Source organism: Oncorhynchus masou, chromosome 18, assembly GCF_036934945.1.
Source record: "Oncorhynchus masou masou isolate Uvic2021 chromosome 18, UVic_Omas_1.1, whole genome shotgun sequence".
In the NCBI taxonomy this organism is placed as follows: domain Eukaryota; kingdom Metazoa; phylum Chordata; class Actinopteri; order Salmoniformes; family Salmonidae; genus Oncorhynchus; species Oncorhynchus masou.
This window is the reverse complement of record NC_088229.1, coordinates 52,480,148-52,768,505: the sequence shown is the minus strand read 5'-3', so window position 1 is coordinate 52,768,505 and position 288,358 is coordinate 52,480,148. Positions and strand designations below refer to the sequence as shown.

At 42.9% G+C, this 288,358-nt stretch overlaps 5 protein-coding genes across 8 annotated transcripts in view; 3 read left to right on the top strand and 2 right to left on the bottom strand.

Annotated features, from left to right (window-relative positions):
- acbd4 (acyl-CoA binding domain containing 4) overlaps positions 1–2,962 on the bottom strand; it is a 13,218-nt gene extending 10,256 nt beyond the window's left edge. Inside the window, exons 1-7 of one of the 3 annotated variants that reach the window (XM_064923662.1) lie at positions 2,833–2,962; positions 2,451–2,571; positions 1,891–1,975; positions 964–1,084; positions 549–809; positions 153–310; positions 1–18 (exon numbers count right to left, since the gene is read on the bottom strand). The exon at positions 1–18 is cut by the window's left edge and continues 190 nt beyond it. In XM_064923662.1, the coding sequence (XP_064779734.1) occupies positions 1–18; positions 153–310; positions 549–809; positions 964–1,084; positions 1,891–1,975; positions 2,451–2,571; positions 2,833–2,962 (894 nt within the window). The remainder of the gene's footprint in view (positions 19–152; positions 311–548; positions 810–963; positions 1,085–1,890; positions 1,976–2,450; positions 2,572–2,832) is intronic. The other 2 variants (XM_064923663.1, XM_064923664.1) reach the window with 2 other exon arrangements.
- A 41-nt stretch (positions 2,963–3,003) lies between these two features.
- plcd3b (phospholipase C, delta 3b) lies at positions 3,004–56,546 on the top strand. Of its 2 annotated transcripts, none has more exons than XM_064923661.1 (15): positions 3,004–3,087; positions 21,457–21,624; positions 33,844–34,072; positions 36,856–36,985; positions 37,478–37,703; positions 38,144–38,345; positions 38,572–38,716; positions 39,126–39,278; positions 41,305–41,445; positions 41,704–41,857; positions 43,893–44,009; positions 44,979–45,157; positions 45,400–45,535; positions 52,992–53,141; positions 53,235–56,546. In XM_064923661.1, exons 2-15 carry the CDS (start codon positions 21,486–21,488, stop codon positions 53,471–53,473), a joined length of 2,340 nt encoding a protein of 779 aa, XP_064779733.1. In that variant the 5' UTR covers positions 3,004–3,087; positions 21,457–21,485; the 3' UTR covers positions 53,474–56,546. The 2 variants fall into 2 exon arrangements, with proteins under 2 accessions (XP_064779733.1, XP_064779731.1); XM_064923659.1 differs by lacking the exon at positions 3,004–3,087 and adding an exon at positions 4,796–5,201.
- Positions 56,547–63,241: 6,695 nt separating this feature from the next.
- Positions 63,242–69,067, top strand: nmt1b (N-myristoyltransferase 1b). Its single transcript, XM_064921865.1, has 12 exons — positions 63,242–63,309; positions 63,576–63,687; positions 64,058–64,202; positions 64,391–64,512; positions 64,823–64,914; positions 65,065–65,181; positions 65,462–65,632; positions 65,811–65,925; positions 66,093–66,263; positions 67,527–67,694; positions 68,233–68,370; positions 68,670–69,067. Exons 1-12 carry the CDS (start codon positions 63,290–63,292, stop codon positions 68,688–68,690), a joined length of 1,392 nt encoding a protein of 463 aa, XP_064777937.1. The 5' UTR covers positions 63,242–63,289; the 3' UTR covers positions 68,691–69,067.
- Positions 69,068–69,163: 96 nt separating this feature from the next.
- Positions 69,164–72,662, bottom strand: LOC135559384 (sperm axonemal maintenance protein CFAP97D1-like). Its single transcript, XM_064993544.1, has 6 exons — positions 72,542–72,662; positions 72,227–72,297; positions 71,874–71,995; positions 71,281–71,404; positions 69,417–69,485; positions 69,164–69,181 (listed from the first exon to the last, which is right to left on the bottom strand). The coding sequence occupies exons 1-6, from the start codon at positions 72,660–72,662 to the stop codon at positions 69,164–69,166; spliced, it is 525 nt and encodes a 174-aa protein (XP_064849616.1).
- Positions 72,663–88,657: 15,995 nt separating this feature from the next.
- svild (supervillin d) lies at positions 88,658–204,153 on the top strand. Its single transcript, XM_064923657.1, is given in 31 exon segments — positions 88,658–89,057; positions 119,693–120,234; positions 129,447–129,481; positions 136,717–136,781; positions 138,474–138,595; positions 150,481–150,595; positions 153,788–153,974; positions 153,977–154,104; positions 154,569–154,816; positions 155,142–155,271; positions 165,270–165,417; positions 166,573–166,656; positions 167,109–167,195; positions 167,640–167,823; positions 172,398–172,570; positions 173,947–174,102; positions 174,456–174,592; positions 178,149–178,296; positions 178,673–178,818; positions 178,900–179,075; positions 179,691–179,820; positions 180,356–180,668; positions 187,901–188,055; positions 188,253–188,358; positions 193,544–193,748; positions 193,932–194,065; positions 196,054–196,209; positions 196,363–196,506; positions 196,799–196,911; positions 197,292–197,447; positions 198,577–204,153. Coding segments are annotated over 30 exon segments (4,533 nt in total). The 5' UTR covers positions 88,658–89,057; positions 119,693–119,869; the 3' UTR covers positions 198,664–204,153.
- The last annotated feature ends 84,205 nt before the right edge of the window (positions 204,154–288,358 follow it).

The following is a 288,358-nucleotide window of genomic DNA, read 5'->3' as shown; positions in this document are numbered from 1 at the left end:
GTTTGACTTGGGGACAACCTGTGTATAAACAAACAAACACACATACAGAATATGGTCCTTTATTTGGATACACTTATAAAGGACCCAGAGAACAACAACTTAGATTAAACTCACATTATTGTAAAGTCCCATTATTTCAGGCCCTACGGTACCTTGATATTGTCCAGCTTTTCCACAGAATCCACAGAGTCAACGAAGATCTCACTCTCTGAGTCGCTGGTCAACAACAACACCTCAGACGACCCCATGGCCTCAGACAGACCAACCTCAGGAACAGGCTCTGGAAAGAGGAAGCCTTGTACATTTGGCCATGTGTAACCATTGTGAGACATATCAACAGTATAGTTAGGAGAAAGTCAGTTGTGTTGAATAGAAAATGCATCAAGTTAGCTACAAGTGGGTAAATATCCATTTGCCTATCCATCCATCTGGTATGGGTTCTATGGAGTGACAGTATTTTCTTGTCTGGGTGTGCACATACTGTAGCTACCCTCCAGCCTGGCAGGATTTAGTTTCTTGAAACAGAGAGAGGTGAGCATGACTCTTACCCTGAGGTTCACTGGTGAAGGTGACTGGTTGTTGTTGTGTCGGACTGGGCACCTCTTCTGGGACAGGCACCTTCTCTACGAGGGCCACCTCTCCCAGAGTAGGTACCTCCTCTTTGACGGGTTCTTCTCTTGGGACAGGCACCTTCTCCAGGGCAGGCTCTTCATCTAATGCAGAGTCCTTATCTGGGACACGTTCGTCTTGGGTCTCCCTCTCATGTTCAACCTCCATTGGACTGGCTGCCTTGTCAATGCCCTTTAAGTCTACGCAAGCACGCGCACACACACACACAGTAATTCAAAGTCCATTTGAGCATATTGTGACCTTATATCACTGAGGCTCAGATAACATGCAGGGAATGTTTTCTTTCAACACCAACAATTCAGATCGTGGTCTAAAGTCCAGTAGTCCACTGACCTTCTCTCAGGTGCAGCAGCTTGTCTGGTGGCCGGGGCATGTCGTGGATGACCATGTAAAGGGGCTCAAAGTGGTGGAACAGTGATGCAGTCTTCTCATTGATGGGCATTGTGTCAATCACCTACACAGGAGACATTTTTTCTCTCAGTTGGGGCTCTTTATGTAATTGCATGTATATGCTATAAGATAACAATTCATTGTTATATGATGTACAGTATGCAGGAGGAATTGGTTAACTAAACAGGGGCAGTATTCATATCTCAGATCAGGCAGGACTGCTCAACTACAATACATGTTCTCTTTTCGATAGATCATAATGAATATGATTACATTGACGTGGGGGGGGGACATGATCCTAGAGATCAACAGTCATACTTTGAGATGTTTTGTGATTATGGGCCCCTAGGCTTTTATTCCCCTCCCCAAAAGAAGATACAGGGTTGTTGTGGTGTGCATGTTTATATTCAAAAGTAGACTCGGCGATGCACGCGGTAAACAGCAATATCGTGTCGATTTCTGCAACAACTTAAGAGTGTTGAAGCGCGGGGCTAAACTTCTTTGCAGTTTTGGTCCCGTAGCTACTACGTTGTAGCAGCGTGAAGCGCACCCACGCACATGCGCAGAGACTCTGTGCGACCATGTGAGGTCACAGTCTTGCATTGATCATCTCAATATCTGGGGTGATGCTCGTGGCAACGTCAAAACGCTGTCTACCTTCAGTCTAAACACATACAATATGATGGCCCACGGACCAACACTGGCCCCTGGTATGTTGCTGACTAGTCCCTCTGACGGTTAGCCGGCACTGATTTAGACGGTTCTAGAGTGCTAGCTTTAATGTTAGCTGTTCCTGGTATATAAAAAAAGGTAGAGAAGCACATATGTTTATTTGGATGTGCATGAAGGAGTAGGACTTCTCAGCTGTACCTCTTGTGCCACTTTCTTCATCTCATCCACATATGCCGCCATGGCACTCTCACTGCTCATCTCCCCTAATCGGCTCCAGGCATCCCTATGGACACAAAACGACACCAAAACAGTATTCTCTAGCGAACATCTCTCTGTATCATCTTCGTACCACCGTTAGTATATCATTTGAAAAAGAGTACCACCCAATGGACTACGAGTGAGGTGTTAGTTTTGTAAGGAACAATCACCGTTAGAGGGGGAATAACTCCATGCTGTACAACAGCAGCACACGTGCACTTGAGAAGTAACAATGAATAGTAGGGGATTGTGACAGGTGTCAGCATTTGCCGTGCCAGTTCAAACGTTAATGAGCCAAAACCACGCCTGGTGTGGAGGCGCCTGCCAACTGAAACACTCTTACCTGGCTCAACTAGTTTGGCTCAAGGTAGAAGTTGTCCCTAACCACAGATCTTGGATCAGATTACACTCCTACATTGTCACCTACTAAATATGTACATTCACCCACGCAGACACACATATACAGCCTCTCATATCCACTTGTGCAGACACACACTCACCATTTATAGCGACCTACTGGGTCCCAGAAGCCTGGTCGAGACACTGTGCAGGGTCCACACACCGCCTGCTTGTACAGGCAGTAGAACCGCAGCATCACTTCATAGGGGGGCCGGTAGGCACCTGCAAGAGTTACTCAGTTGTTATACAGTGTCTATTACACTTTGGTTGACCTACATGTAGGTAAACCTTGTGTAAAAAAGTAGCAGTAGCTGATCAATAAAATCACTGGTTGGGCCTAATGAGCTTTCAGCTAAGCACTCAATTGAGCTTTGTTTACAAAACACAACAACTAATTACATGCCTATACACTGCCAATTCTGCTATATGATATCACAGGTATTAAATAGATATAGGTTATGTCCCTGTATACTAGTCGCCCACCACTTTTGGGAAGGTTTTGAATGACGTCGACAGCGGCCTGGAAGCGTTTCTGGTGGTCCACCGACTCTGCCATAACCGGAACTGGCATTGCAAACTGCCGTCTCTCTATGAGGGCACAGTCCTGTGGCATCCAACCGGGGCAACGACAAGGGACTGCTACGATGTCCTTCGCCAACTCAACTCAAACAACGACGAATCAATAGGACTGAAACGAGCTGGAAAGGCACATAATTCGATGACATAACGACTGATATGGTAAGTTAGCAAGCCTGCTGCTGGGTTCAAACACAATAACAAACAACATTGATAAGTATTGAGTCGCCAACAAGATTGAGTACCGACCGGTTAGTCCACTTGCCTTTTCTAGTTTGTGCCTCCGAATCTCTGCTCAAATCACAGCAGCACCGAACACGCTTGTAAAAACGTTGTTGACAGATATGAGATGGCAGGTTTTCAAGAACATTCAAAACGCCCAAATTACAGATATGCAAAGCTAATGTTGCAGATGATAAGTGTATTATTTGAGTTAAACGAATTAATAAAGTTGTTTGTCGAGACCTTCAATATCCTTTACTTCTTACAGTTGCAGAGTGGTCTTCCGTGTTGGGTCACATGACAACATGTGGCCACGCCCTCTCAAATGATTTGCGCGATGTGCATGTCGGTGTAAAATAATAAATACATTTCTTGATTGGTTCAGTGTTAATAATTTTTCATGCACAGTGCACACTATATAAGCAAATACAATAATACGTTGCAGCACCATTTTTTGGGTCAATTTTAGAAAGCTATTATTATTTTACAGTATTTAGAAGGGCTATTGTCATATACATGTATTTGCCAGAAAACTGTAAATGAAGGTAGCCATATATTATATATATATATATATATATATATATATATATATTATATATATATATATATATATATATATATATATATATATATATATATATATATATATATATATAATATATATATAATATATATATATATATATATATATATATATATATATATATATATATATATATAATATATATATATATATATATAATATATATATATATATATATATATATATATATATATATATATATATATATATATATATATAAGCATGTACAGGTCAGTGGCACAAACGAGTGCCTCTATTGCCAAAAAATCACATGCTCTAAAAAAAAGTATTTATTAATGTGTTTACAACTGCAATTTCTATCTAGCCAGGGCTAGGGGGCAATATTTTTCCAGGATTACGCCTATCCATTCTAACTCATTCTGATTAGCTGGGCCTGGCTTCCCAGTGGGTGGGCCCATGCGCTCCCAGGACCACCCATGGCAATGCCCCTGCCCAGTCATGTGAAAACCACTGATTAGGACCTAGTGAATTTATATCAATTGACTGGTTTCTTTATATGAACTGTAACTCAGTAAAATCATTGAAATTGTTACATTTTTCGTTTGTATTTTTGTTCAGTATATGAACAAGCCCTCCACTGTGCATGTCACAGGGTGTGGTTTGAAAAGCCAAAGTAAAAAGGTTAATGTTTTGACACAGTTCTTCAAGATTTTCTGACTGTGACAATCTAACCCATGCGTACTAAAAAACATATTTTTTCCAGGAGGTATTCAAGCACAACGGCAACAGAGCCTATAATTTCAATAGTTTCCTTATTACAGATAAATATTACTGTTAAATATTGTGTTTTCTTTGTCGTTTATTTCAATAAATGTGAATTCAAGGTGCAATTGGCATAGTTAGCATCTGATCTCAGGATATAATAATCAGATAACGTTCTCGTGCGCTTGTTCAGGTGCCTATTCATTACGCCAAATCTGTTGCAAAACGTTTCTTAAACGGAAGCAAACGGAACGAAACGGGGAGGGACATACCTGAATGTTTCCAATAGAACCCCTCGTTTGGCGTTGCAAGACGTTGCAACGGTTTAGACTAATGATTACACCCCAGTTTGCCTCCAATCCGTGGCATGACATAATCAAAGATGGGCTGGCTGTTCAGTCTCGCTTTTGCTCCAAAGGAATAAAATCATGAGGCGCTGCAGTCTTGGAGAAAGCTAGCTAGCTCAGTTACGAACTAGCCTACATGTTCTAGCAAGAACTTGATGCAGTCTAAAATCAAAAACAGTAAACTGTCTATAATCTCTCGGCGGCCTTGAAAAGCTGATCTCGTTAAACAATAGGCGTATATAGCTAGCTAACTAACTAACGTTAGCTAGCTAGGGATAACCAGAAAGAGGGAGAGCTCAAAGCGGCAGCGTCTTTGATCATGCTAGGCAACGGCAAGAAGCCCGTGAAGAATGGAGCCGGGACGTCCGAATCAAAGACTATAGACCCTCTTAAAATTTTAGGTAAGCATTTGGCGAATTAACGTTAGATATCTCAATGTGAAAGACATGTATATCTGGTAAACCAGTTCATAGCCCAGGTCTTTTCATGTAGTAGGCTGGCAGGACCGTTATGTCTGTATGCTCACAAACAACATAGCTTGCTGCCGTTATCTCTATCCCATCCCTGCCTCCCATACATGCTTGGAGCCACGCGTTTTTGGGGGTTGTGTTGTAACGTTAGTTCAATCATTTCTTTAGCTGGCTAACCATTAATAACTGGCACACACATTTCTACGGTGTCCACAAGTCGTGCATACTATTTCACAAATAACAATATAGTAGGCTACAGAACAGGTCATATTATATTCCTGAAATTACAGAAGGGAGAAGACGTTGATTAAAAAAATGGATCTGCAATATACACTGTTCTGAGATTAACGTTACATTGATGGGCTTCCAGTGGGCTATGTATTCTCAACGCACCCGAAAATGAGGAAAAATCAGTAATCAAACCAATAATAATTGATCAGTGTAACATTTATGATTAGAACGTTATCGGCATTTATTACATGGTAATTGACCTCTTGTGGTCCACTCGCGTAATTTACACATTAGGGCTATAATTCAGGGGTTCTTGAAAGACGTTCTGTATTTTTCTGTATTTGTGTAAATAAGGGTGTTACTCAAAACAGAAATATATTTCAAATATACAAAATTATTGTTTTGAAGATCCCCAATAAAAACATAACCATTCGATTAGAACGTTCAGCACTCTGACAGAGTTGATTTTAGACACAAATCCGATGGAGTTAATGTTTTACGGAGTTAAAAAAAACTAACATCTTCATTCAATTGTTATACACAGTAGCAATTTTGTTTTCTCCTCAGTTGCTTTATGATTGTAAAACCTAATTAAATGTAACATATTTGAGCAAAAATTCATTTTCTGTCTTAATCTGTCACCCAGATAGAGTTGACAGTTTATGGTTGTGACAATAGAATAAGGAATTAGAATACTAGAATGGACATTCACCTAATTATGATGGGATGAAGGGCAGCCATTTTGGTCAGGAAGTTGGTCAAACGTAAAATTATGAATTTTAAGAATTTATCTGCACTGTATGTTTGTTAGCTAGCCAGACAGTTTTAGAGGAATGATTAAATCATTAATTTGTCAAATTAACTGTATGCCAACATTCCATTCAAACAATGCAGTCAATCCTCCGCCATACACTAGCTGAAATCAGTTGATAGGACTTAGACAAGTTCTAAATGCAACCAGTACTAATATTGTATCATATAATAGCACACTGCTTTACAAGAAAACACAATTTAAGACATTCTGTTTACCTATATTTTAGAGGCTATTTATACAGGAAATTGGTATAAAACTGATATAAACTGTATTTATAATATGACCATATTTTAGGTTGACAATAATTATATTACATAATTGCTGGTATAACACATGCCTTACTTTTATTTTCCTGCATAAGTAAAATCAGGATTAGGCCTCACCTGCCATTCCAATGTCTCCCTGACCAAAAGGAATCAGTGGAAAACAGACGCTGCATTGACCAGATTGGCGCACATTCAACAAATCTTATCTAACAAAGTGGATATTTGTCAAATCCGTTATGATTTATGTAATTTAACAGGCCCACAATATGTTTAATTAAGTCCTATTTGGATATATTTGGCTGTTTTTGTTGCAATATATGTAGAAGTTGTCTCTTTTCAGGGTTAGAAGAGACTGCTAATGTTAACTCCTGTTTGTAGAAGCTGGTTAGCATAGCTAGCATACAGAAATCGGTGGTGGTCGTCAGTCTTTTTTTGAACTGTTATGCAGTTGTTTGGTAACAATGACATGAACATGTGTTGTTGGGGTTGAAATCCATACAAGCTTTATACTCATTACTACATTATATTTAAAGCCAAAGAGGGCTATTGCAAGATCACAACATAATATCCTTTTTTAGTTAACCCTTTAATGGTGATAACTCTCTTGTACCCAGAATTCCATTCATTATGAGATGCAAATAAACAAAGCCAAAGATGGCTGCGCCCATTGCCTGAAAAATATGAACTTAGTTTAGCCACTTTTCAGCATATTACAAATCTTCGATGTACTTGTTACAATGTATACAAGTCATTTACCTTTTTTTCACAAAGCAAATAAAATTAACTCACACCAAATACAAGCCTACTGCCAAGCCTAACTGTAGCGTGAAAGCTAAACAGGGATAAAACTATTTTAGGGGGGTTAATTTCATTATTGGGGGGTTTTAATTCCAAGGGTTGTAGAAATGGGGAAAGGTATCGTGGGGGGATATGATGCAGGAAATATTACTATGATGGGGGATTTATCAATAAATGGGGGCAAACACAGGAGAAGTTTATACGCTAAATAAAAATAAAACCCCTGGAAAGGGGGCTCTGAGCTGGCAACCCTGAGGTAGGGAAAGGGGGATACCTAGTCAGTTGGTACAACTGAATGCCTTCAAGTGAAATGTGTCTTCCGCATTTAACCCAACCCCTCTGAATCTAAGAGGTGCGGGGGGCTGCCTTAATCAACATCCACGGCGCCCGGGGAACAGTGGTTTAACTGCCTTGCTCAGGGGCAGAATGACAGATTTTCACCTTGTCAGCTCGGGGATTCGATCCAGCAACCTTTCGGTTACTGTCCCAACCTGCCGCCCCAGGTACCAACGTTACAATCTGATGCCGTGTTCAAAACAATTGGGAACTTGGAAATCTCCGACTTCAGTGCATTCAAGACAACTGGAAACTCGGGAGAAAAAACAAGCTCCGAATGGGATTTTTTTTTTTTTTTTTCGTCATCCAGCTCGGAATTCCAACTCGGGAACTCAGACCTCTTTCTAGAGATCTGACTTTCCTACCTTTAGATCACTGACGTCATAGTTTGACCAAGTCTTTTTCAGAGTTCCCAGTTGTCTTGAAAGCACCATAAGTCAGTCGAGGAAACTATCTCTTGTTATAACGTCTTTGGTTTGACAGACGCTTACATGACAACCAGAATGCATTGTATAATGTCAACAAATATGGCGCCACACATAGCCAGCAAATAGCTTAGCATTACCTAAGGGTAACCTAGTGGCTAGAGCGTTGGACTAGTAACCGAAAGGTTGCAAGTTCAAGTCCCCGAGCTGACAGGGTACAAATCTGTCGTTCTGCCGCTCAAGAGGTATGCTTAGATAACCTATACAGAAAAATATATATATATATATTTTTTTTACATAGAATTAGGCATAATAATTATGGCTCTAGGCAGCATGAAAAAGCTGTTTCAGGTGTTGGAAAAAATTCTTAAACCACCCCCATCCATCCTCATGTACTTCGTTCCCCCTCTAAAATAATGGGTTCATGATGCCCCTGCTTGTGGGTGCATCCTTTCACAAAACTGTCACATTTGTATTAAAGTAAATAACCGACGTTATCTTGAAATCATTAGGCAAATTGCAAACATCTGCACTTGTACTTGTAATGACTTAACATTGCTTTCAGGGATCTCTCAGTTTTCAACCCCATACTTCATGTCAGAAAATAATCATGCAGTTCATGTGGCAGATTTGCAAGTAGGTTAACATTTGTGGCGTCGGCATAATGTGGGATACAGGCTATTTATAATGGTTGGTCCTCCGGCAGTTCTCCTAACGCAACTCTATATCTATGGTACTACTGTATTCCCTGGGTAGCCAGGAACAGAGTGGGAGGTCTGTCTGCCATGGTCAACCCCACCCTATAGGTGCCCAAAACCACACCCTGGGTGCCTTGGTTCAGATGGGCATGAATGGAAATTCTCTTCCTGTGCCCTGTAAAGGCAGTGCCAACTAGCCCACCATTGTCAAACAATGGTGGTTGTGGGCAAGGGTTACATTTAGATCAAATTTGTAGGTGGTGGAACTGTTCCCCAAATTAGCCAAGTTACTTTTCCGTGGTCATTTCTAACAGAAATCTATTCAGTTCCTTCCTAATGTATAAGCCTGGGCGGCAGGTAGCCTAGCAGTCAAGAGCGTTGGGCCAGTAATCGAAAGGTTGATGGTTTGAATCCCCGAGCCAACAAGGTGAAAAATCAGTCGATGTGCCCTTGAGCAAGGCACGTAACACTAATTGCTCCTGTAAGTTACTCTGGATAAGAGTGTCTGCTAAAGTGGAAAAAATGTCATTCAACAATGTTGCTGATTTGGCAAGTTAACAATAAATAAGTTGATGCAGATGCTGTACTACTATACTGTCCAGTGTCCACAATCCTGTTGAGCCCTGGGTCATGTTCATTAGGACACACAATTAAAAATGTTTTAAATTGCTTTGCTGATTTGAAAGATGAGCATTTCTTATTGGACAACTCTAGGGAGTCCCTCTCCCGGTTTCAGTCTGTTTTCTGACATTTGTTGCCTAATGAATTTAAATTGAACCTTTATTTAACTAGGCAAGTCAGTTAAGAACAAACTATTTTTTACAATAACGGCCTACCCCGGGCCAAACCCAGACAACGCTGGGCCAATTGTGCGCCACCCTATGGGACTCCCAATCACGGCCAGATGTGATGCAGCCTGGATGAACACAACCCTGGTTGTGTGGGTGCTTACCATTGGCAGTAAAGGTACTTACCAACGTAGGGTATTGCACATGGCTCCAGGGCTACATCAGCCTTTTTTGAAGGTAAAACTTCCACCATCCTGCCTACCCCAGATAACTACTGATGCTACGATATGCCTGTCTCTCCCTGTCTACATTCTGGTTCCTTTCAAGGTCTCCACCAGTAGGATTTGGTTTGACTTCATCAAATTATTTTATTTGACTATGTGAAATATCATGTCAAAGCAGGTGGATTGTCATCATGTCAAAGCAGGTGGATTGTCCAATGCTATATCAGCCTTTCTGTAATTAATTGGCTGCCTGGCATAATCCATAATTGACTGCCAGGCATAATCCAGGCAGTCAATTAATTACAGAAAGGCTGATATAGCATTGGATTTGTCCTTTCACTATTCTGGTGAAGTATTGGACTCATACAGGGCCCCGTAGGGGCTTGAGTGAAAGGGGGTTTACGCTATTTGATGTGTGTCTGGTGTGTGTGTGTCTGCGTGCATGTGTCCGTGTGCTGTATGTACGTGTGAGTGTTCATTCATTCATTCAAGCTTGTGTCTGCGTGTGTATGTGCATATGCATGTGTGTGTGTGCTCGTGGAGGGGGCCCCCACAAGTCTTCAAAGCTGACCCCATTTGAAATGATAATCTCCTCCCTTCCCTGCCTACCAGAGGACATGCACTAATAAGAGACTGGGAACAAGTAGGAACCAGCGGGACGTTTAGGACATAGAGAGGGGAACACTGCAGGATGCTTTTCAGGGAGAGAGCTTCTGCTGGAAAGAGGAAGTCAGAACACATCTATCTCTGGCTAAGGAAACTGTAGCTTTACTAGTTCACACTGACCCAAGGTCATGGTGGTACAACTGTACATCGAGCAATTTACTGCCGTGAGTCTTACAGTTGTATCATTGCTGAAAGGGTGTAATTCTTACCCGTGTGTGTGTCTATCTGTCTGTCTGTCTATGCGTCTGCATGCGTGATCGTGTGTGTGTCTTTTTTTAAACGGTTAAGCAGGGTTTAAGGTGCCTAGAATTGTTCTGTGGGAGAGACACGGAGTGACGGCAACATACAGTCTAGTCTGTCTGTCTAATTATCCTGAGGTCGCATGCAGTAGCTATGTTGATCTTCTTCTCAGCAATCATAGATTCATTCAAATGCAATTTTGCTTATGTATGCAATTTCTATATTGCACACTACATTATAAATATCCTGGTGGTATAAGTATAATTGTAAGCTAACGATTGTAAGAATGGCAAGGTTTCATGTCAGTGAGCATGTACATGGGTGGGCATGTGCATATGCACTGAGTGTAAAAAACATTACGAACATTTGCCCTCAGAACAGCCTTAATTCGTCGGGGCTTGGACTACAAGGTGTTGAAAGCGTTCCACAGGGATGCTGGCCCATGTTGACTCCAATGCTTTCCACAGTTGTGTCAAGTTGGCTGGATGTCCTTTGGGTGGTGGACCATTCTCGAAACACACAGGAAACTGTTAGGCGTGGAAAACCCAGCAGTGTTGCAGTTCTTGACACAAACTGGTGCGCTTGGAACCTACTACCATACCCCGTTCAAAGGTACTTAAATCTTTTGTCTTGCCCATTCAGCATGTCACACAAATCCATGTCTCAATTGTCTCAAGGCTTAAAAATCCTTTTTTAACCTGTCTCCTCCCCTTCATCTACACTGATTGCGACTTCCGGGATACTGGCCTTCCAGACAGAGTTAAAAATAAAAGATTACGATGGGCAAAAGAACACAGACACTGGACAGAGGAACTCTGCCTAGAAGGCCAGCATCCCGGAGTCGCCTTCCCGGAGTCGCCTCTTCACTGTTGACGTTGAAACTGGTGTTTTGCGGGTACTATTTAATGAAGCTGTCAGTTGAGGACTTGTGAGGAGTCAGTTTCTCAAACTAGACACTTTAATGTGCTTGTCCTCTTGCTCAGCTGTGCACCGGGCCTCCCACTCCTCTTTCTATTCTGGTTAGAGCCAGTTTGCGCTGTTCTGTGAAGGGAGTAGCGTTGTATGAGATCTTCAGTTTCTTGACAATTTCTCGCATGCAATAGCCTTCAGTTCTCAGAACAAGAATAGACTGATGAGTTTCAGAAGAAAGTGCTTTGTTTCTGGCCATTTTGAGCCTCTAATCGAACCCACAGATGCTGATGTTCTAGATACTAAACTAGTCTAAAGAAGGCCAGTTGTATTGCTTCTTTAATCAGCACAACAGTTTTCAGCTGTACTAACAGAATTGCAAAAGTGTTTTCTAATGATCAATTAGCCTTTTAAAATGATAAACTTGGGTTAGCTAACACAAAGTGCCATTGGAACACAGGAGTGATGGTGGCTGATAATGGGCCTCTGTACGCCTAGGTAGGTATTCCACTAAACAATCTTCAGTTTCCAGCTACAATAGTCATTTACAACATTAACAATGTCTACACTGTATTTATGATCACTTTGATGTTATTTTAATGGACAAAAAAATGTGCTTTTCTTTCAAAAACAAGGACGTTTCTAAATGACCCCAAACGTTTGAACGGTAGTGTAGGTATTACAGACTCAGGGAGAGGTTGAAAATGTCAGTGAAGACACTTGCCAGTTGGTCCGCGCATGCTTTGAGTACATGCCAGAAATAGGCCTAATCTACAGTTTGTCAGTCAACGGCGAAAATGATCTGATTTCACTATTTCTGTGAGAATGTTGTAGACCAATCGGTGAGCAATATCCAAATGCTCCATGTCCCCCATATAAAAAATGACATCTTAACACCCCAGTAGAATTTGCTTCAATGTAATTCTCATTGCCTTGCTTAATCCTCCATAGCGTGGAAGGAAGCCAGTCTGTTTGGGTGTTGTGTGTGGTGAAGGAGTACCAAGACTGCTTTGTTAGTCTATGGACCAGTCCCTGGTCTAGTATGTACAGTGCACTCCTGTTTTAGCTGTTGATTCTGGCCATGTGGGATAGCCTGTGATGACTCTGTAGCAGGAGCAGTGGACATTGCAAAGACGGATGTCTGTTTCTCAAAGTGCATGCTACCGTGCTCCCAGCATGCAAATTGGAGCACGAGAGGGTCAGAGTATGAGTCTTTTCTGGTGTTTTGATGGTGGAAAACTGAGCGTGTCTAGCATAACATGTCAACCCTGTTACCCATAGAAAGACAGTCAAAAAATGTTTTAACAATTTCATTTTTTTGTGAAGCTTGCATTCAATTGCTACTCCCTTCTGCACACCACAAGATTCCATTCCCCCTGTCACAAGGGAATTGATGGCTGATTTAAGAAGTTGTCAACCCTGTTAGGGTCAACCCTGTTACGGTCAACCGTGTTACTTTATTTGGCACTTAATAGGCACTTACAATAGTCATTTTTTAATTAACCTCTTGAGATTGGAAAACATGTTTTTTATGAAGTTGAACATGTGCTCTTTACGACAGAATGTTAAAATTAGGTGAAATCAAAAGTTGTTTTATTTACAAAGTTACTCTTCTCTAAAGCCACCAAATTGGTGAAATGACCCATGTACAACATTCCTCATTCCAGACTTGTCCTCTGATAGTAGCATAAAACATACCTACAGTGCATTCCGAATGTATTCAGACCCCTTGTTACGTTACAGCCTTATTCTAAAATCGATCAAATAAATGTTTTCCCTCATCAATTTACAGACAATACCCCATAATGACAAAGTAAAAACAGGTTTTTAGAACTTTTGCAAATGTATATTAAAAAAAACAGACATACTTTATTTACGTAAGTATTCAGACCCTTTGCTATGAGACTCGAAATTGAGTTTAGGTGCCTCCTATTTCCATTGATCATCCTTGAGCTGTTTCGACAACTTGGAGTCCACCTGTGGTAAATTCAATTGATTGGACATTATTTGGAAAGGCACACACCTGTCTATAGAAGGTCCGACAGTTTACAGTGCATGTCAGAGCAAAAACCAAACTATGAGGTCGAAGGACTTGTCCATAGAGCTCCGAGACAGGATTGTGTCAAGGCCCAGATCTGGGAAAGAAGGGTACTAAAACATTTCTGCAGCATTGAAGGTCCCCAAGAACACAGTGGCCTCCATCATTCTTAAATGGACGAAGTTTGGAACCACCAAGACTCTTCCTAGATCTTGCCGCCCAGCCAAACTGAGAAGGGCCGCAGTCAGGGAGGTGACCAAGAACCCGATGGTCAGTCTGACAGAGCCCCAGAGTTCCTTTGTGGAGATGGGAGAACCTTCCAGAAGGACAAACATCTCTGCAGAACTCCACCAATCAGGCCTTTATGGTAGAGTGGCCAGAGAGAAGCCACTCCTCAGTAAAAGGCACATGACAGCCCGCTTGGAGTTTGCACCTAAAGAACTCAGACCATGAGAAACAAGATTCTCTGGTCTGATGAAACCAAGATTGAACTCTTTGGCCTGAATGCCAAGCGTCACGTCTGGAGGAAATCAGGCACCGCTCATCACCTGGCCAATACAATTCCTATGGTGAAGCCTGGTGGTGGGTGGCAGCATCATGCTGTGTTAGGGACCGGGAGTCTAGTCAGGATAGAGGGAAAGATGAACAGAGCAAAGTACAGAGAGATCCTTGATGAAAACCTGCTCCAGAGCGCTCGGGACCTCAAAGGTTCACATTCCAACAGGACAACGACCCTAAGCACACAGCGAGGACAATGCAGGAGTGGCTTTGGGACAAGTCTCTGAATGTCCTTGAGCCCGGACATGAACCCGATCTAACATCTCTGGAGAGACCTGAAAATAGCTGTGCCGCTACGCTCCCCATCCAACCTGACAGAACTTGAGAGGATCTACATTGAAGAATGGGAGAAACTCCCAAAATACTGGTGTGTTGAGCTTGTACCCAATAATACCCAAGAAGACTCAAGGCAGTAATCACTGCCCAATGTGCTTCAACAAAGTACTGAGTAGAGCTTCTAAATACTTATTTAAACATCCTATTTCATTTTTTAAATAAAAAAATACATATGCAAAATGTTTCTAAAAAACTGTTTTTTATTTGTCATTATGGGTTATTGTTTGTAGATTGATGAGGGAAAAAAACAATGTAATCTATTTTAGAATAAGGCTGTAACGTAACAAAATGTGGAAAAAAGTGAAGGGGTCTGAATACTTCCCGAATGCACTGTATACAGGTGAGCTAGGTATGTTTTTTTTGTAAGGGGGCTAGGTATGTACACAGTGCAGATACATTCCATCAATAAGATAGTGGACAAAATAGCTTGTTTTGAAATGTGACTCACCACCTGGATTCGGTCTTGCGTAGCTAAAAAAATTATTATTATTTTTTTATACATTGGATAAATGTAGAGACTCAGAGCTACAAAATGGTATGTCATACGCAGCATTTTTGAGGAACAATAGGAAAGTAATTATGCTTTGAAAGTTGATACACTTGTAAACTCACTTTTGAGAAAAGGGCCTTGAATGTTTTGGTAGCTACTGGAGAGCTCTCCTTTGTCTACACCCATTCAGCATTGTTCACACCCTCTTAAGCTAGCTCCACCCATCTCTTTAAGGATTCACATGAGGTCATGTGCTAAACAGTGAGTAGTGCAGTAAAGATTCAGACTAAAAGTAGCTTACAATAAGACAAAATTCCAAAATTCCAGGTAAACAGAAACTGTCCAGATAAATATTAGATGACGCTTACCCAGACACACTTGTCTAAATTGATGGGTCATGTGAAAGAAATTCTAGAACCCCCAGCCACATCCAATGGTGGAAAAAGTACTGAATTGTCATAGTATAAATCATTTCAAATTCCTTATATTAAACCAAACGGCACAAATATTTTCTACTTTTTTTTATTGACGGATAGCCAGGGGCACACTCCAAAACTCAGACATAATTTACAAACACTGTTTAGTGAGTCTGCCAGATCAGATGCATTGGGGATGTTCTCTTGATAAGTTTGTAAATTGGACAATTTTCCTGTGAAAATGTAACGAGTACTTTTGGGTGTCAGGGAAAATGTATGGAGTAAAAAGTACATTATTTTATTTCGGAATGTAGGGAAGTAAAAGTAAGTAAGTTGCCAAAAATATAAATAGTAAAGTAATGTACAGATACCCCCATCCAACATCTGATGGCTAGCTAACAGCAAGCTTTAACTAGCAATACAAACCAATTGTCATAGCTACCTAAAGTTAACCAAATAGGTTCAATGTTAGCTAGCTAACATTAGGCTATAACTAGCAATGCGAAATGGCATTCTGAGAAAACATCACTAACGTTAAACACAATTCATACGCGTAAATTAATGTTCGCTAGCAAGCCAGCCATCTAACCTCAGCTAACGTTAGTTAGCTAACAGCAAGCTTTAACTTGGGGTCTTTTGTTTAGACATGTCACGTTAATGTTAGCTAGCTAAAAGAAATGACTATAATCCCAATCCATAGAGTAACGTCGCTAGCAATACAAACTTTTGTCATAGCTAAAGTTTACCAAATAAGATAGGTTCAATGTTAACGATAGCTAGCAAGCCAGGCATCAAACTCCAGCTGGCTAGCTAACAGCAAGCTTTAACTTGCAATGAAAACAACTTTCTAACAAAATTAGAAACATATAATATCTAAAACTGTAGCTAGATTCTTACCCATATACATGGATGAAAGCTTCACAGCAGACTGCAATCCCTTTCACTAAAGTTTGCACAGCCTGTTTGGCCCGTTGTGTTCCACTGATTTCAAAACTCGGTCAACTTCTTCCGTTTCATCCCCATCACCGTCGTCAGAAGACTCTACAATGCCTTTATTTCTCTCACCTAAATCAGGGATTTCCTCATCTAATTCATTTTCAGAGTCAGAGAGAATCAGCATGGCACGATCGTCCTCAAGAAAGTAGTCCATCACAACTTTTTCCCACTGACCTTTGTCGATAGCACCTGATAAATTCAGGGCAGCAATGTTATTGAAAGCAGTAGCAACATATTTGCAGTTCTGATGTTTGTCTGACTTATATCTTTTGAAAAACGTTACATCTTTCGAAAAAACTGCAGTAGTAAGGATTATCTACGCATAATGAGCAGCTCATTTTATTGACAAGATGCTACACTGCAGACCAATCTGAAACTCATCTCTCGGCATGTCCAGCCCAATCATTAACTCAGCCAATCATGGCTAGCGGGAAGGTTCCTTACTTTTTCATTGGCTAAAACCAACTAGGCTCGTAATTTAACAACTTTATTCGTATTGACAGATGGCATAAAAGTTTGTTATGAAGGCACTTGAAAGTTCACATGTTCGAGAAGGCATTTCTGCCAAAAAAAATATATTTTGATCCCAATTTTTTTTTTTTTATCGGGTCACAAATATCTCAGCTGTGACTGTTGGCTGTTAGTGTGTGTGAGCCTGTGTGTGTGTGTGTGCGTGCTGTAAAAGGAGAGGATGCATATAGCTTAGTAGCCTAAGGCATTCATGAAAAAAGCCTACATTTGTGTACAGCATTATGGTGTAAGCAATATGATCTGTTGATGACTCATTGTGTTCATTGTGACACATTACATAACATAAACTAGTCTAGATGAATGACTCAGAGACAGTACATGTAGGCTAAGCCTAACCTAGCTGTGGTTACTCTAAAAAGCTACACAGACTGACTGAACTTTGAACTAAAACATGAACTGTAAGTGTACGGAGAGAAGGTTTTAGATCATTTTCTCTTTTTAGGCAGTTTGCTTTATTTCCTTGTGGATCAGTCAAGTCAGACAAGCATCAGATCTTAGGTCAGGATTGGAATATTGAGTAGAATCCAATTAATTTGGTCGTAGGCAGATGTACAGTGTCTAGTGAAATTCTTCACACCCCTGCACAATTTTCACATTCTGCAGCCTTAAATTAATCTCAAATGAACAACGATGAAACGAAACAACAAATGAAATTAGAATTTTCCCCTACTGGTCTAAATAACATAATACACTCTTTCAAAGTGAAAGAAAAATTATATAAATGTTCTAACATTTATAAAAAATAAAACGCAAAGATTTATTGATTGAAGTAGTTCGTCATACTCTTTGCTCTGGCACATCTAAATACATTCAGGAGCAAATATTTTCATGAAAAATCACACAATTAGCCTAGTTGAATTGGGGCCATCTGTGTGCAAAAGTAATAGTTCTCAGAATTAAAAAAAAACTTCCTCTGTATATGTAAGGTTCCTCAGCTGGTTAGTGAATTTCAAACAAAGATTTGACATGTCAGGTTCCAATACAGTGAATATCCCTTTGTTTATGGTCAGGTATGATGTTATGCTGCGGAGGGTGTATAATATTACCATGGCACTGTAAGAATCTGGTCATCCTTCCTAACTGAGCTGCGGGAGAGACTGGAAACTGCTCAGGGATATCACTGTGGGGCCAAAGGTGATTTAAAACTGCCACGTAGTTCATTGCATGACCTGAGAGAAAAACTATGAATGGATCAGCAACATTGCATTAACTACACATTACTGGCCTGTATGACAAAGAGGAAAGAAGGAAGCCTGTGATATCCCAAACCATCCTTCTTGTTTGCAACAGGACCATTCAGCAATACTGTTAGAGAACTATGGCAAACAAATAAACTTTTTGGCATAAATGCAAAACTTTAGGTTTGGGTACAAAATCTAGCACAAAATGTCAGAGTGAACTGTCATCAACGTATGCTTCTGTTCCTCTCCTTGTTCGGGCGGCGTTCGGCGGTCGACGTCACCGGTCTTCTATCCATCGCCGATCTACCTTCCATTTTGTTTTGTCTTGTTTTCCCACACACCGGGTTTTACATTCCCTATTTACTTGTCGTGTATATAACCCTCTGTTCCCCCCATGTCTGTGTGTGAAATTGTTTGTTGTAAAGTGTTTGTGCACTCTGACTGGTTTGCAACGGGTTATTTTGTACCCATATTTTGTTGTTCTGGGTGCCGTTGGTTTTGCACATTAAACTGCTCAGGTTATTACCCAGTTCTGCTCTCCTGCGCCTGACTTCCTTGCAGCCAGTCACGCACCACTTACAGTTTCAAACTGCAGTAGGATGGTGAATAGCATTTGGTTAATTTCTCTGGTAGCGGAGACACATGGAGAGCTGAATAGATCACAGGTGACAAAAGTGACAGACAAGAATGAATTTTAAAAATCATCATAGCAAAGGATTGTAGTTTGTGAGCTAGAAACGAACATCCTGGCAGTCTTAATAATGCCAACATAAGGAAGCTACTAGGATAGAGGCAGAGTTCTCTGTAATCATCCTACTCCAACTGCTGCCATGGATAATGTGGCATTTCTTATGTGTCAGTATTTAAATTAATGGGTCCTGCCTTGATGACAGTACTGTGTTAGCTTTACACGACTTGTCCGAGCGGCGTTCGGCGGTTGACACCTACCACTGTTGTGTCATCGGCAAACTTAATGATGGTGTTGGAGTCGGGCTTGGCCGTGCAGTCATGATTGAACAGGGAGTACAGGATGGGACTGAGCACGCACCCCTGAGGGGGCCCTGTGTTTAGGATCAGCGTGGCGGATGTGTTGTTACCTACCCTTACCACCTGGGGGCGGCCCGTCAGGAAGTCCAGTATCCAGTTGCAGAGGGAGGTGTTTAGTCCCAGGGTCCTTAGCTTGGTGATGAGCTTTTAGGGCACAATGGTGTTGAACACTGAGCTGTAGTCAATGAATAGAATTCTCACATAGGTGTTCCTGTGGATCTGTTGGGACGGTATGCAAATGGGAGTGGGTCTAGGGTTTTTGGGATAATGGTGTTGATGTGAGCCATGACCAGCCTTTCAAAGCACTTCATGGCTACAGATGTGAGTGCTACAGTTCGGTAGTCATTTAGGCAGGTTACCTTAGTGTTCTTGGGCACAGTCACTATGGTGGTCTGCTTGAAACATGTTGGTATTACAGACTCGGACATGTCAGTGAAGACACTTGCAAGTTGGTCAGCGCATGCTCGCAGTACACATCCTGGTAATCCATCTGGCACTACGGCCTTGTGAATTTTGACCTGTTTAAAGGTCTTACTCACATCGGCTGCAGAGAGCGTGATCACAAAGTCTTCCGGAACAGCTGGTGTTCTCATGCATATTTCAGTGTTTTTTCCCTCGAAGCAAGCATAGAAGTAGTTTAGCTTGTCTGGTAGGCTCTTGTCACTCACTGGGCAGCTCTCGGCTGTGCTTCCCTTTGTAGTCTATAATGGTTTGCAAGCCCTGCCACATCCGACTAGCGTCAGAGCCGGTGTAGTACGATTCGATCTTAGTACTATATTGACGCTTTGCCCTTTTGATGGTTCGTCGGAGGGCATAGCGGGATTTCTTATAAGCTTCCGGTTTAGAGTCCCGCTCCTTGAAATTGGCAGCTCTACCCTTTAGCTCAGTGCGGATGTTGCCTGTAATCCATGGCTTCTAGTTGGGGTATGTACTGTGGGGACGACATCATCGATGCACCTATTGATGAAGACAATGACTGATGTGGTGTACTCCTCAATGGCATTGAGGAATCCCGGAAGATATTCCAGTCTGTGCTAGCAAAAGAGTCCTGTAGCTTAGCATCTGCTTCATCTGACCACTTTTTTTGTTGACATAGTCACTGGTGTTTCCTGTTTACATTTTTGCTTGTAAGCAGGAATCAGGAGGATAGAATTATGGTCAGATTTGCCATATGATTTGCCAAGGGAGAGCTTTGTATGTGTCTCTGTGTGTGGAGTAAAGGTGGTCCAGAGTTTTTTTGGTTGCACATTTAATGGTTGCACATTTAAAATGTATTGGTTGTATCGCGTTTCTATAACTAAAATAGTCTAAAAAGACTTTACCTTATAGCGGTTTGTTGGAAGGAGATCGCTCTCGAGCTGTCGCCAGCTGTGTTTACTCCCTTAGCTACGGAGAACGTGATTGGCAGAAGTGATTAGAAGAGATGGTACACAGATTCCGATTGGTTTACTGTTTAGTCCTGGGCAGCGTTGGCCTGTCCAGCTAGCAAGTTTAAAATTAAGATTATTTTTATTTTTTAAATACAAGAATTGACAATGCCAACAAACAGAAATGTGTTCAGAATAAATAAATAAACCCAAAATGTGAAATCTAGCTCCTTCTTCACAAAAACTAAAGCAGATACAGTGCTTCGGCCCAACTCCGAGAGGATGATTTTGATAGCCTAGCAGTCCTTGGTCCAACTGACTCGACTGCCCCCTCACGGAGAGAAAGAGAACTGCAGGTTTCCAGTGAATTTATGTAAATCACAATGCTCATTTGAATTTCCTGCAGTGCAGGAAAATTCTCTGCGACAACAGAGTGGTCAAATTAAGATCCCACATCTGTATGTGCAACCATAAAGCGGCCGGTATAGATTTCAAATGGCTATTAACTTGAAGCACTTAACTGGTAACATTGCTTCTCGTTATCCTGCGCTGTCTCTTTCTGTTTCTATCTTTCTCTCTTTCCCTTGTTATGCCCCTCTTCCTGTCGCACCATTTTTATTTTGCTCCCCATTCTCACCATCCCTTTCCTTCACCTTCATCTCTACCTCTCTCTTTTGCTCTTCCCCTCTCTCCCTCCACTCCTCTCCATCTCTCTACCCCTTTCCCTCTTCCTTCCCATGCCCCATCTCTGTCTGTCTCACTTATTGTATTTCTCTCTCTCTTCTCTCTGTCTCTCCCTGTCTCTCTAAATCTCTCTGTCTCCGTGTCCAGGTGTAGAGGAAGATGAGGACGTGAAGGTAATGCTGAAAGGCTCCAGCATGGTGAAGGTACGCTCCCCACGCTGGCAGAGGAGACGTACGCTGAAGCTGCTGGACGATGGAGTCACCGTGTGGTGCGAGTCCGACAAGTTCTCCAGCCGCTCCAAGGCCCAGCAGTCCTGTGAGTGTGTGTGTCTGTGTTTATGTGCATCCCCAATCCATTCCCCAAAAACAGAGCATCAATATCATTGAATGTAAGCCTACTCTATAACATAATGTACTTACTAGATTGTTATCAGGTTATTACATAACTTAGCTTTTTCCACTTTTAATAATATAAGTATAAGACATGTAGGCCTAATTCCAGACCTTGTATTGGAAATTGTAAGGCAGAAGAACTAGATATTTCAGGGAGACAGTTCGTGCTTTTTATGAGCACTGATTGGAGGGCCTTTGGTTGAGTTGCAGTTAATCACAGACTTGGCATATGGGCTTGTAAGGTGAAACACATGTAAACAAAACCCCTTATATGGGCTGTGTTAACGCCCTGCTTTGGGATGCGGGGTTAACTGTATGTACTCATACAGGCAGACAGGCGCACACACACACACACACACACACAAACACCAGTCATTATAGTAGTGATGTATTTTCAACCTATCCTTGTTTAAGTTGAAACACGTCAAATTAAAGGATATGATATGGTGGTAGGAGTTTCCCTCGACTGTGGTTTGTCCCATATAGTTACCATACAACACAATCATGGGGTACCACGCTCAACTTAGAAACATGCCCTTCAATTGCTGTAATAGTAGATTTGGTTTGTGATGTGGCCAAACGTGTGTGTGTGTGTGTGTGTGTGTGTGTGTGCATCATTTTTGTCAATTATACCTTTAAACTTAATCCTGCGCCTCATTTCAGTGTAGATGAGCTTACTGTAGGAGCAATTGTAAAATATATAAAATACAAATAAATAGATATAGCAGTTACTAATGCATTTTGTAAATAAAGAAAGACAGTTTGTACGTCATCATTCTTACAGAAATCATTCAGCTTCAATCTTAGCACATAAATAGCTACAAAGCAGTTTAAGTGTTTGAAATCTTCAAATGACAATATTTTGACAGTGCAATAACAATGTGAGGACTATACTTAGATATATAGTTTTGATTAACACAGTATTATATATCATTTTTTTTAGATTTAACTAGTCAAGCCAGTTAAGAACAAATTCTTATTTATAATGAGGCCCCCCAGGGAACAGTGGGTTAACTGCCTTGTTCAGGGGCAGAATGACAGATTTTTACTTTGTCTGCTCAGGGATTTGATCCAGCAACCTTTCAGTTACTGGCCCAACGCTCTAACCACTAGGCTACCTGACACATTAAATCAATGCAATCTGATTCTGTAGCTTTTCACACTTTAAAATAAAGGAATAGAAGACATGTTCATCAAGAAAAGTATACAAAAACAGATTGATACTGTATATCTCACATGAACAAAAACAGAACAATATAGTTGCATTCTTAAAAAGATGAGAAGAACGTTGACATGAGTATATGGTGAACACTTCATTACAACCTCTACATTTCATCTTCTTGATTTAATGGAGTAAAGTTGTTACGTAACAAAAAAGTTAAATCAAACAAAGGCTGAACAAATACTATACTCTACCCATGCTTTTGTCCTTCTTATCATATGTTTGATTATCAGCAGGTGTAGACCTTACAGTGAAATACTTACTCGAAAGCCCTAACAACAATGAGGTTTAAAAAAAGGAAAACATTTAAAAGAATTAGTTACAAATAATTAAAGAGCAGCATGAAAATAACAATAGCGAGGCTATATAAAGGGGGAATACCGAGGGGGAATAGGTTTTGTCGTGCTCTCTTCACAACTGTTTTGGTGTGCTTGGACCATGTTAGTTTGTTGGTGATGTGGACACCAAGGAACTTGAAGCTCTTAACCTGCTTCACTACAGCCCCGTCGATGAGAATGGGGATGTGCTCAGTCCTCCTTTTCCTGTAGTCCACAATCATCTCCTTTGTCTTGATCACGTTGAGGGAGAGGTTGTTGTCCTGGCACCACATGGCCAGTTCTCTGACCTCCTCCCTATAGGCTGTCTCGTTGTTTTTCGGTGATCAGGCCTACCACTGTTGTGTCATCGGCAAACTTAATGATGGTGTTGGTGTCGTGCCTGGCCGTGCAGTCACGATTAAACAGGGAGTACAGGAGGGGACTGAGCACGCACACCTGAGGGGACCCTGTGTTGAGGATCAGCTTGGCGGATGTGTTGTTACCTACCCTTACCACCTGGGGGTGGCCCGTCAGGAAGTCCAGGATCCAGTTGCAGAGGGAGGAGTTTAGTCCCAGGGTCCTTAGCTTAGTGATGAGCTTTGAGGGCACAATGGTGTTGAACGCTGAGCTGTAGTCAACGAATAGCATTCTCACATAGGTGTTCCTTTTGTCCAGGTGGGAAAGGGCAGTGTGGACTGCAATAGAGATCATATTTGTATCTGTTAGGGCGGTATGCAAATTCACGTGTGCTCCCTCTCCGGCCTCTAGGTCACCAGGCTGCTCGTAATGGCGCACTCCTGTCACCATCGTTATGCACAACAGCTCATTATGCCACTAACCTGGACTCCATCACCTCTTTGATTACCTGCCCTTTATATGACATTCCCTTTGGTTTCTTCCCCAGTCGTCATTGTTCCTGTTTCATGTCAATGCACTGTTTGTGTTTCTTATTTTGTTAATTTATTTATTAAATGTATACACTCCCTGAACTTGCTTCCCGACTCTCAGCATACATCGTTACAGAATTACGACTCACCAAAGGGAAGCATCAGGGAGTGGTTTTTTGTTTGTTTTGGAGGTGATTTCGGGTCCGGGTGTCAACCTACCTGGGAGGCCTCAGACGGTTTGTCGGATTCCCATGCCTCGGTGGGTTCGATGGGTTCCCCTGCCTCAGCTGGCTCGACAGGCTGCCATGCCTCAGCGGGCTCGATAGGCTCCCAGGCCTCCGTGAACAGGTTCCCGTGTCTCGACCGAGGCAACTGGGTAGGTCTCAGCCAGCTCATCAGGCTCTCACGCCTCAGCCGGTTTGTCAGGTTTCTGCGCCTCAGCAGAGGAGACCGGTCCGCTCCTGATCCCCGGATCGTCCCTGTGGTTGGCGTCCTTTCAGCTGTAGCCGAACGCGCCGGGGAGGGGGTACTGTCACGTATGCTCTCTCCGGCGCTCTAGGTTGCCATGCTCCTGGGCCTCAGCTGGATCGACGGGTTTCCCACACCTCAGCAGAGGAGACCGGTCCGCTCCTGATCCCCGGGATCGTCCCTGTGGTTGGCGTCCTTTCAGCTGTAGCCGAACGCGCCGGGGAGGGGGTACTGTCACGTATGCTCTCTCCGGCGCTCTAGGTCGCCATGCTCCTGCGCCTCAGCTGGATCGACGGGTTTCCCACACCTCAGCAGAGGTGACTAGTCCGATCCTGATCCCCGGGATCGTAATTTTGGACGGCATCTTGTGGCTGGAGCCATGCGTTGGGGAGGGGGTACTGTCACGTGTTCTCTCCTTCCTCTACGTCACCAGGCTGCTCGTTATGGCGCACACCTGTCACTGTCGTTACGCGCAACAGCGCATTATGACACTCACCTGGAATCCATCACCTCCTTAATTACCTGCCCTTTATATGTCACTCCTTTTGGTTTCTTCCCCAGTCATCATTGTTCCTGTTTCATGTCGGTGCTCTGTTTGTGTTTCTTGTTTTGTTCATTTATGAATTAAATGTATTCACTCCCTGAACTTGCTTCCCGACTCTCAGCGTACATCGTTACAATTACACAGCATGTAAAACCCCCAATAAATACCCTGCAACTTACTTTTCGATGCACGCACAACATTCAGACATTCGCAACATGCGTCTTCTCTCATGACGATGACAACACTCTGACCTGAGTGGGTGGGTGCAGTGTCCAGATGCGCCTTCTCAAGCGCTCTGATTGGTTGGGAATGGCAGGGCTATGATGGGTGATTGATAACTAAGGTAGGCTAAGCAGCCAAAATAATTGTACTTAAGGGAAACTGAAGGGACTGTGAGGGGAAGTTAGTTAGAGGGGGGAGGAGCAGGATGGCCTTTTTTACAGCTACCCCAAAATTTCTTATGGAAATATTAACATCCACGAAAAGGCCTCTAACCTAAATGGTAAAGTTTCTAATGGGGGCCACAGTATTTAAAGGGCCAAAGAGTCTGAAAAGCCACAGTCCTCGAGTGGAAGCTTATTCCTGGTGGGCCTAATCCTTCCCGGCAGGATAGGCAGGGCTTAGGGACCGCCCCGCGAGGGAGGTACACAGATACGCAGAGACAGTCCTGGGCCACCCCGTGGGGGAGGGCCCTCTAAATCAGCTGCTGCCGGGAAGCTGGGCCCCATTCTTAGATGCTGAGCGCAATGCCAGAGGCTGGCCACGGCTGAAGCCTACTGCGGCGGAGAAATGTGGCATGACAGCCACAACTGTTGTTGGCAGCTCACTGGCTGCAGTTGAGGCTGATGACTCTTTCACACTGCTGAAAGCGATGACTCCCATGGTGGAGCATATGGGGATCCCTGGGAGAGGATCATCAGGGATCTGGAGGCAGGGGCTGGCTGGGTCCCAGAGACAAGGTCAGGTGGCCTCCCACATGGGAAGGGTTGAGGTTCATCCAAGGCAGGGGGCGGGTGGCCCCCCAGAACTAGAGACAGCAGGCCCCCCGGGTCATGGAACGGTGGTTCACCCAGGTCAGGGAGCTGAGGGCCTAGCAGGGCAGGGGACTTGGAACAAATAGCTCAAATCTGAGGACTGCAAGCCAGGCATGGTGGGAGGCTGCAAACCTAGCCAAGCAGGGAACATATAGTCTAGCGCTAAATAGGCGACTGGGTGCAGGCTGAGGGCTGCAAACAGTCTAATTTCACACCTAGAGAAGCAGATAACTCCAGGTCTAGCGGGACGGGAGACCCAGGGCCTAGGACCAGGGCAGGTGGTTGGGCATGTAGCACTGACCGAGCTGACTGCTTGCCAACTGAGGCTGGGTGCTTAGTGCTGAAAACTTTAGTCTTGACAGGGAGAATGTCTCTGTACCTGACAGGGAAACCAACTCTGGACCTGACAGGGAAACCGACTCTACCTGACAGGAAAATTAACTCTGGACCTGACAGGGAAACCTACTCTGGACCTGACAGAGAGACAGACTCTGAACCTGACAGAGAGACCGACTCTGAACCTGACAGAGAGAACAGACTCTGAACCTGACAGAGAGAACGACTCTGAACCTGATAGGGAGAACGACTCTGGTTCTGACAGGGAGAATGACTCTGGACCAGCCAGCAAAACTGATGCTGGACTTGGAGAATAGTAGAGCTCTGAGACTACTAGAGAAACTGGTACCTTTTGAGCCTAGCAGGGCAGGAGCCTGATGACCCACCTGGGCTAGGGGCTTGACAAATGCTGGAGACAACAGACCTAGTGCAGCTGGAGATCAATGACCTAGTGCTAGGGACTAGGGCAGACGAGGGCTGAGGACTGAAAACCTAGCACAGGTAACTTGTGGCTTAGCAGGGCAGAAGGTTCTAAGCCTGGTGGGTTAAGGAGCTGTGGGCTGACTATGTCTGGAGACTGCGAGCATTGTACAAAGAACTTGGGACCTAGTAAGGCAGGAGGCTCTAAACCTGGTGGGATAGGCAACTGCCTACCAACTAAGGTAGGGGAGAGCGATCTGAGCAGGGCAGGATACAATAGACCGACTTGAGGGTCAGCACATACTTGGCCTACTGGGAAGGCAGGGAACTCTAAACCTGACCCTACCAGGAAGAAAGCTAACTGTAACCCTACCAACAAGGAAGGGAACTCTACACCTACCATAGAGGCAGGCTCCACTGGACCTACTTGAGGGGCAGGACACTCAAAGCCTGGACACTTTACACCTGCCAGGTAGCCCCGAAACTTTAACTATAACCCTACCGGGTGGGCAGGGAAGTCTAACTCTACCGCAAAGGAAGGGATCTCGGGTCAGAGATCCCTTCCTTCACTGGACAACTAGGTCAGGGGAGACATCAGGGTTGACTTCTGGTGGGTCACCCGGGGTAATGTCTGGCAGGTCCCCTGAGGTGAGGTCTGGAGGTAGCAGGAACTATCACGCTGGTAGCAGGTGGGCCAGCAGGGACTCCAGGCCTGGGACTGTCAAGTTCCACCAGGCTGTGACTGGAGAGGCCCCAACATCTGGTCTGTACTTCTTCAGTAGCTGCAGGCTGTGGCTCCATCCAAGGAGTGGGTGAAGAATCCAGCGCCAGGAGCAGTGAGGGGCTCTTGGGGGAGAGCAGGTGGAGTCTTTGTGGCTAAAAGTTCCAGAGTACCAGACATTCGGACCTCGAGCACCGGAGCGTCTGCCTCGACTAGCAGGGGATCCCCACTGTGAGGAGAGTACGACTCCGCAATGGCAACCAGAACAGGCCCCATGGCAGCGACTGGCTGTGACTGGAGCTGGAGTCTCCTTAACTGTGGCTAGTTGAGGAGCTGGCTAAGGGTGCAGACCTTGGTGTTGTGGACTGTGCATTCTGGAGTTGTCTTCATCTGCTGGGGTGCTAGGCCACTCTGGGGAGCAGAAGCAAACCCGAGGGGCCTAGAAAGATACGACAAAGGCTCCAGCCCGGGGGGCCTGGAGCGATAAAGATTTGTAGCTAGGCCACCTTGGGATGTAGTAGCGGTCCCAATGGTCCCATGGAGGTGGCGAACACTCAGGCCTGGAGTTGTGTCTCTCAGTGGAGTAGGAGTGATGGTGCTCCCATGGTGGTGATGATGGCTCTAGGCAGGGAGGCCTAGAGCAGTGGTGGTCAGGAGAGTAGCGGCGATACTGGTGCTCCTGCGGCGGTGACTCAGGTCGGGGGGGGGACTATCCTCCTGATCTCTTGCTGCTCATGACGCAGGTACTCGTATTCCCTCATCAGATCCCAACTGGTGAGGGTGGGGTCATTCCCTGACCATTGAGGAGGCCTGGAGCAGGGCTGGTAGTCTCTTAGATGAAAGAGGTGTGTAGGGCCTCGCAACTCATCTTCCTCAGATGCATGGCGGCTTCGTGTGGCGGTGTGGACTGAGGTGGGTGATGACAGCATCCTCATACGTCTTGGGGATGCAGGATAATTCGTCTGCATCCTGGGGCGCGGAAACAACTTCTCTTCTGGGTACTTCAACATCTGAAACTATAGCCGATCAGAATCCGGCTCGAAGGACCATGTAAAAACTATTGGTTGCTAAATCCTGAGAAATGACGGACCGTGTAAAAAACTGTTGGTCACTAAATCCGGCTCAAAGGACAATTTTTTTAAATATAAACATATATATATATATATTGGTGAGGGATAACTAAGGAATGCTGAGCAGCCAAATTAACGGGACTTAATGGAAACTGAAGGGATGATGAGGGGAATTATTGTGTGCCCAGTGGGAGTGTCCTACCACTGGGCACACACTGGTTGAATCAACGTTGTTTGAACCAATGTGGAATGGACGTTGAATTGATGTCTGTGCCCAGTGGGTCCCAATTGAAGGCAACATTTTTTTTACACCATCTGTGTTTACACAAAGGGAAGGGATTCTTAAGGCCACACTCTGCAAATATTTCAGTGATTTCAAATAATTACGTATTATTACCAAAAAACATTACCATAGTTACCAAAGTTAGAATTTCTAAAGGAATGGTATATCAAATCATATATTTGTTTCATGAATCAAATAGAAAAATGAAATGAAAATAGTCAAACAAAAGGATGTGATGCCTTTGCAGCCTTTGCAAATAGTTTAATATTTAATGGATAATGATTCATCAGTGCTTATTCATATAGGCTTATAAAACATATGTTCCGCCCTCTCAAAGTCCAAGCTCAGACAAAGATAAAGGCATGAGGTAGCAGCTGATTGACAGATTAGATTGGCAGTTGTGCTGTTTGATAACAAACCAGGACCAGACCTGTGCTTCATTGGTCAAACATGCATAATGCACAAACAAGATGGATGAATCTCAGCCCTATTTCATTAACCAGTAGGGTTGGTTAAAAAGTTTTAAAGGCCCAGTGCAGTCAAAAACTTGATTTTCTGTGTTTTCCACACTTTGAGGTGAGGTTGGAATAATACTGTAAAATTGTGAAAATCATGATGCCCTTTAGTTAGTGTGAGATCTATTTGAAAAGACCGCCTTATATTTCAGCCTGTTTTGGTGGGATGGCGTTTTGGCCTGCCTGGTGACATCACCAGGTGGGAAATGAGTTACTGTACCAATAGGAAAGAGTTCCAAACCTCTGCCAATAACAGCTAGTTTTCAGTTTTTCCCTCCCCACTTAGACCACTCCCAGACAATCCTAGCAAAATTCTTGCTTGAGAAATTGTTCTTTGCTAAGAAGTTATTTTTGTTTCTTTTTGACCATTTTAATTGAAAACAATCACAGTAAGGTACTTAACTGTTACCCAGAAATGATTTGATTTTGAGATAAAACTGACTGCATTGGACATTTAAAGAAATTGTGTCAACAATATTGGACATCATACCTGCTGTATTTCAAAATAGCCCATTAAACGGTATTATCGTATACCGCCCCAACCCAAGCTGCGTGTGTGGGCATGAATATGGGAATCTGTGTGCTTATCTACATGTGTGTAGTAGGGTCCTCTCCTTTAACCACCAATAGCAGGGTGTGTGCCCGCCCATCTCGAGCTCTGAAGAAGCCTAAAAGGCCTATCATTAAAACCAACATTTCTCTTTACTCACCATCAAAGACTCGACATGTTTACTCTGTAATAGCTATGGGCAGAACCTAGTTTGAGAATTCAGTTCAGCACAAATAACTTGGACTTTTACAGGAATCATGCATGTCAATGTGAGAATTTCATGAAAATGTGAGTTCCCCACACCAATCTAATGTTAGGATTCTTCTCTAGTGTCTCAGTCAATTAATGAAGCATACATATCCCTCTGCAGTTCTGTAGAACACAAAATAAATACACCCTGTTATATGCTCCAAAAGTGTAATTTATTAGGATAACGTTGCGACCCTCAACCTTGGTCTTTGCCAGGACAATGTTTTCACTAAAACGTTGTCCTACTAAATTACACTTTGGGAGCATAATACCAGTGTGCAGATGTCTTTTTTTCTACATTGTCCTCTCTAATCCAGCACCTGGGACAAGTGTTTTTATGGATGTGAGCATACCACCCTACTGCTTTCCTATTCAGTTCTTGCTTGCTCTCCACCAGAGCCCTGCACTCCCGTGGTAGAGAGCGCAGATAATGTGTGCTTATTTATAGAGTCTCTACCAAGGCCCGACACTTATTTTGAAAGTGGTTGCCAAGCTGGGTAACCAAGTTGGTTACTAAATCACTTATTTGGTCCATTTTGGTAGCCCTGGCAACTGGGCAGTGGGCAACCATTAATGTCTCCAATGTTTTCAGTGAGAAGTAGAGATAGACAAATAATATTAGCTAGCCTCACAGATGAATGGGAAATATGAATATGGCTTATTTTAGACAGTTTATTTCACTGTGTGTGATTACCTAAGGAAACACACTTTCACACACACACACTATCCATTTGCGGAAAAGAGGTGGTCAAGCAAACATGTTGAAATACAGTAGTGTCTGCAAACACCTCTGTCCTATTTTTAGGCCTCCCTGTTTGCGTTTGTGTGTGTGTGTGTGTGTGTGTGTGTGTGTGTGTGTGTGTGTGTGTGTGTGTGTGTGTGTGTGTGTGTGTGTGTGTGTGTGTGTGTGTGTGTGTGTGTGTGTGTGTGTGTGTGTGTGTGTGTGTGTGTGTGTGTACACCCACATTATTGCCCATCCAGAAGCCAAACCTACCTTCACCAAAATGACAGCTCACCGACAAAGACAAACAAAGTCAAATAATTGTAGCTTGTATTTAGCTGGTAAAATCCCAATATTTGTTGCATAACTTCCACTCCACGAAACAGTAGAGACTTACAGGCTACAATGGATAGAGCAGTGAATGGACATGAATGAGCTACAACCATGTAATGGCATAGAACTACAAAAGCACAATATGTACGATTCTATATGATAATATACTGCAACAATAAACAGTAGGCTATGACACAGCAATACTCGATAACATTGACTGTATCTAATAAGCATATATTACATAGTGGAGTAGGCCAATGACTAGCATGTTTGCTAACAAGTGGTGAGTGATGAACATGAATTTCTCCAGGCCCTATGTTGCAGTCAAGGCGTAAGTGGCGCTATGCTCTCAAATCCTCCCACATATTTCTAGTTTTACCTGCTGTTTTCAGCAAATGGTATTTTAGAATTTGGTTGTCAGATCGGAATGTTTGCTAGCAAGAAACTATTTAGCTAGCTTCTAACCTAGTTTTTGATATGCAATGCGATCTCCTTGTAATGAACAGTGACGAGTGTCCTGACGAGAAAGGTAACTTTTCTCGCTATGCCAGGCAAAATCGGGCATCATCAGCTCATTGTTATGGATGTATCCAAATAAATGTCAACAGATAACAGCTTAAACCAACACAGAGGTAGCTACATTTCTGTTATTCTGGCTGCAGAGGTCCTGACTGTGTTAGCCATAGCTAGTTGGCTAACTAGCAAGCAAGGGACAAGAACGTTGCCGGAACATATAGAACGAACAGCTGGGTCGCGTCCATAAATATCGAACTAATCAAACAAACTGATCGAACGAACGACTAACAACCAAAATGATGAGAAAGTATGAATTCTCTTACAAAAATATAAAAATCAACTAAGTGTTTTTTCTACCTGTAAATGTGTCCTTTCGAATTGTTTTCTTTGGCAACTGTGGTATAAGCAGGATAAACTCCACAAAGGGACGAGGCGGCGTCGTCCATTATTTCCAAGGTAATGTACAGAACGGAGGTGTTTATCCCTTACATAACAGCAGCTGTGTAAGAAAGGACTGTATTTACATCACGTAAGTTACCTAAAGCAGAGCTACAGGTGGAGACAGCATTTTTATTTTTTATTTTTTTATGTACCTTTATTTAACTAGGCAAGTCAGTTACGAACAAATTCTTATTTTACAATGACGGCCTACCCTGGCTAAACCCTCCCCTTAACCCGTACGACACTGGGCCAATAGTGCGCCGCCGTATGGGATACATACATGATATAATAATTGTTATATTATGACTACTTATAGACGCATACAAAGCCAAGTTAAGCAACAACTTACTTTGTGTTCACGCATCACATGCACTTAACTCCACCCACGATAACACTGTTAGGCTCAATCCAATATTTATACTCTTGCGGGGAACATGCAACGGACCTGTCTAACCAGTGCAGGGCTAGCTATGAGCATCTGACCAATCAGATAATGCATGATCAGTGCATAGACAGATGCGTGTGGAGTGCATGGAGAGAGCATGGTTGGCTGAAGCCACGACCTGGGGGTGATCGATGTCTCTCAGGTGAGGGGAAGCTAGACTAAATGGCACCAGACAAAAACACAAACGCAAGACATTAGTCCCACAACGCCCTCGGCAGGGGGGTTCTGTAACACATAAATAAAACATTTACGCACACATGACACAAGTCACTTTGGATAAAATTGCCTGCTAAATGGCATATTTTATTATTATTATTATTATTATTATATTATTCTTGGCATAGGTGCTTTAGTGGTGTCTGTCTTTGGAGAGTTGTTTGTTTGGTAACCTTGACTGACCACTGTAGATACAGTAGAAAATAGATATCCCATGATCCCGTCAATAATGTCCCCTTGTCACACCGTCATAGGAAGTAGGGGTGCTGAGGGTGCCACCCCCCTGGAAAATGTATTAGCACCCCCACCCCAGAACATCTTCCCTCGTCAATGCATACCCTAAGACTAAAGTGATAATTGGAGGTATACAAACAGTGCTATTCAAATAAATCTCCTTGAACCGATTTGTTGAATTGGAGATTTGTATGAAGACCTTTGTGAAGAAGAGAGGGGCTCAGTAGTGTGTGCCAGTGTGTACCAAAAGTCTATAGTGTGCTTGGAAGCTGTCCAGCTACTGCTCTCAGAACGATGCCACCTAATCACACACACTAAGAGAAAAGATAGCAGTGCCCTGAAGACCTGTCAGGAGATTCACACCTATAGAACTCTACTGTGTGTGATTACTAATTGCTTGTTTGCTAATTCAGTTATTTGCCTAATATGCTTTCTTCATTTAGCAGACTCTCTTAACCAGAGCGACTTACAGTCAGTAGTGAGTGCATACATTTTCATACTGGTCCCCCTTGGGAATTGAACCCACAACCCTGGCATTGCAAGCCCCATGCTCTACCAAATGAGCCACACAGGTGTCATTTCATTTGTTCTTCCCTTTCTCTCCCCCCTCCCTCCCTCAGTCTCGGTCACGGACGTGGAGTGTGTACGCGAGGGCTTGCAGTCAGAGACCCTGCGACAGCTGACGGGCTCAATTCCCGAGGGCCAGTGTCTCACTGTGGTGTTCAAGGGGGCCAGGAAGAGTCTGGACCTGCGGTGCCACACTGACGAGGAGGCCCAGCGCTGGGCAAGGGGCATCAGGACCCTCCAGGAGAGGGTGGAGAACATGACCCAGAAGGAAAAACTGGACAAATATCCTTTATGGTTGATGGTGACGGTGAAAATGGTGATGATGATGACAAGGTTTTTTCTGGATCAAAATGAGGTTTAGGTGGTGGGTGTGGTCATGGGCCTCAACTGGCAGCTTCATTAAATAGTACCCACAAAACACCAGTCTCAACGTCAACAGCGAAGAGGCGACTCCGGGATGCTGGCCTTCTAGGCAGAGTTGCAAAGAAAAAGCCATATCTCAGACTGGCCAATAAAAAGAAAAGATTAAGATGGGCAAAAGAACACAGATACTGGACAGAGCAACTTTGCCTAAAAGGCCAGCATCCCGGAGTCGTCTCTTCAATGTTGACGTTGAGACTGGTATTTTGCTGGTACTATTTAATGACGCTGCCAGTTGAGGACTTGTGAGGTGTTTGTTTCTCAAACTAGACACTCTAATGTACTTGTCCTCTTGCTCAGTTGTGCACCGGGGCCTCCCACTCCTTTTTCTATTCTGGTTTGAGCCAGTTTGCACTGTTCTGTGAAAGGAGTAGTACACAGCGTTGTACGAGATCTTCAGTTTTTTGGCAATTTCTCGCATGGAATAGCCTTAATTTCTCAGAACAAGAATAGACTGACGAGTTTCAGAAGAAAGTTCTTTGTTTCTAGCCATTTTGAGCCTGTAATCGAACCCACAAATGCCGATGCTCCAGATACTCAACTAGTCTAAAGAAGGCCAGTTTGGTTGCTTCTTTAATCAGGACAACAGTTTTCAGCTGTGCTAACATAATTGCAAAAGTGTGTTCTAATGATCAATTAGCCTTTTAAAATGATAAACTTGGATTAGCTAACGCAACGTGCCATTGGAACACAGGAGTGATGGTGGCTGATAATGGGCCTCTGTACGCCTATGTAGATATTCCATAAAAAAATCTGCCGTTTCTAGCTACAATAGTCATTTACAACATGAATAATGTCGACATTGTATTTGTGATCAATTTGATGTTATTTTAATGGACAAAGAATGTGCTTTCTTTCAAAAACAAGGACATTTCTAAGTGACCCCAAACTTTTGAACGTTCTTGTGTGTATCAATATATTTATGTAAACTCAGCAAAACAGGTAACATCCTCTCACTGTCAACTGCGTTTATTTTCAGCAAACTTGACATGTGTAAATATTTGTATGAACATAACAAGATTCAACAACTGAGACATAAATTGAACAAGTTCCACAGTCATGTAATTAACAGAAATGGAATAATGTGACCCTAAACAAAGGGGGGGTCAAAATCAAAAGTAACAGTCAGTATCTGGTTTGGCCACCAGCTGCATTAAGTACTGCAGTGCATCTCCTCATGGACTGCACCATCTTGCCGTGAGATGTTACCCCATTCTTCCACCAAGGCACCTGCAAGACATTTCTGGGGGCCCTAGCCCCAACAGGTCGGAGGGTGACCCAACAGGTCGGACGTGCTCAATGGGATTGAGATCCGGGCTCTTCGCTGACCATGGCAGAACACTGACATTCCTGTCTTGCAGGAAATCATGCACAGAACAAGCAGTATGGCTGGTGGCATTGTCATGCTGGAGGGTCATGTCAGGATGAGCCTGCAGGAAGGGTACCACATGAGGGAGGAGGATGTCTTCCCTGTAACGCACAGCATTGAGATTGCCTGCAATGACAACAAGCTCAGGCTGATGATGCTGTGACACACCGCCCCAGACCATTGCGGACCCACCAACTACAAATCGATCCCGCTCCAGAGTACAGGCCTCGGTGTAACGCTCATTCCTTTGACGATAAACGCGAATCCGACCATCATCCCTGGTGAGACAAAACCGCGACTCGTCAGTGAAGAGCACTTTTTCCCAGTCCTGTCTGGTCCAGCGACGGTGGGTTTGTGCCCATATGCAACATTGTTGCCGGTGATGTCTGGTGAGGACCTGCCTTACAACAGGCCTACAAGTCCTCAGTCCAGCCTCTCTCAGCCTATTGCGGACAGTCTGAGCACTGATGGAGGGATTGTTTGTTCCTGGTGTAACTCAGGCAGTTGTTGGTGCCATCCTGTACCTGTCCCGCAGGTGTGATGTTCGGATGTACCGATCCTGTGTTGTTATATGTGGTCTGTTACTGCGAGGATGATCAGCTGTTCGTCCCATCTCCCTGTAGCGTTGTCTTAGGAGTCTCACAGTACAAACATTACAATTTATTGCCCTGGCCACATCTGCAGTCCCCATGCCTCCTTGCAGCATGCCTAAGGCACGTTCACGCAGATGAGCAGGGACCCTGGGCATCTTTCTTTTGGTGTTTTTCAGAGTCAGTAGAAAGGAAACTTTAGTGTCCTAAGTTTTCATAACTGTGACCTTAATTACTTGTTAGTGTCTTAACGACCATTCTACAGGCGCATGTTCATTACTTGTTTATGGTTCATTGAACAATAATGGGAAACAGTGTTTAAACCCTCTACAATGAAGATCTGTGAAGTTATTTGGATTTTTACGAATTAACCTTGAAAGACAGGGTCCTGAAAAGGGGACTTTTTTTTGCTGAGTTTATATATATATATATATATATATATATAGAGAGAGAGAGAGAGAGAGAGAGAACCTAGATGATGATGATAATGGTAACGACGTGGATATACAGTATGTTTTCAGAGGCGTCATGTTCATTATTGCGTAATAAAGCATTTGACATATAGGTCTGAACTCCCTCCATTCACCACCCACCGATGTGCAGTACATCCTTGGATGTTGACTGTCATGTGGAGAGGGTGCTATAGTTTAATCTGTCCACTGTTGTCCTTGACTGCGTGTGGTCACCTGGATCCGTGGCTATCTGAAACGGGCCGACCTGAACCATGACGAGAAGCTGAGCTACGAGGAGGTCCAGGGGCTGCTCACCATGATCAACATCGACCTAAATGAAGAGTATGCGCGCAACCTCTTTAAGGTGAGCAGACCATAGACATTATTTCCCCTCGATTCATTTCCAGCCCTATAGCAACACCCAAGCTCACTGGTACCAAAATTGCCAAAGATGCCAAACTCTTTTAGAAAGGGGGGAGCCCGACCTAGCCTATGGTAGGGGAAACATTGGATATAGATTAGCATCACACTGCATTGTCCTTACTTCTCAAATGATACTATATGTCTGCAACTGATACATCATACTCAGAGGGCAAGACTTTGAAAAAGTTAATCTATGGTTGGAGTCAGTGGCATTTCAGTAACATTTCAGCTGTAGTTCCAAATTCAATCCCATGGCTTGTTTGATCTTTTTTTATTAAATTCATGTAGGTCCAATTCACTCATTAAAATGACATTGAAAATGATGACTGTGACCAGGGGACTATTTTATTAGCTTGCCTTGAAACAATAACTTCGATCATGTTCATCCATTGACTTGATCCCTTTGGAAATATTCCCGCCCTCCTCCCATCAGAAGTGTGACCGGTCGTGTGACGGTCGTCTGGACCACGGGGAAATCGAGGTGTTCTGTAGGGAGCTGTTGCGGCGGCCAGACTTGGACGCCGTTTTTAGCCGCTACTCGGCTAACGGCTGTGTGCTCTCCACCGTGGACCTGAAGGACTTCCTGAAAGACCAGGGAGAGGACTCCTCGCTGATCCACGCTCAGAGTCTGATCCTCAACTACGAGCTCAATGAGTGGGGTACGCTTACATGCTAATGGTTGTGCTAAGCAACACTCAGTGCTACTTAGTTAGCATTAAGTGAAGCTAAAATGTTATTTTAGCTATGCTAAGTGCTACACTACTCTAAGTTCTAAGCTACGCTAGTGCTACACTATGCTAATTGCTACACTATGCTAAGTGCTACACTACGCTAATTGCTAAGCTACGTGCTAAGGTACACTAAGTCCTAAGCTACCTGTATGGCCAAGGGAGTTAGGGTCTTTTTAGATTGGAATATAGCCCTTTTCTCACTTCCTCCATACTATTTCTACCTTCAGCTCACCTTATTGTCCCCAAAATGTATCCAAATTAAATAATTGTTGTACCTACTGTACATTAACACAAGCAAATCAATGTATATTTTGGTATGTTTTTTTTCTATCACTCCCATACCAACCATGTGCCTATACCCTGCACAGCCCAGAAGAATGGGTACATGACGCCCAATGGTTTCACCATGTACATGCTGTCCAAGGAGAACAATGTGTTTGACCCGGACCACGCCCGGGTGTACCAGGACATGACCAGATCTCTGGCCCACTACTTCATCTCCTCCTCACACAACACCTACCTCACCAGTGACCAGGTTACTGGCTACAGCAGCACGGAGGCTTATATCAGGTGAACACACACATGTATGGAAATGTATGCGTGCATGCACTCACGCATTCAGAGGCATAGACGTACACACATAAACACACAAACACCACATCACCTTATATTGAGCACCACAAAACACACTCTATACATGTGTTTTAAGTCTGTGTGTGTATACTGTGGGTGTTTGTGTTAACATCGCATGTATGGTAACGTGTGTGTGCGTTAACGTGCGTTTCCTCTGTCCCAGGGCTCTGAACCAAGGCTGTCGCTGTGTGGAGTTAGACTGTTGGGATGGGGACAAAGGGGAGCCGGTCATCTACCACGGTCACACACTCACCTCCAAAGTGCCCTTCACAGAAGTCATTGAGACCATCGCCGAGTACGCCTTCAAAGTAAACTCCAATACTCCATTAGCAGTCCAATGCCATTCATTTTAATGACTGTGTATTGTATTTTGTCATTTTTAACCCCCCACATTAGACTAGTTTGGAAGATGGTATATGGGTATATGTTTAGGTATAGACAGAAACAAATATTACATTTGTCTCTGGGTGTACCTTTTTTTTCTCTCTCTCTCTCTCTCTATATATGTATATAGAGGGTTAGGTTAGACAGGTAGGAGAGTGGCCCAGACAGAATTCGATCCACGCCAAGGGTGATGCGTGGTTGAGAGTCGGCAACACTACCACTAGACCAAACTCTGGAACCAAAAAGATCTGTTCCGAATTACGGTGTAATAACTTTCGACCCTCTTTCCCTCCCCTCCACCTTCTTCTCTTCCGTTGCCGTCTCATCTTCCAGGCGTCTCCGTACCCTCTAATCCTGTCCCTTGAGAACCACTGCAGTGTGGAGCAGCAGGCGGTCATGGCCCGACACCTGCGCTCCATCCTTGGGGACAAGCTGCTCACCAAGCCCCTCAATGAACAGCAGCTCCAGAGCCTGCCCTCACCAGAGGTGGGGACTACTACTATGCTACTACTATACATTCCTATTCTACACTACACCACACTGCTACTATTCTATAATGCAGTGGTTCTCAAACTTTTTGACTCGCAATCTCTCAAAAAAGGATGGGTTCAAAGCTCGAGACCCAATCGCTGTCATTACAGCCATAAACAGTGATGTGTTTTCTTCCGCACAAATATCGTAATAAATTTGCCAGAATATCTCTTAATCTCTCTCTCTCTCTCTTAGTCACTGTCTCTCCTCCTTCCAGCCAAGAACATACACACACACTCCTCTCTGCTCTGCTCCTTAGAAAGAGTGCTTTGAATGGAATTTCATTATTCATTCTTAAAATAGCTGCTCACTCATTGGCTCTTAGTCACTAGTGAGGATTAACTTGAAGTACATTTCAGATTCAAATTCTTCACCACTTCCTGTTTTTGAGATTTAGCAAATGTTGTCCACAATTGAAAAGCTAGTGTTTGTAAACAATGGCTTATTGAATAATAACAATATTGAACTCTGCTATGGCTTGGGTGGGCCCATCTGCCATTCCTTTCTTACAACATCAGGAGTGTGTGTGTGTCAGGTTTTCCGTTAGGAAAATGTGGCGCAAGACATTTTACTGGCAACATTTCAATTTACCGGGCATTTGAGAAGATTGCCCTTGAATACTTTGGTACACCTACTGGAGAGCTCTTCTTTGTTTACACCCATTCAGCATCGTTCACACCCTTTTAAGCCTTGGCCCCGCCCATCTCTTTAAGGAGTCACATGTGAGGCCATGTGCTAAACAGAGTGAGTACGGTAGTGTACTAAACAAACAAAGATTTCAAGACTAAAGGTTGGTTTATAGTAAGTCTGTCAACATATCTATAAACAGTTGTCGCAGTGACATCATGAACATTCTATTGGGCTGTTGATGTCTTGCAGCCTGTCGTTTTTTGTGTTTATACTTTCTCATAACGACAACGACAAGTTCGATGTCAGACGACAATAGAATGTTCATGATGTCACTGCGACAACTGTTTATAGACATGTCGATAGACTTAGTATAAACCAGCCTTTAGTGGTCCAAAATAGCATAACTGGTGTATTTTCACGCCAATAAACCCATCCGTTTAGAAATTTTCTAAACAAAGTTTTGGTTAGTTTGAAGCTCGTTAGCTAGGGAGCTAACGTTAAGTTAGCTGGCTAGCCAGTTCAAATAATACCCATATCATATACAGTTCCTGTCCAAAGTTTGGACACACCTACTGATTCCAGGGTTTTTATTTGTTTTTACTATTTTCTACATTGTAGAAAATACCTGACAGCCAGTAAAGTGAGACAGGTAGTCTCACCAACAGCACACATCCATAAACATTATTGTGTAAGAGGAAGCTGGTTTGATGTACATGATGATGTGTTTTCCTGTGTGCCAAATACGCCAGATGTTATTGTTGTGGGGGGAGGGCAGAGGGAGGTGCCCATTTTGGAAGTGGATTGCTCATTTGACGGCTACGTGGAGCAGGCCTTTGGCGACAAAGCTTCTTAAATAACAGCCCCACGTGGCACGCTTGGACAGCCTTGGGTGTAGGTGCAAGCTGGTGGCGCTGATATTTGGTAGTCTCGGCCACGTACACTGGCTTGCAGTGCTAGGCCTCCAGATTGTGGGTCTGACACAAACTAGGGCAAATGAGTTGGCTAGCTACTGCTCTGTTTCAGCTGTCGTGGGCAGCCTAGCTGAATGAATGAGGTGCTTTCTGTACCCTTCAGTGCCATGCATACAGGGACCTTTTTTCATGTAAATTTGATTGGTGGATTCAAATAAAGTATTTCAAATGTGTGTGCGCGTGTGTGTGTGTGTGTGTGTGTGTGTGTGTGTGTGTGTGTGTGTGTGTGTGTGTGTGTGTGTGTGTGTGTGTGTGTGTGTGTGTGTGTGTGTGTGTGTGTGTGTGTGTGTGTGCACTTGTACCTGCCTATACGTATGTGCGTTCATGGATAGCCAAAGTGTGTGCGTTTTATCCATCTGTTTTTACATGTGTGTTTGTAGGCGCTGAAAGGGAAGATCCTGGTGAAGGGGAAGAAGGAGAGAGTGGTGGAGCTGGAGAGCTCCTCCAGTTCTTCAGACCTCAGCTCCTCGGAGGAGTGTGAGTGTAGCCATGCAGAGAGCAAAAAGAAGGAGGAGAAGAAGGTGTGTGTGTGTGTCTTTTATCTGTCTTTCTTGCTGAATCCGCTTATTTGCTGATTGTGCATAGTATCAGCATTCTTGATCTCATGTAGTACTAGTAACTTTGCCTTTCCTTTTCTCTGCTTCCTACTCTCTCTTCCCCACCCTGTGTGTGTGTGTGTGTGTGTGTGTGTGTGTGTGTGTGTGTGTGTGTGTGTGTGTGTGTGTGTGTGTGTGTGTGTGTGTGTGTGTGTGTGTGTGTGTGTGTGTAAACCTCCTTAGCCGGGTGTCTCTAAGCTGAGTCCAGAGCTGTCAGACCTGGTGGTGTACACACGCAGTGTTCCCTTTAAAGGCTTTGACCAGGCAGCAAAGAAACCCCCTACAGAGATGTCCTCCTTCTCCGAGAGCGAAGCCCTCAAACACGTCAAAGAATCAGGTATGTAGAGTGTGTCTGTGTGGGGGGGGGGCTTTTTGTGTGTGTGTGTTTGCTTACGTGTGTGTGTTTACATACAATGTTAATTAACAGAGTAACTTAATAGCTCCCAAAAGATAATTGTTCAGTAAAAGCTCAAGTGTACAATTAGTCTACTCTACACACTTAGCCAATTACATCAACAGGCTACTCTGTTAGTTAGCATTGTATGTAAACACATACACACGCACACTCATGCGCACACACCCACGCGCGCCACTGCTGGCTTGCCTCTGAAGCCTAGAGGGTCGGTCCTGGTCAGTCCCTGGATAGGAGACCAGATGCTGCTGAAAGTGGTGTTGGAGAGCCAGTAGGGGGCACTCTTCCCTCTGGTATAAGGAGATCCCAATTTTTTTATTTTTTTTGTTTCACCTTTATTTAACCAGGTAGGCTAGTTGAGAACACGTTCTCATTTACAACTGCGACCTGGCCAAGATAAAGCATAGCAGTGTGAACAGACAACAACACAAAGTTACACATGGAGTAAACAATAAACAAGTCAATAACACAGTAGAAAAAAGAAAAAAAGAGTCTATATACATTGTGTGCAAAGGCATGAGGAGGTAGGCAAATAATTACAATTTAGCAGATTAACACTGGAGTGATAAATGATTAAATGGTCATGTGCAGGTAGAGATACTGGTGTGCAAAAGACCAGAAAAGTAAATAAATAAAAACAGTATGGGGATGAGGTAGGTAAATTTGGTGGGCTATTTACCGATGGACTATGTGCAGCTGCAGCGATCGGTTAGCTGCTCAGATAGCAGATGTTTAAAGTTGGTGAGGGAGATAAAAGTCTCCAACTTCAGCTGTTTTTGCAATTCGTTCCAGTCACAGGCAGCAGAGAACTGGAAGGAAAGGTGGCCAAATGAGGTGTTGGCTTTAGGGATGGTCAGTGAGATACACCTGCTGGAGCGCCTGCTACGGGTGGGTGTTGCCATCGTGACCAGTGAACTGAGATAAGGCGGAGCTTTACCTAGCATGGACTTGTAGATGACCTGGAGCCAGTGGGTCTGGCGACGAATATGTAGCGAGGTCCAGCCGACTAGAGCATACAGGTCGCAGTGGTGGGTGGTATAAGGTGCTTTCGTAACAAAACGGATGGCACTGTGATAAACTGCATCCAGTTTGCTGAGTAGAGTATTGGAAGCTATTTTGTCGATGACACGCCGAAGTCGAGGATCGGTAGGATAGTCAGTTTTACTAAGAGAGCAGTTGGAGGCCACGGAAGGAGTGTTGTATGGCATTGAAGCTCGTTTGGAGGTTAGATAGCACAGTGTCCAAGGAAGGGTCAGATGTATACAGAATGGTGTCGTCTGCGTAGAGGTGGATCAGGGAATCGCCTGCAGCAAGAGCAACATCATTGATATATACAGACATGCCCCAGGGCAGTGGGGCATCTCAGGGCAGTGGTGGGGACATTGCCTTGAGAAGTTTGGCATCTTTCGGATGGGACATTAAATGGGTGTCCTGACTCTCTGTGGTTATTAAAAATGGCATGGTACTTATTGTAAGGTGTTAACCCTGGTGACCTGGCTAATTGCCCAACCCGGCCACCTAATTATCCTCCTCATTCCTAATTGGCATATATCACTCCTCACCTCTCCACCTGATAGTTGATGTGTGGTCTGGTGCAAATTGGTTGCCATGCATCACCCAAGTGGGTGCTAAACATTGGTGGTGGATGAGATGAGCTTCCCCCTTACAATTTAAAGCCCTTTGGGTCCAATCAAGTCCAATAAATAATAATAATCATAATTAATATGTACACTAGGCTATTTTTCTGCAGGCCCTGTTGATTCCCTATTGGGAAGACAAGACACCTGGGCTGTGTTCATTAGGCAACAAATGGAAGAAAACAGATTGAAACATGAAGGGTCTACCTGGACCCTTCCTGCCCTAATGAACACAACCTTGTTCACCACATAGGCTTCTCTGTTTTTCCCTTTTGCCAGTGTTTTAACTACCCTTGCCCTCCTTCTTTCTCCCCCTCCTGCAGGGAAGCATTTTGTCCGTCACAACAGCCATCAGTTGAGCAGAATATATCCCTCAGGACAACGCCTGCAGTCCTCCAACTACGACCCCCAGGATATGTGGAACGGCGGTTGCCAGATTGGTCAGAACATTGTCACCACTCTCTGAAGTTGCCAGATTATGTTCCCTACAGTACGCTATGAAAGTAGAACGCCACAAACAGCAAAATGTAACATATCTACTTTCATAGCGTGATTTCAGGAAATATGGTTTGTATGGCCCGTCTTAGAACTGTGAAACAGTGTTTACCAGGTACCCTGTTCCTCAGTCGGAGGCCAATGTTGGTTGCCAGATTTGATAGTATTTGTGAATTCCAGATTGTGTTGGAGAGTGTGTGTTGCGACACTGGTCAGTGCCATACACTCCATTACAGTGTGTTGGAATCGGCTAAACATTGATCATTGAGATAGGAAATGAATGACAGGAAATGAAAGAGACTGGGTTTTATGTCTCTGTAGAAGGACAGATAGCTGTGGAAAGTGTTGGAATGTGTTGGGGGATGGGAGCAGAGCACCGTGTTGATACAGGAAAGACAGATGGACATCTGTGGATTAGATGAAGGAGGGGTTGAGGTCAGGAGGTGAGGACAGGTCACCTGAAGGGAGTAATAAGGGTTTGGGATCTTGTTACTCTTTTCCTGTTAAGCCATAAGAAGAGGGAGTGTCTTAAGTAGGATGTATATAACCAATGGAGAGAAATGTTTTGCTGTCTGATTACAGCTGTACAGAACCTTTGGGAAGAATTCAACTTGGTTAAAGCTTCTCTAGTATCCGTGAGTTATTTACTCTGAAAAATAAGATCCCAACAAGAGCAATATTCCAGCATTCTATTACACTCTAATGGATAACATAAATTCTCTCATTACTTAGACAGATAAATAAAGCACAATACACTGTAACTCTAAACCACAGTGATTATCCAGTAATGACCTACAGTATGTCCTGTAATGCGCTAAAACACTCCTTGTGGCAGGCAGATGATCTGGCTAATGTCTAGGCTTTAAATCAACACACTAATTCACAGTTAGTAACTGAAATATTTGTTTCTCCAGTGGCGCTGAACTTCCAGACGGCAGGGGAAGAGATGGACTTGAACCGGGGGCGCTTTTTACCCAACGGCCTTTGTGGATACGTCCTCAAGCCCTCCTTTCTGACCCGCCCTGACTGCAACTTCAACCCCGAGAACACGGGGGGAGGACCCGGACACGACCCCACCCTCCTCACCATACGGGTAAGTGGGCGTTCCTGGATGCCCCGACAGCCCCCCAAATCAATCCAATTTAACTCAGTTCTATACGACTTTGTCAATCCGCCAAGAGGCCATTGAGAAGGTAACAAGTTCAGACTCGCAAAAAATAAATGCAATGTATAGAATTAAAATCAATGCCTCACTTTTCTCTAATGCTATTTCTCACATTCCCGTTTGTCCCATTCCTGTTTTTCCCCAATCCCATTATAACCAATCCCATGCAGGTGATTTCGGCCCAGCAGCTTCCCAAGCCAGAGTGGGATAAACCCAGCTCCATCGTGGACCCTCAGGTGTGGGTGGAGATCCATGGCGTTCCCATCGACAACAACAAGAAGATGTCCCCCCGCGTTGACAACAATGGTAAATATACAGTGCATTTGGAAAGTATTCAGACCCCTCGACTTTTTCTGCATTTTTTCAGTGGTGGAAAAAGTACTCAATTGTCATACTTGAGTAATAGTAAAGATATCTTCATAGAAAATTACTCAAGTAAAAGTAAAAATCACCCAATAAAATACTACTTGAGTATAAGTCTAAAAGTATTTGGTTTTAAATGTACTTTAGTATCAAAAGTAAAAGTATAAATAATTTTAAATTCCTTATATTAAACAAACCAGGTACACTCCAACACTCAGATAACATTTACAAACTAAGCATTTGTGTTTAATGAATCTGCCAGATCAGAGGCATTAGGGAGGACCAGAGATGTTGTGTGTGAGTTGGACCATTTTCCTGTCAAAATGTAACGAGTACTTTTGGGTGTCAGGAAAATGTATGGAGGAAAAATTAATAATATTCTTTAGGATAGTAGTGAAGTAAAAGTTGGTAAAAAATATGAATAGTAAAGCAATGTACATATACCCCCCAAAACTACTTAAGTAGTACTTCAAAGTAGTCTTAAGTACTTTACACCACGGAATTTTGTTACGTTACAGCCTTATTCTAAAATGGATCAATCTACACACAATACCCCCTACTGACAAAGCAACAACGGGGTTTTAGAAAAAAAATTCAAATGTATTAAAAATAAAATGGAAATATCACATTTACACAAGTATTCAGACCCCTTTACTCAGTACTTTGCTGAAGCACCTTTGGCAGTGATTACAGCCTCGAGTCTTCTTGGGTATGACTCTACAACGTTGGCACCCCTGTATTTGGGGAGTTTCTCCCATTCTTCTCTGCAGATCCTCTGAAGTTCTGTCAGGAAGGGTGGAAGGAGCAGGAAAGAGGAAGCTTCAGATGTTCTCTTCAGAGATGTTCGATTAGGTTCATGTCCGGGATTTGGCAGGGCCGCTCAAGGACATTCAGAGACTTGTCCTGGGGCCACTCCTGCGTTGTCTTGGCTGTGTGCTTAGGGTCATTGTCCTGTTGGAAGGTGAACCTTTGCCCCAGTCTGACGTCCTGAGCGCTCTGGAGCAGGTTTTCATCAAGGATCTCTCTGTACTTTGCCTAGAAGGCCAGTGTCCCGGAATCGCCTCTTCACTGTTGATGTTGAGACTGGTGTTTTGTGGGTACTATTTAATGAAGTCCAGTTGAGGACTTATGAGGTGTCTGTTTCTCAAACTAGACACTCTAATGTACTTGTCTTCTTTCTCAGTTGTGCACCGGGGCCTCCCACTCTTTCTATTCTGGTTAGAGCCAGTTTGCACTGTTCTGTGAAGGGAGTAGTACACAACGTTGTACGAATTTTCAGTTTCTCGCATGAAATAGCCTTAATTTCTCAGAACAAAAATAGACTGACGAGTTTCAGAAGAAAGTTTTGTTTCTGGTCATTTTGAGCCTATAATCGAACCCACAAATGCTGATGCTTCAGGTACTCAGCTAGTCTACAGAAGGACAGTTTTATTTCTTCTTTAATGAGAACAACAGTTTTCAGCTGTGCTAACATAATTGCAAAAGGGTTTTCTAATGATCAATTAGCCTTTTAAAATTATCAACTTGGATTAGCTAACACAACGTGCAATTGGAACACAGGAGTGATGGTTGCTGATAATGGGCCTCTGTATGCCTAGGTAGATATTCCATTAAAAAATGTACCGTTTCCAGCTACAATAGTCATTTACGACATTAACAATGTCTACACTGTATTTCTGATCACTTTGATGTTATTTAATGGTAAAAAAAAATGTGATTTTCTTTCAAAAACAAGGACATTTCTAAGTGACCCCAAACTTTTGAACAGTAGTGTAGGTCTATGGCTAGGCTACATGAGGTGTGCGACTATGATTTGAAAAAGGCATTTCGGTTTCTTGCCTTAAGCTGGGCATCATTCACAAGTGATAATATATAATTCACAAGTGATAGGATAATATTGTCATCAGTCTATTCTTGATTTAATCTTGTCTTTCCATATATGAAATAATATACAGTGGGGAGAACAAGTATTTGATACACTGCCGATTTTGCAGGTTTTCCCACTTACAAAGCATGTAGAGGTCTGTAATTTTTATCATAGGTACACTGTGAGAGACGGAAACTAAAACAAAAATCCAGAAAATCACATTTTATGATTTTTAAGTAATTAATTTGCATTTTATTGCATGACATAAGTATTTGATACATCAGAAAAGCAGAACTTAATATTTGGTACAGAAACCTTTGTTTGCAATTACAGAGATCATACATTTCCTGTAGTTCTTGACCAGGTTTGCACACACTGCAGCAGGGATTTTGGCCCACTTCTCCATACAGAACCTCCAGATCCTTAAGGTTTCGGGGCAGTCGCTGGGCAATACGGACTTTCAGCTCCCTCCAAAGATTTTCTATTGGGTTCAGGTCTGGAGACTGGCTAGGCCACTCCAGGAACTTGAGATGCTTCTTACGGAGCCACTCCTTAGTTGCCCTGGCTGTTTTGGGTTGTTATCATGCTGGAAGACCCAGCCACGACCCATCTTCAATGCTCTTACTGAGGGAAGGAGGTTGTTGGCCAAGATCTCACGATATATGGCCCCATCCATCCTCCCCTCAATATGGTGCAGTTGTCCTGTCCCCTTTGCAGAAAAGCATCCCCAAAGATGTTTCCACCTCCATGCTTCATGGTTGGGATGGTGTTCTTGGGGTTGTACTCATCCTTCTTCTTCCTCCAAACACGGCGAGTGGAGTTTAGACCAAAAAGCTGTATTTTTGTCTCATCAGACCACATGACCTTCTCCCATTCCTCCTCTGGATCATCCAGATGGTAATTGGCAAACTTCAGATGGGCCTGGCATGCACTGGCTTCAGCAGGGGGACCTTGCGTGCGCTGCAGGATTTGAATCCATGACGGCGTAGTGTGTTACTAATGGTTTTCTTTGAGACTGTGGTCCCAGCTCTCTTCAGGTCATTGACCAGGTCCTGCCGTGTAGTTCTGGGCTGATCCCTCACCTTCCTCATGATCATTGATGCCCCATGAGGTGAGATCTTGCATGGAGCCCCAGACCGAGGGTGATTGACCGTCATCTTGAACTTCTTCCATTTTCTAATAATTGCGCCAACAGTTGTTGCCTTCTCACCAAGCTGCTTGCCTATTGTCCTGTAGCCCATCCCAGCCTTGTGCAGGTCTACAATTTAACCCTGATGTCCTTACACAGCTCTCTAGTATTGGCCATTGTGGAGAGGTTGGAGTCTGTTTGATTGAGTGTGTGGACAGGTGTCTTATATACAGGTAACGAGTTCAAACAGGTGCAGTTAATACAGGTAATGAGTGGAGAACAGGGGGAATTTTGGCTCATTCCTCCTGACAGAGCTGGTGTAACTGAGTCAGGTTTGTAGGCCTCCTTGCTCGCACACGCTTTTTCAGTTCTGCCCACAAATGTTCTATAGGATTGAGGTCAGGGCTTCATGCCGTCATCATTGCTTTGCACAAAAAGTGCTCCACAGGCAAGGATATTGCTGCCAGTAAGATTGCACCTAAAATCAACCATTTATCGGATAATCAAGAACTTCAAGGAGAGTGGTTCAATTGTTGTGAAGAAAGCTTCAGGGCGCCCAAGAAAGTCCAGCAAGCGCCAGGACCGTCTCCTAAAGTTGATTCAGCTGCGGGATCGGGGCACCACCAGTACAGAGCTTGCTCAGGAATGGCAGCAGGCAGGTGTGAGTGTATCTGCACACACTATGAGGCGAAGACTTTTGGAGGATGGCCTGGTGTCAAGAAGGGCAGCAAAGAAGCCACTTATCTCCAGGAAAAACATCAGGGACAGACTGATATTCTGCAAAAGGTACAGGGATTGGACTGCTGAGAACTGGGGTAAAGTCATTTTCTCTGATGAATCCCCTTTCCGATTGTTTGGGGCATCCGGAAAAAAGCTTGTCCGGAGAAGACAAGGTGTGCGCTACCATCAGTCCTGTGTCATGCCAACAGTAAAGCATCCTGTGTGGAGTTGCTTCTCAGCCAAAGGAATGGGCTCACTCACAATTTTGCCTAAGAACACAGCCATGAATTAAGAATGATAAGAGGCGGGTGGACAAACAAAAACCCACAAATTCTGACTAACTCCAAGCATTGATTATGCAAGAATGGGCTGCCATCAGTCAGGATGTGGCCCAGAAGTTAATTGACTATGCTAGGGCGGATTGCAGAGGTCTTGAAAAAGAAGGGTCAACACTGCAAATATTGACTCTTTGCATCAACTTCATGTAATTGTCCATAAAAGCCTTTGACTCTTATGAAATGCTTGTAATTATACTTCAGTATTCCATAGTAACATCTGACAAAAATATCTAAAGACACTGAAGCAGCAAACTTTGTGGAAATTAATATTTGTGTCATTCTCAAAACTTTTGGCCACAACTGTAGATAATTTTGTACCTGTTTTCTCCAGCACAAGGTCCTTTGCTGTTATTCTGGGATTAATTTGCACCTTTCGCAATTGTTGGAAAAATTACTTGTGTCATGCACAAAGTAGATGTTCTGTCCGACTTGCCAAAACTATAGTTTGTTAACAAGAAATTTGGAGTGGTTGCAAAACGTGTTTTAATGACTCCAACCTAAGTGTATGTAAACTTCTGACTTCACCTGTATTAGGAAAGTTGATAAATAAATATTGTAGGCCTAGCCTATAAAAAGCTGATTAGATCCTCCTCTTTTTAATAGAAGCCATCACTGTTTTCTCACGCAATTGCATAGCCTATAGAAATGTTGCGCAACATGAGCTCATGAGCTCTCATGAAGTGTCTGATTTTTGATTTACATTGATGTCAGCGTGATTAGAGGGACAATAGAGTGCTGAGTACCAGCCAGTTAGCAAGTTTGGTAGGCTACTAATGACCATCAGCAGCATCAGAGCTTAAAGAAGCCTAATTACCGTGACTAAATGGTCTCGTGGAATTTGACTGCCATCATGGCTTGTGACCGCCGGTGTGGCGGTAATACGTTCATCGTAACAGCCCTAGGTCCTGCTCCATTTCTCTTTACTTGCCCCGACACCACCTGTAGAACAGCATCGTTTTCATTTAGCAAATTTTATTAATAAATGTATTTGTTTGTCCTAACAAAAAAACAACAGAAAAATCTAATTATTTTGATCATTTCTGGGAGTAAGGAGTTCCTATGAACTGTAAGAGAACATGGGCAAGTTTGACATATAAATACATCCCAAGATTTATGCCCCCAAGATTTATGCCCATTGGTTGAGAGAGAGAAGGTGATAATTGCAAGAGTGTGCCCATAGGTTAAACAGCAAGCGTGAGGAATGTGCAAATATTGTTCCGTGCTCATATGCTATAAGGTAAATAGTTCAATGACATTCTGCACGTGGCTAATAGAAAAGAGGAGAAATGACATGCTGATGAGGAGAGGAGAGTAGAGACTATGCCGATGATAATAGTGTTTGTAAACACTAACTATTTTCATGACATAGACTGCTATGATTCCTTATCAGTGTAGATGAAGGGGAGGGGGCATGTTAAAGAAGGATTTTTAAGCCTTAATTAAGATAATTGAGACATGGATTGTGTATGTGTGCCATTCAGAGGGTGAATGGGCAAGACAAAAGATTTAAGTGCCTTTGAACGGGGTATGGTAGTAGGTTCCAGGCACACCGGTTTGAGTGTCAGGAACTGCATAGATGCTGGGTTTTTAACCTCTAGCGTCGAGCAATCCCGTATCCGGGAGCGTAATCAATGCCTCAAGCTCAGTAGCATAACGCAACGTTAACTATTCAGGAAAATCACAAATGAAATGAAAGAAATATATTCACTCACAAGCTTAGCCTTTTGTTAACAACACTGTCATCTCAGATTTTCAAAATATGCTTTTCAACCATCGCTACACAAGCATTTGTGTAAGAGGTATTGATAGCTAGCATAGCATTAGCCTAGCATTCAGCAGGCAACATTTTCACAAAAACAAGAAAAGCATTCAAATAAAATAATTTACCTTTGAAGAACTTCGGATGTTTTCAATGAGGAGACTCTCAGTTAGATAGCAAATGTTCAGTTTTTCCCAAAAGATTATTTGTGTAGGAGAAATCGCTCCGTTTTGTTCATCACGTTTGGCTAAGAAAAAAAAACGAAAATTCAGTCATTACAACGCCAAACTTTTTTCTAAATGGCAAACATTGTTTAGAATCAATCCTCAAGGTGTTTTTCACATATCTATTCGATGATAAATATTTCGTGGCAGTTGCACGCAGCTGGAGATTGCGCAATAATTTCGACGGAGGACACCAAGCGGACACCTGGTAAATGTAGTCTCTTATGGTCAATTTTCCAATGATATGCCTACAAATACGTCACAATGCTGCAGACACCTTTGGGAAACGACAGAAAGTGTAGGCTCATTCCTGGCGCATTCATAGCCATATAAGGCGACATTGGAACACAGCACATTCAAAATCTGGGGCACTTCCTGTATGAAATTTCATCTTGGTTTCGCCTGTAGCATTAGTTCTGTGGCACTCACAGACAATATCTTTGCAGTTTTGGAAACATCAGAGTGTTTTCTTTCCAAAGCTGTCAAATATATGCTTAGTCGAGCATCTTTTTGTGACAAAATATCTTGTCTAAAACGGGAAAAAAAAATTATCCCAAAATTAAAAGAGCGCCCCCTATATCGAAGAAGTTAATGCTCAACAGTTTCCCATGTGCATCAAGAATGGTGCACCACCCAAAGGATATCCAGCCAACTTGACACAACTGTGGGAAGCAATTAAAATCCCATCATGCTTAGGGTAATTTATAAAATGCTAGGTAGGGCATTATTTTGGACATTACTTTGGTTACCATGGCTATGCCCCGATAGGATGACAATGCCCCCATCCACAGGGTACGAGTGGTCACTGAATGGTTTGATGAGCATGAAAGAAATGTACACCATATGCCATGGCCGTCTCAGCCACCAGATCTCAACTCAATTAAACACTTATGTGAGATTCTAGAGCGGCGCCTGAGACAGTGATTTCCACCACCATCAACAAAACGCCAAATTATGGAATTTATCATGGAAGAATGGTGTTGCATCTCTCCAATAGAGTTCCAGGCACTTGTAGAACCTATGCCAAGGTGCATTGAAGCTGTTCTGGCTCGTGGAGGCCCAATGCCCTATTTTGGTGTTTCCTTTATTTTGTCAGTTACATGGACATTCCCGCTATGCACATGCAGTAGAAGAGGAAGCAGTGTGAATTGTATTGTGCTTACTGAAAGAAGTAGAGTGAGCTATCCATTCAGGCCAGCCTTACTGGTTGAACCTACGTTATCAACTACATTTCAATTGACTGAATAAACTGAAATTCCAATTGAAATAGAATTGAGCCCAAACCTGAAGTATGAATAGAAGATACATGAAAAAAATTCTGCGTTGAACCCTTCAATCTCCCCCTTTCCTATGGTTTGTCAGGGTTTAACCCTCGGTGGGACTGTACCTTCAACTTCACTCTGCATGTCCCTGAGCTGGCTCTGGTGCGCTTCATGGTGGAGGACCACGACTTCACCTCCAGAAACGACTTCCTGGGACAGTTCACCCTGCCCTTCACCAGCCTCCGCACAGGTGTGTGTGTGTCAAAATAACATATCTTACTGTTTAGACTAGAGCCAATAAATCAGTTTTTCTGACCTTTCACCTCTGCCTTCTCACCCCCAGGTTACCGTCATGTCCACCTGCTGAAGGTCGATGGTTCCAGCCTGTCACCCACTTCTCTGTTCATTCATGTTAAGGTCACCCCCTGCCACAGTAGCCCCTCCAAGGCCTCAGCCAAATCTCCGTCCTCAACCAAGATCGTAGCCATATCACCAGCCATATCTCCAAGTACGTCCCAAGCCAAATCGCCAGCCATATCTCCAAACACGTCCCAAGCCAAATCGCCAGCCAAGAAGCATTAAGTCTCTCCCCAGGCTCCACCAAGTAACCCAGGATTAAGATGAAACTCATTCTGTCCTCTACTCTTATTTTTTATGGTGTAGTAAACATGGTTGTAGTCCATTCCCATTTGAATTTTGTTAATTCTGCCTCTGCTTCACTCACAGTATTATTTTTTAAAGAGAACATGACAACTAACCACTGTTCTTGGTTCCTCCCAACTTGAGTGATTTAAGTAGTGGGCCCAAGTGGAGACGGTCTATATCATCAACAGTGTGGCTGTCCTACTGTATACCATTCATTATCTAACAGCATATCTATAGTAATGAAAGTAATGAACTTCGATCTCCAGTATTCTGTGAGACAACTGGACCAGGATCTCTGGCTGGCTCTTTTGTGTGATGATTGGACCAAACACAAAAAGAGTTACCAACCAATAGCCAGCCAGGGTATTGGGTCGATGGGACATCCATCGACAACCATTGTTGAGCAGGTAAACCGTCCAAACAGATCTTTGAATATTTTAAGCATATTAAAAGGACTGTTTTAAGAAATGATTATTCACCAGTATTTTTAAAGAATCACATTCTTACCGGGTGTAACGTATTTGTTCCTTACAGAGAAGGTCACTCTATACCGTCCTGGATTAAATTCTGGCCTGATTTATGGCTAAAGTTCATCAAAGTTCATCAGTTTTCCGAGCCGAGGCATCTTTAGAGATGTAACCATATAGAAGTTCGATTTTATATTTATCATTTTCATATTATACTTTAGTTATCTAGTTGTTGTAGATAGATATAGTTATCGTAGCAATACTAGAATATGCACTATAGTAGATCTTGTTGCCTTTTTGTAGCACGTTTTGAAGATATGAAATATATTTACAATATGTTTGGGGCATTTCAGATTGGTCTAAGAAAAAAATGTATAACAAGTAACCAGGTCCATGATGTTTTCAAGTTTTTGTTTTATGATATCACTGTTCAAGTGATGTTCAAGTTCAATAGGCTGTGTCTCAATAGTTGGATGTAGTTTCTTATCCTGTGTCCTTATGTCCATGATGGCCGTTCAGGCTTGACATGTCAAATGAAGTGTACCTTTCCTGAAAGCCTTGTAGCTAATGTGGAACTTTAGAATTTTTCTGACGTGGCACTTGATGAACAGCAAAGTGCATCGTTTGACAAATCTAATTTGTTCAAGCACAGAAGATTGTTTTTAGAATTGTTACTCTCTGGCAGCTGTGCGTCTGGGTTGTAGAGAGAAATAGCATGCCTCGTTAGCTAAGGAAAGTTGGAAAACTCACACGAGTGCCATTGATTTGAGTCCATCCGCCTATCAGTGATTAAGGAAAGGAGATGAAGGAAAAGGGTAAAGGAAAGGAGAAAAGTAAGTCATTTTAGAGTATTGAGACAGCCAGGTATACTGTAGAAAGATGTTATTGAAACTAAAGATGACAATCTTCAACTTAGGACAAGAAGTGGGGTTAGTTTGAGACTCTAGCCTTTTAAAATGTTTTAAAGTGATTTCAATGATTTTAAATACATTATCTATTGTCCATAATGTATATCATGTCATCTTTGAAAGAAGGGTTTTAACATCAATATTCTTGTTTATTACCCAGATTAGTTTTGTTGTAGAATGATTTGATAGACAATTTTTATACATATTTGCTGTAATGTCAACCAATAACATCCATTTTAGAATGCTTTTTAAGGAATATGTTTTTGTAATAGTTTACATTGTGTCTCAGAGTAGGAATGCTGATCTATGATCAGTCTTGTCTTTTAGATCCTAATGAATACGATGTTATGGACAGGGGGGACCTGGTCCTAGGATCAGCACTCTGAGATGCTTTATACATACATGCCCTGGTCGACTCCTCAATGGTATTGTATGGATTCAAAGAGAGATGTGATGTTTGTGTAAAAGTTGTGAAAATGTCCTTCTGTGGCAAAGATAAGGAGAAAAATGCATATTCTAATTGTTGTGCAAAATACAAACATCCATGTCACGCTATTATATATGGTATTTATTGCACATATTTTGGCTATAGCTTATTTATTTTGTACAGTGATTTTCCAGGGCAATGAAAAGTATTGTTTTAACTCAAGGACACTTTTAGGTTTCGAATACCAGACATATTGTATCAACAACATGGACCTAAGTGTTCAAACAAAATGTGATTTAAAACAAAAAATAATAATGTTACTGGAGGAGATGGAGTAGATATTGGATGATGATGATAATGAGGAGGAGGGGGAGGGGGGTAACAGGGTTCAATTCACAAAACTGACTGGGAAATGACAGTACAAATGTGTTACGTATGTTAGGTTTATCCTTTAGTTCTATTGTATTTTTTGCTCTATTCAGTGCTATTATATGACATGTTACTGTCCAAAGTACACTTCTAACTGCCATTTCTCTCTCATTCTTCTGTATTGTATGGCACATCTTTTTAAAACCTGTCATCCATCTTCCATTATCAGCGTGTCTGCATGTAATACAGGTCTGTTATGTAGGATTATTAAAGGCCCAGTGCACGACTTTTGCGCCCCAAAAAATCAGGGGGTGCTGCAGCACCCTCAGCACCCCTACTTCCTGCTGCAATGTGTATGTTTATTGTAGGTTGTTCTTTTTAATGATCTCTTTCATAGTGTTTTTTACTCTTGTACATTTCAGAACTTTCATTTCTTAACTTTAACGCTTGCGGTTATTGAATTCTGCTTATTTAAGGTTTCCTATCATAGAAGATTTATTTACGTCATGTGACTCGACTGGTACACTGACCAGGATGTTGGATGGTGGAGTCCGGGTGACCCAGATGCTCTTGTGTCAGTTTTGCATTTCCCTCACTAATGGTTAAGATTAGGATTGGGGGAGAGGAAGCAGATCCTAGATCTGTACCAAGGGAAAACTTCTCCCCGGGGGCATGTTGGATTCACAACACTGTCAGAATCTGGTACTATGCAACAACAACTAAAATATACTGATAAAAAAGTTTGAGTTAAAAGAATTTGCGTTAATGCAATGTTTACAGTATTTATATCTGGCTGTAATATCTGAATCAATTAAAAACAAAAATAAAATAAACGAAAAGTGGTGTAATGTATCCTACAAAGTGTGGACATACTTGCCAATGGTATTTTATTAGGATCCCCATTAGCTGTTGCAATAGCAGCAGCTACTCTTCCTGGGGTCCACAAAAGACATGAAACATTAAATAATACAGAACATTAATAGACAAAAACAGCTCAAAGGACAGAACTACATCAATGTAAAACATTTCAAATGCGGCCTACATATGTATCAGTACATACACACAATACCTAGGCCAAATAGGGGAGAGGAGTTGTGAGGCGTTGCTTTATCTGTTTTTTGAGCAATCTTTGATGGAAGGGAGTTCCATGCAATAATGGCTCTATATAATACTATACGTTTTATTGAATTTGTTCTCGATTTGGGAACTCTTAAAAAAAAACCTGGTGACATGTCTGGTGGGGTAAGTGTGTGTGTCAGTGCTGTGTATAAGTTGACTATGCAAAGAATTTTCAACACATTGTTTCGTATAAAAACGAAGTTCATATTGCACATTTTAAAGATTTGATAATAGCGTATTAGATACAGGATCTTATTCCTCATACACCGGTATGCATTACCATTTAAAATGAACAACAGCGGCATTTTGTAGTGATGCTGTAAAAGGCATTGTAGGTTACTGCAGATGTTCTTGAAAAGCAGATGCTGCTATACTAGTGTACTCAGTGCCACCTCTGCTTATACACAGACTATGCGCTGTGCGAAGGGCCTCACGGCTGCTAGGTGGCCCCAGAGCTCCAAAAAGGAACTCAGTCAGCATCTCAACTCAACTGTTGAGAGCAGAGGAGGCTGCTGGCTGGAACAGGGTAAATGAAATGGCATCAACACATGGAAACCGTATGTGTTCGATGTATGTGATACCATTCCACTGATTCCCCTCCAGCCAGAGCCACGGCCCGTCCTCTCCAGTTAAGGTGACACATATGGCACAAAAGTGGAATACACAAGGTGCAATTTAGAAATGTGTTTGTGCATCAGCAGTTTTCCACTTGTTACGTCAGTCACTGACAGTCACTCATTTAGCTCATGTCAGCAGTGCTCTGGGGTCCCTGATATGTCCCCCCCCCCCCCCCCCGATATGCAGAAGGAGCCTTTTTGGGGCCTATACCTAATCTTGCTTTGGCCCCTACACGGGCTAGAGACGTCACTGAGTGTACTGCATGTGCTACTCTTGTCTCTACCCAACAGGTTATGCTGTAAAGTCACACTGCTGATAAGCTGACCGTGGCTGCCTCATTCAAATCAAATCACATTTTATTGGTCACATACACATGGTTAGCAGATGTTATTGTGAGTGTAGTGAAATGCTTATGCCTCTAGATCTGACAGTGCAGCAGTATCTAACAGGTAATATCTAACAATTCCACAACGAAACCTATTTTCTAACAAATTCCACAACAAAACCTAATACACACAATCTAGTAAAGGAATGGGATAAGAATATATAAATATAAAATATATGGATGAGGAGTGACAGCGGCTAAGATGCAATAGATAGTGTAGAATAGATAGTGTAGGACACAGTATATACAGTTGAAGCCAGAAGTTTACATATACATAGGCTGGAGTCATTAAAACTTGTTTTTCAACCACTCCACAAATGTCTTTTTAACAAACTATAGTTTTGGCAAGTCGGTTAGGACATCTACTTTGTGCATGACACAAGTCATTTTTCCAACAATTGTTTACAGACTGATTATTTCACTTATAATTCACTAATTTGACTGTGCCTATAACAGCTTGGAAAATTCCAGAAAATTATGTAATGGATTTAGAAGCTGCTGATAGGCTGATTGACATCATTTGAGTCAATTGGAGGTATACCTGTAAATGTATTTCAAGGCCTACCTTCAAACTCAGTGCCTCTTTGCTTGACATCATGGGAAAATCAAAAGAAATCAGCCAAGACCTCAGAAAAGTCTGGTTCATCCTTGGCAGCAATTTCCAAACGCCTGAAGGTACCATGTTCATTTTTACAAACAATAGTACGCAAGTATAAATCCCATGGGACCACACAGCCGTCATACCGCTCAGAAAGGAGACGCATTCTATCTCCTAGAGATGAACGTACTTTGGTGCGAAAAGTGCAAATCAATCCCAGAACAACAGCAAAGGACCTTGTGAAGATGCTGGAGGAAACAGGTGCAAAAGTATCTAGATCCACAGTAAAACAAGTCCTATATCGACATAAAGGCCGCTCAGCAAGGAAGAAGCCACTGCTCCTAAACCGCCATAACAAAGACAGACTACGGTTTGCAACTGCACATGGGGACAAAGATTGTACTTTTTGGAGAAATGTCTTGGTCTGATGAAACAAAAATAGAACTGTTTGGCCATAATGACTCTCGTTATGTTTGGAGGAAAAAGGGGACGGGCTTGATTGCCGAAGAACACCAGCCCAACCGTGAAACATGGGGGTGGCAGCATCATGTTGTGGGGGTGCTTTGCTGCAGGAGAGACTGGTGCATTTCACAAAATAGCATACTTAGCATACTTCCAAAATAGCATACTTCCAAAGTTGTGGCAAAATGGCTTAAGGACAACAAAGTCGAGGTATTGGAGTAGCCATCAAAAAGCCAAACCAATACCTTGAGATTATTTTGACATTTCACATTCTTAAAATAAAGTGGTGATCCTAACTGACCTAAAACAGGGAATCTTTACTTGGATTAAATGTCAGGAATTGTGAAAAACTGAGTTTAAATATATTTGGCTAAGTTGTATGTAAACTTCTGTCTTCAACTGTGGACATGAGATAAGTAATGCAAGATACAGTGCCTTGCAAAAGTATTCACCCTCCTTGGTGTCATTTAAATAGTTTTTTATTTGGATTTTATATAATGGACATACACAAAATAGTCCAAATTGGTGAAGTGAAATGGAAAAAATGACTTGTTTCAAAAGATAGAAAAAATAAAATACTGAAAAGTGGTGCGTGCATATGTATTCCCACCCTTTGCTATGAAGCCCCTAAATAAGTTCTGGTGCAACCAATTACCTTCAGAAGTCACATAATTATTTAAAAAAGTCCACCTGTGTGCAATCTAAGTGTCACCTGTTCTGAAAGGCCCCAGAGTCTGCAACACCACTAAGCAAGCGGCACCATGAAGGCCAAGGGGCTCTCCAAACAGGTCAGGGACAAAGTTGTGGAGAAGAACAGATCAGGTTTGGGTTATAAAAAAATATTGGAAACTTGGAACATCCCACGGAGCACCATTAAATCCTTTATTAAAAAATGGAAAGAATATGGCACCAAAACAAATCTGCCAAGAAAAGGCCGCCCACCAAAACTCACGGACCAGGCAAGGATGGCATTAATCAGAGAGGCAACAAAGACCAAAGAGCTTCAAAGCTCCACAGTGAAGATTGGAGTATTTGTGCATATGACCACTTTAAGTACACTCCACAGAGCTAGGCTTTAAGGAAGAGTGGCCAGAAAAAAGCCAATGCTTAAAGAAAAAAATAAGCAAATACGTTTGGTGTTCGCCAAAAGGCATGTGGGAGACTCCCCAAACATATGGAAGAAGTTACTCTGGTCTGATGAGACTAAAATGGAGCTTTTTGGCCATCAAGGAAAACGCCATGTCTGTCTGGCGCAAACCCAACACCTCTCATCACCCAGAGAACACCATCCCCACAGTGAAGCATGGTGGTGGCAGCATGCTGTGGGGATGTTTTTCATCGGCAGGGACTGGGAAACTGGTCAGAATTGAAGGAATGATGGATGGCACTAAATACAGGGACATTCTTGAGGGAAACCTGTTTCAGTCTTCCAGACATTTGAGACTGGGACAGAATTTCACCTTCCAGCAGGACAATGACCCTAAGCTTACTGCTAAAGCAACACTCAAGTGGTTGTTTTAAGGGGAAATATTTTAATGTCTTGGAATGGTCTAGTCAAAGGCCAGACCTCAATCCAATTGAGAATCTGTGATATGACTTAAATATTGCTGGAACCCATCCAACTTGAAGGAGCTGGAACAGTTTTGCCTTGAAGAATAGGCAAAAATCCCAGTGGCCAGAGACTTGCAGCTGTAATTGCTGCAAAAGGTGGCTCTACAAAGTGTTGACTTTGGGGGGGGGGGGGGGGGGGGTACTGACTCCGACAACATGTCCCATGCTAGCCATGTTTCCGTGAAACAGAATATGTTACAATCCTGGATATCTCTTTGGATAGCAACTTTTGCCCTGATTTTGTCGACTTTGTTAACTAGGGACTGGACATTAGCGAGTAACATATTCGGAAGCAGTGGGTGGTGTGCGCGCATCCGAAGCCTCACTAGAAGACCGCTCCGGCACCCTCTGCTGCGGCAGCGTTGTTTTGGGTCGGCCTCTGGAATCAGTTCAAAAGCCCTGGGAGGTGCAGACAAAGGATCCGCATTGGGAAAGTTGTATTTCTGGTCATAGTGCTGGCTGTGCTGTTAAGTTGATGTTTCCCTGATATCCAATAGTTCTTCCCAGCTGTATGTAATAACACTTAAGGTTTTCTGGGCTAACAATGTAAGAAATAAAACATTTTAAAAAAACAAAATACTGCACAGTTTCCTAAAGACTAGAAGCAAAACTGCCATCTCTTTCGGCTCCATCTTAGTTCATTCATGTCATTCAGATTGCTCTATATTGTTCATATGTAGGCCGAGGTATGAACTTCATACACGACAAGTGAAATTCCCTCAGGGAAAATAATGTTCTAGCTAAATCTATACTTGTTCATGTAGAAATGTGAGGGAAGACAAAATACGAAAGAGGAGTCAATCAAGGTCATTCGGTTTCAAACTAAGTTTCAGAATGTTGCTTGGTAATTACACTGAACAAAAATATAAACGCAACATGTAAAGTGTTGGTCCCATATATCATGAGCTGAAATAAAAGGTCCCAGAAACCTGAGGTCGGCGTCGTAGCCTTCAACTGAAGGCAGAAGGCAGACCGTGTGTATGGCATCGTGTGGGCAATGTTTGCTGATGTCAATGTTGTTAACAGAGTGCCCCATGGTGTTGGTGGGGTTATGGTATGGGCATGCATAAGCTATGGACAATGAACAGAATTGCAATTTTATTGACGGCAATTTGAATGCACAGAGATATCGTGACGAGATCCTGAGGCCCATTGACGTGCCATTCATCCGCCGGCCTCACTTAATGTTTCAGCATGATCACGCACAGCCCCATGTCGCAAGGATGTGTACACAATTCCCGAAAGGTGAAAATGTCACAGTTCTTTCATGGCCTGCATACTTACCAGACATTTAACCCATTGAGTATGCTTGGGATGCTCTGGATCAGATTCAGATCAAATTTATTATTCCACCAGGGGGCAATTCATTTGGTAATGTGTTTAAAAAGACATAAAACATGAAAACACAGAAACTAATTGAAAGTGATGGAGCCTACTCATTAACAGGAACAGTGCAATATCCTGTATACTCAAGGGACAAACAGATTATCCACTGTACAGCCTAATGGCTGTTGGAATAAAAGTCCCCATATCTATCTGTTTTGATCTTCCTTTGAATAAGTCTCTTTCCCCTTGTCTGGTTGCTGCTGTGGCTGAGTTTTAAGTGAAGGGGATGAGTACTGTCCTGTAAAATGCTTTCAAGTTTTTGGTGGATGAGTTTGTGAACAGGTTGGTGGCTGATTCTTGATCGAAGCTTGACTTGGTTTTGCATGTTTCCAAACATGAGTAACTTTCTATTAATTAAGGTATCTATATTTTTACTCAAGTATGACAATTGGTTACTTTTTCCACCACTGATTGAGAGTTAGGTCGACAGCTTGTTTGGTACGTTTCACCAAAAAAACGGATTAAAACTAACAGCCAAAGTACTGCTATTTGCCTCATTATTAGCTATCTGATGTAATACCACTAAAAACTTGGTTGATTGAGGTGGATTGCAACTTTAAAACACTTTAAACAAAAAAACGAACACGGAAGGGACACGTACGACAGCGTGTTCTAGTTCCCGCTAATATCCAGTAACTTGGCACAGCCATTGAAGAGGAGTGGACAACATTGGGGAGGCAGGATAGCCTAGTGGTTAGAGCATTGGACTAGTAACCAAAAGGTTTTAAGTTCACATCCCTGAGCTGACAAGGTACAAATCTGTTGTTCTGCTCCTAAACAGGCAATTAACCCACTGTTCCTAGGCCATCATTGAAAATAAGAATTTGTTCTTAATTGAATTGCCTAGTTAAATAAAGGTAAAATAAAATTTCACAGGCCACAATCAACAGCCTGATCAACTCTATGCAAATGAGATGTGTCGCTCTATAGGAGGTAAATGGTGGTCACACCAGATACTGACAGTTTTTTTTAAATCCACGCCCCTACCTTTTTTTAAGGTATCTGTGACCAACAGATACATACCTGTATTCCCAGTCACGTGAAATCCAGAGATTAGGGCCTAAATAATTTATTTCAATGGACTGATTTCCTTATATGAACTGTAACTCAGTAAAGTCTACATTTTTGCATGTTGCGTTTATATGTTTGTTCAGTGTAATTACCACTGACAAACAAATAGCCCCGTTCAGCCACTTCTAGCCACATCTACTGTAGCCCCAGGCATGTTATTGGAGTCCAAACATTGTTTTAAGTAAGATATGTATGGGGCAGCCTGGGCGGGGTAGAGATGGGGGTGGGGGACTAAGGCGGTCACTGTCCTCCCCTAACTGTCTCTAAAGATAAGAGACAAAACCACAAGTGCCACACATATTCCGTATTGTGGTCTCTTTCTCCGCTCTACAATGACTGATTCAAACCTTCCGTAAGTTAATCAAGTAACCTATTTTACGTTTGATGTACTTTTGAAATTTCCCTGTGACATTAATCCCAAAAGGACATGATTTTGCATGTGTTGTTGGGTGTTACTACTATTAACAGTAAAATAGTATGGTTACTATTACAGTAGGCAATACTGATAGAGAAAAGCATGACGGTGCAATACATCTGACTTCAAAGTGTCAATGTTTAAATTGTGTCCCTGCATGTAAATTAATCACTAGTATCCTATTTTTATCATTTTTATTTTAGTGACAAGAACCTGGGGGAAGAAAATAGTGGCAGTCTGAAAAAAAGGAATAAGCAGAAGAAGAGCAAGGAGGGTGCCTGGAAACTTGATGGACCCAAAGACCCGTTTGCTATGGTACGAGTGTGTGTGTGTGTGTGTGTGTGTGTGTGTGTGTGTGTGTGTGTGTGTGTGTGTGTGTGTGTGTGTGTGTGTGTGTGTGTGTGTGTGTGTGTGTGTGTGTGTGTGTGTGTGTGTGTGTGTGTGTGTGTGTGTGTGTGTGTGTGTGTGTGTGCGAATATCTATTAACTGTGTAAGTTGTGATCCTTAAATATGAGAAAGAGAGTACTCTGAAAAACAGCAAGTTGAGGCCTCCCACAAATGCTCTCATAAAATCGGATCTACAATCAGATCACTCTACCACTATTCTAACCATAGCCATTTGGACAAAAATAACATCTGACCCTGTATCAGTGCCTAGAGTGATCAACACTGTGTTTCTCCCCAGCTGGATGCTCTCCCGGAGGAAAAGCAGCAGGAGATCCAGAGGGCCCTGCACCTCTTCTCCCTGGGCAAGGGCCTCCCGAGGACCCTGGAGGAGGCCAGCAGACGCCCCTACCCCTTCTGGGACACCCAGCCTGTCCCCAAACTAGGTATGGTACTTGTATGGTACCCAAACTTGTTGTAGGGTACATAGTTGATTCAAGACAGAGTAAAAGCTAAGAGATAAAAATAACAAGCCAATGTAAACCAGCAATGCTATCCAGAACCCTTTATTTATCCCTTTATCCGTCTCTCTCTCTCGTTCTCATATTCTCTCTCTCTCTCTGTCACACTCCAGGTGACGACAATGCCACGACCCATGGTCCTATTGAGGTGGATAAGGTCAGTGTTCGTGAGGAGCCTTACAGTCTACCACAGGGGTTCAGCTGGGCCCCCCTGGATCTGAGGGACCCTGCTGTGGTGAGTGACACTTCTCCCCTTCCTTCCTTACTGAGGCCTTAGCTGTTGTTGGATGATGTCACTCTTTTGTTTGTGAGTGTGTTTGCATGTTATGGCTCTCTCTCTCTCCAATTCATATTTCAATTAAAACTCTATTGGCACGAATGTAAAGATACAACAATATTCCCAAAGCTAATTGAAGTCAAAGTCAAAGGAAAGCTAACCGTATGTTAATAATAAACATTGGATTTGATTCAATTCGATTCAATCGATTAATCAAACGAAAACACTCTCCCACTCTGGCTACCCTTCTCTCCCGTCCCCCCCCCAGCTGAGGGAGCTGTGTGCTCTGCTGAATGAGAACTATATGGAAGAGGATGACAACACCTCCAGGTTTGACTTCTCCCCTGAGTATCTGCTGTGGTGAGTGAAGTTTACAGCATCTGAATGTATCTTTGTTTTGGTCTGTAGATCATCCAACTAACTATCTAACTATCCACTGCAACTCCAGTAGGTGGGTAGTTAATTGTGTTGAAAAAAATGTATTTCTCTCTCTCTCTCTCTCTCCTCCAGGGCCCTGTGCCCCCCAGGTTGGTTGCCCCAGTGGCATTGTGGGGTAAAGGTGAACGGCAATCAGAAACTAGTGGGCTTCATCGCTGCTTTGCCCACTAACATCCGCATATATGACACGTGAGTCAAAAGAAGCCATCCATATGGATGGCCATCCGTTTTTGACTGATACAAAATCGCTGTGTGGTGCAACTATTGAGTGAAACAATGTAGTAGCACTGTTGAATACAGAAACAGTCTGGCACCCAGACTATAAAATGTTAATTATTGCATACAGTATAATAATATCGTAGAAAACAATGCATTATATCGTAAGATTCTTGCTAGAAGCCCAAGTAAACATGGGTATAGCCTGGGTGTCGTGACCAAATGTGTTCCTCACAATGAATGGGTTCCCTAGGGAGAAGAGGATGGCGCAGGTCCACTTCCTGTGCGTCCACAAGAAGCTGCGCTCCAAACGAATGACCCCGGTGCTCATCAGAGAGGTCACCAGACGGGTCAACCTGCAGGGAGTCTACCAGGCCGTCTACACTGTCAGCGGGGTACTGCCCAAACCTGTAGCTACCTGCAGGTGGGTTCTACACACACATACACAACTGTAGACACACACTCAGACACACACACAATATATAGACAGTATATAGACAGACTTCACTCTAGACAGAATTTCTGAACACACAAGTTAGTTATCTATTTATTTCTCTTCTCCTGTTTACGCCCATTTCCATCCTGTGTGTACATGTTGGCAGGTACTGGCACCGCTCTCTGAACCCACGCAAGCTGATCGAGGTGAATTTCCCCATCTCCAGCCTGAGGGGCAACATGACCGTTCAACGAGCGCTCAAGCTCAACCGCCTGCTTGAAGTTAGTATGTGGCTGGTGCCCCCCCTGTGGCCAACACAATGCAATTACTACCAGACCCACTTAAATACACTGCAATCACAATCTCAACCTGTGTGTACAGTGGCTTGATACTGAAAACTGGAATTGACCCCAATCCTGCCCTTTCTCTCTCTTTCCCGTTCTGTCAGGCTCCCAAAACAGCAGGTTTGCGGCCCATGACAAGGGGTGATGTGAAAGGGGTACACATGCTCCTTCAGGGGTACCTCAAGAAGTACCACCTGGCCCCCGTCCTCTCTCAGGAGGAAGTGGAGCACTGGTTGTTGCCACGGGAGAATGTGATTGACACCTACGTGGTGGAGGTTGGTGTCCTTCCAATACCTTAGTCAGTTAGGCAAATTATTATTGTTCTCCGGGCTTCGGCAGTCCCTTAAAGCTGAAAACCACAATAGGCCAAACAGTGCCAATGGCCGACCCAGGCACATTTGTTCATGTTTTTGTTTTGGGAAAAATCCAGCATTGTGGTAAATGAAAATATATTTGTTGTTCTGCCGCATGTTGAAATGATGTGAAATTATGTCGGGGGGGGTTGTTGTTTGAAATAACCCTTTTGCTGCTGTAATATCGCAAAGCAACGTGGCAATTTCACCGCTATGGATCACAGCTTTAAAGGTGACTGAACGCACCGATTCTGCGTGCGTTTCTCTGTGGCTCATTAAGAAAAACAAGATATCAGTCTTGGGGGTGTGGTTCGATGGGGCAGTTACTGATGTTTGTCCCCCATGAGACACCATGGGAACAAAGCCAGTATTACTTCGTCAAAATAGCCCTAATGAATCTAAGATAACTCAAGAAATCTGTAATTAATTTAATTTTTTTTGCCAAGGAGGAGGTTTTCGTAGCCCAATTTTATATCTGGTGTTTGGTGCAGTATTTCTCAAGTAAATAAATGTTGTCTTATGTAAACAAAGTCAGATCCGCTGCACTGATGGGCAAGTCAGTGTCACTGTCTGTGTGTTCTGTGGTAGGAATGGATAGAGGCAATCACCACAGCTGTGTATCATGCGTTAGTGGGCAAGTGAGCATTGTCGAAATCAAAACCTAACCGTCCATGACTCACGTAAGTCATGATGAACTAACTTACAGAATGTAGTTTTCGATGAGACTTAACTTATGAACTAAATGATTTACACTTTGTAGTCAATTTGACACGAGAATACATTCTTCTGACTAAATTCGATACCACATATGCCATATCAGAAATGTTGTTTATTGCCTTCAGTTGAGCTTAAAATCCTACTACCCACAGAGTTTACTAAAAGGCCCAGTGCAGTCAAAAACGTGATTTACCTGTGTTTTATACATATTTCCACACTATGACGTTGGAATAATAGAACATTATGATAATGCCCTTCTAGTATAAGAGATGTTTGAAAAGACAAAAAAAGTGTTGGCCTGCCAGGTGGTAAATTAACTAATAGACCAATAAGAAAAAGAGCTCCCAAACTATCTGCCAATTACAGCCAGTTTTCAGTTTTCCCTCATTCTTATTAAGTGCAGGTAGTCCTTCCATGTTTCAGTCCCTTTTCTTCTCCAATGAACACCACCCTGTTTCCCGGGCACAGAGCTCTGCTGGTGTGCTGACAGACTTTGTGAGTTTCTACACCATGGTGTCCAGGGTGTTGAACCATCCAGTACACAAGGGGCTGAAGGCAGCCCATTCCTTCTACTGTGTCTCCTCCTCCACTCCACTGCCTGACCTCATGGAGGATACTCTGTTCCTGGCCAAATCTGTGAGTGTGTGTGTCTGGGGGCCAACATTTATGTGTGTGTGTAAACCTGTGAGTGTGTGTGTGTGTGTGTGTGTGTGTGTGTGTGTGTGTGTGTGTGTGTGTGTGTGTGTGTGTGTGTGTATGTGTGTGTGTGCGTCAAAGCTATAGCTATGACTGTGTGAGGGCCACATCTGAGTGTGTAGGGGCCACAAATCAAATCGCGTGTGTGTGTGTGTGTGTGTGTGTGTGTGTGTGTGTGTGTGTGTGTGTGTGTGTGTGTGTGTGTGTGTGTGTGTGTGTGTGTGTGTGTGTGTGTGTGTGTGTGTGTGTGTGTGTGGGGCGTCAAAGCTATAGCTATGACTGTGTGAGGGCCACATCTGAGTGTGTAGGGGCCACAAATCAAATCGCGTGTGTGTGTGTGTGTGTGTGTGTGTGTGTGTGTGTGTGTGTGTGTGTGTGTGTGTGTGTGTGACGAGTTAATGAGTTTATTCATACTGTATCAATCCCCTTGGCTAAATACTCTTTCTCTTTCTGTCAACTCTCTTTCTCTGTGATACAGAAAGGCTTTGACGTCTTCACTGTTCTGGATCTGATGGAGAACACTTCTTTCCTGGAGAAGCTCAAGTTTGGCATCGGGGACAAGAGCCTACACTACTACCTGTACAATTGGAGATGTCCCACTATAGGCCTGAAAATGGTAACTATCACTGCAGTATCTGTTATGAACCTACCCCTTATGCTGACTCTTAAAATCCTTACTTCTAGAGGTCATTTGGAAAGTCTTACCTTACCATAACTCACTTGCTACATATACATTGTGTATAAATGGATTGTAATTATGTTGATGACAATGATGATGGTACGTACCGGCAATCCCAACTGGAAAGAAAATTGTGTTTACAAAAAATATTTTAAAAGCTATATGGATTGAGGTGTAATCCATAGAGTTTGTACTGTGCAAAATAAATGAGCAATAATTATTTATTATTTTGACAGGTTGGCTTGGTGTTGCTGTGATGTCCATGACCACTGATAGGTGAAGACGGTGGACCAATCCAGGGTTTCCCAAACTCGGTCCTGGGGCCCCCCCTGGGTGCACATTTAGTTTTTCCCCTAGCCCTACACAGCTGATTAAAATAATCAAAGCTTGATGATGAGTTAGTTATTTGAATCAGCTGTGTAGTGCTGGGGGAAACACTGGACCAATCAACCAGCAAAAACATCTGAGCCGTCTATTTAAGTTTGAACTTTGACCTGCTCTACTATTTGTTCTGAGGCCTTAGCTGATGGCTCGGGCACAGATAAGAGGGCCATGATACTAACCAACCCAGATGAATACAGCAGGCAATGACAAACAATGTTATCTCAAACACACAATAAACACAAATGATGGAAGTGACACAAAAATGAATAAAGTTTACATGAGTTAAATGTATTGAAGTCTTACAAGTATGTGGCAAAATGACTGCATTTTGATTGTGGTTGTGATTCTAGACCAAGTTCAGCATCTGAGGGTGGGGGAGCATGTAAAAACTTAGGAAACAGAAATGTCTAAGACTTCCCACTTCCCAATGGGCAAAGCTGGTTGTGATAATGTCCTTTCAACCAGCTTTGCAGGCTAGTTTCTATCTTGCTCTTATGGAACATTCCATGGCTAAACAGGATATCAATGAGAAACAACTCTCTCTTGAACGTCTAAGGTATCCATTTGCTGCTATGGAAAGTAGTAAGAGTGCTACTAACCTTGTGCTGCTTTGGCGGTATGGGCTGTTCAGGGTACTTCAACAGTCTGTTCACATAACCTCTTGTGACCTAGGAAAGATCACTGAGATGAGGGTTTTATTGTCATTTGGGACTAAGCTGTGGTGGCAAGTTGGCAACTCCATACACTACCGGTCAAACGTTTTAGAACACTGACTCATTCAAGGGTTATTCTTTATTTTTACTATTTTCTACATTGTAGCATAATAATGAAGACATCACAACTATGAAATAACACATATGGAATCATGTTGTAACCAAAAAAGTGTTAAACAAATCAAAATATATTTTATATTTGAGATTCTTCAAATAGTCACCATTTGCCTTGATGACAGCTTTGCACACTCTTGGCATTCTCTCAACCAGCTTCATGAGGTAGTCACCTGGAATGCATTTCAATTAACAGGTGTGTCTTGTTAAAAGTTCATTTGTGGAATTTCTTTTCTTCTTAATGCGTTTCAGCCAATCAGTTGTGTGGTGACAAGGTAGGGGGTATACAGAAGACAGCCCTATTTGGTAAAAGACCAAGTCCCTATTATGGCAAGAACAGCTCAAATAAGCAAAGAGAAATGACAGACCATCATCACTTTAAGACATGAAGGTCAGTCAATACAGAAAACTTCAAGAACTTTGAAAGTTTCTTCAAATGCAGTCACAAAAACCATCAAGCGCTATGATGAAACTGGCTCTCTTGAGGACCGCCACAGGAATGGAAGACCCAGAGTTACCTCTGCTGCAGAGGATAAGTTCATTAGAGTTACCAGCCTCAGAAATTGCAGCCCAAATAAATGCTTCACATAGTTCAAGTAACAAACACATCTCAACATCAACTTTTCAGAGGAGACTGTGTCAGTCATGCCTTCATGGTCGAAATGTTACAAAGAAACCACTACTAAAGGACACCAATAATAAGAAGAGACTTGCTTGGGCCAAGAAACACGAGACATGGACATTAGACCAGTGGAAATGTGTCCTTTGGTCTGGAGTCCAAATTTGAGATTTTTGGTTCCAACCGCCGTGTCTTTGTGAGACGCGCTGTGGGTGAACGGATGATCTCTGCATGTGTATTTCCCACAGTAAAGCATGGAGGAGGAGGTGTTATGGTGTGGGGGTGCTTTGCTGGTGACACTGTCTGTGATTTATTTTGAATTCAAGGCACACTTAACCAGCATGGTTACCACAGCATTCTGCAGCGATACACCATGCCATCTGGTTTGGGCTTAGTGGGACTATCATTTGTTTTTCAACAGGTCAATGACCCAACACACCTCCAGGCTGTGTAAGGGCTATAAGAAGGAGAGTGATAGAGTGCTACATCAGATGACCTGGCCTCCACAATCCCCTGACTTCAACCAAATTGACATGGTTTGGGATGAGTCGGACCGCAGAGTGAAGGAAAAGCAGCCAACAAGTGCTCAGCATATGTGGGAACTCCTTCAAGACTGTTGGAAAAGCATTCCAGGTGAAGCTGGTTGAGAGAATGCCAAGAGTGTGCAAAGCTGCCATCAAGGCAAAGGTTGGCTATTTGAAGAATTTCCAATATAACTTATATTTTGATTTATTTAACACTTTTTTGATTACTACATAATTCCATATGTGTTATTTCATAGTTGTGATGTCTTCACTATTATTCTACAATGTAGAAAATAGTAAAAATAAAGAAAAACCCTTCAATGAGTCAGTGTTCTAAAACTTTTGACCGGTAGCGTACATTCACACAAACACTACCAATATTGTGAGATATATGTTGTACTGCAGTCTCTCTATCTCATTCTCTCTCTCTCCCTCTGTCACACATACACACACACACACACACACACACACACACACACATATATATATATACTTTGAAGTCGTCCAGCCATGTCCTGTGGTCGTAGACTGACTTAGTCATGTTGATCTTCTTTAGAATGGCCTGGTTCTCCAGAGAAATCTTCACCAGCTCCCTGTTCCTTAGGTCTGCGCTCACACTGGACACACAATGGGGAAACGTACATGAGATTACATTGTCTCTGTAACCATAGAATACAACGTGTAAGAGGGTTTATAATCCTGTACTAAACGTTTATTAAGTATGAAAACACTGGAAACAAATGGGAAGTTTACATGAGAATACACTGTCTTGAATAGGTGTTACCTTGAATAGGTGTTATCTAACATCTAATACAGTTTTTAACCCTTTACAGTATACTATCTTTTAACTTTATATTAACTGTTTCACAGAACACAATTTGAGAAAGGGGCATTCTCATGCCAACCACGTATGAAAAAAGTGGTTGGCATGAAAAAGCTAAGTATCTAATCAATCACTATCAAGAAGGCAATCCATTTGAATAACTTTCATGATGGAAATCCCTCGTTTCATAACATTCAACAATATTCATGTCATGACGTCAGTGAATATTCTTGCATAAGTAGCCTAATATGACGTGTTCCCACCTGGGTTTGGGCTGGTACTTGTTCCAGTTGTCCAGGCCTCCTTTGGTGCCCATGGTGCGGGCGATCCTGGACACCAGCAAGCGGTTGTCCCTCTCCAGCTCCATCAGACGCTCCTGCTCCATCTGACAGGGACATTCAGTGTTTCCTCTACCATCATTATACTATATTATAAGTTTCCAAAAAAAAAAAAGATCTTTAGCTTTAAGATCAATGTTCGTCAATTGCTTACCATGATCTTAGCGCTAAAGAGGATCTTTATGTTTTTGGGGAAACCGACCCTAGAACACAATAGTATAGAATCACATTGAATAGAACATAGTAGACTGGTTCTAAAGGTACCAGTGCCACCCTACCTGAATCTTTTTCATCTTTAGATGACAATGCAGATATGTGCTGGGGGCTTTGTTGTCAACCATTTGTTTAGCTGTAAGACATTGAAATATGTTAGTAACAATATTGAATGAAAATAAATTCACGTGACAGATTTTGAAAAATATGGTGATATTGGTTTTCTTGAAATAAAAATGTTTTTATATGACACTACTACAGGTGTGATATTGGCTGCCTAAATCACAATGCACTCAACTGCTTATGTTTAAAACGCATTTGAGGTTAAAACACATTTGTCATAAAGATGTGTCCTAGCATATTAATCAAATTAGCCTTACTTTTCTGCATTCTGTCCATGTGGTATTTGTAGTGTTGGCCATCCCACATTTTTCTCAAGTTATTGTATTGTCCAGTGGTCCCAACAATGGCTGGGAAAGCCAAATAATCTGCTCTGTTCATTGCGATATTTAGATAGCACCAGTCCACTCGAAAATAAACAATCGTCAGCTTAAACAGCATCAACATTGATATTCAAATGTATCAGAATGTTCATTTGGAACCCGTTGACCAAACATTCCACTTTTGCGTTATTATGACACACTACATTGCGACCACAGGCGCGCGCAAAGGCTTCATATTTTTGCGCTGAAATTCCGATTGGAAAGAGAGAAGGTGATACCTAGTCAACTGAATGCCTTCAACTGAAATGTGTCTTTCGCACTTAACCCAACCCCTCTAAATCACAAATGCGTGAGGGGCTGCCTTCATTGGTTTGCGTACAAGTTGTTTTACTTCTGGTAGACAAATATTTGGAGTTGTTCTCCAATTGTTCATCAGCCTAATACCTTTACGCACAACCCAAATAAACACGCGCATACATCGAAATAGGGTGTCGCTTTCAGACGGGTAATGTGATAAAATTACATCGTGGAACAGCCTTATAGGGCAAATACATATGAATTCAATCACTTTTTCATAAATGTTTGCTCATGTTTCATGGAAGAAGTGGTCAGAAAGTGACTTTTTGGACCTGAATGCCAAAACATTCAGGAGATAGAGGTGCTCAAAGTTCATCTATTTTGCATACCACACCATCAGCTCTGACTAAGGCCTTGAGGTTGATATGTAAAGCTTATTAAACCTCTTAAAGGTTTGGCCCCTTTTTTTCAATTTCCGCCTAAAATGACATACCCAATTCTAACTGCCTGTAGCTCAGGCCCTGAAGCAGGGATATGCATTTTCTTGGGACCATTTGAAATGAAACACTTTATAGTTTGTGGAAATGTTAAAGGAATGCAGGAGAATATAACACATTAGATCTGATAAAAGATAATACAAAGAAAAAAACAACCGTTTTGGGGGTATTTATTTGTACCAACATCTTTGAAATGCAAGAGAAAGGTCGTAATGTATTATTCCAGCTCATGTGCAATTCAGATATTGGCATCAGTGTATGTGCAAAGTTTTAGACTGATCTAATGAGCCATTGCATTTCTGTTCAAAATTTTGTGTCAAAACTGCCCAAATGTCCCTAATTTGTTTATTAAATAACTTTTCATATTCAAAACTGTGCACACTCCTCAAACAATAGCATGGTATTCTTTCACTGTAATAGCTACTGTAATTTGGACAGTGCAGTTAGATTAACAAGAATTTAAGCTTTCTGCCAATATCAGATATGTCAATGTCCTGGGAAATGTTCTTGTTACTTATTTACAACCTCATGCTAACCGCATTAGCCTACATTAGCTCAACCATCCTGCAGGGGTTAAAGTGCAGAGATCCCATCAAGAGCAGTGTGCGCGTTTCTTAGTTTTTCTCATATTTTTTTCACATACCAAACCATGCCATGACACATCCATGTCTTCATCAGTGGAAAATAAAAACAGTTGAGTTTTATATAATTTAAAAGCTCACAAACAAGGTTGTCAAACTATTTATAATTTCTTGAAAAACATGTTTTCGAATAAAAACAGATATTTTTTTGTTTTGCCTTCAACATTACTTACAGTGGCAAGAACAAGTATGTGAATCCTTTGGAAATACCTGGATTTCTGCATACATTGGTCATAAAATTTGATCTGATCATCTAGGTCACAACAATCAGTGGCGGAACTCGAGTTTTATACATGGGGTGACCAAGGCTACTTCAGGGGGTCCATAGACTATGACAGAAAATGTGTGTGTAATCCTAACCTGGCATCTAAGGAGCATGAATGAATCCTACGATTGCTGATTAGAGGTAGAAGTGATAATTCACTTAACCCGGAGTTCTTCAATGTGGCAGATTGTGTGGTCCAAGGGTTACTTCACTAGAATTCTTTAACATACTATGAATAGTCAGTGTCTCGACCTCAGAACTGCAGCTCGCTCTCTCTCTCTCTCTCCATCTCTCTGTACTGTACTCACATACTGGGTAGACTTGGGTCACTCTGTTTTCATGAATATATAATCTGGGTTGAACATCCAAAATATTTTCAGAAAATAAAGCTCAAGCACCAAGGAGATGACATAAATCGCATAGTTTATTTACAACAACAAAAACACTGCAATTTGACATACCAGGTATCAAGCAGAAATGGACTTGAAAAATATAAATAGTTTTGATGCCCATCAATATTACAAATGTACAGTATCATATTTATGCTCATATATATCATGTTAAGTAATAGCAACGGAAGGTTTTGGAATTGGCCAAATCAAGACCAAATTAAATCTGTGTGACCTGATACTGTAACGACTTTCTTCTGTTGGAGGAGGAGCGGACCAAAATGCAGCGTGATGGTTACTCATGTTTATTGAATGAAAGTAGTCTAGACGTGAAATAACTGAACATGAACAAAAACAACAGACGGAAACGTGAAAAAACTATACAGCCTGTCTGGTGAAACTAAACACAGAGACAGGAACAATCACCCACGACACACTCAAAGAATATGGCTGCCTAAATATGGTTCCCAATCAGAGACAACTATAATCACCTGACTCTGATTGAGAACCGCCTCAGGCAGCCATAGACTATACTATACGCCCCACACAACCTCAAGACGAAACACACCACAAATAAACCCATGTCACACCCTGGCCTGACCCAATAAATGAAGATAAACATAATAAATATAGACCAGGGCGTGACAGAACCCCCCCCCCCCCAAGGTGCGGACTCCCGGACACACATAAAAACAATAGGGAGGGTCCGGGTGGGCGTCTGTCCATGGTGGCGGCTCCGGCTCCGGCGCGGGACGTGGAACCCACTCTATAAGTGTCTTAGTCCCCCCTCCTCGCGTCCTAGGATAGTCCACCTTTGCCGCCGACCATGGCCTAGTAGTCCTCACCCAGAACCCCACTGGACTGAGGGTCAGCTCGGGACTGAGGGTCAGCTCGGGACTGAGGGGCAGCTCGGGACTGAGGGGCAGCTCGGGACTGAGGGGAAGCTCAGCACGTTGAGGAAGCTCGGGACTGAGAGGAAGCCCAGCACTGAGAGGAAGCCCAGCACTGAGAGGAAGCTCAGCCAGGTAGTTGGATCCGGCAGATCATGGCTGGCTGGTGGTTCTGGCAGATCCTGGCTGGCTGGTGGTTCTGGCAGATCCTGGCTGACTGGCGGATCTGGAAGAGTCTGGCTGACTGGTGGATCTGGAAGAGTCTGGCTGACTGGCGGATCTGGAAGAGTCTGGCTGACTGGTGGATCTGGAAGAGTCTGGCTGACTGGCGGATCTGGAAGACTCTGGCTGACTGGCGGATCTGGAAGAGTCTGGCTGACTGACAGCTCTGGCTGCTCCATGCAGACTGGCAGCTCCTTGCAGACTGGCAGCTCCTTGCAGACTGGCAGCTCCATGCAGACTGGCAGCTCCATGCAGACTGGCAGCTCCATGCAGACTGACAGCTCTGGCTGTTCCATGAAGACTGACAGCTCTGGCTGCTCCATGTAGACTGACAGCTCTGGCTGCTCCATGTAGACTGACAGCTCTGGCTGCTCTATGTAGACTGACAGCTCTGGCTGCTCCATGTAGACTGACAGCTCTGGCTGCTCCATGCAGACTGACAGCTCTGGCTGCTCCATGCAGACTGACAGCTCGGGCTGCTCTGGCTAAACAGGCGGGAGACTCAAGCAGCACAGGAGAGGAGGAAGGCTCTGGCTGCGCTAAACAGGCGGGAGACTCCAGCAGCGCAGGAGAGGAGAAAGGCTCCGGCAGCGCTGAACAGGCGGGAGACTCCGGCAGCGCAGGAGAGGAGAAAGGCTCCGGTAGCGCTGGAGAGGCGAGAGGCTCCGGCAGCGCAGGAGAGGAGAAAGGCTCCGGTAGCGCTGGAGAGGCGATGCGCACTGTAGGCCTGATGCGTGGTGCTGGCACTGGTGGTACTGGGCCGAGGACACGCACAGGAAGCCTGGTGCGGGGAGCTGCCACCGGAGGACTGGTGTGTGGAGGTGGCACAGGATGGGCTAGACCGTGAAGGCGTACTGGAGATCTTGAGAGCAGTGTTGGCACAGGACGTGTAAGGCTAGGGATGTGCACAGGAGGCCTGGTGCGTGAGGCTGGCACCAACTTCACCAGCCGACTAACACGCACCTCAGGACGAGTATGGAGCGCTGACCCAGGTGCCATCAAATCCCTGACACGTTCCGTCGGGCAAATTCCATGCAAAAAGCACCAACACAGCAACTCCATCATTTCTCTCTCCTCCAATTTCCCCATTAACTCCTTCACAGTCTCTGCTTCGCTCACCTCCAACACTGGCTCTGGTTCTGGTCTCCTCCTTGGCTCCTCACGATAAACAGGGAGAGTGGGCTCAGGTCTGACTCCTGACTCTGCCACACTCTCCCTGAGCCCCCCCCCAAGACATTTTTGGGGCTGACTCTCGGGCTTCCATCCGCGTCGCCGCGCTGCATCCTCATACCTGCGCCTCTCAGCTCTCGTCGCCTCCAGTTCTTCTTTGGGGCGGCGATATTCTCCAGGCTGATCCCAGTGTCCTTCTCCGAACAATTCGTCCTCCCATGTCCATTCCTCCTTTCGCTGCACCTGCTGCCTGTTACCACGCCGCTTGGTCCTGTTGTGGTGGGTGATTCTGTAACGGCTTTCTTCTGTTGAAGGAGGAGCGGACCAAAATGCAGCGTGGTATTTTTGAGACATGTTTAACCTCTTACACTTATGGTGGCGCTATTTCATTTTTGGAAGAAAAACGTTCCCGTTTTAAACAAGATATTTTGTCACAAAAAGATGCTCGACTATGCATATAATTGCTACTGTTCGAAAGAAAACACTCTGACGTGTCCAGAAATACAAATATCTTCTCTGTGCGTGCCCTTTAACGTGAGCTTCAGGCAAAACCAAGATGACTTGGCATCCAGGAAATGACATTGATTTTGAGGCTCTGTCTTTCATGATCTCCTTATATGGCTGTGAACGCAAGAGGAATGAGTCTGCCCTTTCTGTCATTTCCCCAAGGTGTCTGCAGCATTGTGACGTATTTGTAGGCAGATCGTTGGAAGATTGACCATAAGAGACCACATTTACCACGTGTCCGCCCGGTGTCCTGCGCCGAAATTGGTGCGCAAAAGTCACCTGCCAGTATTTTTCCATGGGGCACAGAGAGAGAAGCAAGCTTCCATGAACTGCATGTCAATGAAGAGATATGTGAAAAAACACCTTGAGGATTGATTCCAAACAACGTTTGCCATGTTTCGTCGATATTATGTAGTTAATCCGGAAAAAGTTTCACGTTGTAGGTGACTGCATTTTCGGTTCGTTTCGGTAGCCAGGCGCAATGTAGAAAACGGAACGATTTCTCCTACACACAGACGCTTTCAGGAAACACTGCGCATTTGGTATGTGGCTGGGAGTCTCCTCATTGAAAACATCAGAAGCTCTTCAAAGGTAAATGATTTTATTTATTTGGTTATCTGGCTTTTGTGAAAATGTTGCGTGCTACATGCTACACAAAATGCTATGCTAGCTTTGCATACTCTTACACAAATTAGTCAATTTCTATGGTTCAAAAGCATATTTTGAAAATCTGAGATGACAGTGTTGTTAAGAAAAGGCTAAGCTTGAGAGCAAACGCATTATTTTAATTTTATTTGCGATTTTCAGAAATCGTTAACGTTGCGTTATGCTAATGAGCCTGAGGCTTAGTCACAATCCCGGATCCGGGATGGGGAGTTTCAAGAGGTTAATGAAGAACGAAAAAACACGAACAATACAAAAACAACAAACGGAACTTGAAAACCTAAACAGTCCTATCTGGTGAAGACACAGAGACAGGAACAATCACCCACGACACACTCAAAGAATATGGCTGCCTAAATATGGTTCCCAATCAGAGACAACTATAATCACCTGACTCTGATTGAGAACTGCCTCAGGCAGCCATAGACTATACTATACGCCCCACACAACCCCAAGATGAAACATTCCACAAATAAACCCATGTCACACCCTGGCCTGACCCAATAAATGAAGATAAACATAATAAATATAGACCAGGGCGTGACAGATACCCTTTGGATTTATCATTTTAGAATGTCAGAGTACTAGCTAGTACACAGTGCAGGTTTTAATCATGACCAAAGGGACGGCCTAAGTGCCAAATTATCCTAGGTCGATTTAAAACAGCATAATTCTGCGGTTCTGGTGAGAACTGGCAAAATGTTTCACAAACTCATCCATGTTGAAGGAGAGTGCCCTCCTTGGCGCAACACTGAGAATTCCGAGGTGACTTAATTAACCTGTCATCAACCATTGTTGTCCAAAGGGGGGTTTTAATCCATTTTAAAGCTGAGAAGCTTCTCTCGCAAGAAGCTCTGCTGACTGGTGTAACAACAGAAATTGAACAAAGTCGAAATAGCTCATGGAAGACCTCTTTCCTCATCACCATATTTTTTTGTTTGTTGCTACTTTGCACCCCAGTATCTCTACTTGCACATTCATCTTCTGCACATCTATCACTCCAGTGTTTGATTGCTAAATTGTAATTATTTCGCCACTGTGGCCTATTTATTGACTTACCTCCCTAATCTTACAACATTTGCACACTGTAATATAGACTTTGTTTATCCCATGTGTAACTCTGTGTTGTTTGTTTCGCACTGCTTTGCTCTATCTTGGCCAGGTCATAGTTGTAAATGAGAACTTGCTGTCATAACTTGCCTACCTTGTTAAATAAAGGTGATAAAAGATAGCTCTTTGGAAACTCACCATCACTTTGGTCACTATTTCTATGTACTATAGTGCTCATTATCAATGAGTCGTGAAATATTAAGCTTGTTTTAGGCTGTCTTTTACACACTGTTTGTACACTTATTTTGCAGTGCTCTGCCATCTCTTCAACCTCCTTCCATAGTTCTCCAAAGTAACCCTCACTTCTGTAGTCCTGTAATGTGTCTGTAAGGGCACCTACTAGATCCACAGCCCTTGCTAGGTCAAGAGAGCTTGATTGGAGCATGTCAGAAAGACATTTGGCATCACCAAGCACAAAATGTAACCAAAAGTCCTATGAAATGTAAATCTATCAGAGAAAGAAGGCCTGCTGGAAGCCTGTCCCTCAGATTACAGCATGCCATGTACAGTGCCTTGCGAAAGTATTCGGCCCCCTTGAACTTTGCGACCTTTAGCCACATTTCAGGCTTCAAACATAAAGATATAAAACTGTATTTTTTGTGAAAAATCAACAACAAGTGGGACACAATCATGAAGTGGAACGACATTTATTGGATATTTCAAACTTTTACAACAAATCAAAAACTGAAAAATTGGGCGTGCAAAAAAAAGTCAACCAGACTCTTCCAGATCCGCTAGTCAACCAGACTCTTCCAGATCCGCTAGTCAACCAGACTCTTCCAGATCCGCCAGTCAGCCAGGATCTGCCGGATTCAACTGCCTGGCTGGGCTTCATCTCAGTACTGGGCTTCCTCTCAGTGCTGGGCTTTCTCTCAGTCCCGAGCTGCCCCTCAGTCCCGAGCTGCCCCTCAGTCCCGAGCTTCCCCTCAGTCCCTAGCTGCCTCGGTCCCGAGCTGCCCCTCAGTCACGAGCTGCTCCTCAGTTCAGTGGGGTTCTGGGTGAGGACTATTAGGCCATGGTCGGCGGCGAGGGTGGATCATCCCAGGACGCGAAGGGGAGGAACTATGACATTTATGGAGTGGGGTCCACGTCCCGAGCCGGAACCGCCACCATGGACAGACGCCCACCCGGACCCTCCCTATGGTTTTGAGGTGCGTCCGGGTGTCCGCACCTTAGGGGGGCGGTTCTGTCACGCCTTGGTCTTAGTATTTTTTGTTTTCGTTAATTAGTTGGTCAGGCATGGGTGTGTGTGACATGGATTTATGTTGTTGTATTTCGTAGTGGGGTTTTTTAGTTATTGGGATTGCGGCTGAGTAGGGGTGTTGCATAGGTTTGGCTGCCTGAGGCGGTTCTCAATCAGAGTCAGGTGATTCTCGTTGTCTCTGATTGGGAACCGTATTTAGGTAGCCTGGGTTTCACTTTGTATTTCGTGGGTGATTGTTCCTGTCTCTGTGTAGTTTCACCAGATAGGCTGTATTTAGGTTTCACGTTCCGTTTTGTTGTTTTGTATTTGTCTCAGTATTTTCATGTAATTGTCATTTGTTTTCATTAAAAAACATGAGTAACCAACACGCTGCATTTCGGTCCGACTTTCTTGCGACAAACGAAGAACGCCGTTACAAAAGCATAGACTTTCCCACCCGATTCACACCCTGACCAAACAAACATAGAGAATAAACGGATCTCTACGGTCAGGGCGTGACACTCACAACTAAAGACATTTGTTATTTTTTTCTTTAAATCTTTGGTTTCATCTGCAATTACACTAAAAACTTCATTTTCTTTTACTTCTGTTATGATTTCCCTTTGTACCATCTCAGCTAAACCCTCAAGAACTTTGTTCTGGATTTGGTGGCTTGTGTACTTAGCATTGCCACACGCATGCATCCTTTTCTCTATGAGAGGGTCATGCTTTGCTATTTCTTCTAAGATTGTTAAAAAAGGACCCTTGTTGTGAGAGTCATCAGACTCTCGATGACCTCTCTGCTCTATATTTTGAGTGACATTGAATAGGAGCACATCTGCAATTGTTTTAATGTAAGTACAGTTTTCCCCCACTTTCTTTTTCCGGTCCTCATTTATGACATCTAACATTGATGAGTTGCTGTCAATAGCCCTTTTATGCTGATTCCAAGCATACATAGCATTGATATGATGCTCTGCCTTCGAATGGAGCTTAAACCCAGAATCTTTAAACAGCACCTTTTTCCAGTTACAAAAACCTGACTGTGATGTGAAGGTAGATTCAGGTGTATTGGGCAGAGAAAAATGCCTACAGGCGAAACAATAAGTTGAATATTGATTTACAGATTATTCAAGCCATGAATTATCCTCCTACCTGGAGCTGTTGAAAGTCCTGGGAAATGTTTTCAAACACGGCTGTACAGGACCCTCTTCTCTGGATCTTGAAATGTCTTAAATACACGTTAAATAACGTGTCATATCTCTACACATGTCCTTTTGGGTGCTTGATACCAGTTGGGAGGGGCTCGATGACATCTCCTGGCAGCTCTGGCTCACTGTGGTGCTCAGAGCCAGAGGTCTCTGTGTCATCCCTTGATACATATACTACATTAAAATAACACAAGAACCATTAGTGCATAATCACAATAAAAAATGCCACAGCCATCAAAACAAGAACACACATGAATCAACAACCAACATTTTAAAGTGAGCCTTAATCTGACAAAATAATCTATTACAAACTGAAGCTAAATGCTAATTCTTAACTGGTAGATGCTCTGACCTGGTGGTGGTAGACTGGGTCCTTGTGAAGTCTGACCACACTGACTCTGACTAGTCTCAGGTAGGGAGCTGCTCTGGGGTCCAGCGGTGATGCAAGGCCTGGGGTCTGTTTGCACCTGATCTGCCCGTTTGTGCTTCTTCAAAAAGAAGTCTGATATCTCTCCCTTTCTTTTCATGCTTAATTGACCCTATGCAAAAATAAGACAGTACATGGTCCAATTACCCACATTTTAGTCCAATCTCAATATTAACTACAAATCCCCATTATCATAACTGTACCTTAAAATCAACTACCAGCCTGAGTTACTCGTTAGATGATGGCTAGCCCTACTCTGCAGTAAGTAACTTAGCTAGCTATAATTCCGTACACCTTTACGATAGCAAACAGGCTATCTGCAAATTGTGGTAATATTTTGAGTAACGTTAACAGATTGATAATAATAATTGTTTGTTTTTAGTTCAAGTACGAGTATCTAACTGAGTTAACATTAATGGATTCCCAATAGCTGAATACTGACAGCTGTAGTCTACAAGTTACCCCACATTAGCTAAACATTCGTATACTGTAACATACGACACTGCACATTATATGTGTGTGTCACGTTCTGACCATCGTTCATGTGTGTTTTACTTGTTTTAGTGTTGGTCAGTACGTGAGCTGGGTGGGCATTCCATGTTGTGTGTCTGGTTTGTCTATTTCTATGTTTGGCCTGATATGGTGCTCAATCAGAGGCAGGTGTTAGTCATTGTCTCTGATTGGGAACCATATTTAGGTAGCCTGTTTTGTGTTGGGTTTTGTGGGTGATTGTTCCAGTCTTTGTGTTTGTGGCACCAGATAGGACTGGTTTGGTTTTTTCACATTTCTTGTTTTGTAGATTGTTGTATTTTCATCTTTATTAAAGATGGACAAAACTAACCACGCTGCATTTTGGTCTGCCTCTCTTTCCCCAGAAGAAAACCGTTACAGAATCACCCACCAACCAAGGACCAAGCGGCGTGGTAAACAGAGGCAGCAGCAGCAGGAGAAGCGACAGGTGCAGCAGGAGCAACAGCAGCAGCAGTTAAGGCAGCAACAGAGGCAGCAGCAGCAGCAGCAGTGGGAGAGGCTGCACTATTTGGAGAAATGGACTTGGGAGGAGATCCTTGACGGAAATGGACCCTGGGCAGAGCCAGGGGAATATTGCCGCCCCAAAGCCGAGCTGGAAGCAGCGAAAGCAGAGAGGCTGCATTATGAGGAGCTAGCACGGCAGAGCGGCTGGAAGCCCGAGAGGCACCCCCAAAAATTTATTGGGGGAGGCACAGGGAGAGTGTGGCAGAGTCAGGAGCCAGACCTGAGCAAACTCCCCCTGTTTACCGTAAGGAGCCATGGATGTTATCGGAGCTATCGGCGAAGCTGAGGGCTGAGTCTGAGAGGGTCGAGGAGTTATTGGACAGAATGGAGGAGAGTGAACGGATGGGAGATGAGGAGACACTTGAGGAGGTGTTAATAGAATTGGGGGAGTGTGAAGAGAGAGATCAGTTGATTTGGCATAGTATGCAAGGCATTTGCCCTGAGGTGTGTGTCCCCAGCCCGGTACCACCAGTGCCGGCACCCCGCACCAGGCTGTCTCTCCGTCCCATCAACACAGGTGCTCCCGCCTGTCTGGCGCTACCAGAGTTTCCGCCCCTCAGTCCAGAGGCGCCAGAGCCCCTCAGTCCAGAGGCGCCAGAGCCCTGTCCAGCGCTCCAGAGTCCGACGCCCAGAGCCCCCCCTCAGTCCAGAGGCGCCCAGAGCCCCTCTGTCCAGAGGCGCCCCTCTGTCCAGAGGCACTAGAGCTTCTCTGTCCAGCGCTGCCAGAGTTTCCCGCCTGTCCGACGCTGCCAGAGCTCCCGCCCCTCAGTCCAGAGGCGCCAGAGCCCCTCAGTCCAGAGGCACCAGAGCCCCTCAGTCCAGAGGCGCCAGAGCTTCTCTGTCCAGCGCGGCCGGAGCCTTCCTCCTCTCCAGCGCAGCCGGAGTCTCCCGCCTGTCCGGCGCTGCCAGAGCTCCCGCCCCTCATTCCAGAGGCGCCAGAGCCCCTCATTCCAGAGGCGCCAGAGCTCCTCGGTCCAGCACTGCCAGAGCCTTCCTCTCCAGCGCCGCCTGAGCCGCCAGTCTGCCCAGCGCCGCCTGAGCCACCCGTCTGCCCAGCGCCGCCTGAGCCACCCGTCTGCCCAGCGCCGCCTGAGCCACCCGTCTGCCCAGCGCCGCCAGTGCCGCCAGTCTGCCCAGCGCCGCCAGTCTGCCCAGCGCCGCCAGTGCCGCCAATCTGCCCAGCGCCGCCAGTCTGCCAGCGCCGCCAGTGCCGCCAGTCTGCCAGGAGCCGCCGAGCCGCCAGTCTGCCAGGAGCCGCCAGTGCCGCCAGTCTGCCAGGAGCCGCCAGTGCCGCCAGTCTGCCAGGAGCCGCCAGTGCCGCCAGTCTGCCAGGAGCCGCCAGTGCCGCCAGTCTGCCAGGAGCCGCCAGTGCCGCCAGTCTGCCAGGAGCCGCCAGTGCCGCCAGGAGGAGCCGCCAGTGCCGCCAGTCTGCCAGGAGCCGCCAGTGCCGCCAGTCTGCCAGGAGCCACCAGTGCCGCCAGTCTGCCAGGAGCCGCCAGTGCCGCCGCCAGTCTGCCCGCCAGGAGCCGCCAGTCTGCCAGGAGCCGCCAGTCTGCCAGGAGCCGCCAGTGCCGCCAGTCTGCCAGGAGCCGCCAGTGCCGCCAGTCTGCCAGGAGCCGCCAGTGCCGCCAGTCTGCCAGGAGCCGCCAGTGCCGCCAGTCTGCCAGGAGCCGCCAGTCTGCCAGGAGCCGCCAGTGCCGCCAGTCAGCCAGGATCCACCAGAGCCGCCAGTCTGCCAGGATCAGTTAGATCTGCCATTCAGCCAGGATCCGCCAGTCAGCCAGGAACTGCCAGTCAGCCAGGATCTGCCATGATCCGCCAGTCTGCCATGATCCGCCAGAACTGCCAGGATCCGCCAGAACTGCCAGGATCCGCCATTCAGCCAGGACCCGCCATTCAGCCAGGACCCGCCAGTCAGCCAGGTTTTGCCAGAGCTGCCAGTCAGCCAGGATCTGCCGGGACCACCAGTCAGCCAGGATCCGCCAGTGCCGCCAGTCAGCCAGGAGCCGCCAGTGCCGCCAGTCAGCCAGGAGCCGCCAGTGCCGCCAGTCAGCCAGGATCCGCCAGTCTGCCAGGATCAGTTAGATCCGCCATTCAGCCAGGATCCGCCAATCAGCCAGGAACTGCCAGAACTGCCAGAACTGCCAGTCAGCCAGGATCTGCCAGTCAGCCAGGATCTGCCAGGATCCGCCAGAACTGCCAGGATCCGCCAGAACTGCCAGGATCCGCCAGTCAGCCAGGATCCGCCAGTCAGCCAGGCTCCGCCAGACTGCCAGGATCCGCCAGTCAGCCAGGATCTTCCAGATCCGCCATTCAGCCAGGACCCGCCATTCAGCAAGGACCCACCATTCAGCCAGGTTCTGCCAGAGCTGCCAGTCAGCCAGTATCTGCCGGGACCACCAGTCAGCCAGGATCTGCCGGGACCACCAGTCAGCCAGGATCTGCTGGGACCACCAGTCAGCCAGGATCTGCTAGATTCATCAACCTGCCTGAGCTTCCCCTCAGTCCCGAGCTTCCCCTCAGTCCCGAGCTTCCCCTCAGTCCGGAGCTGCCCCTCAGTCCAGTGGGGCCCGTTGTTAGGGTTCCTAGGCCAATGTTTAGCGGCGAGGGTCGCCACTCAAGGGACGCTAAGGAGGTGGACTAAGACAATAATGGAGTGGGGTCCACGTCCAGCGCCAGAGCCGCCACCGCGGACAGATGCCCACCCAGACCCTCCCCTATAGGTTTAGGTTGTGCGTTCGGAGTCCGCACCTTGGGGGAGAGGGGGGGGTACTACTGTCACGTTCTGACCATCGTTCGTGTGTGTTTTCCTTGTTTTAGTGTTGGTCAGGACGTGAGCTGGGTGGGCATTCCATGTTGTGTGTCTGGTTTGTCTATTTCTATGTTTGGCCTGATATGGTTCTCAATCAGAGGCAGGTGTTAGTCATTGTCTCTGATTGGGAACCATATTTAGGTAGCCTGTTTTGTGTTGGGTTTTGTGGGTGATTGTTCCTGTGTTTGTGGCACCAGATAGGGCTGTTTTGTTTTTTTCACATTTCTTGTTTTGTAGATTGTTGTATTTTCATCTTTATTAAAGATGGACAAAACTAACCACACTGCATTTTGGTCTGCCTCTCTTTCCCCAGAAGAAAACCGTTACAGCGTGTATTACTAGCACAGATGTAAACATAATGTTAGGCTATCTGATTAACTGTCTGTTAACAGAGCAAAAGGTCTAACGTTAACTTACACAGCGACTCAACTTCCGTAAAAGTTGTTCAGGAAACCTAAACCGATGCTAAACCTTAAAACTTCCTTAAAATATGATGCTTTCGCCAATCGCGAAAAGAGCTTGTGGAACTGTGGAAATATTCTTCTTCTGCATGTTCTTCTTATTCTTCTGTATCTCGCAACCAACATTAATGTTCTCCAGTCCTCATCCTCAATTTGGATAAATCTGCTGCCGAATGTCAAAATAAACGCTTATTTCAACAAGAGGTGAAAAGAGCTGTCAATCAGCATTAAACTGCCAGTAGGGAATTCAATTTTGGCGTGGCACCTGGAGTGGCCAATCAGATATCAGGGATGTCCAGTGCATCCCCAGGCACCCCTCTGATTCCACCCCTGACAACATTAGACAAACAGTCTGCTTAAACTAGTAACACACGAACAATTATACGTTTTCATGTCTTTATTGAACACACTGTGTAAACATTCACAGTGCAGGGTGGGAAAAGTATGTGAACCCTTGTATTTAATAACTGTTTGACCCTCCTTTGACAGCAATAACCTCAACCAAACGTGTTCTGTAGTTGCGGATCAGACCTGCACAACGGTCAGGAGGAATTTTGGACCATTTTCTTTACAAAACTGTTTCAGTTCAGGATAATTCTTGGGATGTCTGGTGTGAACTGCTCTCTTGAGGTCATGCCACAGGATCTCAATCGGGTTGAGGTCAGGACTCTGACTGGGCCACTCCAGAAGGCATATTTTCTTCTGTTGAAGCCATTTTGTTGTTGATCTACTTCTGTGTTTTGGGTCGTTGTATCACCCAACTTCTGTCGAGCTTCAATTGGCGGACACATAGCCTAACATTCTCCTGTAAAACGTCTTGATAAACTTGGGAATTCATTTTTCTGTTGATGATAGCAAGCTGTCCAAGCCCTGAGGCAGCAAAGCAGCTCCAAACCATGATGCTCCCCTCCACCATACTTTCCAGTTGGGACGAGGTTTTGATGTTGGTGTGCTGTGCCTTTTTTTCTCCACACATAGTGATGTGTGTTCCTTCCAAACAACTCAACTGTAGTTTAATCTGTCCACAGAATATAAAGGGAGAGAGTATATAGGTTGAAAAAAGACAGGGCGGGTGCATCATGTTACACAAAATCACATATGCATACTTGATAGGCTAGCAAGCCCTCTTTGATGCAATATTCTGACTTGATTGGCCTCTTTCAACTGACTCAACTTGAAGTTGCATCATAGAGAATTTCCATGGCAGAAGTGGATGCTGAGTTCGAATCAAGCAGCGCGTCGAGCAAAGTTGGTGAAGACGAATGTTCTGAATGGACAACAGTAGTTGCAAAAAAAAGGAAAATGTCTAACGTTGGAGTGGAGGATGCGTGTATGAATGATAATGAATCTCTTACTGTTGAGATGTGTTTGTTGAGTAAGGATGCATATGTGGGAAACCTGTTTGAGGTGTTGAAAATGATGAAGTATGCACTGGGAAAAGTGGAGTCTCTCAGAGTGACCAGGAGTGGTCTTATTAGGATTAATTGTATTTCTGAAGAACAAAGGAAGATTGCAGTGAGCTTCAAAAGAATCCGAACAACAGAAGTTTTGTGTTTTGAACTTGGGAGTAGAGCACCCGCCAAAGGAGTCATCTCAGGAGTGACGACGGATGTTCATGTTGAATACCTGAAGAAAATTCCTGGTGTAGTTAGTGCCCTGCGTCTGACCCATTGGGTGAATGGAGAAAAATAAGAAGTTCTGTTGTTTTTTGATAAAGAGCAAATACCTACGCATGTAAAGCTTGGTTATGTAAGATATTCTGTAAGAGCTTTCGTCCCCAAACCATTGCAGTTTAAGAATTGTAAAGGATTTAGCCAAGTTTCAAGTGTGTGTAGACGGACAGAGTATATTGACGAACGGTGTGTAGAAGGATGCCAGTATTGCAATTGTGGTGGGAATCATGATCCTGAGCTCCTGGAGTGCCCTGTCAGGGTGAAGGACATTGAGGTGGCAATAGTTAGAGGGATCAATTGAAAATTGATCTCCTATGCGGAGGCAATTGAAATAATTGATAAAACAAGTGATGCTAATGAAGATATGGTAGTGGAGGTTCCCTCCCAGGTTCGTTTATTTATTTATAGTTTTGGTCGTTTTTTTGTGTGCATTTTGTTCCATTTTTGGGATTCCTGTTTCCATCCCGCACAGTAGGTGGCAGGATGCACATACAATTGTGCGATCGCCAATATACCATAGAAGAAGAAGTAGAAGATGGAGTGTCTTGTCCGCGAACAGCAGGAGTGGGCGGGCTTTCAAGTTTTGAAGCTATTGGAAAGTAAAATACACACCACACTTCAAAATCGTAGTGCACTGGGTAGGCTTTTAGCACCCGATGTGGTTGTGTATTTGGAGTTTCTATTCGCCACTTGCAAGTTACCGTGGGAAAGTCACTAACTACAGTATCCTAACTGTAGGATATATCGTAGTAGGATTTATTTAACAACAGTTGAAGTCTGTTGCCTCCCGCTGTTGGACAAAACGGCATTTTCATTCATTTTCATTCGCTCAAGCTACAGTTTCAGTGGACTTGGAAGTTTAAATCATTTCGTGAATTAAAATCGAAAGAAAACCCACCTGGCCGTCTGGTAACTGGTTCAACAAACTGCAGCAGAAGGGGAATGTGGTTTGTTGACGATAGCCAATCCTTCCGTTGGCTGTTCTCCATTTGAAAAACAGGTATGTAGCCTAGATATTATGTAGCAATTGATCTGTTTTGAAGTTACGCGCGCGTTTCATGAATGAATATATACACATTTCACGCCATACATTCATTGAGTTAGTCATTTTCCTTAGTTTGTAAACCATTTTTCTATAATTACATTTGCCATTTTCCTATCAAAAACACACGTCACCAAATTACATCACCGCAAACACTACACTGTAATTGAGTGTTTCTTAATGTTGCCAGTTATGTTCCAGTAACTGTTCTGTGATATTGAAAGATGTCATTCAATTGCCTGAAAGACAACTTGTCTGCATAGATTTTGTTGGAGAAGTAGGTCTACTGCTGTAGTCTACTTAGCTGATCTGTGTATATATAGGTGGGTGTGTGTATTTTGTGTTACGCTCAAAGATCAACTGCTCACTCAGACTTTGATGTTAAGGGCAAAATTGTGGTGTAGATGGTGGGAGGGATGAACAGTAGACCGGGTCCAGAGGTACTCCCCCTAATAAAAAGAATAAAACATTTTTTATAACGAATTTCCTACAATTCTAGTTTAGAATTTTTTTTTTTTAAATTAACCTTTACTTTAACTAGGCAAGTCAGTTTAGAACAAATTCTTATTTACAATGACGGCCTACCAGAAGGCAAATGGCCTACTGTGAGGATAGGGGCTGGGATTAAAAATATATGACAAACACACATCATGAAGAGAGACCTAAAACAACAACAGCATGGCAGCAACATGGTACAATCACAAAACATGGTTCAAACATTGGGCACAGACAACAGCACAAAGGGCAAGAAGGTAGAGACAACAATGCACCACACGAAGAAGTCACAACTCAGTAAGAGTGTGCATGACTGAGTCTTTGAATGAAGAGATGGGGATATTTTTTTTTTTTTGCTGCTCGTTCCAGTCTCTAGCTGCAGCAAATTGAAAAGAGGAGCGACCCAGGGATGTGTGTGCTTTGGGGACCTTTTAACAGAATGTTACTGGCAGAATGGGTGTTGTATGTGGACGATGAGGGCTCCAGTAGGTATCTCAGATAGGGGTAGTGAGGCCTAAGAGGGTTTTATAAATAAGCATCAACCATTGGCTCTTGTGACGGGTATACAGAGATGACCAGTTTACAGAGTAGTATAGAGTGCAGTGATGTGTCTTATAAGGAGCATTGGTGGCAAATCTGATGGCAGAATGGTAGAGAACATCTAGCTGCCCGAAAGCACCCTTACATGCTGACCACACCGCTCGCTTCCGTGCTAAAATAGAAGTTGCTTCTATTTGTGGCGCAGAATGCGCTCCAATCCTGCCTCTCCCATCTCATTGGTTTATAGAAGCAGATACCCACGTGGGTATCTCCTCATTGGTTATACCCACGTGGGTGATTGAAAGACGAACTGAGATCGGTCGTCGTCATGGTAATACTATTAGATGCCAATTGCCATATACAGTCCAAAGAAGAAAAAGCCTGGAAGGAGGTGCGATGACTAGAAACAATTCGGTTGACAGTTTTATGTGTGGATTAATTGTCAGCGTAGAGGACCTTGTGCATTTCAGGTAAAATAACTCAACATTTATATCCCAGGACAAATTAGCTAGCAACAGCAAGCGAGCTAAATAGGACAAATTAGCTAGAACTGCAAGCTGTCCCCTAATTAATATAATTGGTTCAGAGTTTCTTTTGATATTTCAACCTGTGTGTCGTGATCGCGTTTGTTGTGGAGGGGCAAAATCAATTTGCACTCAACCGGTTTGGGTACGATGTTACCTGCCGACCTATAAATTACATCTCCTTAATCTAGCATGGGTAGGGTGGTCATCTGAATCATGGTTAGTTAGTCAGCTGTTGTAGAGACAATCAAGTCTAGATTTAACCTTAGCCTGCAGCTTTGATATGTGCTGAGAGAAGGACAGTGTACTGTCTAGCCATATTCCCAAGTACTTGTGAGGTCACTACCTCAAGCTCTAAACCCTCAGAGGTAGTAATCACACCGGTGGGGAGAGGGGAATTCTTCGTACCAAACCACGTTGTTTTGGAGGTCTTCCGAACAAGGTCAAGGGCGGAGAACTTGTTGGACACTAAGAAAGCTTTGTTGTAGAGCGTTTAATACAAAATCCGGGGAGGGGCAAGCTCTGGGTGTAAGACTGTATCATCTGCATATCTGCATATGGATGAGAGTGTTGCGCCTAGGATTGAGCCAAGGGGTACTCCCTTGGTGACAGGCAGTGGCTGAGATGGCAGATGTTTGGTCTTTATACACTGCACTCTTTGAAAGAGGTAGTTAGCAAACCAGGCCAAAGACCCATCAGAGATGTCAATACTTCTTAGCCGGCCCACAATAATGCAATTGTCCACCGCAGTGGTCCCCAAACTTTTTATAGTCTTGTACCCCTCCAAACATTCAACCTACAGCTGCGTACCCCCTCTAGCACCAGGGTCAGCGCACTCTCAAATGTTATTTTTTGCCATCATTGTAAGCCTTCCGCGCACACACTCTACAATACATTTAAACATAAGAATGAGTGTGAGTTTTTGTCGCAACTCGGCTAGTGGGAAGTGACAAAGAGCTCTTATAGGACCAGGGCAATAATAATAATAATAAATCATTTTGCTCTTTATTTAGCTATCTTACATATAGAATCTTATTTGTTCATCAAGAATTGTGACTAACTCACCAGAGGTTAATGAGAAGGGTGTGCTTGAAAGGATGCACATAACTCTAAAATGTTGGGTTGTATTGGAGAGAGTTTGTCTTAAATAATTTTCCACACACAGTCTGTGCCTGTGTTTAGTTTCTTGCTAGTGAGTGCCGAGAATCCACTCTCACATAGATACGTGGTTGCAAAGGGCATCAGTGTCTTGACAGCGTGATTTGCCAAGGCAAGAAACTCTGAGCACTGCTCTATCCAGAAATTTAGCTGTGGCTTCTGATTAAATTAGATTTTCACAGAACCACTTGTTGCAATTTCGATGAGGCTCTCTTGTTCAGATATCAGTAAGTGGACTGGAGGCAGGGCATGAAATGGATAAAGAATCAAGTTGTATGTGTTGTCAGTTTCGGGAAAGTACCTGCGTAATTGAGCACCCAGCTCACTCAGGTGCTTCACCATATCACATTTGACATTGTCCATAAGCTTGAATTCATTTGCACACACAAATCATACAATGATGGAAAGACCTGTGTGTTGTCCTTGTTAATGCAGACAGAGAAGAGCTACAACTTCTTAATCATAGCCTCAATTTTGTCCCGGACATTGAATATAGTTGCGGAGAGTCCCTGTAATCCTAGATTCAGATCATTCAGGTGAGAAAAAAACATTGTGTGAGGAACTTGTCATCATGCAAGCGGTCAGACAATTGAAAATTATGGTCAGTAAAACTTTAAGCTTGTCTCCATTTAAAAAAAAAGTGTCAATACTTCTGTGCTGGTATGTTATAGAAGTGTTACATGGTCGCTGCCTGTATTGCATAATGCAGAAAATACACAAGAGTTCAGGGGCCTTGCTTTAACCATTTTTTGCGGTAGTGTCCAAAACGTCTTTCCAGCTGTTGGGTATTCCCTTGGCAGCAAGAGCCTCTCGGTGGATGCTGCAGTGTACCCAAGTGGCGTTGGGAGCAACTGCTTGCACTCGCGTTACCACTCCACTATGACTCCCAGTCATGGCTTTTGCGCCATCAATACAGATACCAACACATTTTGACCATCAAAGTCCATTTGATGTCACAAAGCTGTCCAGTACTTTAAAACTATCCTCTCATCCTCTTCTGCAAACCAGGACATGTCTTCCTTAATTGACCCCCCCATAAATGTAACAGGCTTATACCAGGAGCTGTGCCAGACCTGCCACGTCTGTTGACTCATCCAGCTGTAACGTATATAATTCACTAGCTTGTATGCAAAGCAGTAATTGTTTCAAAACATCTCCTGCCATGTCACTGATGCGTCGTGAAACAGTGTTGTTTGATGAAGTCATTGTCTATAGTTTTTGGCCTTCTCGCCCAGCATTGTCCCAGCCTTATCTGCGGCAGCAGGAAGAATGAAGTCCTCCACAATAGAATGGGCTTGCCTGTCCTAGCTACTTGGTAGCTCACTATATAAGATGTTTCTAACCCCTTCTTATTAATGGTATCTGTTACTATACATGACTTTCGAGTAGTAAGACATCTTTATTCTGACTCAAACTCCCATAACTTACTTTTCAAATGGTCATGTTTCATTTCTAAATGTCTTCGCAAGAGTGGAGGTTTCCCGTGAGAGTGTAATGGTTAATGTGATTGGATGTTAATTATTTGACTAGGCTACCTGTATTTGACATTGTTGTTTTTTTCTCTGGACACTAGTTCTTTCACTGACAAAAATACAATTAAACCGAGGTTATTCAACCAAGAGAAAAAAAACTCACCCAAATGTATAGCCACGTTGGAAAATATAAATGTACTGTTTGAAAATGTGAATTACAAAAAAAATATATATTGTTCTTCACATTTTTAATTGCGTACCACTTCCCCAGTTTGGGAATACCCGGTCTACCGTATTAAAAGCTTTGGCCAAGTCAATAAAAATAGCAGCACAACATTGCTTATAATCAAGGGCAATCGTGACTTCATTTAGGACCTTTTAGGGTTGCAGTGACACATCCAGTTTGACATGACTTATGCCTTTTCTTGAGGGTTATATGGAGGGATATTTTGAAAACACAGTATAAGTGGAAGGATAAGTCGCCACGATCACTAATGGAGGTATTTCAAGGCAAATATTATGAAGACACAGTTGAGTTGTATTATGATGCACACATGCATATTTATTTACATTTAGAACAAGAACACACAAAAGATGAAGACTGAGTTATATTATAGTTAGAGTTCACCTACCTTATGCCCAGTCCCTATATATGTGGTTAAAGACTGACACTTGTGTAATGTTTTTAAAACTAATTTCATGCAATTCTAAACTTTCTGCCATTTAGCTTTTGAAGTGTTAATATGCTGACATGCCCCCACCCCCCTTGGCAATTTCGCATGTGCTTAATGTTGTTACATATTTACATAGTCTGGAGATATGCGAGTCCTTGTGGCTTCCTTCTTTGTTTAGTTCCCATGCTAGTAAGACTAGATCAGGGAGCCTACTGTGAAGATGTAGATCTTGTTCAGTGTTTTCTACACCCCAAACAGTCAATCTATCAGATACTCAATGCATTGAGTAAGTAATATTTCACAATATTGTCAAAGTAACTGCAATCAACAAAATATTCCAACTGAATAACACATCATTAGTATGTGGCCAATTGGTCTTAACTTCTCACGCCACTATTCCATGTATTCTGCTTTTGTATCAATACAGTCAAGTGCCAACTCTTCTAAAACAGCTGCTAGACGAGAGCTCCATTGAATGTGAATGTCATTCATGCACCGCACTGTTGAATGGAGCCCATACACTGAATGAGCTCAACGTCATAAAAGCTAACTCTATTCTTGTTTCACCCACTGTATTGGCCTTGGCGGTGTGCCCAGAAAACTACCCTAAGTGTTTTGGTTGACAGAGCATATACTTGAGTCTTGGACAGCCTGGGTTCTCCTCAAGCAAGGCAGAGACAAAATCTCTGCAAACAATGACTGCGAACGAGCAAGCAGGGGAAGTGTTCTTAAACACACCTGTGAAATCAAAGTTAAAGAAGCAAGATAAAACAGAACAAGAATGTGCTGTAGGCCTAGTTGTTTCATACTGTAGTAGTAAGATGTAACATAAGGCAGCCATTTTGCCATAAGAGTGAATGTTTGAGTGCGGCATGAGCTTAGTTGGCAAAATATTATTTTTCAATCAAGGCATTATCTGTCCATATAGCAGCTCCATGCAAACTGTATGAAACAAGGTACAAGTAAGTGTAGTGTGTGTGTGTGTGAGAGAGTACTGTGCACAATGTGTGTGCAGGAGTTAGGCTGGTTTTGTGCAGTAAATTTCTGTCAAGCACTTGTGTGTTATGTCATTATGATACTGTAGTTAAAGGCATGCACTGCTTTGGGCTGGATGTATTTGTGTATAGTTCATACGTGCATAATCTATGAGCTGAATTACTCTCACCTCAATTAGCCACATAATCCCAAGTTTGAAAGCAACTGTTTTATGGAAGAGGTGCTGTGCCATTTTACCTACATCTCCCCCACATAGGCCAGCCCCCTAGAAATTTGAGTTCTAGCCGATGAGATCCAGCCCCTCTGCATTTGAGTGACAGCTAGAAAGAATCACACACAGCCGAGCGAGAGGGGGAGCAATGACGTGCTGCACATATCTGCAAATTGTTCTCTTACTAAACTGCCTTTATCACACTGCTACTACAATTCTTATTTTTACTCTGACTGTTGGTAGTTTTGTAGCTACACTGTGGACATAATGGTATTTGAGGCAGACTCATTGTATCATGGATAAAGTAGACACATCTCTGACAGTACTAGCTATGTCACAACAGGGCTTCCGGCCATATCATACCCAACCATCGGCTGGAGTTAAGCAAGAAGGGGAGAAGAATGTTGATGGGTGTCTTGATATGCCACAATGTGTTTGGGTAAAAAAATAAAAAATAAAAAAGTTTTCATAATGACCTACTACATGCGCATACAAGGCCTTCTTGCCCCAGAGAGAACATTCTAGCTAAAACAGTGGAACATTTCCAAGCAGGGAGCGGCACTCGTTTTCTCTGACTTTGTTTCTCTGTTTGACCCATCCTTTTATTTTGACCATGTAAATGGATTGGAGACTCCAAAGAAGGTGACATTAACTCCATTGTTTGGCAGTTAAGTGGTAAGTGTCATCATCACTCAGCTGAACGTGTGACTGTGGTCCTGGGTGGTGTTGGGTTGCGTATGCAGGTGTCTGTCACTCAAAAAAGGGGAGATTGAAGAGGAGAGAGGATGAGGGTGGCTGGTGAGCCCTATGTTGGATAAAGCTTGGTTTGGCACACCTGAAGTGCTCTGCTAAGATAAGGGGGTATTGAATTTGTTTGATGTTGACAGCTCTCACTTTGCAATGGGGTTGACTTGTTGCTCAAGCCATATTGCTATTGACACTGCTAACATTCCGGTCCCTGACAGACAATGTTAAAAAAATGTTTTTTTTTGTTAGGACACTAGATGAAGTTAACCTCTCCTTTGGTGCAACTGCCTGAGATTAAACCTGTTTAACCTCATCCACTAATATCCTTCATTAACATTGTATGACACACATGGTTGCAAAGGGTCTGAAAAATTTGCAAAGTGTTGAAAAATTTCCATGGTAAGTTATGCCCTGGAATTTGGGGAATTTTGCTTAAAAAAAGTTAGCTTATAAGTGGACCTTTTTTGTGGCATACACAAGGCAATTCTAGGTCTTGTGGCATATTTTGATTAAATTATCCCCAATTTAATGGAATTGCAACCCTCTGCATGCACAGTGAATACTTCCATCGCATGTACAGCTGATTCTGAAGATCTTGCACACTAATGAGATGCTTTTGAGCCCACATTACTACACTGTCTGAGACAATGACTACATGCTTTCTGGTAAGTTTTGATTACAATATTGGGTGGGGTGAATATATTTTATATGACATGCATGATTTTTTTTTTTTTGTCAACTAGTAAATCGTAGTCTACAGCAAAGTGTGTTTAAGCCTGCTTGAGCCTGCTAAATGAGTGTTAATTCACCTGTTTCCATACATGTTTAATTTTAAAACATTTATCTTACGAAGGAGTTGTTTAATCTAACTGCTTAACTATTTATCTGTGTGTGGAATATAAAAAATGTAAAAAAATAATAATAATTTAAACAATTTTTCTAATCTTTAACAGGAAAATGCCACTATCTGATGTCTGGAGACATTTCACTGCAGCTAATGTAGAAGGAAAAGCTGTGTACATTTGCAAATACTGTGCCAAATCATATGTGAAGAATGCAACAAAGATGCAGAATCATCTGGCCAAGTGCATAAAGTTCCCTCAGAGCTCACAACAAGCAACCTCTGACCTCAATTGAGGAATGTCGTCAGAGAAATGCTGATGAATGTCTTGCTCCAGCTGTGTATGCAACTGGTTAACCTCTGATGCTCACAGGCAATGTGCATTGGAAGAGATTTCAGAATGTTCTTCGCCCAGCATTCACCCCAACCAGACATCCTTGTTCTACTAATTTGCTGGATGTAGAGTTCAAGTGAAGGTCTAGCAAATCATAGAGAAAGCCGACTGTATTGCAATCATCTCTGATGGGTGGTCGAATGTTTGTGGGAAAGGAATAATTCACTACATCTCCACACCTCAACCAGTATTCTACAAGAGCACAGACACAAGGGACAACAGACACACCGGTCTCTACATCGCAGATGAAGGCAGTCATCAATGACCTTGGACCACAGAAGGTATTTGCACTGGTGACAGACAATGCTAAAGGAAGTTAAAGCTGCAATCTTCCTCACCAAGTAAAGTGAGAAGAATAAGAGCACCACATTGAAGCTGCCCAGCAACACCCGTTGGGGCGGTGTTGTCATCATGTTTGACAGTCTCTTGTAGGGGAAGGAGTCTATCCAAGAAATGGCCATATCACAGTCTGCCGATATGGACAGCCCCATCAAGAGGATCCACCTGGATGATGTATTTTGGGAGAGAGTGGTAAGCAGCCTGAAATTCCTGAAACCTATAGCAGTAGCCATTGCACGGATTGAGGGAGACAATGCCATCCTGTCTGATGTTCAGACTTGCAGAAGTAAGAGAAGAAATCCGTACGGCCCTGCCCACTTTACTGTTGCTCCAAGGATTAGAAACTGCAGTTCTGAAATGCATAAAAAAGTGGGACAACTTCTGCCTGAAGCCCATACACGCTGCAGCATACATGTTGGACCCCAAGTATGCTGGCAAGAGCATCCTGTCTGGTACAGAGATCAACAAGGCCTATGGTGTCATCACTACTGTGTCTTGCCACCTTTACTTGGATCAAGGCAAGGTTCTTGGCAGTCTGGCAAAGTACACTTCCAAGCAAGGGCTTTGGGATGGAGATGCAATATGGCAGTCATGCCAACTTATCTCATCAGCCACCTGGTGGAAGGGCCTTTGTGGATCTGAAGCTCTTTCCCCTGTTGCCTCCATCATCCTCCTAAGCCCACTAACATCAACCTCCGAGTGCAACTGGTCCTTGTTTGGGAAACATACACACACACACCAAAGCACGCAACAGGCTGACCAATACAAGGGTTGAAAAATTGGTGGCCATCCAGGCAAGTTTGTGGCTTTTTGAGCCTGACAGCGAGCCATCCTCAACAAGGTTGAAGATGTGTCCTCAGAGTCTGATGTTCAAGAGGTGGACATTGAGGAGGTCCAGGGAGAAGACATGGAAGCCTGGAAGGAAGACAACCAAAGCTTTACTTCCTAGACTATCATTTTACATATGTATGTTAAATGTTTTTGGGAGATGCGATGGATCCTTGGGGATCATTCAATATTCCCTTTCTTTTGGTGTTCAGTGGAATAATCCCCTTTCTTTTGGTGTTCAGTGGAATCATCCCATGTGAAGAGTCCACTCATTTTATTCAAGTTCAATTTGTAACTAAATTGTTCTGTCTCCATATGATATTGTAGATATTTTTTGCATTGTATATTTACATTTTAAATGGTATTAATATTAATTTGCGTATATTTCCAGTAATTCAAATACATTTCCACAAAATTTTCACCTCTGAATATTCCCCAAAATGTGCAATCCTAATGACACCTGACATAAACATTGGCTGGCTTTGGTCCATTGCCATCAGGCTCAAGGGCCATTAGTGTACCTACATTAATGCAGATGATGCAGTGATGTATTGCACTTAATGCAAGTATGACGTCAAGGATGAATATCTAGTAACTATATACTGAACAAAAATATAAGTGCAACATGCAACAATTTCAAAGATTTTACTGAGTTAAAGTTCATGTAAGGAACAGTTAATTTGAATAAATTCATTAGGCCCTAATCTATGGATTTCACATAACTGGGCACATAACGCAGCCGTGAGTGTGCATGGGAGGATGTAGGCCCTTCTACTTGTGACCTAGGCCCACCCACTGGGGAGCCAGGCCCAGTCAATCAGGCTTTATTACAGACCGATATACTACTCTGTATCATCATCAACTGTCTGGGTCATGATCCCGCAGGTGAAGAAGCCGAATGTGACGGTCCTGGAGTGGTTACACATGGTCTGTGTTTGAGGCCGGTTGGACGTATTGCCAAATACTCTAAAACGGCATTGGAGGCGGCTTGTGGTAGAGAAATTAACATTCAATTATCTGGCAAGCAACTGGTGGACATTCCTGCAGTCACATGACAATTGCACACTCCCTCAACTTGAGATATCTGTGGCGTTGTGTTTTGACAACTGCACATTTTAGTGGCCTTTTGTCCCCAGCTCAAGGTGCACCTGTGTAATGATCATGCTGTTTAATCAGCTTCTTGATATGCCACACCTGTCAGGTGGATGGATTATATTGGCCAAGGCGAAATGTTCACTAACAGGGATGCAATCAAATTCAGCGCATGAAACATGGACCAACGCTTTACATGTTTTGTTTATATTTTTGTACAATGCGTTCAGAAAGTATTCAGACCTGTTGATGTTTTTCACATTTTGTTACAATACAGCCTTATTCTAAAATGGATTAAATTGTTCCCCCCCCCCTCATCAATCTACACACAATACCCCACAATGACAAAGTAAAAACCGGTTATAGAAATCTTTGCAAATGTATTAAATTAAAAAAACGGACATTTTACCTAAGTATTCAGACCCTTTACTCGGTACTTTGAAGCACTTTTTGGCAGCGATTACAGTCTCGACTCTTCTTGGGTATGTTGCTACAAGCTTGGCACACATATTTGGGGAGTTTCTCCCATTATTCTCTGCAGATCCTCAAGCTCTGTCAGGTTGATTGGGAAGCGTCGCTGCACAGCTTTTTCAGGTCGATGGCTTTGGCTGGGCCACTCAAGGACATTGAGACTTGTCCCGAAGCCCCCTCTGCTATGTCTTGGCTGTGTGCTTATGGTCGTCGTCATGTTGGAAGGCAAACCTTAGACTGCGGGGGGCGGAGGTCCTGAGCGCTCAGGAGAAAAAGTGATATTTCCTTTAAAAAAAATTTTTTTTATATAAATTAGCACATATTTTCTAAAGACCTGTTTTTGCTATGTCGTTATGGGGTATTGTGTGTAGATTGAGGGGAAAAAATGAATTGTATCCATTTTAGAATGATGCTAAAATGGAAAAGTCAAAGGGTCTGACAACTTTCCGAATGCACTGCATCTTATACATGCATACTATATTGTACATGCAATACGTTTAAAGTTGTGGATGGGCCACAGGAAGATCGGGAATAATTTTTTATTCCGAACGACACTTGTAACTTGACTGTACAGTCCGAGAACAGTCAAAATCAATATCCCTGGTTAAGCCTGCATTTCTTGATAGTTCAGAAACAAGTGCCCACTGGATATTCAGTAGTCAGTAGGCACCTTGAGAATGTTTGAGAAATCATATGCAACTGGTCATTTAAAAATTATTATTTTCTGGATTGTGAGGGGCATAAATGAGCCCAAAGCCTAATTTAAATGCCTTGATATATTATATAGGAATACATTGTATATTGTTCAACTGCAAAATTTGTAATAAAAAAAAAAAAAAGGTCTAATTGCGACCTTTTTAAACAAATCCACCGACCCATCCTTTTTCCTCAGCAGTCAAGGGGGGAGGACCATAATGGCTGTCTCGGCAGGCAGTTTCACTCTGTAAATATTTACAGTGAGTGGAGGGGGATGTGACAATATGAGCAATAGGAACTCCCAGGGGAAGGGTGCTTGGGTTAGCCAGGAGGCTAATCTCCTCTAAGACATATTTGTAAATCTCGCTAGTAGTTTGTGGACATTGTAAAGAGGCCACTCTAAAAAAGATAAGCTAATTTGGCCTTTGATTTAGTTCTATGTGAATTGTGTGAATTCAGTAATTGATGACACAGTGACATTGAACATATGTTGACAATCAGTCCAACTATGATTTGAAGTGTATATATCTGGACAGCATTTCCGATTCAACAAGCGACACTAAGACTAATGTCTGACTGCATATGGAGTCATAGTAAAAGCCTTGTTTGGGTCTCTGGATTGTTCTCTGTTGAAGTACTGCAGTCCATACATGAAAAACATTGTACTCGAATGGACAGAATGTCCACTTAATCTAATTGGCCTCTCATTCATACTTGGGTCATTATCCAGCCAATCATCATCATCATCAAACTTTTCATAAGAGGGCACACTCTGACGTAGCTCTGGTGGCGATGCAAATGATAGACCCTTTTATTTCCATTCAGGAAATCTCACATTACAAGAGAAACTCCTGCATCAGCCTACGTATGTTTCCAGTTTCTACATAGTTCATATTTAGCAAGTAGGCTGATTTTGTTGTGTTTCAATGGGAATTAACTGTTAATCCCACATCTGGTAATTCCTTCCTTTTTAGCATGTTGTTGAGCTGTGGTTGATTTTTATAAAAGTCAACTGTTAGGCCTGGTCCCATAAAGGTTCAGTTTGTTCGACTGTATCTCTGGGCCCTAACCCATCCACTGCAAAGTAGGCTATCAAGTACAAAGTAGGCTAGCTGATTTTGTTGTGTTGTCCAGAAGGGTTCAAATCTGATGTACTGTATCTCTGGGATTTACTAACCCATCCCCCTCTGCCTATACAGCAGACCCCCTAACGGCGACCCCTCGTTAGAATTCCAGCAGTCCAGATGGTGTCTGGTGGATGCCCCGAGACCCCATGAGTTGGATAGGCTGGATGAATCATTCCACCTCGCTGTCCCCCCCCCCACTATCCGCCTCCTTTCTTCCTTCCTTCCTTTCCTCTCTCTCCCTCTCTGTCTGGATGTCTTTGACTGTGTTTAATGTTGTCTCTCTTTTTTTTGATATCCTAAAGTAACCACCTTTCCAATTTAGTCTGTCAGTTTTTCCAAACTGCAATGCAGTTTCCCCGAGGGCTGCTCTTGGGAAACACTACCAGGAGACTGCTTATATAATTTTTTTTTTATCAACAATATCACTGTGAGCTAAAGAAGTGCATTGTATATAATTTAAATGTTTATTTTTATAGATTGACAATTTGAAAACATACTGGAGTAAGGAGTCAGTTTGTCAATTTTAGTGTTGAAGGCTACCAAAGATGTATATGTACAGTAGATGACTGACAGGGCTCTGTTTTGGAGCCACCACGCCTCCATCTTGGCACCCCCCTCCTCCCCACACCATTGTAAAAAATATACATATATTTTAGAAGCTATAGAAATAAATTTTATTAATCATGTCTACATTTGTTTTTGCCACATTTATTATATTAGACACCCTAAAGCATATTTGTTTTAATATGTGAGCTGTACTTAAATATATTAAAATATTTTCCTTAAAGTATACTTTTTGAAAGTTCTAATGTTACTGTCTCCACTACAACAAATTTAGTTAAATGCATGTAATTTTGTCCTTTTAATATCTAATTGAAATACTGTAGAATTCCTTTCACTATTATGGAAGACTGCTCTTTCTGGGGAGTGCCAATATGTCTGACCGGTGGTTTCAAAGCCTGTCATTTGCCAGTACACAACATCAGCAATCCAGGGTTTATAGAAGTCATTGAAGGCTACTCAAGCCAAGGTAACCCAGTGCAAAAAAAAAAGTTTGACAAAGGGTGCGGACGTGTGGTAGTAAGATACTACATTGCTCTCATAAGGACTTCCTGTGTGTCTACTCTGGCTGCAGTAGCCCTTTGAGAGCAGTCCAGCTGGGCACGCCACGCATGGTAGGAGTTTGTCTGAGCGCCGGTTACGGGGAATTCCTGATCTGCCAGTCTGATAATGGACACAAAAACACACCACCCTTCCTCTCTGATGATAGTACAGTGGCTTCAGAAAGTATTCATAACCCTGGACTTTTTCCACATTTTGTTGTGTTACAGCCTTCATTTAAAATGTATACAATTTAGTTTTTGTCACTGGCCTTCACCCAATACCTCATAATGCCAAAGTGGAATTATGTTTTTAGACATTTTTACAGCAAAAAAAATAACCCCATATGTTATGGCAAATAAGTTCAGGATTAAAAATCTGCGTAACAAGTAGCATAAGTTGCACTACTGTTTTAACATGATTTGAATGACTACCTCATCTCTGTACTCCACAATTATCTGTAAGGCCCCTCAGTTGAGCAGTGAATTTCAAACACAGATTCAACCACAAAGACCAGGGAAGTTTTCAAATGCGTGTTCTCTCAAAGTAGGGCCCCTATTGGTAAAGCAGACGTTGAATATCCGTTGGAGCATGGTGAAGTTACTAATTACACTTTGGTTGGTGTATCAATACACCCAGTCACTGCAACAATACAGGTGTCCTTCCTAACACCGTTGCCGGAGGAGGAGGAAACCCCTCAGGGATTGCTATGATAGGGGAGAACTGAGGATTGGATCAGCAACATTGTAGTCACTCCACAATACTAATTTAATTGACAGGGTGACAAGAAGGAAGCTTGTACAGAATAAAATAATTCTATAAGAACAGACAAAATTCTAGAGGAAACCCTGGTTGTCTGCTTTCCACCAGACACTTGGAGATGTCACCTTTTCAGCAGGACAATAATCTAAATCCAAGGCCAAATCTACACAAGTTGGTTACCAAGAAGACCGCGAGGGGTCCTGATTAGCTGAGTTACAGTTTTGACTTAAAGACCTGAAAAATGGTTGTAGAGCAATGATCAACAACCAATTTGACAGAGCTTGAAGGATTTTGAATATAATAATGGGACAATGTTGCACAATCCAGGTTTGGAATGCTCTTCGAGACTTACCCAGAAAGACTCATCGCTGTAATTGCGCCGAAAGGTGCTTCTACAAAGTATTGACTCAGTGGTGTGAATACTTTTGTTAATTAGTTTTCTGTATTTCATTTTCAATACATTTGCAAACATTCCTAAAAACATGTCTTCACTTTGTTATGGGGTATTGTGTGTAGATGGGTGAGTAAAAATATTTAATACGTTTTGAATGCAGGTTGTAACACAAAGTGTAAGTCAAGGGGTATGAATACTTTCTGAAGGCTCCGTAGACCAGCAGGACGTCTGTGTGTGTCGTAATGGACTGTATTGCGTACTTCTGTGTGGTACTTCCTACCCTTGTCTACAGCCCAGTGTCTATGTGCTGCTGTGTAGATATTGGTCCATCTTTTTGTGTGTTTTCAATTCATTTCCTTCACGTTTGACTAAGTCAAACAGAAAGCCGGAAGACTGGGACAAAGGGGATCACTAAGAATCCAGAGCACAAATCGAGGAATCGAATTTAGCAGTGCTTTTCCATTGGGTGTGTTGTGTGTAAACCACATTACCACAGTGTGTATTTGGGAAACAATAGCCATTGTCTCTCAAAGGCACTCCTGAGGAATTAAAGGAAGCAACCCACTTTTTCAGCGTAGCTACAAGCTTTCACTGTATCAGTAAATAAAACAGAACCCAGTCAGTTCAAATATACATAACTTTACAGTTATAAAGGCAAAATGGAGTTGAGGGGCATGACTAGGCTTGGTTGTTATGTCAACAGCAGACAGTGGGTGGCTGGTTACAGTCAGTGGGACTGTGTGGGTTAAAGGGATCTGGCTGGGGAGGAGTGTGTGTGTGTCTGTGTTTGAAAGATTTGCCTCAGACCTTGTTTTTACTCCGTCCTGCGCTCCCCTTTCAACCTCCTCACCCCGGTATCACCAGACAAGGGCCTCTTGGCACCCTGGTGACTAATGCTTCACAAAACAGAAAATCTGCCCCCCACAACACCCCCTTCCCCAGCCCCCCTCCCTTCCCCTCTCTATTCCCACCAACTAAAGCACAAGGAAGGGATGAGTCACATCAATAAAGGGGCCTGCCATGCAAAACCCGCCCAAGCTGTCAGCGTTCCCTTTTAAAGCTCTTTATTAGCAAAATAACGTCTTGGAGGAGTGGATACTAGTGTTAAAAGTCTCTGCAATTGTAATTAAGCCCTTGTTTTGCAGATGATGGCACTCTGGGCCCTTAAACTGCCATACGATGAGCATCAGCCTCTATGGCTTTGTAATGGGAAACACATTGGTTTTCCAGTATGCGGTCTATTACGGTATGGGGTGGAAATGCATGGTACCATGGGCCCCGCCCCTATGGCGTTTTTTGCCTGTGGTTGGTTAAATAGTTTTGGCCTAAGCTGCTGCTTAGCACATGTAGATGTCAGATAGCGTTATTGGATTACGGGCTGATGACCCATACTGAGCTTCGTCTCCTCACTGCCTGGTCACATGACCCGTCTGGAATCACACACTGCTAGAAATGGGACAGGAAACTCACCCACTTTTGCTGCTGTCCGGGGATGTGCGTCTACCGGTCTTCGCTTAACACCCTTTTCTTAAAAACATTATTTTCAACTAGAGGCGTAGTGTAGCCTACAGGAAAAGGTAAGGCTATATTTTTCCTAAGATACTGCAATATCTCAGTGACATACCCTATTTCTCTCACTCATTTTATTCTCCTCTCCGTGGGTGCTTGCACTTGATGGCAAATCGCTTTGACTTGCCACGAGTGAGAGACTTTTATAACGGAGACTACTGGCCTTGCCTGTTTGCTTGCTGTCTTCAGCAGCTGAACACTGGCACCTGGTTTTCTCACTGTGGACAAAAGTTTCCACGCTCCTCCCTCAGGAAGAATGTGAATGTCAGGAGCTGGCAATTTGTTTAACTGGCTCTTCCCAGGGTGCAAAAGGGAAGGAAGCTGATGCTTGAATGTCTCTATGGGGTCGTTCCACTTCAAAAGGCACAAGAAAGACATTTTCAACACCCACCATCTCCGATTGTTAGAATATTACGTAGATAGAAGTTACGTAGTTCAGAATACATAAGACCAAGCACACACAAAATACCTATTTTGGATTTATTTTGAAAGTCATCTTTCATTGACTAGTTATAAGTGAATTATTGATGCCCAGACCTGGAAACACATCAGATGTCGTTCGCATGTTGTGGAAGCCATCAGAAAATTGGAATTGATAGACCTAACAACTAGATAAGTTGTGTCAGGTATGGTTACGGGACATTTCCAGGTGTCCCTAAACCTCTCCAAAGTGGCATATGTCTGTAAATTTGATAATTCCAGTACTATTACATATTTGCAATCCCTAAATGCAATTTGTTCAGTATGAAAACAATTTTTATCAGTCTCACTCAAACATGGGTGTTATGGAGTATCCAGGGTACATTTTTAAGTGTCATTTCAACCTCTCCAAAGTTTTCCGAATGTGGTAATTGTTTTGCACAGTGGATGTGCCTAAAAATGATTGAACTATATAACTACATTTCTTGGGGTGGTGTCGGGACATACAGGGGATATCCAAGTGTTTTCTCAACCTCTTCAAAGTGCTTGAACGTTTAGCCAAGGCATATCCAATCTATTCGTCCCACATGCAAATTAACTGTTTACAAAAACAATATTAAAGCAACAGAAATACATACAGAATTATAAACATTTCTTATCATACACCAACCTGTTTACACTATTTTTTTGTTTACACGAAAAATAGAAATAAACAGAACTATTTACCAATGGTGTTCACTTTACATCCCAGGTGCAGATGATTAGATTATCACGACATGCACAAGCTACAGTGAAGTACAGCCTTTTGAAGCAGTCCCTCTTTGCCAGGAAACGGAAAGCGAACTGGCATTTCGGACAGAAGATCTGGCATTTAACTCCCCCACCCCCAACCTGTGTTTTGTGCAATGCTTGCAGTTGTTCCTTTTGGCATGTGTGTTGGATAGTGGCACTCACCTTGAATGTGGAGGGGGGGATTGTAGTGGTTGCAAGGTTGCTTTGAGCCCCCAATTCAACCATTTCCAAAAACCAGCTGCTCTCGGAAGGCCAACCTTAATTGCTTTGGCCATCTGCTTGTGGAGAATGAAAACATTTACTGTAGCATTGTCCACAAACTTCCTGGTCTTGTGGAGGCTATTACCAGGTCGACACCCCCCATGCTGGCATTGTAGTCCTTCACAGGAATGGGGACATTCTTCCTTTATCACCCTCCTTGAGACATGTTTGTTGAATGCCTTATGCTGTATGGTGAGCATGGTTACTTCCCTAGTGTCCTTCCATTTGACAAAAAGCAGCTTGTTAGTCCTGATCCAATGTATGGTCCCCCTCTCCGCTGTCTTTGTCATGACCTTTACCTTGGTCTTGGGGAAACAGATTTTCTTAGGGGCTTGTGGCACCATTTGTCCTATTTTCTTTTTCAAGATGTCTATCAAAAGTGGATGTAGAACCATCCGATGGGATGATTGACATAGCAGTTGGGGGTGAAGACCTTGACCGGCGGGGGCACTTGCTGGGGAGGAGTGGCTCTCAAATGTCGTCATTCAAATCCTCTGTAAGACACACGGAATTACAGTTGACTAAATTTACAAAACGACATTACTGTAAAGTAAAAATACCAAGTCTAAACCCTATCTGTACAGTAACTCACATCGGTGTGAAGCACACACTCCCAATCGAAACAGTAACACAATATAGTAAACAATGGCCATGAGAGTTTAGTGGCCTTTCCAAAGTTACTAGGATAAAACTTAGAACAGCAAACCGTGAACTGATATGAAACATAGAAAATAATTACTTTGGAATTATGTAACATTGAAATTACTTGTTACATTGGCCTATGTAAACTAAATCCAAAGCACAAAAAGCAGACAAATTGTTAAACACGAAATACATACAGTAAATTCATGAAAATAATTTACTTACATGTCTAGAAGTGGTTCCAATCCTCCTAGAAAGCAAACTTCGTTGGCCGAGTCGACACACTCATTGTCCAAATTGCTCTCCTTATCCGAGTCCGACCAGTATTTTATTCAAAGGTTCTATTTTGGTATATTTATTCATAGATGCTTCCTGTTTGATATTCTTAGTTTAACTTTTTCTCCCCCATAAGAAGCCATCTTTTATGATAAAGCGATGAAATTTGTTTACGATGTAATGTAGCCTGCTCAGTGCATCTCGTCTCTGAGCCAGGTAGCAATAGTTTGCATTACACATTAAAGGTTCTAGGTGTTGTTTTGTCCCATCCAGATCAACTGTTTATCCCTGGAAAGCTTATCTCATTGGCTACAAAACTGTCAAGGTGACATAGTAGCCAATCCCCTGTGTAATGGATGCCTACAGCGCGTAAAGCATGAGGATGTAAGGAAATAAATAGGCCATAGTAGCGAAGTAATTACAATTTAGCAAATTAACACTGGAGTGATTGAGGTGCAGAGGAGGATGTGTAAGTCGAAATACTGGTGTGCAAAAGAGCAGAAGAAGTAAATAAAAACAATATGGGGATGAGGTAGGTAGATTGCGGCAGGGTAGCCTAGTGGTTAGAGCGTTGGACTAGTGACCGGAAGGTTGCAAGTTCAAACCCCTTAGCTGACAAGGTACAAATCTGTCGTTCGGCCCCTGAACAGGCAGTTAACCCACTGTTCCTAGGCCGTCATTGAAAATAAGAATTTGTTCTTAACTGACTTGCCTGGTTAAATAAAATAAATAAATTGAATGAGCTATTTACAGATGGGCTATGTACAGCTGCAGCGATCGGTTAGCTGCTCTGATAGCTGATGTTTAAAGTTAGTGAGGGAAATATAAGTCTCGATTTTTGCAATTCATTCCAGTCATTGACAGCAGAGAACTGGAAGAAAAGGCAACCAAAGGAGGTGTTGGCTTTGGGGATAACCAGTGAGATATACCTGCTGGAGTGCGTGCAACGGGTGGGTGTTGTTATCGTGAGCTGAGATAAGGCAGAGCTTTACCTAGCAAAGACTTATAGATGACCTGGAGCCAGTGGGTCTATCGACTAATATGTAGCGAGGGCCAGCCGACAAGAGCATACAGGTCGCAGTGGTGGGTGGTATATGGGGCTTTGGTGACAAAACGGTGGATGGCACTGTGATCGACTGCAATCAAATTTTCTGAGTAGAGTGTTGGAGGCTATTTTGTAAATGACAGTGCCGAAGTCGAGGATCTGTAGGATAGTCAGTTTTACAAGGGTATGTTTGTCGGCGTGAGTGAGTGAAGGAGGCTTTGTTGCAAAATAGGAAGCTGATTCTAGATTTGATTTTGGATTGGAGATGTTTAATATGAGTCTGGAAGGAGAGTTTACAGTCTAACCAGACACCTAGGTATTTGTAGTTGTCCACATATTCTAAGTCAGAACTGTCCAGAGTAGTGATGCTAGTCGGGCGGGCAGGTCCGGGCAGCGAACGGTTGAAAAGCATGCATTTAGTTTTACTAGCGTTTAAGAGGCCACGGAAGAAGTGTTGTATGGCATTGAAGCTCATTTAGAGGTTTGTTAACAGTTTCCAAAGAAGGGCCAGATGTATACAGAATGGTGACGTCTGCATAGAGGTGGATCAGGGAATCACCCGCAGCAAGAGCTACATCGTTGATATGTATTGAGTAAAGAGAAGGCACCGAGAATTGAACCCTGTGGTACCCCCATAGAGACTGCCAGAGGTCCGGACAACAGGCCCTCCGATTTGACACACTGAACGCTTTCTGGGATGTAGTTGGTGAACCAGGCGAGGCAGTCATTTGAGAAACCAAGGCTGTTGAGTCTGCCGATAAAAATACAGTGATTGACAGAGTCAAAAGCCTTGGCCAGGAAGACAAAGACTGGGTTTTCGATGTTGCCATTTAAATGATACATCATCAAATAACATTGGCAATAGGCTAGATGTGTTCCTACCAACGTAAGGATTCATGTAATCCTCACCCCATGTAGCTATAGCTCAAATACAGACCAAATCGAAGCTTACCTTGTAAGATGTTTGCTGAAAACGTTGGGCTGGTGATCAATAACGGTAGGTCACAGGCAGACAATTAAAATAAGACATTCTCATGATCTGTGGAGTCCCGTCTTTTGGTGTGTTTTGACATATTCCCCATTTATTTTGTTAATGGTTCACAACGCTAACCTTAATTTAATGTATGGAGCAGCCATCTTGAAATGAGGTCATCAGCTCGGCCTGCCCTTACACATTAGTATGCCCATATGGTAGTAAGTCACACCAAAGATTTTAAGTCACAGATCAATATCCAAGATACTCAGCTTCCCGCAAACACCCTACTTTTGCAGATAGGGCTAACGTTCTCATACCAGACTGAATTGAATAAGAAAAATCGAATACGGTCCCCAAATATGATTGCACCCAATTTGACCTTGCCTAATTTATAGGATTCAGATAATATTCAATAAATATAGTATACAACATTCGTTTTGGACCAAGCGTCTTCCTACCAATGAGTAAGACATGAGTAATCCAATAACATGGCCAAAAGCCACCCACATGCTCCCCACACCCTATGCCAATCCCACCCCAACAACCAATATACAGTATCAGTTCTCTGTCTGACAAGTAGTAGGAATATGCAGTTTGGAGTATTGCTTCTTCATACTATGCAGTCTTCCCCGGTTCAGAAAAATTTGTCATCGAAGCCACATACATTATTTACCATAAATTTAGTCCAAAGGTACCAGATGCCGCAGTTACTGCTGCTCTCTCCTACATCAAATTACATTTCAACAAAATGTTTCAGGAATGCCAATCTTATGTTTCTAACCACTGAAATGATTGTGGGTGGTGGGTGTCATGGCTTGGCTTGCTGGAATTACATGGAATGAATATGGCTCAAGACATGATTGGACACTATTAGGCTATAACTACTAAGCTTAGGAGATCTTCCTCAGTTTTATAACTGCAAAGCATTTTCACTCAACAGATATTCCAGACTTTCCAAAGCATTGGGCTTTGCATCTGTTTTAAACAAAAGTGTTTACTTACATGTTAGTGCATTTGCTTCACTTTAAACCAATTAATTGTCAATTGAGTGTTTGTTATGAACTGCACTTGGTCATTAGCCTAACATGGTAATTGAGTGTCTTGTTAAAAAGGTGTTACCAGACACTTAAAGTGAATCAGCATTTAGGGCCAGTGTTCATTACATTGGAGCTGCGATTCCTGTCATTTAGAGACTGATGTCTTGCAGTAGCTGTGGTTTCTGTGGTAGATTTTAAAGGGGTAGTGCAACTAACTGATAATCATTTGATAGATGACAAGAGCTTGTGTACAACCAGAATTGTGCCTTTTTGAAGAGATATCCCAGTTTTGACATTCCTTTGAACTAATTTCAAGTGTGACTATCACATACATACTGTCAGAAATGCGTGCAGCCAAAGCAGTTTTACCCTTGCTCCCAAATTGATCCAAGGGTGGTGGCTGCATTCCTGCCCCATGTTCTTGTGTGGACATGCGAGTTCCTAAAGAATCTGAAGACTAATGGACTACAGGTCAGTGGTTTGGCCCCAGAGGCAGCTTTTATGCCTGGGCCTTGTCCCAGACTATAAAGAATGAACACATGAACTTGTTCACAAATGCAGCTAACCTCCAAGGTCCCATGTGTGGTATGTTTTTCCAAAGATGGCCCGTTCTTCACACGTTTAGATATTGACACCAGTGAGCTGTGAGGTGGACTAGGAAATGGGATCCTGTCGTGTTGTGACCCCCCCTCCCTTCTACGGTTCTTGTTGTATGAAATGGTGATGTTGCATGAGTAGCTGGTGAGAAATTTCTTACAACACTCAACTGTTGTAATCCGTAAATCAGCTGTGATTATCATGAATAGCATAGTTGCTAAATCATCGCCGCTGCTAAATCATAGCTGCCCCCCATGTCATGGCATGAGGTCCCTATTTTGTTAAATGTTTGAGTCACTGAGATAGCATTAGAATAAGGCATAAGCCATAGCAAAATGTGTAGAATTGCAGGAAACCAGCTTGAAAACAAGCAAATGTCTTCAGCAAAGAGGATAGCCTCTAAAACCGCACCATTGGCCACCCCCCCCCCCCCTAACTTTGCACACTGCTATGGTCCTTAACCTCAAAGACCAGTCACTAAAGTAGGCTGATCCTGTCCCTTTTTGCCCCCACCCCTCACACACACTCATGTCGACAGTCCCACTATCATCTGCACCTATTAATGTACACGGTGAACTATGAACTCTGTATCTGCTTTGTAAACTTTCAAACCAGGGAAGGCTGCATTGACAGCAGTGGTGGAAAAATTACCCAATTGTCGTACTGCTAAAAGTAAAGATACCTTAATATAAATGACATAAGTGAAAGTGAGTCACTCAGTCTAAAAGTATTTGGTTTGAAATGTACTTTAGTATCAAAAGTAAATGTTATTGATAAAATATACTTAAGTATCAAAAGTATAATTCATTTCAAATTCCTTATAATAAGCAAACCAGACGTCACCATTTTCTTGTTTTTAAAATGTATTTACGGATAGCTAGTGGCATGCTCCAACATTCAGACATAATTTCCAAACGAAGCATGTGTTTGGTGAGTCCGCCAGATCAGAGGCAGTTGGGATGACCAGGGATGTTTTATTTTATTTATTTATTTAACCAGGCAAGTCAGTTAAGAACACATTCTTATTTTCAATGACGGCCTGGGAACAGTGGGTTAACTGCCTGTTCAGGGTTAACTACCTGTTCAGGGGCAGAACGACAGATTTGTCAGTTCGGGGGTTTGAACTCGCAACCTTCCGGTTACTAGTCCAACGCTCTAACCACTAGGCTACCCTGATAAGTGTGTGTGAATTATTTTCCTGTCCTGCTAAGTATTCAAAATGTATCGAGTACTTTTGGGTGTCAGGGAAAATGTATGGAGTAAAAAGTACTGAAACATTTTTTAAGGAATGTGGTAAAGTAAAAGTTGTCAAAAATATAAATAGTAAAGTACCGGTATCCCAAAAAACGACTTAAGTAATACTTTCAACTATTTTTACTTAAGTACTTTACACCACTGACTGCACTTTATTTGAACCTCATGTATGTTCAAGTTTTGATCACGCGGACTGGAATATGTTCAGATCAGCCTCAGAGGACAATACTGACCTATACGCTGACTCGGTGAGTGCGTTTTATAAATAAATGCATTGGAGACGTCGTACCCACTGACCATTTAAAACCTACCCTAATCAGAAACCGTGAATGGATGGTGGTATTTTGCGTAAAACTGAAAGCGCGATCCACTGCATTTAACCATAGAAAGAGGTTTGGATATATGGCTGTATATAAAGTGTAATTATTCGCTCTGCAAGGCAATCAAACAAGCGAAATGCCGGTACAGGGACAAGGTGGAGTCGCAATTTATCGGCTCATACATGAGACGTATGTGGCAGGGTCTACAGGAAATCACGGACTACAAAAGTAGAACATTTAATCTTGTTAACCCTCGCAAGGCTGCTGGCCCAGACTGCATCCCTAGCCGCGTCCTCAGAGCATGTACAGCTTGTTGGTGTGTTTACAGACATATTTTATCACTCCTAGTCTGTCCCCATATGCTTCAAGATGGCAACCATTGTTCCTGTACCCAAGAATGCAAAAGATAACTGAACAAAATGACTACATCTGTCATCATGAAGTGCTTTGAGAGGCTAGTCAAGGATCATATCACCGCCACCCTAGACCCACTTCAGTTTTCATACCGCCCCAACAGATCCACAGATGACGCAATCGCCATCACACTGCACACTGCCTTAACCCATCTGGACAAAAAGAATACCTATGTAAGAATGCTGTTCATTGACAACAGTTCAGCATTCAACACCATAGTACCCATAAAGCTGGAGGCCCTGGGTCTCAACCCCTCCCTATGCAACTGGGTCCTTGACTTTCTGACGGGCCGCCCCCAGGTGGTGAAGGTCAGAAACAACTTCTCTACTTCGCTGATCCTAGACACTGGGGCCCCACAAGGGTGTGTGCTCAGCCCTCTCCTGTACTCCCTGTCCCCCCCCCCCCCGACTGGGTGACCATGCACGCTTCCAACTCAATCATCAAGTTTGCAGACGACACAACAGTAGTGGGTTTGATTACCAACAACAAGACAGCCTACAGGGAGGAGGTGAGGGCTCTCGGAGTGTGGTGTCAGAAAAACAACCTCTCACTCATCGTCAACAAAACAATGGAGATGATCGTGGACTTCAGGAAACAGCAGAGGGAGCACCCCCTATCCATGTCGAAGGGACAGCAGTGGAGAAGGTGGAAGGTTTTAAGTTCCTCGGCGTACACATCACAGAAAAACTGAAATGGTCCACCCACACAGACAGTGTGGTGAAGGCCCAACAGCACCTCTTCAACCCCAGGAGGCTGAAGAAATTTGGCCTGTCACCCAAAACTCTGACACACTTTTACAGATGCACAATCGAGAGCATCCTGTCGGGCTGTATCACAGCCTGGTACGGCAACTGCAACGCCCTCAACCGCATGGCTCTCCAGAGGGTGGTGCGGTCTGCACAACGCATCACCGGGGGCAAACTACCTGTCCTCCATGACACCTACAGCCCCCGATGTCACAGGAAGGCCAAAAAGATCATCAAGGACAACAACCAGCCGAGCCACTGCCTGTTCAACCCGCTATCATCCAGAAGGCGAGGTCAGTACAGGTGCATCAAAGCTGGGACCGAGAGATTAAAAAACAGCTTCTATCTCAAGGTCATCGGACTGTTAAATAGCCATCACTAACTCAGTGAGGCTGCTGCCTACACTGAGACCCAATCGCTGGACACTTTAATAAATGGATCACTGGTCACTTTAATTAATGCCACTTTAATAATGTTTACATATCTTAGATTACTCATATCACATGTACAATACTGTATTTTATACCATCTACTGCACCTTGCCTATGCCGCTTGGCCATCACTCAGCCATATACTTATATGTACATATTCTCATTCACCCCTTTAGATTTGTGTGTATTGGGTAGTTGTTGGGGAATTGTTAGATATTGCTGCACTGTTGGAACTAGAAGCACAAGCATTTCGCTACACTCGCATTAACATCTGCTAACCATGTGTATGTGACGAAGAACTGTATTTTCAATGACTCTGATTTTAAAGCTTATTTAGAGCACAGGCTATTGAGTTCTCAACTCCATTTTGTTTCCCTATGTGAATCATCTGACCTGTTGGATTTGTTACAGGTCAAAAGGCTAAGGTGACCGTAGATTAACTTTAGGATGGGATGTCATCGTAAAAGATCATGGGGAAAGTGTCTTCCCTCAGAGTTAAGGGTCTCTAATCCACTGGGCTGTACTAATGTCTACCCCCATGTGGCATACGGGCTCCATAAGTGGATGGACTCTTTAAAAAAAAAAAAAATGTTTTATTGAATGTTTAAAGCGTACAATATACTTGCATTGAAGCAACTCAACAACTACATCACATTACTCATCTAACAGACTCATATAGAGCGACACACAGAAGCAACCAGGATCAACACCCTGCTCAAGGGCATGTCGACAGATCTCCCACAAGGTCAAAAAGGTGGACTCTTATAACTGCTGAGATTTGCGATTGATGGGGAAAGATGCATGCTAACTCGGGAAAGAAAAAAAAGAACATTATCATGATCATGGATTGAAGTTTCAATGTGAGGGGAAATCTGCCCTTTTGAACCCACTTAAAACCAGTGCCCCTCATCACCCGACACCCCACAAGACCGAGGGTTTTGGAGAGTTGCCTAGCTTATGATGAATACAATGCTGCCATTTAATTGTGCTTTTATGAAAGAGGATATGACTCAATTGGCCATTGTTGAGACAGAGGTTTTTCGCAAGGCCCATAACCTCTCCCCTGGGGCAAGGACATGTCAGAGCTCACTCATGCTGTCAAACACTGGATGTGCACTTTGTTTACATGGCATGGTAGAGCCATATTTACACATCCAATCTGGACAAGCCTAAATGATGGTGTGATTGACTGGTGTTGTTTAGAATAAAAAATAAATAGAATACTATCTTCTTTTGCAATACATAGAAACACCATGTTTTTGGGTTTTATCTCTTCGGACACATTGACTGTTGTCACTCAACAAAACCACAAAACAAACATGTGGTTTCGCAGCCATTACTTCTACTTCATGGAAATAGATGAGGTCTGTTCTATTTTGAGTTTTTCTTCTTTAATCAGCCGAACATCTGTTATTTTACAGGGACATTACTAGTGTCTCTCAGACACTGGCTTATTGAGAGAGCTTCTCTGTGCCTTTTAGCTTTGCATGTTCCTACATGATCTCCAGCCATGGTGCAACTTATTTTTTGAATTACCATAAGGTAAAGGGTAATTAAAATAAAATAAAATGTTTTGCATGTCTTTGGGTGAGTTCACTGTTCCCTAATAGGGGTGATAATATCTTCAGTATGACTCACGACTTTGATTTTCTTCTCCTTGATCGGTTGAAATAACAAAGTCGGCTTCCAAACAAAGCAGGCTCTTTGTTTTCGATCTGCACAATCAAGCTTTAGTGTGTTATTCAAAACTCCTTTTATAGGTAGTGAGAGTGTAATACAGAGTGGACTCTGGGATGACTTTGTGAATTACGTCAGCCTATTCAGAGGCCCGAAATCAACATTGAAACCTCAAGGGAAATGTTGCCTTCATTAGGAGATTTATAAGCCTATGTTTGGGATTGATATTGGATGAGTTAGGAATCAATGGCGGCATGAGTTTTCGATTCCCCAGAGACTATCTACTCAACTCCGGTCAGGGAGAATCCCAGGGTAGTGAGTTATGAAGCGAGATGAATTAGCAGGCTAACTTGGGTCGAAGCAACTCCTGATTTTTATCTGGTGCTCAAACAAAGGAGACTCTGTAATATAGTGCTCTAACTGGCCCAGCACCAAGAAGAGCAGTGGCTCTTGCTACAGTGTCTTCATAAAGTATTCATACCCCTTGACTAATTTCACATTTTGTTACAGCATGAAATCAAAATGTATGCATTTTCCCCCACACATCTACACACAATACCTCATAATGACAGTGAGAACATGTTTTTATAATTTTTAGCAAATTTGTTAAACATTTTAAATCTAGAAATATGTCAAATTAAATGAGTATTCACACCAGAGTCGATACTTTGTTGAAGCGTCTTTGGCGGTGGTTACAGCTTTGAGTCGTCTTGGGTGTGTGTGTGAATCAGCTTTGCACATCTGGATTTAGGAATTTTCTCCCATTCTTTCTTGCAGAGTTTCTCAAGCTCTGTTAAGTTAGATGGGGAGCGGCAGAGAACAGCAAGTCTTTCCACAGATTTTCAATGGGATTCAAGTCTTAGATTTGGCTGGGCCACTCAAGAACTTATGTATTCTTGTTCTGAAACCATTCCAGCGTTGCTTTGGCTGTATATTTGGGGTCATTGTCCTGTTGGAACCTAAATCTTCACCCCGGTCGAAAGTCGTTTGTACTCTGAAGCAGGTTCTCGTCAAGGATTTGCCTGTATTTGGTTCCATTCATTGTTCCCTCTATCAATACCAGTCTCCTTGTTCCTGCTGCTGAAAAGCATCATCATAGCATCATGCTGCCACCCCCATGCTTCACAGTAGGGATAGGGTTAGATGGGTGATGAGCTGTGCCTGGTTTTCTCTAGGTATAGTGCTTTGCATTTAGGCCAAAGAGTAAAAATTTTGTCCCATCAGACCACATATTTTTTGCCTTATGCTCGGAGTCCTTCACGTGCCTTTTTCCAAACTCCAGGTCTTCTGTCATGTGAAAACATGTTTTCACTTTTTCATTATGGGGTATTGTGTGTAGATTGGTGAGAGAATCTATAATTTATTCTGAATTCAGGCCTTAACACAACAATATGTGGAATAAGTAAAGGGGTGTCAATACTTTTCTGAAGGCACTGTAGGTCACTGAATGACTGGTTGTAGTGAATGTCTCTTTGTAGCTAGAACCTGGCAGCAAATCCTACACAAGGTCAGCTAATAGTTTAGTTTTCATCCAGCAGATTTTCACAGTATGTGTTTGTTCGGCTGATGTCTTCAAGCTGTTCCAGTGGAGGTATTGTGGTCCTCATTGTTCCAACAACAGTTTGATAGGTGGAGGAGGGTGAGGTCAAGGTGAACTTAGACACACACATGCTTGCTCACACACACACAGATTTGTTGAGTAATATTTCCCAGTCTTATTTTTTAGTGAAGGGGGTGTGTGTAATTTCTTGGTCCACTATTTGGCTCTGCTGGTGGTTGGTGTATATTGGGAGATTTATGAACCCCTGTCACCATTACAGAAATGGTCTCCCCAAGACTGAGCTAATTTACTCTAGTAGTGCAGGGAATTGCCAGGGACCTCGCGGTATGATATTATCACGGTACCTAGGTGACGATACGATATGTATTGCGATTGTCATGATACTCATTATTCTATATATGTATTGTGATTCGATGTTCCAAATATGTTGCTCAACATACAGTATGTCTGCTGCAGAGGGACAAGAGAGCCATGAAAAACAAGTTTTGATCAGTCTTGGAAATAAAAGTTCTGAGAACAAATGGACTCTATTTAAAAAGAAGACTGAGAATGAGCTATGAAGGAAAAATTCTAGAGTTTTGGTGCGGTTACAGCAACTAGTGCAAAAATGATATTGTGATATTGGCAATACGGTATATTGTCAAAAATAATATCCCAATATGTAACTATCGATTTTCCAATATTCTACAGTCTGACACCCACCTCTCCTGTTCTCCCCCTTCCATCCACTACCTTCTCCCTTCTGCAACCCCTCTCCCTTTCTCTTCTCCTCTCTCATCCCACCTACTTTCTTCTGACTCCCCCTTCCCCTCTTGCACAACCCTACCCCCACACTTTCTTCCCCCCTCTTTCTTCTCTCCTGTAGAGTCTATGCCTCTCTACTCTCCCCCTCTCTCTATTACCCCCCCCCCCCCCCTCCTGACTAAGCGCTATTGAATGTGCAATCCCAGATGTGCTAAATTACCCCTTGCCCCTTTACTGTAGGGATCCCAGAGCGTTACGTTAACCCCCAGTCCCTGCCCCCACTTATATAAACATACCTCCACATACCCATTACTTTCTCTCCAGCTCCTGGGGTGTTTTTGTGCTTTGTGTATAGTGTTCTGGGCATGCCGATGGTTCACTTGGTTGTGTGAATTTTTACTGGTGTGAGTTTATTTGCGTCCGTAATTGTGGAACGTCTCTTAAGCCAAGTGGCTTTTGCTGTTTTTGTAAGCCTGTGCAGTGCTTGCCGTAGTAAACATGGAATGATTTGTAGAGTTGGATGCCATTCAAGTCCAGATTAAGCAAGGATATTTGCCTCCAGTTAACTGAATGTTGAGAAACTGTAGGTTGAGAAATTCTGTTGGATGGCTGTTTTCCCACTCTTTTTCTGATTCTCTTTCCCTCTCCCTTTTCCTCTGTGAGGGGATTAAATATCCTTGAGAGGTTATGTGAGAGTCTCGGTGCGGCAGTCTGCTGTGGGGCCTGTATTGTCTTTGAGCTGAGTTGGCTGACTTCACTCTCACCGGGGGTTCATTAGCTGGGGTTGAGCTAGGCAGGGTTGGGCTCTTGTTTATCCAGGCAGTTACATCCAGTTCCCATTGCACCCAGCAGAGACTGTATATATCTTAATGGCCCAGTCCTGGTGATTTTGTTAAGTGTTTGGAAGTCTCACATAGCCTTTTCGCTTGTTGCAATACAAACGTTGTCTTTCTTGATTTGTTTCAACAGTGAGATGATTTTAATGACGTGGTCCATCATCCTTCGAGGGGAGACCAACTGCAAAATCATCAACATCTGAACAACTCTTGTGACTCCTCTTGTGACTCCTGGTGTCCAGTGGAGAGGAGGCTCCTCAAACCCCCGGATATTGAGTGAAGCGAGAGGACTAAAAGGAGGCACAACAAAATGGATGCCTTAGACACCATCCAGAACTCTGCCTTGGAGACCAAGGCTGAGCGCATCGCCCGCTACAAAGCCGAGAGGAGGAGAGAGCTGGCGGAGCGTTACGGAAACACTGAGGAAGTCAGCTCTAAATACACCAGGAGGGAAAGGAAAGCTGGTGAGACTTCTGAGAAAGAGAAGCCGGAGGACAGAAGCTCCAAGACCGAGCAGACGTTATCTGGCCGGGCCTCCAGGAGTAGGATGGAAGACCGCGAAGAGTCTGTTGACAGCGAGTCCTCCCAGGAGACCGGCTGGGATGAGGAGGCCCAACTGGATACAGCTGCCCCCTCAAAGCCTGCTGCCACCAAGAGGCTTAACTCTAATCACAGGTGAGTCCAGTCAATTCCCCTTGTCCACTCCTGGCTCCTTTGCAGCCTCCACCCGCCTGGTTTCAATTGACAGTTGTTCTGCCAGAGGGTTGGACGTTGCTATAGGGGCCTTTGGGGCACCCTGTCTGGAGACTAATCTAAGGGGAAAGCTGCCAATGTCAGTGGTTCATCACCATACACCCCTCCTTATAAGAGATCAGGATAGGTTAGTCATGCTGCTAACCTATCCAGCGTAGCCTAGTGGTTAGAGCGTTGGACTAGTAACCGAAAGGTTGCAAGTTCGAATCCCCGAGCTGACAAGGTACAAATCTGTCGTTCTGCCCCTGAACAGACAGTTAACCCACTGTTCCTAGGCCGTCATTGAAAATAAGAATTTGTTCTTAATTAACTGACTTGCCTAGTTAAATAAAAGAAAAAAAAAGATAAAAATATCACTCCTTTTTGGAGGGAACCATTCTGGAATGTCCAGAGATGGACAAATTCAGTCAGTTGGGAAATGGCACATATGCCAAATGCTTTTGCTGAGACATGTTTTGCTGCATGTTATGACATCTTAGCTTCTTGTTATGGTTCAATTTACAGCTATTCATCGGAATGGGAGTGTTTTCACCTTTTCGAGAATAAAAAACCTGGAAATGCTACGTAGGGAGTGGAGATTTGGGAGCAAAACTCATTCGCTGCCAACATTGTCCTCGATGTCTGCACATGGATGAAGCAAAACATGTCATTTCCTCCATTTGGGATCTTTTCCCTGTAATCATCCCAAATATTCTGCCTAGTGTGCATAAGCCTGTTGGCTCCTGACAAGCAGCTTGAGGGGATGAGTTTAGCAGAGGAGGGGGAGATGGACAGACTGAAAGAGGAGAGAATGAGTGAGAGTACGGGGTTGAATTTGAATGAGTTAGAACATGCACCATAGTTTGTGCCAAAGCTTCCAGCCCCCTCCTTATTGAACTAGATAAGTCTGACTGACTGCTCGTCAGATCTTATCGTCTCCTTACTACATGTTGATTAGGAAAGGCATGCACTCATTGTATTATGTTGCAATGCCCTCCGGGAAGACCTGTGGCATTTTACATGTTTCTTCACATGCAGTCAAAGTGTAGTTATGCGGAGATATTAAGCTTGAGGGTGTTGTCGCGCTTGCGGGTCGCTTAAAAGTCTTAGAGCACATTCTGACCTAATCTCCAAGTCTCTTTGTGGCCCATGCTGTTGAAGCAAATCAAATTTTACTTGTCACGTGCCGAATACTACAGTGAAATGCTTACTTTCAAGCCCTTAACCAACATTGCAGTTTCAAGAAATTCTCCCCCCCTCCCCCACCCCCCAAAAAATAGTAAGAGCTAAGAATAACATAATTAAAGAGCAGCAGTAAAATAACAATAGCGGGGTTATATACAGGGTGTACCGGTACAGAGTTAATGTGCGGGGGCAATATGTACATGTAGGTAGAGTTAAAGTGACTGCATAGATAATAACAGAGAGTAGCAGCAGCGTAGAAGAGGGGGTGCAATGCAAACAGTCTGAGTTGCCATTCGATCAGCTGTTCAGGAGTCTTATGGTTTGGAGGTAGAAGCTGTTGAGAAGCCTCTTGGACCTAGACTTGGCGCTCCAGTACTGCTTGCCGTGCGGTAGCAGATCACAGTCTATGACAAGAGTGGCTGGAGTCTGACAATTTTTAGGGCCTTCCTCTGACACCGCCTGGTGTCTTAGTGTGCTTGGACCATGCTAGTTTGTTGGTGATGTGGAACTTGAAGCTCTCAACCTGCTCCACTACAGCCCCGTCGACGAGAATAGGGGCGTGCTCGGTTCTCCTTTTCCTGTAGTCTACGATCATCTCCTTTGTCTTGATCACGTTGAAGGAGAGGTTGTTGTCCTTGCCCCACATGGTCAGGTCTCTGACCTCCTCCCTATAGGCTGTCTCATCGATGTCGGTGATCATCGGCAAACTTGATGATGGTGTCTGAGTCGTGCCTTGCCGTGCAGACATGTGTGAACAGGGAGTGCAGGAGGGGACTGAGCATGCACTCCTGAGGGGCACCTCTGTTGAGGATCAGCATGGCAGATGTGTTGTTACCTACCCTTACCACCTGGGGGCAGCCCGTCAGGAAGTCAAGGATCCTGTCGCTTAGTGATGAGTTTTGAGGGCACTATGGTGTTGAATGCTGAGCTGTATTCAATGAATTTGTTTTCACATAGGTGTTCCTTTTGTCCAGGTGTAAAAGGGGAGTGTGTAGTGCAATAGAGATTATATCATCTGTGGATCTGTTGGTGCGGTATGCAAATTGGGCAGCTGGGCAGCTCTCGGCTGTGCTTCCCTTTTTGTAGTCTGTAATAGTTTGCATTCCCTGACACATCAGATGAGTGTCGGAGCCAGTGTATTATGATTCGATCTTAGTCCTGTGTTGAAGCTTTGCCTGTTTGATGTTTCGTTTGAGGGCATAGTTGGATTTCTTATAAGCATCTGGGTTAGAGTCCCGCTCCTTGAAAGCGGCAGCTCTACCATTTAGCTCAGTGCTAATGTTGCCTGTAATCCATGGCTTTTGGTTGGGGTATGTACGTACAGTCACTTTGGGGACAACGTCCTCAATGCACTTGTTGTTAAAGCCAGTGACTGATGTGGTGTACTCAATGCCATTGGAAGAATTCCGGAACATATTCCAGTGCGACACCGTAACATTGTTGTTTTTGTTTGCGGGTGTTAAGTAAGGCAGGTATGTTTTTGTTGTTCAGGTATGCTCAGATGTTAGGGTCAGGCTGGTTTGCACACATTCACTGAACCCTCTGACTGTGGCGGGGATGGTACACTAGTATCACCAGTAGTACATTTAGCCTACCCTTAATTCCCATAATTTCTAATCTATAATGATTGTTTGGTTATGGTCATTTCTGTTAATGCCTTCAATATATTATTATTACAGTCTTACCGTTGTCTTTGTAGGAGTGGACATGTTGTTTGCGGAGCGCACAACCTAGGATACAGTTGTGAGAGAGTTTTGGTTGATTTCATTCCATTTACCAGTTGTCAATTTATTAATTGTCTTTTGTTTGGCGCACTCCTGTCAATCTTGAGTAATGCCACGTACCTGATTTACACATAGGAGTAGGCCTAGGCTACCTGGCCTGCGTGCGAATGTAGACTTATAAATGTGCCCATTTGGGGATCTGATACTATTTCTGATTGTCTTAACTCACCATCACTGTGGAGCTTTTTTCTTTGTCTCAAATATCAAGAAAATACTTTTTTATTTTTAAAAAATCTATTGAGATTGACAATCGTTCCTCAGTGTAGCCTATGTGAAAAATATTTCCATCTCTCTCCCTTTAGATAACCGCTCGGAATGAAAGGGGGGAAAAAATCATGCTCTGACGTCAAAAAATACCTGATTTACTTATCCCTTGTGCAAATAGCCTACAGCTGTGACTGTCTGTCAGGAGCTCACTGCGGTGTGAAACTCTGAGTGCCCTGAATTTTTAATACAATGTTGCAAGTCTGCTAGCACGAGTCTGAACCAAGTTAATAGTTGATACAATGTTTCAGTTTCTTTGCTGTGATTTATAGGATATTTATTTTTATAAGCATATTTTCCACCTGCGGGCTACAATGTTTGCGGGAGGTGGAGATCGGGAACAGGTTTTTTTCTTTTACTGGTTAGGCTATATTGATCTTTGGCTCCCTCTTTAGTCATTTCTGTGTCGTCATTTTTATTTGCAGTGCTTAAAGCATCAGACAAGCTCAGTAGCCTACATATAGTTGACTTTATTCAAACAGGTTGTGTCTATATAAGGAAAAATACATGTTTACATTTTTTACCAATCGATTGGTCGAAAGAACAGATGACTCTGTCTACCAATATTTTTGTTGTTGTTGTCTGGTATAGCCTAGTGGGGTGGGTGGTCAAACCTCTCTTCCTCGGCCAAGTGTTGTTTTGTGCTATGTAAGCCCATGCAGTGCTTGTAGTAAACACCAGTTATTGTGGTGTTGGGAGTGATTCAATTCCAGATTAACCAAAGACACTGGCCTCCAGGCTTGGCGGTAAACCGTATTTTACTTTATTTATGCATGGACAGGTTTGGATTTTTACTTTACCTTACATAACGCTATTTCAATGTTTTGTTTGTTAAATATAACATAAATGTAATAATAGGCCGAACTGTATGATGACATTCAAAATGATGGCAATCAAACATTCTTACTGCCAGTAAAAGACTGCTAACAGTTGAGAACTGCCAATTTTCTTGTAAGAGCTTCAGGCGTGCAAATACATACTTTTTTTGCCATTAATATTGCCTGTGAGGCTGCACTGTTGCCAAAAGCACCCTAGAAATCGGCACAATGCCCCTTATGGCAAAAATAAAATCTGCCTATGAATCCATTGAAAATAATTGGTCATAGAGAATAATTATTCAGATTAAGGAAATGTGACTTTTTCCACAAAATACAGGCATACAAAGACCAAACAAATGTGGTACACTGGAAATAACTAATTTGTGAAGGAAATGCAGAAATGGAATGCTGAATAATATTTGGTTGAAGTTTGATTGTTTTGTACTGTTCAATCAGAAGAGAGGGAGCCCCATTTTTTTAAACCGCTTAGAATATATTAGTTGCCACCTTAGGGTCATGCACTACTCATGAGGCATATTTAGAACTTTTATTATTCAAAACATAAAATACCGTCAAAAATGTGAAATATCGTGATATGATATTTTGGCCATATCGCCCAGCCCTACCTCCAGTTAAGTGTTATTTTTCAATAGTAGTTAATAGGGATGTAAGGATTCACTGATGCTCTGTTGAAAATTGTGTTTAACTGGACTTAAAATAAGCTACCGGAGACGCAACTCTCATCTGGCTATACAGTAGGCTACATGCTGAATGGGGCTTACGATAGATTTGGTTTTTCATGTTCACCAGCAATAGTTTTTGTAGTTTTGTGTTAAACTATAAGTGTATATATGGTCATTTTTAGTTGACAAATTTCATAACAAGGACCACAATTACCTTGACGGAGCACTGCATGGCCAAAGCGGGTGGAGAGAAGAAACTCCCTAAACTTCCGAAGGGTCAAAACCATTCGATTTTGAGATGTGGGTGGGGGGATGAAATCCAAAGTTGTGCTATAAATATTACTTGGCTATGTCATAGCTAATTCGTTAACAATACATATTGGTACATTTACTAGCTTAAACATGATAAGTGGGTGATGACGATTTCAGAACCAAAGTGGGGGGATAGGAAACAGGATACATTTTTACCCCATAATCTAGTGGTTAGTGGGATGGTAGATGCCTAGTTTCCCTTATGGCTCAGCTCCGGTACCTGCACAGTGTGTGTGTGTATATATGTATATATGTATATATGTATATATGTATATATATATATATATACTGAAACTCTTTGTGAAAACTCAGAGGCTCAGCAGATTTGAATTTATAATGTAAAATGAATGTGTTTATGCAACATGTTATCACCAAATCTTTTCAAACTAAAACGTATCGTTCCTGTATCTTATCGGAGCTCATGTATCTAGATGCCTATTGAATGGTCTTGAAATGGAAAGATGCACATCCCAAGTATGACATTATTTATGTCTGTAGGCCTAATATGTTGACAAGACAAAACTATCCGCAAAGTAGCTGGCAGGTCACCTCTTTGGGACTTCCTGAAGCAGTGGAAGAAGAGGATCGAGTAACCTCAAAGATCTGGGCCCATTTTCACAGGGTTTGTGTTGCTGAATCAATTTTGCCTTTCAGATTATAATGAACAGGGAGGGCCTGATTTTACTAATCTTGAGAATACTTTTGAATACAGGCTCAGTAGTATTGTCCATTGACCCCCCCCCCCCCCAAACCCAGCTGGAATAAAATTGACCTTTCATGCATGTTCAGGGCAATAATGAATTATTGAACATTATCCAATTTGCATTCCATTTCGTTATCTAAAGACGCCCCCCTCCCCTTTTCATTCACTAGGCCAGGGCTCTCCAACCCTGTTCCTGGAGAGCTACCGTCTTGTACGTTCTCCAGGAACAGGGTTGGAGAGCCATGCACTAGGCCCTTTTAATACTAACACAATTATCAGTCAGGCTTTGTGATGGTTATCGAAGATGGTGTCTGTCTGGTAGCTGAGAGCATCACAATCTCTGCGTGATCCTTAGAGACAAGTGTTTATGTAGCCCCGACAGCACACATTTTGTTTGTATCCCTGGACAAGCACACCTGCCTGCTGTTGGGGTTACTTGAGGACCAGAGTTGTGGAAACACTGAAATAAGTGTTTGATTTATGACTTCTTTGGTTCACTCTGGCTGTCTGTTTTTCTTCACATTTTTTTCCTACTTCCCCTCATCTTTCATTCTCCGTCATTCTTTATTTTTTTCTTCTCCCTTTTCTTCTTGTTCTTCTCTGTTTGGACTCTAGCATGGACACGCTGCATGTCGTGGCCCCTCCCCTTCACCCGCCAGTCAAGCCAGGGGCGGGGTCAACCGCGCGTCGCCGACCCCTCCGGTTGCTAAGGGGGGTGTCTGAAGGGAGCCGCATGGCTAGCGGTCGTTTTCAGACGCAGCAGGTGACCGCCAGCGATGTCACAGCGAGTCAATGGTAGGGTTCAAGGAAGAGCCACTAGTCCCTAATAGACAACGTTAGCTTGATGCTCACTGTACCGAGCACAAGTGTAGAGACGCATAGCTGTGTGTTTGTGTGCAAGGGCATGCAACCAGTTGCTAAATCAGTTAGTTTTAGTGAAAAAAGCTATCCTTGCTGTGGTCAATTTACTTAGATACCAGCCTAGTTGTTGTTGCAGTGTACTGTTTTGTGGTTCAGCATCACCCTCTATTCCACTGTGCCCTTTTCCCCATTACCCAGCTTTCCCCTCCAGGCTCTTTTTGTGTTAAAATCAGCTCCTTCCTTGTTACATCATCATCCGTCCCCACATCAGCTGCTTTCCATTCATATTTAAAGGCCATTACTTATAGATGAACATCTGTCTTCAAATAGTTCAGCTTCGCTGTTATTATGGCTTGTGATGTGGCTTTAGGTGTGCATGGATACACAATGTGAGCAGTCTTTCTAACATCTGTGTATTAATGTTGAATTGAAACTTGAGGCGACGGTAAGTAGCCTTCTAACAGTTCTCTGATTTATGATCTCGCGTGGATGTAGGCTTGCAAAATTCCGGTTGGAGGATTACCTTCCATGCTTATTCCTTCATGATTGCGGGAGCCCTCCAACCGGGATTGCTGGAAAAACCTTGTGATTTTGGGAGAGTTATCAATGTCTTTATGACCTTATGTGATCCATTGTGTGTGCCTGTACCTGTACGTGCCTCAGGGTTTCAATTAGGAAAATATGGTGCCAGACAATGTGACTGGTAAGACTTCAATTTACCACCATTTATCAGACCCATATGCATTGGGTGCATAATCCATTAGGGCGTTCACTAGGGCTGACCCCAATTAGTCAACTATTAGTAATTATTTTGAGATATAAAGACCTTATTAAACATTTAAATGAAATGAAAATTTGCACATGAAAACCATAACTGGCACGCAGATCGGTAGAAATGATCAGATAAAGTGGCATTCCACATGAGAAATGTTGCCGATTCCTCGTGTAACCTATTACCGCACACTTCAGGAGAGTAATGGCAGAATCTGCAAAAGCCGACAGGAGGAGGCTAGTTGGGTCAGGTTCCGTTTTTTTTTTTTTCTTCTTTTTTTGTAGTTATGTCGATCTCTGGCAACTTTTGGTCGACCAAGATTTTTTAGCCTGTGACACCCCCAGCATCCACCCACAGTGCTCAGAATGACTGAAATCACATTTAGATTGTGGTAATTCATCTTAACAGAACATGCAACTAATTTAATGAAGCAGCCAATAAAACTTCATTTTCAAACATTTGCCAAAATGCAATTAGTGGGGAAAGCACCATTCTAAACAGTGCACATGCTAGCGGTTCCATATGTGACCGATATGAACATCTCTGTTAGAAACCTAGAAAAAGGGGGAATCCAAAGATGAAACAACTAGCATGGGTTGCTAATATGACAAGGATTGCCCCTTTGGCATCTGGACAAGAAAGTTGAGATGGAAGCCAATAGAACAGGAGAGAAATGGAAAAACGATGGGTCTAATAGGGAAATACATTTATTATTTGGGTGCCATAGTTAAATAATTCCTCCTGTCTGTACAGAAATGAGTCAAGTAATTCAAAATACTTCACCAGAATGCATGACTTAGCCACAGAGGAATCAGGGTCATTAGCTTCTTTAAAAAAATAAATAGCTGTGTATTGTTTCATATCACAAGCTCATAGGCCTATGTCTATTTGGGAAGGCTGCAATTTGGGCAGCGCGCGGCAATAGGCCTAGCTTATTTGAGTTGCGGCTGTCAGTGAAAAGCATCTTAAATATGTGTGAAGATAATGTCTTGGGTATAATTTAGAATGTTGAGACAAGAAGGGGAGGGGTGTGTGGCAAGGATTTAGGCTCAGCTCTCTCTCGCCAATTCTTGCACATTCATTGTTTTATTCACCATTTACATACACTGAGTGTACAAATCATTAAGGACACCTGCTGCTCTTTCCATGACATAGACTGACCAGGTGAATCCAGGCGAAAGCCATGATCCCTTACTGATGTCACTTCAATCAAGTGTAAATGAAGGGGAGGAGACTGGTTAAAGGAGGATTTTTAAGCTCTGAGACATGGATTGTGCATGTGTGCCATCCAGAGAGTGAATGGGCAAGATGAGATTTAAGTGCCTTGGAAAGGGCTATGGTAGTAGGTGCCAGATGCACTGGTTTGTGTCAATAACTGCAACGCTGCTGAGTTTTTCACGCTCAACATTTTCCCATGTTTATCAAGAATGGTCCACCACCCAAAGGACATCCAGCCAACTTGACACAACTGTGGGAAACATTGGAGTCAACATGGACCAGCATCCCTACTGAACACCTTGGAGAGTCCATTCGCTGACGATTTTGAGGCTGGTTATCTCACATTTAGTTGAATTTTAACTTCTAGATTTTGAGAAACAAAAACATTATTGCTATGAAACTATTCCACAAAAAGGGGGAAAAAAGCTGGCTGATGGAAACCCTGGCATGCCTGTGTGTTAGCAGGTGAAACCATGTCATCATTTGTCCCCTTGCCACATATCTCAGTGTGTGACCTCATTTGTCTTCTCTCGCTCTTTTTCTCTCTTTTAACAGCCTTTTGGAAGCTGGGGACGCCGAGGAGCCAGAAGGTAAGAACTCTGCTTTTACAGGCCTCAAAGGCACCATTGTACAAGGAAGGAGGTTTTTTCTTTCCACCTCCTTTGTACTCTCTATACATTTCAATGTTAAAGAAAGGAGGCTACAGCGTGCACAGTACATTAAACAGATACACAGGTGCTATAGCTGTCGGGATGAGAGGGCATTAATAGGGCTAATGTCGCGCTTCGGGGCAGAATGAAAAGGGGTTATTTCGGCCCAGAGCCTTTTCAGTTCAGGCAATGTTTGAAAACTGGCCATCCTACCTCAGGGGTTCATGTTTAGCATCAAAAGCAGCAGTGGTGGCACAGGGTGAGGCCGTGTGTGCATTGCTTGTGCTTGCGTCCGTGTGTGTGTGCGCGTTTGAGAGAGACTGAGTGTGTAAGAGGGAGAGGGTATTCTGTTTGTCTTTGTGTATGAATGAGAAACAGAGGGAGATTGTGGGTGACTTAAGTGCTACTGTGTATAAATCAAGTGTGCGTGCATGACTGCGTGTGAGACGGAGAAATGTTCAGGACCTGAAGGGAAAGTGGCAAAAAGCTCTTTAATGCTGCAGCAATCCCAGTGCTTGTTCCGACACGGAGAGCTTGAGAGAGGGAAAATTGTGGAGTTCGACCATGGATCACTTCTTCGCTTCCTGACTCGCAACCGCCCATTTCAGTTAAACATTGGTGATACAAAGCAGTGAAATAAATACAAAAGAGGCCGAGGAAGAAGCAGACAAAAACAAGGGAGGAGAAAGGAGGCAGCGAACTGATGATACGAAAAGTTTCAGAAGGAGAGAGGAGAGAAAGGTAAGCTCTGTGGGCTCGTCAATTTAGTGTGTATATGCAGAGTTGGCAAAGCCTCTGTTTTGCTTTCAGAGTTTTCTATTGGATAAAGAGGAGTGGGGGGGATCAGATTTGGTGTCCCGTCATAGATAATATGGAGTTCCCCATCCGTGAAACTGTTCCACTGGCAAGTGTGGCAGAGTTTAACTCTCAAATGGAAAAGGCTGGTCGAACTACGAAGAATGCTGGCTCAGCACATACAGTACCAGTCCAAAGTCTGGACACACCTACTCATTCAAGGGTTTTTCTTTATTTTTACTGTTTTCTACATTGTAGAATAATAGTGAAGAAATCAAAACTATGAAATAACAAACATGTAGTAACCAAAAGTGTTAAACAAAATATATTTTAGATTCTTCAAAGTAGCCACCCTTTGCCTTGATGCCATTTTTGTACACTTGGCATTCTCTCAAGCAGCTTCAGCTGGAATGCTTTTCCAACAGTCTTGAAGGAGTTCCCACATATTCTGAGCACTTGTTGCCTGCTTGTTGGCTGCCAGGTCATCTGATGCAGTACTCCACCACTCTCCTTCTTGGTCAAATAGCCCTTACACAGCCTGGAGGTGTATTTTGGGTTATTGTCCTGTTGAAAAACAAATAATAGTCCCACTAGGCACAAACCAGATGGGCTGGCGTATCGCTACAGAATGCTGTGGTAGCCATGCTGGTTAAGTGTGCCTTGAATTCTAAATAAATCACAGACAGTGTCACCAGCAAAGCACCCCCACACCATCATACCTTCTCTGTGCTTCACAGTGGGAACCACACATGCGGAGATCATCCGTTCACCTACTCTGTGTCTCACAAAGACACGGCGGCAGGAACCGAAAATCTAAAATTTGGATTCATCAGACCAAAGGACAGATTTCCAGCTGTCTAATATCCATTGCTCGTGTTTCTTGGTCCAAGCAAGTATCTTCTTCTTATTGATGTCCTTTTAGTAGTGGTTTCTTTGCAGCAATTCGACCATGAAGGCCTGATTTCATGCAGTCTCTTCTGAATAGTTGATGTTGAGATGTGTCTGTTACTTGAACTCTGAAGCATTTATTTGGCCTGCCGTTTCTGAGGCTGGTAACTGCTGCAGAGGATAAGTTCATTAGAGGTAAAAAGCTTTCTTTCCTGTGGCTGTCCTCATGAGAGCCAGTTTCATCATAGCGTTTGATGGTTTTTGTGACTGCACTTGAAGAAACTTCTCCGGATTGACTGACCTTCATGTCTTAAAGTAATGATGGACTGTCACTTCTTATTTGAGATGTTCTTTCCATAATATGGACTTAGCCCTATTTGGTAAATGACCATCTTCTGTATACCACCCCTACCTTGTCACAACACAACTGATTAGCTCAAATGCGTTAAGAAAGAAAACAACAAGGCACACCTGGTAATTGACATACATTCCAGGTGACTACCTCATGAAGCTGGTTGAGAGAATGCCAATAGTGTGCAAAGCCGTCAAGAAAAAAAGGTGGCTACTTTGAAAAATCTCAAATCAAATATTTGTTTAACACTTAACACTTTATTTTGGTTACTACATGATTCCATATGTGTTATTTCATAGTTTTGTCTTCACTATTATTCTACAATGTATAAAATAGTACAAATAAAGAAAAACCCTTGAATTAGTAGGTGTCTCCAAACTGTTGACTGGTACTGTACATTTCACTTACTTCAAAGTAGTCTAACCCCTTGAAAATAAGAGAACCGGGTGACGTTTTGAATTAATGTGTGAATTCCAACCACAGAGCTCAATTCTGGAGCGTCCCAAGAGATGCTGGGTAAAATTCACATCAGCGCTGCTGGATCCATTGGCCCCTCTAGCAATCCCCGCTTTCCAATTGGCTCCCTGTCTTTCCCTGAGGGATACAAGCTGTTTCATGATGAATGGGAATCACTTACGGAACAATTGCTAATCTTCAGAGGTGGACATTTTGCCAAGGCTTTTCCAGGCTTTTGTGTTTATTTTGATCTCTGTGAAAGGTCTAGGATGAAGTGATGAGGGCTGGACTTGAGTCAAACAGTATCTTAGAGTAGCAGCGATGATCTGGGATCAGTTTCCCCATGTCTGTATATCTTATTTATTATGATCAAGGCAAAATTGATCCTATATCAGCACTCCTACTCTGACTCTCAAAATGGTTTCTGGCTTGAAGTCAAAATGCAAAACCCCCACTGAGCATAACTAGAGTGAAGCTCAACTTCCTTGTCTCGTGTGTGTGTGTGTGTGTGTGTGTGTGTGTGTGTGTGTGTAAAGGGTCTTTGCTGACTTGTCAGAAGTAGTTTTGAACAGCCGACTCGAGTGGATTTTGGATTACGTCAATGTGACGGCCACATGTAGCCGCACAGCTAAATATTCCTTTCCTTTGCACTTTAACATTCATTTGCACCAAATGTTTCATGACCAATGCATGGTTTTCATTTTTTTTAAATCCCACTTTTTTTTATTTAATTTTTGCATATATTAATTGTAAGGTGAGTGCACTCTTTTAGATTTAGATTTCTAACATTAAAATCTAACGATTATTTCTGTTTTACCATTTTAGTTTTTGCAGCTTTTTTCTGGTTCCCTGTCTGCTGGTGGCCGGTGTGCTGCTAATTGGCACGATCTATAATCCTGAAATGGAAGGGCGTGTTGGGTGATACCACCACCATCCAGCATAGGGGAAATTGATTTCCCCAGTTTAAACTGTTACGCTACAATTTTCTATTCTAAACAATGGAAGCTTTTAAAATGGTAATTAATCAGGTTATTTCTAATTACCGCATTTGTATCTGCTGTGTTCTGACCTTATGGCTTCAATTAAAGTGAAGGCAGCAAAAACGTAACCACATGTAACATATGGATTTACATTTGTATACGCATCAAAAGTCCCAATTCAAAGTTATACCTCCCTGTTAAATTGTTTGAATTATTTCATAAAGCTGATCAGAACCGATAAGAATTCCGAAGTCTACTACATTTGCACTGTATGAGTCAGCCAGTGGCTATCAACACCTACAGTAGCTAGCTAATTCACAGATTTAATAGGGAATTGAGCCACATTAAAGAAATCTGAAACGCCATCTAACCAGTTATTAAATAGTATTATATGCAGTTTATCTAAGCTAGCCAGCTAGCTAACTAGCCTAGCTAGCCAACCACCAAGGTCAGCATAAGTTGCTAGCCAGCTAGCTAACTAGCCTAGCTAGCCAACCACCAAGGTCAGCATAAGTTGCTAGCCAGAGTTCAACACGATTAACAACTCGAAACTAGCACAGGCAGGAACCCACAGAGCACAATTTAAACGACACCAGCAGATCAAAAGCAAAGAGAGAGCAGAGACTTACACATTGATGCTTGGGGCCCAACCTATGGCAAGAGTGGCTGAAGTTGCTAAGCGAGAGCCAGGGAGCGAGGCCCTTCAGAGGGATAGGCCGTTTCACCGTGCTGAGGAAGAATCAGTGAGGCAGATAATCCGATATCTATATAGCGAGGGAAATCATAAGTAGATTCCAGGAGCAATACTTCAGAAGCGGCAGAGTGCACAGTAGACTAGGGTGACAGTCAACAAGTCGGCGATCAGAGGAAAGCTTCAGGCAGGTGGAAGTGATCACACAACAGCAGAGTCCGATGTCAGTCATCTAACACTAAGCCAATGTTGAAAAAGTAATAAAAATAAATCTCTGGTAGCCTAATTCAGAGAAGCAAAGTTGACAAAACAAATATTTAAAAAAATGAGGTACTAAACAATTAAAGCATGTAGGGAGGATTTTTTTTTCCTTTTGTGAACCTGAGGCAAGAAGGCACAAAGAGCTTGCCTGTTGAACATGCAGGATGCCTCACGTGTGGGGAATTCACGCTGATTGGTAATACGATAGCGTGTTTACATCACATTTCTTCGTGATTGGTGGATTGTAGCTTACCACCACCAACACACGGTCTGGAATGTAATTACATGCTAGCATGGCTAGTGACTAAAGTTAGCCAGCTCGAGCTAGCTATTAAGCTAGCATATGAACTCTGTAGCAGAATAGGTTCTCTTAATGACAGTCGATATAGTGCATTCTGAGTAGTTCCAGAGTTACCAGAAAAAAAGTTAAATATTTAAAAAACCCAAAACTATTAAGAATAAATTGTTATACAGTGCATTTGAAAAGTATTCAGACCTTTGACTTTTTCCACATTTTGGTACATTACAGTCTTGTTCTAAAATGTATTAAATACATTTCTTTCCTCATCAATCTACACACAATACCCCATAATGACAAATCGAAAACAGGTTTTTAGAATAAAATAAAAAAGACTGATGCCTTATTTACATAAGTATTCAGACCCTTTGCTATGAGACTTGAAATTGAGCTCAGGTGCATCCTGTTTCCATTGATATATCTTTGAGCTGTTCCTTCATAATTCTTAAATGAAAAGTTTGGAACCACCAACGTTCTTCCTAGAGCTGGCCGCCCGGCCAAAATGAGCATTCGGGGGAGAAGGGCCTTGGTCAGGGAGGTGGCAAAGAACACGACGGTCACTCTGACATAGCTCCAGAGTTCCTCTGTGGAGAAGGAAGAATTCTCTAGAAGGACAACCAGCTCTGCAGCACCAATCAGGCATTTATGGTAGAGGGCCAGACCGAGGCCACTGCTCAGTAAAAGGCACATGACAGCCCATTTGGAGTTTGCCAAAAGGTACCTAAAGGACACTGACCATGAGAAACAAGATTCTCTGGTCTGATGAAACTAAGATTGAACTTTTTGGCCTGAATGCCAAGCGTCACGTCTGGAGGAAACTTGCCACCGTCTCTATGTTAAAGCCTGTGGTGGCAGTATCATGCGGTCGGGATGTTTTTCAACGGCAGGGACTGGGAGATGAGTCAGGATAGAGTGAAAGATGAATGGAGCAAAGTAGAGATCCTTGATGAAAATCTGCTCCAGAGCACTCAGGAACTGAGACTGGGGTGAAGGTTCATCTTCCACCAGGACAACAATCCTAAGCAAACAGCCAAGACAAGGAGGTAGAGGCTTCAGGACAAGTCTCGGACTTGACCCCTCTCGAACTTCTCTGAAGATACCTAAAAATAGCTTTGCAGCGATGCTCCCTGTCAAACCTGACAGAGCTTGAGAGGATCTGCAGAGAAGAATGGGAGAAACTTTCAAATATAGGTGTGCCAAGTTTGTAGCGTCATACCCAAGAAGACTCAAGGCTGTAATCGCTGCCAAAGGTACTTCAAAGCACCACAAAATCGCTGCCAAAGGTGCTTCAAAGTACTGAGTAAAGGGTCTGAATACTTATGTAAATGTCAACTGTTTTACGTTTTTAATACATTGCCAAACATGTTTTTGCTTTGTCATTATGGGGTATTGTGTGTAAATTGAAAAAACAACAACAATTTAATACATTTTAGAATAAGGATGTAACCTAAGTAACCAGTCAAGGGATCTGAATACTTTCAGAATGCAATGTATATTATTTAAAATTATTTAAAAGTTCCTTAATCATTTCTTTAGGCTGTGGGAACATTGTCGGGATATGACAGAATGTACCGTGCATTCGGGAAAGTGTTCAGACCCCTTGACTTTTTCCACATTTTGTTACTTTACGGTCTCATTTTAAAATAGTTTTTTCCCCCTCATCAATTTAATCCATCTACACATAGTACCCCATAATGACAAAGCAAAAACAGGATTTCTCTGGACAGTTTTTATGTTTTAGGAACATATATTTTGTTTTGTCCAGCAATGTTCCGACCAGACTGTTCCCACAACCTAATGAAACATTCTGGGAACCTTTTTGAAGGACATATCAAATGTGTCCTGGGAACATTCTTGCAACATCAGGCGAATTTCCATAAGTATTGGGATGACTGCCATCTCAGAGGCACATGTCTGTAAAACTGAAACTGATGGGATATCCTCAGAATTCCCAGGCCCTTTTCTGACATTTTTTGCTCCTGGGAAAGGCCCTTATCACTTTACAGAGCAGGTGGTGAATGTACAGTACTTTTCCCTCCCAGACAGAGTACAGAGTGTTCAGGCCAGCTATGGTAGGATTAGTGCATGTATCTGTGGGTGGGAGGAAGTAGGTGTGTTTGTCTCTCTCTTTCGCTCTGTGTGTGTGTGACTGCATGTGTGCGCACGTGAATGAGCTGTCCTTCTGTGTGCGAGTTTGCCTGTGTGCAAGTGGGCCTCACACCAACCAACCAACCAACCCTGTAAACAGCGTTACAGCAACAGCTGTTTTAGAAACAAAACACACACAGACCTAATCCAAGACCTGAGGTGACTGATGGGTCGCTCATATCCTCCACAATAATGAAAGAAAAACATTCTGATGTGAACCTGTGAATTTGTGCTTATGTGTGATTTTTGACCAATGTTCAAATCAAATCACATACACGTGTGCTAATGTGTGTTTTTTTTTTACAGTAACTGACAGGAAGACTGATGACGGATCCAAGATGAACATGGCTGCCGACATGTCTTTGATTAAGGTATACTCTGTGCGTGTGTGTGTGCCTGTGTGTTTATGTGCACATATGCCTTTGTGTACAGCCATGTATTTGTGCATACTTGTATGGGTGTTTGTCAGCTGCAATTATGAATATGGCTACAGTACACAAGTATGAGTATCTTGCAGTTATGTTGCGTGTGTATTACCTAGGCCCCATTCCAACAATCCTCAAATCTCAATCCCTCTCTCTTGCTCCATACATCTGGCTGAGTCCCATATCCCCCAAAGCTGATTACTCCAAAATATCCTCTATAATTGAGTTGTCCTGTAGAGTATACGGACTGACCCGCACCTGGAGTCAGACTTGGCTCCTCCACTCCCTTGGAGATTGGAGTACAAACCTGGCCAAGATTTGGAAAGGAAAAGAAAGCCTGTGTACTCAGGCATACTCAAGGCCATATGTACACTACCATTCAAAAGTTTGGGGTCACTTAGAAACAGTTTTAAGCTGTGCCAACATAATTGCAAAAGGGTTTTCTAGTGATCAGTTAGCCTTTTAAAATGATAAACTTTCAAGAATCAAGGAAATTTCTACGTGACCACAAACTTTTGAACGGTAGTGTATATTAAAAAAATATATATCCCGGTACTGCCCCCTTTTTTTGTGCATGTGCACATATTTTTAAACCAAATTCCAGAAAAGCACAGTAACAGAGTAACTAACTGACTTTTTCCAGGCTGTTGGCCTTCCATGAGGGGATTGTGTAGTCGTAGGCCTAAAAGAAGGAAGCGGTGCTGGCCTTAGGAGAGTGCCAGGGATTGGCCAAGTGGACCCAGATGGTAGCAAATGACAGTGTTTCAAGAAAGAGATGCACCCACTTTGTGTGTGTTTGTGGGTGCTCATACTCATGTACTTCATGAATGTGCGTTTTGTTTATGCGGGAGTTGGTTATCTTTTATAATACATTGAATTGAGCTCTGAGGCTGTAGGCCCTGCACCACATACAGGAAAACACACGTGTTGTGGTGGGGTGTGTACATCTTTGAGACTAGTTCAGAACTATAGATAAAGAGATGTATTCAGGATCATATTCATAAGGGCCAATGGTAACATTTTTCAATTTTGGGTTGTCCCCCTCTGTTCATCCATTTGTTTTTATTTCTTTGGTGCCTAATTAATACAACCCAGGCACCAAATAGATAGAGATGTATACATTGTACACCTTAGACAGTATGGTTCTCATCGACATCTGCTCTGCTGTAGGTCTGGACTCACTTGTTGTCCTGTTCCCTGGGTGTTCTATTTGTTTATTTATATTGAGGGCTCCAGTCCAGCACTGGCTGGCTGAGAAACACTACTCTCGAGAGACACAACTCTCCTCCCTCCTCGTCAATCTCTTTTCTCCTCCTCATCGAGTTTGTGAATGGTGCCACTGTGTGTGGCAGAGTTGTGAAAAAAGCCATATCTCAGACTAGCCAATAAAAGTTTAAGATGGGCAAAGGAACTTTGGGGACAGTAAAACCACTATGTCGCCTCCCCAGGGTTGGAGTAGGGTGAAGCTGCCCCTCGACGCTGATTTGGGTCAGATTCGCATTTTCCCTTACTAATGGTTGAGGTTCAAATTAGGGGAGGGAAGCTGATCCTAGACCTTTATCTATGGGAAACCTCACCCTGAAACCCCCGGGGATGCTGTCTAATGTGGGAAGTACTCATAAATCCCTTTTCCACCAGGGGCTGGAGAAGACTGAAGAGTCGTCTCCCCTGACAACAGAGGGGAGTGGTCGCCATGCCAACAACAACAGCCGAGCGCACACCCAGCCAATCACAAGCAAGGAGATGGTGGCGGCAGGCAGGTAGGCGGCGTCGAGGAGATATCATTGTATTATATTTATAAGGTCATGGGATTGTCTACAAATTTGAATGATTATACACTGGGTTATGGACTCAAAACATAAACATGAGCACACACACACAGTTATTATTTAAGTGTTTCCTGGTGCGTAGGAGCAACATGTCACTAGTCTGCGAGTGTAGTGAGTCAGCACAGATAAATACACAGTACAGTCAGCCTGTCAGATAAGTTGTATCACACGGTGGTGGTGTACGTTTCTGTGTTGTGTGCGTTTTCCTTTGTGTATTTTTTTTGTGGGTGGCAGGTACTTGAACCGGTCACTTCAACTCCTCACTCCTCCCAGCAAAGTTCAACATCAACCCAAGTCACCCACATCCCAAGTGGATAGTGCACCAAGTACAGCCATGCTCTCATTACCATAGCTACAACAGTCTGCTACCCATCAGTATGGTTACTGTGGTCTGTCTGTGTGGTTGTCATAGCTGCCAGGTTAGTGCACCTGGTGCCGATTGTAAGTGGTTAGTAAACTATACGTCCGACATAAAATGTGCCCTAAACCGGATCTACGAATGATACCTGTGGCACCACCTGGGTGTAAGCCCTTCTATGAGCTACGCCTGGGACAGATCATACGCCTAGTAGGGAGCAGGTGTAGGGTGTTAAATTGGGACTATGTTATTTTACGATATGCACAGAAAATAATAGCAATCTATATTTTCAAAAGGATGCGAGTCTTGTGTTCATATTTCACGACCTCCGTGTGCTTTTAGCAAAATAATACACTTGATTTATGCTACATTATTGCATGCTAAATGTGTCTAATTAGATATTAGCAAACTACTAGATGAGCTGCCACCTCCACTTATTTGCCTTTTTCGGATATAGTCGGGATATAGCCTCGGCTACTAAGCGAGTGAAAAGCAAAGTAATCCGCCTGTTATACTAGGTTATGGTAGGCTACATAACAGTCTTTCAAAATGTTCTGATAACACTGTTAGACGAGCAAACTAGACTAAAGATTATTAACACCATTAACACTCAACTCAATTTGGCTAACACTTTCCCAGTCTAATTGTAACCAAATATCCAAACGGAGATTATGTGAAAACAAAAATCTGAGTCCCCACAATTGTCTCAAAGCATCGTGATAATGCTGTCCCAATCATAACGGTGCTGAAATTATAGTTTTATCCCACACGGCTATTGCTTTAAAACGGTTTGATGGCTTTGGGAGTTTCAGTAAGCAACAATATGACAAATGCCTTCAATGGCATTAGTGTCCTTTATTCCAATATTTTCGACATTCAGTGGTATTCATTCCCACAATAATTATTGATTGATCCATCCAGTTGTGGTTAAGAAAACGTGCACGCATAGTGGTGGGCTTTGTGGAGTGATGGGTCATACCTCGCAAAGTTTAGAACTGACGTAAAGATGGTAACAGCCTCGCAACCATCATTATGAAGCACCGAATCTCATGAATGCGCATTGCTTACGGCGGACTTAGCTACGACTAGTCTTATTTTTGGTTGGTGCAACAGGTGTAAATTCTGACGTAGCTGCGCCCGACCTTGCATTTAAGACCACGTTTTTTTACACCCAACTGGTGCATCCGGACCCTGTTTTATAACCAGAGTTCTAGACGAACTTGCATAGCATTTCAAAGGGCTTTTTGATCAGTGCAACTCAGCATTCATCAGGCCAGTTTCACAGACTATTGTAGTGGCACCAGATAATGGTCCCTAACAGATATATAGATGCAGATAATGGTACCTAACATGTATATAGATGCAAACACTTTGTGTGTGTCTGTGGGTACTCATACCCATCTACTTTATGTATGTGCATTTGGTTATGCGGGAGTTGGTTATCTTTTATAATATATTGTATTGAGCTCTGAGGCTGTAGGCCCTGCACCACATACAGGAAAACACACTAGTGTAGTGGTGGTGTGTGTTCGTCTTTGAGAATAATTCAGAACCATAGATAAAGAGGTGTGTGTATACATATTAGAGGTCGACCGATTATGATTTTTCAACGCCAAAACCGATACCGAGTATTGGAGGACCAAAAGGGCCGATACCGATTAATTGGACGATAAAATGCAATTTTTTCTTTTTTAAATTTCTAATAATGACAATTGCAACAATACTGACTGAACACTTATTTTAACTTAATATAATACATCAATAAAAATAAATTTAGCCTCAAATAAGTAATGAAACATGTTCAATGTGGTTTAAGTAATGCAAAAACAATGTGTTGGAGAAGTGCAATATGTGCCATGTAAAAAAAAAAAAGCTACTGTTTCAGATCCTTGTTCAGAACATGAGAACATATGAAAGCTGGTGGTTCCTTTTAACATGAGAATTCAATATGCCAAGGTAAGAGGTTTTAGGTTATAGTTAATATAGTATTTATAGGACTATTTCTCTATACCATTTGTGTTTCATATACCTATGACTATTGGATGTTCTTATAGGCACTAGTATTGCCAGTGTAACAGTATAGCTTCCGTCCCTCTCCTTGCCCCTACCTTGGCTCGAACCAGGAACACATCGACAACAGCCACACTCGAAGCAGCGTTACACATCGCTCCATAAAAGCCGCGGCCCTTGCAGAGCAAGGGGAATAACTACTCCAAGTCTCAGAGCGAGTGACGTTTGAAACGCTATTAGCGCACACCCGCTAACTAGCTATCCATTTCACATCGGTTACACCAGCCGTTAGGCTGATAGGCTTGAAGTCATAAACAGTGCTGTGCTTGCAAAGAGCTGCTGGCAAAATGCACAAAAGTGCTGTTAGAATGAATGCTTACGAGCCTGCTGCTGCCTATCACCACTGTCAGACTGTTCTATCAAATCATAGACTTAATTATAACATAACACACAGAAATACGAGCCTTTGGTCATTAATATGGTCGAATCCGGAAACTATCATTTCGAGAGAGAAAAAAGGATATTTCAGTGAAATATGGAACCGTTCGGTATTTTATCTAACGGGTGGCATCCCTAAGTCTAAATATTCTTGTTACATTGCACAACCTTCAATGTTCTGTCATAATTTAGTAAGATTCTGGCAAATTAGTTTTCTCAATGAGCCAGGTTGCCCAAACTGTTGCATATACCCTGACTCTGCGTACAATGAACGCAAGAGAAATGACACAATTTCACCTGGTTAATATTGCCTGCTAACCTGGATTTCTTTTAGCTAAATATGCAGGATAAAAATATATACTTCTGTGTATTGATTTTAAGAAAGGCATTGGTGTTTATGGTTAGGTACAGTCGTCCAACGATTGTGCTTTTTTCGCAAATGCGCTTTTGTTAAATCATCCCTCAGCGTTGCATCGATTATATGCAACGCAGGACATGCGAGATAAACGGGTAATATCATCAACCATGTGTAGTTATAACTAGTGATTATGATTAATTGTTTTTTATAAGATAAGATTAATGCTAGCTAGCAACTTACCTTGGCTTCTACTGCATTCGCGTAACAGGCTGTCTCCTCGTGGAGTGCAATGAGAGGCAGGTGGTTAGAGCATTGGACTAATTAACTGTAAGGTTGCAAGATTGGATCCCCCGAGCTGACAAGGTGAAAATCTGTTGTTCTGCCCTGAAGAAGGCAGTTAACCCACTGTTGCTAGGCCGCCATTGAAAATAAGAATGTGTTCTGAACTGACTTGCCTAGTTAAATAAAGGTATTTAAAAATTGTTATGAAAACTTCGGCCCAAATTAATCGGCCATTTCGATTAATCAGTTGACCTCAAATACATATATACATACATACAGTTGAAGTCGAAAGTTTACATACACCTTAGCCAAATGCATTTAAACTCAGTTTTTGCATTTTTGCATTTAATCCAAGTAAAAATTCCTTGTCTTAGGTCAGTTAGGATCACCACTTTATTTTATGAATGTGAAATGTCAGAATAATAGTAGAGAATGATTTATTTCAGATTTTATTTATTTCATCACATTCCCAGTGGGTCAGAATTTTACATACACTCAATTAGTAGTTGGTAGCATTGCCTTTAAATTGTTTAGCTTGGGTCAAATGTTTCGGGTAGCCTTCCACAAGCTTCCCACAATAATTTGGGGGAATTGTGGCCCATTCCTCCTGACAGAGCTGGTGTAACTGAGTCAGGTTTGTAGGCCTCCTTGCTCGCACACGCTTTTTCAGTTCTGCCCACAGATTTTCTATAGGATTGATGTCAGTGCTTTGTAATGGCCACTCCAATACCTTGACTTTGTTGTCCCTAAGCCATTTTGCCACAACTTTGGAAGTATGCTTGGGGTTATTGTCCATTTGGAAGACCCACTTGCAACCAAGCTTTAACTTCCTGACTGATGTCTTGAGATGTTGGTTCAATATATCCACATCATTTTCTTCCTCATTAGGCTATCTATTTTGTGACGTGCACCAGTCTATCCTGCAGTCTATCCTGCAGCAAAACACCCCACAACATGATGCTGCCACCCCTGTGCTTCAGGGTTGGGATGGGGTTCTTCGGCTTGCAAGCTTCTCCCTTTTTCCTCCAAACATAACCATGGTCATTATGGCCGAACAGTTCTATTTTTGTCTCATCAGACCAGAGGATATTTCTCCAAAAAGTACTATCTTTGTCCCCATGTGCAGGCTTTTTTATGGCGGTTTTGGAGCAGTGGCTTCTTCCTTGCTGAGCGGCCTTTCATGTTATGTCAACATAGGACTCGTTTTACTGTGGATATAGATACTTTTGTACCCGTTTCCTCCAGTATCTTCACAAGGTCCCTTACTGTTGTTCTGGGATTGATTTGCACTTTTCACATCACAGTACGTTCATCTCTACAAGACAGGACGCGTCTCCTTTGTGAGCGGTAGGATGGCTGTGTGGTTACATGGTGTTTATTCTTGCATACTATTGTTTGTACAGATGAACTTAGTACCTTCAGAAATTGCTCCCAAGGATGAACCAGACTTGTGGAGGTCTACAATATTTTTATCTGAGGTCTTGGCTGAGTTCTTTTGATTTTCCCATGATGTCAAGCAAAGAGGCACTGAGTTTGAAGGTAGGCCTTGAAATACATCCACAGGTACACCCCCAATTGACTCAAATGATGTCAATTAGCCTATCAGAAGCTTCTAAAGCCATCATTTTCTGGAATTTTCCAAGCTGTTTAAAGGCACAGTCAAATTAGTGTATGTCAACTTCTGACCCACTGGAATTGTGATAGAGTGAAATAATCTGTAAACAATTGTGAGAAAAATAACTTGTCTCATGCACAAAGTAGATGTCCTAACCGACTTGCCAAAACTATAGTTTGTTAACAAGACATTTGTGGAGTGGTTGAAAAACGAGTTTCATTGACTCAAACCTAAGTGTATGTAAACTTCCGACTTCAACTGTACATACATACACACAGACTGAACAAAAAAAATAAACATGTAAACTGTTGGTCCCATGTTGCAGCCAACATTTCCATATGGGCCCCATTAGGGAAACCCAACAGGGACCTAGAAAATGGGCTATCACACTTACCTACATGGGTCCCAGGTGTTTACCCAAATGGATGTGTATTGTGACCTGTATGGGCAATAAGTAGGCTGTTCCATTTTTTTTATTTTTTTTATTATTCAATTGTGCTGTCCACCTGGGACGAAACTGTCTCCATGCACGACGCAGATGTTGTTGCCCGAGCAAGCTTTCTTAAGAGATGACAAAAGCAGTTCTTTATAAAATAAATTAATGTTTATTTATAGCACATGCTCAGATCAAGTACAATGCAGGAACTCTGAATACACGTATAGTTAAATAAAATCACCAATGTGCACATTGGTTTCCTCACACTTTATACAATCCCAAAAATGTGCATGTCAGCAATGAAGTTGTTAACCTTTTGGGCCAGACATGGACAAACCCATGTGGGCTACAACATGGGTCCCTATTAGATGTCGACCGATTAATCGAAATGGCCGATTAATTAGGGCCGATTTCAAGTTTTCATAACAATCGGAAATCATTATTTTTGGGCGCCGATTTTGATTTTATTTTGATTTTTTTATACCTTTAGTTAACTAGGCAAGTCAGTGAAGAACACATTCTTATTTTCAATGACGGCCTAGGAACGGTGGGTTAACTGCCTTGTCCAGGGGCAGAATGACAGATTTTCACCTTGTCAGCTCGGGGAATACAATCTTGCAAACTTATAGTTAACTAGTCCAGCGCAATAACGACCTGCCTCTCTCTCGTTGCACTCCACAACCTGCCTGTTACGCGAATGCAGTAAGCCAAGGTAAGTTGCTAGCTAGCATTAAACTTCTCTTGTAAAAAAAACAATCAATCATAATCACTAGTAATCACTAATCACTTAACTTCACATGGTTGATGATATTACTAGATATTATCTAGCGTGTCCTGCGTTGCATATAATCTGACTGAGCATACAAGTATCTAAGTATCTGACTGAGCGGTGGTAGGCAGAAGCAGGCACGTAAATATTCATTCAAACAGCACTTTAGTGCGTTTTGCCAGCAGCTCTTCGTTGTGCGTCAAGCATAGGCTTGAAGTCATAAACAGGCTATCAACTCCCGAGATGAGGCTGGTGTAACCGAAGTGAAATGGCTAGCTTGTTAGCGCGCGGTCATAGCGTTTCAAACGTCACTTGCTCTGAGCCTTCTAGTAGTTGTTCCCCTTGCTCTGCATGGGTAACGCTGCTTCTATGGTGGCTGTTGTCGTTGTGTTGCTAGTTTGAGCCCAGGGAGGAGTGGGACGGAAGCTATACTGCAATACTAAAGTGCCTATAAGAACATACAATAGTCAAAGGTTAATGAAATACAAATGGTATAGAGGGAAAAAGTCCTATAATAACTACAACCTAAAACTTCTTACCTGGGAATATTGAAGACTCATGTTAAAAGGAACCACCAGCTTTCATATGTTCTCATGTTCTGAGCAAGGAACTGAAACGTTAGCTTTCTTACATAGCACATATTGCACTTTTACTTTCTTCTCCAACACATTGTTTTTGCATTATTTAAACCAAATTGAACGCTTCATTATATACTTGAGGCTAAATTGATTTTATTGATGTATTATATTAAGTTACAATAAGTGTTCATTTAGTATTGTTGTAATTGTCATTATTTAAAAAATCGTCCGATTAATCGGTATCGGCTTTTTTGGTCCTCCAATAATCGGTATCGGCTTTTTGGTCCTCCAATAATCGGTATCGGTGTTGAAAAATCATAATCGGACAACTTCTAGTCCCTATGGCAGCATTTACTCAGGCAGCCCAATACTGATGCTTTTTCCAATCACATCAGCTCTTTTGCCCATAATCAGGATTGGGTTGCAAGTGTAGATGTAGCCAAATTGACCTTTTTACCTTTTTTATTGGGCTGTAGTTGACCTTATTCCCTTATGATTTATATAGTCATATTTTGTGAACATTCAGAATCAATTCAAGATCATGTCATTTGAATTTTTCTGGTCAGTCTGTTATAAAAGGCTGATTTAGCTAGCTCAATTTACCATGGTATTTATTTTACTTCAGTTAGTGTTGGAGGCCAAGATTCTAATTTGTTTAGTTTCGGGTGTTTCATTTTTTTCCTTTTTTCCGAAAGTAACTACAGTTATAAAATTAATACATTTCACACAAAAAAGACATGATTCCTTAAAAATAATAAATTCCCTATATATATATATATATAACAAATTTCCAACGCGATTCCTGAACAATTCATCAGCATTCTGGCCAAATGACAGCCGTCATTCTGCTTCATTGTATTTGCCTCGGTAGCTACAAACATGGCTTGAAATTTGGACTGCGTATGCCAACAGCTGACAAATACAGCGAGTGCCGTTTAATTATTTACTGAGAAATATACACTCACAAAGCACGACATAGTCAACTCATTTAGTCTTTCACCCACCGGTCAAATCACTGTAGATGTACAATGTAGCTACAATCCCAACGTTTACTGTACTGTCTTTAATTTATAATTTAAAATTCCGTCACATTCCCCTCGCTCCTCAAAATATTGAATGCTCATGCGATTTCCCAAATCAAATTTATTTATATAGCCCTTCGTACATCAGCTGATATCTCAAAGTGCTGTACAGAAACCCAGCCTAAAACCCCAAACAGCAAGCATTGCAGGTGTAGAAGCACTCCCTAGAAAGGCCAAAACCTAGGAAGAAACCTAGAGGATCCAGGCCAGTCCTCTTCTGGCTGTGCCGGGTGGAGATTATAACAGAACATGGCTAAGATGTTCAAATGTTCATAATTGAACAGCATGGTCAAATAATAACAATCACAGGCAGAACAGTTGAAACTGGAGCAGCAGCACGGCCAGGTGGACTGGGAACAGCAAGGAGTGATCATGTCAGGTAGTCCTGAGGCATGGTCCTAGGGCTCAGGTCCTCCGAGAGAGAGAAAGAGAATTAGAGAGAGCATACTTAAATTCACACAGGACACCGGATAGGATAGGACAGGAGAAGTACTCCAGATATAATTGTTTTTATTTTTTATTTTACCTTTATTTAACCAGGCAAGTCAGTTAAGAACACATTCTTATTTTCAATGACGGCCTAGGAACAGTGGGTTAACTGCCTTGTTCAGGGGCAGAACGACTGATTTGTACCTTGTCAGCTTGGGGGTTTGAACTCGCAACCTTCCGGTTACTAGTCCAACGCTCTAACCACTACGCTCTAACCACTAGGCTAATCTGACCCTAGCCCCCCGACACATAAACTACTGCTGCATAAATACTGGAGGCTGAGAAAGGAGGGGTCAGGAGACACTGTGGCCCCATCCGATGACACCCCCGGACACGGCCAAACAGGACGGATATAACCCCACCCACTTTGCCAAAGCACAGCCCCCACACGACTAGAGGTGATATATTCAACCACCAACTTACCATCCTGAGACAAGGCCGAGTATAGCCCACAAAGATCTCCGCCACGGCACAACCCAAGGGGGGGGGGGGCGCCAATCCAGACAGGAAGATCACATCAGTGACTCAAACCACTCAAGTGACGCACCCCTCCTAAGGACGGTATGAAAGAGCCCTAGTAAGCCAGTGACTCAGCCGCTGTAATAGGGTTAGAGGCAGAGAATCCCAGTGGAAAGAGGGGAACTGGCCAGGCAGAGACATCAAGGGTGGTTCGTTGCTCCAGAGCCTTTCCGTTCACCTTCACACTCCTGTGCCAGACTACACTCAATCATATAACCCACTGAAGAGATGAGTCTTCAGTAAAGACTTAAAAGTTGAGACCGAGTTTGCGTCTCTCACATGGGTAGGCAGACCATTCCATAACAATGGAGCTCTATAGGAGAAAGCCCTGCCTCCAGCTGTTTGCTTAGAAATTCTAGGGACAATTAGGAGGCCTGCGTCTTGTGACCGTAGTGTACGTGTAGGTATGTACGGCAGGACCAAATCAGATAGATAGGTAGGAGCAAGCCCATGTAACGCTTTGTAGGTTAGCAGTAAAACCTTGAAGTCAGCCCTTGCCTTGACAGGAAGCCAGTGTAGGGAGGCTAGCACTGGAGTAATATGATCAAATGTTTTGGTTCTAGTCAGGATACTAGCAGCCGTATTTAGCACTTACTGAAGTTTATTTAGTGCTTTATCCGGGTAGCCGGAAAGTAGGGCATTGCAGTAGTCTAACCTAGAAGTGACAAAAGCATGGATTAATTGTTCTGCATCATTTTTGGACAAAGTTTCTGATTTTTGCAATCTTACCTAGATGGAAAAAAGCTGGCCTTGAAACAGTCTTGATATGTTCTTCAAAAGAGAGATCAGGGTCCAGAGTAACGCCGAGGTCCTTCAGTTTTATTTGAGACGACTGTACAACCATTAAGATTGATTGTCAGATTCAACAGAAGATCTCTTTGTTTCTTGAGACCTAGAACAAGCATCTCTGTTTTGTCCGAGTTTAAAAGTAGAAAGAAATAATTTTACGCATTTGTTTACATCCCTGTTAGTGAGCATTTCTCTTTTGCCAAGGTCCACCTGACAGGTGTGGCATATCAAGAAGCTGATTTAAAAATAATGATCATTACACAGGCACAGCTTGTGCTGGGGACAATAAAACACCACTCTAAAATGTGCAGTTTTGTCACACAACACAAAGCCACAGATATCTCAACCGCAGACCACGTGTAACCACTGAAGCCCAGGACTTCGACATCTGGCTTCTTCACCTGTGGGATAGTCTGAGACCAGCCACCCGGACAGCTGTCCATTGCCCTTGTTTAGCAAAAGAGACAGCCTTTGCACTTCTTGCAGTCTCCTCCTGTCTGCGCACCTCCTCGACCACCAGCTTCCTGCGTTCAGATGTTGTTGCCTTATGGAACGTTGGTTTGCTTGCTTACAGGCCAAAGCCTCCACTTCCATGCTGGATATTCCCCACAATGTCTTGGTGTCTCAGGGCTGATGTTGCTTGCTGCACAGCCTTGGATGATGTCCATTTCTGTCCAGTTTGTAGGGGAGGTGCAGCCTTGCTAATGGGTCTGGTCTTTGGAGTCCTTCAATGTCATGTGAAGTCTTACTTTAGAACACTTGTACTCCTCCGTTAGACTTGCAAGAGGTAGTTCAAGGACCCCTTTGCCATAGAGGCCGATGTTACTCAGGCATCGTGGGACACCCAGCCATTTCTTCACGTATGAGGTAATGGTTAGCTCCATCTTCTCCACTGTTGTTATTGGGACCTCATAGACGGTGAGTGGCCACTACGCGGGGGAGAAGTCCAAACTGTAGGCACCAAAGCTTGAGCTTCCCAGGCAGTAGGGTCTTGTTGATGTTCTCAAGACCGTCGGCGATGTCCTGCCTTACTTGCTGCACTTGATCTTTATCCCGGAGGCTTTTGTTGTACCATCAACCCAGGCTCTTGACGGGTTGCTCAGACACCGTTGGTATCGGGTCATCTCCAATGCAGAACCTCACAGTTATATCTTGGTTTCATCAGACCAGGGAATCTTGTTTCTCATGGTCTGAGAGTCTTTAGGTGCCTTTTGGCAAACTCCAAGCCGGCTGCCGTGTCTCTTACTGAGGAGTGGCTTCTGTCTGGGCGCTCTACCTTCTGGAAAGAGGAACTCTGGAGCTCTGTTAGAGTAACTATCAGGTTCTTGGTCACCTCCCTGACCAAGGCCCTTCTCCCCCGATTGCTTAGTTTGGCCTGGCGGCCAGCTCTAGGAAGAGTCTTGGTTGTTCCAAACTTCTTCCATTTAATAATGATAGAGGCCACTGTGTTCTTGGGGACCTTCAATGCTGCCGTAATTTTTTTTGGTGCCCTTCCCCAGATCTGTGCCTCTACATAATCCTGTCTTGGACACAATTTCGTGTCTCATAGCAAATGGTCTGAATACTTATGTAAGATATTTTATCAATTTTATCAATTTTAGAATAAGTCTGTAACGTAACAAAATGTTGAAAAAGTTAAGGGGTCTGAATAATTTTCCCGAATGCACTGTATAGACATAACACTGTGTTCTACCCACATTTATGGTGCTAGGAGTTATTTTTTTAACAGGTTTTTCATTGAATTGAATACACATTGTAATGAATATACGTTGGAATTGTTGACACATACACACTCACTCACTGATTATATTTTACATAGATTATGTTATCAGAAGCCCTGAATGAGGCCAGTGCCACTATCAAATCAGAAGGCAAGGTACATTTAGTGCCCATGATAAACACAAATGACAGTCAGCCAGCCAAGGTGTCATAATAAAGGAGATAGTTGGTGCCAGTAATAAAAGTCCTAGTAGCCAACGTCTATCAATGCCATCCTCAATTGTATTATCTCTCTCCCTACACTTTCTCTCCCTATTTATTTCTCTATCTCGCTCGCTCTCTTCCTTTGTCTCTTGCTCTGTCTTTTTCTGCAGCCCTCCTAAGGAGGAAGAGTCTAAAGGCTCAGAGATGCAGGAGGCTACAGACAAGCGCAGGTCGAAAGGGGAGCGCTCCTACACACAACCGGTCACTGAGTTTGAGGTGAAGAGGGTGAGTCTGTTTAAAAGATCTGGGTGATAGTGTGTTCTACTATAAGAGCAGTGTATGGGTGTATGCATGAGGGTGCGTGTTAAAATTGGGATGAGTGTTCTTGATCAGTCTGTGGGGTATGCGTGAGAATTGGTTTGTGTATTTCAGGGTTGAGTTGTGTGAGACAAAGATGGATTGAGCGTGTTCATGTTAAAAATACAGGTCTTGTGAATGGTAGCTACAGGCCAGGGTAGGTTTATTAGCAATGGAGTCTGCTTTTGAAGATGTATTGAAAAACGTCACACTGTAGTTAACCTTTATCGTTGTTGCAATTCTTTCCCCTTTTTGTTCATTACTACCTTCGACTCCTCTCCTCTATTCCCCCTCTCCTTATTTCTCTCCAACTCCTCCTTTCTTCACTTCCTTTTCCTCGTCCCATCTCGCTCTCTGTCGAATTCAAAATGCTTTAATTGGCATAAAGGACGAGGTCAGTGTTGCCAAAGCTAAGTGATTCATATTAAAGAATAGTAGCTATAGTACTAAAGAAAGCAATACTAAATTAGTGTTTCTGTCTAATGCCCTTTTGTGTGGGAAAAACTCATTCTCATTGGCTGGGCCTGGCTCCCCACTGCCCCCCTGCCCAGCCATGTGAAATCCATACTTAATTTTGTGTATATAAATATATATACGATGCCTTCGGATAGTATTCAGACCCCTTGACCTTTTCCACATTTTGTTAAGTTACAGCCTTATTCTAAAATGTATTTTTTTTATCCTCACAAATCTACACACAATACCCCATACTGACAAAGCGGAAAAAGTTTTTGCAAATTTATAAAAATATAAAAAACATACCTTATTTACATAAATATTCAGACCCTTTGATGTGAGACACGAAATTGTGCTTCAGGTGCATCCTGTTTCCATTGATCATCCTTGAGATGTTTCTACAACTTGATTGGAGTCCACCTGCAGTAAAATCAATTGATTGGACATGATTTTGTCTATGTAAGGTCCCACAGTTGACAGTGCATGTCAGAGCAAAAACCAAGCCATGAGGTCGAAGAAATTGTCAGTAGAGCTCAGAGACAGGATAGTGTCGAGGCACAGATCTGGAGAACGGTACCAAAAAATGTCTGCAGCATTGAAGGTCCCCAAGAAGACAGTGGCCTCCATTCTTAAGTGGAAGAAGTTTGGAACCACCAAGACTCTTCCTAGAGCTGGCCGCGCAGCCAAACGGAGCAATCGGGGGAGAAGGGCCTTGGTCAAGGAGGTGACCAAGAAGCCGATGGTCACTCTGACAGAGCTCTGGATTTCCTCTGTGGAGATGGGAGAACCTTCCAGAAGAACAAACATCTATGCAGCACTCCACAAATAAAGCCTTCATGGTAGAGGCCAGCCGGAAGCCACTCCTCAGTAAAAAGGCACATGACAGCCTGCTTGGAGTTTGCCAAAAGGCACCTAAAGGACACTGACCACGAGAAAAAAGTCTGATAAAACAAAGATTGAACTCTTTGGCCTGAATGACAAGCGTCAAGTCTGGAGGAAACTAGTCAGGAAAACTAGTCAGGATCGAGGCAAAGATAAATGGAGCAAAGTACAGAGAGATCCCTGAAGCCTTAAGTATTCAGACCCCTTTAATTTTTCAACATTTTGTTACATTACAGCCTTATTCTAAAATGGATTAAATCAAGATACCCCCATAAAGTCAAATTGGAAAGATGGTTTTAGGAAAATGAATGACAAATTATTAAAACATTTAATGCTAATGTCTTGTGACAAGTATTCTACCCTTTTGTTATGGCAATCCTTAAGTTCAGGGGTAAATATTTTCTTAACAAATCACATAAGTTGCATGGACTCACTCTGTGCAATAATAGTGTTTAACATATTTTTGAATGACTACCCCATCTCTCTACTAAACTCAGAATTATCTGAGAGGTCGAGCCGTGAATTTCAAGCACAGATTCAAAGTGCAGAGAGCAAAGAAGGGCACCTATTGGTAGACGGGTAACAAAAAATTGACATTGGATGTCCCTTTGGATGGTGTATCAATACACCCAGTCACTACAAAGATACAGACGTACTTCCTAACTCAGTTGCCGCAAAGGAAGGAAACCACTCAGGTATTTTGCCATGAGGCCAATAGTGATTTTAAAACCTTACAGTTTAACGGCTGTGATAGGAGAACTGAGGATGGATCAACAACATTGTAGTACTTCACAATACTAACTTAAATGACAAAGCGAAAAGAAGGAAGCCTGAATACAATACTAATATTCTAAAACATGCACCTGTTTGCAATAAGGCACTAAAGTAATACTGCAAAAGAAATGGGCAAAAAATGACTTTTTTTGTCCAGAATACAAAGTATTACGTTTGGGGCAAATCCAACACTTCCCTGAGTACCACTCTTCATATTGCATGCATCATGTTATGGGTATGCTTGTCCTCGGCAAGGATTACCCACTGGGCACAAACTGGTTGAATCAACATTATTTCTATTTCATTTCAACAAAATTAAGTTGAACCAACGTGGAATAGACATTGAATTGATATCTGTGCCAAGTGGGTAGGAAGATTTTTAGGATAAAAAGAAATGGAATATAGCTAAGAACAGGCAAAATCCTAGAGGAAAACCTGGTGTCTACTTTTCATCAGACACTGGAAGATAAATTCACCTTTCAGCAGGACAGTAACCTAAAACACAAGGCCAAACATACACTGGAGTTTCTTACGAAGACAACATTGAATGTTCCTGAGTGGCCTAGTTAGTTTGGACTTAAATTGGCTTAAATCTATGGCAACAACCAACTTGACAGAGCTTGAGGAATTTAAAAAAAAAGAATAATGGGCAAATATTGTACAATCCAGGTGTTCAAAGCTCTGAGACTTACCCAGAAAGACTGACAGCTGTAATTGCTGCCAAAGGTGATTCTAACATGTATTGACTCAGGTGGTTGAGTAATGATCTAAGCAAGATTATATAAATGTTTTATTTTCAATAAAAAATGAAGTTAACATTTTTCTTCAGCTTTGACATTTTATTTTGTATAGATCCTTGACAAAAAAAATCAATTTGAATCCCACTTTGTAAAAAAAATATTTTTAATTTCTTTAGCTAACCATTGTACACTCTAGATGTTGTAATTTCAGTTAGGTTTTCTGATTCATAATTCGATAATTCCCTTGTTCCTCCCTCCCCCCGTCCAGCTCTCGTCCTCCAGTTCCCCCCTACCCCTCTCCGGCCAAACACCATACCCCGGAAGCAAGGACGAAGAGGACAAGTCCCCTATACCCTCCCAGCCTGTCTTGCTGCAGCGCCAAGACTCGGGCACCCGCAGCGGCATCAAGGGCATCCTCAAAAAGAGTCGTTCCACTAGTGTCGAGTCGGACTACAGTGAGGAGGAACCCCTGAAAGCACCTCCACCACCGGGGTGGTCCGACAAACCAGCGTAACCCTGAGCCACCCCGAGAGCGACGAGGAAGATGAGGAGAAAACAGAGGAGGTGGAGGAAGAGGAGGATGAGGTGTTGTTTTCTCACTTCTTAGTATGTGAAACAGTTTGAGGATCTGAATGTATACACATCTCTATATAATCTCCATTGAACATGTGTTTTAGTCTAGGACTGGGCTCAATCTGTACCTGGGAAATTGGTCCTATGCAATATAGTGTCCACACTAGTTTCCCACTATGAGCATCTGGAATATGTGAAATACTTTCTTTCAGTTGAATGACTGTATAATAGATAAATCGTCCATAGTCGGTTCAAATTGCTAGAGCAAATTGTTCCGATGATAATACCCACCAGAGGGAGAAATGTTGGTTTCAATCAGGACTAAAAGATAACCCCGACATCCGCTTTATAGAGCTGCAATCCGGTGGCGGATAATGGTTGCAATTGAGATCAGCTGTGGGTGATTTTTTTTTTTTTCATGTGTTGATGGTTTAACGAGCGATCAGCCCAATCAATAATTATTGTTGTTATTTCAGGAAGATGAGACGATAGTGGACGATAGCCCCGACGGAGGGCGTTTCAGTACCCCCCAGATGCAGAGGGGCAGTGGGCGTGGTGGTAGCAGTAGTTCAGCGGAGGACCTCCAGAGCCGGACCCCCTCTCCAGACGAGAGCCTGGGGGAGGAAGAGATGGAGAAGATGTCGTCGTTGGACACGGAAGATGGAGAGGATCAGGATGTGGATAGCAGTCTGGACAGTAGTGTGGGGTCATCCCTGAAAGAGAGGTGCAGTAGGGGAAATTCAAACGCATGCTCACAAGCGTTTTCGTTTTGTAGACATCGCCTACCTATCATAAAACAAATGACTGATACAGGTCTGCGCACTTCATACATGGAGATTTACAGCATTTCTACCTCTACAGTGTATTTTGTATAAACATACTGTAAGATGCATATTCTATGATATTGTATAAATAAGATATATTATTGCGATTCAGATGTAGTCCTTCATACTTTGTGTGTTACTCTGTTTGAAAAATAGCCTATACATTACATGTGATTTTCTTTGCTAGTAAGGCCTACATTGACTGCCCTCCTCTCCTTCTCCCAGGCTAGCTGAATTGAGCAGTGGTGAGGAGGAGTGGAAGGCCAAGCTGAAGAAGCCCAAGGATCTGGTGCAGAAGTCCCTGGCTGACCGTTTCAACCAGCTCCAGGACTCTGGAGATGCCTGGAAGAAGAAGGTAAGTCTGGGCCTCTGAGTCACTATTCAGGGTACTGGAGCTGTTTGTGAGGAATGAGGCTGGATTTGGGCTTTGGAGGGTTGGAGAAACTCTGGGTCTGACAAGGTTAAGGACTGGAGGCCTCTGAAGCCTGGGCCTCTGGTAGTGATCACGACCCAGGAAATGTGACCTGTCTGTAAAGACTGACTCGGCCTGGGTTTTGTGGTGGAAATGTGCTGATTCAGTTTGCCTTCCTGTGTGTTGTGCTAAGAAGAGTAGGGTGGGGAAGAGGAGGAGGACGACGAGAGTGTAGTAGGGTGGGGGGAGGTTGAGGAAAGGGTGAGTGTGGCTAGGGAAGGGAGGGGAAGGAAAGGGGGGGAAGTGGGGTGGGTGGGGAGGAGATGTAATGTGGGGAGGGAGATTTGGGAGTGGTTGGGCGATGAGGCCAAATCCAGGGCCTAGCCATGCAGCCTCCCAGAGAAAGACGCACTCGTAAAAATAAAATACCACGCAGTACAGGGTGTTTCCTGTGGCTCTCCTCTCCTCCTGCGAGCTGGTCTACTTCCTGTTTCTCCCTTTATTTGTCTTTTTCTGTCCTACACACACACACACACACACACACACATACCCTCTCCCTGTGTCTCACTAATAGAAATAAGAAATTAAAATTCTCTCTGTACTTTTCTGTGCTATACACATACTCTCTTGCTCTCTCACACACAGAAACAAAAGTGTAATTTCCTGCTCATATAAAATATACAAAAACACATGCTCAGTCTCTCCTTCCTCTCTCTCATTCATACTCTTTTTCCATCTCTCTTTTCACTCACGCCAAACTCCCTTACCTAATCTATCTCTGTCTCTACCTCACTCAACATATCATGTGCTCTCCCTCTCCTTTTTGTTTTCCAACTCTGAATGCATCATCATGTTACTCATTTATATAACGTTTGTGGCACGCATTTGTGGAACTCTTCACAAATCGCCAGAACATTTCAATAGGACACTAGAAATGATGTAATCTTTATTCATATGGATGGAACATCTTTCTAGGCTTCAACGTGAGACAAACCTCGAAGGGTTTACTGGTTATGGTGAAGCTTCCATCCGAGAGTAGCTGTCATCTTCCCTATAAATACACTCTTAGCCTGAAAATCCCATCTCAAGTGTTCACCGGGAGCCAAAGCATTCTCAACACAAATCCCAGAAACATTCAATTGGGCTCCAGAAATGATGTAATCTTCCTTTATACAGACGGTCCCTTTACTATTTTTATGTCAACTTTATTTAACCATGTAGTTCCATTGAGGTCAGAAGACCTATTTCCCAAGGGAGACCGGACTATTTATTCAATTTATGTGTGGATAAATCCACAGTTAACCTAAAAAGTGCATCGGAGGCATTCACTGACAGCTCAGAAACGTCCCAGGAAAGAAGTATGCAAACCTTCCAAATATGCCTGTGGATTTCTTCCTTTAATCCATCTGAGGTCATTACTGATGAATTGGACTGGAACCCATCATGCTGCAGCTGTCAGCATTGCATAGAGAGAGGGAGCACAAGTTTATAAGGAGGCTATCTCCCACCAGAGCCAAGGTTAGGAATGTGAATAGGGACCATGTTGACACCACAAGAAAGAGGTAAGCATGCCAATTAGAATTTGGTGCCAACATGGAGGATAGTTTGACTAGTTGGGTGTTTATGGCTCTGGTTTGGTGGTGCCCCTGATATGAGAATGTGGAGGTCTGGAGGGTGCCAGTGTTTCCCCTACTATAGTTTAGCTATTGCCCCCTGCCTGAAAGAGTTTGGCTTCCATTGGTATCAATTTATCATTTTGATACCAAATTTGACTCTGAATGCATGAAAACTGTCAATTGAAATCAATAAAAACAAAACTATTGAGTGGGGGTGAGGTGCAACAGAGCTAGGAGGGTGGAAATGAAATCTATTCAATCAATAAAGTTGATTCAAAACAATGAAATACTTCACCAGCACACAAGTTGTGTCCCTCATCTTGGGTGAAAATCATAGTTCCAGATGCTCAATTTTTTTTAACTCGAGGTAGCACCTTTTAGTTTTCCAGGCACACATTTAGGAAAAACAGGAACTGTCCTCTGAGTCGCTGTGGAACCGAGCCGGAACAGATGTTGTTTCTCTTTCGCCGTCATCAGGAGAATGGGGCATGGAACATACACCACCGCCACCTTCTCTCACAAGCTACAGATGTTTCCTGCTAGCGCAACATTTTCCACTCTGGTGTTATTTTTTCATTTCTAATTTTTTAAAGGCTATTGAAAAAAACATTTGTTGGAGTGTATGAGTGACACTGAGTTGTATGTGGCTGCCACTTGTCAGTGTACTCGACATGCAAAGTTCTACTGTCATTCAGTGGAGTAATCTTTTGTAGAGAAAATGCTAGTTCTCATCTTGAATTCCAATGTGACATGTTGCTGGGGTCATACTTGACCAGAGCTTTGAAATATTCAGTGTTCCTGAATACTTTTGTGTAGATAAGATGGATACTCCAGACTTGTTATGTTCCCCTCTACCTGAAATAATTGGACCTAAATTGGTTACATTGAAATGTTACTTTAAAGTGGACCTGGATCATTTTATGGTGGCTTTGCGGTGCCCCGCCTGGAAAATAATTTAGCTAGGAGAAACACTGGTGAATACTTTTATCCTTTTTTTTTGTCTTTTTTTTTTTTTTACATCAACAAAGACCACAAAACCTATGAAATTCATTCTCACCTCCCCCAACCTGCAGTAAACCTGTACAAGTTTCCCCTCTCGCCAGTAACTGGAGGTCTGCCTGACATCTGTCGACTAGGCTATAATGTTAGACGGATTGGTTGTTTAGCAACCAAACCGATGCGTGCACAACTATGGGGCAAAACAGATGGGGTTGGCTTAGATTGTTGATAACATGTCAACTATATTTTGTCTCCAATTTTTATTGAAAACATAAATACATTTGCACATTGAGCACTTGTCTCTCAAATAACGTTACAGCGTTAGTTTAGCTAGCTAGCCAATTGTAGCCATATTAGCATAGACATGGAATCACGAACAAGATCAAACGAATTCAAACAACCCACTTTCTATTCACCAAATGGCAGTTTTTTTGTCATTGTTGCGAGCTGGCCATCCAGAATCATAACACACAGCTTCTGCCCCTTTGAAGTGAGTCATCGTTTTCGTGACGACGTCAGGTAACCCATCTATAACATCCTTAGTGTGGAAAAAATAAATGTAATGACATTTAGTACTCACAGTGCTGCCTCCACTGCCATAACAGTGAGCTCACCACAGCGATGTGTGCAACCCACCCCACTCCCACCTGCCCGGGCTTGGGATTGCTTGGATGTTTGTTCCTCTGAATCAAAATAGCAGAAACAGTCTCGTCTGTGGAGATGAAAGACGAGAGCCATATGCTCGGTCTGCAGGGGGAAAGGGTCGAGTCGGTCTTAGAATTCATCTGTTTTGTAGATTCTGCTATATTCGTTTGGAGAACCTGGGTAACCATCTACTTAAAGCCTACAGGTATTATGCATTATTATGCCGTTATAATGCATTGTAGTACTGTCATGAGCATGCACAAGCCTCTTATCTCATACTGATCCTGACTAAATGCCACACATTTAGAGTGTTGAAATGATAATACATAGGGACTTAGAATATTATAAGTCTTTATTATGCGATTTTATAAAGACATGCGTACGTACTTATAACAAGTTTATTAAGCATTATACCTGCAGGCTTACCAAAGCCTACAGGCCTCAATCCCAAATGGGAAGGATGGGCACCATCTAATTATGTATCCCCCTCTTCTCACTGAATAGGTCCACCTTTTCACCTCCCTCTCTCTTTTCCCCTCGCTCTTCCGGCATTCCCTCATAGGTTGGGAATGACTCCTGTTGCTTCTCTGCACGGTCTCAAAACCCAATTTCCTCCCACTCCAGCTGTGGTCTCGCCGGATATTAAGGATGACCCACCCCCCTTCTCTCCTCTCTTCCTCCCCTTCTTCCACCTCAAGACCCTTTCCTCATCTCTGTATGATACCCTGCCTGTTCTGTCAACCATACACACTGACAAGTCAGTAGTAATCAGGTGAGTTACTAGGAGTCTGTGTGGGCACGTGCTTGTGTTTGCGTGTGTGTGTGTACACCTAGTGTGTGCGCAAGCTTGTATGTACAGTACCACTCAAGTTTGGACACACTTACTCATTCCAGGGTTTTTTCTTTATTTTTTAAAATAATTTTCTACATTGTAGAATAATAGTGAAGACATCAAAACTATGAAATAACACATATGGAATCATGTAGTAAGCAAAAAAACAAATCAAAATATATTTGAGATTCTTCAAAGTAGCCACCCTTTGCCTTGATGACAGCTTTGCACAATCTTGGCATTCTCTCAACCAGCTTCATGAGGTAGTCAACGGTAATGCATTTTAATTAACAGGTGTGCCTTGTTAAAAGTTAATTTGTGTAATTTATTTCCTCAATGTGTTTGAGCTAATCAGTTGTGTTGTGACAAGGTAGGGTTGGCATACAGACGATAGCCCTAGTTGACATGAAGGTCAGTCAACCTGGAAAATCTCAAGAACTTTGAAAGTTTCTTCAAGTGCAGTTGCGAAAACCATCAAGCGCTATGCTACTCTTATTTTTCACTGTCTTTTTACGGTTTTTATTTCTTTACTCACCTATTGTTCACCTGATACCTTTTTTGCACTATTAGTTAGAGCCTATAAGTAAGCATTTCACTGTAAGGTCTACACCTGTTGTATTCGGCGAACGTGATAAATAAACTTTGATTTGATGAAGCTGGCTCTCATGAGGACTGCCGTAGGAAAGGAAGACCCATAGTAACTTCTGCTGCAAAGGATCAGTTCATTAGAGTTACCAGCCTTAGAAATTGCTGCCCAAATAAATGCTTCACAGAGCTCAAGTAACAGACACATCTCGACATCAAGTGTTCAGAGGAGACTGTGAATCAGGCCTTCATGGTCGAATTGCTGCATAGAAACCACTACTAAATGACACCAATTATAAGAAGAGACTTGCTTGGGCCAGGAAACACGAGTAATGGACATTAGACTGGTGGATATCTATTGTTTGGTCTGATGAGACCAAATTGGAGATTTTTTGGTACCAATCGCCGTGTCTTTGTGAAATGCAGAATAGATGAATGGATGATCTCTGCATGTGTGGTTCCCACCGTGAAGCATGGAGGAGGTGGTGTGGGGGTGCTTTGCTGGTGACACTGTCAGTGATGTATTTAGAATTCAAGTGGCTACTTTAACCAGCATGGCTACCACAGCATTCTGCAGGATTACGCCATCCCATCTGGTTTGCGCTTAGTGCGACTATCATTGGTTTTTCAATAGGACAATGACCCAACACACCTCCAGGCTGTGTAAGGGCTATTTAACAAAGGAGAGTGACGGAGTGCTGGTTGAGAGAATGCCACGTGTATGCAAAGCTGTCATCAAGGCAAAGGGTGGCTACTTTGAAGAATCTATTATATATTTTGTTTTGTTTAACACTTTTTTTGGTTACTACATGATTCCATATGTGTTATTTCATAGTTTTGATGTCTTCACTATTATTATTTGTGTGTGTGTGTGTGGGGTTGGGCAATATGGCCAAAATAACATTTCACAATATTTGTTTAACTTACTGTATGTTGACAGTAAGTCTTTGAATTATACAATTTATAGGGTGGCAACACACACGTGATTTCAATGGGTATTTCTCCATTCTGATTTGTTTTTATACCGTTCAATCCACCTTCAACCCCAAACATTTTTCATCACTTTTATCAATGTCCTACGCTTTTGTTATAATTTCCTCAGTGCCACTTAGAGCTGCATGAAATGGGCTAAATATATAGGCGTAGTTTATTGGTGTACTGTTGGAATCATGGAAATAGAATGATTATTGTAGTTCAATAGTTACAATATAGTGGGCAGCACTTTGAGTACATTGTTTGACATGATGACAAATTAACAAGTCAGGGAGAAATTATTGTGAAAGGGTAGGAACCAAAGTGTTTGTCGTCGTTTCCCAGGGGGCCCTATAGGATGGTACATTCCCCTTTGATGTAGCTAACATATTCATGCTTCGCTTATTTCTCTCTGATTTAGTAGATACTGTTACACAGAAATGCTGATCTTGGCCTACACCAGCACTGGTTTCAGGCTGTATTAGCCATCTAAGTTTAAAGAGCTCTAGCACCTCGGACTCAGTGAGAAACTTTGTAGCTGGGAAGGGGAATAAGAGGGAGGAGCATTGGAGATAGTCGCTTTAGAAGGGGTGGGAGATTAGGAAATGTTGGACAGATAAGGAGGCATGGCAGAGTCAAATAGGAATCCTGACTTAATGAAGTGTTGATTAAAGAGCTCAACCATGTGCTCCTTGTCAGTAACAACCACATCCTCAACATTAAGGGACATGGGCAGCTGTGAGGAGGAGGGTTTATTCTCCAGGTCTTTAAACATTTTCCAGAAATTCTTGGGTTTAGACCCACAGAGGGAGAACTGCTCCTTAAAGTAACTAACTTTGGCCTTCCAGATAGCCTGAGTGCACTTATTTTTAATTTGCCTGAATGAGAGCCAGTCAGCCTGAGTATGCTTGTGCCGAGCGATTTTCCAAATGGAATTCTTGAAGTGGAGTAACTCTGCCAGATCACGGTTTAACCAGGGACTGAACCTGTGTTTAAGTCTAATTTTCTTTATGGGTGCGTATTTGTTAACGATACCTCTGAAAATATCAAAAAGAAGGTCCAATCGTCTTTGACAGAGGGGATTAAGCTGATTCTTTACCAATTTACAGGGGCCAGGTCATGAAGGCTGGCTTGCTCATGAAAGTTTTTTGTGTCTAAGACAAGTGTCTATGACAAATCAGGACAGGTCATTTCACTGAGCTGCCATTACAATCACCAGCTGTCAAACAGTGATCACGAAGTTCATTACAGAAACACCAGACTGATACCTATCAGGATTATTTGTGAGGATAACATCAAGGAGAGTAGCATTTTCTGGGTGTTTGGAGGAATACCTTGTGGGATTGGTAATAGTCTGACAAAGATTTAGGGAGTCCCATTGCTTTAGGACTTGGTCAGGTGGTTTACGCAGGACAAATTCAGACTTAGTGTAAGGGGCCAGGAGAGCGCTTAGGTCATTTAGGGCACAGGCCGGTGCTGATGGTGGCCGATTAACACCCAGCATGAGTTAACAGAGTTATTTGAGAGTTTAATGTGTAAAACCAGCAAATCAAATTCTTTGAGGACAGACTTGGTGGAGACAACCGAGAACTGAAGGTGTTCTTTGGTAAACATTGCCACTCCACCACCTTTGGAAGATCTGTCTTGACGAAAAATGTTATAAGCAGAAAGGTTAACATCAGTGTTCAAAACACTCTTATTTAACCACGTCTCAGTAATGACCAACAAATCAGGATTGGAACTGTGAATGTACTTTGTTTTGCGAAAAGTGCAAATCAATCCCAGAACAACAGCAAAGGACCTTGTGAAGATGCTGTAGGAAATGGGTACAAAAGTGTCTATATCCACAGTAAAAACGAATCATATATCGACATTACCTGAAAGGCCGCTCAGCAAGGAAGAAGCCACTGCTCCAAAACCGCCATAAAAAAAGCCAGACTACGGTTTGCAACTGCACATGGGGACAAAGATCGTACTTTTTGGAGAAATGTTATCTGGTCTAATGAAACAAAAATAGAACTGTTTGGCCATAATGACCATCATTATGTTCGGAGGGAAAAGGGGGATGCTCGCAAGCTGAAGAACACCAACCCAACCGTGAAGCACAGGGGTGGCAGCATCATGTTGTGGGGGTGCTTTGCTGCAGTAGAGACTGGTGCACTTCACAAAATAGATGGCATCTTGAGGATGGAAAATTATGAGGGTTTACTGAAGCAACATCTCAAGACATCAGTCAGAAATGTAAAGCTTGGTCGCAAGCTGGGTCTTCCAAATGGACAATGACCCCAAGCATACTTCCAAAGTTGTGGCAAAATGGATTAAGGACAACAGAGTCAAGGTATTGGAATGTCCGTCACAAAGCCCTGACCTCAAGACAGGGAATATTTACTGTGATTATATGTCAGGAATTGTGAAAAACTGAGTTTAAATGTATTTGGCGAAGGTGTATGTAAACTTCCGACTTCAACTGTGTATGTGTGTATAACTTGATCTGTAACTGTGTGGTGCCTGGCCTTGTATAGTATTCAGGCTACCTCCTATTTATGCAGTCCTAAGGTACTATGCCTTCTGCTGACATTTAAAAAAAAAAAAAAAAAAAAAAACATTCCAAATGACATCAAATGTGTTATGATAGATTTTCATCAAGAAATCTTCAAGGCCCTGTAATATCCATGACGGTAATTTTTCTTCTCTAAAGTAATAATGTAAATGGCAATCTTTTATTAAAAAAAAAATGTTTTTGGAATCAACCAAATCTTTCCTTCAAAATGCCTATCCATGTTTTGACCCAAGACTTTCAAATATGTTCAGGTGTGGGTGTGTCAAGTGTGGGGAAGTGATTTAATATGGAGCTTTGGGGCCTGAAACCTTCTCTTTTATGTCTCCATATAGACATTTTAGTTGTCAGCTAAAGCTGAACAGTTTTAGTCATTCTGTTTATATTTCTCATAATTCAGTTCCTTTTGACTAATTCAATGTCTATATATCTTGGTATATTTCTATATAATATCAACTTTCTCAATAATCTAGATTGGGACCAATACATTACATATCTACCTTACTCCAGTTTTCTGGACACAATTAGCTTGTACTGGACTAAACAACATGCTCAAATGGGAAATCTCCATTGAAAATGCTTTTTAGTCCAGGATTAGGCTTAATCTGGGATGCCGGCCCTGTTTGTTTAGGTTGGTACTCTATTGTTGAATGTATCAGTGAGTCAGCAGGCTTAGTTGCTTCCTAGTTTTCAGCTGAACAAAAATTAATGCAGACTTTGACAGGCCAGGTGGTTCTAGGAGGAGTCCTTTTGATCTACTGTATGTATGTTTAACATCTGATTGATTCCATTCTCCGCGTGGCGCTAGGCAACATTCCCTCGGCATTCATTCAATCATTTGTAGCCTGTTTTACTTTTCACAATTAGCGTTTTAACTTTCAGGAGAGTAAATTAGCGAGATTAAATATTATCACATCGTTATTTTCTAATGAGTGGATAACAATTGGCATTTTGAAACCATGCAGTCTCCCGAAAGGGGTTTTGTTATTTTATCTCACAGCTCACACACACACACACACACCATTGTACTGTACTCAGCCATTGGAAATCAAGCCAAGGCCATAAAATGCATCACGGATATTTAATATCATGAATTACTGTGCAACAGCTCGTGGGACTTGTGCCTGGTAAATTCCACAGTAATTCATTTTAATGATGAAATTTAGGCGCAGAAACAGCAATGGCAATGAAGCAAGATTCATGAGTATACATTTGTTTTGCTTCCGAGGGGAGAAGAGGGGTTCTCTGTTGGTAGTGTAGCTCATAAGTTTCCTGAAGACTAATGTAGTTTGGGAAATGTTCCAATATGTGTTTGTGCTCTGTGTGTCTGACTCGCTCTTGCTCTCTCTGCATCTCTCTCCCACACTCTTTGTCTCCAACATTCAGCTGTAGAAGTAGCCCAATATTCTCCCAAAATTCTATGTACGAACTGTCAACACATGCATTTGTAAAGGACGTCACGCTGCTTGTTTAGCGAGTGCCACTTTTTCCCAATTTGGCCCGTACCTGTCGCGAACTCGGGACCCCTGCCTTGCCAGCACACGTGACCGTCTTCCTGAATCGTCTTACCAGTCTGCGCCACGCCAAAAAGCTAGCTTTTTGCTGACACAAGTTGGGACACTTCAGGCTGAGGAATAGGTTTCACACATCCCCATGTGCTACTCATTCATTTTCCTATTTCTAACCCGTCTCCCCCTCTCCATCCCTTTCTCCTTCCTCTCCCTTCCCCCATCAGAAGTCCAGTGCGGACGTGGAGACCAAGATGTCCCTGGCGGACAGGATGAAGATCCTACAGGAGAAGGAGGAGGCATGGAAGAGCAGGGGGCGGGGCGCCGCCAACGACTCCACCCAGTTCACCGTGGCCGGGCGCATGGCCAAGAGAGGTCTGCGTCAGACCCCCCCCCCCCACCCCCTTGTACCACACCTATCGTTCCACACGCGCTTGCTGTTTTTATATTGGCTAATCCTATTGTATGTGGAGAGGGCTTAGAAAATGCAACTTGGAAATCCTATATTTAGAGTACTGTAATTTCCGGACTATAAGCCGCTACTTTATTCCCATGCTTTGAACCTCGCGGTTTATACAATGACGCGGCTAATTTATGGATTTTTCCCGCTTTCACAAGATTCATGCCGCCAAAAAACTGAGCACCGTCACATAATGTGACGTAAATCGAGCGCGCTTAAACTTCCCATCATTCTGATTACGGTAGTAATTTTGTCACCCTCATCATGGCAAAGACACGGAGAAATGCATATGATGCAGCTTTCAAGTTGAAGGCGATCGATCTGGTTGTTGGAAAAGGAAATACAGCTGCTGCACGGGAGCTTGGCCTTAATGAGTCGATGATAAGACGTTGGAAACAGCAGCGTGAGGAACTGACTCAGTGCAAAAAGACTTCAAAAGTTTTCAGAGGGAAGAAAAGCAGATGGCCCAAAGTATTTGCAGCCACTCGACATCAGTGTAAATCGTGCATTTAAGGTGGCGCTCCTTGTTCAGTGGGAGGCTTGGATAACAAGTGGGGAGAAATCCTTCACTAAAACGGGCCGCATGCGAAGAGCAACTTATCGTCAAGTCTGCCAGTGGGTCCTGACAGCGTGGAGCATTGTCAAAAAATCCACTATCATCAACGGGTTTCGAAAGGCTGGACTGCTACGTGTTGAAGGGGCAGCATGAGCTCAGCGGGGTATTTGCCTCCGGATGAAAGTGAAGAGAGCGACAATGAAAACGATCCAACATCGGATGAAGCAATTCTGAGGCTATTCAACTCCGACGGAGATGACTTCAGTGGTTTCAGTGCACAGGAGGAGGAAGATAGTGAACAAGTTAATTTGTTTCAATGTACCGGTAGGCACCTGCGGCTTATAGACGTGCGGCTTATTTATGTACAAAATACATATTTTTTTTAATAATTCAGTGGGTGCGGTTTATATTCAGGTGCGCTTAATAGTCCAGCAATTACGGTATATACTCACAGTTCATATAAATTGCACAAGTCCACTGACGTCAGTATGACCCCAGTGTTCTTTCCCATCAGGTCTTGTGTCCGAGACTGGTAAAGAGGAGTCTCCCATTTCCCACATTAAGAAGTCCAGCGCCACGCCAGTCAAGCCACATGAAGGTATACTATGTTCTCCTTTTGGTGATTAGATGGACTGTATAATCAGACTAGTAGTCTAAACATTTTGACATATTCAGTCAGATTATTTGGGGGCACTTAAGGGATAGTGTGACATTTTGGCAATTAAGCCCCTTTTCTACCTACCAGAGTCCGATGAACTCGTATTAGTTTCTCGTGCCAATGCTATCTAGCGTTAGCGCAATGACTGGAAGTCGACTAGAAGCATAGCATGCTTAAGGGCTTAATTGCCAAAATCTTACACTATCCCATTTAAGCCTCTGCTTACTATTTGGGGTTTAAGTCCATAGTTAGTTGCCCCATGACATGTATTTGTAAAAAGTGCTATACAAGTGCCATTTTCCTAGAATTCTAAACTCAGGAAACTAACCATACATCAAGTGACCTGTTGTCAAAATGGCCGCCTATATGTCGTCATCTCTTTTGCTGAGAAGAAATCTCCACTCCGACTGGTGTCAAGGTGGAAGGGGACAAGAGGCTGGACAAGCTAGAGTCCTTCCTGGACAAGCTCCACAGTAAAGGTAAATCCCACACACTGACACTATTAGGGTTCACCGTGGCCACACTTTTTGTTATGACATCTTTTAAAAATAAAGCCACTATCAAGTTTCTCCGTAGGCACACTTTTGTCATGACACCCTTTGTGCCATAAAAGCTTGAACATCGACAGACTCAACACGCAATTGCCAATAAATAAGAACGTTTCTCTCTCCAATTGACTTATGTCTGAACTTCCTCACACTCAGAGTTACAGAAAGTAACTGGAATCGCTTGTTGAGTTTCTCGATGTTGATACTTCTCTGACACATTGGCTTGCAGGGCTATAGCGCGATAATGGGTAGTCATACACATGGGGTTTCGTAGAAAACTAGACAGTGGTGGCCTTTTGATCTACAGTAGTAAGAGTTCAGTCAAACTGGTTGAATCCTGAAAGTTCTCATTTCCTGCTTTCTGTTTCTTGGCAGGGCTGGGGCACAGCCGGACTTCCACCATCGAGGTGACTGCCGAGACGGAGAAGGAGGTCATGACCCTGGATGATGAGGAGACGTTTGGCCGCTTTTACAAGCCTGTGTCGCCCACCGCCCGAGGCGTTGTCGTTACTGCACTGACCGAGGAGGAATTCAGTGACCTTCAAGCCGACACGCCAAAGTACGGTTCAGTCTGTGTCAATGTAGCAATCTACAAACTGTATTGGAATCAGTCCTGTTGAATATAAACTCAGCAGAAAAGGAAACGTCCCTTTTTCAGAACCCTGTCTTTCAAAGATAATTCATAAAAATGTAACTTAACAGGTCTTCATTATCAAGGTTTTAAACAGTGTTTCCCATGCTTGTTCAATTAACAATTAATGAACATGCGCACCTGTGGAACGGTCATTATGACACTAACAGCTTACAGACGGTAGGCAATTAAGGTCACAGTTATGAAAACTTAGGACACTAAAGAGGCCTTTCTACTGATTCTAAAAAACACCAAAAGAAAGATGCCCAGGGTACCTGCTCATCATTGTGAACGTGCCTTAGGCATGCTGCAAGGAGGCATGGGGACTGTATATGTGACCAGGGCAATAAATTGCAATGTCCGTATTGTGAGGCGCCTAAGACAGTGCTCCAGGGAGACAGGACCGACAGCTGATTGTCCTCGCAGTGGCAGACCACGTGTAACAACACCTGCACAGGATCGATACATCACACCTGCGGGACAGGTACAGGATGGCAACAACAACTGCCTGAGTTAGACCAGGAATGCACAATCCCTCCATCGGTGCTCAGACTATCCGCAATAGGTTTGAGAGAGGCTGGACTGAGGGCTTGTAGGCCTGTCATAAGGCAGGTCCTCACCAGACATCACCGGCAACAATGTCTCCTAGGGGCACAAACCCACCGACGCTGGACCAGACAGGACTGGCAAAACGTGCTCTTCAATGACGAGTTGCAGTTTTGTCTCAACAGGGGTGATGGTCGGATTTGCGTTTATTGTCGAAGGAATGAGCGTTACACCGAGGCCTGCACTCTGGAGCGGGATCGATTTGGAGGTGGAGGGTCCATCATGGTCTGGGGCAGTGTGTCACAGCATCATCGGACTGAGCTTGTTGTCATTGCAGGTAATCTCAACGCTGTGCATTACAGGGAAGACATCCTCCTCCCTCATGTGGTACCCTTCCTGCAGGCTCATCCTGACATGACCCTGCAGCATGACAATGCCACCAGCCATACTGCTCGTTCTGTGCGTGATTTCCTGCAAGACCGGAATGTCAGTGTTCTGCCATAGCCAGCAAAGAACCCGGATCCTAGTGAGCACGTCTGGGACCTGTTGGATCCTGTGGAAGAGTGGGGTAACATCTCACAGCAAGAACGAGGCAAACCTGGTGCAGTCCATGAGGAGAAGATGCACTGCAGTACTTAGTATCTGGTGTGTCACCAGCTGTATTGACTGTTTGATCTTGACCCCCCCCCCCCCCTTTGTTCAGGGACACATTCTTCAATTTCGATTAGTTACATGTCTGTTGAACTTGTTCAGTTTATGTCTCACTTGTTGAATCTTGTTATGTTCATACAAATATTTACACATGTTAAGTTTGCTTAAAATAAATGCAGTTGACAGTGAGAGGATGTTTCTTTTTTTGCTTAGTTTAGTTCTCAGTGGGAGAATAAGTCAGGGAATTCCACTGGTCAATTTGATTAGTTGAGTTTGCTTATCGACTAGAGTAGTTGGTACTTGAGGAGAGATTTGGAAACACTGTTTTAACATTTAAAAAAAGTATAGATAGTTGTTTTTAGTTGTCTTTTTTCCCATATTCATTTAGGCAAATTGCTCTTATTTATTCCTACAGTACGAGCATGACTATACAGAATCTTCCATACCAATGTACTTTATGAGATGTACTGTACCAGTTAACTTGATCATTGGGGGGCGATACGCATTGATTGAAGCTCAATGTTAAATTAAAATCCCCACCATCATATCTAAGCCAATATGACACCAATCTTGATGAAAATGTTTAAATCAACTTGATTGGAGGTACACAACACGCTCCCCGCAACTCGTCATGATCGTCCAGCCGTTACCGAGAACCAGATACTGGGTTGTTAGCAATTGATTTTTAAAACTATTTCTTGCGCCTACCTAGCTCAAATTCTAACGTCGGATTAAAACGAGACTATAGCGTCCATAAAGTGACTTTCGGTCTTCTTTTTTTTAAATGGCGGATTTACTAAATTTGTAGGTGCAACAGTTTTTATAAAATGTATAATTTATCGCTCTCACATGCACATAAGAAACAACAATGTGCTACCTTTTTGTAGCATTTATAGACAATGCTAACATATTTTGAAATCAGTGGAATTCAAGTATGATAGCTAAGGAGATGGAGAAAACACCCGGACAACCATGGCATCCGACAGGAGATGCCTCCAACCATGAATGATGTATGCGGTTAAGATAGTCTAGCTAACTACATTTTCGGATATGACATGTTTCTAATTTTGACAGAAAGAGCCATATACTTGGCTAGCTATAGCCTAATGTTAGCATTGAACCTGGTTGATTAGCTACCTGCAGATTCATGCAGGGAAGTAACTTCATGAGTGAGGTGCTTGTCTGCTGCAGTTATTACATTTGGATCAACCCTTAAAGAGATGGGTGGGGCTAAAGCTTAAGAGGGTGTGAATGATGCTGAATGGGTGTAGACAAAGAAGGGCTCTCCAATAGTAGTAGCAAAATATTCAAAGGCCATTTTTTTCAAAGTGAGTTTACAAGTTTATCAACTTTCAAAGCAAAATGACTTTCCCATTGTTCCTGAACTGTAGTGTATGATATGCCATTTTGTAGCTCTGAGTCTCTACTTTTATCCAATTTTTGCTTCAAATTTTGCTGCATTTCATAGTTTGGATGTCTTCACTATAATTCTACAATGTAGAAAATACTCAAATAAAGAAAAACCCTTGAATGAGTAGGTGTTACCAAGCTTTTGACTGGTACTGTACATAATCATACGAAATGCTATGAGATCAGGCTTCAGCACAGCCAGGCTGCAGCACAGCCAGCCAGCAGCGTACAGTCAAAAGAAAAGGAAATGCTTTCCACTTGATCAATTGAGTCTGTTTTTGAGTCTGTGTTCAACAAGTCAACAGTTTTGTTCGACTTATATTTTCACCAAGCAAGATAAATAAATGTGCAATCACTACTGAGTGTATGAACAAAATCATTTTGGAATGAATGCTTCCAGACATAGTCTGTCAAAGTCAACTTTTTAAGAACAGGATTTGGAAAGTAATGGTTTGAGTTCCTGCCTGTGGATTGGAACATTGCAGGTTCACCTGGAGGAGATATTTTGACCATTCTTTCATTAAACCTCTTAGCCGTGAAGTCCTCTGTTTAGGGGACCTGTATGGTTCTGGTACCGTTTCAGACCAATATTTTCGCATATATATTGATCTGTTGACACCATTCTCCTCCTGTCTTTTTGGCATTTTAATCTACGTGTGTTGATCAACAGGGCCATACTAACAACCATGTGTTGGATATTTTTCAACTCTGCCATGCACACCTGTGTGATGCTTGCCACAGTAAGGATTAGCCACAATAGTGGAATATGCAGTTTGCCTTCATAATAAAAGTACCCCATTTAGAAGTGAGTCAAACAATGGAATAATGCCATGAGAGTAGATAATGCTAGACAAGGTTGGAATGTTGAACATCCCAAAACTGTGGTAAATTGTCCATATACCACACAGGCCTTATTGCTTATTTATAATGTTGTATAATAATTTAGCATAATCATCTTCCGGTGTAAAAGAATAACATAGACATTTTTTTTAAATTAATGAATTAATGTTTTATGTCATAATAGGCATTGGTCTAATGCCGAAAAAGAAACTAAATTCACAAATGTGTATTATTCTTGCGTCGCCATCTTTATTGTAGTAAGAAATAAGTACAAACAACCACATTATTTTGACAAGAGGTAATGAACTCGCCATTGGTCAGAACAGCAATTGATAAAACAGGATAATGTTTGAAACAAGTGCTTCTAGGCATATTTCAATATTACACATTTAAGTTAGCATGTCTGCATTCATGATTTTTGTAACTGTTATCTGAGCTACTGTGTCCAACACACCACCACCTGTTATGTTGGGCACCTACTGACAAAAAAGGATGTTTATATATTGTTTTTTCAATTACATGTTTTGCTCAAATTAAAGCTTAAGGAAATACAGGCATGCACCACATTACTACAAGACAAATCGTCTCAATCAAGCCTGATGGTCTTGTAAGAATAAAAGCAAAGTTTGCCCTCATTTAATTTATAAAGCATGAAAAGGTAACGCAATGGGATAGTGTCTTACTGTGGTGGGTGAAGATTCCAATACCTTGAATGTCGTACAATCACGTTATTGTGGAAGCACCTCCAAAAAAGTATGAATTAGGTTGTTTGAGAAGGTTTGAATCCTAAGCAACCTGCCTACACACAGTTTGAAGTACTATACCAACATAGCTACTGTAGCAGGTCAGAGCTGTGTGCTGGAAAACCTTGGAAGAGCATGGGTGGAATCGGCATTGTGGTGTTCATGTGAATTTCCTTTATTTTTCAGCTTCAGACCAATGCCTATTCTCACTTAACAAAGTTTTTTGTTTTTAAATGACCTTTTGCATTTGTAAATTATCTCAAGGTGTACATCTCTCCTTCTAACTTCCCCGTCTTCTGCGTATGATTCTAGGTTGACGTCGGCAGTGACGGAGCACAAGCGTGCTGTGCGTCCTACTCGGAATAACCAGGGCTCACGCAACCCCCTCCGTGCCCTGGCGGCCCGCAACGACATCCGCCAGGTCTACACGGAACAGAGACTCAATATAGCTACCGTGGAAACTAAGAGGATCCAAGTGGAGAGGAGTAAGCCATTCCTGTAATATGTGTTCTGTAATGCAAGGTGGTTTGTTTATTTTCTTTTTAACCCCCTTTTCCCCACAAATTTGTGATATCCAGTTGGTAGTTAGTCTTGTCCCATCGCTGCAACTCCCATACGAACTCAGGAGAGGCGAAGATCGAGAGCCATGCTGCTTGGCACACGGCACGCTTAACCCGGAAGCCAGCCGCACCAATGTGTCGGAGGAAACGCCGACGTTAGTATGCATGTTCTCGGCCCGCCACAGGAGTCGCGCGATCAGATAAGGACATCCCGGCCGGCCAAACCATCTCCGAACCCGGACGACGCTGGGCCACTTGCGTGCCGCCTCATGGGTCTCCCGGTCACGGCCGGATGCGTCACAGCCTGGGATCGAACCAGTGATGCCTCATGCACTGTGATGTAGTGCCTTAGACCGCTGCACCACGCAGGAGGCCCATGCAACACAGATTTCAAAGATAACTATCCGTTTAACAAGTTGTAAATGGATCGTTTTCTAAAAGGTGAATCCCCAGGTGGCTAAGGAAGTGCTATTTTATTATATTTCTGAGATATTTTATTTCAGCTCAGGAAACATGGGACCAACAGTTTACATGACATTGCCTGCATGATAAAAAGACAAGAGGGCAAGACAAAAATGAAATGCTATAGGCTGAATGCTTGTTGTTTAAGGTACCAAACTGTCTGTTCAAGCATTTGACACACAGTTCGGACACTCATCGGTACAACACAGATATGGTATCAGTGGTCTCGTCACATACCCCAGGTCCAGAACAGAGGCTGGGAAATGCACTGTATTAAATAGAGCCATGACGACATGAAACCTTCTGAACCCCAGGTAACTCAAGCTAGCAATAAAACCAAATTAAAAGAACACCTTACGGGCAACCGGGACTGTGAAGAGACAGACATTTTTATATATTTTGTATTGTAATTTGCACTGTATTATGTAGGGGCTCATAGGGCAGGAACCATCTCCTGTTTCTGAAGTGTGAGGCAGAGGGAGGAGATAATAGAGTATTATCTATATTACAATATGTATTTTATTTGTTTTGTTTCCTGTTTGGACCCCATACTAGTAAATACTATTACTCAAAGGTGGGTTTTGAGACTGAACTTGAAGGATTGAATGGAGTCAGATTCGTAGGTATACGGGGGGGAGAGTTCCAGAGAGTGAGGGTGACATAGCTGAATGCACGGTCCCCCATGGAGTCGGTGGGTTAGAGGCTGCGGGTGTGGGTGTCGATGAGTTGCTGCTAACCTCCATTTTGGATTGCTACCCACCCCCGTTTCAGCTCAAGTCCACATTGGCCAAGTACATTAATGGCCGACTAACCTCCAGTTTGTCTCTTGTCATCCACAGTGGCCAAGCATTCCAACCTGGCGGACGCAGCTCTGGCCGGCCTGGCTAGCAAGGAGAACTTCCGCAAGGTCAACCTGCGCAGCACCAAATCCACTGAGGTGGTGACCAACAACAGCACGCTGCCCTTCAACAAGCTCATGCTCATCCGCATCAAAGGTCAGTCAGAGGGCAAAGGTCACGAGGTCAGGAACGCCCTTTTTCTGTTCAGAAATTGCACCATATTCTCTGTATAGTGCACTACGTTTTATTTACAATGATTCTTCATTGTAAATACATTTGACACATTTTTTTGTCCATTACCAGTACTCTTGAACAATACAACAGTGGCACAGATTTCAAACTTTGCTTCACCCATCCACTTCATCTCCAGGGAGTGTACAGTAGCATATATTTTTCGGAAATTCTTTCAGGGTTGTTCCTTAACTAAACTTCCATAAGCATAGGAATGACTGGTTGGAGTAAGTGACTGTCTGGTTTCTAAAGGGGGTTTGTCTGTGTATGGTCTGCAGGTCGGAGGCACGTGCAGGTGCGTCTGGTGGAGCCCGCTGCCCATTCCCTGAACAGTGGCGACTGCTTCCTGCTCATCACCCCCAAACACTGCTTCATGTGGAGCGGAGAGTTCGCCAACGTCATCGAGAAAGCCAAGGTACTAGACATGCACTATATTTACAAAAGTATGTGGACATCAGCTTCAAACTAGTGGATTCGGCTATTCCAGCCACACCTGTTGCTGACAGGTGTATAAAATCGAGCACACAGCCATGTATTCTCCATAGACAGACATTAGCAGTAGAATGGCCCTACTGAAGAGCTCAGTGACTTTTAACGTGGCACTGTCATAAGATGCCACCTTTCCAACTAGTTAGTTGGTCAAATTTTTGCCCTGTTAGAACTGCCCTAGTCAACTGTAAGTGCTGAAGTGGAAATGTCCAGGAGCAACAACGGCTCAGCCATGAAGTGGTATGCCACACAAGCTCACACAACGAGACCGCCGAGTGCTGAAGTATGTAGCGCTAAAAAATTGTCTGTCCTCGGTTGAAACACTCACTACAGAGTTCCAAACTGCCTCTGGAAACAACGTCAGCACAAGAACTGAGCAGTCACACACAAGCCTAAGATCACCACGCACAATGCCAAGCGTCGGCTGAAGTGGTGTAAAGTTCGCCGCCATTGGACTCTGGAACAGTGGAAACGCCTTCTCTGGAGTGATGAATCACGCTTCATCGTATGGCATTATCAGCAACCAGCACTCCTGTGTTCCAATGGCACGTTGTGTTAGCTAATCCAAGTTTATCATTTAAAAAGGCTAATTGATCATTAGAAAACCCTTTTGCAATTATGTTAGCACACTGTTGTGCTGTTTAAGAAGCAATAAAACTGTCCAAAAAGCCTTCTTTAGACTAGTTGAGTATCTGGAGCATCAGCAATTTTGTGTTCATTTACAGGCTCAAAATGGTCAGAAACAAAGTACTTTCTTCTGAAACTCATTCTGTTCTTGTTCTGATAAATGAAGGCTATTCCATGTGAGAAATTACCATGAAACTGAAGATCTTGTACAACGCTGTGTACTACTCCCGCAAAACACCAGTTTCAACATCAACAGCGTGCGCCACTAGGCAAAATGTGCTTTGATTGAAACAACACACAGGTATGCTTCAGTTTAACTCCATCTGCTCAAAAATTCAGAAACTGTACATAATTCAAAACACTGTACTTCGAAACAACACTGTACGTAACGCAAGAAGATCTAAATGCATATTCTCATTAAACTGATTGAGATCAGATGATTGGCATTGATGGTTCATCGTAAAACATGACTTTTCATTCACAATTGACAGTGAGAAATGTGAAGGGAGGATGACGGCAAAACTGTGCGTCAAGCTGAGGTAAAGAAACACGCGTGCGGAACGTGGTACAGCTGTTTTGCTCTGGGGAAGATTCAGTATTTATTTTTTGCTCCGTGGGTGTCGTGACAGGGCCAGAATGGGGGGGTACCTTTGGAACCGCAGCCTCTGTCTATAATTAAACACAAAAACAATGTTTTAGGTGAACATGTTGGACTGATCCTTAGCCCGAAAAATCTAGGAAATTCAAATGAGCACCATAGCCCTAATTTCACTCATGTACTTCCAGGGTTTTTCAGCACTCAGCTTTGACGCCTGCTACACCACAGTAGCTATGTTGGTCTAGTGTACTTCAAACAGGATGTACTCACCACGACATTCTCCTGGAACGGGTCTACTGTGATCTGATCCTTTCAGATCTACTCACAGGGACATGGGCTGAGCACTCTCCCATTTACATTCCTTCCACCTTTCCATCCATCACTCTCAACCCTCTATTCTACAGGACTATCATTCACTAACACTGTCCGACCTCTCAACATGTTCTCAAATGAACAGATGATAAGGAACTGTTATACTTTATGAACTGTTTGTTTTAAATATATCTGCATTTTATTGTCTAAATATGATGGTAAGGAAGACCAGCGCAAAATAGTATAGTTTAAAAATATTTATTTTGAAATGTGTAAAAAATATCTGAATTCTATTTTTAAAGAGTAAAAGCAGTTGTTCAGTTCAGTGCCTGGCCCTCTTCCTCTGAGACTGTTGGCGCTCTGGTTCCGAGCTGATGTCCACGTCTATCTGGGGAGTGTAGCGTCTCACGCTCAACGTCTCCTCCACCCCCACTCGTCCGTCTACCAGCTGGGTGCTGGTGAAGGTGGGGCACCAGAGCGCCTCCCACATTTGCTGGTTCAGGCTATATCGTGGGGAATGGACAGAGGCGGTGGCCAACATGGAGTCCACCACCAAGTGGTAGATCTGCTGGTACACTGGGATGCAGTGTCCATGGATCATTAGGAGCTCCTCCTTAGCCTCAGACCTGCCAGTGGTGCTCCTCTCTGGTGACGAGAGGTGATGGGTATGGGACGGAAGTCTGGGAGCAATGTTTTGGACAAACCTGTTCTCCAAGGGCTCCTTGAGCTTCCGCAGGTTCTCCTCCTCTTCTGATGAGAGAGAGAAATCAGACCCTTAACTCTATCAAATGTAAAATTGTTTCAGTGGCTCTCTAAGAATACAGCTGTATAATATGGTGGCATGACATACCTCGGCCATGAGAGAAGAGGTGTACAGTTTGGTGAAGAACATGGCTGGGCCTGGGAGCACTAAATCTAGAGGAGCTGCATCACCTGGTCATCGCCCTTGTCATTAAACAGGGGCCCTCAGCCTGGTGACCATGGTCCAGGTGGAGATGTGGGAGGCTTGTTCTCCACCCTGGGCCTCACAGTGGTGGCGGCGGGGACTAGCCTGTTTCAGTCGCCGGTGTACTTTAACCTGGCAGACCAGCGGCTCAACTGTGGAGTTGACTTCACCCTCTCCACACTGCTGCTGCTCCTCAGGTGGGAGGAACTGCGGTATGTCCTGGTGGAGCCTGGAGGTCCCAGTTCTGCTTCTGGTGGCAACCGTAGAGGGTGACGAGGACAGAGACACCATCCTGGGAGAAGGAGGATGGGGAGGGAGAGGAGCAGCTCTCTACCTTCTCACACTGCATTTCCTGGGGGAAAGAATTTCCCCTTCACATAGCAGTCCTTCCACCGCCCGGAGGGTGCTACACTCCTCTGAAGGCAGTACTGATCCATCAAGAATCAAAATTCAGCTGAAGTCTTAGGTTTTAGGATAAATATTTAAAGAGTTATGTCGTTTCACAGCTAGTTCTGCTCTGTTTCCGAGTAGAATGTCTCTTTGGGGGGTGGCTTGGTTTTCCAACATGCCAAGGTTCTAGAGAATGTTGGATGAGTTCTAGCCTAGAGCTACCGCCTAGAGTTTAAAAGTAATGTCAAGAGGCACCGGTGCACATAGAAACCAAAGGTTCCATTTGGGTGCATTCAGTATTACATGGCTGCCAGTTCTAGAGTTAAGTAGATCAGTTGAAGTTGTATGTATTTGCTCTGTGGCCATCATGTGATACAATGTCAACATTCATTCTGAAATGTGTTACTGTTCAGCTCCACACTAGCCTCTCTCCTTCCCCATCCAGAAATCCTAATCCCCCAGACACTTCTGTTTATCCAAAAGTAATCATTTTCAGTCACGTCAGGAAGTTCATCGAAATACAAATAATGAATTGAAAAAAGTTTTATTTCACTTGCCCGAATGAATACGACCATGGCCTAAGCTCTTTGGCCTGTCCTGTATCCCTAGGCCTCAGAGATGGCATCGTTCGTGCAGGCGAAGAGGGACCTTGGTTGTAAGGCCTCCCAGGTGACTGTGCTGGAGGAGGGCATCAACACTGACAACAAATGGGCTAAGGAGTTCTGGGACCTACTGGGGGGCAAGACCGACTACAGAGGTACATACGTGCTTGTTTGCATGCACACATATACACACACATACAGTGTGCTCATAAATTGTACACACACACCAGTAGATGTGCACACACGCAGTCTCTCTCTCTCACACACACACACACACATACACACAGTGTACACTTACACAATAAATAAATGTGCGTACTCGCATAAACACATTCTTGTACACACACACGGTGGACCAGGTCGTAAACATATCCCAGGTGCACACTTGAACACAGACCACACACAAACACACATTAGATGACCATATCTAATACACCTCATCACACACACCACCTTCCAACACCCAAAATACCACCTCCCCCTCTCAACACACACACACTTATGTCCATTTCCATGTCCATTTGTGTGCAGGTGCAGGGGAGCCGGAGGAGGATGAGCTGTATGAAAGTGGTGTGTTAGACTCTAATGGAGTCTATGGGCTGCAGGAGGGCAAACTGGTGCCCCACAAAGAGGCCTGGGCCTCCATCCCCAGTGTCACCCTGCTCAACTCTAAAGAGGTATACCTGTGTGTGAAAGTGTGTGTGTGTGTGTGTGTGTGTGTGTGTGTGTCGGACTTTCCTGATTCCCTCTCTCTCTAGGTGTTAGTGTTTGACTTTGGCAGTGAGGTGTACGTGTGGACGGGGAAGGACGTCCCCCTTGGTGACAGAAAGGTGGCTGTCCAATTAGGGAGGCAGCTGTGGAGCGGTTCTTACGACTACAGCAGCTGCAGGGTCAACCCCCTGGACGCCTGTTCAACCAATACTGATGTCCCTGAGTGAGTTGCAACTTCTTAGCCTGCCCTTTTATACACACTGTCCAATCACATCGCTCAGTTTTTGATGATGACCACAGGAAAATTCAAAAGGTCTTTGCTGGGTCATGCCACAAAAACGTTTGGAGTTGCTTGAAGGGCTAGTGTTTGAAGGACCAGTGCTCTCATTTGAACTGAGTGCCACTACCACGAATATGCAGAGGCAAAGGACTGTCTACACTATAGTATGGCAGCATGTGTCTAGCATCTGTTTAGCAGTGATAAGTATTTGCAAATGTTGAAGTCAGTGTCGGTGGGGCGAAGACACTTTAGATTAGGGCTGGGAATTGCCAGGGGCCTAACGATACAATATTATCACAATACTTAGGTGCCAATATATCTATTGCTATTCAGGATTTTATATGTGTTGCGATTCGATATTCCAAACACGTTGCTCTTGTCTGCTACAGAGAGACATGTCAAAGTTTCATTGTAATATCATCAAATAATATTGCGTTATGTATTTGTATCCATTTTCTTCCCCCATCACTACTTTAGATGCACCGCACTGTGAGAGAGTGTTTTTGTTGGTGTCGTTTTCTCAATGTTTGTGTGTATCTGTATGTGTTTTGTGTGTAGGCAGGGTGAGGGACGTCCCAGCTGGGCTCTGTTCGGCCGTCTGTCGGAGCACAACGAGACGGCTCTGTTCAGAGAGAAGTTCCTGGACTGGGCCGAGAGGAAAGAGGAGTCTGCCATGGATGAGGCTAAGGTATGGAAATGGATCTAGGTGGTTGGGGGGGGGGGGCGGCATGGGCTTTATCTCAATTGCTTAAACAGCTGTCCTCAATCAAAAACATAATAATTATTAAGTCCTCTTTACATCAGCAGTAGTGCTTACACAGAAACCGAGCCTAAAACACCAGAGAGCAAGCAATGGCTCGGGAAAGACAGGTGAAAGCAATATGGTGCAAGCTCATCGTTAGGCTGTCTTTCACCTCGTCAGTTCTTTTCAGATCAGTGCAGATGAGGAGACAGGGAGAAGAATGTCTGTGTAGCAAATGAAAAGCGTTCTCGTATGGGAATGCAATTAAATGTTGTTTTTTTTTTGTTTTTTTTACTCATTACGGTATTAAAAATAATAGATGAATAGAATGCACCCTTTTCAGGCCCTTTTGTCACATTGGGTCATCATGTTATGAGGCATAATCACATAGTCATACAGTATACGGTCCCATTGCTTTTGTGGAAAGAAGAAAGAAAAAACGAACACCCATTTCCTTCTCTCTCTCTCTCTCCCCTTCCAGAGCCCTGTGCACTCTACCCTCCGCTCGCCCCTTGAGGCGGCCAAGCCCGACGTCTTAAAACCGTGCGACGCCAAGGCCCTGCTGGACAGTGTGGGTGGCCCCGTACGTAGCCTCCTGGAGGGCGTAGACGTTCAGCGTGGCTACGGGATGGTTCGAACGGAGGACGGACGCCAGGCGGAGCTCGCCACAGTGGCAGTGGACGCCTGGCATATCCGGGAGTTTGAGGAGGAGGAGCTGGTGGCGGCGAGCTTGGGCCAGCTGCACGAAGGAGACACCTACGTGATCCGCTGGAAGTACTCGGTCACCACTGTGGGTGAGTAATGTTGTCATTCGAACGTCATAATAATCTACTAAAGTTGCTGGGTGAAGGGCCACTGTGGGTGAGTAATGTTGTCCTACGAACGTCATAATAATCTACTAAAGTTGCTGGGTGAAGGGCCACTGTGGGTGAGTAATGTTGTCCTACGAACGTCATAATAATCTACTAAAGTTGCTGGGTGAAGGGCCACTGTGGGTGAGTAATGTTGTCCTACGAACGTCATAATAATCTACTAAAGTTGCTGGGTGAAGGGCCACTGTGGGTGCGTCACGCTATTAGATGTAACGTATTGTATCTCTATGTGGGGTAGAAGTAGTACAGGGGGTTGTTGAGAAGAGGGATATTTTTGCACGCTGTAGTTAGTAGTTCCAGATGCATGGAGGAAAAGACTATTGAGAAACTCCAGCTCACTGGTATCGTATCTTGAATATTTCAAAAACAATTAGTTGGATCCCATCAAAAGTTTTGATCAATGCTTTACCAGGATTAAATACACAGTGATAGATACGGATGTTTTTGCCATATATGTGTACCATATATGTGTATATGTGTTGGTTCTTGAAGAATAATATCTCATGAGCTGAATATAGCTAATGTCAGCCATTCAGCTAACTAAGTTAGTCCCAGATGAGTTTTCCAATGGAGCCATCTGGAGAAGGAAATGAACCAGCGCTGTAGGAGCTGTATCTACTACTTTGTTTCGGGACAAACTGGATCACTCAGAGTTCCAATGCGGCAACCGTTTGCTTTCCAAGGATTATAGGCTCGGTGTGGCTTCCTTGATCACGCAGATAGCCAGCCTACATAAGAAACTGGGGGAAACGCAGAGTGGAATGTTTACCACTTGCGCATGTTGGATGTATTTCCGTCTTGTCGTTTATCGTTATATCCGACTGGCCGGTGTTGCTCGGAGTTCGTTCGCCAGGGGAGCCATCTCCTACCTCTCCTCCCCCATCTGATAGCCGAGTCGAAGCAAGAGGGCGCATGGCAATCAATGATGGTCGCGTGTCACGAGCCGTGGAAGCCGAAGACAGCGGCCTGCCGCAAAGCTGCCCTACACTCCCAGCGAGAGGCCCTGGAGCCTGATCTTCCTTGCATCTTAGTCACTGGGGGTACCTGTGTCTGCGGCCACTGTGCCTACTCCTATCCTTCCCCTACGATTTCCACGTCGGCGAGTGTCCGCCCTTGCTCTGGATCGTGCTGGGCTTCTCCATCTGTCAGAGGCCTGCGCGGCTTTCCTCGTCCTTCTCGCCGGCCGTGATTTTGGGCAGCTCCATGGTAAGAAATGTGACTGTTTTTGCACCAGGAACTATGTCCTATGCCGGAGCATGAGTAAATGGCATTACTAATCTGCTCCCGAATGTACTACGGCAGGACATGGACATCGATTCTCTCGTAGTCCATTTGTATTTTAATGACATTGCGAAGTGCAGCTCTGAAAAGTTGAAACTGGATTTCAGGGTTGATTGACTCTCTGCTTGACACTAATAAAACACCCATCATATCCGGCCCGGTGTCCTCTCTGAATTGTGGCATTGAACAGGATTATTTCTCCTCACAACTGGCTATGTGATTTTTGCAGCTTAATGGGTGTAACTTGTTGACAATTTTGATACCTTTTGGAAACAAAACACGTTTTATAAAGAGGATGGGATCCACCCAAATAATTTGGGTTCCTGGACCCTTTCACAACATTATAAGGCTGCGTTGAGACAATGACTTATCAATCAATGACCCAAGCTCAGCTCAGTTAATTCCTACCATTGTGTTCCTGAGTCAACATAATGCTTTAACAAATATATATTATACCAAGGACATTGGTAGACATAATGTAAGTAACCTAATTGATGTCTCTCTAACTGCCCCGAATGCCTCTGCTTATCCAACAGCTATTGTATGCAGCAATCATGTCTATCGAACCCGATTTGTGCTGTTAGCACTGAGGCATTGTGCCCTAGTAGGAAGTCTACTGTGTGCAGTTCACCCTGCACGAACATAAATAACATGAGGATGTCTAGTTCTGCAAAGCTTCCCAATGAAAACAAACATCCATGAAAAGTGCTCAAAATAGCCCACATTAACATATGCAGCTTAAGAAAATAAGGTTCATGAAAATAATAACTTGCTAGTAACAGATGACATTCATATTCTATCTCATAAACTCACTTAGACAATACCTTTGTTACAGTGGTAGCAAAGCAATATAACATTTATAGGAAAGACAGAAATGCCAGTGGTGGAGGTGTTGCTGTTTATATTCAGAACCATATTCCTGTAAAGATTATAGAGGATCTCATGTTAAATACTATTGAATTAATATGGTTACAGGTTCATCTGCCTCACCTAAAGCCCATTCTGGTGGGAAGCTGCTATAGACCACCAAGGGCTAACAGTCAGTATCTGGCTAACGTGTGAAATGCTTGATAATGTATGTGATATCAACATAGATCTATTATTTGGGTGATTTGAATATTGACTGGCTTTCATCAAGCTGCCCACTCAAGAAAAAGCTTCAAACTGTAACCAGTGCCAGCAACCTGGTCCAGGTTATCAGTCAACCTTCCCGGGGTAGTTACAAATAGCACAGGAATGAAATGATCAACATGTATTGATCACATCTTTACTAAATGCTGCAGAAATGTGCTTGACAGCAGTATCCAGATCAATTGGATGTAGTGATCACAGTATCATAGCCATATCTAGGAAAACCAAAGTGTCAAAGGCTGGGCCTAATATAGTGTATAAGAAGTCATACAATAAGGTTTGTAGTGATTCCTATGTTGTTCATGTAAAGAGTGTGTAATGAGGAGTAAACAGACATAGCACTTGACAAATTTATGAAATTACTTATGCCAGTTACTAATAAGCATGTACCCATTAAGAAAATTACTTTAAAAACTGTTAAATCCCTGTGGATTGATGAGGATTTTTGTTTTAATCGTATGGTTGAGAGGGGTGAGGCAAAAAGAATGGCAAATAAGTCTGGCTGCACAACTGATTGGCAAACTTACCTCAAATTGAGAAATCGTGTGACTAAACTGAATTAAATGAAGAAGAAGAAGAAGAAACTACACAATGAAACAAAGATAAATGACAAAGAATGATAGTGATAGCACCAAAGCTTATTCATTCAATTACATTTTGGGAAAAAAGCTACTACAGCAACAGTTGTATAGTTACAGAATTGGTGGAAAGGAATGTTTGTCCTAAATATAAGCATTATATTTTGGACAAATCATTCACTAAACCCTAAACCTCAACTAAATATTGTAATAAATCATGTGGAAATTGAGCAAGTTGAGGTGACTAAACTGTTTGGAGTAACCCTGGATTGTAAACTGTGTCATGGTCAAAACATATTGATACAACAGTAGCTAAGATGGGGAGAAAACTGTTCATAATAAAGCACTTCTCTACCTTCTCAAAACTTCTTTGGGATAGCGGGCAGCATTTTCACTTTTGGATGAAAAGCGTGCCCAGAGTAAACTGCCTCCTACTCGATCCCAGATGCTAATATTTGCATATTATTATTAGTATTGGATAGAAAAAAAACCTGAAGTTTCTAAAACTGTTTGAATGATGTCTGTGAGTATAACAGAACTCATATGGCAGGCAAAAACCTGAGACAAAATCCAAACAGGAAGTGGGAAATCTGAGGTTTGCAGTTTTTAAACTCAGCCCCTATTGAAGTTACAGTGGGATATTGGCTTCCACTAGATGCCAACCGTCTTTAGAAACTTGTTTGAGGCTTCTACTATGAAGGGGGGCTGAATGAGAGGGGAATGAGTCAGAGGTCTGCCAGCAGCCTCGATCTCAGTCAGGAGCATTCACATGACAGGTAGCTCTCGTTCCATTGTTTTTCTACAGACAATGGAAATCTCTGGTTGGAACTTTATTGAACATTTATGATAACATCCTAAAGATTGATTCTATACATAGTTTGATATGTTTCTACGACCAGTAATATAACTTTTTGGAATTTTAATCCGAGCATTCCGCTGGACTTGCATGCGCGTTTCGATTTGTTTACCAAACGCCCTAACAAAAGGAGGTACAGTGCCTTGCGAAAGTATTCGGCCCCCTTGAACTTTGCGACCTTTTGCCACATTTCAGGCTTCAAACATAAAGATATAAAACTGTATTTTTGTGAAGAATCAACAACAAGTGGGACACAATCATGAAGTGGAACGACATTTATTGGGTATTTCAAACTTTTTTAACAAATCAAAAGCAGAAAAATTGGGTGTGCAAAATTATTCAGCCCCTTTACTTTCAGTGCAGCAAACTCTCTCCAGAAGTTCAGTGAGGATCTCTGAATGATCCAATGTTGACCTAAATGACTAATGATGATAAATACAATCCACCTGTGTGTAATCAAGTCTCCGTATAAATGTACCTGCACTGTGAATAGTCTCAGAGGTCCGTTAAAAGCGCAGAGAGCATCATGAAGAACAAGGAACACACCAGGCAGGTCCGAGATACTGTTGTGAAGAAGTTTAAAGCCGGATTTGGATACAAAACGATTTCCCAAGCTTTAAACATCCCAAGGAGCACTGTGCAAGCGATAATATTGAAATGGAAGGAGTATCAGACCACTGCAAATCTACCAAGACCTGACCGTTCCTCTAAACTTTCAGCTCATACAAGGATAAGACTGATCAGAGATGCTGCCAAGAGGCCCATGATCACTCTGGATGAACTGCAGAGATCTACAGCTGAGGTGGGAGACTCTGTCCATTAGACAACAATCAGTCGTATATTGCACAAATCTGGCCTTTATGGAAGAGTGGCAAGAAGAAAGCCATTTCTTAAAGATATCCATAAAAAGTGTTGTTTAAAGTAGGCTCCAGCCTACTGTGCTGTCAAATCAAATTTATTTGTATAGCCCTTCTTACATCAGCTGATATCTCAAAGTGCTGTAAGAAACCAACCTAAAACCCCAAACAGCAAGCAATGCAGTTGTAAGTCGCTCTGGATAAGACAAATGACTTAAATGTAAATGTAAATGTAAAGTTTGCAAACACCTGTGGGAAGAAGGTGCTCTGGTCAGATGAAACCAAAATTGAACTTTTTGGCAACAATGCAAAATGTTATGTTTGGCGTAAAAACAACACAGCTCATCACCCTGAACACACCATCTCCACTGTCAAACATGGTGGTGGTGGCAGCATCATGGTTTGTGCCTGCTTTTCTTCAGCAGGGACAGGGAAGATGGTTAAAATTGATGGGAAGATGGATGGAGCCAAATACAGGACCATTCTGGAAGAAAACCTGATGGAGTCTGCAAAAGACCTGAGACTGGGACGGAGATTTGTCTTCCAACAAGACAATGATCCAAAACATAAAGCAAAATCTACAATGGAATGGTTCAAAAATAAACATATCCAGGTGTTAGAATGGCCCTGTCAAAGTCCAGACCTGAATCCAATCAAGAATCTGTGGAAAGAACTGAAAACTGCTGTTCACAAATGCTCTCCATCCAACCTCACTGAGCTCGAGCTGTTTTGCAAGGAGGAATGGGAAAAAATGTCAGTCTCTCGATGTGCAAAACTGATAGACATACCCCAAACAACTTTCAGCTGTAATCGCAGCAAAAGGTGGAGCTACAAAGTATTAACTTAAGGGGGCTGAATAATTTTGCACGCCCAATTTTTCAGTTTTTGATTTGTTAAAAAAGTTTGAAATATCCAATAAATGTCGTTCCACTTCATGAAATTGTCCCACTTGTTGTTGATTCTTCACAAAAAAATACAGTTTTATATCTTTGTTTGAAGCCTGAAATGTGGCAAAAGGTCGCAAAGTTCAAGGGGGCCGAATACTTTCGCAAGGCACTGTATATGGACATAAATTATGAACTTTATCGAACAAATCAAACATTTATTGTGGAACTGGGATTCCTGGGAGTGCATTCTGATGAAGATCATCAAATGTATTTATTTCGGCTGTTTTGGGCTCTGTGCGCCGTACTCAGATTATGCTTTTTCCGTAAAGTTCTTTTGAAATCTGACACAGCGGTTGCATTAAGGAGAAGTTTATCTAAAGTTCCATGCATAACACACTTGAATTTTCATCAATGTTTATAATGAGTATTTCTGTGAATTGATGTGGCTCTCTGCAAAATCACTGCATGTTTTGGAACTACTGAACATAACATGCCAATGTAAAATTAGATTTTTGAATATAAATATTCACTTTATCGAACAAAACATACATGTATTGTGTAACATGAAGTCCTATGAGTGTCATCTCATGAAGATCATTTAAGGTTAGTGATTAATTTTATATCTATTTGTGCTTTTTGTGACTCCTCTCTTTGGCTTGGAAAGAGAGAGAAAAATCAGACACTGTGGCTGGATTAACGAGAATTGTATCTATAAAATGGTGCCTAATACTTACTTGTCTGTTTGAGAAATGTAGCTAGCGGAACCACGTTCCCAGACAGGTTAACAGCACTATCAACAAGGCAGGTCCTACAGGCGCTAGTTTTATCACACCTGGACTAATGTTCAGTCTTGTGTTCAGGTGCCACAAAGAGGGACTTAAGAAAATTGCAATTGGCTCAGAAAAGGGCAGCACGGCTGGCCTTTGGATGAACACAGAGAGCAAACATATTAATAATATGCATGTTAATCTCTCCTGTCTCAAAGTAAAGAAGGGATTGACTTCACCACTACTTGTATTTGTGAGGTGTCGAAAGCACTGAGCTGTCTGTTTAAACAACTAGCACACAGCTCAGACACCCATGTATACCCCACAAGACATGCCACCAGAGGTCTCTTCACAGTCCCCAAGTCCATAACAGACAATGGGAGGCGCACAGTTCTACATAGAGCCATGACTACATCGAACTCTATTCCACATCAGGTAACTGATGCAAGCAGTAGAATCAGATTTAAGACAAACATAGGCACAGCCACATGCATACACACACATGATAACATACGCACTATACACAAACTTACACATGGACTTTGTGTTGTAGATATGTGGTAGTGGAGTATGGGCCTGAGGGCACACACTTAGTGTGTTGGGAATTCTGTAATGAATGTATTGTAATGTATTTAAAACTGATTCATTTTGCCGGACCCCGTGAAGAGTAGCTGCTGCCTTTGCATAATACATACAGATAGCTTAGTATATCTTACCTGTCTTAACCCGACAAATATTATATTACACCATTGATGTTGTAATTTGTATGTTTGTTTGTTTAATTATTTGTCCTCCAGTGGGTAAGAGGCAGAAGCCGGGGGAGCTGAGTAGTGGGGGTCCCGGTCGGGAGCGCAGCGCCTGTTTCTTCTGGCAGGGCCGTCACTCCAGCGTCAGTGGCAAGGGCACCTCCGCACTGATGACCGTCGAGCTGGGGAACCACAGGGGGGCACAGGTTAGTCCACAGCACCCAAAAGTGTCACTTGTGCAGGGATGCCTAACTATTACCCAGGAAAGTTTACCCTCCTGCAGGCTCTCGCTCCAGCCCTAATCTAGCGCACTTGATTGTATGTATGAATTTGCTATTCAACAGGATCTTGATTGATTGAATCCGTTGTTACAATGGGTTCTGTCTTTCTTACTGGTGGTTAGGTGTTGGTGGCACAGGGCAAGGAGCCTCCATGTTTCCTGCAGCTCTTCCAGGGAGGCCTGGTCATCCAAAAGGGTAGCAGAGAAGATGGTAGCGTCAACAACACAGGTATATGCAGAGCTCTAAAGTCTGACCATTTCGTTCGCATACATGCTTAAAAATATTTTGCAGTGCGACCTGCATATTTTCATTTGGTAGCACCAGTGCACCTAGAAAAAAATGACCCTGGTAATAATTGTTGTAATGATTAGTCTTCACTCACCTGTTGTTTTGGAGAGAAGAAAGCGAGCGCATATTTGTTGCCATCATGGTTATACCATTACGACAGCTTGTTTGTAGCCGAATCATTTCAAAAGATTTGACACCTATGATATGACCTATATTACCAACTTCCTTCCTATGGCAGATCCTACACCTAGTAGGCTAAGGAGCAGGCGTAGGGTTTTTAATTGGGGACTATCTTCATCACAATACGCATAGAAAATAGCAATGTATATTTTCAGAAGCCAGGTGAGTCTCGTGTTCATATTTCAAAACCTCCACAGGCTTTTGGAGTTATCTAATAGCTACATAATAGGCTACACTTGATTTAGGCTACTTTATAGCACGCTAAATGTTTCTGATAAGTGATGAGCAAACAAATAGATCATATTCACCTCCACTTATTTGCCCAGCCAGATATTAATTAACCAAATACAGACAAAGATTCAGTGGAAATAAATCCGATTGATTATCAGACAACTCGCAGGCTTTTGGTTGGGGGTAGCCTTGCCCCGTGAGTGAAGATCGAAATAATCCACTAGGCTACGTAACACATAGCAAAATGTTTCATGTGCCTTAATAACAAACTCATAGGTTATCTGTAAATGTTAATGTTAATTACTAGCATAGTTTATTTCTTGCAGAGAAACAAATGATTCTTCCTGGCAAGCCTTGATTGGCTGACATAATGACGGGGCTGGTCATGCCGGATGATGTGTTCTGATTGGCCATGCCACAGGCTACTGTCTGCAACATAAAGGGGTCTTCCCTGAACAGTAGTCTACCGCAAATGTTTGTTTTTTTTAACTTCTTGAAACTCCCCATCCCGGATCCGGGTTTGTGACTAAAGCCTCAGGCTCATTAGCATAACGCAACGTTAACGATTTCTGAAAATCGCAAATAAAATGAAAATAATGCGTCTGCTCTCAAGCTTAGCCTTTTCTTAACAACACTGTCATCTCAGATTTTCAAAATATGCTTTTGAACCATAGAAATTGACTAATTTGTGTAAGAGTATGCAAAGCTAGCATAGCATTTTGAGTAGCATTTAGCACGCAATATTTTCACAAAAACCAGAAACCAAATAAATAAAATCATTTACCTTTGAAGAGCTTCTGATGTTTTCAATGAGGAGACTCTCAGTTACATACCAAATGCGCAGTTTTTCCTGAAAGCGTCTGTGTGTAGGAGAAATCGTTCCGTTTTCTACATTGCGTCTGGCTACCGAAACGAACCGAAAATTCAGTCACCTACAACGTAAAACTTTTTCCGGATTAACTACATAATATCGACCGAAACATGGCAAACGTTGTTTGGAATCAATCCTCAAGGTGTTTTTTCACATATCTCTTCATTGATATGCAGTTCGTGGAAGCTTGCTTTCCTCTCTGTATCGCATGGAAAAATACTGGCAGGTGACTTTTGCACACCAATTTCGGCGCAGGACACCGGGCGGACACCTGGTAAATGTGGTCTCTTATGGTCAATCTTCCAATGATCTGCCTACAAATACGTCACAATGCTGCAGACACCTTGGGGAAACGACAGAAAGGGCAGGCTCATTCCTCTCGCATTCACAGCCATATAAGGAGACAATGGAAAACAGAGCCTCAAAAATCCTTGTCATTTCCTGGATGCCATCTCATCTTGGTTTTGCCTGAAGCTCACGTTCTAGGGCACGCACAGAGAATATCTTGGTATTTCTGGACACGTCAGAGTGTTTTCTTTCGAATGCTATCAATTATATGCATAGTCGAGCATCTTTGTGACAAAATATCTTGTTTAAAACGGGAACGTTTTTCATCCAAAAATGAAATGGCGCCCCCATAGATGTAAGAGGTTAAGATAATAGGAATGGACACCTGCAAACGTGTTGCTACAGCTCTCAACAACACTGCATCCCTGAATTTAACTGCTGTTATCGACAAAGCTCAGTGGGAGACTGTTGTGATGGACAATTTAATGTGACATCTTTTTACCGTGTAGATCAGCTTTAATATTGTTGATAGTTAGTGGCTTCCAATGTAACTGCATCATTTCCAGTCACCACTCCACAAATTTCTTGCTAACAAATTATAGTTTTGGCAAGTCGGTTAGGACATCTACTTTGTGCATGACACAAGTAATTTTTCCAACAATTGTTTACAGACAAACAAACACAAATACATTTACAGTGGGTCAGAAGTTTACAGAATTCCAGAAAATGATGTCATGGCTTTAGAGGCTTCTGATATGCTAATTGACATATTTTTTGTCAATTGGAGGTGTACCTGTGGACGTATTTCAAGGCTTACCTTTAAACTCAATGCCTCTTTGCTTGACATCATGGGAAAATCAAAAGAAAACAGCCTAGACCTCTGGAAAAAAAAATTGTAGACCTCCAGAAGTCTGGTTCATCCTTGGGAGCAATTTCCAAATGCCTGAAAGTACCACATTCATTTGTACAAACAATAGTATGCAAGTATAAACACCATGAGACCACGCAGCCATTGTACCGCTCAGGAACGAGACATGTTCTGTCTCCTAGAGATGAATGTACTTGGGTGCGAAAAGTACAAATCAATCCCAGAACAACAGCAAAGGACCTTGTGAATTTTCTGGAGGAATCCGGTACAAACCTATCTATTATCCACAGTAAAACGAGTCCTAAATCGACATATAACCTGAAAGGCCACTCATCAAGTAAGAAGCCACTGCTCCAAAACCCGCCATAAAAAAAGCCAGACTACGGTTTGCAACTGCACATGAGGATAAGGATCATTCTTTTTTTTAGAAATGTCCCTCTGGTCTGATGAAACATAAATAGAACTGTGCGGATATAATGACCATCGTTATGTTTGGAGGAAAAAAGGGGAGGCTTGCAAGCCGAAGAACACCATCCCTACCGTGACGCACGGGGGTGGCAGCATCATGTTGTGGGGGTGCTTTGCTGCAGGAGAGACTGGTGAACTTCACAAAATAGATGGCATGAGGAAGAAGTATGTGGATATATTGAAGCAACATCTCAAGACATCAGTCAGGAAGTTGAAACTTGGTCGCAAATGGGTCTTCCAAATTGACAATAACCCCAAGCACACTTCCAAACTTGTGGCAAAATGGCTTAAGGACAACAATGTCAAGGTATTGGATTTGCCATCACAAAGCCCTGACCTCAATCCCATAGAGAATGTGTGGGCAAAACTAAAAAGGTGTGTGCGAGCAAGGAGGCATACAAACCTGACTCAGTTACACCAGCCCTGTCAGGAGGAATGGGCCAAAATTCACCCAAATTGTTTTTTTTATTTTTTATTTCACCTTTATTTAACCAGGTAGGCTAGTTGAGAACAAGTTCTCATTTGCAACTGTGACCTGGCCAAGATAAAGCATAGCAGTGTAAACAGACAACACAGAGTTACACATGGAGTAAACAATTAACAAGTCAATAACACAGTAGGAAAAAAGGGAGTCTATATACATTGTGTGCAAAAGGCATGAGGAGGTAGGCGTATAATTACAATTTTGCAGATTAACACTGGGTTGATAAATGATCAGATGGTCATGTACAGGTAGAGATATTGGTGTGCAAAAGAGCAGAAAAGTAAATAAATAAAAACAGTATGGGGATGAGGTAGGTAAAATTGGGTGGGCTATTTACCGATAGGCTATGTACAGCTGCAGCGATCGGTTAGCTGCTCAGATAGCAGATGTTTGAAGTTGGTGAGGGAGATAAAAGTCTCCAACTTCAGCGATTTTTGCAATTCGTTCCAGTCACAGGCAGCAGAGAACTGGAACGAAAGGCGGCCAAATGAGGTGTTGGCTTTAGGGATGATCAGTGAGATACACCTACTGGAGCGCGTGCTACGGGTGGGTGTTGACATCGTGACCAATGAACTGAGATAAGGCGGAGCATTACCTAGCATGGACTTGTATATGACCTGGAGCCATTGGGTCTGGCGACGAATATGTAGCGAGGGCCAGCCGACTAGAGCATACAGGTCGCAGTGGTGGGTGGTATAAGGTGCTTTAGTGATAAAACGGATGGCACTGTGATAAACTGCATCCAGTTTGCTGAGTAGAGTGTTGGAAGCAATTTTGTAGATGACATCGCCGAAGTCGAGGATCGCTAGGATAGTCAGTTTTACTAGGGTAAGTTTGGCGGCGTGAGTGAAGGAGGCTTTGTTGCGGAATAGAAAGCCGACTAGATTTGATTTTAGATTGGAGATGTTTGATATGTGTCTGGAAGGAGAGTTTACAGTCTAGCCAGACACCTAGGTACTTATAGACGTCCACATATTCAAGGTCGGAACCATCCAGGGTGGTGATACTAGTCAGGCGTGCGGGTGCAGGCAGCGAACGGTTGAAAGCATGCATTTGGTTTTACTAGCGTTTAAGAGCAGTTGGAGGCCACGGAAGGAGTGTTGTATGGCATTGAAGCTTGTTTGGAGGGTAGATAGCACAGTGTCCAAGGACGGGCCGGAAGTATATAGAATGGTGTCGTCTGCATAGAGGTGGATTGTGGGAAGCTTGTGGAAGGCTACCAGTCATGCTTGACCCAAGTTAAACAATTTAAAGGCAATGCTACTAATAGTTGAGTGTATGTAAACTTCTGTCCCACTGGGAATGTGATGAAAGAAATAAAAGCTGAAATAAATCACTCTCTACTATTATTCTGACATTTCACATTCTTAACATAATTTAACAGAGAATTTGTACTAAGATTAAATGTCAGGAATGGTGAAAAACTGAGTTTAAATGTACAACTACTAATAATAATAGTAATGTATTACATTTATACTGTCTATTCAATATATAGCACTCTTTTCATTACTCCAACGGTCATCTCAAAGGCTCTTTCAAAACAAAATCTAAATGAGGGATATGGCTAGTAGCTGGGCGATCACTTTTTTTAATTTAATCACTTAGCACTACTAGAACGGATGCCTTGAGTGGCATTAAAACACAGTGCTTGTGTTTACCACACGTTGTCTGTCTGTTTTGTGCCACTGAGCTCGTGTGCGCCTACTTGAATTTGTCCCTGCGTCTCCCTGTCCAGGCTGGCATCTGTATTGCGTGCGCGGGGAAGCCACGGTGGAGGCTTCCCTGGTGGAGGTGGAGTGTTGCTGTGCCAGCCTGCGTTCCCGTGCCACCCTGGTTCTGCTGGATGCCCACCAGGGACAGCTATACCTGTGGCACGGGTGTAAGTCCCACGCCAGCGCCAGGGAGGTGGGCGCCAGGGCTGTGGAAAGGCTCAAGCAGAGGTGAGTATCCTATACAGTTTGTTTATGGGAGCGTCTGCAGTCTGCTTTATTTTAATGTATCAACTTTTCAGCTCTGACCAAACGTAAAGCAATCACATTCGGTTTCAGGCTCTGACTAGTTTAGGCTCTGACTAGTTTGGTGTGCCGTTCATGTATACAAGTGTGTGTGTGTGTGTCTACCAGGCATCCTTCTGAGCTGGGCCTGAACAGTAACAGCAGTCTGAAGGTGGAGGAGGTAGAGGAAGGTACGGAGCCAGTTGGGTTCAGGAATGCTCTGGGACAGCAGGACAGGAAGGCATACGACTGCATGCTCCAAGGTACCGTACCACTTCTTACAGTAGCATTTTCACACTCACATTTTCATATCGCATTCTGACTATACTGTAACGCACGTCTTATCGCTAGTCTTACCGTTACATAGATATTCCTTAACTTAACAGGCTCCAATACTGTAACATACAATGCAATGAGACCCCTTGACATTTTCCACATTTAGTTCCGTTACAGCCTTATTCTAAAATGTATTTAAAAATAAAATCCACATCAATCTACACGCAATACCCCATAATGACAAAGCAGAAACAGGTTTCTTTCTTAAAATAAAAAAATGACATTTTACATTTACATAAGTATTCAGACCTTTTACTCTGTACTTTGTTGAAGCACCTTTAGCAGAGATTACAGCCTCAAGTCTTCTTGGGTATGATGCTACAAGCTTGGCACACCTGTATTTGGGGAGTTTCTCCCATTCTTCTCTGCAGATCCTCTCAAGCTCTGTCAATGAATGGGGAGTGTCGCTGCACATTTTTTTTCAGGTCTCGCCAGAGATGTTCGATCGAGTTCAAGTCCGGGCTCTGGCTGGGCCTCTCGAGTACATTGAGACTTGTCCCAAAGCCATTCCGGCATTGTCTTGGCTGTGTGCTTAGGGTCATCGTCCTGATGGAAGGTGAATCTTCGCCCCAGTCTGAGGTACTGAGCATTCTGGAGCAGGTTTTCATCAAAGATCTCTCTGTACTTTGATCCATTCATCTTCCCCTCGATCCTGACCAGTCGCCCAGTCCCTGCTGCTGAAAAACATCCCCACTGCATGATGCTGCCACCACCATGATTCATCATAGGGATGGTGCTAGGTTTCCTCCAGACGTGACGCTTGGCATTCAGGCCAAAGAGTTCAATCTTTGTATCATCAGACCAGAGAATCCTTTTTCTCATGGTCTGTCCTTCAGGTGCCTTTTGGCAAACTCCAAGCAGGCTGTCATGTGCCTTTTACTGAGGAGGCATCCGTCTGGTAGAGATGGTTGTCCTTCTGGAAGGTTCTCCCATCTCCAATGTGGAACTCTGAAGCTCTGTCAGTGACCATTGTGTTCTTGGTCACCTCCCTGACCAAGGCCCTTCTCCCTCAATTGCTCAGTTTGGCCAGGTGGCCATTTAAGAATGATGGAGGTCACTGTGTTCTTAGGGACCTTCAATGCTACAGAACGTTTTTGTTACCCTTCCCCAGATCTGTGCTTCGACACAATCCTGTCTCGAAGTTCTACGGACAATTCCTTTGACCTCATGTCTTTGCTCTGACATGCACTGTCAACTGTGGGACCTTATATAGACAGGTGTGTGCCTTTCCAAATCATGTCCAATCAATTGATTTTACCACAGGTGGACCCCAATCAAGTTGTAGAAACAGGATGCACCTGATCTCAATTTTGAGTGTCATAGCAAAGGGTCTCAATACTTATGTATACATTTGCAAAAAAATCTAAAAGCCTGTTTTGCTTTGTCTTTATGGGCTATTGTGTGGAGATTGAAGAGGACAAAAATAAATAAATCAATTTTAGAGTAAGGCTGTAAAATATTGAAAAAGTCCATGGTTCTGAATACTTTCCGAATGCACTGCACAGGCTCCTTACCATAACAGACTCCAATACCATAACAAACTGACTCCTTACCGCAACACATTCTTACTGTAACGTATACGTCTTATTATAACATACACTCCCTGGACGGTAACACACTCTTAATCGTAACTCACACTAACCGTACCGTAACGCGCGCTCCTTACCTACCGGAACGCGCGCTCCTTACCTACCGGAACGTGCGCTCCTTACTTACCGGAACGTGCGCTCCTTACTTACCGGAACGTGCGCTCCTTACTTACCGGAACGCGCGCTCCTTCACTGTCACTTTGGATATTACCATCTGCCAGATAATTATATGCTGCTATTGTCCTGCACCAGCTTCACAGCCAGCTTAACTCAGTCACCTGTGTTGATGTGGTTGTTTTTTACCTGTGTGGTGGTGTTTGGTCCAGATCCAGGGAAATATAACTTCACCCCGCGACTGTTCTGTCTGAGCGCCAGCTCGGGAGTATTTGAAGGGGAGGAACTGCTGAGCCCGGCCCGTGTGACTGGGGCCGTCATGGCCATGCCCTTCCTCCAGGAGAATCTATACTCTGTGCCACAGCCAGGTACAGACCCCAGACGGATAGCTCCATCTCTCTCGCTCTTCTTACTCATTCTGTTTCTGTCCACAATATTTCATGCGTGCACACATCCTCTCTCCTTTCTACACCTCTCTTTCATTTAACTCCCTCCACCTCCCTTACTCTCTCTCCCTCCAGGCCTCTTCATGCTAGATAACCGTATGGAGGTGTACCTGTGGCAGGGCCGGCAGCCTGACGACGGAGAGTGTACAGGCTCAGCCAAGATCCGCTGGGAGAACCAGAAGAAGTGTGCCATGGAGACTGTGCTGCAGTACTGCAAAGGTCAGTCAGAGGTCACGAGAGAGGGGGAAGACGTTGACGGAGAGGTGAACAGAAGTCTAAGAGAAAGGAAAAGGAGAGAGTTAAATCTTATGTATTATGATCATTATTAGATGTATTAGATTCAGCAGAGGCTATATTGACACAGTGCTGTTAAGGTTTTGTGTATTCATATGTTTAAGTAGATGTAGTGAATATGATATAGTAGTGTAGGTTACTATTGATAATGTTGTATGTATATGAAGGTTGCGGTAGTTGAGTTGACTATTGATAATGTTGTGCTGTCGTATTTCAGAGAAGAACTCTCGCCGCCCCCCTCAGGCCTACCTGGTCCTAGCGGGCTCTGAACCGCTGACCTTCACCAACATCTTCCCCTACTGGGAGAGAGATCCCAACATCACCACCCAGGCAAGAGACTGACTGCCCTACTCCCCTACTAATACAATAATACCCTTCTAGTCAGCAATAAAGTAGTTGATTGTGAGAGACTTAACACATATCTTTGTGTTAAGGGGGGTGGGAATCTTCCTGTATGGTGGATTAATGTTACACTGGTAACCTGAAAAGTGATTGTATTAACAACAACAAAAATGTCATAAACCTCCATGTTAGCCATACAGTACATATTGTACAGCCTAAATTGTGAACACAGTTGTACTTTAACAGGGGAGGGGTTAGGGTGGTGCCTTCCCCTAATGGAGCATGTTGTGTTTTTCCTTTTAATTCTGAGTATGATACGCTGTTGCTGATTATCTTGTGTGTGTGTGTGTGTGTGTGTGTGTGTGTAGGCGGAGGGGGCACGCAACAAGGTGACCCTGGTGCAGGACGCCCTGAACTGGCTGAGTAAGAACCAATACTCTGTGGAGGAGCTAACGGCCAAGCCTCTACCAGAAGGAGTGGACCCCCTCCGCCTGGAGATCTACCTTTCAGACCAGGACTTCCAGGTACAGGGATTTCCTGGAACCAGACTGGGGCTCGGTGGAACTGAAACTATTTAGCTGAGTGTAAAAAGTTGTATTGATATATTTAAAAAATAAAAATAAATATTTAATCGACACATTTACAACATTAAAATACTATGTACAACCATCCAACAGGGTGTAAAAGAACACACAAAACATCTGAAAGGAAAGACATCATTTATACTTAGATTAACAGTACATATGGCTTTACAATTGGAGCAAGGTTTTATTGTTTTGAAATATTGGTTAATTTAACACACAAAAGTTGTATTGATACATTTTGAGAGTGAATGGGATTGAGGTAGCCGAGTGGTTAGACTCTGCACTGAATATACAAAACATTAAGGACACCTGCTCTTTCCATGACATACTGTAGACTGACCAGGTGAAAGCTATGATCCCTTATTGATGTCACTTGTTATATCCACTTCAATCAGTGTAGATGCAGGGGAATAGACCGGTTAAGCAAGGATTTATAAGCTTTGAGACAATAGAGACATTGAATGGCACACATACATAATCCGAGGGTGAATGGGCAAGGCTGAACATTTAAGTGCCTTTGAATGGGGTATGGTAGTAGGTGCCAGGTGCACCGGTTTGTGTCAAGAACTGTAACGCTGCTGGGTTTTTCACACTGCCCAATGGGTTTCAGGAATTGTCCACCACCCAGCCAACTTGACACAACTGGGAATCATTTGAGCCAACATGGGCCAGCATCCCTGTGGACCGCTTTCGACACATTGTAGAGTCCATGCTTCAATTAATTAAGGCTGTTCCGTTTAACAAAACAAATTATAAATGATATTTCATCTATGAATAAATTATCTATAGGGAATCTGTTTTTAACTTGCATTTAACCACATACACACATCAATCTCGAACATGCACATTGTCATCTGTGTATAATTTGTCATAATTCTGAGTGCACTCCATGACTCGAGAGCTGTTTAGAGAACCCAATTGGGTTGTTAGCGAAAATGACACCCATTTATTCATATTACCGGAGTGCTTTGTCTGGTACCGAGGGGAAAAAATAAACTGCTGCGACATAATGGTGATGAATATGACTGCTATCACACTTATTCTATTTTCCTATGAATGTCTGTTACAGAGGGTCTTGGAGATGACTCACACCGAATTCAACGCCCTGCCAAACTGGAAACAGAAGAACCTGAAGAAAAGCAAGGGCCTTTTTTAAAAAGTTTTCCTTTTTTGTTGTTGTAAACAAACCAAAAAAACAAGAGGACATTTTAAAGTCCATATGGCACCTTTTTCATACTGTTTTGTATTCTGGGGGAAATCATGTTGTTTTTTTCATGTAAACCGAAAGAACAAAACACATGTACAGACTTGTATCTGTTTTAAAACGATAACCTCTTTTTAAAAATGCCAATTTTATAGACCTTTCCTACAAAGCAATATATTGTAGCCAAATATATACAGTATATGCAAGTGTTACCTTTTGGCAGCGAGGTTATTGTTAATTATAGTGAACTATATATGCCCCTGAATTATAAATATGTATTATAAATGTCTGTTCTTACATGTGTACTCTAGCATTGTCAATTCTGTCAAGAGTGGGAGATTGTCTTTGTGTCTGTTGTGTTGAATGGCTGTGATCAACAAAAACACTCGAGGGTCATTCATACACTTAACCATCACCTAAAAGTTGCCACCAGTTTTACGAGAAGAAATACTCATTAGCCATTCTAAGTTAGAGGCAATCTGCAGTTGCCACATATATAATGTTTTTATATATACCCATTGATTCATTAAGACTATCATTTACGAATGCCTCATTAGCTTTGTTCAACTGTCATACCCCATTTACAACCCAAAATATAAGCTTGTTTTACCTAATGTTTGTAAACTACATAAATGTCAACAAACACTGTATCGCCTCAAACCATGTTTTAAACTATAATTTTGATATCATGGTCCATAGCTTTGTCTATGAATTTGAGAGTGGTTACATTTCTTCAGCCCCATCCCTCAGCTTTTTACCAAAACACTAGTGGGGTGCATCTTTGTTAAATGTTCAATCTGCAGTTGAAACAATACATCTCTTTGTGGTGGTTTCTCCAACAGATCAAGCAATCCTGGACTAAAAAGCATTTAATGGAGAGTCTCCATTGAGAGATTTTTAGTCCAGGACGAGGCTTAATCTTTATCCGGGAAACCGCCCTTTGAGCTTTCAGGTCTCTCTTCAGGTCTCTCTTGCAAAAGTGATTTTATCTTATTGAGACTAACCCATATTAGGGGCGGCAGGGTAGCCTAGTGGTTAGAGCGTTGGACTAGTAACCGGAAGGTTGCAAGTTCAAATCCCCGAGCCGACAAGGTACAAATCTGACATTCTGCCCCTGAACAGGCAGCTAACCCACTGTTCCTAGGCCGTCATTGAAAATAAGAATTTCTTCTTAACTGACTTGCCTAGTTAAATAAAGGTAAAATAAAAATAATTAAAGATTAAATAAAAAATTGGTTAATACTAAATGGTATAAAAAAAAGAAAACAGGTGCTAGATTTTTTGTGGGGTTTTAAGTGTTATGAATACAGTTACACCCTAAGAGCCGGTTTCCTGGACAGTTCTGTACTAAAAACCTCTTCCAATTGAGAATCTCAAATGATTTTTGGTCCAACACAACGGTTAATCTCTGTCCGGAAACTGGACCCAAATCTTTGGAGTGACTGCATGTGTTTGCCAATGGTGTGACTGCTTCTCTAGGACCAAACCTCTGAATGTATTGTACCTCTTCACTATGAAATTCTTGGAGTGTGTGGTGGATGAGTAAGAGTTACAGTGCCAAGTGAAAGCCTGCAAACCCTTGCACAGTTTTTACATTTTGCACCCTGAAACTGAAATCCCCCCAAAATATTCAATAAGTATTTTTTTCTCACTGATCTACACACCATACTCCCCCATTTTCCAAGAAAATTTAAATTTTTCAATTTTTTTTCAATTTTTATTCACACCCCTTGATGTGGCACATCTGAATATGTTTATTTGGAAATTATCTTCATACAAAATCACACATTGTAGAATGAGGTCCATGCAAAAGATTTGGTTTTCCTGATTTAAGAACAACTTTCCCTGTCTCTGTAAGGTACCTCAATTGGATAATGAATGTCAAACAGTGATTCAACCTCCGAGCCACACCCAATGAGCTTTAAAAGCATGTCTGGGATACATTTTTGGACAGGCATAGATCAGGGGAGGTTTAGAAATAATTCTAAGCCACTGAATATCCCATTGAGTGTTGTCAGGATCTCGTCACGGTATCTCTGTGCATTCTAATTGCCATAGATGATAAAATGCAATCGTGTTCGTTGTTAGTAGCTTACAGTATGCCTGCCCATACCATAGCCCCACCATGGGGCGCTCTGTTCACAACGTTGAAGTCAACAAGCTGCTCACCCACACAACGCCATACACGCTGTCTGCCATCTGCCCGGTACAGTTGAAACCGGGATTCATCAGTGAAGACACACTTCTCCAGCATTGCTGTGGCCATTGAAGCTGAGCATTTGACCACTGAAGTCTGTTATGATGCCAAACTGCAGTCAGACAAGTCCCTGGTGAAGGCCAAGAGCACGCAGATGAGCTTCCCTGAGACTGTTTCTGACAGTTTGTGCAGACATTTTTTGGTTGTGCAAACCCACGGTTGTATCAGCTGTCCAGGTGGCTGGTCTCCCGCAGGTGAAGAAGCCGGATGTGGAAGTCCTAGGCTGGCATGGTTATACATGGTCTGCGGTTGTGAGGCTTGGTTAGAAGTACTGCCAAATTCTCTAAAACAACGTTGCAGGTGGCTTATGGTAGAGAAATTAACATAAGTATCTGGCAACAGTTCTGGTGGACATTTCTGCAGATGGCATGCCAACTGTATGCTCCCTCAAATTGACACATCTGTGGCATTGTGTTGTGACAAAACTGCACATTTCAGTGGCCTTTTGTTGTCCCCAGCACAAGGTGCACCTGTGTTATGATCATGCTGTTTCATCAGCTTCTTGATATGCCACACCTGTCAGGTGGATGGATTATCTTGACAAAGGAGAAATGCTCACTAGCAGGAATGTAAACAAATGTGTGTACAGAATTTGAGAGAAATAAGCTTTTTGTGCTAATGGAACATTTCTGGTATCTTTTATTTCAGCTCATGATACTAACACTTTACATGTTGCATTGATAGTTTTGTTCAGTATACTTCTGGTGTTCCAAAACGCAATGATGCTGCTGGTCTGATCGAGGCTAGGTTTTTAGCATCCTCATGATGGGTATAGGGCAAATTTGAATATCATGTAGCCTAAAACTTTCGATGTTACATTAAGCTGGGTGAATGGAATATAAATAACAGTCATCCAATATGCTGTAATAGAAATAAGACCATGCTCATAAAAAAATAATAATGATAATTGTCCTCCCTAATCCTAAATTGCACCTACCGCCACTGACCCAGACACTGCAACGTTCTGGCTGTCAATCCTAACTGAGATGTGAGGGAGAATGGAAACTGCTCAGGGACATCACTATGGGATTTAAGATTGTTTTAAAATGGCCGCAGAATTCAATGGCTGAGCTGAGAGAACAGTGCATGGATCAACAACATTACATTCACTCAACATTACTGGCATGTAGGATGAAGTGAAAAGAAAGAACCCTGTGTTTAAAAAATTGAGGCCGTTAAAGCTTGAATCTGCATTAGAGTAGGTGAAACAGTGCCACTGGTCGCCCCAGGCTCCATTTATCGTTTTGTTTATGAACCGAGGAGAGGAGTATACAGCATCTTGGTAAAAAACAAATCGCAGTACATACTCCTCTGTTCTATCACGGGTGCAATTGTGTTTTTGGTTTGAAGTAACTTTTGTTGTTGTAATATTGTAACGCTACGTGGCAGTTTCATAGCTATGGATTCCAGCTTTAAGTAATACTACAGTACAACATGGCAAAGATTCATTGTTTTGCTTCAATTAAAATCTTAAGGTATGGGTTCAATTTAACACATCACAGAGTGAAATTCTCTATTTTCAAGTATTGGGGTGGCAGCATCATGTTATGGGTATGCTTGTCACTAGCAGAGACGAGGGAATTTGTCAATATCAAGATCAATATGAAAGGAGCGAAGCCCAGGTAAAAAGTAAGAGGAAAACCTGCCTCAGTCTTCTGAATACCTAATCTGTGTGTGTGTGTGTGTGTATGCATTTATACTGTATGCGTGTGAGTGGTGAACCAACACTGTTGAACCTTTCCAAGAGGTGCTGAGTGGTCCAGTCTCAGTCCTGACTTAAATCTGCTTGACTGTCACAAGGTTTGACTATTGAGCTTGAGCAATTTAGATGACAAACTGCCTTCAGAAATGATTCTCACCCTGGACTTTTTTTATTGTCCTTTTTGGTCAAAGATCCACACAATACTAGTCAGTGGAAGAAAAATTCAACGATTTGTTAACAATTAATGAAAAATAATGAATTATCAACCCCCTGAGTTAATATATGTTAGAATCACCTTTGGCAGCAATTACAGCTGTAAGTCTCTTAAGAGCTTTGCATACCTGGATTGTACAATATTTTCCCATTTATTCTTTAAGCTCTGTCAAGTTGTTTATTTTTTTTTAGCTTTATTTAACTAGAACAAATTCTTATTTTCAATGACTGCCTAGTGGGTTAACTGCCTATTCAGGGGCAGAATGAGAGATTTGTACCTTGTCAGCTCAGGGATTTGAACTTGCAAACTTCCGGGTTACTAGTCCAATGCTCTAACCACTAGGCTACCCTGCTGCCAATCCCTGCTGTTTGATCATTGCTAGACAGCCATTTTCAAGGCTTGCCAAGCCACTCGTGAATATTCAATATAGCCTTGGTAAGTAACTCCATCTTTGCGAGGCATTGGAAAACCACCCTTGCCTTTGGTTGAATCTGTATTTTGAAATTCCCTTCTCAACTGAGGGACCTTACATTTATCTTGTATGCATTTGTGGTACAGAGATGGTGTAGTCATTCAAAGAAATCACGTTAACCACTATTATTGCACGAAGAGTGAGTCCATGCAATTTATGTGACTTGTTAAGCACATTTTTACTCCTGTATTTATTTAAGCTTGCCTTAACAACGGGGTTGACTACTTCCTGACTCAATACATTTCAACTTTACAAATAAAAAAAATTAAATTAAGAAAAAAAATCTAAAACCAAAATTCCACTTTGACCTTATGGGCTATTATTGTGTGTAGGTCAGTTACACAAAATCTCAAATTCAGGCTGTAACACAAGAAAATGTGGAAAAAGTCCAGAGTTGTGACCTTTCTGAAGGCACTGCATGTTGCCCTAAGAGTTGTGCAAAGTTGGTAGAAGATTAAAAATGATGCACAGCTGTAATTGCTGCCCGTAGGTGCTTCCGCCATGACTAAACTCTGAGGTGTGAAGACAAACACAATCAAGACATCTTTGTTTTTATGAATGAGCATTTTCTGTCATTTTTCTTTCACTTGGAAAACGTGGAGTATGTTGTGTAGATCAGTAGTGTTGGGCATAATGCCAACCCAGTAGATAATGGGCATAATGCCAACCCAGAGATGGCACTAGTGGGGCACCTATCTGGCATATATAAACTGGTTCATTATGAGTGTCTGATTAGGATGTCGTGACCTGTAACATGTTTATACCCGAGTAAAGGATTATGTTTGAACTTCACCAAACTCTCCAACGTGAGTTATTCACATACACATATAAACATGTAGGACAAAAATCTGTATTTCCTTTTTAGATTGAATTTCAAGGCAGCAGAATGTGAAAACTACAAGGTGTGTGTGTGTAGACTTTCACTAGGCACAGTATTAAGCTGCCTTCATAGCTACAACTGTATGCACAAATGGATAGTACCAAATGTGCCCTTTTTAACCATGTTACAATATAGAATATACTGTTTCAAATATACTGTGGATACATCTGCCTTGTTTGTCTGTGTTGGATGTCAATGATATAGGCAAGTTGGATAAGATGTTTAGTTTAAAATGTACATTCAATAACATTTCATATACTGTACAATGGCATATAGGTGAAGGGGAAAGCACAAACAATCTGGCAACTTCAGTTTACTTTTTTTTTGATAGAAGTTTGGATTCCAGGCTAACTCTTGTCTGGATTCCAGGCTAAGGCCCTAGTGCTTCAGGTTTTAAAAATACATTTTCAACATGTCATGATTTTTTATAAACACCAGGTGGCGGTGTTGACTTACTAAGCATGTAAGTGTATCTTTCCCCAGGTTATGGGGATTCATTACAAATTCAAGCATTGCATTTTAAATCAACACATTTTTGAGCAGAAGCATATGGTGATGATGATAATACTAACAAATATGGCTGTTAATTATCTAAGGCTTAAGCAACACGGCCTTGCTGAATCGACTACCCCCAAGGTGGGTGCAATTTTTTTATCAGGAGAATAGTTTCTAGGGTCTATCCACTAACCATCAGTGTCCAAAATTGCACGATGGATTTTCACTGTGTCCTACCTGACTCGTATTGTACATAGTGTAATGGCTGTAATAATATCTGCTATTTTAGATACCCATGATACTACCGGCTAGGTATTCGGTATCATCATGGTCCCTGATGCAAACACAACCTCTGCTTCTGAATTTGTTTACACACACACACACACACATCTACACACTTGTCCTCCTCTCTCTCTCCCTCACACACACACACACACAGATGTGAAGTCATTTCCACAGCAGATGGCCTCAGCCAGCGATGGCTTCCTGGAACAGCGGGCTGTGTTCGTTTTATTTATTTAATATCTCTGTCCTGGGAGCATTAATCACATGGACCATGCAGCAGCTTGTTGGCACAGGTGTCAGACAGACCGAGACCAGGCCGCCACACAACGCTGCTGCAGACCAGCTGGGAAACAGTGCTGTTAATAAGACTCCAATTAATTTGGAGTAATAACATGATGGGGATGGGCTGGTTTTACCGGACCCACAAGCCTAGTCCTGGAATAAATAGCATTGTTAAAATGAGATCTAGTGTGATTTTTGTCCAGCACAAGGTTTAATCCGGGTCCAGGAAACCAGTAATGGAGCTGTAGGCTACAAGATACATAATACTAATAATTAAGGTTTTATAAGAAATAGTTCATTTATGATTAATTCATTTGATTAGGATCAAGGTATCTGTTGATAAAGCAATACGTAATGTCAGTGCTTAGTACACCAACCGGGTATTGAACGCAGGTCGTTCTGTGTTCGAAGACTATGTTAGCCCTCTGCGCTAAAGCCCTGGGTACTGGGCGTTAGCTCTGAGAGCAAATATGATCCTTGGCTCACAAGGAAGGTTACTAATCACATGAGTGATGTTGACGAACCACCTTCGTTACACCTACTTTTAGCGTATATACTGTAACTATTGAAGCTTACTGTTTCCTTTTTATCTTTCATTTTTAGCAGGCTTGTTTAGATTTAGTCTCTTTTCACTAACGAGACGTGTCAAATATTTCGCGCTACACAGTTCACTCTCCAAACAAATCACTTGAGACCCTCTCGCCCTTGTCGATTGTCCAACTTCAGAGATGAGTACAGAGCAAATAGGGCATGTTTTCTCCTCCAAGGAATACGTTGTGGTACTTGAAAATGTACAAGAAGAACCTTGTCTGAGGAATCAACAGAAGAGCACAAAAAAATGATAATTAAGCTTCCTCTCAAGCATTTCAAATACTCCTGCGCAATTAATAGTCCTCAGCGGTTTGCACTCTTTCCCTCACTCCTCTATTCTTCTAGTGGTTTTCACTGTACGACATCCATTAGATGAAGTAGAAGAGACAAACTGTTGCTTGGCCATGTCCTTCAGACACATAATGAACGTACTGTGGAGAAGTAGCATTTCATCAGGTAAAAGCTCTGGGTTTTTATGCTCGGGAAATTCAAGGGCTTTAAAAAAAAAAATGAAATTGTTCAATAGAGAATATATTACCTCGAAATAAGCTTTGACCTTGAGCATGTGGGAAAGTGTATGCTTGAGGTATGCGTGTGTGTGTGTCAGTGGTGTACCAACACTGTTGAACGTTTCCAATCTAGTTTAGAATCCGAAGGAATGAGGCGATAATGTAATTAATTGATGTTTGTTTTTGGCCCTCATCCCATAAATTATAAATCTAGAAGATTTAAAAAAGACCATAGAAAGAGACATTTGGCTCAGACCTATAGTGGCAAATGATGCTTGTCTAATGCACAGCTGGGCCCTCAGTCCCTTGATTTAGATCTTATTATCATTCACTGGTTTTTGGGAGGTCCAGGGGGACTTTCCTCTTGATTCTTAAAATAATAAAAAATAATACCTTTTAAAATTTCAGCAACACTTTTTATAATAAACTCACTTTCATGAATACGCACAGATAAACTATCAATAGTGTACATACATTAATATTTGAGTACTTCAACATGTATTTATTTTTTAACAGAGAAACAATTGCAATCAATATACAAGCATAAGAATTTGCAATAGCTTATCCATGGAACATTTTAAGGGTAAACATCATTCTGTTACAGATTTTAGTTATTGACAAAGTATACTTTCTCTACCCCATCCACATCCAATAATAGTTCAGCTATTTAATGTTGGCCCATTATTATTATTATTTATTATTATTAGGCTTGCTCTTCTGCTCCTTTATCTTATCAATCTCCAACTCACTCATGTTTTTCTGATAGCAAATTAGCAGCAATGGCATTTGCTATGTTAATAACAAGGGTCCCAAACAAATTTTATGGGTGCAGTTATCTTTGCATATTTCTATTGCATTACTTCCTTATTTAGTCCTCATAAATCCCTTTGGGACATAAGTTGACGGATAGGCCAACATTGTATATGCGTTTCTATTTGTATGAAACATATTTCAATGGAAAGGAGTTGGAACTGCTACCAGGAAGATGTGATGGCCGCCAAGGTCGTTCCTGTCCATGGACTCCCATATTGATCATTCAATTTGCCATTAGATATACAATATCCTTGTGTATTCAAGTCTTTGTGTGTTTGTTTAAACCCTTTGTCCAGGCACCTGCTAGAATGACCCCCCCCCCCCCCCCCCTCCCTCCCCAAGCCCCTGACACACGCACACGCACACTCATACACAAACACCCGTGTATGTGTGAGAGAGAGAGAGTACATTTGTATTGACCGTGACATTTGCCCCTCCCCCCCTCCGGATGAGACAGGAATGAGAGATGACAGATTGATTGGCTTTCCCTTCTCTCACCCTTATGTCTCTCTCTCTCCCTCCCCGCCTTCTCGGGTCTCTCGTCCCTCATTCGCTCTTTCACCTCTTTCACCAGTCTGTCTGTTTTTTCATTTCCTGTTTACTGTGGCCATCTCACAAACAGCCTTGGCCACGCTGCCAGAGCTCAGATTGTTTTTTTTTTTTGGTGAAAGTGTTTGGCTGCCTCAAGATGATTTGTTAATGATAGTTCTATGTTTGATGGACAATACTGTACATCTGACCTGGTCTTTTTCACTCTGACGATGGGGAGAAACTTCCACTGTGATGCATCGTAATGAAAAACCTCCACTGTGGAAACTTCCGCTGTGATGCATCAATTATATCCTGCGTAATTGCTTTATCCGTTGGTCATACCAGTGTTTTGTGCAATTTGATGAATTACATTTCATTGTCATTTAATCTGATGTTTTAATCACCTATAATTACAGTAATGAATCCAATTATATTAAATATAGAGATACCAAACGGTAATGTTTGTGAATGTGACACCTGGGTCATGTTCAGTAAGGGAGTAAACATTGTGAAGTGTGGAGGTACTACCTGAACTTGATTTTATATCTCTGTTGCAACATGACCCAGCATTCAGGTTCTCTACACATCTTCTCCCTGCTCCCCATTCCCCTTTGCCATTTTGACTTTATAACTGTACAGCTTTTTTTTCCATCAATGTGGCCTCCAATATTAATTGGGCTAGATATTGTGGTTTCTTAAATACCTATGTCATGTTATTCAATATCATGTCTTCTGTTTGATTAGCATTTGATCTTGTTGGAGCACGAAGGCTTATCCTCCTCTCTCTGGTGTTAGACCTTACAGCCTACTATGTCTGTTCCCTAAGCGGAGCTAAGACTGCTGGATTGTGTTCATTAGGCACCAAACCGACTGAAACAGACCGGGACAGGTACATTCACTCTCTTCCCCCCTTCTCTTTCCCTATTCCTTTCCCTCAGTTGTCCCTTCCCCTAACATTTCCCCTTCTCTCCTCCTCCCCACTCTTCCTTTCCTCTACTTTCTCCCCCTCCTATGTCTCCCTCTCCCTTGCCCTCTCCTCCTCCTTCCTCCCTATCAGTGTATGAATTCATCAAAGAAAGTCAAAGTATTATGGCCTGTCAAAAGAACATGGAGACTTTTATAGGTGGTATGTGTCCTGTGAGGTTGCCGGTGGATGCTTGATACCTTTGTGTAAACCTACTAAGGGGATTTAGCTGTCACTCTTTCACCTTCTCTCTTCACACTCCATCGTCTTGCCCTTTTTCTTGTTCCTTTGTGTGAAGAAAGTTTAGCATTATGTACTACAGTACCCACAATGCTCTGTATAAGTTATCCGGTAGACATGAATAAAGATGTTCGGAAGCTAACACATAATGGTGTCCCGAACAAACGCTTCCATAATTGATGACATACACAATTTGTTTGATTTTTTTTTCAGTTGTTGGGTTTTGTTGGCTTTCACACCATATTTGTTCTAGAAGTTATTGTAAAAATCATCATACCTGTTTCAGTATTTAAGCTTTATTTGTTATATAAGAAATGCAGATAACCACTGAGAGCATGTGAAAATGGCTTTTATGGCAATGACACACACACACACACACAGAGAGAGAGACAAATGAAAGGTGACGTGTAAAAGAAGTACAGAAACTCTCCACCCCTTTCCTTACAACTGTTCCATTCCACTCCTTCTCTATTCCCCCAGGGCCTTTTTATTCACAACAATTAACTCCAGGGAAGGCTATTTTCTCTCCATGACTGTGGCTGCATGGAGATTTTGGAGAATCTCTTATAAAATGGGTTAAAATTATGATAGTAACCCTAGGTGTAAAATAGTAAATAATGGCTACATCTCAAAGTTGTAAACTGTCAATAGGAGTAAAGCAAGGTTGTCCACTATCGGCATATCTATTTATTAATGCCATCGAAATGTTAGCTGCAAAGATTAGATCAAACAATAATATTAAGGGATTAGAAATCCGTGGCTTAAAAACAAAGGTGCCATTGTATGCTGATTCATGTTTTCTTTTAAAACCACATTTAGAATCCCTCCACAGCCTCATAGAGGATCTAGATACTTTTTCTAACCTCTCTGGATTAAAACCAAATTATGATAAATGTACTATTACGTATTGGTTCGCAAAAAAAATGCAACTTTTACATTACCGTGTAGTTTACCAATAAAATGGTCTGACGGGGGTGTGGACATACTCTGTAAACATATCCCGGAGGAAAGAAATGATCTCACTCCAATACATTTTCATATGAAGTTGGCAAAAATAGATAAGATCTTGCTACCATGGAAAGGAAAATACACTATCTGTCTAATTGTGGAAAAATTACCTTGATTAACTCTTTAATCATATCACAGTTGACCTATTTGCTTATGGTTTTGCCTACACCTAGTGACCTGCTTTTTACATTATATGAACAAAAAATATTCCATTTTATTTTGAATGGCAAGCCAGACAAAATTTAAAAGGGCCTATTTATATAACGAATAAGAATTCGGGGGGCAGAAATGATGAAATATTAACGCATTAGACCTCTCACTAAAGGCATCAGTCATACAAACGTTATACTTAAATCCAAATTGGTTCTCTAGCAAATAAGTAAGAATGTCTCACCCCATGTTCAATAATGGCCTTTTTCCCTTAATTCAGATTACAATCACTCACTTTCGGTTACTTGAAAATGAAATAATCTCCAAAATATCGTTATTTCTTAAACAAGCCTAAAACTGTTGGTTGCGATTTCATTTTAATCCACCTGAAAAGACAGAACAAATAATACAACCAATATTGTGGTTAATCTCAAATAGAGTAATTGATAAAAAACATATTTTTCAACTTTAAAAAAAAAAGCTATAATCCTTTGTAGATAATATCATAAATAGGACTGGTGTAATTATGTCTGCTCTGCCCAAAATTACAATCAGCTAATTGCAGCATTACCACAAAAATGGAAGAGGTAAGTGGAACGGGGAAGAAGTAAGGAATTTTTCTGTTGGCCCTGATTTATGTCCGCTGCGTTATGCTAATTTAGTTTGAGGCTATGATTACGCTCCCGGATCCGGGTTTGAGACTCACAAGAAGTTAATTAAAGACCAAAAATGGTTCAAGGAAAATTGTGATAAATAACAATATATACCAGTTTCATTTAAGGACCAAAAAATTGACAGCTCTGCCATATAAATTGCAAAATAGTTGGGAAGAGATTTTTTTATGCACCATGGCACATGGTTAATGAATTGACAGGCAAAATGACTCCGGATTCAAAACTTTGAATTTTTCCATTTCAATTATTATACAAAATTCTTGCAACCAATAGAATGTAATGTTTATATATATATATATATATATATGGGGGATCAAATCTTCCCAGCTCTGCAGATTTTGCTGCGAGGAAGCAGAATCATTAGATAATTTTTATTGGTACAGTCATATGTAGGTCATAGGTCCAGGAATGGCTGAATAATTGCAACATTTACCTAGAACTAATGCTGCAGCAAAAATGTTTCTTTAATTTACGATCTGTAGAAGCTATGAGAATAGAAAAGTTACGTACTTTTATGAATCATCACAGAACAGTTGAAAAAATATAGGAAAAATTGAAATCCAAAATGGATGGTATTAAGAGATAGATGGGAGGGGGTGAATGGAGCTGAAGGGTTGGACTAATAACAGCAAGATAACACATGTAAAACATACAGGGTCTGTAAAATGTAAATACAGTGAGGAGAACAAGTATTTGATACACTGCCAAGCAGGTTTTCCTACTTACAAAGCATGTAGAGGTCTGTCATTTTTATCATAGTTAGACTTCAACTGTGAGAGACAAAACAGAATGACAAGGTAATCACACTTTTTATGTGACCATGTTTTCAAAAAACGAAATATCTACTATGAATTAAAGGATTTCAACTACAATATGACACCTTGAGTTTAAAAAAAAATCTACTTTTCAAATCAAATTTTATTTGTCACATACACATGGTTAGCAGATGTTAATGCGAGTGTAGCGAAATGCTTGTGCTTCTAGTTCCGACAATGCAGTAATAACCAACAAGTAATCTAACTAACAATTCCTAAACTACTGTCTTATACACAGTGTAAGGGGATAAAGAATATGTACATAAGGATATATGAATGAGTGATGGTACAGAGCAGCCTAGGCAAGATACAGTAGATGGTATCGAGTACAGTATATACATATGAGATGAGTATGTAAACAAAGTGGCATAGTTAAAGTGGCTAGTGATACATGTATTACATAAGGATGCAGTCGATGATATAGAGTACAGTGTATACGTATGCATATGAGATTAATAATGTAGGGTAAGTAACATTATATAAGGTAGCATTGTTTAAAGTGGCTAGTGATATATTTACATCATTTCCCATCAATTCCCATTATTAAAGTGGCTGGAGTTGAGTCAGTGTCAGTGTGTTGGCAGCAGCCACTCAATGTAAGTGGTGGCTGTTTAACAGTCTGATGGCCTTGAGATAGAAGCTGTTTTTCAGTCTCTCGGTCCCAGCTTTGATGCACCTGTACTGACCTCGCCTTCTGGATGATAGCGGGGTGAACAGGCAGTGGCTCGGGTGGTTGATGTCCTTGATGATCTTTATGGCCTTCCTGTAACATCGGTGGTGTAGGTGTCCTGGAGGGCAGGTAGTTTGCCCCCGGTGATGCGTTGTGCAGACCTCACTACCCTCTGGAGAGCCTTACGGTTGAGGGAGGAGCAGTTGCCGTACCAGGCGGTGATACAGCCCGCCAGGATGCTCTCGATTGTGTATCTGTAGAAGTTTGTGAGTGCTTTTGGTGACAAGCCGAATTTCTTCAGCCTCCTGAGGTTGAAGAGGCGCTGCTGTGCCTTCTTCGCGATGCTGTCTGTGTGAGTGGACCAATTCAGTTTGTCTGTGATGTGTATGCCGAGGAACTTAAAACTTTCTACCCTCTCCAGTACTGTTCCATCGATGTGGATAGGGGGGTGTTCCCTCTGCTGTTTCCTGAAGTCCACAATCATCTCCTTAGTTTTGTTGACGTTGAGTGTGAGGTTATTTTCCTGACACCACACTCCGAGGGCCCTCACCTCCTCCCTGTAGGCCGTCTCGTCGTTGTTGGTAATCAAGCCTACCACTGTTGTGTCGTCCGCAAACTTGATGATTGAGTTGGAGGCATGCGTGGCCACGCAGTCATGGGTGAACAGAGAGTACAGGAGAGGGCTCAGAACGCACCCTTGTGGGGCCCCAGTGTTGAGGATCAGCGGGGAGGAGATGTTGTTACCTACCCTCACCACCTGGGGGCGGCCCGTCAGGAAGTCCAGTACCCAGTTGCACAGGGCGGGGTCGAGACCCAGGGTCTCGAGCTTGATGACGAGCTTGGAGGGTACTATGGTGTTGAATGCCGAGCTGTAGTCGATGAACAGCATTCTCACATAGGCATTCCTCTTGTCCAGATGGGTTAGGGCAGTGTGCAGTGTGGTTGAGATTGCATCGTCTGTGGACCTATTTGGGCGGTAAGCAAATTGGAGTGGGTCTAGGGTGTCAGGTAGGGTGGAGGTGATATGGTCCTTGACTAGTCTCTCAAAGCACTTCATGATGACTGAAGTGAGTGCTACGGGGCGGTAGTCGTTTAGCTCAGTTACCTTAGCTTTCTTGGGAACAGGAACAATGGTGGCCCTCTTGAAGCATGTGGGAACAGCAGACTGGTATAGGGATTGATTGAATATGTCCGTAAACACACCAGCCAGCTGGTCTGCGCATGCTCTGAGGGCGCGGCTGGGGATGCCGTCTGGGCCTGCAGCCTTGCGAGGGTTAACACGTTTAAATGTTTTACTCACCTCGGCTGCAGTGAAGGAGAGACCGCATGTTTCCATTGCAGGCCGTGTCAGTGGCACTGTATTGTCCTCAAAGCGGGCAAAAAAGTTATTTTGTCTGCCTGGGAGCAAGACATCCTGGTCCGTGACTGGGCTGGATTTCTTCCTGTAGTCCGTGATTGACTGTAGACCCTGCCACATGCCTCTTGTGTCTGAGCCGTTGAATTGAGATTCTACTTTGTATCTGTACTGACGCTTAGCTTGTTTGATAGCCTTGCGGAGGGAATAGCTGCACTGTTTGTACTCGGTCATGTTACCAGACACCTTGCCCTGATTAAAAGCAGTGGTTTGCGCTTTCAGTTTCACGCCGAATGCTGCCATCAATCCACGGGTTCTGGTTAGGGAATGTTTTATTCGTTGCTATGGGAACGACATCTTCAACGCACGTTCTAATGAACTCGCACACCGAATCAGCGTATTCGTCAATGTTGTTATCTGACGCAATACGAAACATGTCCCAGTCCACGTGATGGAAGCAGTCTTGGAGTGTGGAGTCAGCTTGGTCGGACCAGCGTTGGACAGACCTCAGCGTGGGAGCGTCTTGTTTCAGTTTCTGTCTGTAGGCAGGGATCAGCAAAATGGAGTCGTGGTCAGCTTTTCCGAAAGCGGGGTGGGGCAGGGCCTTATATGCGTCGCGGAAGTTAGAGTAACAGTGATCCAAGGTTTTTCCACCCCTGGTTGCGCAATCGATATGCTGATAAAATTTAGGGAGTCTTGTTTTCAGATTAGCCTTGTTAAAATCCCCAGCAACAATGAATGCAGCCTCTGGATGAATGGTTATGGTTTCCAGTTTGCAAAGAGTTAAATAAAGTTCGTTCAGAGCCATCGATGTGTCTGCTTGGGGGGGGGGATATATACGGCTGTGATTATAATCGAAGAGAATTCTCTTGGTAGATAATGCGGTCTACATTTGATTGTGAGGAATTCTAAATCAGGTGAAAAGAAGGATTTGAGTTCCTGTATGTTTCTTTCATCGCACCATGTCTCGTTAGCCATAAGGCATACGCCCCCACCCCTCTTCTTACCAGAAAGGTGTTTGTTTCTGTCGGCGCGATGCGTGGAGAAACCCGTTGGCTGCACCGCTTCGGATAGCGTCTCTCCAGTGAGCCATGTTTCCGTGAAGCACAGAACGTTACAGTCTCTGATGTCCCTCTGGAATGCTACCCTTGCTCGGATTTCATCAACCTTGTTGTCAAGAGACTGGACATTGGCAAGAAGAATGCTAGGGAGTGGTGCACGGTGTGCCCTTCTCCAGAGTCTGACCAGAAGACCGCCTCGTTTCCCTCTTTTTCGGAGTCGTTTTTTGGGTCGCTGCATGCAATCCATTCCGTTGTCCTGTTTGTAAGGCAGAACACAGGATCTGCGTCGCGAAAAACATATTCTTGGTCGTACTGATGGTGAGTTGACGCTGATCTTATATACAGTAGTTCTTCTCGACTGTATGTAATGAAACCTAAGATGACCTGGGGTACTAATGTAAGAAATAACACGTAAAAAAACAAAAAACTGCATAGTTTCCTAGGAACACGAAGCGAGGCGGCCATCTCTGTCGGCGCCGGAAGTGACCAACGAAGTAAATCTCAAATATAAAGTTTGAGAGGAGTAAAACAGTGAGCTGAAATTCCCTTTTTTATCTATGCATTGTAGGCAAGCCCACCTTATTTTAGCCATGCGGGTCCCGTTTTGGACGTGCGTAAAGAAAGATTCCATGATGTACAGCGCATTCGAAAAGTATTCAGATCCCTGCCCGTTTCCACAATTTGAATACAGCCGTATTATAAAATTGATTAAATTAAATGTTTTCCTCATCAATCTACACACAATAAATCATAGAGACAAAGTGAAAACAGGTTTTTACAAATGTATAAAAAAAATACTTTATTTACATAATTGGGTTTCATCAGACCAGACAAGTATGGTCACGGGGAGAAATGATGGTGCCTATAAGTGTGACATAGCCTATTTAAAACAAGTTGTTTTGTTTCTAATAACTTTTTTAGGCCTTAGCAATAATTCATTTAATATTGCTCATTGACCATGTTGGGCATGTCCATGCTCAGCCTTAATGCAATTTATAGCAGTCCTATCCCCCATGGCAGTGTGAGTGCTATTGAAGCCATGCAAAATTACATAGAACAATGTGGACTACAAATGGGTTCAAGTTAACGTATTTAGCAAAAATAGGTTTACTTCATATCATTTCTGTAAGACATTTAACTGGAGTTCCAAGGCAATACATAAGACTGTAAATACACAACTTGAAGCAAGCACATATTTCTCAATGGAGCACGTTCTGATTGGCCAGTGAGGGGCCAAGCCTCGACACACCCACAACTTGTTAATGCATCGAAACCCTTTTGTGCCAATGCCAGCAAGTGCCCCGATAATTGTGATAGTGAAAAATATTTCTGAACCTACAGAGCAGCCACCTGGGCTTAGATTTTACATTTCGTTAGGTTTGTGAAAATAGACCCCTAAGTGTTTCTAAAATCCCATATGGGAAAAATGAATGGTGTAAAAACAATTGGAACTATGTCTCTGTTTGACCGTTAGGTTTTATTATGACACCTCCACTGTGGGGCTCTATATTCACGCACTCAAAAAGACATCCGAACTGTGGGGCTCTATATTCACCCACTCAAAAAGACATCCGAACAATTTCCATTGCCTTATCATTGCTTTCAACCATCCTCCCCTTTTGTTTTTAACACTACTGCTACTCATTAATTATTATTTATGCACAGTTACTTTACCCCAACCTACATGTACAAATTACCTCGACTAACATGTACCCCCTTTATATAGGTCATCATTGTAAATAAGAATAAAGGTTCAATAAATGCATTCAAAATATAGCCTCCTTACTGCTATTTTATTGTGTTACTTTATTGTATTTTTTTGAACTGCATCGTTGGCTAAGGGCTCGCAAGTAAGCATTTCTCGGTAAGGTCTACTACACCTGTTGTATTCGGCGCATGTGACATAAAATGTCATTTGAATAGCAGAACCAAATGACCTGGATTGCAGTTGAGATTACATTAAAAGTACATGGCACAAGTGATCAGTGCCGTTCAAGATTCTGAGCAGGTTCCAGCAATCGTGAAGCTCTCCACAGACCTGTGATGACCTATGTATGCTCTCTTGAAACATGTCAAAAGCAGGGTTTTAGGATCCCATGGCAAACAACCACAGAGGCAGGCCAAAGTACAAGGTTCTTTGTTATAAATTCTGCGTTTACAACACTGACAATTCACAGTATCACTATGGCTGATTAGAAAAGGGCTAGGACTTAGCCTGTAGCCCTAACTATGCACTGGGGCAAACTAACACAGCAGTTGATTCACTCACAGTGCAGTGGCCAATGTCCCCGTCTGCACTCCAGCCCAGCTTCTTGGTGGCGTTGGGTGTAGCCTCTCACAGCTACGTGGCTGTGGCTGTGGCTGTGAGAGGAATGTGGATGGTGTTCCTAGTGAGTGTGCTGAAGCTGTGGTCTATGTTCACTTGTCCCTGATGGTGGTTGCTCCATGTCCCTTATCTCTGGCTTCATATCAGATGGTGCTTGGTGCTTGTGACCATGGTCCAAGTGAAGGGAGTTGGTATCTCAGTTGAGAACCAGAGGGGTTACAGGTTGTCCCTAGGTTTGATCAAGTCAGATGCTTTTGGCAGGAAGAAATTACCTGAGTGCAGAGTAGTGAATTGGATGTTGCTGTTTTAAAAAAGGCTTTACCTCTGAGTTGGGGGTTTCGATAGTCAGTTCGTGTAACTGCAGGTCTAGTGTTCATTGTGCACATATTTCCCAGCTAGCACAATGGATCTGGGCCGATTCCGGCTGTGAGTCAGACTCAGCTGACGTCAAGTGGCCCAAGTCTAGGATGCATTCAGCAGTATTACTTATGAATAGGATGTGGGGATTGAGCTCGGGCCGATTCCGGTGTGAGTTATCTGGCCCAAATGTATTACTTGGGGCTCTGGCCGATTTGGAACTACTCTCTGACAGATGATTACATGGGCTGCTTTATATAATTCATATTTCATTCTTTATTTTAACATATTTTCTCATAGTTTATGTGATCAAAAAATACAATGAACATTTAAATAAACTTCTTTAATAAGAGTCCTGTTTTAAGTTGCATTTTAGTATTTTGGTACTTTGTGCAAGGCAATTGATAAGCATTAAAACACTTTCTGGATGGAGCCTCCCGGTGTAAGACACTGCATCGCATTGCTACAGATGCTGGTTCAAGACCTGTGCCGGCCGCGACCGGGAGAACCATGAGGCGTCGCACAATTGGCCCAGCGTCGTCCGAGTTAGGGGAGGGTTTGGCCAGGCGGGATGTCCTTGTCCCATCGTGCTGTAGCGCATGCAAGCTGACACGGTCACCAGGTATATGGTGTTTCCTCCGACACAAAATATTATTTTGTGGATGGTATAATTTATATGTATAATAGCAATATTTAAATGACTAAACCGGTAATTGTGCATACATTTCTTTAAATTATCATCAGGCTGCTTCTGGGGGGATTCTGGTAAGATACTGGCAAATTTGTCTGAATACCGGTAGACGGAAACGGCTCGATGTACTTGGGCCGATTCTAGGCAGTTATTCGTTTTGATTCCAGGCCGACACCCAATTCCGGGCCGATTTAATCCGTTTCTGCCCCCCGGAGGAGGGCTGCTTCTGGGCCGATTCCTCATTGCTCGCTGGGTTGGTCTCTAGTTCTAAGGACATTTTATGGGGGAAAAAAATAGAAAAAGGTGTTATGGGGAGGCGTCGGGACTAACATTACCATTTACCTGTGATTGTATTCAGCACATAGCACTGCCTCTTGTGCCTTATTGCTAAATTGTATTGATACCATGTGCTGCAGGTTAAATTATACGTTGTGGTCATAGGTATTTGTCAAGAGTTTTTGTCGTTGGTCTAGGATTAAGTGGCAAAAAAAAGGTGGTTGAGATGATGGGTGGCTAGGAATGTTAACTACCTGGTCATGCCTAGTAATGCGTTGCGCTAATTTAGCGTGTGTGTAAGTGCTATGACATTTTTCCCCATCTTATTCATTGTGATCTAAAGGTGAGACTGATCCTAAATCAACTCTCCTACTCTGAGATGCTTGATACATAAGGCCCCTGAGTTAATTTTTTTTTACAGTTATCACACTCATATCATAAACTTTCTGAAAATTAAGTTTTGAATCTGGTTTAAACCAGTTTAGACCTCCACAGACAGTTGGTTTGAGTGGGAGGAATGAGTTCTCTTTGGCCACTCGTCCTTGAGGAGAGATTTCCATTAGCTTACACACACACACACACACACTCACCAAGGGACATTTACGTTGTGTTGTGGGGTGGGTGGGGTAGGGACTCGTTCAGCTCTGAAGAGGCTGTGGTTTTTGATGGAGTCGGTCAAATTGGGGCACTATGAAGTTTATCTTATTATGAGAGCTGGATTTATAGAAATGTGTGTGGGAGCAATGTGACTCGAAGGGGCTTATATCTAATTACTTGAATCATGTAATTATAGAAATGAACTCGCACACTTTTTCATCTCCTTGCTGGAATGTAATGTCTGCAAACCATATTCTGAATCTGTAATACCATTCGACATGACAGTAGCTTTAAATCACAGCAATAAACCCATTTATTGTCAGACACAGATTTTAGAAACACTTATGTGCCCTGGGGTTGAGTGAGTGAGTGAGTGATAGCCCCCCCAAAATCACCTTTATAATAAAGCATTGCATGCGCATCTATGCAGACTAAGAATAAAATACAATTCCTGATGTAATGAGTAGCCTAAGCATAGGACAAGATTCGGTAACAGTATCACTGATGCCAAGGTCATTTAACTTGTGGCTTTTTGTAAAATAAAAGCCCGTTGTGAAGAGCGTGCACATTTCTTTGTACTGCATAATTGCAACGGGTGTGTGAGAGAGAGAGAAAAGGAAGGGAATGTTGTATCTAATAAAAACGGTTTCAGGACCATGGATAGCTATGCAAGCCATTGCAGAGAAAAGTGCTCACCTTGATCCAGCACCACCGGGACCGCACCCTGTGTTGCTTGCTAGTGGACTAGCGTGTTTGACATGGGCCGGAGCAGGCATGCGAGCCGAGTGCGAGAGAGTGCCGTGTTCCTTATTTGATATTGTTCCCACTTGCCAAGTATAGAATTGTAAACTAATAGAAAATAAAAGTGGGAAACTATTGCGAGCACTGCTCCAGATCACTTGATATCCACGACAAGGGGGAATAGGGGGGGAGGGAAAGGGAGGGAGACAGAGATCTGACTCAACTCAAACTAAACTGTTTTCGTGCAGCAGAGCTTGTTTGACTCCAAACCCCCACAATTTAATAGATAAGAGCATAAATCATGAGCGCACCACTTACAAAACAGAGCTGAGAGCTCTCCATGCAGAATCGGGCCTGTGCCACCCAACTAAATCCAGCAAAGTGGACTCTCTTAACAGCAGAACCTCCCACCAAAGCACACAATCATTAGAAATAATTGCTCAACAAACCACAGCACAACACCACTGCGTTCAAGAAGAGGAAAAAGCACAGTTGACTAGTTTCAGTAGCAAACACAATTCTATTCACATGCTATTGTTCACATGATAGCCAACACATTAACATTGCAATTTGACATTTTGTAACACAACAAAAAAACAATGAATACATCCCCAAAATGCATTGAATGAAGAATTTTAACTGCAGTGCGGCAGCTTGTTGAACCATTGGTCTTGCCACGTGCTGCAGGGCTATGCGCTCCCAACATGTGGAGTTGGAGCAGCAGGCGCTCCCTTTGTCTAGCTGCATGGGAAGGTGAAGGGAGTCAATGGACTGTGCATCCAGTTGAGCTTCCTCTGGCTGGGTCAATGTTGGTTTTCTCTCGTCTTGCTTATATCCCGAGCCCATCCCGGTCGAATCTTCTTGTTGTGTTCTGTTAATTACTGATGCCCCCTTTAAGGATGGAACACCCTTGGTCATGCGCAGTGTTGTTCTATGTTATTCTGGTACTAACTCGTTTTAGTAAATGTGAAGGCTCCAGTTCACTTCCTTGTATTCGGAGTCTTTCTTCTTATATAAATAAGTAACAAGAGCTAAGACACTACAATGGCGACGAGGATGATTACCTGCAGTGTGCATCGCGAAGGCAGACGGAGCTCATAGGAAAAGAGGAATATTTTGACCCTGTAGCACAACAGCTAGCAAGCAGTGGCGGCGAGGGGAGCGCTGATGAGAATTAGGCGGCAAATCAAAGACCCGTGGAGCCGGAGGTAAAGAGAATGGCTAGCATTGGGGAAAAAGAAAACTGGGCAACTTAAAATCAAATCAAATTTTATTAGTCACATACACATGGTTAGCAGATGTTAATGCGAGTGTAGCGAAATGCTTGTGCTTCTAGTTCCGACAATGCAGTAATAACCAAAAAGTAATCTAACTAACAATTCCTAAACTACTGTCTTATACACAGTGTAAGGGGATAAAGAATATGTACATAAGGATATATGAATGAGTGATGGTACAGAGCAGCATAGGCAAGATACAGTAGATGGTATCGAGTACAGTATATACATATGAGATGAGTATGTAAACAAAGTGGCATAGTTAAAGTGGCTAGTGATACATGTATTACATAAGGATGCAGTCGATGATATAGAGTACAGTATATACGTATGCATATGAGATGAATACTGTAAGTTAAGTAACATTATATAAGGTAGCATTGTTTAAAGTGGCTAGTGATATATTTACATCATTTCCCATCAATTCCCATTATTAAAGTGGCTGGAGTTGAGTCAGTGTCAGTGTGTTGGCAGCAGCCACTCAATGTTAGTGGTGGCTGTTTAACAGTCTGATGGCCTTGAGATAGAAGCTGTTTTTCAGTCTCTCGGTCCCAGCTTTGATGCACCTGTACTGACCTCGCCTTCTGGATGATAGCGGGGTGAACAGGCAGTGGCTCGGGTGGTTGATGTCCTTGATGATCTTTATGGCCTTCCTGTAACATCGGGTGGTGTAGGTGTCCTGGAGGGCAGGTAGTTTGCTCCCGGTGATGCGTTGTGCAGACCTCACTACCCTCTGGAGAGCCTTACGGTTGAGGGCGGAGCAGTTGCCGTACCAGGCAGTGATACAGCCCACCAGGATGCTCTCGATTGTGCATCTGTAGAAGTTTGTGAGTGCTTTTGGTGACAAGCCGAATTTCTTCAGCCTCCTGAGGTTGAAGAGGCACTGCTGCGCCTTCTTCACGATGCTGTCTGTGTGAGTGGACCAATTCAGTTTGTCTGTGATGTGTATGCCGAGGAACTTAAAACTTGCTACTCTTTCCACTACTGTTCCATCGATGTGGATAGGGGGGTGTTCCCTCTGCTGTTTCCTGAAGTCCACAATCATCTCCTTAGTTTTGTTGACGTTGAGTGTGAGGTTATTTTCCTGACACCACACTCCGAGGGCCCTCACCTCCTCCCTGTAGGCCGTCTCGTCGTTGTTGGTAATCAAGTCTAGCACTGTTGTGTCGTCCGCAAACTTGATGATTGAGTTGGAGGCGTGCATGGCCACGCAGTCGTGGGTGAACAGGGAGTACAGGAGAGGGCTCAGAACGCACCTTGTGGGTCCCAGTGTTGAGGATCAGCGGGGAGGAGATGTTGTTACCTACCCTCACCACCTGGGGGCGGCCCGTCAGGAAGTCCAGTACCCAGTTGCACAGGGTGGGGTCGAGACCCAGGGTCTCGAGCTTGATGATGAGCTTGGAGGGTACTATGGTGTTGAATGCCGAGCTGTAGTCGATGAACAGCATTCTCACATAGGTATTCCTCTTGTCCAGATGGGTTAGAGCAGTGTGCAGTGTGGTTGAGATTGCATCGTCTGTGGACCTATTTGGGCGGTAAGAAAATTGGAGTGGGTCTAGGGTGTCAGGTAGGGTGGAGGTGATATGGTCCTTGACTAGTCTCTCAAAGCACTTCATGATGACGGAAGTGAGTGCTACGGGGCGGTAGTCGTTTAGCTCAGTTACCTTAGCTTTCTTGGGAACAGGAACAATGGTGGCCCTCTTGAAGCATGTGGGAACAGCAGACTGGTATAGGGATTGATTGAATATGTCCGTAAACACACCAGCCAGCTGGTCTGCGCATGCTCTGAGGGTGCGGCTGGGGATGCCGTCTGGGCCTGCAGCCTTGCGAGGGTTAACACGTTAAATGTTTTACTCACCTCGGCTGCAGTGAAGGAGAGACCGCATGTTTCCGTTGCAGGCCGTGTCAGTGGCACTGTATTGTCCTCAAAGCGGGCAAAAAAGTTATTTAGTCTGCCTGGGAGCAAGACATCCTGGTCCGTGACTGGGCTGGATTTCTTCCTGTAGTCCGTGATTGACTGTAGACCCTGCCACATGCCTCTTGTGTCTGAGCCGTTGAATTGAGATTCTACTTTGTCTCTGTACTGACGCTTAGCTTGTTTGATAGCCTTGCGGAGGGAATAGCTGCACTGTTTGTACTCGGTCATGTTACCAGACACCTTGCCCTGATTAAAAGCAGTGGTTCGCGCTTTCAGTTTCACGCGAATGCTGCCGTCAATCCATGGTTTCTGGTTAGGGAATGTTTTAATCGTTGCTATGGGAACGACATCTTCAACGCACGTTCTAATGAACTCGCACACCGAATCAGCGTATTCGTCAATGTTGTTATCTGACGCAATACGAAACATGTCCCAGTCCACGTGATGGAAGCAGTCTTGGAGTGTGGAGTCAGCTGGGTCGGACCAGCGTTGGACAGACCTCAGCGTGGGAGCTTCTTGTTTTAGTTTTTGTCTGTAGGCAGGTATCAGCAAAATGGAGTTGTGGTCAGCTTTTCCGAAAGGGGGGCGGGGCAGGGCCTTATATGCGTCGCGGAAGTTAGAGTAACAGTGATCCAAGGTTTTTCCACCCCTGGTTGCGCAATCAATATGCTGATAAAATTTAGGGAGTCTTGTTTTCATATTAGCCTTGTTAAAATCCCCAGCAACAATGAATGCAGCCTCCGGATAAATGGTTTCCAGTTTGCAAAGAGTTAAATAAAGTTCGTTCAGAGCCATCGATGTGTCTGCTTGGGGGGGATATATACGGCTGTGATTATAATCGAAGAGAATTCTCTTGGTAGATAATGCGGTCTACATTTGATTGTGAGGAATTCTAAATCAGGTGAACAGAAGGATTTGAGTTCCTGTATGTTTCTTTCATCGGACCACATTGAAAGACGGGAACAGTACTTCATTGCAAACGACATTGCTGATAACAAGAGAGTGCCAGCGTTGTTGAGTTTAGTTGGCCCCAAAAAATGTACAGTTGTTTAGAAATCTGACTGCCCCTCTGAAGCCCTCCAATAAAACATTCCCAGAGTTTGTGGAGATATTGCAAAATCACCTAACACCTCAACCACTCCTAATCACAGAATGTTTTTGTTTCCACAAGAGAGATCAGAATGAGTGGGAGGGTGTTAGTACATATGTAGCAGAGTTGAAGAAACTGTCTGAACATTTCCAGTTTGGAGAGAACCTAAATGACACATCAAGGGATAGATTTGTTTGTGGACTGAAACATGAACACATTCAAAAACGTTTGCTCACAGAATCAGATCTCACTTTTGCAAAGGCTGTTGAAATCGCCACTAAATCTGCAATTGAGTTGCAAAGTAAAAGAAATACTGACCTATCACAAACTTCCCCGCACAAGTTTTCACGCAGCCGACCGTGCCCCCGGGTGGCCGAAAAATGCAACAGGTGTGACAGAGACGGTCATAGAGCAGAGGACTGCCGTTTCAAAGATGAAATTTGTCAGATATGCAATAGAAGGGGGCACATTCAAAGAGCATGCAGAGCAAAATTCAGTCACAATAGGAAAACTAAGAAAATGAAAGGGTCTGAATGCACTAGCAGAGAATAGTGGCAGTGATTCAGATGAACAGTTAATTGGTACAATGGAGTTAAGCACAGTGACTTCTTCCAGCAGTAGCATCGAAGGCAAACCCCTCAAAATGGAGCTGGACACAGGATCTGCAGTGTCTATAATTTCCACGACTGTTTACAATTAGCACTTCAAGGCTATCAAGCTGAAGGACACATGTGTTGCTGAAGACATGCTCAGGAGAGATATTGAGCCCAATGGGGGCATTTGCAGGTCAGTGAGTTATGGGGAGCAAACACAGCAGTTACAGCTGTATGTGGTGCCTGGAACTGACCCCCATTATTTGGAGAGGAATGGCTTTCAAAAATAAAACTGAACTGGTGTGACTTGTAAATGCTCCACACGTTCCAGCCCAAAGAGAAAGAAAAAGACCTAACACTGGAAATAAAATAAAAGAAAGAAATACAACAGCATTCAGTGATCAGATAGGAACAGTAAATGGCTTCACAGTCAAACTTGTACTGAGAGATGACGCAACCCCAAAACACAGACACACCTTGTGCTGGGGACAATAAAAGGCCACTCTAAAATGGGCAATTGGTGTGCTGACTGCAAGAATGTCCACCAGAGCTGTTGCCAGAGAATTGAATGTACCATAAGCCGCCTCCAATGTAGTTTTAGAGAATTTGTCAGTATGTCCAACTGGCCTCACAACCGCAAAGCCAGATCTGTTCTATACTCCCTGAGACCATTGGTGGAAGCGGAAATCGATCGCTTGCAGAATACAGGGATCCTGACGAAAGTGGACAGAAGCGAATGGGCCACACCCATAGTTCATATTGTAAAGAAAGTCGGGTCTGTTAGAATGTGTGGGGACTTCACGATAACTGTGAATTCAATGTTGCATGTGGACCAATACCCTGGTGTAACCGAGTCAGGTTTGTAGGCCTCCTTGCTCGCACACGATTTTTCAGTTCTGCCCACAAATGTTCTATTGGATTGAGGTCAGGGCTTCGTGATGGCCACTCCAATACCTTGACTTTGTTGTCCTTAAGCCATTTTGCTACAACTTTGGAAGTATGCTTGGGGTCATTGTCCATTTGGAAGACCCATTTGCAACCAAGGTTTAACTTCCTGACTGATGTCTTGAGATGTTGCTTTAATATTTCCACATAATTTTCCTACCTCATGATGCCATCTATTTTGTGAAGCTCACAAGTCCCTCCTGCAGCGAAGCACCCCCACAACATGATTACTCCCACCACTGTGCTCAACGGTTGGGATGGTGTCTTTGGCTTGCAAGCCTCCCCCTTTTTCCTCCAAACATAACGATGGTCATTACGACCACAGTTCTATTTTTGTTTCATCAGATCAGAGGACATTTCTCCAAAAGGTACGATCGTTGTCTGCATGTGCAATTGAAAACTCTAGTTTTTTTTATAGCGGTTTTGGAGCAGTGGCTTCTTCCTTGCTGAGCGGCCTTTCAGGTTATGATGATTTAGGACTCGTTTTACTGTGGATATAGATACGCTTGTACCTGTTTCCTCCAGCGTCTTCTCAAGGTCCTTTACTGTTGTTCTGGGATTGATTTGCACTTTTTGCATCAAAGTACATTTTTCTCTAGGAGACAGAATGCGTCTCCTTCCTGAGCGGTATGGCGGCTGCGTGGCCCCATGGTGTTTACACTTGCATACTATTGTTTTTACAGATGAACGTGGTACCTTCAGGCATTTTGAAATTGCTCCCAAGTATGAACCAGACTTGTGGAGGTCCTGGCTGATTTCTTTAGATTTTCCCATGATGTCAAGCAAAGAGGCACTGAGTTTGAAGGTAGGCCTTGAAATACATCCACAGGTACACCTCCAATTGACTCAAATGATGTCAGAAGCTCCTAAAGCCATGACATCATTTTCTGGAATTTTCCAAGCTGTTTTAAAAGGCACTGTGAACTTAGTGTATGTAAACGTCTGACCCACTGGAATTGTGATACAGTGAATGATAAGTGAAATAATATGTCTGTAAACAATTGTTTGTGTCAAAATGACTTGTGTCATGCATGAAGTAGATGTCCTAACCGACTTGCCAAAACTATAGTTTGTTAACAAGAAATATGTGGAGTGGTTGAAAAATGAGTTTTAATGACTCCAACCTAAGTGTATGTAAATTTCCGACTTCAACTGTATGTATGTGTATATACAGTACCAGTAAAAAGTTTGGACACTCAAGGGGACATTCAAGTTTTTTTTTTTTTTTTTTTTACTATTTTCTACATTGTAGAATAATAGTGAAGACATCAAAACTATGAAATAACACATATAGAATCATGTAGTAACCAAAACACTGCTAAACAAATCAAAATATATTTTACATTTTAGGTTCCTCAAAGCAGCCACCCTTTGCCTTGGTGTCAGCTTTAAACACTCTTGGAATTCTCTCAACCAGCTTAATGAGGTAATCACATGGATTGTACTTCAATTAACAAGTGTGCCTTGTTAAAAGTTATTTTGTGGAATTTATTTCCTTCTTAATGTGTTTCAGCCAATCAGTTGTGTGGTGACAAGGTAGGGGGGTATACAGAAGATTGCCCTTTTTGATAAAATACCAAGTTCCTATTATGGCAAGAACAGCTCAAATAAGCAAAGAGAAAGAACAGTCCATCATTACTTTAAGACATGAACGTCAGCCAATTCGCAAACTTTCAGGTGCAGTCAAAAAAAACATCAAGCGCAATGATGAAACTGGCTCTCATGAGATCCGCCAAAGGAAAGGAAGACCCAGAGTTACCTCTGCTGCAGAGATTAAGTTCAGTAGAGTTACCAGCCTCAGAAATGGCACCCCAAATAAATCTTTCACATTCAAGTAACAGACACATTTCAACATCAACTGTTCAGTGGAGACTGCGTGAATCAGGCCTTCATGGTCGAATTGCTGCAAAGTAACCACTACTAAAGGACAACCAATAATAAGAAGAGACTTGCTTGGGCCAAAAAACATGAGCAATGAACATTAGACCAGTGGAAGTCTGTTCTTTGGTCTGATGAGTTTAATAGGAGATTTTTGGTTCCAACCGCCATGTCATTGTAGGGTGCGGAGTAGTTGAACAGATGATCTCTCTATGTTTGGTTCCCACCGAGAAGCATGAAGGAGGTGTGATGGTGCTTGGCTGGTGACACTGTCAGTGATTCATTTAGAGTTCAAGGCACACTTGACCAGCATGGCTACCGCAGCATTCGTTTAGCGATACACCATCCCATCTGGCTTGCACTTAGTGGGACTATCAATGGTTTTTCAAAAGGGCAATGACCCAACAGACCTCCAGGCTGTGTAAGGGCTATTTGACCAAAAAGGAGTGTGGTGAAATGCTGCATCAGATGACCTGACCTCCATAATCACCTCCATATACTCCATATATACACTGCTAAAAAAAATGAAGGGAACACTTAAACAACACAATGTAACTCCAAGTCAATCACACTTCTGTGAGATCAAACTGTCCACTTAGGAAGCAACACTGATTGACAATAAATTTCACATGCTGTTGTGCAAATGGAATAGACAACAGGTGGAAATTATAAGCAATTAGCAAGACCCCCCTAATAAAGGAGTGGTTCTGCAGGTGGTGACCATAGACCACTTCTCAGTTCCTATGCTTCCTGGCTGATGTTTTGGTCACTTTTGAATGCTGGCGGTGATTTCACTGTAGTGGTAGTATGAGGCGCAGTCTACAACCCACACAAGTGGCTCAGGTAGTGCAGCTCATCCAGGATGGCACATCAATGCGAGCTGTGTCAAGAAGGTTTGCTGTGTCTGTCAGCGTAGTGTCCAGAGCATGGAGGCGCTACCAGGAGACAGGCCAGTACATCAGGAGACGTGGAGGAGGCCGTAGGAAGGCAACAACCCAGCAGCAGGACTGCTACCTCCGCATTTGTGCAAGGAGGAGCAGGAGGAGCACTGCCAGAGCCCTGCAAAATGACCTCCAGCAGGCCACAAATGTGCATGTGTCTGCTCAAACGGTCAGAAGCAGACTCCATGAGGGTGGTATGAGGGCCAAACGTCCACAGGTGGGGGTTGTGCTTACAGCCCAACACCGTGCAGGACGTTTGGCATTTGCCAGAGAACACCAAGATTGGCAAATTCGCCACTGGCGCCCTGTGCTCTTCACAGATGAAAGCAGGTTCACACTGAGCACATGTGACAGACGTGACAGTCTGGAGACGCCGTGGAGAACGTTCTGCTACCTGCAACATCCTCCAGCATGACCGTTTTGGCGGTGGGTCAGTCATGGTGTGGGGTGGCATTTCTTTGGGGGGCCGCACAGCCCTCCATGTGCTCGCCAGAGGTAGCCTGACTGCCATTAGGTACCGAGATGAGATCCTCAGACCCCTTGTGAGACCATATGCTGGTGCGGTTGGCCCTGGGTTCGCCCTAATGCAATACAATGCTAGACCTCATGTGGCCACAGTGTGTCAGCAGTTCCTGCAAGAGGAAGGCATTGATGCTATGATATGGCCCGCCAGTTCCCCAGACCTGAATCCAATTGAGCACATCTGGGACATCATGTCTCGCTCCATCCACCAACGCCACGTTGCACCACAGACCGTCCAGGAGTTGGCGGATGCTTTAGTCCAGGTCTGGGAGGAGATCCCTCAGGAGACCATCCGCCACCTCATCAGGAGCATGCCCAGGCGTTGTAGGGAGGTCATACAGGCACGTGGAGACCACACACACTACTGAGCCTAATTTTTTACTTGTTTTAAGGACATTAAATCAAAGTTGGATCAGCCTGTGTGTGTGTGTGATATACATATACACACATATATATATATATACATATATATATACATATGTATATATATATATATATATATACGTGTATATATATATACATATATATATATACGTGTATATATATATATATATGTGTATATATGTATGTATACAGGAGCTATACACTTCAATATATTCCATTTTCGCCATATATTATATATGCCATATATATATCCCTATGTATATTCATATATACATACCCACTGATAAAAATATATAACATATATCTTGGTCCCATGTTTCATGATAAATACAAAGCACATAAGGCTTATTTTTATCAAATTTTGTGCACATGTGTTAACATCCTTGTTATGAGCATTTATCCTTTGCCAAGATAATCCATACACCTGATATATCATGGTTAAACAGCGTATACTACACAGACGCACCTTGTACTATATACATTGGTATATAATGTCCATATAGAGCATAATATTAATTTCTCTACCATATACACATATATTTTATATTTGTCATATATCCACATATATATATACATATTTGCTGATGTCATTTGTGAACATGCCCCATGGTGACAGAGGGGTCATTATACATACATAAGCTACGGACATAACACATTACGTTTTATATACATGCACAGAGATACTGTACATATCTTGAGGTCCATTGTCGTATTTATAGCCATCCCGGATAAAATGTCCCAGTTCTTCCATAGCCTATACTCATAGATGTTTGGGATAATCTGGATCGATGTGTATACATGTTCCATATCCCGCCAATATCATACATGTCAACCCACCGTTCACCTGTATATGCTACCCTTCTATATTGTTACCATGCTATACATATATATATATAAAAATACATATACACATAATCATATATCCCGAGGCTACACATATATATATAAGACATATATACATACATACATATATATAATCTACATTTACACATATATATATATATATATATATATACATATATACACACATATATATATATACATATACACATATGTCATTAAGACATTATATAATGCCGCTATTAAGTCCTAGACACTATATACCCACAAGCATATACAATGGCCCTCTCTCGTCCGCCATTTGGCAAATATATATACTCCATATCTTGCTTCCTGTTTACAAGCAGATATATATATATCCGTAGAAATTGCACCATATCAGATTATGCTATAATATATATGCTATAAATATAAACGCAACATGTAAATATATAGATCCCATATTCCATAAGCACAAAAAGCTTATTTCTCAAAAATGTTGTGCACAAATTTATTTACATCCCTGTTAGTGAGATTTCTCCTTTGCCAATACATATATAACTAATCGCTCAAATAAAAGATAAAATATTAAAAAGGAAATACATAAAGGACCTCATGTGTATAGAGAGAGAGAATATGTGTGTGAAAAAGAGCACCACCAACTATATGGTCTTGAAATAGGTTCCTGCTTAAAATATAGGTACATTGCCCCAGTGTCATTAGACAACGTACAATACAGAAATACATAATATAACATACATACATATACACACTCCTCAAAACTTTAGATCTATAAGATTGTTTTATTCACTGCTTTAGCATACTCTGCACATATGTGTCTGAATCCTGGTTTACACCATAATACATATATTTATCCCTGACTACAACATTTTCAGACATATACAATCACTGCAAAGATATGCATTCTGTATATAGGTCTGTACATATTTTAACGTCTATTTTAAAATATCTCTAAAACAAGTAAAGTATAGACCACCCTCTACTGTGCTCTGGACACCATATGTGAACTGATATCTATCTTCAGAGCTCGTGCTGCTAGGCGACCTAAACTATATGCTTAACACCCCAGCCATCCTACAATCACACAAATTATCATACAATCCACAAAGCCGTATATATATATCCGTATACACACACATATCAATGAACCTACCAGGTATATATATATAACAACTTTCTACACACATATATATATTCAACATATATACATATATTGCCTGCATCCGAATATATATATCATACATATATCATATAACACATATGCAAATATATATATACATATACAAGGATATATATATCCCATCAGTAGAGGATATATAACCATCTTAAATAGCATGCCCCATTCATATACATATACACATATATATATATATATACCTATATATAACAACACAAATACATCCTATGGCGTTCTGCATACATATACAGCCCCGTGATATATATATAATATACACATATTAGAAAAGCCAAGGCATATTTATATATATATTCCTAACACTAACTCATAAATACACTGTAAACATATAGAATAAGAACATCCTCCCATACTACTAAGATAGGAAACACTGTCACCACTATAAATCCACTATAATTGACAATTTCAATAAGATTTTTCTATAATGCTTTCCACCTGGTTACCCCTATATATATAACCCCCCACACATATATTTATAAATATCACATGTTCTGATAAAATACCCCTAAAAAATCATAGACATATAAAATGATCACATATATATACATATACCTCTCTTTCGTGTCATCACATATATCCCCTCTTATACACTATACACATACCTACATATCATCCTACCCTTTTCTAAGGTCTTCAAAAGCCAAGTCAACAAACAGATTACCGACCATTTCGGATCTCACCATACCCGCTCTGCTATGCAATCTGGTTTCAGAGCTGGTCATGGGTGCACTCAAGGTCCTAAACGATATCTTAACCGCCATCGATAAGAAACATTACTGTGCAGCCGTATTCATTGATCTGGCCAAGGCTTTCGACTCTGTCAATCACCACATCCTCATCCGCAGACTCGACAGCCTTGGTTTCTCAAATGATTGCCAAGCCTGGTTCACCAGCTACTTCTCTGATAGAGTTCAGTGTGTCAAATCGGAGGGTCTGTTGTCCAGACCTCTGGCAGTATCTATGGGGGTGCCAAAGGGTTCAATTCTTGGACCGACTCTCTTCTCTGATCCACCTCTACACAGATGACACCATTCTGTATACTTCTGGCCCTTCTTTGGACACTGTGTTAACAACCCTCCAGGCAAGCTTCAATGCCATACAACTCTCCTTCCGTGGCCTCCAATTGCTCTTAAATACAAGTAAAACTAAATTCATGCTTTTCAACCGATCGCTGCCTGCACCTGCCCGCCTGTCCAACATCACTACTCTGGACGGCTCTAACTTAGAATACGTGGACAACTACAAATACCTAGGTGTCTGGTTAGACTGTAAACTCTCCTTCCAGACCCACATCAAACATCTCCAATCCAAAGTTAAATGTAGAATTGGCTTCCTATTTCACAACAAAGCATCCTTCACTCATGCTGCCAAACATACCCTTGTAAAACTGACCATCCTATCAATCCTCGACTTCGGGGATGTCATTTACAAAATAGCCTCCAATACCCTACTCAACAAATTGGATGCAGTCTATCACAGTGACATCCGTTTTGTCACCAAAGCCCCAATACTACCCACCATTGCAACCTGTACGCTCTCGTTGGCTTTTCCCTCGCTTCATACTCGTCGCCAAACCCACTGGCTCCACGTCATCTACAAGACCCTGCTAGGTAAAGTCCCCCCTTATCTCAGCTCGCTGGTCACCATAGCATCTCCCACCTGTAGCACACGCTCCAGCAGATATATCTCTCTGGTCACCCCCAAAACCAATTCTTTCTTTGGCCGCCTCTCCTTCCAGTTCTCTGCTGCCAATGACTGGAACGAACTACAAAAATCTCTGAAACTGGAAACACTTATCTCCCTCACATGCTTTAAGCACTAGCTGTCAGAGCAGCTCACAGATTACTGCACCTGTACATAGCCCATCTATAATTTAGCCCAAATAACTACCTCTTTCCCTACTGTATTTTATTTTATTTATTTATTTTGCTCCTTTGCACCCCATTATTTGTATTTCTACTTTGCACATTCTTTCACTGCAAATCTACCATTCCAGTGTTTTACTTGCTATATTGTATTTACTTCTCCACCATGGCCTTTTCTTTGCTTTTACCTCCCTTATCTCACCTCATTTGCTCACATCGTATATAGACTTGTTTCTACTGTATTATTGACTGTATGTTTGTTTTACTCCATGTGTAACTCTGTGTCGTTGTATGTGTCGAACTGATTTGCTTTATCTTGGCCAGGTCGCAATTGTAAATGAGAACTTGTTCTCAACTTGCCTACCTGGTTAAATAAAGGGGAAATAAAATAAATAAAATTAAAATGTTGTCTTACCGGGACGCTGTGACAGTTGTACCTATATTTTACACAGGCACCTCTTTCAAGACCACCATCAGTTGGTGCCGTTCTTTTTCACACACACTCTCATTCTCTCTCTCATACACACACACCGTTGTGGTCCGTTATGTCAAAAGAGAGATGGGCGGTTAGCTCGCTTGGTTCCTATGTTGGCTTACCTCACCTTTCAGATCCAGCTACGCACTCCTCTCCATTATGTGTGTCTGGAGTGAGAGGAGGGATGTGTGCTCTGACAAAACACAAGGCATAGTTAATGTTTCATCATAAGGAATAACGAGAAGACACAGTGACATACGGACATGACTCCATGCTTCATTCACCTGCACCCAGGGCCAAAGAGGAAGGAACAGGGCATGCAGGACCAGGTGTGTGTGTGTGTGTGTGTGTGTGTGTGTGTGGGCAAGGAAGTGTATGTATGTGTGTGTGATAGTTTGTTTACTTAATCAAAGCTTTAGGGGTGGTGTTGGTGGTAGTATGCAATTTGTATACGTGACAGAGGTGTGTTTACTAAAATAGTGCCCAATATCTTGTGTATGTATTGTGTGCATGCATGTGTGTTTGCGCTTTGTCCGAAGGCCAATCAAGTGTGAACAGCAGCTGACATCCAGATGTGGCTAATTATGCTACTGTCTTCTCTAACTTCAACCAAACAGCAGGGTGATGTAACACAAACAGAAGAAGCTTCCATTGCATAATGTTGGCCCAATTCAGTCTTTACAATGACTATGAAAGATACCATGACATATGAATTAAGGTTGTGATTTGTTTTATCCTGTTATTTACCTGGTATTTAATTTAGAAATCCCATAGTAAAATGGTAAATATTCAATTGGGGCGGCAGCGTAGCCTAGTGGTTAGAGCGTTGGACTAGTAACCAGAAGGTTGTGAGTTCAAACCCCCGAGCTGACAAGGTACAAATTTGTCGTTCTACCCCTGAACAGGCAGTTAACCCACTGTTCCTAGGCCGTCATTGAAAATAAGAATTTGTTCTTAACTGACTTGCCTAGTAAAATAAAGGTAAAAAATAATTTCTTAATACTGAGAGGCTACATTTTGTATATATATATTTTTTAACGTTTATTTAACTAGGCAAGTCCGTTAAGACCAACTTGTTATTTTACAATGATGGCCTACCTCAGCCAAACCCTCCACTAACCGGACTACTCTGGGCCAATTGTGCAATGCCCTATGGGACCTGATTGCGTGACCGTATTCTTTGGACTGATTCTCTGGACGCCTCCTCCTGATAGCTAAACCACCCTACCTTCTGTAACTGTACAAACCTCTTTGTCTATTGTCTGTTATGCATTTAAACAACATGATGGACATGTTGTAGCCTTCACTGTAAAATGTTGTAGCCTATTCTGGGGTGAAATGAAATGGACAAAATAGCATATACTTAATTAAAATTTGTTTTAATGATTTGTTAACTTCGATGTAAGGTCCCCTGTTTTGGGGATCTGCGTGGTTTTGGTACTGGTTCCGATGGACATTTTCGCTTATAAATCAATCTGTGGACACCATTGATCGAAATGGCTTGCATTGAGCGATGGCCCTGGTTCCCACAGACACAGTGCCTGTGTGACGTAAAATCTGAAACCACTTGAAGTTGGGATGTCCCTCCTACCATTTAATATGCTCCTGCAACTGTCCATCAACTTCTGGCTAAACCCTACATTGCAGCCACTGTCAAAGCACATGCCTTCAATTCTTACATCGGTAGAGTGGTTTCATCACGGTACCACATTCAGAGATCAATTTCTATCCATTAGTCTAAATATAATTCATAGATTTTAAACAAAAAACACTATGTTTGTCATAAACTAATATAAGATGAAAGTTGAGTTCCTACCGAGTTCAGGAAGCCAAGCTAGAGCTCTGTGAGACTTTCACAGCGATGGAGACAGATGTTTTGATTAACAGAGACATTTTAGAAAATATGCACATTTTCTCTAAACATGCAAATATGGAAGGTGAAATCTTATAATTGTTTTATATTTTGATTATGCTATATTTAGAAAGCATATACATTATTTCAAGCCTTATTCATACAGTTTTGTTGAAATAAGAAGTACATCATATATTTTCATCATATTTGTGTCCTCAAAAGTGACTACATCTCAGCAATTTATAAATATTTTTTACCATAAAGGTGAGATTTTAACCTTTCTTTGAGTATGCAGCACTACTAGTTATTGTTTATGGCCCTTTCATGTTACATAATTACTTTTGGGGATTACATTTTCAATTAAATTTAGTTACATTTAACTGGTTAATTAAATTTTTACCCAAAACAATTAAAAATGAATGCAACTTAACATGTTGCTCAAAATGAATTTAAATTATTTAATTTGCATCCATTTTAATATGTATCTCTACTTAAAAATTGTAGTTAATTTTTTCTTTACACAATGTTGTACGCATGTTTGAAAAAAGAAAGGTATATTTCTATATTAGTATTAAGCAGGTAGTTAGCAAATTGACATTCAATGGTGAGACCACCATCACCACTCTTAATGACAGTTGCAAAAGCAGCATCCTGCAATGCCTGCAGTTCTACCTCTAATTGCTGCAGGTGGATGAAGCACTGTTCTCAACAATGCTGGCCAAAGTGGGTTGAAAGTGCAAATTATCTAATACCTTAAACAATGTTGAACATTAACTCTCTGTGAAACACTAACACTTATATTTCATGCTATGCGGTTTGTAAGGATAGCATAGCTAACAAAATGTCAGCCAACATAACGTGCAACGTAACTTATTTGAATAGTCATTACTTTGCTCAACATGTTCTTAACATTTGTCATAATTAGTTAAAGCAATGAATTTGTATCCGCTCTCTTTAGACATTTTTACGCAATTTTCTTCAAATCTGAAAATGTTTTGAAACCACGCCCATTTCATGAAGAATTGCATTATGGGCCCTAAAATCACGGAAATAGTGTCCACTGCTAGGCGGGCGCAGGGCGACTGGTGCCCTTCATAAACCTAGAGGCAAAAATGTGGCTTCCCACGGGCTTACCATTTACACTGAACAAAAATATTTAAAAAATTGGCCACATACTGTACACATATTTAGCAGATGTTATTGCGGGTGTAGCGAAATGCTTGTGTTTCTTGCTCCAACAGTGCAGTAGTATCTAACAATTCACAATAATACCAACCAATTTAAAAGTAAAAGAATGGAATTAAGAAATATATAAATATTAGGACGAACAATGTTAGAGTGGCATTGACTAAAATACAGTAGAATCGAATACAGTATATACATATGAAATTAGTAAAGCAGTATGTAAACATTTATTAAAGTGACCAGTGATTTCATGTCTATGTACGTATATGGGGCAGCAGCCTCTAAAGTGCAGGGTTGAGTAACCGGGTGATAGCTGGCTAGTGATGGCTATTTAACAGTCTGATGGTCTTGAGATAGAAGCTGTTTTTCAGTCTCTCGATCCCAGCGTGGTCCCATGTTCCATGAGCTGTAATAAAAGATCTTAGAAAGGTTCCATATGCACAAAAAAAAGATTATTTCTCTAAAATGTTGTGAACATAAGCCGCCTCCAACATCGTTTTAGAGAAATTGTTAGTATGTCCCACCGGCCTCATAACTGCAGACCATGTGTATGGCGTTGTGTGGGTGAGTAGTTTGCTGATGTCAACGTTGTGAACAGAGTGCCCCATAGTGACATAGTTCCCACCCAGTTCCTACAGTAACTTTGCACAGCCATTGAAGAGAAGTGGGACGACATTCCACAGGCCACAATCAACAGCCTGATCAACTCTATGCAAAAGGGGATGTGTCATGCTGCGTGAGGCAAATGGTGGTCACACCAGATACTGACTGGTTTTCTGATCCACGCCCGTACCTTTAAAGGTATCTGTTACCAACAGATACATATCTGTATTCCCAGTCATGTGAAATCCAGAGATTATGGCCCAATGAATTTATATCAATGGACTGATTTCTTTATATGAACTGTAACTCAGTAAAATCTTAGAAATTGTTGCATGTTGCTTTTATATTTTTGTTCAATATATATCAATGTGGCACACCAATATAGCAGCTAAAGAGACCTTCAATGTTGCAGGAGAAAGGCGTTTACCAAACAGACTCTGAAGGAAGCTCAGTACGATTTCACAGCAGATACTGCAGTGCAGTAAGCACAAATGCTTGCCACCTGCATGTGTAAAGAGACCTTTGTTAACGGACCCGTTTCCATTTGAGCAGGGAGGGGTGGAATATATCCCCTTCCACCAGAGACAGAAGGTCCGTGCGTAACGGGAGTGTCCACGATGCTCCGGACACCATTGAACTCAGGTCTGCATATCATGTCTTTGAGGGCCAAAACGGGGCCATCAGTATCAGCTCCAGCCTCCTGTGCTCCATCACTTTGTCCAAAACCTGATGTTGCAGGGGAATTGGAGGAAATGCATATTGGTGATCTTGGGGCCATTGGTGGGCCAGGACATCATGATCCAATGTTGGGTTGTCATTATGAATAGAATACTAAAGAGGGCAGTGTGTGGCGCTTCGAGATGCGAACAGATATACATGGACTCATCTGAACTGGCGCCAAATCGCCTCTATCACCTGTGGGTGGATACTCCATTCCGCAAACTGAGGCTCTCCCCTAGACAAAAGGCTGAGTTATCGGAACAAATCAGAACGTGATGCCCCTCTATCCTGGGGGCAATATGTAATAGAGCCAGACACATCGCGTCCAGCTCCAAATTTATATGATGATTTCTTCCCACAGACCTTTTGTTATGCGTCTGTCGAAAAACTGCATCCTATACCCTCAGGGAGGCATCGGTCTTTATGACAACCCGCAAGGTTACTGAACCAAGCTGGATCCCCACTGAGAGCATGCTCGGGTTTAGCCAGAAGGATAGGCTGTGGCGACATTGCAGTGTAATGGTTATCAGCCGATTATGGTCTCTGTTCTGATGAATGCGTTGGCTGATAAACCATCATTGGCAAGGTCTCATGCATAATAAGGAGAGTGGTAAAACCGCTGACGCTGCAGCCATCAGCCCCAGTAAAACCATAACCAGCTACATTCACGCAAACGGTGATGCAGTGAGGGCTTAAGTTTAGGCCAAACAGGAGGACACAAAACTGGTATTCTTTGTTCTGAAATGAGAACATGAGAAATGTCCTGTACCTTTCCAGAATCGGTTCATGAAAGAGTGTTTCCTTCCTTCCTTTCTGTACCCACACACAGTCTGCTGGACAGGACTGCTCTTTCTATTAGAGAGGGCAAAGCTGTCATTTGATTTTGACTGTTTATCTGAGCCACAGGCAGAGCCTGCTGTATGACTGGAATTGAACTGTGTGTCTCAGTGAAACCAAACTATGCCATCCTCACTGTATGTTTGGCCTTGGGCTCAAGGATTCTTTCTCTATGGCTATGACGCTCGTAGGAAGAAGTGGATAGGGGGCAGGAGAATGCCTGGGAGACATAGGAGTGTGTACACATAGTGTGTGTTGTGTGCATATATACAGGGAGGCTTTTGCTGGCAGTGGGCAATGTGTAGTTGGTCTTCTCTTTTGTGTTGCTACCAGGCATGGAGACGATTTCTGTGACTGTAGGATACAACATGAAGTATCTCCCAGGAAGGCTTTCAGGTCCTTTTCGGTTTCTTCCCTCTGTATGCCTGGGCCGCTTGCTGCTGCTGAGGGCCGAAAGGATTGCGGATCCAGCATCTCGCACCAACTGTGCCATGGAGTAATGACGTCGGATCCTGGAACTGCTACAGGCTCTCATGCCTCAGCCGGATCGCCAGGCTCCCCTGCCTCAGCCGGCTTGTCGGGCTTCCATGCCTTAGCCGGATTGCCAGGTTCCCCTGACGCAGCTGACTCGTCAGGTTCTCATGCCTCAGCCGGGTCGCCAAGCTCCCCTGCCTCAACCGACTTGTCAGGGTTCCCGCGCCCCAGCTGACTCGACAGGTTCCCGTGCCTCAGCTGGCGTGACAGGTTCCGCGCATCAGCTGGGGTGACTGGTCCGTTCCTGATCCCCGGGTTCGTCCCCTTTGACGGCGTACTACGGCTGGAAGTGTGTCGGGGAGGGGAGGGGGTACTGTCACATTTACTCCCTCTCCGGCCTCTAAGTCATCAGGCTTGCTAACTATCCCGCACACCTGTCACCATCGTCTCGCGCACCTGCGCCTCATGACACTCACCTGGACTCCATCACCTCCTTGATTATCTTCCCTATATCTGTCACTCCCCTTGGTTTTTCCTCAAGTGTTGTTGACTCTATCTTCATGTCGGTGCGTTGTTTGTGTTTTGTGTTCATTGTTTAATTTATTTATTAAAACACTCCCTGAACTTGCTTCCCGACTCTTAGCGCACTCGTTACACAACCATACAGGTTTTCAATTCCTCATCAATCCATGGAGCCTTAACAGTTCTAACAGTCAGTTTATAAGTGCATGTTTATCAATAATTGGAAAAAGCAATTTCATAAATTAATCAAGTGCAGCGTCTGGAGGCTCCTAATTAATCACATCAGACCAGCAAATATTTTGAACATCAAAACAGCAAAATCTTTTGTATGATATATGCTATTTTAGGCCCAGCTGTTGGAACTTTGGCTTTCCTGGATATAACCACTATATTGTAATCGCTGCATCCAATGGGTATGGATACAGCATTATAACAAAGTTCTACACTATTAGAGGGACACAAAGAGGGACATTATCGAACAAAACAAACATTTATTGTCTAACATGGAGACCTGGGAGTGCCACCAGATGAAGATCATCAGAGGTAAGTGATTCATTTTAACGCTATTTCTGACTTTTGTGACACCTCTCCTTGGTTGGAAAATGGCTATATGGTTTTTGTGGCTAAGCGCTGACCTAACATAATTGTGTGGTGTACTTTTGCCGTAAAGCCTTTTTGAAATCTGACACAGCGGTTGCATTAAGGAGAAGTTGATCTTTAAATGTATGTTGAACACTTGTATCTTTCATCAATGTTTATGATGAGTATTTCTATAATTTGATGTGGCTCTCTGCATTTTCACCGGATGCTTGTTTGAGACAATGATTACTGTAAGATGAACTTTATCGAACAAAACACACATTTACTGTGTAACATGAAGTCCTGTGAGTGCCATCTGATGAAGATCATTAAAGGTTAGTGATTAATTTAATCGCTATTTCTGACTTTTGTGAGCCCTCTCCTTGGCTGGAAAATGGCTGTATGGTTTTCTGTGACTAGGCGCTGACCTAACATAATCGCATGGTGTGCTTTCTCCGTAAAGCCTTTTTGAAATCAGACACTTTGGTTGTATTTACAAGAAGTTCATCTTTAAAATGGTGTATAATACTTGTATATTTGAGGAATTTTAATTATGGGATTTCTGTTGTTTTGAATTTGGCGCCCTGCAATTTCACTTGCTGTTGTCGAGATGGGACGCTACCGTCCTACTTGTACCAGAGAGGTTACTAACCTGAGCAGTAGACAATGAGCCTGTCATAGCGGATGTAAGAAATGTCCCCGCGTGCTCTGGCAGCATCCATGGCTGGGATCAGTTCTTTCCTCTTCTAACGCACAGCTTCAGGATAGTCCTCGTTGAGGAAGATATACACTACCATTAAAAAGTTTGGGGTCACTTAGAAATGTCCTTGTTTTCCATGAAAACATACATGAAATGAGTTGCAAAATGAAATATAGTCAAGATATTGACATGGTTATATACTGTATAATGATTTTAGTTGAAATAATAATTGTGTCCTTCAAACTTAGCTTTTGTCAAAGAATCCTCCATTTGCAGCAATGATAGCCTTGCATTTCACCCCATGATTTCACCCCATTGCTTCCAGAAGCAGGATTGGCTTGATGGGCACTTCTTACGTACCATATGGTCAGGCTGCTCCCACAACAGCTCAATAGGGTTGAGATCCGGTAACTCCATTAGACAGAATACCAGCTGACTGCTTCTTCCCTAAATAGTTCTTGCACAGTTTGGAGATGTGCTTTGGGTCATTGTCCTGTTGGCTCTTTCCATAACAGCTACCTTGTCCTTCAGGAACATGACCACTATCGGCCTGGGCCTGTCACCTGGTGGGTTTTCCAATCCTCTGGGCGCACTCCACCTCTATCTTCCTCTGGAATTCCGTCCACAACCATGTTCTTCCGCCTTGATTGTCCCTTGATTTATCCGTCATTGTTGTCATGGATTCACAGACAGAACTGATGTCCTCTCTCAATGACTTACAGATTGCTATCATCTTGCCATTTTCCTGTTTCAACTCATCGAGCTGGCCCTGGGAGAACTGTAAACTGTTCTTCAGATCCTGGACCTCTCTGGTCAGGTCGTCCATTCTTTTATTAGTTGGATCCACCAGTATTTGGACAAAACACTTTAAGTTATTTTCTTGTTGTTGTAACAACTGCTTGTAGAACTCTTTTTGTTTGTTTAAAAGATCCTTCACGTGTGATAGCGAGACACCACTGTCCTCAATGGTACTCCTGCTGGCTTTGGTCTTTGTCATGGTAGCAAGCAACGTAGGTTATGCTGTTACTCCTCACAGTTTCAGACAGGGCAGGTGACAGGGAAGATTGAAAACAACCAGCAGTAGGGACCTAGACAGCCACAAACCCGGGACAATCTGCGGTCCCAGCCACAATGGCTAACCGCATCACGGCCTGCGTTCAAGCCCTCACAAAAACTCTTTTCGCTTAATATGCAGCTAGCTAGTAATTAGGCTAGCTGCAATGCCAAATAGCTCCTAAGACCCATCCTTGGTCGGCAGGATCACTGGGCAGAGACTAGCAATCCTAGCAACTGATGCCAACTGCGTTGCGGGATCCCAACTACTAAGAACTTTCCAACACACTTCACAAACTTTTTCAAAACAACAATACCAAGCTCTTCCTCGTTCTGTGTTCAACTATACCAACTGTAGATGTACCATGTACCATTGCACTGTTAACGATAATGTAGCAGTGACTATGTAAACCTCTAATTGTCCTCCAATGTTCCACCCACTACAACCTCCCTCCATCCCAATTTGGGTTGTCGTCCCAGTGACCAGTTGACCATCCCTGAACACATGGAGACTAGGGTCTTTAAGAGATGGGGCCCTCCTTTAAAAAGAGCACATAGTGCCACCTACAGTACAGAACCAGATCAGCTGCCAACATCCTTTGAAACTCTTTCGCCTCGTTGTACTGCATCTAGTTATAAAAAATATATACTGTATATATATATTAAACATTTTTGCATATCTTAATTTATTCCCACAATTCAGAAATAATATGCATAATAATATAAGCATTTCTACAAAGGATTGGTATCTATAACAAGGGCTGGCAGTAGGAATTCTACATTTCTGTCAACAGATGTGGGATGCATTCACTCACTCACCCAAACGAACATCTCTGCCCCCCTCTCCCTTTCCACCCATATATCTATCTACACCCCCCCCCCCCACACACACACATGCACACACACACACACAACCACAAGCTCAAATGTTCAACAGTTGTTCCATCCCCGAGCCTAACACAAGAGAAGACCTGATGTATGAATGCGTGTACAGTTTAGCTGTTCAAAAAGGCGTGCCAAATTGAGCAGGAATGGGAAGATTTGATGAACCAATATCTAGTCCAAGCTGATGGAGATCGGATACCCCCCTTCCCCCCCAACACCCACACACGCGGGTCCTCCATTGTGACCCATCTTCCCAAGCACCTCTGTGCAGTTAGACCATTTTGATTAGTCTGTGCTGCTAGGGCCACAACTCTATGCCCCCTCCCCGGTTGTCCGAGTGTAACTCCCTCCCCATGGGTTACTGCAGCCAGTGTTAGCAGCCTGCCACTAACTGGGTGGGGTACTCCACTGGAATTCCCACTGGCTAGGTACGAGGTCGTCAAGGTTCTGATTAGCAGCTTTGATAAAATACTTGTACATTATGCTCACCCATCCGGGGGCTTTGGCTTTTGGACCTACCCTGCCAGGCAGGCTCAGACTCTCGAGGGTTTGGTGCTACTTTAGTGGGTCTCTGACTGTCTTCACCTTTCTGTCATGGCTGCATAGGCTACTTGCAGTAGGCCTATAAAACGGATAAGGACTTCTCCCTAGTGGGTGGATTGGTCAGGTAGTTGTCTTAACATTTAACATACATTTAAGTCATTTAGCAGACGCTCTTATCCAGAGCGACTTACAGGATTTGAACTGTTCCATTGACAAAAAATAAACAAACTACATATTTTTCTTTTATAATGTATATACCATATCTGCACAAAAATGAATACTCTTTCTCTGTCACAACTCCTGCTCGCAGACACACATGGGCTCTGGTATTTGCAACCATTTTCCTTACTCACTCATCAAACTTTTCCAATCACACAAAACACACAGGCACCCCATCTTCCAACACACCCACAGTCCCCTCACATATACACCCGTACATACCCACACGTTGTGCCTTTTATGTCTTCTGTTTGTCATGTTTTTATTTCTACCTTGTTGGTTCCTGCCTAATTTCGGGCTTTGGGTACTTGTGTTCCAGTTCATTTTTATAATTTAATTAATTGTCCTTTACTATACATAAAATACTATACATAAAACATAGCATACCAATTATTTGACAACATTTCCTAACTTGAATAGAGTAATATATTTATAGTTTCTTTATTGTTGCATTTTATTATTTCTGTTTTTCTTTTTATTATTACAATCCCTACCATTAATAGTGTCGGATGTTCCATTTCATTTAGAATAGCCATGGAGGTGTCATGTTCGTTGGAAAGGTCGGTTTCAAGTGAAACTTCAAAAAAACAATAAACAAACAACGAAACGTGACATCCGTGGTGCAACATGCACATACACAAAACAATATCCCATAATGCAGGTGGGAACAGGGACACCTTAAGTATGATCCCCAATTAGAGACAACGATAATCAGCTGCCCGTAAATGGGAATCACAGCAAAACACCCACATAGAAAGGTACTCCACATAGGTGCTGAGTCCGGCCGCAAAACCTGAAACCAAATGGGGAGGGTAGGGGGGTTGACTAATGTCGGTGGCGGCTCCGGTGCGGGTCGTAGCCCCTGCCCAGACCACGGATCCGGCCATGGAGCCTGGCTGAATGCCGTGCCTGGAATGGGCATCGGCGCAGTGTGTGTCATCAGTCCGGTTAAACCTGGACCGGCTCCACGCCTCCAGTGCGCCACCCCAGCCCGGAGCGTCCTGTGCCGGCTCCATGCACTCGACCTGAGGAGCGTGTCATCAATCAGGCACAGCATCCAACCCAGTTCCATGGCAGAGGCCTTCCTCTGCACCGATGCCCAGGCCAGGCGCAGCATCCAGTCCTGCTCCAAGGCTGGAGACCTTCCTCTGCACCGATGCCCAGGCCAGAGAACCCCGAGGGCTCTCTATGGTCGGGGTGTGACAGGAGGGAACTTTGTGTCTCTGAATAGCTGGTTATTAATGTATAGCTTGTCGACTACGACAAGCTACACGTCTCCCTTTTATTCTATTGTCTTTGAAGAGTAAATACAGTACCTTGCGTCGTTCTGATCGTTCATGGCTTTTTTTTAAAGCCGGTGAGTCTTTTGTCCAGGCTTTTAACCATTATTTGATCTTTAAATTATGCACATTTGGCAATAATTCGGTGCTAGTATTGCTGTCCTCTCTGTCCGAAACGATGTACACGTTCGAGTTTAATTTGGTCGACAGTGTCGCCTGGGATCTGCAGAGCTTTAACCGTGAATTCTTTCACCACACTCTCTGGATCTTCACCTTCATCCTCTTTAATTCTGGTAAGCACTAGTCTGTATATCAAGTCTGGATTCTCTTAACAACAAGTTCTCTCTTTTACGTTAACGTCAGCTTCGATAACATTGACTGTACGCTTCAGTTTATTTTTCCAGTGTTGCGGCTTTCTCATGACTAATTTCAAGGCTCGCCTTCGTCCCTTGTATATCTTTACGGACTAACTCAAGCACACCTAATTTATCACTTATAGGTTTTAGCAGTTCGGTTTCCAAGCTTACCGTACAGGGTGGTGAAAATAGGTCATCAGTGTCAGTCAAAGAGTCTCTTAGTTTTCTTATAGAGTTTGGTTGTCTATTCTTTCCGTGTTTGTCTATACAATTCTCTCGCCTTACAAGTTGTTTTGAATTATTATGCAGTTTGGATATTGTTGCCCACGAGTGAGCAGATCAGCTTAGTACTATTATTTGGTCAGTTTGAGGGACATTCATTTCGGTGTTTTTTCACAAGGCATTCTGCACCCGCCTTCTTCAGTCTTCCTCAACACTTTTTCACTTGAAACTAAACCTATTGATGTTGATGTTACATTGAGCTGGGTGAATGGAATATGATATAATGTAGTAGAAATAATTGAATGCTCATAATTATTAAAAACATTTTTTAATGGCCCCGACCTCCACTGCTCACACTGGACCACTCACACCCTTTCAACAATAAGTTGACCATTGACACGCCTGCTCCCTTTCCCCCTCTCTGACACACACCTGTCACCATCATTGTGCGCATCAGCACTTCATTGGACTCACCTGGACTCCTTCACTTTGTTGATTGCCCCCTCTATATTTGTTTGCTCCTCAGTTTGATCCCTGTGTCAGCATTAATGTTGTTTTGTTTTTCCTGTCCAGATGCTGTCCGTGTTCTGTTTCATGTCCGTTATTTATTAAATGTTCACTCTCTGTACTTGCTTCTCGTCTCCCAGCGTCTGTCCTTACAGAATGCTGACACCAGTATTGGAAGATTCAGGGAAATTGGGGGTTTGTGACGTCTGGTCCGGGTGCCACTGCTGAAGCAACCCGGGGGTGTCTCAGCTGGCTGACCAGGCTTCCATGCCGTAGCTGACTCGAGAGGTTTTCGGTTGGCTCGGCTGGCTCGGCAGGCTCTCATCCCGCATCATGCCTCAGCTGGCTCATCATGCTCCTATCCCACATCTTGCCTCAGCCGGCTTGTTAGGTTCCCATGCCTCAGCCGGCTCGTCAGGCTCCCACGCCTCAGCCGGCTCGTCAGGCTCCCACGCCTCAGCCGGCTCGTCAGGCTCCCACGCCTCAGCCAGCTCATCAGGCTCCCACGCTTCCGCCAGCTCGTCGGGCTCCCTCGCCTTAGCCTCCTCGAGCTTTGCTCCCCCTCTCTGGCGCTCGAGGGTGCCAGGCTGCACATCATTACACACATCTGTCACCATCATTACCCTCATCAGCGCTTCGTTGGACTCACCTGGACTCCTTCCCTTTGTTGATTGCCCCTTCTATATCTGTCTATATTCCTCAGTTTGATCTCCGTGTTCTGTTTTCAAGTCCGTTATTTATTAAATGTTTACTCCCTGTACTTATCGTGTCCCAGCGTCTGTCCTTACAACCAAGTAGCCTTCAAGTATACAAGACCAAGAGAGCTGTCAATAGTTTTGTGCCATCAATATGGATTATAAATGAATGGGCCTAATGATCCCTGAGCCTATTATTATATTTTATGTTGTATAGGCCTGTTGTTTAAAAAAAAGTTGTTGGATATAACATTGTCATGTATTTAATTTCTCTCTTGTCGAGACAATACAGACTGGATTCCTGCTGGATCACTTTGTAATGGATGCTGAGTTGAGAACGTCTGTCGTACTCCCAGCCTGTGTGATGGCAACAATTTGATCTAAATACCCTGATCCCAATGCAAGCTATGTTGGATTGCAGGAAGTAGAGGAGGCTCACCACATAGTATACAAATAAATGTTTTAAAGAAATAACATTGTATTCCAAGTTTTCTTTAAATTATCATTCTAAACACAAACTATAAACACATTATAAAACTCAACAATGAGATTAGCACTGTCACTCAGAATTAGTTCTGCTCCGTTAGTAACCAAGCTATCATGATTGTTAACAAATTACTGTTCAGAAACCATATTAATAGATTTTATAAATAATGTTTTGTTGTTGCATTTAACTGCAGAAGGTAGGTAATTTCCTTAGTAGGTGACATCAGAGGTCAGCATGTGGGAGATGTGGGAGCTCAGGATGATAGATGAGTGCAGGTGGTCTACATAGCAGTCACACTGCACATGTAACAGGTGTGAAATGGTAATAAGTACTGTAGCAATGCTTCGCGGGTAGTATAGCAGCTTTCATTGATTTCAAAGCAGCTGTTCCCTCGCTGATGGCAATGCCAAAAAACTATGACTAACACTATTTGAGGATGCCTGGGTGGAGGAATCTATTTTCCTCTTTGAAAAGGGTGTGAAAAGCATACAAACATGGGGGGGGGGTATTGAGCAAAAGATCAAATCTGAGACAACAAGGTTCATTGTCCTATTCTCATGGCTAAGTCTACGATATGTAAAACACTAACACAAATGGTGTTCATGGGAGGACACCACGGAAGAAGCCACTGTTGTCCAAAAAAACCATTGCGGCACGTCTGAAGTTTGCAAAAGTGCACCTGGATTTTCCACAGCGCTACTGGAAAAATATTTTGTGGACATGAAACTATAGTTGAGTTGTTTGGAAGGAACACACAACACTATGTGCGGAGAAAAATGGCACAGCACACCAACAGCAAAACCTCATCACAACTGTAAAGTATGGTGGAGGGAGAATCAGGGTTGGGGGGTGCTTTGCTGCCCAATGGCCTGGACAGCTTGCTATCATCGACAAAAAAGCGAATTCCCAAATGTATCAAGACATTTTTTAGGGGAGTGGCTATCTGTCCGCCAATTGAAGCTCAACAGAGGTTGGATGATGCAACAGGACAACGACCCAAAACACAGAAGTAAATCAACAACAGAATGGCTTCAACAGAAGAAAATACGCCTTCTGGAGTGGTCCAATCAGAGTCCTGGCCTCAACCCGATTGAGATGCTGTGGCATGACCTCGAGAGCAGTTCACACCAGACAACCCAAGATTATTGCTAAACTGAAACAGTTTTGTAATGAGGAATGTTCCAAATTCCTCCTGACCGCTGTGCAGGTCTGTTCCGCAACTACAGAAAACATTTGGTTGAGGTTATTGCTGCCAAAGGATGATCAACCAGTTATTAAATCCAAGAGTTCACATACTTTTCCCATCCTGCACTGTGAATCCCCGAGCTGACAAGGTAAAAAAAAAAAAACTATTGTTCTAACCTCTCTGGGATATGTAGGACGGTACCGTCCCACCTCGCCGACAGCCAGTGAAAGTGCAGGGCGCCAAATTCAAAACAACACAAATCTCATGATTAAAAATCCTCAAGCATACAAGGATTTTACATCATTTAAAGACAAAATTCTCATTATTCCAGCCACAGTGTCTGATTTCAAAAAGGCTTTACAGCGAAAGCACCACAAACGATTATGTTAGGTCACCACCAACTCACAGAAAAACACAGCCATTTTTACAGCCAAAGAGAGGAGTCACAAAAAGCACAAATAGAGAAAAAATGAATCACTAACCTTTGATCTTCATCAGATGACACTCATAGGACTTCATGTTACACAATACATGTATGTTTTGTTCGATATAGTGCATATTTATATTAAAAAATCTCATTTTACATTGGCGCGTTACGTTCAGTAGTTCTAAAACATGCAGTGATTTTGCAGAGAGCCACATCAATTTACAGAAATACTCATCATAAATGTTGATGAAAATACAACTGTTATACATGGAATTAGAGATATACTTCTCCTTAATGCAACCGCTGTGTCAGATTTTTTTTTAAACTATTGCAAACCATGCAATAATCTGAGTACAGCGTTCAGACAACAAAGCAACCAAAAAGATATCCGCCATATTGTGTAGTCAACATTAGTCAGCAATAGCATTAGAAATATTCACTTACCTTTGATGATTTTCACCGGAATGCACTCTCAGGAATACAGGTTCCACAATAAATGTTTGATTTGTTCAATAAAGTTCATCATTTATGTCCAAATAGCTTCTTTTTTGTTAGGGCGTTTGGTAAACAAATCCAAACGCGTGTGCAGGTCCAGCCGAACGTCGGACAAAAAGTTCAAAACGTTCCATTACAGCCCGTAGAAACTAAGTATAGAATAAATCTTTAGGATATTTTTATCATATTCCAACCGGAGAATTCCTATGTCTGTAGAAAAGCAACTCTAACTCTCTCGTGACCGCGCGTCACGAGCCTGTGGCACTCTGCCAGTCACCTGGCTCAATCCACTCTCATTCAGCCCACTTCATAGTAGAAGCCTCAAACAAAGTTCTAAAGACTGGTGACATCTAGTGGAAGTCCTAGGAAGTGCAATATGACCCCATTTACACTATTGGAATGGCAAATAGTTGAAAAACTACAAATCTCAGATTTCCCACTTCCTGGTTGGATTTTTCTCAGGTTTTCGCCTGCTATATGAGTTCTGTTATACTCACAGACATCATTCAGACAGTTTAGAAACTTCAGAGTGTTTTCTATCCAATACTACTAATAATATGCATATATTAGCATCTGAGACAGAGTAGCAGGCAGTTTACTCTGGGCACCTTATTCATCGAAGCTACTCGATAGTGCCCCCTGTCACCAAGAAGTTAACCCACTGTTCCTAGGCCGTCATTGTAAATAAGAATCTGTCCTTAACTGACTTGCCTAGTTAAATAAACGTAAAATTTAAAATAAAATTAAAAAATGTTTTACACAGTGTGTTCAATAAAGACATGAAAATGTATAATTGTTTGTGTGTTATTAGTTTAAGCAGATTATGTTTGTCTATTGTTGTGACCTAGATGAAGTCACATCAAATTTTATGACCAATTTATGCAGAAATCCAGGTATTTACAAAGGGTCCACAAACGTTTTCTTGCTACTGTATAATAAATGTAATGTCCCAACAATGTATACAATACCTATAATGTCCTGAAAATATATAAATGTAGCCTACCCTACTTGTACTAGTTCCATGTGAATAACCTTCTTTGACTGATCTTCCCTGAACGAGTAACTTGTGGACTTAGCGCTGTAGCCAGATGAATCAGACCTCCCATCTCCACATATGTCTATGCCTTGTCCAGCCTCTGCATCTTGGAGAAACTTTTCAATTATAGCGTTTTTCATTAGCTTGTGTTCACTTTCTATTGCATGGAGCAAATACTATGTTGACTGTAGGGCATTGAAGGTTGTCTTTCTGGGAACCAGTAGGTTCATTGACGTTGACCATTCGTAAATGTCTTGGTATGTGACTCAAGTGAACATAATGGCTGAAGCTGACAGTTGACAAGTTGTTTTCAGGTATGCCCCTCAAGGATGGACAAGAACTTCGCTCTCCTGTGTGGTTGTTGATATACTGCCATCTAATCTTGATCATGCTTGCTTTGGTTATTAAATTCTTCTCCACAGTTTCTTTCTCAAACTGACAACAGATTCGGAAAAGCTCCATCAATTTAGACTTATTAATAATCCACTTCCTGTCATGCCATGTTGGTTGGGAAGGTGGATTAGTCAGAACTGCGGCAATCACTTGTACTTGAAGCAGAGCTGAATGGATGGAAACTGACATCTTTTTCATCTCGTGGTGTTTCTAACATGGGAGGTTGCCTTTTCCCTGGCCTCCTTACGCATTTTGTACCAGATCACTGCAAATTTGGGAAGAACTAGTTCCGAAATCAGTTTTATCATGCACAAAAAACCTGAGGATGACAAAATGATTATTGATCAAATGTATATTTATTTTTTCACTACAGTTTCTTCAATTCATTATCACAGGGTAGGCACTGCTTACCCTGCCTACCCTGACCGCACGTCACTGAGTGCCTACCCTGCCTTCCCTGACCGCACATCGCTGTTGCAAACATAAGCAGGAAGTAGACAGGCAGTCAAAGAAGCAGTGTTCTTTTAAGGCTACAATATGGCAGCATATATATGAGGATGACATCAAGCATACCTATGAAGATTACATCACAAATAGCAGTAAGGCAGACAGGCAGTCTAAATAATAGTGTTCTTTTTTGTTAATGCAGTATCTAGCTACACGATAGGTTACTTACATCAACATCGTAAAATACAATCCACATAGGATACCGGCACAATCCACATGCTACTGGTAGACGGATTTGTTCGTATAGTAACACGTGCAGAAGGTAATACGGTGGTTTAGCTCTGGGAAAGATGCAACTTTGGGGGTGAGCCTACTTAATAATTAGGCTACATTTAGATTTTAGGATTAACTGAAACAAGTTCCACTTTGCACAATTTGGTATTTGCTCGTAAATACTAGGTAAAGACTCGCATTTCTGATGTCAACAGTAATAACTAAAAGGTTTGGGTATCTGTGGATTGACTATGGCATGTCTATCCATATCCTTCCACTGTTGCACATGCTGGCTTGCAGAAACTAGAATAGGTTTCCATTGTTTGATTAGATGTTCTTGACAGGGAGACAAAAAACACTGTCAGAGCACACACACACACACACACACACACACACACACACACACACACACACACACACACACACACACACACTCACACACTCACACACACACAGAGAAACAGAGACAGCCCAGTCTGTGGCCTGTTGTACTGGTCAGTTAAGCAATATCATGTCCAAGAGGAGTAATAGACTGGAGCAGGCGTCAGGTCTCTCTCAGCATCATGTTTTTGATTTAGTTGTTTTAGTGTGGATCTGCAGTATAGCTCTGCATGTATGTGCATGTAGCAAAGATGAGTTGTACTATCGTAATGAGGTGGCCCGCGAGCTAAAATCAGTGTCACCCTTTGCCCAAGTGGGAATTTCCTCTCTGTCTAATGGTTAAGAAGAAACCATTCAATCAATGAAATAATTAACCAATCAATCAATGTGTTGATGCTAATAAGAGTCCACTTGCACTACAAAGATATCAGCATCTGACAGTCAGATAGTCATGAGTAAGTTATTTTCACTCACAGCCATTGACCTACCCAAGCTTGACTGAGCTGAGGGGGTGTCCTCTGTGGCTTGTCCTTTAACAGTCTCTCTCCCTCTATCTCTCCCTCCCTCTACCCCTCTCTCTCCCTCTCTTTCCCCCTCTCTCTCTCCCTCTCCCCCCTCTCCCTCTCTTTCGCCCTCTCTCTCCCTCTCCCCCTTTCTCCCTCTCCCCCACCCTCTCTCTCTCTCCCTCCTCAAACCACCCTTTCTTTCCCTCCACATCTGCAATCTCTGATGTGAGACAAGGTGATCTAGAAACATTGGTGTCATGACTACAATATTTACATTATTATTAGCATTAGTATATCATTTGCATATTAGCATGCCGTGACAGAATAAGTATAAGGCTTGGTGGTAAAATAGCAGCGGATATAAATTGCATGTCTGCATTGCTTTGGCCTTTAGGGATTGCATGTGACCTTTTGTTAATCTTGCTGAGCCAAGCAATTTCATCCAGCCCGCAAAGCATCAAAAACAATAATATGCCTATGAGAGTATTTGTGTAAGGTCATTTGAGGATAGATTGTCTACTGGTAAACACTTCAAAATATCCCCCACAAAAAACACTCCTTATTTGCATTTCTAGTTCAGAGTAGATCATATAATAACTACCAGTAAATAAAAATCTATTCTTAGAAAGCTGTTGAGAAGCACAGTTCAAATGGCTACCATCACTACTTCTCCACCAATGGAAAAAGTAACTAAATTGTCCTCGCCTGTGTTCATTCTTCCTCTCATACTCTATCAGCTGTGTTGACGAGTTGCTGGCTACTGGCAGTGTCTCTGGCTGTCAGCTCTCCCCTCCAGTCTTTAGTGCTTTGTCACCCACCCGGCATTGTGGCACCTTGGGAGTGCAGAACCGATGTGGTGTCACGTATGGCAATGTCAACCTATGGCCGCCTGGCCACAGACGCACACACACACACCCTAATCCCTCTGGAGTGAATCACCTTCCTCTTACCATCGTTTGCAGGTATTTCTAAAAATGTTACTCAATACAAACACTCAGAGTCCTCTTGGCCTTCTCGGAATAGTGCATGCATGCACAAGTGTATAAGTGTATACGTATGGTGTGTGTTTGTGTGCGTGCGTAGGTATGTGCGCGCAAGCGTATGTATGTGAGTGAGTGAATGTGTAAGGTACTGTAGATGTGTTTTTATTGTGTGCATTAATTGTGTCCTTAGTTACCCCAGAAGGTTTCAATCGCATTGGTGCCATTTCCACAAGCGTGTGGGGATATTTTTTAAACTCTAAGTACAAAACTCATAACTGGTAACACTTGTAACGCTGCAAGTCTTATATTCAGCTCGGTGTTCAACACCATAGTTCCCTCCAAGCTCATCACTAAGCTAAAGAACCTGGGACTGAACACTTCCCCAGGTGGTGAGGGTAGGCAACAACACATGCGCCACGCTGAACCTCAACACTGGGATCCCTCAGGGGTGCGTGCTCAGTCCCCTCCTGTGCTCCCTGTTCACTCATGACTGCACGGCCAGGCAAGACTCCAGCACCACCATTCAGTTTGCCGATGACACAACAGTGGTAGGCCTGATCACTGACAACGATGAGGTCAGAGACCTGACCGGGTGGTGCAAGGACAACAATCTCTCAACAACCTGCATTCCAGGTGACTACCTCGTGAAGCTGCTTGAGAGAATGCCAAGAGTTTGCAAATCTGTCATCAGGGCAAAGGGTGGCTACTTTGAAGAATCTAAAGTATTAAATATATTTAGATATGTTTAACACTTTGTTGGTTACTACATGATTCCATGTGTTATTTCATAGTTTTGATATCTTCACTATTATTCTACAATGTAGAAAATAGTACAAATAAAGAAAAACCCTTGAATGAGTAGGCGTGTCCAAACTTTTGACTGGTACTGTAAACACATGACATATTACTAGTGATCGTGACTTTCCTTTCATTGATCTGATGACTGTTATTTATCGAATCAACTAGCTATGTTTAATTGTTACCTGATTTAAATTAATCATGTAACAATTAACTCATTAGGACTTTGGGGCACCACAAGAGCAGTTGTTTAAAGAGTTACCATCTCCTGAATTAAACTCTGAAGGTCTTTATCTTTCACATCCATAAAACAGTCAATGTATTAATCATATATTCTTATATCATCATTCTGAACAGTCGTAACCTCCTGCATCTGCAAAAACTCTAGCCTTATGATTCAGTACTACACAAATTGGTTTAATTATTTATTTACTAGCTAACTAAATGATAAGAGGATAACATACAAACTTAATACATTATGAAAAGGTCCCTAGTGGACTGACATTGTGGCTTTTTACAAAAAGAGATGGAAAGGGAAGCAGAGAGAGAGAAAACGTGACACTTATCAGAAACTATTCTCAAAGTAATCATATACTTTACACACGAACCGCCGCCTGTTTAGAGTAAGAAATCATGAATGCATTGTGGCAGACCAGGGGGTTTGGTCAAGACGTTTACACAGATCAGACACGGACAGAGTAGGATTAGCTCGCTTTCACAGGTGTTTATTTAAATAATAAGTCAAAAAGAAAAGGATAGGTCCATGAGACCCTCTCCGGGATACCATCTTCTGGGCTCTGGGTCTTGCTGTATCCTGTCGGGATCAAAACTGCGCTCACTCCTGTTACCTCTAACCGTCCCCAACTGTACAGGAGTCCTTTCTCCTCTCTCCCTGTGTGCTGCCCTTCTGGCAGCTTTATGGGCCTTGCACAGCTGGTGAGCAATCAGCCCTCGATTACTCATCAACTCCGAATTAACCCCAATTAGTCCTAGCCGGAGAACCGGTCGAGACCTGGCAAGTCCAGCAGATGGAGTCATCGCCTTGCGATGTATACACCGTCTGTCACCAGGCCTCGACGTGTCTCCCCCTGGTGGCTAACCTGCTGAACGCCACAGTATTTATGTGTCAATGACTTGGTCCACTGCTGGGCCTTTTCACGGCACGCTTGTAAGGCTCTGATTGTCCAAAAGGGGTCTCCCCTTTCCCGTCTTCTACTGTTGTTCACTCTGGACGATGATCCTTTGAAGATAGGCTAGCCAGCAGTGTTGATGGTTCCCATTGGGTGATGAGAGTACCGTACTACAGTGATTTGAGAAGAGTAGTAGAGTGGTCCCACTTAAATTCACTTTTCTAGATACTTTTCTTAGGACATCTAATCAGCTGTACCAGTGATTGTCTGAATGGTGAGCTTCTCACCTCTTCCTCGTGTTGATTTTCAGAGTTCATGCACTTTGGTAGAACGGGACGGTTCCATTGGGCTGATACTCTCTCTGAACTCATTGGGCGTGGCTACTTACTGTGCAAAGTTTATAGGAGACAAATTATCTCATGGCTCTTAAAATCACATCCCTATCTTAACAAGAAACATGTTCATATTTGTTCATATTTCAAATACAACGTTAAAGCTGGAGACTTCGTACATGTAGAGTATTTACTTTTCAAGTTACAGTATTTCCTTTAACACTTTTAAGGACATCACAAAATAAAAAACAATATGACATTAGTTTAAAATATAGCTCACCACTGACCATTCCCCACGTTCTCTGTTAGGAATATTTTCCAGTATTCGATTTAGAACGTTTTAGAGTTTCGGCGGGAAACCTCTGTGTAGACAAAGCACATCCCTCTTTGAAATTTGGAGAGGGATGTTCTCTCTCCTTGAATTTACAACAGGCTGTGAACTGTCAGCCCCCCAGCAGCTCTCTCCTTCCCTCTGTGGGTGAGAGAGGGTCTGGTTACTGTCATCCATTGCAAGCTGATCTGACCCATTCGGATCCTCACAGGACAGCCATGCACCTACTATATATTTTTTTTTAAATATGTAGAGCTCACAAGGCCTCTTAATGATGTGAAGCCTGAGGAATTTGCCTCTTCTGCCTAATGGTAAGTCCACCACAATGCAGTGAAGTTTTTCTGCAAGAAAAATACTAGACTTAATATATTGTGACATAGCCTACAGAGAACTGACCCACATGCAAATGAGATTCTGCACCATAGAACTTAGGTCTATTTACTCTCTCTCTTCCTAGAGCAAGCCTCAGGGCTAATTGCTGTCAACTCAAGTTCTCATAAACAAACTATTATGGTGGTCAATGGAGCGTTTATGAAATGGTCTGACATGCTCTCCAATAATCTGAGATGCTTTCTCTTCTAAACTGAGACTCATTGAGAGTTGATTTTATTTTGGCTTTTCCAATTACACCAAACTAATTTAATTTGGAGGTAACATTCAGTTGTGCATCTCTAATACAGTATGAATAAATACTTTTTCATTTCACAGTTTATATATACCGTACTTTGGCTCCTCGATTCAAATGTATTTATAACAATGCTTGTCTAGATAGGGACATGTCTGTGTCAAAAGACCATAATGCAGAATCTAAATTAAAGAACAACTTTTTCTACATATTTCTCTTCATTTTATTTGTCTTATGGGATTCCAATTTATTCATAACTATGCTTGTCTCTCTAGGCCTATGTTTGTGTCAAGAGGCCAATTGCAGTGGGATTGTGGGTGGAACCGTGCATTTTTGTGCCCATCAATTATGGATGGGAAAATGGGCAGTGTGGGTGTGTTATCAGATCATGGTGCTCTTCCGCAGGGTATTACAATGTTTCCCTGTACACTTAAAAACATAACACACATAAACAAAACCTGTGGAACATCTTACACCCACATCTTTCCTGGTGAAGCACGTCGGATCAACTTTCAGTATGTGACAGGGCAGACGTTTTCTTTAAACTGAGCAAAAGTTTGACAAATATTTTTTTATTTCCCTCTGGAATGAAATCTAGAATCCTTAGTTGCTACATACACTTTTGGACTCATAAATTAATGATATAACCCTGAAATATACGCTTGTTTTTGTTTGTGTGGAAATACACTGTATAGCCTCAAAACATGGTTAAAACTTAAATGTTGATTTCATGTATGGTCAGTCCTTGCATCCATAACTGTGTCTATTAACTTCAGAGTGGTTCCAGTTCTCCAGGCCCATCCCTCAGCTTTTTATAAAAAACAGAGGTGGGGTGCCCGCTTTGTTATTACTTCAACTGCGGATTCCAGCTTTAAAGAAAACACAAAAAATTAAACCTGTGGAACACCTCACACCCACAGCTTTCCTGTTAAGTTACTACTTAGCATCAACTTTCAGTCTGACAACAGAAACGTTCTATGAACTTCCAGATAAATGTGCAAGACGTAGGTGTTTTTTGAATGCTCAATATGCCCACTGAATACATAGCTAACATAGCTGAATGTGAATTGATGAGACCTTTGTATTAAATAATCTGCTATGTTCGTGTCTTGTAGGCTACGAGCATAGCACACACACACACACACACACACACACACACACACACACACACGCACACACGCACACACATGCACAGCAGAGGTAGAAGATTATTCAGATGTCCAGGTGTTAGTCAAACAGAGCTCTGCAATCAATCTGTTGTAGAAGGCTCGGTTTCAGTCCTGACCAAGGAGGAAGGTGGCATTCGGTGTAAAGTGCCGTAAATAGCTCTATGCAGCTGTGTTAATTCTCTGTATCATTTCGCAATGCTCAAGATTTTTTCATTAATGAAGGTGAACTCGTAGTCATCAGGAAAAAAATAATCAACCTTTAACACCGTTATTAAGTAGAAACATGACAACTGGTCGTGCTTTATTCACATACACTATTGAATAGTTGTTTATAGCCAAAGCCTAAGGGCTTTTCATACGGCCCGAGCCGAGCCAAACCGAGCTATACTCAACTGGGTTTACATATCCACCATAGTTGCTGGAACCGTGCTGAAAAGGATAATGTGAAAAGACTATCCAAGTCAACACAGTTTTGTTCAGGTTGGCATGATAGTGTGAAAGGGGTAATAGTTGATGCCATTGGCTGCATGTTTGAACTGCACTATTTCTTGACATATACTACAGAATCTATTATTAAATTATGAGTAATGTTCTTTCTGGACATTTTCCTATGTGTGTAATTGCTGGGAGAAAATAGCCCTCTTCCTGATATACTCAGGGAACGTCCTCCTCCACAGACACAATCAAGACTAATGGACTACCCAGAAAACAAGGGATGACCTAAGGACATTAAATCAAATCAAAGTTTATTTTTTCATGTGCACCGAATACAACAGGTAGACAATAAGAATAGACCTTACAGTGAAATGCTTACTTACAGGCTCTAACCAACAGTGCAATTGTTCAGTAAAAAAAGGTATTAGGTGAACAATAGATAAGAAATAAAAACAACAGTAAAAAGACAGTGAAAAATAACAGTAGCGAGGCTACATACAGGCACCGGTTAGTTGGGCTGATTGAGGTAGTATGTACATGTAGGTATGGTTAAAGTGACTATGCATACAGTGGGGCAAAAAAAGTATTTAGTATATGATAAACAGAGAGTAGCAGTAGCGTAAAAGAGGGGTTGGCAGGTGGTGGGTGGCGGGACACAATGCAGATAGTCCTGGTAGTCAATGTGCGGGGGCACCGGTTAGTCGAGCTAATTGAGATGATATGTACATGAATGTATAGTTAAAGTGACTATGCATATATGATAAACGGAGAGTAGCAGCAGTGTAAAAGAGGGTGGGGGGACACAATGCAAATAGTCCGGGTAGCCATTTGATTACGTGTTCAGGAGTCTTATGGCTTGGGAGTAAAAACTGCTGAGAAGCGTTTTGGTCCTAGACTTGGCGCTCCGGTACCGCTTGCCATACGGTAGTAGAGAGAACAGTCTATGACTGGGGTGGCTAGGGTATTTGACCATTTTTAGGGCCTTCCTCTGACACCGCCTGGTGATTGTTGTATGCCCCATATATATAGCATTCTGTTGGTGGCAAGAATTTTATGTAATAATTTAAATTGAAAAACTCCAAGTGTTGAATCAAGTGTAGTTTTTTTGTACTAGTTCAAACACCATGTGCCATGGAAACCTGTATGGCGCAGCTGTCATCATTTTTGTCCTCAGATAAAACTGGTATATTTTTCTATTAATGCCAGTTCCTTTCAGCCAATTTGTATCTTTTATATTTGTCAGGCAAACAAGTTCCCTACCTTCTCCCTTTTCCACTTGCCTCCTTCATTTTTGTGGTAGTGCTGCAATCAGTTGGTTGTATTTTTGGATCGAGCAGATATTCCTATATATTTTCGATAACTGCATATGTGACATAACTCCTCCATTTCTATTCATAATATCATTAACAAATATAATACTTTTTTTTAAATTTACCATAAAGAATGTTTTTTTTAATTAATCAATATATTTGATTTTAACCATAACATTTGTTGTAATATTTGTTCTATCTTTTCTGGAGGATAAAACTGAAACTGTAACCAGCTTTGTATGGCTTGTTTAAGAAAGGGTGATACTTTGAACAAAATTTCATTTTCAATTAGTCGGAATTGAGAAGTTGTAATCTGTATAAAGGGGGAAAAAACAATTTTGAACAATTAGCTTTTCTTAATAATCTACTGTTGAACCATTTTGGGTTTAAGTATAATTTATGTATGAGTGAAGCTTTTATTGAGAGGTTTAAGCTTTATTATTCAATACTTTTAGCACCCCAAACTGAAATTCATTATATAAACAGGCACGTTTAATTTTGTCTGGCTTAGCATTCCAAATAAAATGAAATATTCTTTTGTCATATGATTTTAAAAACAAATCATCTGGAGTAGGCAATTTGCCTCTCCATGGTTGCAGAATCTTATCTATTTTTTACAACTTTCTATTGAAATTAGTTGTGGTAAGTTCATTTCATTTCATTCTTGAGACCAAGTATGCCTACTTCACCATCCACCCATTTTATTGGAAAACTACAAGGTAGTGTAAACACTGTATTTTTTAACGATCTAATACGTAATATGGTACACTTGTCATAATTAGGTTTTAATCCAGAGAGGCTAGAAAAGTCTTCAATAAGACTATGCAAGGATCCAGATTGCAGACTTAAGAAAAACTAGAGTCATCAGCATACATTAACACTTTTGCTTTTATACCCTGTATTTCTAACCTCTTGATGTTCTTGTTGCATCTCATTTTAATATCTAGCATTTTAATGTCCATAATAAATAGATATGGAGACAACAGAAAGGGGATTCATCCGAGAAAGTGACTTTACCCCAGTCCTCAGCAGTCCAATCCCTGTTCCTTTTGCAGGATATCAGTCTGTCCCTGATGTTTTTCCTGGAGAGAAGTGGCTTCTTTGCTGCCCTTCTTGACACCAGGCCATCCTCCAAAAGTCTTTGCCTCACTGTGTGTGCAGATGCACTCACACATGCCTGCTGCCATTACTGAGCAAGCTCTGTACTGGTGGTGCCCTGATCCCGCAGCTGAATCAACTTTAGGAGACGGTCCTGGCACTTGCTAGACTTTCTTGGGCACCCTGAAGCCTTCTTCACAACAATTGAACCGCTCTCCTTAAAGTTCTTGATGATCCGATAAATGGTTGATTTAGGTGCAATCTTACTGGCAGCAATATCCTTGCCTGTGAAGCCCTTTTTGTGCAAAGCAATAATGACAGCACGTTTTTTCTTGCAGGTAACCACAATGATTCCAAGCACAACCCTCCTTTTGAAGCTCCCAGTCTGTTATTTGAACTCAATCAGCAGACAGAGTGATCTCCAGCCTTGCCCTCGTCAACACTCACACCTGTGTTAACGAGAGAATCACTGACATGATGTCAGCTGGTCCTTTTGTGGCAGGGCTGAAATGTAGTGGAAATGTTTTGGGGGGATTCAGTTCATTTGCATGGCAAATAGGGACTTTGCAATTTATTGCAATTCATCTGATCACTCTTCATAACATTCTGGAGTATACAGTGGGGCAAAAAAGTATTTAGTCAGCCACCAATTGTGCAAGTTCTCCCACTTAAAAAGATGAGAGAGGCCTGTAATTTTCATCATAGGTACACTTCAACTATGACAGACAAAATTAGAATTAAAAAATCCAGAAAATCACATTGTAGGATTTTTTATGAATTTATTTGCAAATTATGGTGGAAAATAAGTAGATGTCTGGCTCTCACAGACCTGTAACTTCTTCTTTAAGAGGCTCCTCTGTCCTCCCCTCGTTACCTGTATTAATGGCACCTGTTTGAACTTGTTATCAGTATAAAGGACACCTGTCCACAACCTTAAACAGTCACACTCCAAACTCCACTATAGCCAAGACCACAGAGCTGTCAAAGGACACCAGAAACAAAATTGTAGACCTACACCAGGCTGGGAAGACTGCATCTGCAATAGGTAAGCAGCTTGGTTTGAAGAAATCAACTGTGGGAGCAATTATTAGGAAATGGAAGACATACAAGACCCCTGATAATCTCCCTCGATCTGGGGCTCCACGCAAGATCTCACCCCGTGGGGTCAAAATTATCACAAGAACGGTGAGAAAAAATCTCAGAACCACACAGGGGGACCTAGTGAATGACCTGCAGAGAGCTGGGACCAAAGTAACAAAGCCTACCATCAGTAACACACTACGCCGCCAGGGACTCAAATCCTGCAGTGCCAGACGTGTCCCCCTGCTTAAGCCAGTACATGTCCAGGCCCGTCTGAAGTTTGCTAGAGAGCATTTGGATGATCCAGAAGAAGATTGGGAGAATGTCATATAGTCAGATGAACCCAAAATATAACCTTTTTGTTAAAAACTCAACTCGTCGTGTTTGGAGGACAAAGAATGCTGAGTTGCATCCAAAGAACACCATACCTACTGTGAAGCATGGGGGTGGAAACATCATGCTTTGGGGCTGTTTTTCTGCAAAGGGACCAGGACGACTGATCCATGTAAAGGAAAGAATGAATGGGGCCATGTATCGTGAGATTTTGAGTGAAAACCTCCTTCCATCAGCAAGTGCATTGAAGATGAAACGTGGCTGGGTCTTTCAGCATGACAATGATCCCAAACACAACGAAGGAGTGGCTTCGTAAGAAGCATTTCAAGGTCCTGGAGTGGCCGAGCCAGTCTCCAGATCTCAACCCCATAGAACATCTTTGGAGGGAGTTGAAAGTCCGTGTTGCCCAGCAACAGCCCCAAAACATCAATGCTCTAGAGGAGATCTGCATGGAGGAATGGGCCAAAACCTTGTGAAGACTTACAGAAAACGTTTGACCTCTGTCATTGCCAACAAAGGGTATATAACAAAGTATTGACAAACTTTTTTTATTGACCAAATACTTATTTTCCACCATAATTTGCAAATAAATTCATCAAAAATCCTACAATGTGATTTTCTGGATTTTTTTCTCATTTTGTCTGTCATAGTTGAAGTGTACCTATGATGAAAAACACAGGCCTCTCTCATCTTTTTAAGTGGGAGAACTTGCACAATTGGTGGCTGACTAAATATTTTTCCCCCACTGTATGCAAATTGCCATCATACAAACTGAGGCAGCAGACTTTGTGAAAATGTATATTTGTGTCATTCTCAAAACTTTTGGCCACGACTGTATATCTCACTAGGTAGGGTTTTTCAACCTACATATATCCACTAGTTCTAATGTATCCATGATCTTTGTGATCCCCTTAACCTCGTGAAACTCCCCATCCCGGATCCGGGATTGTGACTAAGCCTCAGGCTCATTAGCATAACGCAACGTTAACGATTTCTGAAAATCGCAAATAAAATTAAAATAATGCGTTTGCTCTCAAGCTTAGCCTTTTCTTAACAACACTGTCATCTCAGATTTTCAAAATATGCTTTTGAACCATAGAAATTGACTAATTTGTGTAAGAGTATGCAAAGCTAGCATAGCATTTTGTGTAGCATGTAGCACGCAACATTTTCACAAAAGCCAGATAACCAAATAAATAAAATCATTTACCTTTGAAGAGCTTCTGATGTTTTCAATGAGGAGACTCCCAGCCACATACCAAATGCGCAGTGTTTCCTGAAAGCGTCTGTGTGTAGGAGAAATCGTTCCGTTTTCTACATTGCGCCTGGCTACCGAAACGAACCGAAAATGCAGTCACCTACAACGTGAAACTTTTTCCGGATTAACTACATAATATCGACCGAAACATGGCAAACGTTGTTTGGAATCAATCCTCAAGGTGTTTTTTCACATATCTCTTCATTGACATGCAGTTCATGGAAGCTTGCTTCTCTCTCTGTGCCCCATGGAAAAATACTGGCAGGTGACTTTTGCGCACCAATTTGGTAAATGTGGTCTCTTATGGTCAATCTTCCAACGATCTGCCTACAAATACGTCACAATGCTGCAGACACCTTGGGGAAACGACAGAAAGGGCAGACTCATTCCTCTTGCGTTCACAGCCATATAAGGAGATCATGAAAGACAGAGCCTCAAAAATCCTTGTCATTTCCTGGATGCCAAGTCATCTTGGTTTTGCCTGAAGCTCACGTTAAAGGGCACGCACAGAGAAGATATTTGTATTTCTGGACACGTCAGAGTGTTTTCTTTCGAACAGTAGCAATTATATGCATAGTCGAGCATCTTTTTGTGACAAAATATCTTGTTTAAAACGGGAACGTTTTTCTTCCAAAAATGAAATAGCGCCACCATAAGTGTAAGAGGTTAAGTGCTTGAGGGTGATAGTTTGTAGAATGATTTCCTTCACAATCCATTAAGGTACTTAAAACCACATAATCTCCCACCATAATAATAGATTATTTAATTGCTTGTGAGGTCAATAGATTATTATATATATTTTCGAAAAGTGTGGATCATCATTATTCGGCCCATATAGATGAATTAACCAGATCTGTTTTTGGTCCAGTAGCATATATTTAAAATGATCCATCTTCCTTGAGGATCTGTTTGCACAGTTTGCACAATCGGATCAAGATGTGTATTAATTAGTATAATCACCCCTTTTGAGTTTCATTGACCATGACAAAAATATATTTCTCCTCCCAGTCCTTTTTCCACCCTCATCTATATTTGTAGAATGAGTTTCCTGTAAACAATAGATATTATATTCTTCATCTTTTAGCCATGTAAAAATGTATCTTCTTTTTTTATGATCTGCTAAGCCATTCCAATTATAACTTGCTACACTTATTTTCCCACTTACCATAATGATACCCAATTATGGTGCTTTTATACTTACCATTAAAAGCACCATAATCATTAAGTGTCCATATAGCTGTGTTTTCCTAATATTCCACCCACTAAAACCTCCCCCCATGTCTAGGTCTGTTGTCACTAAGACCATCAGACCATCTCCCTGACTCATGAGTCACCTTTGCATCCTAAGGCAAACCCTTGGCCACAACTGGCATTGGCCAGAGAGAAATATGGGCAGTCCCATGATAACATAATTATCTATGAGGATGCCTAAGAAAACTAACCAAATAAGATGGAAAACAGTCCGAAAATAAATAAATAGTAACAATAATATATCATATTAATATAAATAATAACAGCATAATCTTATACACGCATGCTCATATTTGAAAGTCTTAGCAAGGCTATAAGCATATCAGCCCAGCCTGCTCAGTTCATTGGATTCAATTGTTCGTAAAAAGAAAAAGGAACAAAGAAGAGAAAACAACCTAAATATATCGCAAGACCAGTCCTTTTTTTTAATGTCCATCACATGCAAGACATGTTTCATGTAGTCCTCATTATATCCTGTTGTATTCCGACAAAAAAAAGGAAGAAGGAAAAAGGAACATAGATTCTAACGGACGCTAATGACTGCAAGTAAAGATTTGTCTTAGGCATCACATTATATCCTGTTGTATCGTGCCATGGCTGTGCCAGAGCCGACCGCAAGCCAACCCCGTGCACTCCCTTATGGGAAGGCATACTCAAGTTCAACTCGCAATCGATTCCGACACAGCCACGGCACAACAGCCAAGAACACATGCAGTACTGACAATCCAGAGCAAGTAAACCTGTAAAACCAACCCTCTCTCCAACCTACACATTATGTTTTTTATTACATGGCCGTTGCTCTATCACCTCGGCTGTTTTACACCTAGGCCTCTTATCATTAGGATCAAGAATATAAAAGGTAGCATAAATAGCTTATATAGAAATATATAATATACCTTTCTCTCGCTTAGAGAAGTGCTTCCATAAGCCAATTATTGTATTAGTTTTACCATTAACTTTAATCATTTTATCCCAGTGTTAACCAGCCCGCACACACTGGAGACAACAACCCTGTTGCCAATACCTCATCCATCCATTTGCCGGTGTGTATCGGAAGAATAATCATCCTTTACATTATTGTTAAATTGCGAAGCATTTAATAAAACAACCACATTTTCTCTGATGTTGAGGCTGAGCAAGACTTTTGATAAGTTAGTGTACTATGCGGAAATAATCGGTTTATATAATCTGGACCATTTTTTTCGAAGGCTAAGCAAACAAGGGGTAGCATATGCTTTTTTTCACGTCTCTATAACAAGGGTTAAGCCTATATCCTCATATACCCCCTTAATTCAAACCCTGCTTTTAACCATAAGACATCTCTACAGAAATGTATAGCCCAAGGACTACATGGTGACAGTGATAGTGTCTGTTAAACTGGTAAACTGGGAACTCTGGGGGGAAAAAACGAGGTAGAATCATGACATCAGTGATTTTCAGGTCAGAGAAAGATGCCCGAGTTTCTGAACTGGAATTCCGAGTTGGATGAACGTTCAAAAAAAATCCCAGTCTGAGCTCGTTTTTTCCAAGTTCCCAGTTGTCTTGAACACACTGAAGTCGGAAGTCAGAGTTTGAGTTGTTTTGAATGCGCCAATAGAGACCAAGGCTATCTCCAATGAAGAAGCCCTTGTGTCCGTACAGACTTGAGAAACAGGCATATCTACACGGTAATGGTGGCTGGCTGCAAATCAATTAGCCTAATAATTTTGTACTGAGGTCATAATGCCTATTTGACCTAAATCGACAAATGAAATTGATTAGATTACTCTGGCAGTGAAAAATATTGTTTACAAAATCATGTACATGTAGACGTTTTTAAGGCATTCATGGTGAGATCTTTCATAATAAACTTAAAAGCAAACTGACATGTGACGTGTCAGTGCCATGAACACTACGTCTACATGACGTGTACGTGACATGAACGTGCCGTGAACTTGTCGGGCCGTTTGGTGCCTTAGAAAAAAACTTGACTCCATTGACAGTCCATGTTAATTCGTAATGGTATTTTATGGTGCTAGGAAGACATTAGGTGACTTGGGGAAAGGTATCAGTAGCTTCACAAGGCTTAATTCTGGTCTGAATCACCCCCCATATAGCCTACATCAGACTTTGGCACATCACCCAACCCAACACGCCTTTTACTATATTGTCAGAAGCATCATCAGACCTCGGTCGTGACCTATTTAATTACTCTCTTTCAGTGCCCTGGAAACCAAGCAGAAAATGCTGTACGTTGAAGATGGCATCGTACTACACAAATACTGTACATTAGAAAAAAATTGTTGATCTGATCAGAAATACTGTTCACACAACCTTAATCTCCTAATTATGTCATTGCTGTATTTTGTTTAAATTTTGAAATATATTGCATAATAAGCTACAATGTTTTTATCAAGCGCAAGTCCATCCAGGATCAAGTCCCGTGCACAAAACAGATAACGAGCCAGAGAAATTTAGAAGACTTCGACCCACATTTTCAGAAAATATCTGCCTACTTTTCAACCAACCAAATCAAATAATTCTGTCCGCCATCTATCTTTATCACCTTTCACATTGCCTATTCCATGATATGGGAGGATCCAATGAGCAACACCGCAGATTTTGAGCAACTCTGTGTGCTATATACAGTGCATTCAGAAAGTATTCAGACCCCTTCCCTTTTTCCATATTTTGTTACGTTACATCCATTCTAAAATGGATTAAACACAAACAAAACCTCAGCAATATTAACACAAAACCCCATAATGACGAAGCAAAAACTGTTTTTAGAAATGTTTGCAAATTTATTACAAATAAAAAACAGAAATACCTTATTTACATAAGTATTCAGACCCTTTGCTATGAGACTGGAAATTAAGCTCAGGTGCATCCTGTTTCCATTGATCATCCTTGAGATGTTTCTACAACTTGATTGGAGTCCACCTGTGGCTAATTCAATTAATTGGACATGATTTGGAAAGGCATACACCTATCTATATAAGGTCCCACAGCTGACAGGGCATGCCAGAGCAAAACCCAAGCCATGAAGTTAAAGGAATTGTCTGTGGAGCTCCGAGACAGGATTGTGTCGAGGCACAGATCTGGGAAAGGGTACTAAAAAATGTATGCAGCATTGAAGGTCCCCAAGAAAGCAGTGGCCTCCATCATTCTTAACCTCTCTTTGGTAGGGGGCAGTATTTTCCCCTCCGGATGAAAAGCGTGCCCAAAGTAAACTGCCTGTTACTCAAGCTAGGATATGCATATTATTGGTAGATTTGGATAGAAAACACTGTAAGGTTTCTAAAACTGTTAAAATAATGTCTGAGTATAACAGAGCTGATATGGCAGGCGAAACCCCGAGGACAAACCATCCAGGGGAGAAAAAAATTGAGGTCATAGGATTTGACCCTTATTATTAGGATCCTGGTTGCAGTTCCTATGGCTTCCACTAGATGTCAACAGTCTTTAGAAATTGTTCGATGTAGTTCGATGTAGAAGTAGTGCTATTCATTGTAAGTGTCACTCCAGGTGGAGTCTACAGTTTTGATGCGCATGAACTGGAGCGCACTTCACGTTGTTTTTATCTGGTATTGGAAACAGTTTATTCCGTCTTATATTTTATCAATTATTTACGTTTTAGGGTACCTGAGGTTGGATTATGAACGTTGTTTGAAATGTTTGGACCAAGTTTACAGGTAATTTATTAGATACTTTGTAAGCATGTTGGGCGAGTTGAAACCGGTGTATTTCTGAATCAAATGCGCCAAATAAATGGACATTTGTGGGACATAAAGAAGGACATTATCGAACAAAAGGACCATTTGTGATGTTTCTGGGACATTTTGGAGTGTCAACAGAATCAAATCAAATCAAATTTTATTTGTCACATACACATGGTTAGCAGATGTTATTGCGAGTGTAGCGAAATGCTTGTGCTTCTAGTTCCGACAATGCAGTAATAACCAACAAGTAATCTAACTAACAATTCCAAAACTAATTTCTTATACACAGTGTAAGGGGATAAAGAATACGTACATAAAGATATATTAATGAGTGATGGTACAGAGCAGCATAGGCAAGATACAGTAGATGGTATCGAGTACAGTATATACGTATGAGATGAGTATTGTCAGGACCCGGTTACGAACCTGGGTCTCCGGAGTGAGAAACAGTCACTTAACCAACTGAGCCACGAATAGTCAGCAGAACCCAGAAGATGAGGCAGACACAGCAGTACTTAAGACGGTGTATTTAATAAAGTAAAAAGGAGAAGTCCTTCAATACAAAATGGCAAATCCAAAAGGTGGTAGGTATAGCACAAAAAAGCCTCAAGAGATACTCAAAAAACAAAAACAGAATTCCACAAGAGCGTCCACCGGAATCGACAAGAATACACAGAACACTAGGGCTGGGTGCTAACATACAAACACAGAGCACAGAACTGAGGGAAACTAAGGGTTTAAATACAATCAGGGAAAACGAGGCACAGGTGCAAATAATAATGGGAATCAAGGGAAAAAACATAAGGTCAAAAAGCACAATGGGGGCATCTAGTGACCAAAACCCGGAACAACCCTGGCCAAATCCTGACAAGTATGTAAACAAAGTGGCATCGTTAAAGTGGCTAGTGATACATGTATTACATAAGGATGCAGTAGATGATATAGAGTACAGTATATACGTATACATATGAGATGAATAATGTAGGGTATGTAAACATTATATTAGGTAGCATTGTTTAAAGTGGCTAGTGATATATTTTACATCAGTTCCCATCAATTCCCATTATTAAAGTGGCTGGAGTTGAGTCAGTGTGTTGGCAGCAGCAACTCAATGTTAGTGGTTGCTGTTTAACAGTCTGATGGCCTTGAGATAGAAGCTGTTTTCAGTCTCTCGGTCCCGGCTTTGATGCACCTGTACTGACCTCGCCTTCTGGATGATAGCGGGGTGAACAGGCAGTGGCTCGGGTGGGTGTTGTCCTTGATAATCTTTATGGCCTTCCTGTAACATCGGGTGGTGTAGGTGTCTTCAAAGGTAAGGCATTATTATATAGCTATGTCTGACTTTTGTGGCGCACCTGCCTGGTTGAAATATGATTTTCATGTATTTGTATATGGGGCGCTGTCCTCAGATAATCGCATGGTTTGCTTTTGCCGTAAAGCCTTTTTGAAATCTGACACAGTGGCTGGATTAACAAGAAGTTAAGCTTTATTTTGATGTGTAACACATATATTTTCAAGAATGTTAAATATTTGAAATTCATGAATTTCATGCTCTGCAATTTCACTGGATGTTGGCCAGGTGGGACACTACCATCCCACAAGAAGTTGTAAGAACAAATTCTTAATTACAATGACGGAATACCCTGGCCAAACCCTAACATCGCTGGGACAATTGTGCATCACCCTATGGGACTCCCAATCGGAGCCAGTTGTGATACAGCCTGGAATCGAACAAGGGTCTGTAGTGATGCCCCTAACACTGAGATGCAGTGCCTTAGACCACTGCGCCACTCGGGACATCACTGATACTCAATGGGAGGTTCCAGCACTGACTAATCACAGCTACGTGTCAAGAGAACCAGTCAACAAGCCCACCGGCCACAAAAAAACAAAGAATGTGATGGTGAAGAGCCATTGACACACACCATCCTGAAGAATGACACAAGCTCAGTATTGTAGACTGGCCTTCCTCTTAGTCTTTTCTTTGACCATGTAGCGTTTTGCAATAATTCTACACGGCTAACTTCAAAACGCATATCACTGATCAAATACTGATAACCTTGATGAAGCTCAAGCTGCATCTACTCCAGGGTGATCTTGCTGAATGCTTTGCTGTGTCCCAGGGGTTAGGGAGCAGAATCCTTTCCTACTGGATTGGAGACAATCCAGAACACAATGCCTCAGTGCTTCAAAGAGAAGTTCCCCAACACCCCTTGCGTCATCGACTGCTCCGAAACCACTCTTCAGAAAGCACAAAATCTCGATTCCAGAGTCATACAGCTACTATTATTCAAGCAATGCACTCAAGTATTTTGTTGCCATTGCTCCACGTGGACTCATTATGTTCATTTCTCCTGCATATGAAGGCAGATGCACTAACAAGTTCATCACCCAAAGCTCTGGCTTCCTGGAATACCTTAGGCCTGGTGATGAAGATACAGCAGACAGGGGCTTCTCCATCAGAGATCTGCCTTTAGAGAGGAAGGTAAACTTTGCCATACCAGCCTTCACTCAGAAAGGAGACCAGCTGTCTGACGAGGATGTCACAAGCATGAGAGGAATAGCTCATGTACGTGTATACATGTTGAGAGAGTAATGAGGCGAATCGAGGTGTTCAAAATCCTCGTCCAGACTGTTCCCATCAACCTGACGCACAAAATGGACAAAGTCCTTCAAAACTGTGCAGCCCTTGTTAACATGCAGGGTGAGATCCTCCATGATGATGCCGAGTGAGCAGTGAGAATGTCAATACATATGAAATGTAACTTTATACACTATCATTTCAACCACATGATATAGTGTGTATATATAGTTTCCTATTTAATCTGAATCATTTTAATGTGATAGTGTGTAGATTGACAAGGGGGGAAAATGTAATCTATTTTAGAATAAGACTAACGTAATAAAAAAAATGTGGAAAAGGTCTGTGGTCTGAATACTTTCCGAATGCACTGTACTTATCATCCAAATCAAGTTTGATTGGTCACATACGTGTTTACCAGATGTTATTGCGGGTGTAGCAAAATGCTTGTGTTTCTGACAGTGCAGTAATTGTCACATCTGCTCCTGCTACACCCCCTAGTGAACATCCGGTGTCTCCTTGACCTGCAGCCATTCCCCCATTTCGCTCCCTCTCCCTCTTCTTCTCTCGCTGTGTGTGTGATTGTATGGTTGGAGACAGGTGTGCTGGAGTCAGAGCAGTTCCCCACCAGCTGCAATCCACTCCATAATCAAGACCTCTACAAATACTCTGTCCTGCCACTTCCACTCTGCCAGATCGTAATCTCCGATCAGTCAGTCATGCTTCGAGCTATTTGTTATTTAAGATCCTGTATCCTGCTGTGGGGAACACCATAGTACCCTCAAAGCTCATCACTAAGCTAAGGAACCTGGGACTAAACACCTCCCTCTGCAACTGTATCCTGGACTTCCTGACGGGCTGCCCCCAGGTGGTGAGGGTAGGTAGCAACACATCTGTCAAGCTGATCCTCAACACTGGAGCTCCCCAGGGGTGCGTGCTCAGTCCCCTCCTGTACTCCCTGTTCACCTACGACTGCATGGCCAGGCACGACTCCAACAACATCATTAAGTTTGCAGACGACACAACAGTCTGATCCCCGACAACGACGAGACAGCCTATAGGGAGTAGGTCAGAGACCTGGCCGGGGGGTGCCAGAATAACAACCTATACCTCAATGTAACCAAGACTACGGAGATGATTGTGGACTATAGGAAAAGGAGCACCGAGCACGCCCCATTGTCATCGATGGGGCTGTAGAGTAGCAGGTTGAGAGCTTCAAGTTCCTTGGTGTCCACATCAACAACAAACTAGAATGGTCCAAACACACCAAGACAGTCATGAAGAGGGCACGACAAAGCATAATTCCCTCTCAGGAAACTAAAAAGATTTGGCATGGGTCCTGAGATCCTCAAAAGCTTCTACAGCAGCAACATCAAGAACATCCTGACTGTTTGCATCACTGCCTGGTACGGAAATTGCTCGGCCTCTGACCTCAAGGCACTTCAGAGGGTGGTGCGTACGGCCCAGTACATCACTGGGGCTAAGCTGCCTGCCATCCAGGACCTCTACACCAGGCGGTGTCAGAGGAAGGCCCTACAAATTGTCAAAGACCCCAGCCACCCCAGTCATATACTGTTCTCTATACTTCCACATGGCAAGCGGTACCGGAGTGCCAAGTCTAGGACAAAAAGGCTTCTCAACAGTTTTTACCCCCAAGCCATAAGACTCCTGAACAAGTAACCAAATGGTTACCCGGACTATTTGCATTTTACGCTGCTGCTACTCTCTGTTTATCACATATGCATAGTCACTTTAGCTATACATTCATGTACATACTACCTCAATTGGCCCAACCAACCAGTGCTCCCACACATTGGCTAACCGGGCTATCTGCATTGTGTCCCACCACCCGCCAACCCCTCTTTTTACACTACTACTATCGGTTAGAGCCTGACTCTGGTTCCTGTTCCACATCTCACCACCCTGCTACCCTGTTCTGAATTCAACTCATAATCACTCCCTTGGATTCCCCTCCTGACCTGTTTACCCTGTCCCAACCCAGCTCACTACAACCTCAGCCTCCTCATCTGGTTTCCTACAACTCACCCAAGCTTCGCTGGATCTGCACTTCATCTCTTCCTGTGTTACAATAAATATCTTGGTTCATTCATCCCCGTTTCCTGGTCTGAGTCTGCTCTTGGGTTCCCCTGTGCTGCTCCGCATAACAGTAATATCTAATGCAGAGGGAGCAGTGAAATGTAACTTTATACATTCATTTCAACCACATGAGATGCTGTGTATATAGTTTCCTATTTCATCTAAATCAGTTTAACGTTCCTACATTAGAAATGTACTGTAACGTTGCCTGTTCCTGATAATTACAGGCATCCAATAGATGCTGCTATGTCTTCTTCAATCTATTTAAAATACATTTTCTTCAACACCAAACAGTCCAACAGACCAAGAGGGAAGACACCTGTTTTCAAGTGCCACTGTTTTCTTAATTTGTGCCCTTGAAAACCAAACCCAGAATCAAACTGAAAACACATTTGAGACCCTTAGACATGCCTCCTCGTACTTCATTTTAAAATGTTAAGTATCAAAGATACTAGTCAAAGTTCCTAATGTCATAGTTTTTTTGTTAACACCATCATTTGCCAAGTGCAAGTGAAATACGGTATCCTTAGATAAATTCACAAAGTGCCATATGAAAAGAAAGCTATACAAGGTACAACGCAAATATTCATAAATTAGAAGGATTTATCCATAGGCATTAGATACATATGTATGAAGAGAGCTGTACACGGCAAAAAAATAATACAAAAAAAATATTATGCAAATAGAGTCAGGTAAATTTGCATATGAAGAGAACTGTGCAAGAGTTATGCTTAGATAAGGTAGAGTGGACAGAGAGCTATTTAAAAACAGAGAAGTATTAGGCCCCTAAATTAACATATTTGGAGCACAGAGTTAGTCTGCCTGACTGGAACTCATCTACTATCCTTGGCAGCATATGTGTGAAATAGAATGCCTTCAGTTTAGGGATATCAGCACAGAACTTCACATCAAAAGGCACATCAATACCAACCTGCTTGGATGGAGCCCAGACAAACAGTTTGCATCTCTCCAGTCTTGTGCAGAACATGCCCATTTTGCACCAGCATTTAGTACAGACAGGCTCCATTAGGTTGCAGCTGAGGAACCCCATCCACCAGCTTCACAGCAGTGAGTGTGCCAGAGAACAGTTCAGTCAGAGACTCACACTTCTTACTCAGAACAGGACATTTGATTTCTAGAAGTTATTGAGAGTTCAACACTCTATCTGGGCTTGCATAAAGCCATGGCCCCTTGACACTCATTACTGTGCCTCTTCTCTCCAGACTAAACCCACAGCTCTCCATCCATGTGTAGACCACCTGATCTTCTCCTTGCCATATGTGGTTGCAGAATTCCCATGGAACCTGGGGAAGAGATGCTCCTGCACAAAGTTGTCTGGATTTGTTGAGGTGCTTCATTGCTGAGCTAGTAGTGATCCAAAGTTTACGTGTGTCATACCACGCATGGGAGGCACTCTCTGTGCTTTAGTGACCTCCTCCAAAACGACAAGCATTTCTGACACTTGCATGTTGATGTGACATGGTGAGGATGGACCCAGGTGCAGAGGAGAGACCATACAAGAAATCAGTGGTTAAGAATAAACATAACCCTAACCCTGATTTCTGGCATTACTTAGAAACGAATAATGAATTCATCAATGAACAAATAAATGTGTGACACCTCCAACAAATATTCCAGGAGAGATGTTATCTTTGAGAAACAGATGTATGGGAAAATACAGAGGAGTGCTTTCAAAATCATTTATTGTTAGTTTACTGTAGTTTGAAGTACATTTTGAAGCTTGAAAAGGCTTTCATAATAAATTCAGACGTCAATAGCCCCAACCCCCCGCAATATCATAGGCAAATTTGAAGAAATCAGAGAGTGAACATTTTGTTTGCTCACACCTGTTCAGGTGCGACCTTCCTGTAAAAGTCCTGTACAACAAAAAAGTTCAAAATTGAATCAATAAACAACTCAAATAAGTTAATAAATACATATAATTATGAATTGAAGATACGTAAAATAAGGTCAGACAAACCTAACAATAGCGTTGCACCGTTAAAAAAAGGAAATGCACCTTTACGTTATTAGGAGAAGCATGTCATAATCAATGCAAAGAGGATCATTTGAATTGGGACCGGTGTAAGTGGCATACAGAACTGTAACTGTAACAGATGAAGACACGGGCAGAGCTGTCAGAATCAATGGGGGGCACAGATGGTGACCTGATAAAAATAAGTCACAGCTGATTGAATTGGATGAGTTGTCCAAGTTGTCCTTGTATTGTATGGCAATGGACGACTTGGTGTAAAGCAGCCCACTGGGCACACCACGTCATATCAACGTGGATAATTCATATTTGGGTGAGATATTGACCCGCGAGATAACAACCTATATTCACCCACTCAAAAAGAGAGCGAAAAGTGAGTTGAATTTCCAATGTGTTATCACTATGCTTTCAATCATCTACTGTAAATGCACAACCAAATCCCAATGGAAAAACAATGTCTGATTTTTGGCTTAGTTGTCACCCAAATGTTTATCTCTGCACATTCAATCACTTAAAAGCATAGCGAAGTTCAAATGGGAACACAGCATCAGATATTTATTACATTTATACAACAGATTGTGTTATCACTGTGCATCCTCTAATAACATAACCAAATGACACTCATTGCAGTTGAGATTAAATTAAAAGAAGGCCTACGCAGTGCAGGTGATCAATGCCGTTCGAGATTCTAAATTAATAAGAACAAATTCTTGTTTACAATGACGGCCTACCCCGGCCAAACCCTAACGATGATGGGCCAATTGTGCGCCGCCCTATGCGACTCCCAATCACGGCCGGTTGTGATACAGCCTGGAATCAAACCAGGGTCCGTAGTGACATCTCTAGCACTTTTATGCAGTGCCTTCCTTCAACCGCTGCACCACTCGGGAGCATGCACACTTTATATTATTTCACAACAAAACATGTATAGTTACAGGAACCTCAAAATGTGGCCATGGATGTGTTACTCATTTTAAGATTGAATTATACATTAATTTGTAGGATAGCCTTAACTTTAGGCTCTACTGTATTACAAAAGTACTGTTAAATTGTATTTGGTTGACAATGCAACAAAATATCAAGTTTTGAGGTGATGTATTCTTGAAAAGTTCCATCTGAGCCACTGATTTAATCCAATTAATTAACTTTTATCTTTGGTTGATGTGAATGCAACATATAACTTGTTAACTGGTCAACAAGTTAAAATGCTATTTATTGTATTTCAAAAGTGATGTTAAAATGTGTTTGTTTGTCAACGCAATGAAATATCAACATTTGAAGGAGATGTATCTTCTGCTTGGATAGTTCCATCTGTGCAACTGACTTAGTCTGGCTTTAATTCTGGTTTGTCTACAAATTAATTATTGATATGTTGGATTCATGTCTCCATCTCAACCAAAAATCAAAGTTAAAGAATAGGAATAGGGCTGTTAGGGTGACCGTATTACCACCACACCGGCGGTCATGAGTCATGACGGTAGACAAATTCCACGAGACCATTTAGTCACGGTAATTAAGCTTCTCCAAACTCTGATGCTGCTGATAGTCATTAGTAGCCTACCAAACTTGCTAACTGCCTGCTACTCAGCACTGTCTGTATCATTCTGACATCAATGCAAATTTAATCCAAAATCTAATTAAACACTTCATGAGAGCCCATGAACTCATGTTGCGCAACATTTCTATAGGCTATACAATTGCGTGAGAAAACAGTGATGGCCTCTATTAAAAAGAGGAGGATCCCATCAGCTTTCTATAAGCTAGGCCTACTATATTTATTTCTCAACTATTCTAATATTAAGCACATTGCTTCTCTTTACAACAGGAGTATAGACTACCTGGTGGCATGAAAATGAACCAAAAGCTTTGTCCATTTGCAATTTAAGTGCATAGATGCCATGGATTTTTTTCCCCCTGACCCTGTTTACTTTACTGGCTTTATTGTCCCCATGGGGACATTTTGTTGCAGTGTCATCTACACGTTTAAAGTGCCGTTTAAATACAAAACAAATTGACAATACAACTTTCATAACAGTTACATACCAATAAAAATAGACTATCCTGCTGGCCTTACTGGGCCTACAAGAACATTAACCCGAGCTATTTAAGTGGGATATCACACCTGGCACAAATTATTGTCTAGTTCTGTTTTTCCTGCTGAGGGGTGCCCTATACCTGCACCCAGAGGGGGGTAGTTCAAAGTCCGGGTACAGGGGGTGGCTTGGGTCTAAAATTATTTTGTGAGCCCCGCGGAGGACCCTGACCTTAAAGATCTCATCCAGGCCTGTCTGTTGGACTTCAAGTACCTTGCTTGCTATGGTGATAATCCTTCTCAGCATACCCTTTGCTTGTATGCCTCCTTGTCCACCAGTATCTGTCTTTTGATCTCATGGTGTACATCTCTTAAAGCCTGTCTATTAACCTCAGCATCAACTGCCTTCTTCCTATTTAGTAGTGATTTTAGATTTGTTTTTGATACCCAAGGCTTATTGTTAGGGAAGATTGTATAGGTTTTAGTAGGCACAACTGACTCATCACAGAAGTGTACATAGTCTGAAACAACATCTGTGTGTTCATCAAGATCAGAGCCGCTGTCCTCAAATACCTCCCACATAGTACCGTCAAAACACCCTTGGAGACGAGTGATACTATTGTCGTTCCAGATCTGGACCGTTTTAACTGTAGGTTTCACCCTCTCCAGGAGCCGACAGTAGGTTGGCCGGAGGTAGACAACATGATGGTCTGATATCCCCAGGGGAGGTCTGGTGGTGGCAGAGAACGCCTTTGGTATTGTCTTTATTTTTCCTAGTGTGACATTTCACATACTGGTGGCACGTGCGCTGGACCTTGTGCAAAGTACAGTTGTTAAATGTGGGTGTGTTGGGGAGATGGGATTCCAGTTTCTGTGACGGATTATAAATCATCTCTGATGCTTTTGCTCTATTAGCTTTTGGTTGAATGTACACAAAGGTAACAAACAATTGGGGGAACTCACAGGGCAGATAGTAGAGTCGCACTGACAAAGAAAGCAGTTCAGTGTCGAGGGTACAGAGTCTCTCTCTTACAAGGATCGATTAACACCACTGGTCCCTGACAAGCAGGCAGACGAGACAGGTGCATGATAATGATCCAATCTAAATAAAAAATTATTTCACAGTTATATTATTTAGTATATGTAAAAACAAGATTAAATCAAGAATAGTCTAATGGGTGACAATATTGAATGATATATTATCACTTGTTGATGATGCCCAGATTAAGGCAAGAAACATGCCTTTCTTTGCAACTTTTTAAAACCATAGTCGTACACTTCATGTAGTCTAGCCTGTAGGACTATACGGTGCATTCGGAAAGTATTCAGACCCCTTGACTTTTTTGTTGTTGTTACGTTAAAGTCTTATTCTAAAATGAATTAAATTATAATTTTTGCTCATCAATCTACACACAATACCCCATAATGACAAAGCGAACAACATAAATACCTAATTTACATAAGTATTCAGATCCTTTGCTATGAGCCTCGAAATTGAGCTCAGGTGCATCCTGTTTGCATTGATCATCCTTGAGATGTTTCTACAACTTGATTGGAGTCCATCTGTGGTAAATTCAATTGATTGGACATTATTTGGAAAGGCACACACCTGTCTATATAAGGGAAGGGTAAGGAAACATTTATGCAGCATTGAAGGTCCCCAAGAACACAGTGACCTCCATCATTCTTAAATGGAAGAAGTTTGAAACTACCAGGACTATTCCTAGAGCTGGCTGCCCGGCCAAACTAAGCAAATGGGGAGAAGGGCCTTGGTTAGGGAGGTGAATACGAAGGGTATAGGGCAACAGAAGGCGGACAGCAGAGGGGCTTAATGATCTTTGGAGATGGGGAAAGGGCCGATAAACCGGGGTGACAGTCTGCGAGACTCCACCTGGAGGGGCAGATCCCGGGTGGAAAGCCACACCTTCTGTCCGAGACGATAACGGGGAGCCGGGGTCCGATGGTGATTAGCTTGTCATCGGTCTTGGGAGGGCCGACCGGGCTCAAACAAACATCTGGGCAGAAGTTATGCTGACCTCCTCTTCCTGCTCAAGAAAGAGCGGGGGCTGATACCCCAGGGAACACTCAAAGGGAGATAGGGCCGTGGCAGAGCAGGGAAGGGTGTTGCAGGCGTATTTGACCCACATTTGACCATGCAGCGCAGGGTAGCTTTGTGGTCCTGGTTGGCTCACTCCGACTGGCCGTTGGACTGGAGGTGGAACCTGGAGGACAGGCTGGCCGACGACCCATTGAGGGTGCAGAACGCCTTCCAGAACTGGGACAAGAACTGAGGACCCCGGTCGGGGACCATGTCCTTGGGCAGTCCATTGATCCGGAAGATGTGCTGCACCATGAGCTGGGCCGTCTCTTTGGCAGAGGGTAGTTTGGGGAGAGGGATGAAGTGGGTGGGTTTGGATAACCGATCCACCATTGTCAGGATGGCAGTGTTGTCATCAGACGGGGGAAGGTTGGAGGAGTTCAGCCGGAGCTTGCCGAGGAGTCTTGTTCTGTGCACACACCATGCAAGCGGCGATGAATGAGGACACGTCAGGAACCACAGTAGGCCACCAAAAGCGCTACCGCACAAAGGCCAGGGTCCAACGGGCGCCCGGGTTGCAGGCAAGCCTGGAGGAGTGTCCGCACTCCGGACCACGGAGCGGACAGCGTCAGGAACGAACATCTGGTTATCAGGGACCTCCAGGGGTTCGATTGGAAATGCTGCGCCTCACAGACCTGCTTCCCTATTCTCCAGCTGAGTGCCGTCGCCAGGCATAAAATGGGAAGGGTGGTCTTGGGTTCCGGGGTAGTAGGCTATAGCGGTGAGACAGTGCATCCGGCTTGACTTTCTTGGATCCCGGACGGTATGAGAGAGAGAAGTTGAACCGTGTGAACAGCAGGGCCAATCTGGCTTGCCTGGAGTTGAGGCGCTTGACGGTGCGGAGATACTCCAGGTTATTGTGGTCCGTCCACACAGTGAACAGATATTCTGCCCCCTCCAGCCAGTGCTTCCATTCCTCCAATGGCATCTTCACCGCGAGAAGCTCATGATTCCCCACATTATAGTTCCTTTCCGTGGCGTTGAGGCGATGGGAGAAGAAGGCACAAGGATGTAGCTTGAGGTCAAGGGCAGAATGCTGGGATAGGACAGCCCCCACTCCGACAGCCGAAACATCTGCCTCCACCACCAACTGAAGTGTCAGCTGTGGTGAAGCGATGTTTGAGGTCATGGAACGCCGGTCAGCAGCTGGAGACCGTGTGAACGGAAACTTGGACAAGGTGGGTGCTGACAGGGGGGAAAGACAAGGTGCTGTAACCCCGGATAAAGCAATGATAGAAGTTGGCGAACCCCAGGAAACATTGCAACTGCAACCTGGACGTAGGCTGAGGCCAATCCATCACGCTCTCCATCATGATCTCACCTTCCCGGGATCCATCTGGACACTCCCAGCAGTGATTATGTAACCCAGAAAGGGATTTGTGGAGCGATGAAACTCGCACTTCTCCGCCTTCACAAACAGCTGATTCTCCAGAAGGCGTTGAAGGACCTGCCGAACGTGAAGTATGTATTCTTGAGAGGAGTGGGAGATGACGAGGATGTCATCAATGTAGTCGAAGACGAACCGGTTCAACATGTCACGGAGGACATCATTCACCAGAGCCTGGAACACAGAAGGGTGCTGGTGAGGCCAAAGGGCATGACCAGGTACTCGTAGAGGCCGCAGTCTGTGTTGAACGCGGTCTTCCACTCGTCCCCCTCTCGTATCCGGATGAGGTGGTAGGCGATCCGTAAATCTAGCTTGGAAAACACAGTGGCCCCCTGGAGCGGCTCGAAGGCCGAGGAGATTAGTGGTAGAGGGTAACTGTTCTTAATCCTCATGTCATTGAGTCCCCGGAAGTCCATGCATGGGTGCAGGGTCTTGTACTTTTTCTCCACGAAGAAGAACCTGCGCCGGTGGGAGATGTCTCCGGTTCCGACAGAGAGCACAGACGTGCCCGGGGCGGTGTGGTGCTAGAGAGAAGATCAATCCAGCAGTCATAAAGTCAGTGAGGTGGAAGCGACGTGGCACGGGCCTTGCTGAACACCTCCTGGAGGTCCTGGTACTCCGGTATGGTGGAGAGGTCCAGGGCACCTTTCCGAGCCCCCAGGAAGACATCCCGGGGCAGGTTGTGCTGACTTCAGGCATGATGTTACCAGTAACCAGTTAATGAGGGGATTATGTCGTTGGATCCAGGAGAATCCCAATACCATGGGAATCAGAGGGGACTTGATGAGCAGGAACTGGATAGCCTTGCTGTGGTTCTCTGACACCAGTAGGTTGATGGGAGTGGAGTGCCCTTCCAGCACTCTTCCAGCCCTCTAACATCCATGGAAATGGAGAGGGGCTGAGTAACATCCAAAAAGCTCTCCTCGACCCCAGAGTCAATGAGAACCCAGAGAGATTTGGACTCGTCTCCCCACAGCAGAATGGCATGAAAAGAGGTACGAGCAGGGGAAGCAGGAACGTTCTCCATATGGCCCACCAGAGTACTTACCAGTGAGCCTGGTTTCTTTAAAGGACAAGATGACACGAAATGACCAAGAGTACCGCAATCCAGACAACTCTTTGTGTCAATCCTGTATTGCCGTTCCGCTGGCGACAGCACAGTTCTGCCAAGTGGCATAGGCTGAGGAAGTGGTGACTCGGTCGTTTTCAGCAGCTCTCGGGGCAGTTCGGGAAGCCTCGGATTCTCTCGGCAACTAGACTGTCGGGAGTTTCCGGGATGACTCGGAGGCAAGGTGGGATCCCTGGGCGTGCGAGCGAAATCCATATTTCTCTCCCTCTGTCGTTTCTGTAATCGGCAATTAATACGGATGGTCAAAGAGATGAGGGAATCGAGCTCCGTCGGTAACACCCGTGCTGCATGCTCGTTCTTGACCTCCTTCGAGATGCTGTGCAGAAATATATTGAACAGTGCCTCTTGATTCCAAGCACTCTCCGCTGCCAACGTGTGGAAATCCACTGCATAAACAGCTACACCGTGGGAGTCCTGCCGAAGCTGGATTAGCTTCCGGGCGGCCTTTAGCACGGAGAAAAGGGGATCAAAGACCTTCATCACTTCTCTCACGAACCCCTCCAGACTAACGCTGTAGTTCCCACAAGGTAGTAGCCCAGGTGAGAGCCCTCCCAGACATCAGCGTGATGAGGTAGGCTATCTTGGAGAGATTCGAGAAGGAAGAGGGCTGAAGCTCGAAGACGAGGGCACACTGAGCTAGGAACACCCAACAGGTGATCAGCTCTCCATTGAAGTGTTCCGGAGATACGCAAGTCTCCCAAGAAGGTTTGGACAAGGCCACGAAGCAATTCCTCGTGCATACCGATGGTGGCTCCCTGGGTGGAGATGGCGTTGAGCACCTGGCCCGGGTCTGCTGGTTCAGTCGTGGCCAGTTCGTACTATCAAGTATCAAGGTAAGACCCAGATGCAGACCGTGTCGAAGTAACAATGTTTATTACAGCAACGGGGCAAAGGTACAGCAAGCAGGCTCAGGGTCAGGTCAGGTAGAGGTCGGTAATCCAGAGGTGGGGCAAAAGTACAGGACGGCAGGCAGGGTCAGGGTCAGGCAGAGTGGTTAAATGGGTGGGTACCGGATCAAGACAGGCAAGCGTCAAAAACCGGGAGGACAAGAAAAGAGAGATTGGGGAAAAGCAGGATCTGACACAAAAACGCTGGTTGGCTTGACAAACAAAACGAACTGTCAACAAACAAACAGAGAACACGGGTATAAATACACAGGGGATAATTGGGAAGATGGGTGACACATGGAGGGGGGTGGAGACAATCACAAAGACAGGTGAAGCAGATCAGGGTGTGACACTATCAAGTGCTTGTCAGATTGTGAATGAGTGACTGATGAAGTGTGTACAGCCTGCACAAAAAAAACAAAGCAGAGCTCATGCCTTCCATGCAACTTTTTTGCAATCATCATTGGAGTCGCATCATGCAGCCCGAGAATGTATTACAATCAAAACATATAGCCCATTGTTTGTATCACAACTAAAGTTACATGAATAACTCTAAATGTAATGAGTACCTGTTTCTTTGTTAACCGCTCAAAACAGAATAAGCAGCATGTGCTCACTCCCTCATCATTTGGAGAAAATATCCTTTCTATTTTATTCAGCTATGTTCAATTGTATTCTTCATACTATAAAATAATGCACGGAATTCAAAGAAAATCTTGTCTGGTAAATGAACGAGTGTAGCCCACAGCCATAAGGCATAGCCAGATCAGGGCCTAACATAAGGACAACTGAGAGTTTGCTATTCTGTTCTTCTGAAATGTCTTTCTACATATCATGTTTCTTTAGACCTATCTAATATAAATAATGGATTTATTGTGATGGTGTAAGCAATATTAAATGGATTTATTAGACCTTTTTATTTTTTATTTTACGTGTAAACTCCCCCTCCCGTCCCGTTTTCAGGACCCTGTCTTTCAAAGATAATTCCAAAAAATCCAAATAACTTCACAGATCTTCATTGTCAAGGGTTTAAACATTGTTTCCCATGCTTGTTCAATGAACCATAAACAGTTAATGAACATGCACCTGTGGAACGGTCTTTAAGACACAAACAGCTTTCAGACAGTAGGCAATTAAGGTCACAGTTAAAGAAGCCTTTCTACTGACTCTGAAAAACACCAAAAGAAAAATGCCCAGGGTCCCTGCTTATCTGCGTGAACGTGCCTTAGGCATGAGGACTGCAGATGTGGCCAGGGAAATAAATTGCAATGTTCTGTCAGGATTTGGCCAGGGTTGTTCCGGGTTTTGGTCACTAGATGCCCCCATTGTGCTTTTTGACCTTATGTTTTTTCCCTTGTTCCCCATTATTATTTGCACCTGTACCTCGTTTCCTCTGATTGTATTTAAACCCTTAGTTTCCCTCAGTTCTGTGCTCTGTGTTTGTATGTTAGCACCCAGCCCTAGTGTTCTGTGTTTTCTTGTCGATTCCGGTGGATGCTCTTGTGGAATTCTGTTTTTGTTTTTGAGTATCTCTTGAGGCTTTTTGTGCTATTCCTACCACCTTTTGGATTTGCCATTTTTGTATTTAAGGACTTCTCCTTTTTACTTTATTAAATACACCGTCTTAAGTACTGCTGTGTCTGCCTCATCTTCTGGGTTCTGCTGACTATTCGTGGCTCAGTTGGTTAAGTGACTGTTTCTCACTCCGGAGACCCAGGTTCGTAACCGGGTCCTGACAGAAACACAGAGCCAAAAATGAACCCAGAGGCAGCCAGTTCCCAGGACCTTTTTGCCATGCTGTCCCACCACCAGGAGACTGTCCAACGCCACGAAGCCGCCCTGGTTCAGCAAGAGGCCTTAATGGCTAGACATTCTCATCTTCTGTCGGAGATGCTGACTTCCATTAAGCAAATATCTGATCGTCTTACCCCGTCAACAGTTCCCGTCCCAGTACCTCAGATTCACGTACCCATGGCAGTTAACCCCCTTGCTGAACCTCGTCTTCCACCTCCCCAACGGTTCTCAGGTGATCCAAGTGCTTGTAAAGGGTTTCTCACCCAATGTTCTCTCTCCTTTGAGCTACAACCCTCGTCGTTTCCCACCGACCGGTCTAAGATCGCTTATATCATCACCCTGCTGTCGGAAAAAGCCCTGGCCTGGGCTACTGCTGTGTGATGCCCATAGTTCCTGCTGTGCCAGCTACTCTGCCTTTGCTGAGGAATTCAAACGAGTGTTTCAAGGCCCAAGCAGTGGTTCTGACTCAGCCAAACAGCTCCTGACTCTCCACCAAGGTTGGCGCAGCGTGACGGACTATGCCATCCAGTTCCGCACGGTGGCAGCAGCAAGTGGCTGGAACAACGAGGCGCTCACGGTGTGCTTTCTGAAAGGCCTTTCCGACACTATCCAAGATGAACTGGCCACTCGGGAACCACCGGACAATCTCGAGTCCCTGATCAAGTTGGCCTCACGCATTGACCAGCGTCTGAGAGAGAGAGAACTCAACCGTAGACCTCTAGCCCCTATCAGTCCCAGCTCCGAGTCCCCACCTTTATCCTCGCTGGCTCCATCGGAACCCATGCAGATTGGACGCATCTCCCAGGCTGAGAGAGACCGCCGGATGAGGGAGCGCGCTGTCTATATTGCGGCAAACCGGGCCATTTCCGTTCCACGTGTCCCGGGCTCCAGGGAAACGCTCTGTCCCGTACAGACCGGGGGAACTGTAACGGGAAACATAACCTCCTCCCATCCGTCCAACTCCCGTCTGCTCATTCCAGTCACCCTCTCCTGGGACAACCACAAGCTTCACCTTCAAGCCTTGGTAGACTCTGGAGCCGCAGGTAACTTCATGGATGGTGTCTGGGCGAAGGAGAATGGCGTTCCCTCTGAACCTCTAAGTGAACCCATGAGGGTCACTACATTGGATGGAAGCCCTTTGGGATCTGGACTTGTCACTCATGTCACTACCTCCTTGCGACTTTCAGTTTCACAACACCAGGAATTGATGAACTTTCATTTGATCTCCTGTTCCAAGTTCCCTCTCGTCCTTGGATACCCCTGGCTTCACAGCCATAACCCTCACATCGACTGGTCTGTGGGCACTATCAAGCAGTGGGGTCCTACGTGCCAAGCTACTTGTATTTTCCAGAATTCCCCGAGTTCTACTCCCGAGTCTTTAGAATCCATCGACCTGACCCGAGTTCCCGAGTGTTACCATGACCTCAAACTGGTGTTTAGCAAACAGAGGGCCACCATGCTACCACCCCATAGACCTTACGATTGCCCCATCGACCTGTTTCCGGGCACTTGCCCCCAGGGGTCGGATCTTTCCCTATCTCCACCCGAACGAGCTGCTATGGATACCTACATCAAGGACGCTCTGGAAGCAGGCCTCATGCGTCCATCCACCTCCCCGGCGGGAGCAGGGTTTTTCTTTGTGGCCAAGAAAGACGGTGGATTACGTCCTTGCATCGACTACCGGGGACTCAATGCCATAACCGTCCGTAACCGTTACCCGCTACCCCTTATGGCCACAGCCTTCGAGCTGCTCCAGGAAGCAGTTGTTTTCATTAAGCTTGACCTGCGGAACGCATACCATCTTGTGCGGATCAGACCTGGTGACGAGTGGAAGACCGCTTTCAACACGCCTACTGGTCACTATGAATACTTGGTGATGCCCTTCGGCCTGACCAACGCCCCAGCGGTGTTCCAAGCGCTCATAAACGATGTGCTTAGGGATATGCTTAACATATTTGTGTTAGTTTACTTGGATGACATCCTCATCTTTTCGAGCTCCCTTCAAGAACACACTAAGCATGTCAGACAAGTACTCAAACGCCTCCTGGACAGCCATCTGTACGTTAAGCCGGAAAAATGTGAATTCCATTCATCCCGAGTACAATTCCTGGGATTGGTAGTGGAACCCGGTCGAGTCCAAATGGACCCCAGGAAGGTAGGGGCGGTAGCGGATTGGCCCACCCCCAAATCCGTTAAGGAAGTTCAGCGTTTCCTGGGCTTCACAAACTTTTACCGCAAGTTCATCAAGAACTTCAGCTTGGTGGCAGCCCCTCTCAGCTTTAACCAAGGGTGGCAATGCAAGGTTTTTGTGGGGAAGAGAAGCTGAGACGGCCTTCCAAGGACTCAAGCAGCGCGTTCTCTCTGCTCCCATCCTGATACTACCGACTACGGATGAACCATTTGTGGTGGAGGTAGACGCATCAGAGGTTGGTGTTGGAGCTGTCCTGTCTCAGAGGGGTGAAGACAAGAAGCTTCATCCGTGCGCTTTCTTCTCACACCGGCTTACCCCGACTGAGAGGAACTACGATGTGGGGATCGTGAACTCCTAGCGGTTAAGATGACATTGAAGGAATGGAGACACTGGCTCGAGGGGGCTTCTCACCCGTTTCAAGTGCTTACGGACCACAAAAATCTGGAGTATATCCAGCAGGAGAAGCGGTTGAACTCTAGACAAGCTAGATGGTCTCTTTTCTTCAATCGATTCCAGTTTATCCTCACCTATCGGCCCGTGTCGAAGAATCTCAAACCGGATGCCCTGTCCCGAGTCTACGCTCCTGCCATTCGAGATGACACGGACATGCCTGTCCTTCCTGCTGCTAAGATTGTGGCTCCGATCTCGTGGCAAGTTGAGGATACCGTGAGACGTGCTCAAGCTAGCAAACCGGACCCGAAAGGAGGTCCTGCCAATCGGTTGTTTGTCCCCAAGGCAGTGAGGACTCAGGTCCTTCTGTGGGGGCACTCCTCTCGCCTCACCTGTCATCCGGGCGTAGGTCGCACCTTGGAGTTCATCCAGCGTAAGTTCTGGTAAGAGAAGACGTTGCCACTTTCGTCAATGCCTGTCCCGTGTGCTGCCAGGGCAAATCTTCTCACCTCCGCCCTCAAGGACTCCTTCACCCTTTACCTGTTCCCCACAGACCCTGGTCCCATATCTCATTGGACTTTATTACTGGACTTCCTCCATCCCATGGCAATACTACTATCCTAGTCATAATCGACAGGTTTTCAAAGGCGGCCAGGTTCGTCCCTCTGACTAAGTTACCTTCTGCCAAGGAAACGGCTGAGTTGGTAATTAATCATGTGTTCCGAGTCTTCGGCATTCCTCAAGATATGGTTTCTGACAGAGGTCCCAGTTCGCCTCAAGGTTTTGGAAGGACTTCTGCCAACTCATGGGGGCTTCTGCCAGTCTATCTTCAGGGTACCATCCGGAGTCCAACGGCCAAACAGAGAGGATGAATCAAGAGCTGGAAACCACCCTCCGATGTATGACTCGTGACAACCCGTCCACATGGTCATCCTTTATTGTTTGGGCCGAATACGCGCACAACACCTTGCGCTCCTCCTCCACTGGTATGTCCCCGCACGAGTGTCAGTTTGGCTATGCTTCTCCATTGTTCCCGGACCAGGAGGCAGAAGTCAGAGTGCCTTCAGCCTTGAAGTTCGTCAGACGCTGTCGGCTTATGTGGAGGAAGACCCGTCTTAATCTTATGCGTTCCTCACAGAGGTACCAACAACAAGCCAACAGACGTCGCCGTCCCGGGCCTACCCTGCGCCCCGGCCAGAGAGTCTGGCTCTCCACAAGAGACTTACCTCTACGGGTGGAGTCTCGCAAGCTGTCCCAAAAATACATCGGTCCCTTCAAGGTTGCCAGGAGAGTTAACCCAGTTTCTTATCGCCTACACTTACCCAGATCCCTTAAGATTAATCCCACATTTCACATTTCATTGTTAAAACCTGTTGTTTTTTCTCCCCTTGTCCCGGCAGACAGACCTCCCCCTCCGCCTCGTGTCATTGGAGGCCAGCCGGCTTATACCATCCATCGTTTACTGGATTCCCGCCGGGTGCAGCGGTCCTGGC

Excerpts from the sequence above, each read along its gene's own strand:
- LOC135559384 (XM_064993544.1), bottom strand. The coding sequence starts at position 72,662 with ATGAACAGAGCAGATTATTTGGCTTTCCCAGCCATTGTTGGGACCACT. Across the intron at positions 71,996-72,226 it reads TAAAGATGAAAAAGATTCAG|ATGGAGCAGGAGCGTCTGAT; the intron begins GTAGGGTGGCAC and ends TGTCCCTGTCAG. Across the intron at positions 71,405-71,873 it reads AAGTACCAGCCCAAACCCAG|TGTGAGCGCAGACCTAAGGA; the intron begins GTGGGAACACGT and ends TTGTGTGTCCAG.
- plcd3b (XM_064923659.1), top strand. The coding sequence starts at position 5,120 with ATGCTAGGCAACGGCAAGAAGCCCGTGAAGAATGGAGCCGGGACGTCC. Across the intron at positions 34,073-36,855 it reads CAGAAGGAAAAACTGGACAA|CTGGATCCGTGGCTATCTGA; the intron begins ATATCCTTTATG and ends GCGTGTGGTCAC. Across the intron at positions 36,986-37,477 it reads ATGCGCGCAACCTCTTTAAG|AAGTGTGACCGGTCGTGTGA; the intron begins GTGAGCAGACCA and ends TCCTCCCATCAG.
- nmt1b (XM_064921865.1), top strand. The coding sequence starts at position 63,290 with ATGACTGATTCAAACCTTCC. Across the intron at positions 64,203-64,390 it reads CCAGCCTGTCCCCAAACTAG|GTGACGACAATGCCACGACC; the intron begins GTATGGTACTTG and ends GTCACACTCCAG. Across the intron at positions 66,264-67,526 it reads TTGACACCTACGTGGTGGAG|AGCTCTGCTGGTGTGCTGAC; the intron begins GTTGGTGTCCTT and ends TCCCGGGCACAG.